The 288358-nt window shown below is 43.2% G+C and overlaps 1 protein-coding gene across 1 annotated transcript; it reads right to left on the minus strand.

Annotated features, from left to right (window-relative positions):
- Window positions 1-83638: 83638 nt before the first annotated feature.
- On the minus strand, window positions 83639-242819 carry PCGF3 (polycomb group ring finger 3). Its single transcript, XM_073591902.1, has 9 exons — window positions 242453-242819; window positions 147485-147602; window positions 112639-112735; window positions 105126-105181; window positions 95520-95630; window positions 94199-94287; window positions 93155-93292; window positions 91412-91492; window positions 83639-89137 (listed from the first exon to the last, which is right to left on the minus strand). Exons 2-9 carry the CDS (start codon window positions 147591-147593, stop codon window positions 89090-89092), a joined length of 729 nt encoding a protein of 242 aa, XP_073448003.1. The 5' UTR covers window positions 147594-147602; window positions 242453-242819; the 3' UTR covers window positions 83639-89089.
- Window positions 242820-288358: the final 45539 nt, after the last annotated feature.

Consider the following 288358-nt stretch of genomic DNA (forward strand, 5'->3'; position numbering starts at 1 on the left):
CTGAGGAAAGACACACTTCTATTGATAGAGACTTGCAGAGATCCCTCCAGAACTTGGAGGTGAACTATACCCCTTATCGGAGACAATACTATCCGGTAATCCATGTAATCTGACAATCTCTTTAATGAACATGTTTGCTGTGTCCGAAGCGGAGGGTGTGCCAATCATCGGAAGGGAGTGTGCCATTTTGGATAGGCAGTCTACCACCACCATGATGGTGGTGGTGCACCCCCCAGAGGGGGGCAGGTCTACTATAAAGTCCATGGATATTTCTTTCCAGGGTTGTATAGGAATGGGTAATGGCCTCAAAAGTTCCCATGGCTTGGCATTGGAACCCTTGTTGCGCTGGCAAATGGTGCAAGAGTTCACATACTTTCTGCAGTCCTGTCTTAGGCTGGCCCACCAAAATGAGCACTGAACAAGTTCAGTTGTTCTTCGTATCCCAAAATGCCCGGCAAGTTTATGGTCATGTGACATTTTTAGAACTTGGAGTCTGACTGGCTGGGGAACAAAAATTTTATCCTGGTGCCACAAAAATCCATCTTGGTTTCTCAGTGAGGACACTTCTGATCCAGAGCACTGGGTTGAGGCTTGCTTGATTAAGGTCTTTAGGTCAGGTTGGATAAGCAAAAAATTCTGGGTAGGATCGTACTTGGCTCTGTCATTTCAGGGGTGTCCGGAAACATTCGGGAGAGTGCATCTGCCTTCCCATTCTTAGAACCTGGCCGATATGTAAGATGGAAATGGAACCTGGAGAAGAACAGAGCCCAGCGGGCTTGTCAGGGTCTTAAACGTTTGGCTGTCCTGAGGTACTCCAGGTTCTTATGGTCTTAAAAATCATAATAAGATGAGCTGCACCCTCCAATAAGTACCTCCATTCTTCTAAGGCAGATTTAATGGCCATTAGTTCTCTATCTCCCACATCATAATTTCTCTCTGGTGGGCTCATTTTTCGAGAGAAAAAGGCTACGGGGTGAAGAAGAGCCTTAGGTCCCTGCCGTTGGGACAGGATTGGCCCTGTAGCTACTTCAAAGGCATCCACTTCCAACACATAAGGCAGGGTCGGATCTGGGTGCTGTAGGATTGGTGCGGAAGTGAAAGGCTTCTTTAATGTGTCAAAGGCTGTCTGGGCTTCTGGAGACCACTGGAACCGGACCTTCTGGTGGGTCAACTGAGTGATGGGTGCTATGGTGGTGGAGAAATCCTTCACAAACCTCCTGTAGAAGTTGGAGAACCCCACGAAGCGCTGAACACCTTTCTTGTCAGAAGGAGCTGGCCAGTCTAGTATTGCTTCCACCTTCTTTGGGTCCATTGCAATTCCTTCTGTTGAGATGATGAGACCCAAGAATTGAATAGATGTTTTTTCAAAATCACATTTGTCTGCCTTGACATAAAGTCCATGTTTTCTCAAGGTTGAGAGGACCTTTTTTACGTGAATTCGATGAAGCTCCAAAGAGGCAGAAAAGATGAGGATATCATCGAGGTATACGATTACAAAGTAATCAAGGAATTCTCGAAAAATGTTGTTCACTAGATGCTGGAACGTGGCTGGGACATTGCATAACCCAAATGGCATCAAAAGGTATTCGAAGTGGCCGAACCGCGTCCGAAATGCTGTTTTCCACTCATCACCCTGGTGTATGCGGACAAGGTTATAAGCGCCCCTCAGATCCAATTTAGTGAAAATCCGGGCGGTTCGGAACCTTTGAAAGAATTCAGGAACGAGAGGGAGTGGGTATCTGTTCTTTACAGTGATCTTATTGATTTCTCTGTAGTCTACACACGGCCGCAACGTGCCATCCTTCTTCTCCACAAAGAATATACCCGCCCCAGCAGGAGAAGAAGAGGGTCGGATAAACCCCTTTTCAAGGTTCTCGTGAATATATACTCATAGGGTCTCGAGCTCGTTTTCAGATAGGGGGAAGATTCGTCCAAACGGGATCTCAGCCCCCGGGAGCAGTTTCTTGTCGAAAATGTCTATAAACTCATGATAAGCTGGAGGAACAAGCTGGAGATTACTGAGAGCAGGTTGCACTGCCAGACAGCTAACAGGCTTACTGGAGCTTGGAGTAAAGCAATGCTGTAGGCAATATGCTGAAGAAAGAGAGATTTCCTTCTTGGCCCAGTTGATTTGCGGGTTATGTGCCTGCAGCCATGGAATTCCCAGGATGATGGGAAACATGGGGAACATAGAATGTCAAAGCGGACTAATTCTTGATGGCCGGTATCTGTAGTAGTGAAGATGGGCATGGTTTCCTGGTTGACAAGTCCAGAACTGGGCTGGGAACCATTGGCCAAAAGAACCTCAAGTCTTTGCTTTTTTTCACAGAGGGGCACACCAAGTTTTTTAACCAGAGATAAGTCCATAAAACAACTACATGCCCCGGAATCAATCATTGCTTGTAGCCGGATCTCCCTTTCTGCCACTTGTAAGGAGATGGGAAGAACAAGGTAAGAATGGCAGGATCCAGAGACTTGGAGATATGTGGAACTTGGTGGGTAGACCTTACTGTGTCTTATGGGGCAGCTGCATAAAAAATGTCCGGCCCCTCCGCAGTACAGGCAGAGATTGGCCTGCTAGCACAAGAGTAAGGGAGGAACGGGCCAGGCCAGCTTGCTTTGGTTCCCTTTCTGGGATTGCAGGGCAAACAGACATGGGTGCAACAGCAGGAGAAAACTTGGGTAGCACCCGTGTAGGCTGGAGGGATTGAGCACGTTCCGACCTCTGCTCCCGCAGGCGCCTGTCAAGCTGAATGGCTAGGTGAATAAGTCCATCAAGAGTGTCGGGAATAGCAAATCGAGCCAGTTCATCCTTAAGGATCTCAGACAGTTCTTGGCGGTACTGGAACCTGAGTGCTGCCTCATTCCAGCTTGTGTCGGAGGACCATCTGCAGAAATCCACGGTATAATCTTCCACTGGGCGTTTTCCTTGCCGTAGGGCAACTAAGGCAGATTCAGCGGAGGCCGCATGCTGGGGGTCATCGTACAACAGAGTCATGGCCTCAAAGAAAGTGTCCATAGTATTCAAAGCAGAGTCTTTTTGTTCCAGCAGGTTATGAGCCCAGGCTTGGGGTTCCTCAGATAATAAAGAAATGGTAAATCCTACTTTCACAAACTCAGAAGCAAAAGTTCTAGGTTGGAGGCCCAGGTACAGTAGGCAGGCATTCTCGAAGGACCTGAACTTTTTCTGGTCACTGGAGAATCGTTCGGGTGTAGGTACCCATGGTTCAGGAGGAGGCAAGGACACTGGAGCCGTGTTAGAGGAGGAAGAACTGGAGTCCACCAAGGCTGGAGCAACAGGCAAATGCTGCAGCCGATCCTCCAACGGGAAGTAGCCATTCTGGAGCTTCTAAACGGCTTGCGTAAGGGTGGTGACTTGTTGACACATCATCTTGAGTGGGGTAGCACCTCCATCGGCCTCGGTCATGGCTGGTTTGTACTGCCACGTACCTGGTTGGAGGGCGAAATGCCGAGAGGGCTCCCCCTGCGGCTGAGTGCAGTACACCCCTGAAGTTGGGTACAGAGGGTGTAGTGCCCAGAGAAGCACAGGTTGCCAGATGGATTTCGGAGAGAAGAGCTGATGGGCACCTGACGGACACCGGGTAGTACAGGAAACAGCTGGGCTAAAGTCTATAAGAATCCTCAGTAATACTTGGCAAGGTGTGCACATGGAACAGTAGTGAAAGCCAGGCCAAGGGTCAAACACAGTAGATCCAGCAAGAGGAGGAGGCAGGTTGCAGAAATGGGGACAAGCCAAAGGTCTGGTATCAGGAAGCAGGCAGGAACAGGTAACTGTAGCAAAGTCCATTATACAAGCTGGGATCAAGTACAGGAGAAGACAAGTCAGTAAAGCAAGCCAGGGGGTCAAACCAGGAGAGCAGATCGGACAGGTCAGGAACAAGCCGGGTCACAACAGGAATCCAAACAGTAATTTGCACAGAGGCTCAGGAACACAGGAAGACTGACAAACCAGTAACTGCAGACACTAGCAGACTTCCTTATATAGGCCCATGTGACTTGCTGGTAGAGATACTGGGTCCAAGAGCCCTTCTCCTGCCAGAGATACTGGGTCCTAAAGTCCTTCTCCTGCCATAAGTGCTGGTAGAGATGCTGCGTCCTAGAGCCCTTCTCCTGCTGTTGGTGCCAGTTCTCCTACGGCCATTTCCCTAACAATATCACACAAAACATGAGATCCCTCTCTGGGTAGCGATTGAATCAATCGACTGTGATCCGATCTCCATACCAAATCTAATATGGTCTACGTCTTCTGACCATAAAATAATAAAAAATAGGATTACTAAACATACAATTACTATATGGGATAGATTCAAAGTAATCAAAAGACTACAATCTCCGCCTATACCTCTTTTATCATTTATTAGAAATCCACTTTTCTACCCGGCTCATACATCTCCTAAAACTTTTAAAAAATGGATTTCTGTTGATTTAACACAACCCTATAACCTGATAACGACCATTTCACTTAAAACATTTCCTGAAATATGTAAAACCCATTAATTTCCAGATTCAGAACTCTTTCGTTATCTACAGATCAAAAATTTTTTTATACCATTTATACAAGGTAGAGATAATCTATGTGACATAATGCATTTTGAACGTATTTGTAAAAATGACCCCCACTCAAAGGGGCTTGTGTCAATGTTGTATAGTCACCTGAATGCTTTGCCTGATACAAAAACACCCTCCTATGTGGAAAAATGGGAGAATGATCTTGGTTTTCACATGGACTCATCCAAACGGGATAAAGTCTGGGCCAATACCAAAATATCTTCTCATAATGTAGTAGCCTTAGAGGCGAACTATAAAGTACTTATGCGTTGGTATCTGGTCCCTGTTAGGATCGCGAATTTGCTCCACAATACTCTCCACTTTGCTTTCGCGGCTGTGGTTATCTAGGAACGCATTTTCATATCTTTTGGGATTGCCATATAGCAAAAAATTATTGGAAAGAAATATTCCTAATGCTCTCTAAATTATTCAAGAAAACTATGATCCCAGATCCGACAATTGCGCTTCTAAATTTAAAGCCTACCCAAATCTCCTATACACAATTTAAACTCCTTCTACAAATTACCACAGCCGCAAAGCAGACCATCGCCAAAGCGTGGAAGTCCTCATCATTAATGCTTTCTGAAACTACGAATAGAATACATCAGGCCATGATCCTCTCGAAAACAGATGCCATATCCAACAATAACATACCTAAATTTGAGAAAATTTGGAGTCCTTGGGTGACCCACTTTCTTTCTCCTAATTTTGACACTTCTTTACTAAGACCTTAGTAATTATATAATTTTGTTTTGAATAACTGATAAAAAGATACTATGTACATATTGTTACTAAGAAATCCCCAGAAACCGCTATTAATCCAGACTTTTTTTTTTTTTCTTCCTCTTATCTTTACTTTCCTTTAATTATTTTCTTTTCTCCTTATTCTATCCTGTCTTCTCCTATTTATTTTTACATAATGAAATGGTAGCGAAACATTCACTTTTATAATGTTCAATTATAATACAATAATAGATAGTAAGCTCTAATGTCCTATTATAAATAACTGAATCTCGTAGTAATTAATATTATTTCTTTATTACATATTACTCAAAGTTAAAAGTTTAACAACTTTTTCATTTTTTGTTGCTCTTGATTATATAATTGTTAAAATTGATTGTAACACCTTAGTCTTTCTAGAACATATAGCCTATTTAAGTCTTTCATTGCTTGTAACTACAAGAAATACTAAGATCTGATATGTAAATTCAACTAATGCTACCATTTAATGTAATCAATATTTTGTTAATTGTACCAATGTTTATATTTTCAAAATCAATAAACAAATTTGACAAGAAATGGTGTCCCTGGGATTGCAGCAGGTGAATGACAAAGGCCCAGTTTGAGCCCTGGTTTACACTGATAGCGAGAAATTGTGCGAGTTCAGCTAAACTCGCACAATTTTATTCCCGCATGTCAGCCCCGACAGCGGGGGAATTTCAGAAACATCTGTGCAGGTTTCTGCACACTTGTCAATGGAAATCGCACCCCGAAGTCACCAAAAGTAGTACAGAAACTACTTTTGGAAATTGCGGCACCACACCGATTAGGACGGTGCAATTGCCGCCGACATGTCAAATCGCATGTCAAATCGCACCAATGTGAACTAGGCCTGACACATACAACACTGCCTATCCACCAGCTGAATTCATTACCCGCAATTCTGCACAGCTGTTATATATAAAGACTTCAACTAAACACCTTTATCATTTACTTGCAGGTGTGCTGAAGACATTTGTTTTTTTGTTGCACAATTATATCTTATAATTTCTATGGGTATAAGATATTGCACTTCCCCAAAACCACCACCCCCAAAACTAATTAAAAAAAGAAAAAAAAGAAAAAAACAACAAGCTCAATAATGTACTTTTATTTGCCAGCAGAAACAAAATTATGTACATTCATTTAGTGGCATAAAAAAATATTCTACAGGATATATGGTGCTACATTTAGCAAAACAGTTAGCAATTGGGTTTTAAGGGCCCTGCTCATAGGAGCTTACAATCTAAAATTTGTCTAAACCTTAGAGTGGACACAGCTTTACGTTCAGTGTATAACGGGCAAAACATTTCATTGTTACTCACCCACATCATATTTTTATCTGCAAGATTATAGAAACATACTTAACAGTCATTCTTCTTACAAAGCATTCCAACATAATATTTAAAAAGGCACATATTCAAACTATAACACCCACCACCACCAAACATCCCACACACATACATTGGTGACCATGTTCTGCTGCAAGCTGCATTTCTGTGTACATGATTAAGCAATGAGATCAAAGAGTAGAAGGTCAGTAGATGCTCCTAAACCATGAATGCATGGTCAGACAGGAACAATACACACACAACATTGACAGCATGGCCACATAAACCCACTTTTGATGGACCAAATGCACAAGAATTTCAGCAAACAAACTTCCAAATAGCTCTAGTGGAGCATTTGTCATTATGCACAATATCATTCCTTCTCCCCACAAATCACAGCAAAAAACCTGGCCTCTTCTGAGGCCAAACGAATGCCCCCTACTGCAGTCCTTTATATAAGCTAGGTTGTATTGTTAGCACACTGACACATGCCCAATAGAAGTACAAGCCCACCAGTATCTTTCAATCTGTCTCTTCATGTATGTCTAAAGTGTGGCACAGTGGTGTAGTAGGTAGCACTCTTGCCTAGCAGTAAAAAGGGTCGCTGGTTCAAATCCCTTACTGCTAGTCGAGAGTGCTACCCACTACACCACTGTGCCACACTTTACACATACATGAAGAGACAGATTGAAAGATACTGGTGGGCGTGTACTTCTATTGGGCATGTGTCAGTGTGCTAACAATACAATCCCAACCACGACACTACCTGCCTGGAGTTTGCATGTTCTCCCTGTGCCTTCCTCCGGGTACTCCGGTTTCCTCCCACACTCCAAAGACATGCTGGTAGATTGATTGGCTTCTGTCCAAAACTGGCCCTTGTATATGGGTGTGAGTTGGAGACCTTGGATTGTGGGCTCCTTGAGGGTAGGAACCGATGTGAGTGTGTGATGTATGTGTGGAGCGCTGTATAAATTGATGGCGCTATATAGGTACCTTAAATATAATAATAATAGTAGATGAGCATGTTAATGAGATACGATGTACAGGGATAAGGACAATTGTAGACACACACCTACACTCACTCAGGTTATTCAACCTTACCAACTATGTAACTATATGATTGCACATGATGAGCAGGAACATATAATACTATTTGCAACTGTGTTCGATCTTTGGCCTGTATTAGGAGATTTGATGCACATAACCAAGGGCTAAATCAATTTGCATGCACATAAACAAAGCAACAGTTTTCTAAGCATATGTACCTGTGCAGTGTAAACCCTACAATTTTAAATGTCCAAGTCCCTGGGCATGATTAGTGCTAACAAACATTAACCACTTGCCGACCGGCTCACGCCAATATACGTCGCCAGAATGGTATGGCTGCACAAAACTACATACCCGTACGTCGCTCTCGTCCGCAGCAATCAGATTTCTTGCAGAACAGATCAGTCTTCAGGTCCAGGCCAATGATTTCTGGCCTGGACCTGCTGATCGGTTCTGACCAATGAAATGCCTCCTCTGCCTGTGAATTATAAACACAGGCAGAGGAAGTGATGTCACCTCCCCTCCTGGAATCCTTTTTGGTTCCAGAGAGAGGAGAGAGGACATCTAAAATTGAGCACCAACACTACACTGACACAGTAAATTTAGGCACGCATTTCACCCCCGATCGCCCCCCAGTTAACCCCTTCACTCCCTGTCACTGTTTCACCAATTGCAGTTTTCAGATTTTTCACTGATCACTGCATTTGTGTCACTTAAGACACTAATCAGCATTAGGGCAGCTAGTAGTAGGCCCAGGTAACTTTAGGGTACCCCCCATGAACCCCCTAATAAAGGTTTAAGCCCTTGATCACCCCCAGTATACCCTTGCACATCCTGTCAACAGTGTCACTAGATCTATTTTCTGATCGCTGTATTAGTGTCATGGGTGACGCTAGTTAGCCAGTCAGTTGGTTAGTTTCACCGTCAGGTTTTTATAGCATCAAGGTACCCCCATATATTACCTAATAAAGGTTTAACCCCCTGATCACCCGGCGGGTGACATCGGTTAGGTTTTATTGTCAGTTAGGGTCAGCATCAGTCCCAGGCAGTGTCAGATTAGTGTCAGTAGTGCTAACACCCACACACGCATCATGCACCTCCCATACTAGTATAGTGTCTGAAGGGATCAATATCTTTGACCTGATCAGATCTATACTAGCGTCCCCAGTAGTTTAGGGTTCCCAAAAACGCAGAATTAGCGGGATCAGCCCAGATACCTGCTAGCACCTGTGTTTAGCCCTTCCGTCCAGCCCAGTCCAGTTCAGCCCACCCAAGAACAGTATCAATTGATCACTGTCACTTACAAAACGCAACACACATAACTGCAGCATTCACAGAGTTAGGCGTGATCCCTGCGAACGCTAAAAGTTTTTTTGTAACGATTGAAGCAGTCGCTGACAATCAAGTGCTCTTTTTGCCTCTAGTTGTGCCTATAAATTTAGCGGCCAAAATGTCCAGACAGAGGTACACTAGTGAAAAGGCCTACACGTTGCTGAGCATGACAGATGAGAGTGAAGGGGAAGCCTCCTCACTGGCAGATTCAGGCTCAGTATACAAACCTGTAGACAGCAGCGGCGCCCTGACAGATAGCTCTGATGATGGAGTAGTGGTCCCTGCTAAGGTCAGGCGTACCCGACCCCATTCTTCTGTTGTTGAGGTGCAAGAAAGAAAAGGGCTCTCATATGGAGCAGAGAGCCAGTACTAGTGCCGCTCATCCTTCTGGTGAACTGGCAAGCACCAGCGGTCTAGTACACCCTGGTCATACATCCAGCACTGCAGTATCACGTGGTGACATGGCGAGTCCCAGAAGTGCAGTTCAAGCTGGTGTGGTGGCTAGCACAAGTAGTGTCCTGCAGCCACCAAGAAGACAAAGACAGGTCCGTCAAGCCCATAGTGCCCTTCCTGCAGAATATGCCAACCCTGTTTGGAAGCCCACCACTTCTGCAGCACCCGTACTTCCCCCATTCACTGGCCAACCCAGAATTCAGGTGGAAACAGTTGATTTAATGTCGCTTGATTTTTATTCACTGTTTTTCACGGAAGATCTCTATAGATTGTGAAGCAAAGCTATATGTATGCTGGTCAATTCATCGTCGCTAATCCCCAATTGACCATTGGCAGAGATTGGAAACCTATTACGGTTTCCGAATTTAGGACCTTTCTGGGCCTATCCTTCCTCGTGGGCATAACTAAAAAAAGTGAGTTGCGGTCATATTGGTCCACTGACCCAATTCACCATATGCCCGTGTTCTCTGCTTCCATGACCAGGGCTAGATACGAGCAGATCTTGCGGTTCATGCATTTTAATGACAGTGAACTCTGTCATCCCCGGGTGACCCTGGATACGATTGGCTCCACAAAATTCGGCCCCTTGTAAACCACTTCAACCAACAGTTTGCAGCCTTGTTTACTCCCAATCAAGTTGTCTGCGTTGATGAGTCCCTGATTCAAATTTCTGGCCGCTTGTCTTTCAAACAGTATCTCCCCAGCAAGCGTGCCAGATATGGGGTCAAGATGTATAAGCTCTGTGACAGGGACACAGGCTATACATATAATTTTATGGTTTATGAGGGAAGATATAGTCATGTGGAGCCCGAGAACTGCCCAGACAACATAGGGAGCGCTGGCAAGATTGTTTGGGACTTGGTGTCACACTTATTCGGAAAGGGGTACCACTTGTACGTGGACAATTATTACAGGAGCGTGCCCCTTTTTAGTCACTTGTTTGATCATTGAATTGGCGCATGTGGCACCGTGAGGTCTAATCGCCGGGGCTTCCCCGAACAGTTTGTAGAATCCCGACTTAGACCGGGGTAGAGAGAGTACTTGAAGTGTAATCATTTGCTCGCAGTGAAGTGGAGGGATAATCTGAATGTTTTCATTCTGTCCTCCCTTCACGTAGATACGACAGTCCAAATTCCCACGGCGACTGGTGTTGTGGAGAAACCCCTCTGTGTCCATGAATACCACCTTAATATGGGAGGGGTGGACCTCAACGACCAGTTGATGGCGCCCTACTTAATTGCCCGTAAGGCCAGGCGCTGCTACAAAAAAGTGTCTGTATACTTATTCCAATTGGCTCTGCTGAACGCTTATGTGCTATACAAAGCATCAGGATGAACTGGATCCTTCCTTAAATTCCAGGCAGAGATCATCACAGCCCTTCTGTTTCCAGACGGTGCTGTCGCCCAACTTCCCAATCCAAATGCAGTGAGCTGGCTGCATGAGAGGCATTTTCCGTATTTCCTCCCTGGTACCCCTACCCAATGATCACCCCAAAGAAGATGTCGTGTCTGTAGCAAGCGCGGATATAGGCACCCGCTATTATTGTCCCTCCTGTCCTGGCCAAACTGGTCTCTGCATCGGTTAATGTTTCCAATGCTACCACACACTAGTGGAGTATTAGTGTAAGGTACAGCACAGTCTAGAGTACATTTTCACAGGGTCTCCAAAGATGCCATCGCATTTTGAGAGACCTGAACCTGGAACCGTTACCGTTACAAATAAAAGTGTAAAAAAAATAAAAATAAAAAAGTAAAAAAAAATAGTTGTCGTTTTATTGTTCCCTCTCTATTCTCTCTCTATTGTTCTGCTCTAATTTACTGTATTTTTTACCTGCAATGTTTTATTGTTACTATGTTTTATCATGTTTGCTTTTCAGGTATGTATGTTTACTGTGTTTTATTGTTAACCATTATTTTCTTTTCAGGTACGCCACTTAGCTGCAACACTGATTTATTTATCTTAACAGCAACAGCGTTTGCTCTCACGATTGCCCCCATGCTTTGGCATATATTTCTTACTCTTTTTTGGCACAGATTGTTGTTGTTTTAGTGAGTTAATGTTTTATTGTTACCATTGTTTGCTTTTCAGGTACGCCATTCAGCTGCAGCACTGATTTATTTATCTTGACAGCAACAGCGTTTGCTCTCACGATACGTAAATCAGCAACTCCAGAGCTGTAGGAGGTGATTTCACCACCACAGTTAAAAAATAAACGGTGCACGTATGCCCATCATTAGAAGTGGGTGGATGCAGGGTGGTATTCTAATTGTGGGCATACCCACCGATCAATCTCTTTTTTTCATTCAGCCCACAGACTGCATGAAAAAAAAGAACATTACAATATAAGCCCAACAAGGACCAGCAACGTACTGGTATGTTGCTGGACTTTGAGTGGCTATACCAGAATGATACCTGCAGGCTTAGGTATCATCTTGGTATCATTCTTTTCATACAGCGGTCGGATTTCATGTAAAAGCAATCCTAGCTGCTAATTAAATGAATGTGAATGTTATACTCAGCGCTGCTCCAATAAACAATGAATAATAAAGTGCCTACGTTAATATAATCAATATCATAGAATTAACAATATAAAGTGCTCAGTGCAAATATAGTGCAAATATATAAAGTGCAATCATATGAAGTCCATCCATATAATTATATGGTGTGCTGAGCTTATGCAACTTATACGGCTGGTGCAGATCTTGGTGACACTCCATGCTCCCCACCTGGGTCCCCACTCACCAACGATAATCTTTAAATACGCCTGGTATAAAAGTTGGAATATCGCCTTCCACCAAAAATTGGGACTGCTGGATGTATTCTGTATATAGGTGAAGGTATCACCTTTCTTCCACTGATGAGCTAAAAGACGTCAGGTATATCCTATGTCCAGATGAACATACACCAAATATGCTGGACATAGGATATACCTGATGTCTTTTAGCTCATCAGTGGAAGAAAGGTGTTCTGTTGTGTTGAGGTCAGGACTCTGTGCAGGCCAGTCAAGTTCCTCCACCCCAAACTCGCACATCTATGTCTTTATGGACTTCGCTTTGCGTACTGGTCCAAATCATTTGGTGGAGGGGGGATTAGGGTGTGGGGTTGTTTTTCAGGGGTTGTTCTTGGCCCCTTAGTTCCAGTGAAAGGAACTCCTAAGGCGTCAGCATACCAAGACATTTTGGACAATTTCATGCTCCCAACTTTGTGGGAACAGTTTGGGGATGGCCCCTTCCTGTTCCAACATGACTGCGCACCAGTGCACAAAGCAAGGTCCATAAAGACATGGATGAGGGAGTTTGGGGTGGAGGAACTTGACTGGCCTGCACAGAGTCCTGACCTTAACCCGATAGAACACCTTTTGGCTGAATTAGAGTACAGACTGCAAGCCAGGCCTTCTCATCCAACATCAGTGCCTGACCTCACAAATGCGCTTCTGGAAGAATGGTCAAGCATTCCCATAGACACATTAAACCTTGTGGACAGCCTTCCCAGAAGCTGGTATAGCTGCAAAGGGTGGGCCAAATCAAATTTTAACCCTACGGACTAAGACTGGGCTTCCATTAAAGTTCATGTGTGTGTAAAGGCAGGTAAGCCAATACTTTTGGCTAGATAGTGTATCGGGCAAGATTTACAATGGTGGTGGAACCCTCCTACACATAAATACTACATTTAGACATAATTTTAGGATCTGAGTCAGGAGTTATGTTTAACAACATAGGGGGATGAGACAACTTCTCTACATGAAGAGGCATGTTTGGGATTCAAACCCAGACCCTCAGGGCTGCTAAACAGAAGTTCTTAGCTGTAAGCCACAGGTGGAACGCTTCTACACATAAATACACATAAATACTGCATTTCTTTGGACATACAACACTCAGGAGTTATTCTTCTTGATTTATTCTGTGATATTTGGTGGTTCTTGGTGGGTGAGTGTAGAATAGTGATGTTACCCTCTGATTTTTGGGAATTACATTTTTATTTCTGATGTTGGTACACATATCACATTTTTGGGCTCAAATTGCGATTATTTGTATATAATAAAAAACACACAAAATTGAGACTCATTTTAAATTTGCATCAGGAATGGTATTGTTTGTTGTTTGTAAAGACATCTCTGTGAGTTTGGGTAAAGATTTTTCTGAGAAGGACAGCAACAAGCGAAAGTGACAGAGAAAAATATATTTTATCAAAACATGAAAGCATTCCACATTCTAAGCATTCTTAAAAACAAAATAAAATAGATGAAGTAGAAGCAACATTGTTGCAAAGACAATTTCTTTGAGAGAAAGATACATTTCATCTCAACATGAAAAGGATTTATTTGGGGAAGTTACAATTGTACCATTAGAATCAATGGCTGAAACTTGCATTGGGCTACATAACTTTCATTTTCACTCCCAAAAAACACTCTTTAACCCAGTGCTCACTTTGGTATTTACTATAACTCTTGGTAAAAAAGCCATGGGAGTTAAAATGAGAGTAGTTTGCCTTCTGAGCATGCTAAGTTGTTTTGGCACCTAGTTGTAAAGAGATGGGGAATTTTTTTCTTCTCTGACTTGTAGCCTCCCTGGCGGTTTTCCCGAGTGTGGCTCGGGGTTAAAATTCAGTACCATTAGCGGTAACCCCGAGCCACACTCGGGATCGCATTGCAGGATCCTGGGGCGGCGTTACTTACCTTGACCCCGGGATCCTGCGATGTCACCCGCAGTGTCCGAGGGCTCCGTCCTCCTCGGAAGCCTCTCCGTGCCAGGCTCCGTTCCCTGCGAGCGGCGCGATGCACGGGGGCGGAGCCTGGCGGCAAATTCAAAAAAATGTCAAAAGCATAACACATACAGTACTGTAATCTTACAGATTACAGTACTGTATGAAATGATTTCACATCCCTTTTGTCCCCAGTGCTTTGTCCCATGCCCTGCATGCAATTTTACATGATATACACTGTTCTTTCTGCCTGGAAACTGGAGATTGTCCATAGCAACCAAAAAGTGTCCCTTTACGTCAAAAGTGGCTTTAGACCAGCTAGAAAACAGCGATAATAAATTAGAACACTTGCAGAATTGAGCGATAGTGAATTGTGGGGAAATTTATTTTATTACTATTTTTTTTTTTTTTTAATTATTTATTTTTATTTATTATATTATAATTTATGTTTTTGTGTTTCAAACTTTATCATACCCGGGATATCTACTAGACTCTGGTTTGGACAGATTTAAGTGTGTTATTGTTAAGATTTACAGACCTACAATATAAAACGCCAAATTTCCATGCAAAATAATGGTACCGCTTTCAGCACCTAAAATCCGAAATAATCATACCGCCAGGGAGGTTAAAGATTTTTCAGTGTAGAAATCACTTTTTCACACAGTTTAAAAGCATTTTATCTTTAAAGTGGTTGTAAACTCTATTGAAAAAAAACCTGCAAGGCAAAGGCTGTGTTGTGTTTGTTACAATATGATTTTTTTTTATTAATCAGACATAAGATACATGGGACATAACATTACACAATAGTGGTTGGTCATAGAGATATTGTCAGTTTTTTGGCTTGAGTAGATTTCTCAAACAAATGCTGTTTTATACAATGGGGTAGATATCATTGTTGTATTCAATTGACAGTTCAATTAACAGGCTATTTTCTCTATAGCTACAGTAAACAAGTAAGAAATGTACTTGTTTGAGGTTCTTTCAGCTCTCAAACTGAAAGAATAACTGTTAGATTACTGACAGGTGTTGGCTTGATTAGACAATGGTACGTAGATACCATTTTTGTATTCAATTGACAGTTTTCAACAGTCCATTGTTTCTACAGCTACAGTAAACAGGTATGTTTTCTGTTGTTTGGTAACTATGCTAAACAGCCTGACACATAAAAGGGGTGAGTAGAGACAGGGACACACACACACACCATTATGCTGTAAGATCAGGAGCCACTCATGATACAAGAACAGTGCCTGATGTCCAGAAGCCAATGGAGATCACGAACAGAAGATAAGTAACTTTTAAGTGTATAGACCATAGGCTGTTCATTTGCTAGGCATTTTGCTTGTTATAGATATCTGTCAGTCTTGTATTGTATTCCTAATATTGTAATAATTTTGTATGTACAGCATCTTTGTATAATAAAAGCACATTTACACACTGCAGAAATCTCAGCTTCCTTGCTTATACCACAGAGTAACCTTACCCTCTTTGGGGTCTTGTGCCACGATCTGTGATATAGTTCAATTGAAGCAGACCTGTTTTTTTCTGTAGTGTGTTGTGTAGCTTGTGCTAGGTAAAATGCTGCGTAAGCTGTTTAGGAAAAGCAAGGCTGCAGAGGGTTCTGGTGGCCAGAAGGAAGTGTGCAGCTTACCTATCTGGGCCAGAGACAATGAGTGGGAGCCTCTTGCTAAAGAATTTGTGAAGTATGCTTCTCCCTTGAAGCTGACTTGGGGTGATAAAGTGTCAGATCATTTTGTATATTTTAGCCTTAAGGGGTTGGATTTAAGTAAAAAAGAGAAGTGCAACAATGGCCATTGCAAAAGTACTCCACCGGGTCGATTAAGAGGGGTGAAAGGCCTGCAGAGATCTGGCAGATTGACTTCATCGGTCCCCTGCCCGGGGAAACAATGGACTGAGATATTGTTGCACTGCAGTGGACACCTATTCAGGACTTATGCTTGTTCATCCTTGCAAACGTGCAGATCAAGCTGCAACACTTCAACTGCTCCAGAAACTTGTCGTTGTTTATGGTTGTCCCAAACAAGACCAAAGTGATAACGGCTCACAATTCACCGGATCAACAGTACAGCAGTGGGCCAAAGATTCTGGAGTGTACTGGTTGTGCCACATCCCATACCATCCACAGGCAGCTGGTTTGATTGAAAGATACAACGGGCTATTGAAGGACCAGATACGCAAACTTACACCCACACATACACTAAGGGGGTGGGATTGGGTCCTCACACAGGCAGTCATGTTGTTAAATTCTAGGCCAATAGACAAAAGCACACCATATGAGAGGATGGTAGGGGCTGGGGCACATATTCCACAGCTGGAGTGCAGAGTACAGTATTTATGTAAGGTTCCTGAAAGAACAGGGCTTAACAGATACCATGTTACTGCTTCCCATGACGTAGAAACCAAGAGTGATGTATCTGAAGCTGAAGTCTATCTAGGAATGAGAGGGAATCTGGCAGGAAGGTTTGAAGTTACATTTGCATTGACAGATGAGCTTCAAGACAGTGGCTGGGACTCTGACTGGTTAGTGGATACTTCTCAGCAAGAGTGGAAAGTGAGGCTACATAACAGCAAACCTTCCAAAATAAACACCAGTGATCTTCTGGGAAATATCAGTATATTTCCTCTCCTCCCTATTGACGTTCTTTGGGAGGGTCAGAAGTGGGTACAGGCAGGGGGCAAATTGTTAGTCAGATATCCAGGCAAGAAGCCACTTAGAGGAGAGATTTAAGCTGAAGGGCCTGGATCTACTGTTTATGTAATATTAGAAGGAACAGATAATCCGCTTTGTTTTCCACTCCACAGGCTGACTCCGATTTGATCCATAGGACATGATGGAAAGAATGATGGAAGATCGCAAGAGCTGTGGAGAGCAAGGCCTTTGATGTATTACAAGCCTGGACTTGTTTCTAAAGAACATTAGAATGGTCTTTCTAATGAACTTTTAAAGACTGAAACACCTTCTCAATGACAAAAATATGGGAGGTGTTGCATTCAAGGAAAATGAATGTTTAAAATGAGTTTTCATAGTAATGAAGTGATTTTCTGTATGGAATCTGAAAGGAAAAAAAAAAGTCTAGGGCAGAATGTGTTGCATTTTTTACAATATGATTTTTTTTATTATTATTAATCAGACATAAGATACATCGGACATAACATTACACAATAGTGGTTGGTCATAGAGATATTGTCATTTTTTTGGCTTGAGTAGATTTCTCAAACAAATGCTGTTTTATACAATGGGGGTAGATATCATTGTTGTATTCAATTGGCAGTTCAATTAACAGGCTATTGTCTCTATAGCTACAGTAAACAAGTGAAAAATGTACTTGTTTGAGGTTCTTTCAGCTCTCAAACTGAAAGAATGGCTGTTAGATTACTGTCAGGTGTTGGCTTGATTAGACAATGGTACGTAGATACCATTTTTGTACAGTTGACAGTTTTCAACAGTCCATTGTTTCTACAGCTACAGTGAACAGGTATGTTTTCTGTTGTTTGGTAACTATGGTAAACAGCCTGACACATAAAAGGGGTGAGTAGAGACAGGGACACACACACACACCCCATCATGCTGTAAGATCAGGAGCCACTCATGATACAAGAACAGTGCCTAATGTTCAGAAGCCAATGGAGATCGCGAACAGAAGATAAGTAACTTTTAAGTGTATAGACCATAGGCTGTTCATTTGCTAGGCATTTTGCTTGTTATAGATATCTGTCAGTCTTGTATTGTATTCCTAATATTGTAATACAATAGCACATTTACACACTGCAGAAATCTCAGCTTCCTTGCTTATACCACAGAGTAACCTTGCTAGATAGACGAAAGCAAAACAAAGGCATAATGAGCTAGTATGCATAGCATACTAGCTCATTATGAATTACTTACCTGAGATCGAAGCCCCTGCAGCGGTCCTCGTTCACCACTCCGGCGGCCGATATCTCCCTGGAGACTTACTTCCGGGTATCGCGGCTCAGGAGCTGTGATTGGCCGGAGCAGCGATGACATCACTCCCACGCATGCGTGCGGGAGCCGCCGGGAACGGCACTGTACAACTGAAGCAAGTGCACATGTGCCGGTGACGTCGGCACATGCAAATACAAGGATATCTCCTAAACTGTGCAGGTTTAGGAGATATCCATTGTAGCTATAGGTATAGCCTTATTATAGGCTTGCCTTGTAGTTTAAAGTGGTTGTAAAGGGTATACAACCACTTTAAACAATATACCACATATTTCAGTACCATTTAGGCAATTATATCATGCTCTAAACATTATTTTCATGGGCAATAGTTGTGGTCCTAACAAGAGTCATGGTCTGGGCGCTATTTGTTTTTAAGGCTAAAGCGAATATAGTTTTAGCACTAATTACTGCTATAGTAAATAACCCCCAAAGTGTATCAAACCAAGACAGAGCGGTAGGCCATTATTCCAGTACATAATGAAATGAACTGGCACCTCTCCAATACAACAGAATAAATGCAGAATGGCAAAGAGGCTGACACTGTCTCTTCTGTTGGCATATTGACCATTGGAGTAGCAGTGTGGCCTAGATGGGTGTCAGATAAAACTCACACAGAATTTCCTGCAACTTACTGGTCAAGTACAGAGAAAAGGCAGTATGGCTGAGTAAACTTTTGGAATCTATTTGCATTTGCATATAGATCAATAGGTCAAGTTTTACACTAAATGCCTCTGGCTTCTTTTTCTAAAAGTAAAAACATTTAGTAGTTTTCTCAGGGTTAGAGCCTTGCAGCCAAGTATATAAAAAAAGGCAGTCCGTCAGAATAGTCTGTTTGCAATTATAGTAACCACTTGGCCTCCATGGCCAATATGGAATGTCACTGGTGCTTTTCCCTAGAATGACAGCAGTCAGCAAATTTACAAGTGATAGCTTAGCAGTCCAGCACAGCAGAAAGGCAGCTTGAGTAATCTGACTGTAATTTAGCCAATAAAAATATCCTGGAGTTTTAAACGTAGAAATGATGCTGGAAAAATAGTAATGACATTGGCAGTAATGTATATAGCAGCAGCATCTACCACTCTCCTGCACTGTAAGGGATGTTGAATTTAACCTAAGAGCAGCACATAACTTATGTCACAATATCTTTATATTACTATTTTACTTTTGCTGACTGCCTGCTGCAGGAGGTGAGAAAGTTTCCTGAGTCACGGGGTGCTAGGGATCATAAGGAAGCCTGCCAACAAACACACACATTTTGTTTTACAATACTCAGTGGTGCAAGTTGGTTTGCTCATACCTACCTAAGAGTACTGTCAAAGCATAACTCCAAGCAAACTGCTCAGAAGAAAACGGAAAATTGTTATCAATCCTCACCGTAATTTACCTTTCCTGGTCCGTCCTCACGTCAGCACACTATGGGTTAACTGTTCCTCATTAACCCTCAGAACCTTCTTCCAGCGTTATAAATCCCAGTCCTCCCCTTCCCCTTGTGTTCTTTTGTAGCGGCAACAGGTCACTTAGGTAGGGAAGCAAAGTTGTGCTGACGTGAGGACAGACCAGGAAAGGAAAATTACGGTGAGTATTAATCACAATTTTCCGTTTTCCTGGTCGTCCTCCCGTCAGCACACTATGAGATATACCAAAGTCAATATAGGGTGGGAAAGAAAGGACAAAGACTCTTCTAATTCCATGCTTAACCACACTTTTAATTAATTGATCAAAGGAGTCAAAACTACTACCGCTCCAGACGTCGAAGAGCTAGCGGCGACTACATTTAGTTTGTAGTGCCGAGCAAAAGTATCACAGGAGCTCCAGCTAGCAGTCCTGCATATGTCTTCCACCGGGCCCGTATAGTCTGTGGAGGAGCAAGGCCCTCTTGTTTGTATGTGGATAAAAAAATACAGCGCTCGCAACATACAATATAAGTGAAATCAACAAAAAAGTCCAAATAAAAATCCAAATAAATGCAACTGAAGTGTTAGTCCACAATGAAGCAGGTGCAAAAAATGCCTCACAAACTTGCAAGAGTACAGTGACACCTCCTTTTGCATACCCCCTCACCAGAACAGGACGACCCCAGCTTTGCAGTCTAGGGGTCACGTCAGGCTTGTAAATGGTATCCCACACACGTGGTTGGTGTCAAAACATCACATGGTGGATCGGTGTAAACATCAGATGATAGATTCCAATAGGAGGCTCTCAACAGGATATACAGGCACCCAGAAATGAAAAGAGGATGGACTATTAGTGAAATACTGTTATAAAAGTTGATTTAATGCGCAGAGGGATCGGTACTTACAAAAGGATGGTTAAAAACAGGCATGGATATAGAGCTGTAGATACAGGAAGCTGACGTTCATAGCGTGCATTCCACAGACCTTATTGCTTGTATGCCAAGGAGAAAGTTCTTGTGATCCAGGTGGATAAGACCCTTGATGGTGCTGCCTCCCCCTTCTTGGCTCCTGAAGGAAACATGAACAAACTATTCGATTTGCGTATCTGTTGTGCCCTCTGAAGATATGTTGATAACAAGCCGGCCATATCCAGAGGTCTCAAATCTAACTGGTTCGCCTGCTCTGGAGGTTGTGTAAAGCAAAGTAACACTGATTCCCAGTTTACATGAAAACTTGACACTACCTTAGAGGATAGAGCTGAAGAGGGTCTCAGGATTACTCTGTCCGGATAAATAATGCAGAATGGTTCTTCACAGGATTAGGCTGCTAATTTCCGATACCCTTCTGGCCGTTGTAATGGCCATCAAGAAGACCAGCTTGATTGTCAGAGACCCCAGCGTGCATGAGTCCACCGGACTGAATGGGGGCTGCAACTGCACTTTTAGGACCGTGCCCAAGTCCCAAGTTGGGAAGAGGTTCTTCCTTGGTGGCCGTACTCTTATTGCGGCTCTGAGGAATTGTTTTATCAAAGGTTCCTTAGCCCATCTATGTCCGGTGAAGCAGGACAGGGCTGACACTTGGACTTTAATCAAGTTGTATGCCAAGCCTATAGTTAGTGCAATCTGTAGAAATTCCAAAATATTTGCGATACCCGGAGTTAATGGGAAGAAATTATGCTGTAATGCAAAGTCCACAAATCTCCTCCAGATCCTGGAATATGTGGTATTTGTTGTAGACTTCCTTGCCCCTAGTAAGGTAGCAATTACTTCCTCTGAGAGGCCCTGTGCCTGCAGTCAGGCCGATTCAACACCCAGGCCGTCAGCCGCAATCTCTGCGGGTTCGGGTGCATCCATTGCTACTGCTGTAACAGATCTCTCCTGAGGGGGAGGTGTACTGGCGGGGCTGATGCCATCTGCAGGAGGAGCGGAAACCATGGCCTCCTGGGCCAGAAGGGTACAATAAAGATGGCATGCACCTCTTCCTTCTCGATCTTCAATAAGGTCCTCATAATTAATGGGATTGGAGGAATCAGGTACACTAGGGGAAACCGCCACAAGATAGAAAAGGCGTCTTGGGCTTTTGCCCCATTGTACCTGAACCTTGTGACAAATTCTGGTACTTGAGCATTCTCTGGTGTGGCCATAAGGTCTACACTGGGTGTCCCCCATCTGGTGAAAATTGGTTGAATATAGCGACTGCCGATTGCCCATGCTCCCTGTCTGGGAAATCTCCGGCTCAAGCGGTCCGCTATCTGCTTTTGACTCCTGGAATGTACACTGCTGTTAAATCTTCCACATGAGTCTGGCCCAGTGGAGAATTTTGGTTGCCACCTGCAGTAATGCCAGACTCCTGGTTCCCCCCTGTCGGGTGATATATGCTAACGCCGTCTAGTTGTCCAACTGAAGCTTGACTCGAGCTCCCTGAATCATCCCCTTGAATGCCATCAAGGCCATGTATGCTGCTTGAAGCTCCAGTACATTGGAGTGTCTTTTTTCCGTCATGTTCCACCTGCCTTGAACCTGCTTACCAAGGCAGTGAGCCCCCCAGCCCTGGACACTGGCATCCGAAGTAATTACAATCCAGTCTCCCGGGCTGAGAGGCATGCCCCGCGACAGGGTTTCTGGCAAGGTCCACCAGTTCAGACTCTGTCGGATTCGTCCCGGTACCCAGATCTTCTGGTCCAGTGACCGGCCGTCCCATTGTCCCAGGAAGGACATCTGGAAAGCTCTTGCCCAAGGTAATGCCGGGATAGCTGCATTGAACATCCCCAACATTGTCATGCAGTCTCTTACAGACAGTGTCGGAGCCTCCATTACCCTGTAGACACAGGCTTTTAGTTTGGCTACTTTGCGATGTGGTAGGAGAATCCGACCTGACTGCATGTCGAACACCATGCCTAAATACTCCATCCATTGGGAAGGAATGAGATTGCTCTTCTGACTGTTTATTAGCCATCCAAAGTTGGACAGGATCGCTATCACCTTGTCGCGTTGTAGTGTCAGCTGTTTGCTTGAACGTGCCATGACAAGAATGTTGTCTAAATAATGAAAAATCTTTAGTCCCTGCAATCGGATAAATGGTATAGTTTCCAGAAGGATCTTGGAGAAAACCCTGGGAGCTGTGCTCATGCTGAAGGGCAGACATCTGAATTGATAATGTCTTTCCTCTCTTGTGAATCTGAGGTTCCTTTGATGATGTTTGTAGATTGGAACATGTAAGTAGGCATCTGCCAAATCGATCGAGATTAGCCAATCTCCTTGTTGAACTACTGATTATTGTATATATTGATTCCATCTTGAATCTTTTGGGCATGATGAAAAGATTTAGGGACCTCAAGTCCAACACTGGTCTGAGCTCTCCGGATGCTTTGGGTACTAGGAATATTGGAGAATATACTCCCTTCCCCTGGCAATCCTGTGGCACTGACATAATTGCTTGTTTCCGAGATCATGTGACAAAATATTCCTGCAGGCACTTGCATTTCTTCGGATCCTGTGGATAATGATTTTGGACAAAGATGTTTGGAGGTTGCCCTCGAATTTTTATCTTGTATCCATGTTTGACTGTCTGTCGGGTCCAGCGGTCCTTCACATTTATTGCCCATTCCCTTCAGTATCTTGCCAACCTGGCTCTAACCTGGAGGGTTTTGGACAGACTTTTTCGCCGCCTGTCCTGCGGTCGACTTTGCACTTTGCACAGAAAAGAGCTCTGTGTACCCCTCCATTGTGGTCTGTTGTATTCCCGGCCTGGTCTATATGACCTGGCCTCATGGCCCCTTCTGGAATCAAACTGACCCGACCGAAAAGGTTGCTGTCTTTTCTTAAAGGTCTGAGGTAATAGGTCTGACTTTCCACCTGTGACCCGCTTGATTGCCTCCTCCAGGGTCTTTCCGAACAACATCTTACCATTGTATGGAAGATTTCATAACGCCTGTTTAGATGCCGCATCTGCGGTCCAATGTCTGAGCCATAACACGCTCTTTGCGGTCACTGCGTGTGCCATCAATCTCGCCATTAATCTTACCAGGTCAATCAAAGACTCGGCCAAAAAGGCTGCAGTCAGGTTGAGTTCCTCCAGTGCGTCAATAACTTTAGCTGCTTCCACTCCAGCCCGCTGTGCCGTTTCCACATTCGAAACCCAGACTTTTAGGGCTCTTGAGATTGATGTTAGGGCTATGGATGGGCGACAGGCTGCTCCTGCAACAGCATAAATTCTTTTAAGATCAGCGTCTGTCTTTCTATCCATCGGATCTCTAAAGGTTGTGGAATCTCCCATCGGGCGGGAGACATGCCTTGCAAGGCGTTGTAGGGCTGCATCTATCCCTGGTGTCATTTCCCAAAAAGAGGCATCTGATGGGTTAAAGGGATAGAGTTTATTAAAGCGATTTTGGATTCTCGCCTTTCTCTCTGGCTTCTCCCATTCATCCTCCGTCACTTCCCGGATTTCTTCCATACATGGGAAGGATGGCCCTTGTTTCCTTAAATTTGGAAAAAATCTCTTAACCTTCTGTGGAGGTTTTGAGTCCTGATCCCATTCTATGGCCTCCTTTATGGCCGTAACATATGGCTTAACCAGACGATAGTCGAACAAATGCTCGGGGCTTGTCCTCTGTCTCTGATAAGGAATCTGATAAGGTCTCACAGATCCTTGACGATCTTTGCCTTTGATCTGTGGAGGTGCCTGGTCTAGGCTCCTCTTTAGAGCAGGATGTGCTGGAGGCTAGCTGCATACTTTCGGTCACTGCCTCCTGTCCATAATCCTTAACCCTCTGGGCTTCTGCTTCCTTATCCGTGGCCACATCTTTTATGCATTCGGCACATAGAAGTTTCCCGGCAATAGCTGGTGCTGCACAAGCCCAGCATAAGCCCTCTGCCGGTCTCCCGGACTATCGTGGTTCTACCGCTGAGGATCTACTGCAGCTTGGACCACTAGGAGATCGATCCCTCTGTTTGGAGTGGGACCTAGAATGGTGGTGGGACTTTTCATTCCGGGAATGTCTTTTTTTAGGGCTCTTGCTCCTAAAAAAGATTAAGCAACACGTTACTTGCGTGTGTGTGGCACTCTTTTGCAGTATTTTGTCCCCCGTAGACCCCTCCTACCTTTCCGCAGATCTTCGTGCCTGCTGTGGCGAGCTCATGGCTACAGACAAACGAGAGAAAAATAAGTTAAACAATAGACGCATCCTAGTAACTATCCTCTTCCCCTCTCTTTAAAAATATTTTTTTGTGTCCTACCCCTTTAAATCTTACCATCTTACCGGCCATCTTACCTGCAGCAAACAAGCTGAGAAGTGCAGGATGACAGAGATGCCAATGGTAGTAACAACAAACAACTCAGCCAAACCTGTCTGGAAAGGAAGAGCAAGCGGAGAGTGTAAGAAGCACATAAGTCATTTAAAAAAAGCTTGGGGAGAAGGACTGTGAAATCACCTACCGGAATCCTCTGCAACACACAGCGATCGGCGCCTGCCCAGCTTTATGGTGTGCTGGTTACCCCAGCAGCAACGCACGGCCGCTCCCGCTAAGCCCCCCCCCCCGTGAGGTCATGCGGCGGCGACCTAGGCTCCAGGGGGAAGATGCAGGTAAAATCCTCTTCAGCTCGCCACAGTTAAGTGTGTCCTTTAGACAACAAATGCCCACAGCCTGGCACAAGGCGTCCAGTGTCATAAGAGGCTTTACCTCTATCCATTCTGGACCCTCCAACCCCGGGAGAGGCTCAACCTGGGGGGGAAAGGTTCGGTAGGGGGGTGTAAGCTGGAATTCAGTCCGGTGGCCTGGCGACCAATGAAAAAAGAACACGAGGGGGAGGGGAGGACAGGGATTTATAATGCTGGAAGAAGGTGGTCCTGAGGGATCATGAGGAACAGTAAACCCATAGTGTGCTGACGGGAGGACGACCAGGAAACACATATTGTATATGGGAACTGTTATACTTGCCAAATTATTTGTTTATCTGTCCATTTATTTCTGAAGTTTACAGCAAACAGTACAGCCCTGTCTTGCAGGGCAGGAGACCTGATTTCTGCACTGCAATTTAACTTCAAAGAACTTGCCCTTCCCCAGCCTATGAACAGGTATAAAAAAAGAAGTAGCAAACCTAGGCTCACTAGGCTCTCTCCTCCTATGAGCATGCCCCTTGTTAGTACATGAGCATGGCAGCATATTGACTCCTCCTCCCAGCTTTGCTGTACAGGAAAATGCAAGTATCCAATACTAGGTCAGGCTGGAGAACTTTATCTTCATTTTGCAAAAATGCAGTTAATAATGTAGCAATAACTCTCGGTGGAGCTGCTGGTTTAAAGCGGGCTGTTACCGTCACCTTTGTTACTTCTATTTCACCAGAACCGGGGCTACGGTTGAGTTTAATACCAGACAATGTAGGCACTGGACACTTGAGTATCTTTTCCAATGCTTTAATAAATGTAAATTGAAGGAAGTAGCAGGAAAGAGGTAGAAAAAGAGTTGCAGGGAAGTTCAAATACCTTTTCTTAGTGTAGTATTAGGAAATGAAAGCTTGTAGATGGATGTTGTGACAGGGGGGCCCGTGGAACTCAGAATACATCTTATGTCTAAGGCACCCTGTGCCATCTTGGCACAGGGTGAGGGAGAAAATATATCTTGGACTACTTAAAATGGGACAGTATTATTTGTCCACAATATCTCCCAGGATGTATGTTAATTGAATGAGCTGATCACATTGTCCTCTATACAATGTAGGAGATGGGACGACTCCTATTGGAGCTCATGTTAATTAGGTTTTGTTTGTATTGTTAATTGTAATTAGCTCCAGCTATTGTGTTGATATAACTGTGTGAAGCTCGGTGACCACAAGTCTGGGCGAAAGGTCATGTCTCAGTCACCTAGGCTGTATAAAGGATTAGATAATTAGGTCATGTTAATTAAGTTACAGTTGTATTGTTAGAGGAGGTTCCAACAGCATATAAAGTCTTGTAATTGTGATTCTAAATAAAGTCAGTTCTGATGTACTCCAAGACTGGTGTTGTCTAGTTCTTGGGGTTCCTATAGCCAGATCCATTGGACTTGTGTTCCAGAACTTAGGAAGCAGTATATGACGGAAGCACTCAAGCGGAGTGTGGGACGTTCCGTGACATTGGTGGCAAGCAGCGGGAAAGCTTCCTGAAGTCTGGGACATCCAAACCTCCAACTGGATCCAAGATCAGCATAGCAGACTTCAGTCACCCCAGCGGAGATATGGACCTTGCATCAGAATTCCCGGGGCTGCTGCGGATCATCCTTTCAACGTACACCAGGACTGTGTCGGAGGATGAATACCTGGAGCTCAGGCAGCTGATTCGGGTGGAGCTCTGGATTGCAGCCCTCCGTCTCGCTGGTATAAAGCAGGGCAAGTGCTTTCCAACCCAAGAGCAACGGGCCAGTGACCAACGGGCATTGCGGATGGCATTCCTGGGAGAGCAGCCCCAGGAGCAATGGGTGACTGAGTTGGACAGGTTGGTCCAGCAGGAGATAGAGCTGGACAATCGTTATCGGGCTCTGCAATGGCACGCAGAGGAGGAATATTTAGGGGAGACAACAGAATGCTCTCCGGAGGGATATGACTTTGGCGGCCCTGGATTGCTGTGGGAGAACCTTACAGATCTTTTTATGTTTGGCGATGAAGGGGAACCTGACCTTGAGGACCTGAGAGACTATAGAGAGTCTATGCTCGGTCTTGCAGGGGTCTCAGAGCTCAAACCTGATCTGGACCATTTGCTAAGGAAGGAACAGCATCTGGAAAGGGCATACAGGAAACTGCTAGAACAAGTTCAGCAGCATGCCAGAGAATCGGCAGTGGAAAATCCGGAGATTGCCGTCCCCAAACCTGAAGTGCTGACAACAGGGCAGAGCTCTGCTAACCTCTGCCCAGAAATGATAGCATCTTCTGGGTTCCATGGACAGGAGATGGTGAACCTCTATCCCCAGACATCAGTTGCAGAGACATGGGATTTGATAGACTTTTCTGCTGAGGAAAAACAACCTGATGAGCCTCCAGCAGAAGAGCTGCTATCAGGGCCAAAGTTCACTGTGTACTGCCCAGCACCAACAGTGGCTTCGGCCTTCTTGAGAGAAGAGGTAGTCGGCCTTTCTCCCACAACACTGACAGGGACATGTGCTTTTCTGCCAGCAGCATCTATGGAGTTAAAACAAACTTCTCCAGCTGAAGATCTGGTAACTGAACAGAGGGTCCAAGACCTCTGCCCCACACTTTTACCAATTCCAGAGACTGGGGATTTAATAGACGTTTCTGTAGAGGAGGAACCACCTGGCAAACCCCCAGCAGAAGTGCTGGCAACTGGACAGAGGGTCCAAGACCTCTGCCCCACACCTGCAGCAATTGTGGAGGCTCAGGGTGAGAAGATGGCAATCACTTCCCAGCAGCAGATACAGGGGGAGAAGGGAGAGGAGGTGTGTGTTGTCCCTCCCCAACAGTTGGCCAGGGTGGAGGAAGTGGGCTTTCCTCCCCAGCAAAGATCCGTGTACCTGGGAGACAGTACCATCGACATGTCATCCCAGCAGCCAGATGAGGGAATGGAAAAGGAAGCAGCCGGCTCACCTCCCCAATGGCAGCTTCACAGTTTGGGAGTGGAGGAAGCCAGCCTCCTGCCCCAACAGTTAGCCGGAGCAGAGGATGCGGAGTCCCCAGCAGAAGTGCTGGCAACAGGGCAGAGTGCTACCAACCTCTGCCCAGCACCGGCAACAACTACAGAGTTCCAGGGAGGCGGGGCAGTCGGCCTCCCTCTCCAACAGTTAGCCGGAACAGATGGTGTGGGGTGTCCAACAGAAGGGCTGGCAACAGGGCCGAGGACTGCTGGACTCTGCCCTCAACTAACAGAGGATGGATTTCCTGTGAAGGTGGATGGGACTTCAGTCTCCACCTGTATACCCCAGGGATGCTGGGCAGTGGGCCCAGATCCCCAACAGAATGACAGAGTGAGCCCAGTCACCCTGTCTTCTCTCCAGCGGCAGAAAGGATTCCAGGGAGAAGAGCCAGTCCAGGCCTCTCCCCAGCAGCAGATATTTTCTCAGAGAGAGGCAGAGGTTGGCTGGGTGAGTAATGCTTTGTTTGGAACAATTTGTTTGGGGTACTGTGTGGGTACAGGCAGTAGAGGACTGGAGCTGTTTACTAACTTCGGAGTCAACCCGTCTGGGGTCTCCTCCTGTGTTAGTCTTCTGCCGAAAGGGGAGAGATGTGACAGGGGGGCCCGTGGAACTCAGAATACATCTTATGTCTAAGGCACCCTGTGCCATCTTGGCACAGGGTGAGGGAGAAAATATATCTTGGACTACTTAAAATGGGACAGTATTATTTGTCCACAATATCTCCCAGGATGTATGTTAATTGAATGAGCTGATCACATTGTCCTCTATACAATGTAGGAGATGGGACGACTCCTATTGGAGCTCATGTTAATTAGGTTTTGTTTGTATTGTTAATTGTAATTAGCTCCAGCTATTGTGTTGATATAACTGTGTGAAGCTCGGTGACCACAAGTCTGGGCGAAAGGTCATGTCTCAGTCACCTAGGCTGTATAAAGGATTAGATAATTAGGTCATGTTAATTAAGTTACAGTTGTATTGTTAGAGGAGGTTCCAACAGCATATAAAGTCTTGTAATTGTGATTCTAAATAAAGTCAGTTCTGATGTACTCCAAGACTGGTGTTGTCTAGTTCTTGGGGTTCCTATAGCCAGATCCATTGGACTTGTGTTCCAGAACTTAGGAAGCAGTATATGACGGAAGCACTCAAGCGGAGTGTGGGACGTTCCGTGACAGATGTACTCTCTTTTTAGAGTTGAATCTTTGCCCACCTGGATAGGTTTCTCTCACTAACCTAGCAGCCAGTACGCAGCACGATCAAAAGTCTCTGCCACAGACTTGATTGGAACAAAACCCGTACGATCCTCTGCCCCAGGATGTAATGGTTTACGATGAACAGCAAACACAGCACTAGAACCTTTAAGCCGCCCTGGCAGTACTATGCGGTAGGATTACTTTAGGATGCTTCCTCCAACTGAGTCACCAGGCCCCTCTCCAGACCAGCACTCTGCATGATTCTTCCATGACGGGTCCTCCCCTGGGATCTTCTCAGTTGTCCAGCTTCTTCCCGTAGGACAGACAGCCCAGGACCATTCCTTTGACGCTGTGGTAGGCCCCAGACAGGCTTCTGGGCCCACCCACAGGCTGCAGCGACGTGGGCCTCCCGGTCGGAGGACCACAAGGTAATACTCCTAGCCAGGGCTTTTTTTCTCAAACAATAGATGCTGGAACTTAACCACGGCCCCAGAAAACCCCTCCCCCTACACACACCCTCCAAATCACATCACAAATCAAATACCAGGATTGCATTACATACAGAGTGCAGAGCTGTCACTTGTAAACACGGAAACCAGACTTCTTTGTTTACAAGTGATTGTGGTGAGCAGGCTCCAAAGGGTCTGAGCCAGAGGTGGTGGAACTGAGTTCCACCAAGTTCCCCCTGAAAAAAAGGCCTGCTCCTAGCACATACCTGACGGCCAGGAGGGCCAGCAGGTGGAACAAAAGACGAACCCTAAAACATGGTGTCTGTCCCATAAATACCCTCTCCCAGAATGCAACTCGGAGGACCACCTCCACCGAGTTATCTCCGGGACAGAGGAGCACTCATACGCTTCAACGTGTTGCCTTTCCAACACCGACCCATGGTGACAACGACACCTACAGGCACAGTGTGAAACTTCATGCAACTCAGCCAAGCTGGAACAGAGGCAAATCTGATTATGTATAAACAGATAACCCACTAAATTTACCTATAAGCAGTAGATTGAAAATCTACCAGCGCTACAATAATTACACAGTTGCCTTTATTACTGTCTTTTATATCAGACTGGAGTTTGATTCAATGTTTTTTTATACTACTCACAAAAACGGCACATGTTTATATCGGAGGTAGAGATTGCTCAGTTTATCAGTCTGCATACTTCACAATAATCCATAAGGTAAGTCTTTATTGGATTATATTTTAGGCTAAATTATATATCACAACTTCTATTTGATACTAAAGCTGCTTTTTGGTGTTTTCTCACTGATGTAGTACATGGGATGTGAATGAATGAATGAATGAATGATTTGTAAAGCGCTGCAAATGCGAACTGAATCGCCTCAAGGCGCTGGATGCATTCACTGTTGTCAGTTTCTCAGAAAAGGAAGGTCTTTAGTTTTTTCCTGAAGGCCTCGTGGTTTGCTTCCATGCGGATGTTGGTTGGAAGAGCATTCCATAGTCGAGGTCCTTGGACTGCGAATCTTCGTTCTCCCTTTGCTTTGTAGCAGTATTTGGGAATGGTATGGAGGTTTTGGTTAGCTGATCGAAGACTGCGATTCGGTGTGTAGTGTTTTATTTTCTCGCGGAGATATAGTGGGGCGTTTCCTTGTATGCATTTGTGGGTGAGGCAGAGGGTCTTGAATGTGATCCGATTCTTCACGGTTAGCCAGTGTAGGCTCTTTAGGGAGGGGGAGATGGATTCCCAGGGTTTTTTTCCTGTTAACAGTCTTGCCGCCGTGTTTTGGATGAGTTGTAAGCGCGCAAGCTGATATTGGGGTAGTCCTACGTAGAGCGAATTTGCGTAGTCGAGTCGGGAATTGATGATTGTTCCCACAACTGCCGCTTTGTCCTCTTCTGAGATGAAGGGGATGAGTCTACGTAGCTGGCGGAGAAGATGGTGGGATCCGCTCACCACTGATCCTATTTGTGCATCCATTGTCATTCCTGAGTCAAAAATGACTCAGAGACTCTTGGCTTTGGTGCTTGGAGAGATGGTCTGTCCAAGGATGGTGGGAGGTGTCCATGGAGTCTTTATTTTGGAATTTTTGTTAGCTTGTAGGAGAAGAAGTTCTGTTTTTGATCCGTTGAGTTTGAGGGAGCTAGTGGTCATCCAGTCATCTATTAAGGTGAGGCATTTCTGTAATTGCTGATAAAGGTCTTTTTGTCCGTTGATGCGAAGGTAGAGTTGGGTGTCGTCAGCGTATGAATGGAAGCAAAGATCGGTTTTCCTGATGATATTGAGAAGTGGGCGGATGTATATGTTGAATAGTACTGGTGACAAGGGTGACCCTTGCGGGACTCCACAGGAGACTGACTGGGTTTCCGAGGTGAATGTTCCTAGTTTCACTGTCTGGGAGCGATTCTCTAAGAAGGATGTAAACCATTTTAGAGCGGAATCTGTAGCTCCTGAAACTTCAGCGAGGCGGACAAGTAAAGTATTGTGGTCTACTGTATCGAATGCTGCGCTGAGGTCTAACAGTACCAGGAGACTCTGGTCTCCGTCGTCTGCTGCTTCAAGGGCGTCGTCCCATATTTTGAGAAGTGCTGTTTCTGTGCCATGGCCTGGGCGGAAGCCTGATTGCAGAGGGTCCAGGAGGTGGTGTGTGTCCAGGTGGTGTTGTAGCTGCTGTACTACTGCTTTCTCCATAATCTTGGAGATGGCGTTGAGGCTAGTTATTGGTCTGCGGCAGTTAGGGTCCTTAGGGTCGAGATTGGCTTTCTTTAGCAGAGGTTTGACGATGCCTTGCTTGAGGGAGGTTGGCACAGTCCCTTCTTTGAATGATTGATTTATGAGCTGTGTTAGGATAGGGGCCAAGATGTCGGAACATTCTTTAAGCAGTTTAGTGGGGATGATGTCGTTCGGTGACGTGCTGTCTCGAAGGCTTCTGATGATGTTTTTAGTCGTGTCTATGGTGATTGGGGACAAAAAGAAATTCGGTGGTTGAGTGATGTTCGTGTCGATATCCTCTTTTTGCTTTGGTTGAGTGAGGTTGGTTGTTGTTTTCTGATGGATTGATTTCCGAATGTTGTCGATTTTGTCGATGAAGAAATCTGATGTGCTTTGAATATCTTAGATAATTTATTTCCTTATCCTTTAAGGAACTTATATGAAGTTTACTGTAAATTATTGCTAAAGAATGATTGACAAAATAAAGCAATTGCAACCAGGGGTGGCCCATCCACTAAGAGCGCATGGGCGCTGCCTACTCTCTTCAGCCACCCCCCTCTACGACTAATGGATAGATTCATGCATTGCATGAATCTATCCATGGCCACTGCTGCCACTCCCTATTCAGGCGTCCGGCCCCATTTCAGACACCAGGCACCTGAATTCCAGCAGGGGTGTATTTTTGAAGCACCTGATTAGACTTATAGGCTCTGACAGGCTTAAAAAAAGGTGGACTTGGAGCACAGAGCATTGCGCTCGCAGTCCACCCAGATGTGTTAGAAAAGCAAATGAATATTTGCTTTTCTAACACTGAACCGCCTCTCCGCCAATCAGGTAACACAGGTCTAATACCCGTTACCTGATTGGCTAAGGACACAGGCACTCTGATTGGATGCCTAGCAGAATGGAAAAACAGAGGAGGAGCCGTCCCACAGCTCGCCGCCGTCACCCGCTGCCTGATCCGCCACCAAGATGGGGTAAGTGCCGGGCAGACAGCAGGCAGTCACAGTGGCAGCATATGATGGGCACAAGTGGCGCAATTTGATGGGGCACAAGTGGCGGCATATGATGGGGCGCAAGTGGCTGCATTTGATGGGCACAAGACACTGCATTTGATGGGCACAAATGGCTGCATATGATGGGCACAAGTGGCTGCATATGATGGGCACAATGGCTGCAATCGATGTTTTTTTTTTCCAGTTTTCAGTTTGTTTGCGCCCCCCCAAAAAAAAATGTTGAGCACCAGCCGCCACTGATTGCAGCTCTCCATTATTATACAAATTATGCATTTATGGTTACTATTCTATAGCACGGAATAATAAATACTTTGTTTCCTGCACATCTTTTGGTGTAATTTATAAATTAATTGCTGCTAATCAAGAAACTAACCTTTAATTTAACCTATCATGTACAGTTTTATAGAAATATTCTGTTTTTGTAATTTGCAATTTGCAAGACCTGCTTATTATGCTGCACACATGAAAGAAGCAAATGAAAACATGGAAATGTTGTTGAAGTACATCCAGTACACCAAGTACATTCAGAATACCTGTGGGAAAAAAAAACTAAAAATTGTGGCTTTACTTTTGGGAACACTGCTCAGATACACCAAGTACTGTTGATACATATGCAAATGCGAGAGTCATGCAAAAGAGCTGCATTACAATAAAATGAAATGGCCCCTTTAAAAGAATTTGGTTTCTGGACAGAAAAACATGGCACATGAACCATTTGTTGTCCCACAAAAAATATTTTTACCTCTGCTTCCCATAAAACTCGGAGCGTTGAAACATTTTGTGCAAGTGCTGAAAAAGGAAGGTGAAGGTTTTCATTATTTGAGACAGATGTTTACAAGAACAACTGATGCAAAGATTAAGGAAGGCATTTTTGTTGGTTCACAGATCGGGTATGTCATAAATGAAAATCGGTTCAAAGATCTGTTATTGAAGGACAGAGAAAATCTTCTGGAAAGCATTCAAGGATGTTGTTGACAATCTTCTTAGCAACTATAAAGCACCAAACTACAATTAACTGTCAAATTTCTTCTTTCACACCAGCGTGTTTAGGCTTCATTCACAAGATGCACTGCCCTATGCAGACATGTGGCGGTGCAACTTGTTCTTAATGGCACCCCTCGCATGCCTTGCAAATGCACATGCATTTACAACCAAAACACACTGTACCACAGTACCATGCATTTTGGTGCAGCGTGATTTCTAAAATGGTGCAAAAATGTTTTTTGCATGTTTATCATGCCTAGGGCAGCCAATTTAAATAAATAGGCTGCCCTAAATGTGCTGTACGGAAAAACACATACAAAATCATGAAATCATAAACATTTTACTGAAGTTTAAATTTTCTGTATTCAAACTTGGACTTCTTTCCCGAAAATCTAGGTGCAGTCAGGGACGAACATGATGAAAGCTTTCACCAGGACTTTGTCACAATGGAAAAACAGTATGAGGGCACGTGGAATCCATTAATGCTGGCTGACTATTGTTGGAAACTGCAAGGAAAGGCACTGAACGCTGAGTACAAATGAAAATCAGCAGCAAAACGCTTTTAACCCTGTTGAATTCATGCAGCGTGTCAGAACATTATGCTATTGAATACATTATAGGCATTAAAAGTTAATTTCATATTTCTCAAGATTCCTATGCGGTACATTCATTTTTAAACTATATTTGTGACAGTTTAAAGGGGTCTACCATAATCCTCAAAACTTTTTCAGGAAGCAAAAAACTTTTGAAAAAAATGTGTTGTATAATAATCTTGTCATAATACTGCTTTTTTTTTCTGGACCAAGGTATGCATTTACGAAGGACAATAACAGTTGTCATAACCACAGAGCAGTTTTTGACAAGTATGATCTGATCTGTAAAATTAAACATCAGAGAAAGACCTGAAGCAAGAGATGTACGATCATTTCAAACTGCCTTCTGTTTTTGTGTTGCTTTTATCCAGTGTATATATTAATCCATCCTTTATTATACTAAAATTTCCAAGTAAACCCTAAAGTCTAGTACAAACAGGGACTTTGAAGGAAAAGAACTCTAAAACTAGACAGGTTATAAAAAGCATGTCAAGCGTTCAAGAAGAAATAATTAAGGAACAAGTTTTGGATACCGCACAAAAGAGTGAAGGATAATGATTTGGTAACCGGCCCCATAAGAATTCATAATATAGACAGCATGTGTTTAATTGTCTGATATGCTCTTTAATTGATTCTTCTTCTTTTTCCATATTTTAGCTTTCAGATGCCTCCCAAGAGCCCAACGAGGTGAAAACATTTTGCTACCTTTGAGTACCTAATAACTTTTCTGGACAGGTGTTTCTAAAAGTAAAATCTTCCATAGCTAGAAGTAAGTAACCTGTGGCTGTCAGCTGCTGTCACAATACAGGATCCAGTTATCACTTAATGTTATAGCTATGGTTGTCAAGGATGGTAGAAGATGACATAATCAAATAGCAGATTTTAACATCACTAACTATGATCCAAGCATCCACTAGGTGGCGAAAGACTCTCATCATTGATCTCTTGGTGAGATTGGTATGTTAAGGTTCACATTGTATTTACCTCAGCCTAATGCCGCGTACACACGAGCGGACTTTCCGGCAGAAAAGGTCAGACGGAACGATTACGTCAGACATTCCGATCGTGTGTGGGCTTCATCGGACCTTTATCGGAACTTTTCTGTGGAAAATTCCGACGGACCTAGAAATAGGACATGTTTCAAATCTTTCCGACGGACTCGATGCCTATAAAAAAAAAAGTTTGTCCGTTCGACCAAAAACGACGCAAGGGCAGCTATTGGCTACTGGCTATGAACTTCCTCATTCTAGTCCGGTCGTAGGTCATCACGTTCAAAACAATCAGACTTTGGTGTGATCCTGTGTAGGTAAGTCTGTTTCGTTGGAACTCCGTTGAATAGTTCTTCGGAGTTCAGACAGACGAGAAGTCCACTCGTGTGTACACGGCATAAGGCTTGATTTGGGTAATGTGGCAGTCATATCCTATAGAGGAGGAGAGCCCTAGCCTTTTCCTCCCTTTTCAACAGTGTCCAGGATATCACAGAACACTGCCAACGGTTTGTTATTTATGTCATGGAATGTAAGAGGCATGGGGGATAGAATTAAGAGGGGCGCAATTTTCAAATAATTCAGTAGATCACAGCCTCATTTGATCTGTCTCCAAGAGACGCATCTGCAGCCTGACTCTGTCCATCTGCTGCGTTCTCGCAAATTCCCAGCACAGTTCCGCTCCACGCACTCATCTTATTCCAGAGGAGTCAGTGTGTTGATATCTGCCAATGTTTCCTTTGAGTGTATTCAGCAGCGGATTGACAGAGAGGACAGATTTGTCTTTTTATTATGCAAGTTAAATGGTTTTACATGTATTATTGCAGCAATATATATCTCTCCGCCCTTCTTGATGGACTCCCTAAGAAACTAGCTAAATTTATGGCGTTACATCCTGACACCGCCGCCATTTTGCCTCCCCGCTCTCTGAACTGGGACTTCATGCTGTGTGGCGATAGAGGCACGCTACTGTTAGATGTTACTCTTGCTACTAAGTCACACATGATGGACTTTCCCGTATTGACCTAGGTCTGGGGAATGTGGTGCTTCTGCAGCGTGTACGGGATTCAGCGTATGAACCCAGTCTAATCTCTGATCACTTCGCCTTCAGGGTACGGCTAGATGTTACGGTATCCTTGGGTCAGCCACTGTGGAGAGTCAACCCCTTTGGTTGACATTATTCCCATCCCCTGATGACATTTCGGATGAATTGATGGAGTTCCTCCAATTTAACAGACACTCCGCTAGAGCGGATGTAGTTTGGGACTCTCTCAAGGCATTCCTGAGGGGCTGCCTTATTCGGGAAATTAAAGGCATCAAGAGGCATTCAGGGGAGTGGAAGGATAGTGTGTGCGCTGAGCTGCAGCGCAGAGAACAGGCAATGGTCACTGATCCTACTCAACTCCAAAGACATGCTGATAGGTTAATTGGATCCTGTCTAAATTGTCCCTAGGTATGTATGAATGTGAGTTAGGGACCTTAGATTGTAAGCTCCTTGAGGGTAGGGACTGATGTGAATGTACAATGTATATGTAAAGCGCTGCGTAAATTGACGGCGCTATATAAGTACCTGAAATAAATAAAATAAAAATAAATAAATCTAATTATGAGGCTTGGACTGATGCAGCGTACACACAAGTGGACTTTTCGACCGGACTGGTCCGCCGGACCGAGTCCGGCGGACAAACCGATCGTGTGTGGGCTTCATCGGACCTTCAGCTGACTTTTCCAGTCGAAAATCTGATGGACTTTAGATTTGGAACATGCTTCAATTCTTTACGTCGTAACTCCGCCGGACCCAGAAATCCGCTCGTCTGTATGCTAGTCCGACGGACAAAAACCGACGCTAGGGCAGCTATTGGCTACTGGTTATCAACTTCCTTATTTTAGTCCGGTGTACGTCATCACGTACGAATCCGTCGGACTTTGGTGTGATCGTGTGTAGGCAACTCCGTTCGGTAAAAAGTCAGTCGGAAGTCCGTCAAAAGTCCGTTGAAAGTCCGCCGGAAAGTCTGTCGGACCAGCCCAGTCGAAAAGTCCACCCGTGTGTACGCGGCATGAGGCTCAATCCCTGTACAATTCCGTAATAATGTCTGCAGCAGAGAAGAGGAGATACTTCCTTCAGCAGGGCTATTATGAGGAGGGTGAAAACACTGGCCAACTCATGGCTCTAGTGGCTAGAGAACAGCGGGACTCCTCCACAATCTCAGCTATTCGGTCCGCAGCAGGGGAACTACACACCCTTAATCCTGATATACTGAACGATTTTCATAATTTCTACACTGACTTGTATACCTCCAAAACTAGATATACTTCCTCTGAGTTAGCACTGTTCTTACAAAATTGTCCTTTTCCCCAGATAACTGTTGCTGAGAGGGATACACTGAACTCCCCAATTACCCTGGAAGAGCTGACAGAGGCTTTGGTGGCAGCCCCACATCATAAATCTCCGGGCTCTGACAGTCTGCCAACTGAGGTGTACTCTCGCTACGGCGATGTTCTTTTTCTACCCCTGCTGTGGGCCCTGTCTAAGGCTGTTGAGATGGGTTGTTTACCTGATAGTATGCAGGAAACCATTATAGTCATATTTCCCAAACCAGGTAAGGACAGACTTTTGCTGGATTAATTTAGTCTGATTTCTTTATTGAATTCGGACGTTAAGCTACTGGCTCGAGTCCTGGCCACCAGACTCTCCAAGGTAATAGGTGGATTGGTCCATCTGGACCAATCTGGGTTTATTCCCACCCGATCCATTGCCAATAATACTCTGCGATTATTCATGAACTTGCAGGTACCGGTGGATAATCTTGGAGGCAGGGCCATTCTGTCGCTGGATGCCACGAAGGCTTTTGACAGTGTTAAGTGGCCCTACCTCCTGGAAATACTGGCCAGGTTTGGTCTGGGGTATCATTTCATAGACTGGGTGAGTGTTCTTATTCAACACCCTGAGCTAGACTCCGCATTAATAATACTCTCTCCCCTCCTTTCTTCTTGCATAGAGCCACTCGTCAGGGGTGTCCACTATCCCCATTGTTGTTTGCTCTGGTGTTAGAGCCTCTGGCAATACTGATCCGTAACACGCTTGGAGTCGTGGGGTTCTGCAGAGGTCCCTTGGAAGAAAAGGTGTCTCTCTATGCTGACGTGCTAATTTATCTGGGGGACACTGCTGCCTCATTGCAAACATTGATGGGGATTATCAATGACTATGGCGGGTTTTCAGGTTTTACCATCAATTGATCCAAGTCAATCCTAATGCCCATTGACCACATCTCTACCTGAGGGAGTGAGCCAAATTACCATAGCAAGCAACTTTAGATATTTGGGTGTGGGAAAATGTAATAGCTGGTGCAAGCTCCCCCTCTCAGTGGTGGGAAGGGTGAACCTAATAAAAATGGTATGGGCGGGGGCGTGGTCTGGAGCCGTTCCAAGATGGACGTGTGAGACTAGAGCTCCCGTTCCACGAGGTCCAGCATCTTTAGCTACCTGAGCCAAGAACACACCAAACATGGTGAGAACTTCCCACAGCACCTCTGCGACACGGTCCGATCTCCGCTGGGTCAGGAAACGCAGCTCGGCAGGCACATCCCTGAGATCTTTAGGTCACGGCCTAGAGACAGTATGCAGGCCTCACAGGCAGCCTCCTCACGTGAGCCCCGTTCCCCAAGTATCAGCCCACAACGCTCCGGAACCCGTAGATCGCTCGGAGCAGAGATGGAGAGGAGACATCCCCCTGCAGTAAGCCTAGATGACCTCTGCAGTGTAGCGGCGGACATCAAGAACACGCTGATGGCAGCTATCTCTGAAATGCAGTCCGACATGCAGGCGATGGCCATCCAGGTGTAAGAAGTTGAACTCACGCAAGCCCGCCATGACACATCACTATGCCATGTGCAACAGCTCACTGAATCCCACGCAATCCATCTAAGGGAAATTAACCGCCACTTGGAGGACCTAGATAACCGCGGGAGATGCCGGAACCTCAGGGTAAGAGGAATCCCTGAATCAATAGACCCCAGCCAGCTCCCCCTGGCGGTCACTACCATCTTTAACAACCTTCTGGAGAGACCCCCAGACACCCCGGTCGCATTCGAGCGAATCCACAGTGCGCTGCGCCCGAGGGGTGGAGATATGGATCCCCCCAGAGACACAGTGTGCTGCCTCACGGATTTCCCTCTAAAGGAGGAAATACTCTGCAAAGCCAGGGCCCGCAATCAAATATCTTTCCGTGGGGCAATGATTAAGATCTACCAGGACCCCTCTAACATTACCCTACAGCGTAGAAGAGAACTGAGACCTCCGTTGGAAGTCCTGAGAGCAAAATCCATCATCTACCACTGGAAATTCCCATTTTGTCTATCAGTGTCACACCAAGGCCGCACTGCAAACCTTAAAGTGCCGGAAGACCTGGACCACTTCTGCGACACTTTGGGAATCCAACCAGTCGACCAACCAGATTGGTATAGCAATTTTCGCCTACCGGCACCTAAAAGAGCCACATCCATGGAGGGCATCAGTGAAGTGGGCAACTCCAGCAGCAACCACTGCCGCTCCCACCCTCTTCCTCCTCACACGCCACCGAAGGACTCCGAAGCCCCGAGAAATGGCAGCCTTTAAGCTTCACCAGCAGAGCTCACCTCACTTAACAAGGTAAAAGCTCTTTACTATTTCTCCCTTTCTACCTGACACTGAGACTTAACCCTTACCCTTAACTACTCAATACCTGGGGTGACTACGGTTTGCTCTATAATATGGAGTCTTGCCCACAACCCCTACATTACTGACAACTGAACTACCATGGTCCCAACAGCCATACGAACCTTCTCCTAAGCCTAGCTGTTTACACCACCGTGAAGAAACCTAAGTAGCCGTTTTACTGCACTTTACCCACTGGATACCATATGCCGCGACCACCTCACCTTGAATACAACTACCCACTTCACCAAAGGCCTACTATTCTTTAACAGACAAAGAACATTTGACCCACCGTAAATCAAACAGAAGGACCAAACACCAGGAAGCCCGTCCTGCTTCTATACCTCTCTAAGCAAAAATTAATACACCTTATTTCCCGGCCACCTACAATAATTTTCGAGTGACAGTGAAGATCCCAATCCCCTGGACACCTTCCTCAAGACCCAGGCCATTTTTCTTTATTCAGCACCAATGACTTCCCTAGAATAATCCGCCCCCCCCCCACAGAGAATTATGGCATATCCAGCGGACGGACACCTTTCCCTGAGAACACAACCCACACGGCCTTTCCTAGAGCTCGGGACATCACCATTGCTCAGCAACGCTAACAAGAAAGCAGAGACATTTTACACCCTGCTAAGACTCTACCATGCAATCCAGATGGATATTCTCCGCATATCTGCAGATACACCTATAGGCTGAAACTAGACTCTCATCGTACTGCCCAAAATGATCACCTGTCCTAGGATGCCGCTCCTTGCTAATTCTCTGGGAAGCCGATTTAAAGTACCTCAATCCAATCTACCGTTGACCCGAGTGGGTATAGCCCCCTTTTAACCACCTTTCCCCTCCCCCTCTTTTTCTCACTTCCCCTTATCCACAACTACTAGTCAATCCAGCTCTTGTTCTCCCCTACCCCTTTCTCTCTTCTCTCCTCTTTTGCTACCCCACCCTTCCCCTTCCTCCTACTCCTTTATAGGACAATATTTGGAAATTGAAATGCTCAATTAATCTGTCAGCTTCTTTACCCTTTCTCATTTCACAGGGATCTATGACATCTAATTCCTTTTAACTCCAGCAACGATCACAGGGTACGGGCTTCGGGGGGGCTATGCTCAGGTGGGACTCTCGTAATCGTCCCTAATTTACAAAAGAGGCTCCCCCTCTCAGGAGCACACGTCTAAAACATAGCCCTTCCTCTTCTATTCGAAGTAGAGAGGGGGTACACAAGGCAGTATAAGCCGAGCTGGTTCTGGGCGTACCCCCCTCGAGGCCAACCAAACAAAATGCACCCCCCCTGAGTTTAACTATGTTTATTCAATGCTATGGTTAAGAATGCTGTGTCTTATGTAGTTAAAGTTTCTTGTTTATGTTTCTGTTAACGTTTACGCTCTCCACTCAGTGTCAGGTAAATCCTAAACTCCCAAGCCTAAACCTTTACGTTACAGTTAGATGTAACCCCACTCCTCATAGAATTCCCTTCACCGCACACTATGTGCCTACACCATACCTCGCATCATTATATGAAAATCCCCTTCACAAGATACTGTACAGTACCCAAGCCTCATAACCCTCCTATACTAGATAGAGGACCTATAATGGACTAGTTGCACCGCACCAACCATCTAACCAACCACCATATCACCATTTTTTTACGCATTCTCCCTCTGGGATCGCTTGGAAGTCCAGTTTTCCATGCTATCCCTGGTAGAGCCTATACAAAGCTCCCCACATAGCCTTATCGACTTCATAAGGACATAGAACTCACCCATCTAGTTGAACGTCACCTACTACTCCCTCTGGCAGTGGACTCTAGTAGACACCGCTGACCCACACCGGAATCTTCCCCACTTGAAAGGGAGGTTTGCTGGTCAACTCCTTGATCCCCCCATCCGATTATACCACACGCTCCTGATCTTTCCCACCAGTCTCCCTAACCTCACCCGAGACTCACCCCCCCCCTTCTACCCCGCACCACCCTCTTGCTTGCTTCCCTTTCCCAGACCCCTCTCCCCTCCCTTTGTCTCTGACTCCCCTGAGTCCTTTCGAACATACTTGCACCCCTACCCCTACACCAATCATGGCCTTTTTATCCTGATAGCTACCACTCCCCCATCTCAAAATCAAAGAGAGTCTTCGTGCTCCTTTCCAAAAAGGTCCCCATTCAAATATCAGACACACTCACTGACGACCAGGAAAGATTCATCTTTCTCAAAGGCACCTTCAGAGACAAGATAATCACATATGGCAAACATATACAGTCCCAATTCGTCGCAGGTTCCCTTCTTCCAAGCTATCACATGGCACCTAATCGCTTTCCAGGAAGGAATTCTGATCCTAGGAGGGGATCTTAATGTCCCATTAGACCCTCTCCTAGACACCTCCTCTGGAAAGTCCCACCTACCCTATAGAGCACTTAAACAAATTAGGAGATGTTTTCAAGATCTACTGCTACACGACACCTGGCAAACCCTTCACATCTGACAGAAACTACTAAAGAATCGATGACATTCTCAGATCACCACCCTATCACAGTGACGCTCACCTTTCCTGACAAATTTGAATACACATACATATGGAGATTAGATCCATCTGTTCTGACAGACTTCACGAAAGAACAAGAAATCCGCAATTGCCTGACAAACTACTTCACAGAAAACGACACCCCAGACACTTCAAAATTGACACAATGGGAGGCCCACAAATGTGTAGTGCGTGGTAAACTGATTTCCCTATAGGCAGCGCTCTAGAAAGAGAAGAAAACTAGACTCGCTACCTTATTCACCAAATTGAAAAAACTAGAAGCACTACACAAACGAACCCTAGCTCAACAAACTCACTCAGAATTAATTGAGACCCGTATGCACATACAGGAAGAACTGGGCCGTTCCCTTAAGGCGAAATTCGCCCTTTCCCAAAAACTCTTCTACGAGTACAGAAACAAATGTGGCCACCTCCTCGCTCAAGCCTTGCATAAGAAAAAAGCCAACAACATGATACACCATTTACACTCACAAACAAGCAAAATACTCACACGTAACAAAGAAATAGCGGAGGAGTTCGAGAAGTACTACTCCTCCTTATATGACCTTAACAAGACAGACCCCCTCACGACCCCACCCCCCAAAAGGCTTAACGATATAAACTCGTTCCTAGACCAATTTGCTTCGGGGAGGATCCCCAAAGACATTACCACAGGCCTGAAATCCCCGATCACCATAGCTGAATGGAAACAAGCAATAAAACAACTAAAACCTGGTAAGAGCCCTGGCCCAGGTGATCTCTCCACAGCTTACTACAAATCATTCTCAGATACCTTGCAAACACCCTTCCTACACATTTTCAACTCCATCTCCCCCTCAAACCCCCTAACACAAGGGATGCTGGAAGCCCACATTGTAGTCATACCCAAGGATGATAAAGACCCTACACGAACAGGCAATTACAGACCAATTTCATTACTAAATGTGGACATAAAGATATTTTCCAAGATACTTGCCAATAGACTTATATCGTTTCTCCCCTCTATCATTTCCCAAGACCAGGTAGGATTTATCCCTGGACGTAAGGCCAGGGACAACACCATCAAAGCAATTAACCTCCACCACCTGATATCACAAAACGAACCAAAAAGGCATTTTCCTGTCCTTGGATGCGGAGAAGGCATTCGACAGGGTGGCATGGGACTACATGGATGTCCGACTTAATCCTCTTGCTGTATACGAGTCCATCAGCTAGGGTTCGAGTCAACAACACTCTATCAAATGCCTTCTCCATCAGCGATGGAACAAGACAGGGGTGCCCCCTATCCCCTGTCCTTTTCGTGCTCATGCTCGAACCATTCCTCCGCAAACTAACGCTCAGTCCTGACATTGAGGGTATTCGCTCACCTAAAAGGGAATATAAGTATGCCGCCTTTGCAGACAACATATTGCTATTCCTAACAAACCCGGTGACCTCCATACCGAAGCTGCTATCGGAATTCAAAAACTTGGGATGAGTCGAACACCCCCTGGTTCGGTTCGCACCAGAACCTGCGAACGGACCGAAAATTTGCACGAACGTTAGAACCCCATTGACGTCTATGGGACTTGAACGTTCGAAATCAAAAGTGCTCATTTTAAAGGCTAATTTGCACAGTATTTTCCTAAAAAGGGTTTGGGGACCCGGGTCCTGCCCCAGGGGACATGTATCAATGCAAAAAAAAATTATAAAAATAGCCATTTTTTTGGGAGCAGTGATTTTAATGATGCTTAAAGTAAAAAAGTGAAATATTCCTTTAAATATCGTACCTGGGGGGTGTCTATAGTATGCCTGTAAAGTGGCGCGTGTTTCCCCTGCTTAGAACAGTCCCTGCACAAAATGTCATTTTTAAAGGAAAAAAAGTAATTCAAAACTGCTTGCGGCTTTAATGTAATGTCAGGTCCTGGCAATATGGATGAAAATCAGTGAGACAAACGGCATGGGTACCTCCAAGTCCATTACCAGGCCCTTTGGGTCTTTGTATGGATATTAAGGGGAACCCCGCACCCAAATTAAAAAAGGAAAGGTGTGGGGCCCCAGGCCCTATATACTCTGAACAGCAGTATACAGGTGGTGCAAACAAGACAGGGACTGTAGGTTTGTTAAGTAGAATCTGTAATTTTGAACTGGTACATTTTTAACGTGTTTAGCTCCAGCCAAAAAATCTATTTTAAGCTTTTTGGAAAACCTAGGGAAGGGTTATCACCCCTGTGACATTTGTTTTGCTGTCTGTGCTCCTCTTCAGAAAATTTCACCTCACTTTTTGTCCCAATGACAAGTGTTTTTTGAAAATTTGGGTTTTTTGTGAAACAAGGATTGGTGATAAAGCATCAGTGGAAAGGAGAAAAGTTTTTCCCATATTTACTCTTACAGGAGAGAATTTCCCTTCCTAGGGGTAGATTTCACCTCACTTCCTGTTGTCTCCTTCCGTTTTCAAGTAGGAGTCGTTTGTAATTTGGATGCTTGAAAGTAGGGGCCTGCCCTATACACTCAGCAGAAATTTGGGATGTGGTGTTGTTGTGGCCACAACACTGTAAGCCCTCACAGGGCCCTGCTGTGAAATATTAGATCAAGAATTGTAATTACATGCCCCTGTTGAACAGGGGAAGAAAAATTGGGCCTTTGGTGGTGGTGGTGCTGGTGCCACAACACTGTAAGTCCTCATAGATACTCTTGGTGGGCGCAGAAATGGGCCCTGCTGTGAAATATTAGATCAAGAATTCTATTTACATGTCCCTGTTGAACAGGGGCTGAAAAATTGGGCCTTAGGCACTGGTGCTGGTGCCACAACACTGGAACCCCTCACAGATACTCTAGTTGGAGCGCAGGAACTAGCCCTGCTGCAAAGAATTGTATGAAAAATTGCAATTACACGCCCCTGTTAAACAGGGGCTGAAAAATTGGGCCTTAGGCACTGGTGGCGGGACTGGCGGCGCCCAGAACCAAACATGTTCTTACAAGCTATCATCATGATCATTGAGGAGGAAGAGGATAATTACTCAGTATAACAGGATAGTCACTCAGCATCAGCATAGGCAGTCTTTGAAGGGATCTGACATTTCAAAAAAATGTATTCGGTTACATCAGCATCAGATGCTTGGTAGCTGGTGGTGATCCAAGACTAATTCATTTTTATGAAGGTCAGTCTATTGACCGAGTCGGTGGACAGACGCACCCTGTGATCAGTTACAAAGCCTCCAGCAGCACTGAATGTGCGTTCCGAAAGAACGCTGGATGCAGGACAGGCCAGTAGCTCAATTGCATACTGTGCAAGCTCTGGCCAGTGATCCATCCTCAAGACCCAGTAACCCAGAGGATTTTCGGTGGGAAAGGTGTCCAAGTCAGATCTTGCCCCTAGGTATTCCTGCACCATGTAAAACAGACGCTGGCAATGGTTGCTGAAACCGATCATACCTTGGGGCTGCGGACTAAAAAATTGTCTGAACGCATCGGTCAGATGGCCACCTTCTCCACCGCTCCTTCTTTGACTGACCGAAGCCTCAGCAACAAGTTGTCCAGAAACAGGAGTTTGTAACCTCCCAGTCTCTGGGAGCGCGTTGCACAGACCTTTCTGCAAGGCCTCCCGAAGATGTTTCATCCTCTGCTCCCTCTGCGACGGCAAGATAAGGTCCGCAACCTTACCCTCAAGGAGGGTTGCCAGCCAGTATTGTTCCTTCTCCTTGATACCACGAATACGAGGATCCTTCTGCAGGCTTTGCAGGATCAGGGAGGCCATGCAGCGTAGGTTTGCTGAGGCATTCAGTCCGGAGTCCTCGGGTCACTAAGAACGACATGATCCGCAGCCAGCTCCTCCCAGCCACGTACAAGTCCATGTGTTTCTTGGGACTGTAAATGATCCCTTAAAGACTGCTGCTGATGCTGAGTGCCAGGCTCCACCTCCATACTGACACAATCCTCCTCCTCCTCCTCTTCCTGTGTGATCAGCGGGCACGCAGGAACACTGTCTGGATAAAGGGGGCCTTGAGAGCTAAGGAAGTCCTCCTCTTCCTGCCTCTGTTCTGCCTCAAGTGCCCTGTCCATCATTCCATGCAGCGTGTGCTCCAACAGGTGGACAAGGGGGACAGTGTCACTGATGCATGCACTGTCACTGCTCACCATCCTCGTGGCCTCCTCAAATGGTGACAGGACAGTGCATGCATCCCTGATCATGGCCCACTGGCGTGGGGAAAAAAAACCAAGCTCCCCTGACCGTGTCCTGGTGCCATAGTTGCACAGGTACTCATTGATGGCCCTCTGCTGCGTGTGCAGCCGCTGCAGCATGGCCAACGTTGAGTTCCACCTGGTGGGCATGTCACAGATTAGGCGGTTCTTGGGCAGGTTAAATTCCTTTTGGAGGTCTGCCAGTCGAGCACTGGTATTATATGACCGGGGGAAATGCATACAGACTTTCCTGGCCTGCCTCAGGACATCCTGTAAGCCTGGGTACCTGCCCAAGAACCGCTGCACCACCAAGTTAAGGATGTGAGCCAAACAGGGCACATGGGTCATTTGTCCCTGTCGGAGGGCGGAGAGGAGGTTGGTGCCATTGTCGCAAACCACTATTCCTGCCTTAAGTTGGCGTGACATCAACCACCTCTGAACCTGCCCCTGCAGAGCTGACAGAACCTCTGCCCCAGTGTGGCTCCTGTCCCCCAAGCACACCAGCTCAAGTACTGCATGGCATCTTTTGGCCTGCATACTTGAGTAGCCCCTTGAACGCCTACGGAGCACCGCTGGTTCCGAGGACAAAGCACAGGAAGAGGCCATGGAGGAAGAAGAAGAGGAGGGGGTGGAGGAGAGAGGTGTGTCAGAATCATTAGTAGTGGCATTTTTTGAGGTAGTGGCGTAACAACCTCCAACACTACTGCACCTTGTGCTGCATCCTTCCCAGCTGCCAGAAGAGTCACCCAATGCGCGGTAAAACTTAGGTAACATCCCTGTCCATGCCTGTTGGACCATAAGTCAGCGGTAATATGCACCTTACCGCTGACTGCCCTGTCCAGCGAGGCATGGACATTGCCTTCCACGTGCCGGTAGAGAGCCGGAATCACCTTCCGTGAGAAAAAGTGGTGTTTGGGTACCTGCCACTGAGGAACCGCACATTCCAAAAACTCACGGAAGGGGGCAGAGTTTACCAACTGAAAAGGTAGCAGTTGAAGTGCTAGCAATTTTGCCAAGCTAGCATTCAACCGCTGTGCATGTGGATGGCTGGGAGCCAACTTCTTTTGGCGGTGTAGCAGCTGGGGCAGGGAAATTTGCCTGGTACAATCTGACGTCGGTGTACCGAAAGCAGATTGCCCACAAGTACTTGGCTGTGACACACCTAATTCTACACCTTCATTCCTCTCAGTGCAGGTCTCAGAGAGGACTGAAGGTATAGTGGGGTTGGAGATCTCAGCTGATGAGGAGCAAGGAGAGGTCCTCTTTGTTCTTAGGTGTGGGTCTTTTAGATATGCTTGCCAATGAACTGCATGGCAGGTCAACATATGTCTGGTCAAGCATGTGGTGCCCAAGCGGGAGATGTTTTGGCCACACGAGATACGCTTGAGACATATGTTGCAAATAGCAGCGGTGCGATATGATGCACTCGTCTCAAAAAAGCCCCACACCAAAGAACTTTTGGAATAACGCGCAGAGACAGCAGCGCCCTGCACATGCGGAGCTTTGCGGTGTGATGCAGTCAGTGTGCTGCCCTTCGGCTGGCCCCTGGAGGGCATCCTGCCTCGTTGGTGATGTGCCTCCTCCTCCTCTCTCCTATCAGGCACCCACGTTGAGTCAGTGACCTCATCATCCCCTCCCTCCTCATCACTGGTGCAAACCTGGCAGTATTCTGCAGCATGGGGAGCATGACCGCCAGATTGCTGTCCTTCTTGGGCACCCCCTCTGTCCATGCTCACGTTACTGCCTTCATCTAGCTCAGTATCATCATCAGAGCCTTCTAAACCATGGGCATCCTCTTGGAGCATGTACCCAACACTGTGGTCAAACAGTTCAAGGGACTCCTCAAGAGGACATGGTGGGGCAAGGGAAGGAGTCACTGATGCCATTGAGCCGAGGGAAGAGGCCGCATTGGCAGCTGCTTTGCCAAACAAAGTACCCTCAGCATGGGTGAGAGAGGATGAGGACGGCTTGGTCATCCACTCGACCAAGTCTTCCGCATGTTGTGGCTCAACACGGCCAGCTGCCGAAAAAAAGGCCAAGCGTGTCCCACGGCCACGTGCTAATGAGGATCCAGCACTGTTGCCTCTAGACACAGAGCCTGCTTGCCATCTTTTATTGGCTTGTGACTGTCTGCCTCTCCTTGTTGGCCTTCCAGACATACTAATGGCCTGCAGTGAGATACTGCAGCTAGCAAAATCAACTGCCTGCCTGTAGTATGAGAACACCACCAATCTTCTACAGGTAGCTTTAGATGAACACTGTGCAGAGGTCGCACTACACTAACGTTAAAATTATGTAGCTGCCTGCGGTAGTGATAGGATCAGGAAAACACCACCAACCTTCTACAGGTAGCTTTAGCTGAACACTGTGCAGAGGTCGCACTACACTAACGTGTAAATAATGTAGCTGCCTGCGGTAGTGATAGGATCAGGAAAACACCACCAACCTTCTACAGATAGCTTTAGCTGAACACTGTGCAGGGGACGCACTACACTAACGTTAAAACAATGTAGCTGCCTGCGGTAGTGATAGGATCAGGAAAACACCACCAACCTTCTACAGGTAGCTTTAGCTGAACACTGTGCAGAGCACGCACTACACTAACGTGTAAACAATGTAGCTGCCAGCGGTAGTGATAGGATCAGGAAAACACCACCAACCTTCTACAGGTAGCTTTAGCTGAACACTGTGCAGAGGTCGCACTACACTAAGTTGTAGCTTTAGCTGAACACTGTGAGGAGGACGCACTACACTAACTTATAGCTTTAGCTGAACACTGTTCAGAGGATGCACTACACTAACTTGTAGCTTTAGCTGAACACTGTGAGGAGGATGCACTACACTAACTTGTAGCTTTAGCTGAACGCTGTGCACTACACTAACTTGTAGCTTTAGCTGAACACTGTTCAGAGGACGCACTACACTAACTTGTAGCTTTAGCTGAACACTGTGAGGAGGACGCACTACACTAACTTGTAGCTTTAGCTGAACACTGTGCACTACACTAACTTGTAGCTTTAGCTGAACACTGTTCAGAGGACGCACTACACTAACTTGTAGCTTTAGCTGAACACTGTGCAGAGGTCGCACTACACTAACTTGTAGCTTTAGCTGAACACTGTGAGGAGGACGCACTACACTAACTTGTAGCTTTAACATCAGTTTTTTCACCAAGGCAAACTCCTCTCCGCATCCCAACTTTCCACCCAGCTGGATCGGCCACCGATACCTCCCTGGACATACCTACTACTTGCACACTACTTAAAATTATTAGATAAGGGTTTACAGTGCTCGAGACAACTTACGCCCTTCAAAAGACTTTGCACACAGCAGACATCTCAACACCATTTAATATCCTTGACACATAGGGGGTGATTTACTAAATCACCTGCGCCTGTGGTGCAGTGGAGAAATTGGAGCAATTGCACAAAAAACGGGACTCAAGACATTTATCAAAAATTATGGTGCACTTATATGCACCAAACCATATTTACATAGGAAGCGCTATTGCGCACATGCGCATTCCTTCGCGCCTACCATTAGCAAGCGCAGCCAATGTAATCTTCTACATTTTTGTCTGAATATTGTGGATAACTTTACTACAGTTTACCATCTTCTGTTACCAGGCTAAAAAGTATGTATATAATATTGTTTAAATGCACAAATTCTGTCCAGAACATGTAGATCTGTCTTACAACTAATCAAGCCTTTTTACACCCTTCTTTCAGCTTACTCAACTGCACATGCTCATTGTCATAGCTCACCATTTCATCCTCGCCCGACAGGGCGCACACGTTTTAGCTTGTTAAATATGTGTGTTGCACACAGGGGCATCTGCGTTCTCCAGCCTGCACAACTGCTTATACATCGGGCACTTGCTCATTGTAGTTCTAATCATGTTAATGAGCTTTTCCTTATTACATGGAGAATATTGCTGCAAGTTTTATTCCATTCATTCACTTCTTTTTGAAACAACTCAATATTCATTCTAGAGATCTTCCTCCTATCAACAACTGTGCGGATGTTCCCTGGACTTGTAATTGTGCATTTTATGGTGATAATCTTTAATCATTGGTGGAGCCGAAAATTCCATGAAAACATCTTTTCAATACATGTCTGTGTATTGTGCATTCTGGACAATTCATTTCCCCATACACTGTGCAATGTGATTGGATGACGTTTAACCCCTTCCCGACCGAAAATAAAAAATCGCAGAGGTGATCAAATACCACCAAAAGAAAGCTCTATTTGTGGGGAAAAAAAGGACGTCAATTTTGTTGGAGAGCCACGGCGCACGACCGCGCAATTATCAGTTAAAGCGACGCAGTGTCAAATCGCAAAAAGTGCTCTGGTCAGGAAAGGGGTAAAATCTTCCGGGGCTGAAGCGGTTAAATACACTCATTTGTCTGAGCAATTCATTTCCCCATACACGGGGGCTGATTTACGAACCATTTGCGCCATGAGTTGAGGTGCACACTGAGGCGCAACCTACGTTTAGGTATTTATGAAACGTTTGCGCCAGTAAGGCTCGATTCACATCTATGCATGTTCCTTTTGAGCGTTTCTGCAATGCTTTTTGCGGTGCTTGCCATGTTTTTGAACATGCGTTTTTGCGGCGTTTTGTTTTTTGTTTTTTACAGTGTTTCTTTTATTCTGTATACAGTTTAAAAAAAAAAAAAAAGAAAGAAAAAAAAAACGCAAAACGCGGCAAAAAAGCGGTAAAACTGATGTAGAAACACGGCACTTGCATTTTGGATTCAGGTCCATTGAATCCTATTACATACAAAACGCTGCTTTTTGCATGAAAAAAGTCCCCGACCCTTTCCAAAAACGCAGAGGCACAAAAATGCATTGATGTGAACATGTTCCATAGGAACCCATGTTAAAAAATTCCCATGCATTTCTGCAAAATGTATCAAAAAGCGCATTAGTGTGAATAGAGCCTAACACAGCACTATTCCCCATTTACTACAGTAATCTCGGCACATGGGAGGACGCGATCACTATGGACATGGCACAGGACATCTTCAATCTAAAATTAAAAGAAGCTGGAATTGCCAATATTATGGGGGTGATGTGGGGTGATGTGAAGAAGTATAGTAATAACTGCCCAAGTAACTAATATGCCCAAAATAGAATGAGAAAGTAACTTTTTCTGAATAAGTTTGCTGTGCCTGCAAGTACATTTAGAACTGCGTGAGGTCAATTTAAGCACTGCGCATGCGCAAGCGGCATTTGCGCTCGTTCAAATGCGTTGGTTCACTGCGCAGCCAAAATCTTAGTAAATGTCAAGTAACATAAATGCATTTGCGTGGGTTGAATGGGCGCACCTCTAAACTTGACTTTTTTTTTTTTTTTTTACACTGGTTCACTTTTATGTGTTTTTTTGACAGATATTTGCACACTGGTCATGTTAGCATGTTACGTTGCCAACATGTGACATGTACCTTGTTAAAATTATGTAAAAAGACTCTCGCTACTCTAGCTCCTCCTAAAAGGGCTTTTAACCTTCCCCCTCTCATACATATGATTTCCTTGGGTTAGCTTTTGCTTTTAGCCCCGTTCACACCTATGCGAATTAGAAACGGCTTACACCGCATCCAATTCGCAGGACATATGTGCGATGCATTTGCACTGCACATTGCACAAAAAACGTGTGCGTTTTTTGGGCATTGCGGTGCGAATTACAAGCCCATTACCTCCTATGGGAACCCATCTGATTCGCAGATGCATTGCGTTCTGAACAAGGATTTTTACCTTCTCCTCACTACACCTCCCCCTCTCCCTGTTCACTGATCCGCAGCTACAACGCAGAGAAGCCTTTGAACAACTGATTTTTATCTTCCCTGTGAAACCTGAGCTTCAATTCGCACCGCACATGTGTGAACTCAGGCTTAAAGGGGAACACCACACTCCATTATCCAATCTCCAAAGGCTGTGAGCTGCCTTCACCAATCCAAACCACATCCTTTTTCAGAGCATACAACAGGGCCAGCTAGGAAAGGGGCAAGAAGAGCGATTGCCCAACTCCCTCCTGAACCATACAAGGCCACATGCACTCAACATAGGTGTCTGCCTTTGGGGCATGTTGGGCTCAGCCCAATACCAACCACAAAGCACCTTGTACCCACTAGTTTAAAGGGGCTTTCCACATTCTGTAAAGCCCCCCTGTCTGCAGCCCCCCACAACCCCAGCCTAGGGTTGTGTGGAAGAGGCCCTTGTCCCCCTGAATATGGGGACAAGGTGGTTGACTTTTGGGGTGCCCGAGCCCCTTCTGCCCCTAAGCACCCACCCCCCTTTCATGGGCTGGCTTGCTGTGTGTTTGGCTAGGGATTTGTTAGTGCGTGGGAGGGGCACAATATTTTTAGATTTTGGGGTGGTATTTTTCACGTGGGGGGCAGGCTATTTTTAGTTTTGTGTTAAAATCTTTCAGCTGCAATGTCGATTTGGATGTTTTCTCTAAAGCCGTACATCTTTGAAGCAGCATTTTGGATACATGCTACAGATGCACCACTTTACAGGCAGAGTAAGCCCCCCCCCCAAGTTACTAGCTTTAGGGCTAGTTCACTCCATAGAAACGCAGTCAAGATGCATGTGCCTTTTTGATGCGATCCAGTGCATTTATGATATGTTTTTGGTGTGTTTTTGATGCAGCCCAGTACTTTTTTCAACCTTCTTTTTTCTTAACCTTAATTAAGGACATGATGGATGATGTGTTTCATTTTGGACAGGGGGGTGGCTTATTTCGTGTTAGCTGCATTTGGATTGGTCTGGGCATGCTTAGGGACTTAAGTTTTTTTTGTGTGTGTGAACAGCACTTGGATGTTTCTGGGCATGCTCAGGGTGTGTTTTTTGGGTTAGTAATTTAAGGACATCCTTAACAGGTGTACCCACTTTGAAGTTCTCTCTACATTGGGTGAACTTGCATTTTGTGTGTTGCATGGACTGTCCTTGTGTTTGCAATTGCATCATTAGCACACAAACCTATGTTATATAAAGCTTGCAGATAGCATTCTTTGCCCTGAAAATAGCCAAGATTGTGTGTGTGGGGCCAGCAAGAGAGTACATTTGGGTGTCCTTATTGAGTTTGTAACACATGTATTTTCTCTATGTATTTTGTTTGTCTTTGCAAAACAGATGTGTTTTCGAGCAAGTTTTTCTTTTTACTTTGGTTTATTGCATTTTTTGGGTGGGTGATATTTTCCCTTGAAATATATTTGATGTCAATGTGTGTCATTTGTAGGTTGTTCACTTTGATTTAATTGTCTGTGCTGCATTATTTTGCAAAAACGTTCTCAAGATGTTGACTAATGTTTAATTCCTTAATAGCTATCCATTTGTGGGCACACTCCTTTTAACTCATGTTAACCATATTCTAGTGTCTCAAATTAACATACATGTGTTTTTTGCTTTCCTTGCTCTTTTCTAAGTCCTGTTTTGTTGACCAATAAAATTTGTAGCAAATTTTTGTGTTTTTTGTTACTTTTCATGCAACACATTTCCTAGCTGCAGCTTAACTAGGCTGATTGGCATGTCAAATCCCAAAAATGTGTGATTTGTCTAAGTTACTTTCCTGGTGCCTTCATGGTAGCATCTGCATAGATTGTGTGTATGCTGCCATGGATAGGCACCAGGAAAGAAATTACAGAGAGGTAAGTATTCAATTTTCCATTTTAGTGCAGTGGTTCTCAGCCTCAGTTCTCAAGTACCCCCGACAGGACATGTTTAGGGAATTTTATCTTGGCTAAAATAGCTGACCAAAATACCAAGCCATTGACCGATTTAAAGCACCAGGGCAAGATGAAGGAAAACCTGCAAACATGGCCTGTTGAGAAGCACGGATTTAGAGCACTGAGCTAAAATCGCGCTCCAGACAATCCTATTCTAATTTTGGGCATTTGAGGGAAACCAAGTGAGTATTAGAACCCCTGCTTGTCTTTTTTAGGTTGGGCTTTGTGTCCCTTTTCTGAAAATTGTCTTCACTTTCTGTCATATAACTAAACAGGAAGTGAGGGTAAAACCCTACCAATGCCTTTCCTTGGGGACTCACAGGTCAATCTAACTAGTATCCCCATTAGGCAAATTGCACTTTGTTGTGTAACACCCCACATTCTTAGGTAATTTGGGGTTTATTAAAAGCAAATCTACTCTGCAATACAAGTGTAGTCGCTGAAAATCTGAGGGGAAGCATTGGTGATTTTAACATCCAACAATGTAGAAGCAAAGATGCTGTTTTTTAATTTTCCTTGCATGTCCCCCTCGGTTCTCCACCAACTGCACTTGTAGTGCAAAGTGGATTTATCTTTAGTAAATCAACCCCAAAGACTTTCCCTGTTTTTTGTTATCTTGGGTTTACATTGAGGGGGAGTTTACATGCCACAGATTGTACATGAAGACCCCTTTCACACTGAGTCGTTTTGCAGGCGCTAAAAATAGTGCTTGCAAAGCACCCTGAAACAGCCGCTACTGTGTCTCCAGTGCTTTCATATTGGAGTGAATGGAGCTGCTCTTTCAGGGTGCTTTGCAGGCGCTATTTTTAGAGCCTGCAAAATGCCTCAGTGTGAAAAAATTATTGCAATGATATCCACTGTACTCTGCTAAAAATATATATAATGTTTGAGGGTTCTAATTAATTTTCAAGCCAAAAAATACAGATTTTAACTTGTAAATAGAAATAGGCTTGGTCCTTAAGGCCCGGTTCACACTTGTGCGATGCCAGACATCGCATGTAATTTGCAGCACACTGCCGTTCACATTACATGATATCCATTGTACTCTGCTAAAACTATATATAATGTTTGAGTGTTATAATTAATTCTCAAGCAAAAAAATACAGATTTTAACTTGTAAATAGAAATAGGCTTGGTCCTTAAGGCCTGGTTCACACTTGTGTGATGCCAAACATTGCATGTAATTCACAGATAGTATGGCTGATATCGCACTGCATTTGGTGCAAACACGCACAGGACCCTTTTTTCTGTTCGGACCAGAATCGGATCGCATGGGTGTTCACACATATGCGATCCAATTCATGTCCGAACTGTCAGTTCACACTGCCATATGCGAATCACTGGGGAGTGTCAATACATTGTTAACAACACCCCCAGTTCAGCTTGCATATCGCACTGCAAACTGACAGTTTGGACATGAATCGGATCGCATAAGTGTGAACACCCACGCGATACGATTCTGGTCCAAATGGAAAAAAGGGTCCTGTGCGTGTTTGCACCGAATGCGGTGCGATATCAGCCATACTATCTGTACGGCTAATATCGCACCGCACAGACATTGCATGTAATGTAAACGGCAGTGCACTGCGAATTACATGCGATGTCTGGCATTGCACAAGTGTGAACCGGGCCTTAAGGACCAAGCCTATTTCTATTTACAAGTTAAAATCTGTATTTTTTTGCTTGAAAATTAATTAGAACCCTCAAACATTATATATATTTTTAGCAGAGTACAATGGATATCATGTAATGTGAACGGCAGTGTGCTGCGAATTACATGCGATGTCTGGCATCGCACAAGTGTGAACCGGGCCTTAATGTATGCTGTGTGAGTGTTTTTTTTTATATAGATTTATTATAATATATATAGACACACACATGATCACACAGATAATATGCTGGAAATAATCCCCTCTTTGTAAGCAATATATTTTTCACGCTTGTTCAAAAAACAGAGTTAGGTACCTGGTAACTCTTTTTCTAAGAAGTCTTCCAGGGCAGCATCCGAGAGATAGGCTCCTCCTCCCTAAAACAGGAAACACATTACATAGTTACATAGTAGGTGAGGTTGAAAAAGACACAAGTCCATCAAGTCCAACCTATGTGTGTGATTATGTGTCAGTATTACATTACATATCCCTGTTTATTGCGGTCATTCAGGTGATTATCTAATAGTTTATTGAAGCTATCAATGCTCCCCGCTGAGACCACCGCCTGTGGAAGGGAATTCCACATCCTTACCGCTCTTACAGTAAAGAACCCTCTACGTAGTTTAAGGTTAAACCTCTTTTCTTCTAATTGTAATGAGTGGCCACGAGTCTTATTAAACTCTCTTCTGCGAAAAAGTTTTATCCCTATTGTGGGGTCACCAGTACAGTATTTGTAAATTGAAATCATATCCCCTCTCAAGCGTCTCTTCTCCAGAGAGAATAAGTTCAGTGCTTGCAACCTTTCCTCATAACTAAGATCCTCCAGACCCTTTATTAGCTTTGTTGCCCTTCTTTGTACTCGCTCCATTTCCAGTACGTCCCTCCTGAGGACTGGTGCCCAGAACTGGACAGCATACTCCAGGTGCGGCCGGACCAGAGTCTTGTAGAGCGGGAGAATTATCGTTTTATCTCTGCAGTTGATCCCCCTTTTAATGCATGCCAATATTCTGTTTGCTTCATTAGTCCACCATTATAAATTTCACAGTCTTACCTGCGTGCCTCAGTTGTGTTAAAGCACCGAAGGAATTCCCCGTAAGCTCAAAGCTCCCCCGCTGTACCTGGTATTTGTCATTTTAAGGGTGGGAACTAGTGCTGCCCTGGAAGACTTCTTAGAAAAAGAGTTACCACGTACCTAACTCTGTTTTCTCGAATCGTCTTCCAGGGCAGCATCCGAGAGGATGTATCAAGCAATACTTACTAGGGTGGGGTTAGAGACTGGAGCACTTTGCGACCAAATGCTTGGTCTTGGTCAGACAGCTGGTCTATCCGGTAGTGCTTTGCGAAGGTACTGAAGCTCGACCATGTCGCTGCCCTGCAGATCTGCTCCGGAGTTGCCCCTGCCTTCTCTGCAACCGAGGTTGCCCAGGCTCTAGTTGTGTGCGCTCTGATTTCACTAGGTGGCGTGAGATTCTGTGCCTTATAGGTAATCTGTATGGCCATCCTTATCTATCTGCTGATGGTACTTTTTGAAGCTTGTTTCCCTCTGTTGACTCCTGCATAGAGAACGAAAAGGGAGGTCATTCTACGCCATTCCTTCGTTCTTTCGAGATACGCTATGAGCGTGTTCCTTACATCTAGTTTACTGTAAATGTCCCTTTTCCTACTATCCATGGTTGTTGGAAGTGAGGGTATGACGATGTTTTGGGTTCTATGGAACGTAGAAGAGACCTTGGGTAAAAAGGCCGGATCTGGAGAGAGAATTATCTTGTCCAGATGTATCAGACAGTATGGTTCTATTGTAGACAGAGCTTGGATTTCGCTCACTCTTCTGGCGGATACTAGGGCCAGAAGGAGCGCAGTTTTTAACGTGAGGTTTTTGTCTGAGCTTTCTTCCATAGGTTCAAACGGAGGGGAAAGAAAGCCCTTAAGTACCGTGCCCATGTCCCAGGTGGGAGTTCTGTACACTTTGGCTGGTCTAGTTCTTTTAAGTGCTATAAGAAATCGTCTTATCAGCGGGTCCTCCGCTAGTCTAGTATCCATGACCGAGGAGAGTGCTGCAACTTGTACCTTCAGGGTACTTGGCGATATGTTTTTGTCTGCACCATCTTGTAGGAAGTCCAAAATTGTTGAAATTATCCCTCCGTTGGAGATTGGTCTGTTTTTGTACCAAGAAACAAACTTTTTCCTTATTTTCTCATAGATAGCCCTCGTTACCGACTTCCTGCTGTTTAAGATGGTGTTGATCACTCTGTCTGACAGTCCTTTGTTCTGGAGTTTTACCCTCTCAGTAACCAAGCTGAGAGCTTCAGGATCTTGTAATTCGGGTGGTTGACCGGGCCCTGTGATAGTAGATCCGGCCGGTCCGTCAGTGTCAGCTGAGGTTGTATGCTGAGGTTTTTCAAGTGACTGAACCATGCTCTCTGGGGCCAGTGCGGTGCTATTAGTATCACCGTTGTTTTCTCTGCCTTGATTTTTTGAATTACCTTTGGGATTATGGCAGTTGGAGGGAATGCATAGCATAGATGCCATTTCCAGCTTTGGTTGAAAGCATCTACCCCGCTGTTGCCATCTGTAGGGTCCAGGGAGAAAAATATCGGAGATTTTGCATTTGCCTTGGAAGTGAATAGATCTACTTCGGGTATTCCCCATTTTTGAGTGATTTGAGCGAAGGTGGTGGTTTGGTTCAGTGACCATTCTGTTTGTCTTATCGTTTTCCGGCTCAGGAAATCTGCCAATGTATTGTCTGTTCCTTTCAGATGAATACCGGATATCGATCTTGTGTTCGCTTCTGCCCATAGTAGGATTGATTGTGTCAGCCTCATCAAGTTTTGGGACTTTGTACCACCTTGTCTGTTTAGGTATGCGACGGTCGTGGCGTTGTCTGATTGTACTTTTACATCTCTCCCCTGTAATGCTGGCTTGAAAGCTTTTAGTGCTTCCCCCACAGCTTTCAGCTCTCTCAAGTTTGAGGAGGCTTGGGACCATTTGGATGTCCATTTCCCTTGTGAGCACAGCCCTTCCATGTGTGCTCCCCATCCCAGGGCGCTTGCATCGGTGGTGATCCTGACTGGATCGACTTGAGGCCATCTGCGCCCCTCAATGTACTGAAGTGGGTTGAGCCACCAGTGGAGTGTTTGTTTGACTGTGGCTGGGACGGGAATGGACTTGTCTAGGGATGCTTGCCTGCCATCCCACTGAGACAGAATGTAGTTCTGTAGGGGTCTCATGTGAATCTGTGCCCAGGTGATGGCTGGAATGGAAGACGTCATCAGTCCTAGTATGGACATTCCATGCCTGATTGTTGTGGAATGATTCCTTAACAGGGAGGTACTTGCCTGTGTCATTTTTTCGTCCTTTTCCTTTGTTAGGAAAATTTTTGACATTCTGGAATCCAGCACATATCCCAAGTATACCACTCTCTGGCTTGGGGTCATTTGAGATTTTTCTGCATTCACTATCCATCCCAGGTTTTGCAGATAGGCCATACTTGTGCGCAAGTTGTTTTCTAAGATTTCTGCCGAGTCCGCAAAGAACAGTAGGTCCTCTAAGTATGGTATTATTCCAATACCCTGCTGCCTTAAACCCTTTAATGCTTCCGCCATTATTTTTGAGAATATTCTTGGTGCCGAAGAGATTCCGAAGGGGAGAGCTGTGTACTGTAGGTGCAGAGCAGCTGCTGGCCCCTGAATTGCGAACCTCAGGAACTTTTGATGATCCTCCCTTATGGGGACATGTAGGTAGGCATCCTGTAGGTCTAGTGCTGCCATAAATGTCTCCCGTGGCAGGATGTTCCTGATCGAATAGATAGATTCCATTCTGAATCTCTTGTATTTTATCCCTCGGTTGAGTGGTTTGAGGTTTAGTATCAGTCTTAGTTTGCCTGACGGTTTTCTTTTTGTGAAGATATGGGAGTAGAAGCCCCTTTGTTCCTCCTCTTGAGGAACGTGACGAATCACCTTCTGATCCTGCAGGTTCTGCAGGGATTCTAAAAAACCTCTTGCTTGGTCGCTGTTCTTTGGTAGCATGGTTGCTAGGTATTTGGTTGGGGGGCGGGTGGAGAATTCTATTGCGTAGCCGTCCGCTATGGTGCGCAATATGAACTTGTTTTTTGTTGTCTCCTCCCATTGGCGGGAAAAGGCCGCAAGTCTGCCCCCCATCTGGAGACAGTCATTGTTTTTTGTTCTTTTGGTTAGGAGGCTTGAGGATGAATTCACCTTTGCCTTTTTTGTTTTGTTGACCCCAGCTCTTCTTTGCCCCTGGCTTGTTAAATTTCTTAAAATGCCGAAAGGGCACCTTCCCTTGTTTCTTCTTGGTTTGAGGGAACCCCTTATTCTTTGCTGCAGTCCTATCCAGGACTGTTTCTAGTTCAGGTCTGAAAAGTAGGTCTCCAGTGAATGGGAACCCACATAATCGGTTCTTGGAAGGGGCATCCCCTCCCCAAGATTTCAACCACAGGGCTCTGCGGGCTGAGTTCAGTAGTGCTGTGGTCCTAGAGGATATTCTGACAGTTTCCGCTGAGGCATCTGCTAAGAATGCTGCCGCTCTTGTCAGTGTGGGGATGGTTTTTATTAGTTCTTCCCTGGGCGTGTCATTTTCCAGCAGTTCTTGCAGCTGGGTTAGCCAGATTAGCAAAGTCCGGGCTGTGCAGGTGGAAGCAATAGCCAGATTTAGGTTTGCCGCCCCTGCTTCCCATGCCCTTTTCAGGAGGGCTTCTATTTTCTTTTCCATGGGGTCGCTTAGGGTACCTGCGTCATCAAAGGCCAAGTTAGATTTGTTTGTCATTTTTGCCAGAGAGGCATCCACCTTGGGGCATTTAGCCCAGGTTTTGATGTCTGCTTCCGCAAACGGGTATCTGCATTTGATTGTGGCGGGTATAAAAAGTTTTTTCTCTGGGTCTTCCCATTCTTTTTTGACTATGTCTTTAAGGGTTTGGTGTACAGGGAACGTTCTTGGCTTCTTGGGCTGTAGCCCCTTGTACATCCTGTCGTTTATAGTGAGCTCTGCGGTTTTCTGTTCTTTAATGCCTAGAGTGTCTGTGATGGCTTTAAGAAGACTGTCTGTGTCCTCTGAGGGAAACAGGTTGCAGTCTGCAGTGTCATCTTCCTCCTCTGAGTCTGAACAGATTCATCTTCCGATTCAGATTGCTCGGATTCATCTGAATCCACCTCTTGTTCTGCCTGTACCGTGTTGCCCGCCGGAATGTATGTTCCGCTGGTAGATGGGATACTGGCCTGACCGACACTTGATGGTGCTTCTAATTTTTCAATAGCTGAGCGTAGTGGCGCCATGGTGCTCTGAATTTCTTTCTTAAAAGAATTGAGCAGGTCTTTCAAAAATCCCTGGGATTCTTTGGCCACCATTTTGTCTATGCATTTCTGACATAAGGGTTTTTTCCAATCTGGGGAAAGCCTGTGGCTGCATGAGGCACATGTTTTGCTTTTCGCCTTCCTTTCCTCGGGGGTCTTTGCCTAGAAGCAAGCATAGTAAACAAAGTCCCCGTGAGGCAGGTGGTCAAAGACTGCCTGAAGGTAGGTAGTTTTGTAGAGAGGTTAAGACAGAGATAACTCTAGAGTATTCTGGCTTACCTTGGAGCTGTCCTGGCTCGCAGGATCTGCAGGGCAGGGTGGAGAAGCGTCAGACATGATCAGCCACCAGGATCCTCTGCTTAGAGGGCGTTTTTAACTGCTTCCTGCATAAGCTCCGGCCCCGCCCCCAGCTGACCCCGTGCAGGTTGGTGGACACACCTGCACATGCCGCTGCCTTTTGGTATACTCCTCCATGGTACTGATAGGAAGGGACATGTATCAAAGGTTATTTTGTAACCTAAGTGTATATATTTGCTTTTTCTTTTTATTTCTTTTTTTTTTTTTTTTAAACTCCCGCCCCCAGAAGTCCTGAGTGTCCTGCTCTATCTCCTCCCGGAGCTAGGCTAAGGGAAAACGGCCGCCACCCGGAAACGGAACCGCCTCTGCTCCGGCGCCATCTTGGCACACCCACAGAGCCTCCATAGAGAGGCCTGCATGGCGGCGTGCCGAGGACGCCACCGCGCCGCACGGAGAGCGGGCGGCCGGCCGGACCAGCCGCATCGCTCGGGGGTATCGGCTGCGGCCACCTGGGGACCAGATAGAAGGTAAAAACAACCTACCCGATCGGTGTGCTGCGGCGGCGGCGGGGGGGGGGGGGGGGGAATGGGCGTCCACCAGTACATGTGCTGATGTATCCCCCTGGCTGCCTCACAGTGACAGCTGCCTAGAGAAGCTGCTTTCATAGAAAGCATATGAAAGAGATGGTCAGACCTGCTAAAAAACAGAATAGCAGGCCCTAGAGCAGCGGCATGGGGGGGGATGACAGAGTCCTCCTGCAGCCTGGGGGGATGATTGCAGACCCCTCAGTAGGGGCGAAATCTCAGGCTTGAGCAAGGTTGCTCAGTGCTGCTCCTGCTCGCCCTCCCAAGGCCCGTTGGGCTGTATGGGATGCTGGCAGGGGGTCTCCTGCAACAAGCACAGAGACACAGTGAAAAAATAACAAACATTCTTTGCAGCTCCTGTGGGTCCGGAGGAAACACAAAACAACTGAGGCACGCAGGTAAGACTGTGAAATTTATAATGGTGGACTAATGTGTTTCCTGTTTTAGGGAGGAGGAGCCTATCTCTCGGATGCTGCCCTGGAAGACGATTCAAGAAAAAGGGGTTACAACATTACTACCTTTGGTTTCTTTGAGAACTAAAGTTCTGAGGGCCAATTCACACCAGATGCAGTTCCGAGCGCTTTTTTTCTGCACCGGAACTGAATAGAAACTGAATGCATGGTGTGAACTAGAGCCTTTGGAATACATGGAAAACACTGCATGCATTTTTAGTGCTAGTTCACACCAGACGCAGTTCCGTGCGCTTTTTTCTGCACTAAAAATGCATGCACAGTGTTTTCCATGTATTCCAATGGCTCTAGTTCACACCATGCAGTCAGTTTCTGGTCAGAAACTGACCGGAACTGACTGTATTGGTGCAAAAAAAAACAGAACTGCAAGGAACTGCATCTAGTGTGAACTGGCCCTGAGGCTGAATCACACCTATGCAGTTTTAGTGCTTTATGCATTTTGCAGATTTGCAGTACAGTCCATTTAACATTGTTTCCTATGGAACATGTTCTGTAGTGCAAATCTGCAAAATGCAAAAAGCACTAAAAATGCCATAGATGTGAATCCAGCCTCAGGACAGAAAAAAAACGCACGGAACTGCATCTGGTTTTGTGCTGACACATTCTAAGTAGGAGTTACTAATCAGCTACACCACCAGACACAAGCTGCTTTCTCTTTTTGGGTATTAACCCTTTACACATTGCACAGTGTATGGGGAAAGAATTGCTCAGAGAGATGGGAAGATTTATATGTCATCCAATCACATTGCACAGTGTATGGGGAAATGAATTGTCCAGAATGCACAATACACAGACATGTATTAAGAAGATGTTTTCATGGAACTTTCAGGTCCACCAATGATTATAGATTATCACCATAAAATGCACACAATTACATTTTGACAATTATGACATTTCACATCCAAGTCCAGGGAATATCCGCACAGTTGTTGATAGCAGGAAGATCTCTAGAATGATTATTGAGTAGTTTCAAAAAGAAATTAATGAATGGAATAAAACTGGAAGCAATATTCTCCATGTGATAAGGAAAAGCTCATTAACATTATCAGCATTACAATGAGCAAGTGCCCGATGTCTGTTCTGTATTTAAGAATGTGTCTGCGCCCATGCGCGCAACGATTCCGCACATCCGGCGCAAGTCACCAGCTGGTTTCTATTCCTTTAAGTATGCGCCACGTTGCAATAACTATTCCTGCTCACGCAAATGCGCCAACATGTTCGTATATAAGCCCCATAATCTCATCTTTGCTGATATAAAAGCCAACGAAAATTTAGCTTGCAAAAACTGGGAGAAAGATCACTCTATCCCACTCTCGGAAGAAAAATGGGAACAAATTTTCTTGAATTTCCACAAAGGATCGATCAACGTCACTACTCAAGAAAATGGATACAAAATCCAATCTAGGTGGTATCGTACCCCTTCCCTTCTGAACAAATTCAACCCAGCGGTACCTGACACTTGCTGGAGGTGCCACCAGGAAAAGAGCACCTTACTCCACATCTGGTGGTCCTGCACTTCTTTACAAACTTTTTGGAAAGAAGTCTGCCGCATCACATCACGAGTCACTTCCTACGACATGGAATTTTCCCCTGCGCAATTCCTTCTTCACCACTTGCCCCTACCACACAAGTCTTATCACAAATCCCTTGCGATGCACATGATTAACGCTGCTAAAAAGTGTATCCCATTATACTGGAAATCAACACAAATACCCACACTCGTAAAATCGCTGACATGGAAAAACTCATCCACACGGCGCATGATACTCCAACAAAATTCAGTAAAACATGGGCCTACTGGACACACTACCAGACAACGTCTGAATACAAAACTATAACGGATTCCTCCACCTAAATAAATTAAAAATAAAAATAAAGAAATAGGGAAAAGCTAAAATAAATACAATCTGAGTAGCCACAAGCCAAGCCAAAATTCGCCAGCCCGTCACTGCTCTCTTTATTACCCAACTATGTCTCTGATACTTCTTCCCTTCCTAAGAACACCAATCTCTAAATACACACCCAACCTCTTGGTAGGATCTACTCCATCCACACTCAAACGATGACCATGGGGAGAGACAACCCCCCCCACTCCCTGCCTACTCTGTTCCCCCACCCACTATCCTTCCCTCCCCCCAATTACCCAATATAATTGCTTACTTACCAGGATCATTTATCCATTCCACACACAATCTCAAAACACCTGATCCAGACACAAGGCACAGGAAAAAGCCGCACCCACCACTTTCCAACTAAAAGTCACATATACAGTATCTCACAAAAGTGAGTACACCCCTCACGTTTTTGTAAAAATTGTATTGTATCTTTTCATGTGACAACACTGAACACTTTGCTACAATGTAAAGTAGTGAGTGTACAGCTTGTACAACAGTGTCAATTTGCTGTACCCTCAAAATAACTCAACGCACAGCCATTAATGTCTAAACCGCTGGCAACAAAAGTGAGTACACCCCTAAATGAAAATGTCCCAATTAGGCCCAATTAGCCATTTTCCCTCCCCGGTGTCATGTGACTTATTAGTGTTACAAGGTCTCAGGTGTGAATGGGGAGCAGGTGTGTTAAATTTGGAGTTATCACTCTCACACTGGTCTCTGGATGTTCAACATAGCACCTCATGGCAAAGAACTCTCTGAGGATCTGAAAAAAAAAATTGTTGCTCCACATAAAGATGGCCTAGGCTATAAGAAGATTGCCAAGATCCTGAAACTGAGCTGCAGTACGGTGGCCAAGATCATACAGCGGTTTAACAAGACAGGTTCCACTCAGAACAGGCCTCGCCATGGTGGACCAAAGCAGTTGAGTGCACATGCTCAGCGTCATATCCAGAAGTTGTCTTTGGGAAATAGACGTATGAGTGCTGCCAGCATTGTTGCAGAGGTTGAAGGGGTGGGGGGTCAGCCTGTCAGTGCTCATACCAAATGCCGCACACTGCATCAAATTGGTCTGCATGGCTGTCATCCCAGAAGGAAGCCTCTTCTAAAGATATTGCACAAGAAAGCCAGAAAACAGTTTGCTGAAGACAAGCAGACTAAGGACATGGGTTACTGGAACCATGTCCTGTAGTTTGATGAGACCAAGATAATCTTATTTGGTTCAAATGGTGTCAAGCGTGTGTGGTGGCAACCAGGTGAGGAGTACAAAGACAAGTGTGTCTTGTCTACATTTAAGCATGGTGGTGGGAGTGTCATGGTCTGGGGCTGCATGAGTGCTGCCGGCACTGGGGAGCTATAGTTCATTGAGGGAACCATGAATGCCAACTGAGATATACTGAAGCAGAGCATGATCCCCTCACTGGACCGCAGGGCAGTATTCCAACATGGTAACAACCACAAACATACCTCCAAGATGACCACTGCCTTGCTAAAGAACTGAGGGTAAAGGTGATGGACTAGCCAAGCTTGTCTCCAGACCTAAACCCTATTGTGGGGCATTCTCAAATGAAAGGTGGAGGACCGCAAGGTCTCTAACATCCACCAGCTCCGTGATGTTGTCATGGAGGAGTGGAAGAGGACTCCAGTGGCAACCTGTGAAGCTCTGGTGAACTCCATGCCCAAGAGGGTTAAGAGAGTGCTGGAAAATAATGGTGGCCACACAAAATATTGACACTTTGGGCCCAATTTGGACAATTTCACTTAGGGGTGTACTCACTTTTGTTGCCAGTAGTTTAGACATTATTGGCTGTGTGTTGAGTTATTTTGAGGGGACAGCAAATTTACAGTTATACAAGCTGTACACTCACTACTTTACATTGTAGCAAAGTGTAATTTTTCAGTGTTGTCACATGAAAAGATATAATGAAATATTTACAAAAATGTAAGGGGTGTACTCACTTTTGTAAGATACTGTACACTTCAGTGAAAAGTTACTATAACCTTACCCCATATAAAATAAGCCTTTCACCGTAATCAAAGTTCATTTACTGGGAATCCTACATTTACACTTTAATCCTCCTCCCAAAATACTGTCTCTTGCCGAATCTTAGGACCCCTACCCTACACACCGGATCCCAATTCCTCCCCATGACCAGTTCATTATTGTAGTGGATGCTTTTTCTATGAAACGGAATTCTGTGACCCTGTTAATTTCCATTGTTTAAATGTTGTTCAAGATATCTGTAAATGTTTTTTACTTCTCAATAAAATAAAATATTGGAAAAAAACTGGTATGGGCACCACAGCTCTTATACGTATTCCAAAATTCACCATGTGGATTTCTAACAAATGGTTCAAACGCATTGATTCCCTGATGCGTGATCTAATCTGGAAGAAGAAAAAGGCTAGCATCAGCTTGTTTACTTTACAATGTGGGAAAGATCGGGGAGGACTTGCAGTACCGCATCAAAAAATGTACTTTCTAGCCTCCCAAATTCAGCAATTGGCAGGGTGAGGTCGGGATGCAGGCAGGGATCCCATAGCCAAATTGGTGACTGAATGTCCAACCCCGCACTGAAAGCTGCCTCCCATATGGAGATGGATATACCGAGTATCCCCCCCCCCCCTCTTCCCCAACAGGAGACCTCCTTAAGAAAGTATGGAGGGAATTCCGGGAAGCTCTATCTATCAAAGGCCCACTAGTGTTTACCCCTCTGTGAAATAATTACAGATACCCAGAATTACATAAATTGCAGGGATCCTCTTCTTGGAGACAGAAGGGGGTTTGGTTCTTTCCGCAAATCTACACAGGGACCATTCTAAAAACCTATGAACAATTATGCACAGAATTCATGCTACCCTCGAAAGGTTTCTACTAGTATCTTCAACTTAGACACGCCCTGCAGACTCAACAACAAACGCATCCCTTAGCTGTGTCGGCCACTGTCCTCTAGATATCAGTCCCCTCCGGGGATATCATATAAGGTGTACTCAGGAAGTGATGTCCTCCATCCAGGATCATGCCTCCTTAAAGTGTAGAACCCGGTGAGTGAATGACATTGGCAATATAGATGGGGAACAATGGGACATGGCATTAGAATCGATACCCGCAGTCTCTGTTTGGGCCTCCCATAAGCTCTTGCAATTGTTTATTCTGCACAGAACCGGACGCTTGTACAGCTTCATGGCTGGGGCCGGAGAGACTCGCCCCATGCCCAAAATGCAAGGTGCATCAGGGCAATTTCATACACTTGACTTGGAGATGCCCGAAACTCCACCATTACTGGGTGGAGGTGTCCCACTATATCTCCAAACTAGTCCAGATGTATTTACCCCTGACTCCCCTAGTGTGCCTACTAGGGGCAATTGATGTACCCAAAGGGAATGTATTACAAGATAACCAGACTACTATATCAGGCTAGAAAACTCATAGCTCGATACTGGATGGCATCTACGGTCCCCACTGGGAAACAATGGATCAATTACGTCAACTCCCTTCTCCTTAGGGAACAACTGGCTTACTGTTGCAGGAATGCTGTGTGAAAGTTCGACCTTATTTGGCAACCTTGGCTGGATGACCCCAGCCCTGCCCCACCACAGTTGGTGATGGACAGGCTCCTGCAGTAGTAACCCACCAAGAATACCGGGGGGGGGGGGAGGGGGGATAGAGGGGAGGTAGGGAGGGAGAGAGGGAGAGAAGGGAAATAGGAAACACAGGTTATGTTATGTTCTATTGTAGAGCACTAGACTCAGCACAATCCGTCGGCTGACGAAGTGTTTAATACTGATGTTTTACATCTGGTCTCGCGTGCTAGTTGGTTTAGTTGAAGATCACAATATCTGTAATGTCTCCTGTTATTGCTTACTCCTTATCTATGTTTGGGACAATCTGTCATATATGTTGTCTTTACCTATGGGACAGGGTCAATGTATGTATTGAAAGAGCAACTTAACAATAAAAAAAAGTTTTGATTAAAAAAAAATGTTGACCAAAAAAACCCTTGCAATAGGTTGCAAAGATTTGACTGTAATTGTCATTGAAGTGCTGGATAAGAATGTAGTACATAAATCTAACAATAAGGCTGCTTTCACACTGAGGCGCATTACAGGCGCTATAGCTCTAAAAATAGCACCTGTAAAGAGCCTCTCCTGTCACTCCAGTGTGAAAGCCCGAGTGCTTTCACACTGGAGGGGTGCGCTTGCAGGATGCCAAAAAAAGTCCTGCAAGCTGCATCTTTGCAGCGCTGTAGGAGCGGTGTATACACCTCTGCAAAAACGGCGGTAAAACGCCACTGTATTGATCTGCCTAGATCAACATAGATGCAATACCAAACAATAATAAATTGTTTATTAACTCCACTCCGCTTATGGTTAAAATCAATTATATGGTAAGAAGCTAAACACACTCTGTGATCTGAACTAAACAAAGAACATGCATATAGAAAAAAAGAGTGTAGTGCTGTACCTTTAAAAATTGTGCATTGCTATGTGTTATAACACTCTTTAATCAAACCTAATTACAATGTGGTTGATTTGCTAAAACTGGAGAGTGCAAAATCTGGTGCAGCTCTGTATAAAAACCAATCAACTTCCATGTTTTATTGTCAAAGATTAAAAGAGAAATATGGGTGTTTCTTTTCTTCTTAGAAATCATACTTACCTAGTCTGATGCTGCCCCTTTCCGCCACCAGTTCTAAGACTTATGCCCCCTACACACGGTCGGATTTTCCGATGGAAAATGTCCGATCGGAGCGTGTTGTCGGAAATTCCGACCGTGTGTGGGCTCCATCGGACATTTTCCATCGGATTTTCCGACACACAAAGTTGGAGAGCAGGCGATAAAATTTTCCGACAACAAAATCCGTTGTCGGAAATTCCGATCGTGTGTACACAAATCCGACGGACAAAGTGCCACGCATGCTCAGAATAAATAAAGAGATGAAAGCTATTGGCCACTGCCCCGTTTATAGTCCCGACGTACGTGTTTTACGTCACCGCGTTCAGAACGATCGGATTTTCCGACAACTTTGTGTGACCGTGTGTATGCAAGACAAGTTTGAGCCAACATGCGTCGGAAAAAATCCTAGGATTTTGTTGTCGGAATGTCCGAACAAAGTCCAACCGTGTGTACACCCTATTAGAACTGAGCGATCAGCGGTCTTTGACGGCATCCCAGAACGGACGCACAGCAGGGAGATCCCGGACACGCCATGTTGCTAGGACACGGCATGACCCCGATCTCTGTAAAGAGCTGCGTCCGCAGCTCTTTAACCATGTGATTGGCTGTGTCCATCTAGTTCCGGTTACATGTAAACACAGAGATGCCGGTAATCGGCGCTCCTCGCCTCACACTGACAGAGTGTGTGGTGAGGAGAGCCGATCAGTGGCATCTTCTCGCAGGAGACAGCAAAACATGTAATCAGGGCACTGATCATCAGTGCCCTGATTACATTATAGCGCCACCAGTGTCACCAATCAGTGCCAGCAATCAGTGCCCACCATTGCCAGCAATCAGTGCCTACAAATGCCACCAATCAGTGCCCATTAGTGATGCCAGTCAGTGCTGGCTATCAGTGTCCATCACTGCTGTCCATCAATGCCACCTATCAGTATCAGTGCCCATCAGTGCCGCCTATCAGTGCGGCATATTAGTGCCTCCTCATCAGTGCCACCTCATCGATGCCTACCCGTTGAGCCTCATCAGCGCACATCAGTTAAGGAGAAAAATTACTTATTTACAAAATTTACTGACAGGAACTAAGTAAAGTTTTTAGTAAAAAATAAATAACCCAGCAGTGATTAAATACCACCAAAAGAAAGCTCTGTTAGTGTGAAGAAAATGATAAAAATGTAATTTGGGTATAGTGTAGCATGACCGTGCAATTGTCATTCAAAGCTGAAAGCTAGCTGAAAAATGGCCTGGGCAGGAAGGGGGTGTAAGTGCCCTGTAGGCAAGTGGTTAAACAACACAGCCTACCTGAGTCTTTGTTGCTGACCATGTCCATCCCTTTATTACTACTGATGGCTACTTCCAGCAAGATAATGCACCATTATTATGCAGACATTACATGAGACAAATAACACACAATCCTACTGGCCAATGAGGCAGCCCATCAAAGCAGTATTTTAATGTGACATTCACATTTTTATACAACTATTGAAACAAGATGTCAGACCATAATGAGTGCTTTGTTTTTATTATTTAGTGACTCATAGATTTGCATAGTGAGAAGCAGTAGTAATGTGCAACTATTGTATAGTCCTGCAAAGCTTACAACAAAGCTTGGAAATGGCCAAACACAGTATGACTGCCAGCATGTACTGTATGTCTATACTTAAATTACTTGAAATGATATATAAAACATTAACACCTAGTGATAAGATTTTCATTACAAGCTGATCTCCTCATCATGTTTAGCTTAAAGAATGTTGAAAAGACTATACATTCCCTTGAATAAATCCTTGGTTTAATATGAAGAGCAGGAGCATTTTCATAAATATTACTAGAGCTGTTGTGACAGGAAAGTAAAATATTTTTATTGAAATCACAGCCAGTTTCTCAGCATTCTTTTTACCACTAAAGATTAATATTCTTGACAAATACAATGAAATGAGTCCTAAGTAAAGACAAAATGTAATATCGTCTAATCACTGTGATATTTTCATATAGAATGTCAGGTTTTCTCTTGACATGGACACACTTTTGGCACTAATATTTGCTGGATTAACAAGTTATATTATATCATTATATTTGATGGGTAGAATGGTATGTCTATTAAAATCCCTCATGCATAGCAATAAGGTAGGCAAATTCCAAGATTAAAGCATATCCAAAACCAAAAACATATATTATATATATATATATATATATATATATATATATATATATAAAATATGATATATTGCAGCTTACCAATCTTCGGATGTTGTGGCTTTATATGTTTTGTTTTTTTGGGGGGCTTTTTGCCCTTTATTTTCTTCTTGTAATCTTGCCAGTAACATATTTCCTGTTTTAGGGTGGTTACACTTAGGGCCCTTTCACACTGGTGCGCTTGAAAACATGGTAGGCATTTTGCAAAAATGCATTATCACGTATTTAACATGGAATGTTTTCTGGATTCTTGACTCCTAGCATGAACCTGTGAAACATGTACTGTATATGTGACTCAAAAGCACTGTCTGTGCTTTTCCTATGGAAATCAATGGGAGTTTTTGTTTTGAAACAAGGTTTTGAGTTTTTGAAACAAGGGAACCAAAGATGCAGCTTGCAGGACTTTACAAAATGCATCACACCCTCAGCACACTAGCGTGAAGAGTTCCATAGGATTTAGAGGGAAGGTTTTTTATTCCATTTTTATTTTCACCATCACTAAAGTTTCACAGTGAGTATAACAAGCATGCTATTCTACATATACAGAGACAGATTTGACTGTTGTGGATTTAGTAACACTAACTTTATTGATATGATAGCCTTTTGCACAGTTTTTCTGTATTGCCATTCCTCTACTGCAGCTAATGGAGAACAAATTGTGAAGTCAAGTATAGTAACTATCACTGAAAGCTCTTTTCAAAATAAGAATATCTTTCTGTTCTCTATAAGGAATGGGAAAGCATTTATTTCAGACAATGATGTTAACCTCTACAGAAAATAATAGAAATAAAGCTAATTCTTCTGTTTTAAAGCATATGTGAACCCAAATATCTAAGTTGGTGACTGCATTGCATTGTCCCCTATTAAACCCACTGTAATCTCTAATACCTTGCTTTAGTACTAAGCAAATACCTAATGATCCTGCCAGTCCCCCTCGGAAATGCCGCGTACACACGATTGGAAATTTGGTCAGCAAAAGACAGTTGAGAGCTTTTGGTCAGAAAATGCAACTGTGTGTATGCTCCATCAGACTTTTGCTGGCGGAATTCCCACCAGCAAAAGATTTAGAGCAGGTTCTCAATTTTTCGGTCAGAAAAAGTTCCTATCCGAAAATGCGATCGTCTGTACAAATTCCAATGCGCAAAATTCCTACGCATGCTCGGAAACAATCCGGTGCATGCTCGAGAGCAGTGAACTTCATTTTCTCGGCTCGTCGTAGTGTTGTACGTCACCGTGTTCTTGACGGTTGAAAGTTCAGAGAACTTTTGTGTGACCGTGTGTATGCAAGGCAAGCTTGAGCGGAATTCTGTCAGAAAAATCATCCAAGTTTTTTCCGACGGAAAATCCGCTCATGTGTACGCGGCATCAGACCCTCTTCCTGTTTCTGACTGAGAATGCTAGGCATTGAAGCAGATCAATTTAGAGAAATGGCACAGAGTTCCTTGGACCTGTGATGTCGGTGGAAGCCGACAAGTGTTTGAGTCTCAGTCTGACACCATCGGAGCTATGGGTAAAAGAGGGGACAGAGCAGTCACATGACCAATAAAAGGAAAAAAAAAAGGCATTTACCTTGTATTTTTTGTATTGTAAACTACACAAACTGATTCATGGAATGGCTGAAATTATTGTTTTAGTTTGCTGTGACTATTACAAATACTATAAATTGAATTTCCTATTAAGAATGGTGGAGGTTCATAAACTCACTTAATTGCTTTTATTTATCCAAAGCAGTTCACTGTATGCATATAAATATGAAAAAGAATAAGACTTTTAATTAAAAACATAATAATTAGGGTTGCAACGATACTAGTATCGGTACCGACACCGAGTATTTGCACAAGTATCGGTACTCGTGCAAATGCACTGATACCTGAAACCAATACTTTCAGGCTCGGCTCTTTGAGCTGTCAGTGGGTCTCCCCAGTGTTAAAGAAATCCGGTAATTGGAGCTGTCAAAAAAAAAAAAAGCAGCCGCCAATGTTTATTACCAACATTATAAAGGGTTAACAAAAGAAAGTTCAGATAAAATACTGCATCAGTCCTATGTTAAAACAGCGCTACTGTTAGTCCATTTTTGTTTCTGACCAACATCGATAACCCAATAGATAATTCGTATATGATGACAATTGCTCTTTAACCATTTGCCTACTGGGCACTTAAACCCCCCTCCTGCCCAGACCAATTTTCAGCTTTCAGTGCTCTCACACTTTGAATGACAATTACTCAGTTATGTAATACTGTACCCAAATGCATCTTTTGTCCTCTTTTTCATACAAATAGAGCTTTTTTTTGGTATTATTTGATCACCTCTGGGTTTTTTATTTTTTGCGCTATAAATGAAAAAAGACTGAAAATTTTGAAAAAAAAAAACATTTTTCTTAGTTTCTGTGATAAAATTTTGCTAATTATTAATTTTTCTTCATAAATTTTGGCCACAATTTATACTGCTACATTTCTTTGGTAAAAAATAACCCAAATTAGTGAAATCTAGAGAGTCTACAAGCTGTGGTGCAAATCATAAAAAATTGATCACACCTGATGTACTGGTGGCCTATCTCATTTCTTGCGACCCTAACAAGCCAGGAAAGTACAAATACCCCCCCAAATGACCCCTTTTTTGAAAGTAGACATTCCAAGGTATTTAGTAAGATGCATGGTGAGGTTTTTGATGTTGTCATTTTTTCCCACAATTCTTTGCAAAATGAAGATTTTTTTTTCCCACAAAATTGTCATTGTAATAGGTTATTTCTCTCACATGGCATGAGTATACCACAAATGACGCCCCAAAATACATTCTGCTACTCCTCCTGAGTATGGCACTACCACATGTATGGGACTTTTTCACAGCCTAGCCACATAGAGAGGCTCAACATGCAGGAAGCACCATCAGGTGTTCTAGGAGCATAAATTACACATCTAACTTGTTGACTACCTATTACACTTTTGAAGGCCCTGGAGCACCAGGACAATGACACGTGACACTGATGTGGCATTGATACGTGGCACTGATGACACGTGACACTGATGACTGATGCCACTAATACGTGGCACTGATGACAGATAGCACTAATACGTGGCACTGATGGCACGTGACACTGATGTGGCACTGATGACAGATGGCACTAATACGTGGCACTGATGACACATGACACTGATGTGAAACTGATGACAGATGGCACTAATACATGCCACTGAAGACACATGACACTGACAGGTGGCACTGATGACAGATGGCACTGGGGAAAGATGGCACTGATAGGTGGCACTGGGAACAGATGGCACTGATAGGTACTGTGGGCACTGTGTTTTGGGGACAGGTGGCACTGGGGACAGATGGCACTGATAGGTACTGTGGGCACTGTGCTTTGTTTTAGTGTTCACTCACGCTGCAGTACAGGTTGCTCTCCCTCCTCGCATGCGGTCTCTGTGTGAGGAGGGAGAGCGAGCAATGAGAGATGATCGCATATGTTTACATTTGAGATCATCTCTCATTGGACACGCCGATCGAGTGCTAAATGGCCGCTGTGATTGACCATTTAGCACAATCTGTGATTGGCCGTGTCCAAGGGACACGGCCAACACAGATTTTCCCGGATGCGTGCCAGCTGTGTCGCGCAGGGAAGGAGTAAACAGGAGGACGTCCAGGGACGCCCTCCCGGCAATTTAGCGCCACGCCGTCTTTCAGCTATAGCATGGGCGCCTAGTGGTTAAACACACTGGGTGATCCTAGAAATTGGTCTGTGTGTGCAACCTTCCATCAAACACAAAATCTTCACAATATGAGGCACGCTCCCCCAAGCGGTTAAACTCACCAGAGCCTAGATAAACTCAAGCCTTTAAAAGGAGATCTTTATATTGCTTAGGGAAGGCAGTCATCAACACTGGAGGCGATTTTGGTAACTATAATTCACTCCGATCAAGTGTATTCATAAAACAAAGAAAATTGTGGACATAGCGTAATCCTGTTTCATTCATTTATTAATAGAAGTCCCATAAACCCGTCCCTCATACAGAATACGTACAAAATTCAAACATCAATGAAGCATAAAAATCACAAAATGAGTGTAGTCACCAGCCTGCTGTCCAGGGAGACGTCTGTCTTGAATACACAGCGATACTGTGCATTTCCCAATAACTGACCAGCTGACGGTGGAACGCACACGTCACTTCCGGTTGCCCTGGTGATCATGCCCTGACGTTTTGTCACTTCCGACTTCAACTGAGGGTATTATTACCAACATTGCTCAGCCCTGAAACACTAAAATAAAAAGAAACATTGTTTCTTTTTGTATATTTCTGTTTCTTCATCTGCAGATCAAAGGGATTAACAAATGTTCCTCTGTTTAACCCCTTAATAACCCCCTAATTTACTCTAATCAGCCTTAATTAACTCCCTATTCTCCTCCATTTAATTATTATTTTCCCGCTTTTTTTCTTTTGTTCACATCTATTTTATAGTCGATAAACAATTAAAACTTTTTTTGTTTGCTTTGTTAGTGAATATTTTTACACATATATATTAACATATATTTACACATTTCACATTGAAAAAGTGCTAAATTAAAAAAAAATCTATTTATTTCATTTGTAAATAACTGCACCATTGCTGACAGCTGAAGTTAAAACAAAACAGTTGCAGTAGGTATCGGTAATTAATATCGGCGAGTACTAAAATAAAAGTATCGGCACTTGTACTCATTGTAAAAAAATGGTATCGGAGCATCCCTAATAATAAAAGAGACTGCCAAAGACAATACATTATTCTGAGCATGTTAGTTGTCTCTAGCTTCAGTTCAGCGTCACCGACAGGCAATTTGAATTTTAAGAAGACAAGATCTGCAAAAGCATTTATTTTCTCAGTACAGGTGTCCCTTAAAAGAAGATTCGTCACCAAGTAAAGTACCTTGTTTGAAGACTAATGGAAATAGTCTTTTCTTGATTTCTTACTGGCTGCAGGTCAGTGAATAAACTGAACTTAGAGGAAAAGCATGACAGCAACTAGCAACTAGCACTTTCAGAGGTTGGTCAGAAATAGCAGCCTACTTATTTCTTTTATGATAGTTTCTATTAAAATGGTTTTAGGGGAAGCCCCCGGATCCGCACCCACCATCATACCCCTACCCATTCGCCTGGGGGGAAAAAAGCGTCAATAAAAAAAACACACTACACAGGTTTTTAAAGTACTTTATTAGGCAGCTCCGGGGGTCTTCTTCCGACTTCTCTGCTCTCCGGCCTTTTCTCCCGGTGTCCGGTTCTTCTCCCACTCTCCTGTTCTTCTGCCGGGCTCCTCCGCTATCTTCTGCTCTTTTGCCGCTCTCTTGCTAGCGGTGGCCCGGTCTTCTCGGTCGTCCTCTTCCCTCTTCTCTTCTTCCGATGTTGACACGATGCTCTCTCCTGCTGTAATGCTGTGTGCGCAGCAACTTATATAGGCATGGGGTGTGGTCACCGGGTGATGTCATCTGGTGACTCCGCCCCTTATGACGTCACATCCCGGCATGATGGGATTGTGACGTCATAAGGGGCGTAGTCACCGGGTGACATCACCCGGTGACCACGCCCTATGTCTATATAAGTCGTTGCGCACCTCGCACATGGCATTACAGTGGGAGAGAGCGTCGTGTCAACATCGGAAGAGAAGAAAAACAAGACTACGGAGAAGACTGGGCTACCACTAGCAAAAGAGCGGCAAAAGAGCAGAAGATAGCAGAGGAGCCCGGCAGAAGAACCGGAGAGCAGGAGAAGAGGCCGGAGACCGGGAGAAGAGGCCGGAGAGAGCGGAGAAGTCAGAAGAGACCCCGGAAGTCAGAAGAAGACCCCAGGTGAATGGGTAGGGGTACAATGTACCCCATACTCATTCACATAGGGTGGGGGGCCAGAATCCAGAGGCCCCCTTATTAAAGGGGGCTCCCGGATTCCGATAAGCCCCCCGCCCGTAGACCCCGACAACCAACGGCCAGGATTGTCGGGAAGAGGCCCTTGTCCTCATCAACATGGGGACAAGGTGCTTTGGGGTGGGGGGGCTGCAGAGTGCCCCCTTCCCCAAAGCACCCACCCCCCATGTTGAGGGCATGCGGCCTAGTACGGTTCAGGAAGGGGGGGCGGTCACTCGTCCCCACCCACTTTCCTGACTGGCCGGGCTGCGCGCTCGGATAAGGGTCTGGTATGTATTTTGGGGGGGATCCCCACGCCGTTCTTTTGGCGTAGGGGGTTCCCCTTAACATCCATACCAGACCTAAGAGCCTGGTATGTTCCTGGAAATGTGTTTTTCCTATTGAAGTGAGCGCCAGATGTACAATACTCTGTCGCCGAGAACCAGCGTGATCCACGCTGGAAACACATTCTCGTGGGCAGGTACTGTATGTCACAAGAGCTGATTAGCTCTGATTGGCCACAGGCAAAGTCGCCTGTCCTGGGGGCGACTTGAAGTCATGTTGTAAGTCGCTCAAAGTCGCATTGAAGTTGCCTTGCAAAGTCACGCTGAAGTGAATCGGCACAGAACCTAAACACAATGGTGTGAACAATTACAGAATTAGGCCAAGATTAATGAGGTCAAAATTTAAAACTTTTTTTTTTCTTTCCTTCCTTCAGACTACTAATTAAGGGGAGTGGTTAATTGGTCACAGGTGCTTCAGGTCCTATATAATTTGCACAGTGTGCCACATGTATACAATGGAGCAACAGCTCCAGGAAGGATACCGCTGTGACAGATGTGAGCAGATTGCCCTTCTGGAAGCTCGCATTAGAAATCTGGAGGAGCAAATTGCAACACTGGGCAGAACTGACAACCTTGAAAGGGGTCCACTGCTCACTGAGTAGGTGGCTAGTGGGGTTAATGGGGAGGGGTATGTCAGGATTATCAGGTAGGAAGATGGGTTAATACAGTTAGAGTGTAGTCGTAGGGGCTCACAGAAAAGGAAGGCCAGCACCGGTTTTGACCACCCTAACAGATTTGCCAACTTGGGTAAAGATGTGGGGGTATCAAGCTCAGGAGGTGGCAGCCCTAGATGTCACTGCTCCCCCTAACAGCCGGGAGAGCAGCCCCCCCCCATCCAGTAGGGGTGGTGAGGGAAGTGCAGGTAGGCCTAGACAGTTGGTGGTAATAGGGGATTCTATAATCAGAAGGACTGATATAATAATTTATCAATTAATTTAACAATAATTTGTCGCCAGGATCGTCTCAACCAAATGGTTTGCTGTCTCCCTGGTACCAGGGTTGGCATGTGGTGGACCGGGTTGATAAATTACTGGGAGGGGCTGGGCATGACCCAGCTATCTTGGTCCACATTGGAACCAATGATGGTTCTTAAGGAGCTTCCACCTCCCATATGTTCTAATTTAAAGAACTGGCTGCAAGTTGAAGGGAAGAACCTCCAAGGTGACATGCTCTGAAATATTGCCTGTGCCATGTGCAGCACAGAAAAGGCAGGGGGAGATTAGAGAGCTGAATGCATGACTAAAGACCTGGTGTAAGAAGGAGGGATTTGGGAGCACTGGGCTGACACTTCATTGGGGTGCAACCTATATGCTAAAGATGGTTTGCACCTAAATGGAAGGGGGTCTACTGTGCTGGGGGAAAGGTTTATGGGAAGGCTGGAGGAGTATTTAAACTTAGACTTTGGGGGGAGGGTGAATTTGATTATAATGGGGCAGACAGGGGTCAGCCCCTATTGGTGGGTGGAATGGGGAAAGATGGGGGGAGGGCTATGGCAGATAATATTAAGTGTTTGTTCACCAATGCCAAAAGTCTGCCAAGCAAAATAGGTGAGTTGGAAGCTCAGGTGCACTAGGAGAACTATGATCTAATTGGTATTGCTGAATTGTGGCTTCATTCTTCTCATGACTGGGCTATTAATATTCCTGGCTATGCTCTCTCTTGGAATGACAGGGTAAACCGGAGGGGTGGTGGTGTCTGTCTATGTGAGAAGTGATCTCCAAGTGAGTGTGAAAGAGGACCTAGTTGATGGAGAGTGTGATGTGTCTGAAGCGTTATGGGTGGAACTGTACATGGGACATCGATAATAATGGGGGGATTTTAACTACCCGGAAATTGACTGGAGTAATGGCACTGCAGTTAAAGGGCTAAAATTTATAAACCTATTACAGACAATTTTATGGTCCAGTTTATCAAGACCCCGACTAGAAATGATGCTCTGCTGGACCTGGTCATCTAAAACCATGCAGAGCTTATTACCAATATTCATGTAAAAGAACATCTGGGTAGCAGTGACAATAACATGATTTCATTTAATGTTAGCTGTAAGCAACACATACGAGAAAGATAAAAACACTGAACTTTACGAGAGCAAATTTTCCAAGGATGAGGGCTGCTCTACAAGACTTAAGCCTCGTACACATGCTTAGATTTTCGGACAACCGAATGTCCGTTTTTTTGTGGCATGCTAGTCTGTCGAAAGTGAAGAGGTTACTCACAATACGAAAATTTTCGTACAACAGAATACGTCAGAAATGACGTAATGTGTTGAATAGTTTTGTATGTGTTCTTTAATTTCTGAGCATGCGTAGTCTTGCTCTTATGTTTTTTTTCCATACGAAATCCATACTAATGAAACAAAAATCGGACGTTGAGTTTACATCTGACAAAAATGTTATAGTCTGCACATCCAGCTTTTGTCTGACGAAAAAGCGAAAATCGGCTGTCGAAAACACTGTACTAACGATCCAAAAATCGTCAGACAGCTCGTCGTACAAATTTTTCCATCCGATTTTCGTATCATGTGTATGGGCCTTTAGACTGGAAGGGAATATTGGCATCAATGGACAGAACAGAAATGGGAATTCTTCAAAAAGACTGTATGTGAACTCACTGCAAAGTATATTCCCATTGGCAATAAGTTTAAAAGGCTAAAAATAAAACCTATGTGGCTCACGGCCAAAGTTAAAATGGGTATAAATAATAACTTTAAAAAAAATATATATTCTTTGTAGCATTTAAACGATGATAAATTTTCATTTATCATCTTCATTTTTATAACAGAATATGTAAAAAGGAAATCAAAGATGCAAAAATTCTAAACGAACGGCAGTTTGCAAAAGATTGTAGGACAAAGCCCAAAAAATTCTTCAAATATATTAATAGTAAAAAAGGTCAGGTCTGAGCATGTAGGCCCTTTACAAAATAATCTAGAGTGGGTGACTGGGGACAAAGAGAAGGCAAATATATTAAATACTTTCTTCACCTTTGTGTATACAAAGGAGCATGGGTGAGCCCATGTCCATAATGGGGATGGTATTGACACAGCCCCAAATGATCCACAATGGCTCAAAAGTGATATGGTCCAGAAATATTTAGACAGAATAAAAGTAGATAAAGCATCTGAACCAGATAGCATCCACCCACGGATACTAAAATAATTGTGCTCTGTCATTTCAAAGCCATTGTTTCTAATTTTTAGGGACTCGTTAATGACTGGAATGGTACCACTGGATTGGCGTAGGGCCAATGTGGTGCCCATATCTAAAAAGGGATCAAAGTCTTTACCAAGTAACTATAGACCTGTTAGTTTAACTTCTATAGTCAGGAAGATACTGGAGAGTTTAATAAAAGACCACATAGACAAGTTCTTGCTGGAAAAAAAATATTTTAAGCAACAGACAGCATGGATTCTGACCAAACAATATTTACTCCACATATCAAAGGGGACAGATAGTGACTCTGTGTTATGTTAATGTTAATATGCAAGAATGCAAATTATGGCAGTTTATGACTGCAGCTGTTTACGGCTAGGGGTCATTATCTGTTACTCTAAAAGATGGCAGCAGATCAAATGCCTAATGGAAACGGCCAAATTGCTCAGCCCTTCGGTGTTTAAGCTGGCAGTCTGTCTTGTCATTCTCCATGAAGGTGACAGAAGGAACTGGGTTCTCTGAAGGCTACTGTTCGTTGTCATATTTACTCTGTTGGATTTTGTCATCTGTTGCAAGTATCTTATGGACTTTGTTCTGTCTGAAGTTTCAATAAATGCATCTCTCTGGAAGAAATCGGGTTGCTGCTGAAAATTACTCACATCATTATAATAACCAATTACTCACTCACACGACTACATCACTACAGTATTTTTTTTTTTGGTTGAACTGGATGGACTGTCTTTTTTCAACCTATGTAAGTAGAGGGGTTCTCTTCTGCAAATAGCAAGGATAACTTGCAAAAATTAACCCTGATCCTCGGGACCACTACACCTTACTTGTAGATTATAAACCAGAAAAAAAGGCACATTGTATGCCCTAATATTGTCCATACATTCCTGGATATGTGGCCATAGAAGGCAATAGCAACTTCAGATCAGGTTGTCCAAATGGAACCAGGGTGACACTCCAAAGTGTACATAACCACAACAATGAACTCTCTCTCATTTGCTTTCTTTTAATCCAGCCTTTTTCAACCAGGGTGCCCAGGCACCCTGAAGTGCCTTTAGGTTTCTTCAGGGGTGCCTTGGCAAAATGCCTACTAATTGGGCAAAAATTCTGTACAAGCCAGTGGGTGGATCAAGCCTATCTTATAGTTGCCCAAAGCCACAGGTTTTTATTGTGCACCATTACAACCTTCTAGCCAACAGCATCCTAACAACCAGTGACGTCATTAGTTGACAAGGAGGACATTGGATGTTATCATTGGGGTAAACAAAGATGCTGTGCAGACAGAGATGCAGAGAAGAAGCAATGTTAACGGAGTGAAGGAGAGAAACTGAGTGAGAAGAGAAACATTGGAATATTTGTCAATACCAGTGTGCAAAGATGCGTTTGCTTTGGAAGAATAAATCATCTCTAACGTTGGGTGTCCTATGTGTGGGGATGTTGCTGCAATACGTAAATCTATTAGTTTAGCTTTTTACATTTTAGAATTGGGTGCCTTGAGATTGTGCAGAATTTTAAAGGGTGCCTTGACTGAAAAAGGTTTAGAAACACTGATCTAAATATACAATTGAAAGTGTTTTGCTACAATAACTTGCCAAGTGCAGAAAAGCTCCTGGCAAACATCTGCTGAAGGAATAACTTCCTATGCTCTCTGACTGCTTCATTGTCATCAGTTAGCATTGCTCCCAATCTTTTTATGGACTACAAAAACCACCCCCCTTAAGGTGGAACTTTAATCAAATAATTAATTCCTGCAAGATCACTTCAGGCTGGCCCCTTTTGCAGGTATAACAAAACATGTATGTACAGTATGTATGCAAAACATTAAAAGAAACTGCCTATACTTTTTAAAATCCAGTTATACACGGTCATCCTGCTCTGCACATGCTCAGCTGCTCTCCACTTTAAGGCACTGTACCCAATTTGTAAAGGCCGATCTGCTGACAGCCTAAAGATTTACTGCCGCTCAGGGGCTCTGGGCTTCAGCAAAGCCACCAGCAAGAAGACACAGGAACAATGCTGGAGGCAATTTACAACACACACTCATTTTGGTAGCATATTTATTAATGTGGGATGTAGGTTCCTTGATAAAGAACATTATTTTTATCAAGTTGTTAAGGGTAAAAAGTTCCATGCTAGGTTATTTGGGGGGTCTGTAATCCCACCACATTTGCTGTCCTTGGGTGAAAATGCTGCTGCTCCATAGATACAGGACAGTCAATAAGCTTTGTTAACTTAGGACAGGGAGTGTGTTACTGGCAGGATCACCAAGTGAAAGTAAAGGTGAAAGGCCTGAAGAAAAAAACTAATGAATGTACCACTTACAAGAACTGAAAAATATTACATATTTGTTATTGGGTTTAGGGAAGTGAGGGTTGATGACATTTTTTTTCTTGGATTTTATTATGTTATGTTTTGATACCCACACAAAGTGTTTTGTCTAATAAACAGTTATCACAACAACCAACCATACATTTTTACTGTTTTTGTTGCTTTTATTACAAGCATATAATATTTATTGGCAAAACACAGAATACAAGCTTCACGGTTATAAATCAAACATTGAGCAATTTAACCTCACCCATCAGTCATCATGGGGAAAAAAATGATGCAATGTTTAGACAGTAACACAAATTTAAAAATGTAAACTTTAAAGAGACAAAATTATTAACTGCCCATAGTTTTAGGTTTATTTAAGTACATGAATTTCTTCAGGCTTTAAAAATACTAGAAACAGTAATTATCATTTGAATACATACATTTCTGTATACTGGAACAAAAAAAAAAAAGTATATATAACAATGAAATAATAATGGAGAAAAAAATGGAAATGTGATGTTCCATTTACATAGGCAACCAATGAATATTTAAGATTTCATAGGTGTAGAAGGTTGACTGTTAGCAAAAGCTGTATATTGAGAACTGTACCTGAAAGCTTTTTCTATTTAACAGTCCAAATCTATAACCTTGCACAGCATTGTAAAAAGGCAGAGTAAAAATAACTAGCAAACTGTTTAAGCACAATGAACAATTTGCTCTTTATACCATAGAAAAGTTAAAAAAGGCTTTTTAATATGAACTCTGTTGATCTATTTTAGTAAGGATGCAATATGCCAATGGACATCAAGAAAAAAAAATGATCTATATGAGAAGAACAAAATGACAGCTTTGAAAATAGCACCATTTTATGTATACTTCAGAATATCAAATTGATCCAAATATCAAATATTCAAGAACCTGACAAACATAATGCAAAACTATGTGATTGTATAGCTTACACTTGATGCATAGAGTTAAAATATATTTCATTTTATAGCACTGGAGTAAACATATACTGTACTAGAAGAAAATGCTGGTTTGTAATGTAAAATAGAAAAAAAAACACACAAAAAAAACACAAAAAGGAAAACAAAAAAAGGAAAAAAAAAGGTTGTTGATATTCTGTAATTAGAGTTTTTAGAGCACTGAAGATGTACATTTACTTAAACAAAGCACATTGTAAATCTATTGCACAACTGCATTCCTGATGCTTTCCTTTCACTTAAATGAGAAGTCCATCGAAAACGTTTGATTTGGTTTTGTATGAAAGATGATCGCCTGCTCTGTGGAGTTTATCTTACTTATAGGTCACAGTGTAGAGTCAGAATACTGACATTCCTCCATTGAGATTACAAACTTGTTGCTGTGCCCATTAGTGTTTAGGAAGATTCCTCAATGGCTCCTAACCCTAAAAGCGATACTAAGGTCTTGTTTTATTCATTTGAAAATAACATGTTATACTTACCTGCCCTGTGTAGTGGTTTTGCACAGAGCAGCCCAGATCCTCCTCTACTCTGGTCCCTCTTCGGTGCTTCTGCATCCCCCCTGCTGAGTGTCCCCACAGCAAGCAGCTTGCTATGGGGGCACCCGAGCCGAGCCCCTGCTCTGTGTGTTCATTCAGACAGAGCCATGGCCTGGCCCCACCCCCTCTCTCCTCATTGGCTTACTGACTTTGACAGCAGCAGGAGCCAGTGGAGCTCTGCTGCTGTCTCAGCCAATCAGGAGGGAGAGTCCAGGCCAGCCGAGTCTCTCATGCAACATCATTGGATCTAGATGGGGTTCAGGTAAGTATTAGGGGGGGCTGCTGCACGCAGAAGGCTTTTTATCCTAATGCATAGAATGCATTAAGATAAAAAAAACCTTTTGCCTTTTTAACTGCTTTAAGTGGTTAAGAAAAAATATGAATTGCTATACTGGTGACAGATGTGAAATGCAATACCCAGAGGTATGTGAACGTACTTTTAGTTGTGTTCAGGAAGGTTTCCGATTTGCACCAAAACACAAGGATCTCCATCTGCAAATATCAGCTTTTAGGTCCAAAATCTGAACTCTGACCCACCCACTAACACCTCCTTCAATACCAGAGCCAGATTTACTGCTCTGTAGGCTCAAGATTTGCAGAATGAGCACCCTGAGCTTTAAGGGTCCTAGGCAGCTCTAAGCATCTACATTTCACTTCTGTTGCCAGCTTAGAAGATTTAAAACCAATATTGGGTACATTTTACCATGCATAGGTCACAAAACACAAGAAAGAACATTAGCGATTTGTTTTTTAAAAGGAAACCGGTCACAAGATAAAGCAAGGGCTGCAAATACCAACTGCCTATAAATTGCTACCTGGTTCTTATGCTGACCCACTGACATCAATATCTTTTGTTTTATCGGCAAGCAAACTTCAGAAAACTGCTGTTAAAGTGGTTCTGAAGCCTAAACATTTTTTTACCTTTGCATTCCCTGCATTAAAGATAAAAAATGCATTATAGCCCTCTCACCCCCATTATACTTACCTGAGTTCTAAATCGATCCAACGCTTTGCCCTTTGTAGCGGCTCTGTCCTCTCTCTCTGCTCTCACAGACTTTACTGAGCAGAGGGAACCATTGGCTCCCACTGTGGTCAGTCAAATCCTGTGACGAGAGAGCGGGGTGGGTTCTATGGACGCAGGCAGCCAGGCGTGCCAGCGGGGGACCTGAGAAAAGGAGGTTTGGGGCCACTCTGTGCAATTCCATTCCACAGAGCAGGTAGGTATAAGCCTGTTAACAAAAAATATGACTTTACAATCACTAAGTTCTTATATGCATACTGATGAAAGTGGGTCACTTTAAAATCCAGGCAATAAGCATTTTCAGGAGGAGAGTTTTGGCAGCCTTCGGGTTATTCTTATGTCAGGTTTTATCAAAGCACAGTGTATGCAAGCAAACTTTTCAACATCAGTGCCTTATTCATCCTCCATCTTAAACAAATTGAACAGTTTTGGGTGGGGCTCTCCATTAAGTGAAAAATAATGAAGCTTGTTAAACACTTTACAAATTTATATGCCCGTAAATAAAGCTGGTCACTTAAACATTTTCAAATGGTAAAATAATATAGAAAGCTTAAAATAGAATAAATAATTTTATAAAGTTATTTTCTTTTAAACCCCACTGATCCATGTTAAATTTATCATATATTCTGTCAGAGTTTTTCTATTTCAATAAGAACTATATTAAACAAAACCTGGCTATCTCTGGTCTTGCTGTTGCAGGATACAACAAAGACATATAATTATTCTTTTCGCAGACATTACACAGTGAATAAAGTTCTTCCAACCCCGTTCACTGAAAACACAAAAGTCTCCACCTTCAAAATATGCTCCAGACACAATAGGCCGAGTGTGGCTCATAAGAACAGCACAGATGTGTCACATCAAATCCGACAAAATAAAAAAGTGCTTCCTTGCCCATTCTCAAATGTAACATTTAAATTTTAAGCTCCAGGCGCCACTCTACATTGTACCTCACAGAGGCTTCCTTTACTCCTTTATACCTCCTTCATGTATTCTATCTGTAGAACGTTAGCCTTAGCAGTGCAACACATTTATTGTTCTTGCTCCCCACATATTATAAGGGAACAGACTGAATTGCATGGAAACTGTCATGGTATTCATTAAAAAAAAAAAAAAAAAAAAAAAAAAAAAAAAGGCTCTTATGCCGAGGTTGTTAACACACTGTCAAAGGCAGAGTTGTACAGTGTATAGATAGATCATGCCTTTTTGTTAACACAATACTCTTATTTAGTTACAAAGATAAATAGGGATAGACACCATAAGCTAGCCTGAAGCTGAACAGAATATAGTGTTTACTGTCAGCAGCAAACTGATTAGTGTAGCACCATATCATATTCAAGTGATCGATTAAATAGCTGATTAAGGATAGTATTATCTCAGTTCATCTTCTTTCCTTTCATGGTCCAATTTAACCTTTTTTACTGCAGTAGAGACCTGGAATTTTAGTGTGCACAGTTAATGCATCTTAGGTTTTCACTATTCAGATCAAAGTGACCAATTTAAGGCGTGTGCACACAACTGGTTTCCCTATACGAGTTCAAATTTTGGCCACACGTGGACTGGTTTTCAATCCACTCAGAGTCAAGTGCGATAACCTTCGCTAATAAAGATCAACCAACAATATAGAAGAAAAAAATCTTCTAGAAGAATGGAAAGCTTCTATTGGCCAACGTCCCAAAGCTGCTAGAAATGTTACTGAAAGAACCAAACTGCCTTAATGACCTTTTTTACAGTAATACAAAAAACTAAAATCTGCATCATAACAGAAGTGGTGCTTTGCAGTCATTTGAGGAATGGTCAAATAAAGGATCTTTCATTGACCTAAAATAAAGATCTGTTTCAGCCACACAAAAAGAGAGAAAGACACTGGCGGAATACAGCAGTATCCATTTTTCTGCCAGATATTTTCAAATGTTTATGCTGTACCTTGAGCCCTTAGGAGCGTTTGCCATTTCTCAAGAATCCAGATGAACCCTTTTTTTGCTCTGGGATCCCAGGTAGAGTATCACTTTACTATAATACATTCCCATCTAGGATGTAACCAAAAGCAGATGTGCACAACTCTCACTACTCCACCATGCTCATATGTCCAGCCATAATGAGCAAAAACAAGTTGTAAAAGATGAGCTTAGCACCAAGAATAATTAAGATGGCAAAACTTTCAACAGTGATCATAAAGTAAAGAGAGAATATAGCAAAATGGCCTGGAATAAATATTTCTGTTACCAAACTGATCTATTTCACAACCGAAAGATTAGCAGTAACCTTGTCTGCATCCTTTATGACCTTAGTCAAAGAAAACATAATTATAAATGTAAATGGGTTGTGTTGCCATTGCAGCAAAAGGCCAAAAGAGCACCATGGCACATAACCATAAGAAATTATAACCCCTGGGCACTGCATACTAGGCATCTCTGATCATTTGCCAAACAGAATCTCATCTCCAGAAGACCTCCCTATCGATGAACTCTGAGAATAGCACAATCACAATCCCATCTATCCTTCCTTTTAACATGTTGATATTTTGGCTCAGAGTACGGTCCTGGGCTATAAGCCTAAACAGACTGTTTATTTTTAACCTACAAAATAAACTTGAAAGTGGGCTTTAATTGTAAATGATTTATAAAACCTTTTCACAATTAAAAAGCAACCTAAGGTAATTTGGTGTCAATCTTTTTTTTCTTATCTATTAGATATATAGATATATATTTATTTATATATATGAAGATTAACACATCTCAAAAAACCAACTGGGATGTAGTTTGCAGCAAATACACGAACATCCATGAAAAGTTTTGGAGATTTGTAAAAGTCATGCTGGTACTGCCTTGAGTTGTGAAAAATTATCTCTTGTAGAAAAAGTAGAAATATTCTCCTGTCAGGGACTCTGGTAACTGTTGTGTAAGTGAAGAGATTCTCCTGTGAGAGCGCTACAATCTTCTGGCTTGAGTCCACTGGTTCAGGTCACCTTGTGAGCAATGTGGTGCACTATGGAGGTGCCCCCCGTGATAGTCTCTGCAAAAACTCTGTCCAGAGAGGACACTTAAGTTCTGTTACAGCAAGTCCATTTTCGGTCTGTAATGCAGGAGGAGTGGTGCTTTCTGGAATCAAAGTAAAATAGTTAAATCCAGATTGATGACCATCAGACGTTAAAACACTAATATGATTTTTTTTGGTTAAAGTAACAGTATACTTTTAGTAAAGGTACACTAACCCGCACTACACAGTGAAATTTGAGAAAGCTAACTGCACAGGCAAGGGCAGTGTTGAGAAAGTTTTTAGCTATAGAATAAAAAACAAAGCCACGGACTTGAGAAGGCCAAAGCTGTGTTACTTAAAAAATAAGCAACTGGGGTGGCAGGTTTCTAGTATGGGTTTAATGTATATAAACACACACACACTCTTTCAATAATAACACTGTTACTTAGTATGGTACTTACTAGGGTTTAAAAGTAAACGTGTCACAAATCTGGCCAATTTGAACTGAGCATATGAATTTTCTGTAAAACGCTCTTTCCATACCTCAGCCTTTCAATTACTCGACAAACAGAGCGCGTGTGCACAGATTTAGATATACACACACACCATTATTATTATTTCACTCATGCTACAGTTCCATTTTAAAAAGACCCTGTCAAGAACTTTTAAGGAAAAAAAAAATGGCAGAAAATGCTTACTTGCAGTGTTTTTCCTTCCTAGAACTAGTTTTTTTCTTTCCTAGAACTAGTTTTTATATTCAGCAATAAAGGACCTTTAAACTTGCTAGAAAAAGCGACTGGTCAATTTATTATAAAAAGAACTAGAAACTTTTTCAATGGGACTTTAAATGAGGTGCAACATTTGCATAAAAAGATTTAGCAAGCAATAGATGAAAATCTTGTACATGAAAAAAAAACAGCAAGCTGATTTGTAAACACTACCATGTATTGGCCTACAATATGCATATAATGATGCATTCAAATTTTTAACAAAACATAATTATGGGTCGTCCTTTAGCTCAACGTGTTTTGTGACAATCTCACTTCTTCAGGAGCAGATGCTTATTGTAAAATTTGCATATCAAAAAACCGCTTCATATAGTATGTTCAAAAGTTCCCTCAAAACAGGGGAAGGGTAGAGATATGATAATTAATTAACATCTATATGTATAAATATCATAACATCTCCACCCTTCCCCTGTTTTGGGGGAACTTTTGAACATACTATATGAAGCGTTTTTTTGATTTGCAGATTTTTCAATGGGCATCTGCTCCTTTAGAAGTGAGATTGTCACGAAACGCATTGAGCTAAAGGATGTACCCATCACTATGTTGTTAAAGATTTGGAAGAGTGGGATTTGTATATGTATCATTATATGAAGATTATGTTGACAGTATGCCAATACACGATGGAGTTTACAAATCATCTTGATGTTTTTATTTATGAACAAGATTTTCATCTATTGCTACATTTCATCTATATTCATGCAAATGTTGTACCTCATTTAAAGTCCCATGGAAAAAGTTTCTAGTTTTTTTTATATGCAAATAAGGGATGGAGGCATGACAATCTAAGGCACCAGCACACATTATAATTTATATGGTAAATTTAGTAGCAAAGCCCCCTTATATTTGTACACCATAGCCCTCTTCCCTTCTGGAAGAATCCAATTGCTTTCTGCGCTGGGTTAAACTTCTCCACCCTTCCCCTCACCTCCCTACATAATCTTTTACCTAGCAACCAGGGAAGGAGCGAAGGGGAATACTATAGGGTGTCACTTGAGTGACGACTGCAGTTGGGGCTGCTGACATCACATCCAAGATAGCAGCCAGCCCTCAAGACTTCTGGATATCTACACATGGAAGGCTTTGACCGGTACAAAAGTTCATAAAACATGTTATAGGAACATATAATCCTATAGAAAAATTGTTCTTAAAATGGTTTAGCGATAGGATCTCCTAAACCACCCCATTGGGTGGTTTTCAGAAACTTCACTCTGTAGAACAGCTTCCAGCAACAATTCTATCCCATTCTTCCCATTTTTTTCTGCCTTCTTTGCAGTGGCAAAGTAACCAGTCAAGTGCAAAAGAAAAGAATACTTTCTCTGCATCATGGTAACAGAGATCATTTACCCCTTGTTTGCACCTACTCAGCTATGACACCCTATACAATTCTAGTAAGATATGAAGAGTATGTTTTTCTACTTTTCCCCACTTTTTCATATCTTATTTCTAAACTTATTTACCTATATTTAAAAGGTTTTTCCTGGCCTATCACAATATTGCGTGTTGCTATAAAAAGTATATTCACAATACTGTGTGTTGCTAGAACATGTATATAATTTTGTATTAAATATCAACATGAAGTATAGATCAGAACACAAATATAAGATATACCTTAAATCTCCATCTTGTAACAACAACAAATTTAAGCGTGTGATCCTTGCCCAGAATTTCTTCATTGCATAAAATGTCCAACTAAAAAATATAAATACAAGGATTAAACTCACACGTTCCATACCAAAACCTGTCACTAATGAAATACAGACATACATTTGTTGCTACCCACAAAAAAGAAAACTGATCATTTTCTCTGAAATGCCCTTAAAACTGACAAAAGTAAATGCATGCATCCTGGTTAATTCCATATTTCCTAAAAAAATATATATAAATTAAAGATTATAATGAATAAAAGCAAATGAAAATGGCATGGACAAAAATGATGGGACCCTTAATTTAACATTTTGTTGCACAACCTTTAGAGGCAATCATAACAATTTTTATAGTTCTCAATGTGATTTCTACGCCTGATAACAGGTAGTTTGGGGTACTCTTCCTCAGTAAACTGCTGCAGCCATCTCAGGACTGAAGGGGGCCTTCAACAGACTCCATATTTCAGCTCTTTCCATCGATGTCCGATAGGATTCAGAAAACTGGTCAAAGAAGGCCACTTTAGAACAGGTCAGGGTTTTGTTCCTTAGCCATTCTTGAGTGCTTTTAGCTGTTTTTTTTGGGTCATTACCCTGCTGGAGGACCTGTGACTGGGACAGAGTTTTTCATCAATGGGCAGTACGCTTTGCTCCAGAACCTCTTGATAAATTGATTTCATTGTACCCTTCACAAATTCAAGGCACCCCATGCCAGTCGCAGCCCCAAAACATAAATTAACCTCCTCCATGTCTCTCCATAGGTAGATATTCTTTTCTTTGAAATAAACGTCAATGAACTTTAAGGGTATTCAAAAATTTGTCCATGATTGTATGTAGGTAGTAATTTCTGACTTTTCTTCAGAAGAAGCTAGCTGTGTGCATGAGCCACTAGATTTAATACTCTCTCAATCATCGGCTGCATACTAAGTCAATGCCTATGAAAGAATGAATGTGGAACTCAAGCCTTTAGCCTTGTACAGGCTCCTCTGCTGTACTGAAATGGCTTTCCTCTGATTTCATTGCACACTGAGCTTCACACAGCGTGCCTTAGAAGTTGTAGCAAGTCAAACAGAGCCTGGCCTATTTCCTGGATGGAGGACATCCAGCATCATTTAGCTTTTTCTTCCCTTGGTGTTCCTGGCCCACCCCTTTCATTAATTGGATTTCAGTTTATGGTGGATCAGCATCACATGTGGACATTACCCAGGGCAGTCAGCATGCAAATACAACACCCATCTTAAATCAAGGTAGTTTGATATTTGCATAACTAATGGCGGCCATACATAGATCAAAATTTGGTCAGTTCAGAAGAGAGCTGGTTGTACACAAGTCGATCTACCGAACAGCCAGCGTGCCAAGTTTTTCCTGAACGATCAGTGCCGCCAGCACTTTAAACTCAATTTAATTAACGTGGTGACTGGGGAAGGAAAAATATAAGCAGATTAAACTTCCTCATTAAAGACAGAAAATTTCAGAAGAGGTCACTAATGGCAGCTTATATATTGCTCTCAGTACTAGTTTCCTTTAATGGGAAATGTAGAAAAAAACAGCAAATAAAAAAAAAATGTTATAAAAATGTTTTTCTATGTGCTGTGATGCTAATATTTAATTAAACAAAATAATGATGTGAACTGTAAATATATAAATTATACAAACCATAAAAATTTTTAAAAAATACACACACTCCAACTTTCTCTTTTGAATGCCTTACCTCATTGAATGATGACAAATTTAGCTTTTTGGCTATGAACTTTTTTAGATGCAAGACTGTTGCTTGAGCTGAACAGCGTATCCATTTTCGCTTGAGTCCACGCAACTTACTGCTATTGCATTCTAAGCATATACTGACCTTTAGAGAGGAAATAAAGCACAGAATACACACTACTTAATATAATACCTTTCTTGACAAGATTTTTTGTTGTGCTACTTTGAGACAAGCAGAAGTTTGTGTACTGTCGGGCTTTAGAAAGAGATACTGTATCTCAGAGCAGATTTGTGCTCACAAGCTGTAGTTACTAGGTAAGTTATCTCCAAGCTTAGAATCATTTAAAGAGAAAATGTCTGTCCACGTCTCTGAGGCTACTGCATCCAAACCAAGCTTCCTTCAAATGAGTAGACAAATTAAATATATGGAAAGGAACACTTGGTAGCATGGTACCAATGCAATAACGGCCAAAAGATACAAACTTGTCCTTTGTGCCACAATCAATGTCTATAATAAATTACATGTAAAGACATGCCTCCAAGTAGCGGCTATATATAGAAAGCTGCTGAATGAAATGCACAGCATGAACAAATACATAGGTCACACAAATGTCAACCTGCATTGTGTTCCCCTCCAAGCACATTATACACAGGCCCCGCTTTTCATCCTAATAGCCATTATTAGATCACTTGTCAGTATAAACTGAATACATTGGCAAAGAGATAAGGCAGAGCAAGCCTAGTGATTCTAAGATCTACTAACAATACCATATTTTTACTCTCAAGATCTAATTGTTACACAATGTTTCGCTACATAAAAAAGAAAGAATGCAATTGATGCAAGACTATTACACTGCATAGCTTTCTCTTTGCTATTTTTATTCAGAGATGCTGCTAGGCAATATTGCTTCTACCCATTACCATTCACAAATTCCCAAAGTCACCATGGCCCAGAGGAGAAAACCCTCTAATATATATATATATATATATATATATATATATATATATATATATATATATATATATATATATATAGAAAAAGGGGGATTACCTGCTCATCACTCCTGTGGTAGTCATGGTCTTCTTCTTGTTTTTCTTCTGTTGATTCTTTATTTGAAGTATCTTCTGCCTTTGTTTCACCTACAATTTAATTTTGTACATTTTTGTAAGTCTGCACTAGGACTAAAAACCACACAATTTAAAATCAAGCTGACTACAAGGGGAACCAAACATGGCGAAAACTTAACACACGCGCATGATTGGGGAGCTTGGTTGTTTGAATAGCTAACAACTAGAAATTTGGGCATTGTCTGCCTGGAAAAACCTAATGTTTCAGTTAAAGTGGAAGTAACCTTTTTTCTTTTTTCACTTGTACCTACAGGTAAGCCTATAATAAGGCTTACCTGTAGGTACAGCGCATATCTCCTAAACTTGCACTGTTTAGGAGATATTCACACTGCATGCAGCCGGTGATGTCAACGGCACATGCGCTTCTTCAGAGCTTCGTGCCGCGATCAGTGACATCATCATGGAGCGCCCAATCAGATGGCCAGAGGATGCGAACCCAGAAGGAAGACCGGGTGAAGATGGAAGCCCTGTCAGCGGTGACAGCTCGCCACTAGAGAAATTCAAACTGAGCACATTATGCCATTGTCTTGCAGGGTTTAAAAAAAAAAAAAGTGGTTTACTACTACTTTAAAGTGGGGTTCCACCCAAAAAACAAAAATACCTGGAAAAATTCTAAAAAACAAAAACAAAAAAACATTAGGATATTTTTTTTTTTTCACTTACCTCTAAATGCCTGTTGCTAGGTGGTCCCTCGTAGTCTTCCTGTTCCTTTGCCTGGGCTGGTGACATCACTTCCCCCCCAGGCACAGGAAGGGCTCCGCTCTGCTCCCTCCCTCCTGTCAATCATCTGGGACCCATTACAGGTCCCAGGTGATTGAGCGGCCAATCACGGCGCGCGGCGCCGCTCGCGCATGCGCAGTGGGTGCCAGGCTGTGAAGCCACAGCCCGGCGGCCACAGTTGAAATGCCGGCGCCGACGAGCGGAGGGGGGGGGGGGGGGACGAGCGGGGCTTCGATCCCCCGCATCGCTGGACCCTGGGACAGGTGAGTGCCCAATTAAAAGTCAGCAGCTGCAGTATTTGTAGCTGCTGACTTTTAATTTTTTTTTTTTTTGACGGCCCCCCTGGGTGGAACTCCTCTTTAAGTATGTGGCTGTGTCATAGAGCTTTGCAATGCAACAATCTTAGGGCAAAAGACACTCAAAACAACAGATGATTTACATTAACCATTTGTATACCATACTCACAATAATCCATGCTAGATATAAGGACTCAGAAGGACAGACAGTACAATTTAAAATCTCACCATTCCTAACGGCTTCTACACTGGGTTTAATTGTACAAATCTCCCCTTTGATGTCACCAGGCACTTCCATTCCAAGCTTGTGATAAAATTCTCTTTGTTTTCGGATTTCCGCTAAGAAAAAAAAAAAAAAGAGATAAAAGAACCTAAATGGATGTTCAAAAGGTATGAGGCCATAAAAGTTGAATATAATGCTACATACATTCATAAGTAAGAAGCAAACACATGGTGGCTAGGATGTACAACATTTGACAAAATATGCTAAACATTTAAAAACACATTTCAAACGTAGCACTGTAGAGTCTCTCTGAAGAGTCTGGAAAAAGCCATCTACAGTAATATCGAATATAATAACAGACTTTCATTTCTGGGCTATCCTATGCTGCCCATTTTGGTCAGTTATACAGTCCTTCCTTTTTAGAATATGCCCAACTGGTTGCTTTAGCGGAGCCAGATATTCATTTAAGATGAGTGGTGTTTTTAGGATTTTATTAAAAGGGAAGAGCCAGGTGTCGTCACTTCCGGTTGCGTCCGCGACCGGAAGTACTCTGCTGTTTGCTGGATTATCTGATTTTAAACTGTAAGTTACTCTTTGTTTCAATAAAATGTTTTTGGGAAATACTACACGATGGAGCCACCCTCTTTTATTTCATGTCCTTGCCGCATCGGTTAAGCCTGGAGTCACCCCCAAAATCAGCTATTGTTGGGACAATCGTTGGAAATCGATCATTGTGCTGGGATCTGCTGTTTTCCATACTGAAGGCTTGACTCAACCCGTAGGGGTCTCCATCTGAGGTGAGAGGCTGGGGGAATCGTGTGGCACACCACGGATATTATATATGTGATTGGAGGAATTTAACATTGATCGAAAGTTGTTTTTGCACAATTTTTTTTTTTTTTGCGCACGGATTTAATTCATTAACTTATATATGTGAACTTATTAATATTAGTGTTTATCACTTTTTTTCTTGAATTTCACCTTTTACACTCCAGGAGAACAGTGGATTTATTCAGAAATTTTTATGTTTCATGTTTTTTTTTGTCCTTATATCATTAGACTAGGATTGTCACATATTTCATTTCTGCACTTTAGTTAGCACCACATACTTCACTTATTCGTATCCTTTTCACAATTGCAGCCTCTCTCCTCAAACTCTCTTTTCTTCACCCCTCTTCTCCACCCAACAATCTGCACATATCACCCTCACTTCTCCCCTCCCCCTATTACTGCACTCATCACCTCTAACTCTAATCCCACTTGCTAACAAACCCCCCCAGTATACTGAAGCATGTCCCTTATTTAACTGTACCCAACACACCCATCACTCTACACCCCCTGGCAGTAGTCGCAATCTACGCAATTTAGTCTCCATTCCTCTTCTTCCCAACGTCAGCCTCCCCCTCTCCTGTGCCCTCTGGAACGCCCACTATGTCTGCAACAAACTTACCGCTGTTCATGACCTCTTTGTCACTAATTCCTTTAACCTACTTGCTGTCACCGAAACCTGGCTCCACAAATCTGACACCTCTTCTCCTGCTTCCCTCTGCCAGGGTGGCCTTCACTGGACTCACTCCCCTAGGCCTAATGGACGCAAGGGAGGTGGAGTGGGATTCCTCCTATCCCCCCAGAGCACCTTCCAGGTTATTCACTCTCCTCCCTCTCATCATTTGAAGCTCACTGTATACGTCTATTCTCCCCAACTTCTCTAAGAATTGCCGTGATCTACCAGCCTCCTAGACCATTATCGACTTCCCTTGATGAGTTTTCTGCCTGGCTACCCTACTTTCTCTCTTTGGAAATTCCCAATCCTTCTCTGTGATTTCAACATCCCTGCTAATACAAACACCCCTGCTACTTCTAAACGTCTTAGGTCTAACCTCTTTATTTGACCTGAAGCAATGGGTACAGGCTTCTACTCACTTTGATGGCAACACCCTTGACCTTGTATTCTCTTACCTATACACTCCATGCAACTTCTCAAACAATCCTTTTCCTCTCTCCGACCACCACGATATTAGTTTCTCTCTCCCCCTGTCTTCCACCACCTTTCCCTCCAATCGCCTAACCATCACCCCTAGAAACTTTCGCAACTTCAACTCTTCTCTTTTCTGCTACTGACCACCTCTATGACAAAATCTCTCCCCTGTCCTGCCTCAACCAAGCCACTTCCATCTGTGGAGCCGGATGTGTGCTGGTCATGTGATAAACTGTTGTCCTCCGTTACCTGGGCAACGTTCTACATGAGCAGGTTGGCCCGAAAAGTCTTGTACACTTCCTGTGCGTCCCAGCTGGAGGTCCAGCGACATGTATTTCTGTTCACATGACCGGGCGTCATGCCATTGCTGATGCCACTGTTACCACGGCAACAGACGTAGTCAGCAGGAAGTGCTTATTCGTTCCTTATGCCCTGTTTCAGCTGATTGGGCAGCGTACGCAATTGGGGGCATGTCTCAGTATGTACAGGTATGAAGGTGGTTTATAAATAAGAAGTAGACACACGAGCCTCTGTCATCGCTAAGGAAGTCCCGCTCAGGGATGATACGCGTGCGGGGGGGGACTCCGTGATGTCACTGCAGCCACCTTATCCGTTTTGATGAAACGATTACATGTCATTTATTTTAGCACTGGGTTAACAGTGCTACACTTGTGAGTAACCTTTTTAATTAATAAAGCAAGTATGTTTTAGCCACACAGTGTGCACTATATATTTCCTATTGATTTTCTATGGTACCACGGTCCGGTATATTGAATAACGTGCTGTTGTTTGAAGCGGTCTGTTATCAAATTCCAATCACCTGGTTATTCAATTCCATCTGTGACTACCCTAGTGGTGAATGCCTTATAGACCCATCTGTTAATTCAGGGGTCCAGATAGTGAGGTGAGCGGTTTGGCTAAATGGTGGTGGAAGCACTGATAAGAACGCACCATTTGAATGTTTATGAGCACCTTTATCACCGCCTAGGAGAACTTATCTGTCAACTCTTCTTATTTTCTTTTATCAGAGGGGACTTTTTAAAGATTTTTATAAACATTTTTGATAATTATTGTGTCATTAGCGCTGCACTGTTTCTTTTTATCATTCGCCCAAAGGATTACCATATATTGACCTTTAGTGTACAGCTGCTTATATTTTGGATTTGTTTTATATTTACTGTTTTGCGCTGACTGAACCCACACATTTTACAGTCATCTACAATAAATCCCTGTCCTCCACCCTGGACAAGCTCGATCCCCTCACTACACGCAGAATCAGGCCTCGACCCCTACAACCCTGGCAAACAGATGACACTAAAATTCTCAAAAAACACAGTCGCGCTCTGGAGCGTCTGTGGCACAAGACTGTCTCTCAAAGACTTCAACCAATACAAATATGACCTCCAAAAATACTATTCTTTCCTCCACACTGCCAAGCAGACCTATTTTACAACTCTTAATAACACCTTCTCACCCAGTCCCTGTAAACTCTTCTCCACCTTCAACTCTCTACTTCATCCTCCACCGCCTCCACTCACTGACTTATTCAGTGCCCAGGAGATTGCTAATCACTTCAAAAACAAGATTGATACAATCCCTGATGAAATCTCCACTCTAAAAAGGTATCTCCAGTTAAGACCCCATGTCAACAGGTACAATTGACACTCCCATTATTCAAATCTACTACTACAGATGAAGTTGTTAAAGCGGGGTTCCACCCAAATTTTGAACAATATCTGTATGTATTCTCTTCCTTGCCTAGATGCTGACATGCCGTTAAAAAAAAATTAAAATCGCCGTAATTACCTTTTATTTTTCTATTCTTCTTTGCACTTCCTGGTTCTCCTCCCGTGGGAGTAGGCGTGTTTCTAGCCTCTCCCAGACTCCGCACAGAATCCTGGGAGCTAGTCTCAGGCTTCCCAGGATGCCACTGAGCATGTGTGGGAACGAGCAGTGAATGCTGGGAGCACAGCATTCACCGCATCCAGGAAATAAATGCTTGTGGGCTTCAAATGCCCACAATGAAGATGGAAACCGCCTGCAGTGAATAATATAAGTTATTCTTTCCGACGAAATCTGACACAGGCGGACATATTACACACAATATATGAGTATGTAATGCTGAGAAGAAAAGTTTGTGAATGAACTAAAAAAAAAAAAAAAAAAAAAAAAAAACGATAGATAGGTGGACCCCCGCTTTAAACTCCTTTCCAACGCCCACCAAACCACCTGTCCCCTGGACCCTATTCCCTCTCAAATACTACGGTTGCCCTCTGACTCTATCCTACACTCTCTAACCCACATCTTCAATCTCTCCCTCACCTCTGGCATCTTCCCCAATGCTCTAAAACATGCACTGGTCACCCCCATACTTAAAAAGCAATCCTTGGACCCTACCAGTCTTAACAACCTACGCCCTATCTCCTTGCTCCCCTTTTCCTCTAAACTCCTTGAACGCCTGGTTTACAACCAACTGAGTGACCATCTCATTAAGAATAACCTTCTTGATCCTCTTCAATCTGGATTTCGCCCTCAACACTCCACAGAAACTGGTCTCTTAAAACACACAAATGACCTATTAACTGCAAAAACCAACGGACACTATTCTGTACTCCTACTTCTGGACCTTTCAGCTGCCTTTGACCACCCCCTCCTCCTCAAAGAAACTTTACTCCCTCGGTCTCCGCGACTGTGCTCTTCAGTGGCTCTCATCCTACCTATCCCAATGCACCTTCAGTGTCACTTAAAATTCTACTTCCACCACTCCTCTTCCCTTCTTCGTCGGGGTCCCCCAAGGTTCTTTTCTTGGACCTCTTATTTTCAATCTACACCTCTTCCCTGGGTCAGCTGATCATTTCATTCAATATCATTTCTACGCCGACGACACACAAATCTATCTCTCCACCCCTCAACTCACTCCATCAGTCTCCTCACGCATCACTAACTTACTAACAGGCATATCTGTATGGATGTCACACCACTTCCGCAAACTCAACTTGTCTAAAACCGAGCTTATAATATATTTCCTCCCCCACGTGCCTCTTCCCCTAACTTATCTGTCAAGAGCAATGGCACAACCATCCACCCATCCCCACATGTTAGTGTGCTAGGTGTTATCCTGGACTCTGAACTCTCCTTTCGGCCCCACATCCAATCACTTTCCAAAGCTTGCCGCCTCAACCTCCGCAACATCTCTAAACTACGTCCCTTTCTAACCAATGAAACCACAAAGCTCCCAATTCACTCCCTGGTTATCTCTCGCCTTGACTACTGCAACCCCCTCCTCATTGGCTTACCTTACCTATCCCCCCTTCAGTCCATCATGGATGCTGCTGCCAGACTCATCCACCTTACAAACCGCTCAGTGTCTGCTACCCCTCTCTGCCCATCCTTCCATTGGCTGCCACTCGCCCAACTAATTAAATTCAAAATACTAACTATAAGTTACAAAGCCATCTACAACTCTGCCCCCAGCTACATCACTAGCCTAGTTTAAAAATACCAACCTCATCGCCATCTTCGTTCTTCCCAAGACCTCCTGCTCTCTAGCTCTCTCATCACCTCCTCCCATATCTGCCTCCAGGACTTCTCCCAAGCCTCGCCCATCCTCTGGAATTTTCTACCCCAATCTGTCAGACTGTCTCCAAATTTATCGACTCTTAGGTGATCCCTGAAAACTTTCCTCTTCAGAGAAGCCTATCCTGCCTCTATCTAACCACTGCACAATTTTCTCCATTAGCTCATCCCCCACAGCTATCACCCTTTTGTATAACTTGACCCTCCCTCCTAGATTGTAAGCTCTAACGAGCAGGGCTCTCTGATTCCCCCTGTATTGAATTGTATTGTAATTGTACTGTCTGCCCCAATGTTGTAAAGCGCTGCGTAAACTGTTGGCGCTATATAAATCCTGTATAATAATAATAATTTACATATTAACCACTTCAGCCCCGGAAGGATTTACCCCCTTTAATGACCAGGCCATTTTTACAGCACTGCGTCGTTTTAACTGACAATTATGCGGTCGTGCGACATTGTACCCAAAAAAATTGATGTCCTTTTTGTTCCCAAAAATAAAGCGTTCTTTTGGTGGTATTTGATCACCTCTGCAGTTTTTATATTTTGCGCTATAAACAAAAAAGACCGACAATTTTGAAAGACAAAAAATCTTTTTTACTTTTTGCTAAAATAAATATCCAAAAAAAAGTAAAAAAACAAAATTTCTTCATCAGTTTAGTTCAATATGTATTCTACATATTTCTGGTAAAAAAAAAAAAAAAATCATAATAAACGTATATTGACTGGTTTGCACAAAAGTTATAGCATCTACAAAATAGGGGATAAATTTATGGCATTTTTATTTTTTTTTTACTAGTAATGGTAGTGATCAGCGATTTTTAGCAGGACTGCGGCGGACAGATTGGACACTCTTTTTGGGGCCAGTGACATTTATACAGCGATCTAGACATGTGCACTGCCGAAAAATGTGTTTGTTTTCATTTCAATAGTTTTTTTGTTTACAGAAATTCGGAAATGGAAAATGTAAAAAAAAAAAAAAAAAAAATTTTCGGGCTTTTGAATTTTCAGATTTCTGTTCCTTTTTTCTGGCAAAGAAGGGGTTAACACTAAGGGGCGATCAAGGGGTTAAGTGTGTCCTAGGGAGGTGTTCCTAACTGTGGGGGGAGTAGACTGACTAGGAACAATCACACTGTACTCCCCTGACAGAACGGGGATCTGCTTTGTTTACATTGTTCTACTTCTCTGTGGAGCAATTGCAGGTGGCAGGCGGACATCATGGCTGCCGGCCACGTGCACCGGCATGGGTGCCCACTGTATCTATTACGCAAAGCGCTGTACCGGCACGGTGGTTCATGCAATAGAGCCACCCTGCCACAGTATAACTGTGGTGCCTGGTTGGCAAGTGGTTAAGGAAACCCCTTCATAATAACCTCCCAGAGCTCTTGCTCTGTAGTCTTGCAGTAAGCCATTATTCTTTGGCATCCTGCAAGACAGGAATGACATAGGAGGAGGTATGACACATTTACATCTTTCGCCACCCACATGAAGGCCCAGAAACACCCACAGTAACCCTAGGACCCACCCACATCAACTCCCAGAACTGGTACAAGTGAGTCCCATAGTCCACCCTGAAACTACAGATGCTCAAAGGATCATGAAACATGTAGTATCAGGACTGGTAAAGGAAGGATACAAGAAGTCAGAGAACTTTGAAATTTAGCCAGGAGGAGCGACATCACAGACACAGAAATCTGCTATATACAGCTAAAGGTGGCAAGTTACACACAAACTAACAGTGGGGTTGTAATTCATTTACATTAGTGGTGCACCAAAAATTCAGAATGCACTTGGCCAAAACCGAAAATTCAGAATGCACTTGGCCGAAACTGAAATTGACGGTTTTTAAAATATATATATATCTATATCTATCTATATATATAGATAGATATATATATATATATATATATATATATATAGATAGATCTATATATATATATATATATATATATATATATATATATATAGATCTATCTATATATATATATATAGATATATCTATATATATCTATATCTAGCTATAGATATATAGTTAGTAACAAAACATCCCACACTCCGCTTGCGTGCTTTCGTCATATACCACTTCCTCCCAGTCTGAATATAGATATCAGATATTCCAACCACTCACAAGCACAAAACAAGACGATACTTGTTTAGTTGATGAGCATGGACTCTTTTATTAGAACCAAAATACAAGTCTTATATACAGTAAAATAGGAGGTTCCGCCCTCCTGCTCATATTACTCTAACAATAAACCTGTAACCAGAAACCTAATGAGCTAGTTTACTAAATCACTAGGTGACTCCAAGATATGACCCCTCAGGGTAGACTTCACGTTTCCTAGCTCACCGACTATACAATACACATTATCATAACACCACAGAACTCCTTCATACAATAGCAAGGTTAATTAGCACAAACAACAATGGGTGAAATAACAGGAGACCCAGGGCTTTCCAGATCTCATTAAATCAGCATTCCTTTCACATACATCTGCTATATGAGTCCCAAGCATGCAGAGACCATCATTGCCTCCTTAATAATGTCCTTTTGCATTACATAACAGAATATCTTCCTAAATGCTTGTAGCTTCCTCAAATGCCAGGGCCCATAGTCGGTAGGCAAGAGACTAACATTCAGTCCCTGTGATTCTGTCACACATATATATACACATTATATATATATATATATATATATATATATATATATATATATATATATATATATATACACACACATATACATATATAAAAAATATATAATATATATTTGACTTTTTAATTAATATCATGAATAATACAAGAAGAAGTTATTGTCGCCCATTATCGACACCTTTTGAAGTGATGTTAAAAACGCTGCTTGCTGCATTATTGTTCAGTTAAAAAATTGGCACCAAATACGCACCTCCCCATTGAAATGCATGTAAATACAGAAAGGAAGCATTAAAAAAAATGCACCCGTGTTGCCTTTTTGATGCATTTTGAGTCATACAACCTATGAAAAACACACCATAAGCAAGGTAAAATTGCAGTAAGATTGTGGTAAAATTGTGGCAAACTGGTGGGCGTTTTTGGCAGCCATTATCAGCACTTTTTTTTTTTTTTTTTTTAACACAACGCTGAAAACTCTATTTTCGCCAGATGTTAATTTGGAGCATCACTAATTTACATGCACAATGCATTTGTTGTTTTGGGGAGGAAGTGCTGGACTTCTTTAAAAAGTGTACCTATAGCCAAAACAAAGTAAGAGGAATTTCTCTCAGACAATTGTAACCAGAACAGGTGTCCCCATTAGAAGATATACCCTCACCCTTTGCTCCTGGTGATTTCCTATTAATTTCTGTTTTAGTGACAATGATCAAGACCAAGGTTTCTCAACCAGGGTTCCTCCACAGGTTACTAGAGGTTCAATGAGCAATTTCTGCCTCTCACATAGGTTCCCACTGACACTATTGATCTTTTTAGCTATCTGTAAGGGGGTCATTCTTCCCAATTACCACAGGTGTAGGGAACATACTTCCCACTGACCACCACACAAATGTATCACAAGTTGTAGATATAGTCATTTTTAGCAGGGGTTCTCTGAGACCGGAAAGGTATTGCAAGGGTTCCTCTGTGTTGAAAAGGTTGAGAATGACCATGACAGAAGATGAACTTCCTACTGGGGCATTGACAGGAATTAAATGTTGACAGAGGTTCTATTCCTAATCTAGCTAAAAGAAAAATTGGTTGCACATACACTAAGTGCAAGCACCTAAATGCGACATACAATTCTCTAAGTATCAAGAGATCTGTATCCAACATCAGCTGCCTCTATCTCTAGTTTTGTGACAGGTTAACCTGTGAAAGGTAAAGCCACAAAAACCACACACATGGTAACAAAAAGAAAGGCCATGTCCAGACAAGAGCAGTTTTGCTACATGCTCAAGAGAATGGTGGCAACTGTATAATACATCACAATACCCATTCCTCTATATGCCCTTCTCTCTGCCTGCTTTGGCTAAAAAAAAAAAAATTTTTAACTAGTGTCCCACCACCTTTTATTGCAGCATAAACCTACCTTCTTGAAGACCGGGCACCAGTTTGTAAACAATATCTTGCATTGTTCGGTCGTGGCTAGAAAAGACATATAAAAAAAAAAAAAAAAAAAGAAACAAGAGTTATAAATAATGAAATAGTATATAATACCATAAATAATTCTACAGGCTGCCGTTCATTAAAACCTCTCGATTCAAATTGAATGTCGGCAAAGGGAATAAAGAAAGCCTATTTCCTTTACTGTCTCTTAGATCTAGCCATTCTTCAGACAAGCAGTGATTAGCCGAGGTCTGGACAGCAAAGACTGCTGGTTTACACATTATATGAAAAGTATAAACAGCAACTCTATAGGAATTGGGTGGACTTAAGGCCGGGTTCAAACTGGTAAGACACGACTGCTGTACGACTGTCATCCTACTTTGCCCTGCGACATCGGTCCTACTTCCATCCGACTTGAATGAACAGGATACGATTTTGCTCCGACTTTTCCTTTGACCAAACAATATAATCCCAGTGTGACATAAATTCCCTTTCCTGCTGTTGTAATCACCATGTCGGATGTCAAAAGTCGGCTGGTTAGGAGGAGGATCCAACTTTCATGATATTGAATGGTCTGAAAACGGACAAAAGTCGGACCAAAGTAGTGCAGGAATCTTTTCTCGAGGCCGGGTTCACACTGGTACGACAACAGTCATACGACTTTGCCCTCCAAATTGAATTCTGACATCTATCCGACTTCAACGAATGGGGATCAGACTTTGATCCTGACAAAGCCAGGCACTTTGTGTCTAGTATGAACCTTTAGGGGAAACTCCACGCCAAATTAAAAAAAAAAAAAAAAAACACAGCATGGGTTCCCCCCTCCAAGACCATACCAGACCGAAGGGCCTGGTATGCTCTTGGAGGGGAAACCCCATGCCTTTTTTTTTTTTTTAATTTGGCATTCCCTCCATCTTTAAGATGCCCAGAATGGGAGGTCTGGATTACAAAAGTCCAGCACTTATGCGCAGGAGTTATATAATTGGTGTTGCCCCCAATGGCAGAGCCAGAAAACGAAGTGGAACAGGGACATTGCATCATTGGTAGAGGCGCACTAAAAGGCAAGTGTGCCATATTTTATTATGCATACAGGGTATATACTGAATCTGATATTTCCACCTTCAATTAATATTGCCGTAACATACTCTCTATCATGAACAAAAAAACCTTGAAGTGTTAAAAAAAAAAAAATCATAGTGTATTATCAAAATACACAGCTTGTATTTTATAAAAGTAGAATATTACTGTATGGGTGACTACTTTATAGACATGTTCTATATCAACTTCTCTAGCACACACTGCAAATAGAATTCACTATACACAAGCTTAATTCTCTGAACTGATTCTTGTAAAGTACCAGCACACAGCCATTTGGAATGAAGGCTAAAAGGGACATTGATGGTAAATAAATAAGACTCCCTGTTCAGCACTGTGAAAACTCGAGTACACTGCCTGGCACATTATAAGGATCATCTAAAGAATGCTACTTGCCAGCACCCCTTGACCTCTACTCAACCTGTTGTGAATGCTACTGTGCTCTACTGAAGCACTGACACATGCAGCATCCCTGCTGACAAACCAATACTGTTCTACTAGAAATAATATAGTGATAACAAAAAATGATCTCAAATTCAGTGAAGAATCTGAAATGTATGGAAAACGCCGTTTAGCAGACACTCAAGAAAAGAGGAATAATTTGTTCAAAGCGCCAAATATTTAGAAACCACTTTTATATGATCTTTAAAATGTTTTATTTGTGAAATTAGCATTTAGAGCCTGAACACAAGACTTTAGTGGAAAGGTTAAAATGTTGGTAAAAATATCAATCCCAGCTTAATATGCATCTAAAGCCAAAAGTTCTTAAAAAAAAAAACCCAAACACTTTTTGTCCCTGCTTAATCTCCACCTTGACTGAAAGTTAGAACAAATCCAAAATTTTGAGTCATCTCCAGAACAAGGGTTAAATAGAGAATATTTTCCAATGGGGATGCTTACAACTGCCCAGGAGGGCATATCCCTTCACTTTGGGAGATTCCCTCTCAAATTTTGTTGTGTTCAAAGGGCACGACATAAAAGGAAATGTTCAAACTGGACATAAACCGCAAGAGCAATAATTCTAGCCCCAGGCCACCTCTGTAACTCAAAACATGTAACCAGTAAAAAATCTTAAAGTGTCGCCTATGGGGATTTTTAAGTACCCAAGCTTGGTGCCAATCCACAAGCGTGTGCAATTTTGAAGCGTGACATGTTGGGTATCTATTTACTCGGCGTAACTTCATCTTTCACATTATGCAAAAAAATTGGGATAACTTTACCGTTTTTTTTTTTTTAAGCACAAAACTCAAAAAATTGCTGCGCAAATACTGTGTGAGATGAAAAGTTGCAACGACCGCCTTTGTATTCTCTAGGGTCTTTGCTAAAAAAAAAACATATATAATGTTTGGGGGTTCTTTCAATATAATTATCTAGCAAAAAAAAATTCTAGGATTTTTACAGGTAGGAGAGAAATGTCAGAATTGGCCTGGGTGGCAAGTGGTTAAAAAGTGAAAATATAAAGTAAAATACTGCGCCAACCTATAACATGTAAGCAGCCAACAAGACTAATTATGATAGAAATGTGGGTAAAAGTGTAGCGCTAGAAATGAAAAGGAGATAAAAAAAAGGGGCTAGTCTCTCATGTATAGAAACTAATATCCATAAATATTATGTGTTTCACAACTGTAAAAATAAAAAAGGCGTCATGCAACCTAAAGTCATTCTAAGGATGTCATCAAGGACGCCAATTAGTAATTAACAGATATCAGCTCACTGGAAACTTCTCAGAGCCTTTTTTCACTCATGGAAGGCTCTGAGAAAGTTTCCAGTGAGCTGATATCTGTTTGGCGTTGCAACGTTCCATTTATCTTCCTAATTGGCGTCCTTGATGTCCGCCAGCCTATTGGGGAGGTTATCGTGCAGCCTATCTTGGGAGTTCGGCTTCAGGTTTCTGTGTCTATGCCTAATTGACCCACCACCGTACGGTGAGCTGGGTCCATCGCTCTTGGTAAGAGTACCTCTTTCTCCCCTCCCCCTTTGATGGTGAAGGCACTCCTGAGTATACATCCACCATTGAATACATTTACCCCAGAGACTGTTTGATTAATACAGCAGCTGCCTCTTCTCAACATCCCGTTTATTGTTACCACCTCTGGGACTCTTATTCACTGTTTATTTTGCATTTTGTGGTTTCAGCTGTTATAATATTGTGTTTTGAATTTACATAAGATCCATCATGGGTTTTATATTTGCATGCTTTATTACATGTCTACTTTATTAGTCACTTTCATATGTTGACACTTTGTAGTCTGTTACCCTGAAAAATCTATATTTAAGATTTTTCATATCTTATAGATATGATATGGGTTAAATAAGAGTTCTTTTCGACCAAGAGTGAAAGCTTAAAATATAATAACATTTATTAGGACACAGTTGAAAGTCTAGCTAATACACAATCATCTATCTATCGCCTTACACCAAGGAAGAAAATATTAGGTTGAAATAAAGTATTTACATGAAGGAATACAGGGTATATTCCTCAATACAGTAATCTACACACATATTTAGTTACAAGTAAAAGGGCATTCCTTTCCCATAATTACCCATCCTTACCAAAGTTCCTTTCAGCTTGCTGGTCATCAGAGAGAGAGCGCTTACCTCCCCCTTGGCTCTGAGTATATCAAACCAAGCTGATGTCTCATTGGTTGGCCTAGCTTGGATCATGATTGGAGGGCTTACTCCATAAGTCGGCCCCCTTTCATGCAAATCCTTGTGACTATGTTGGCCAAGTGTGTTAATTGAATTTCCCCAGGAAGTTAGGTGTTGATTATGGGTTGGGCCCCCTCCAATGCATATCCCAACATGGGATCCTTTCAAAGGAGTAGGTGTAAAACAATGGAATTGGCTCTGCATTGTTTGTATATACAAGCCTTGGCCCACATTCTCTGCTCTTAGCAAAAGCTTAAATGAAACTTTTTGCCCAGCTTTCATAGATGCCAGCTAAATGAAATATATTCATCAATACAATATTTTACAGTTATTAATGGAGATTTCACATAAACTTATAAGGCAACAAGTCTATGGCACTCCACATGGGTTTGCACTTCTGCCATTAATATATTTTTGCTTGTGACGCCATATTCGCTTTCTTGCGACTTTAAGTCGCATGACGCCTTTTTTATTTTTACAGTTGTGAAACACATAATATTTATGAATATTAGTTTCTATACATGAGAGACTAGCCCCTTTTTTTATCTCCTTTTCATTTCTAGCGCTACACTTTTACCCACAAGATCACGACTTATACAACACTTGATTTGTAGATTTGTACCAGCTGCCATGTAAACAATGCAGGAAGGCCACCACCATCGTAGGAGGCAAGTATACACCTGGGGTAGATGGTTTACCTAATGCCACTTAGGGGGCTAGGGAAGGTTTAGTTATCCAGCGAATCTGTCTTTTAAACATTCCCTACTCATAAAAAAGAAGAAAAAGCACCTTGTCCCCATGTTGATGAGGACAAGGGCACTTCCCTACAACCCTGGCCGTTGGTTGTCGGGGTCTGCGGGCGGGGGGCTTATCGGAATCCGGGAGCCCCCTTTAATGGGGGGCCCCCAGATCCCGGCCCCCCACCCTTTGTGAATGAATATGGGGTACATCGTACCCCTACCCATTCACCTAGGGAAAAAACGTGTCAATGAAAAAACACAGTACACAGGTTTTTAAAGTAATTTATGTCAGCTCCGGGGTCTTATTCCAACTTCGGGGGTCTCTCCGGCGTCTCCTCCCGGTGTTATGATCTTCTGTCGGCTCCTTTGCTATCTTCTTCAGCTCTTTTGCTAGCGGTGGCCCGGACTTCTGCCTTCTTGTCTTCTTCCCTCTTCCGATGTTGACACGACGCTCTCTCCAGCTGGAATGCTCTCTGAGCGCTCCGCAATGGACTTATATAGGCGGTGACCCTGCCCCCTTATGAGGTCACAGTCTCGGGGCATGCTGGGACTGTGCAGTCATAGGGGGCGTAGTCATTGGGTGGCAGAAGGCAGAAGTCAGAAGTCCAGGCCACCGCTAGCAAAAGAGCTGAAGAAGATAGTGGAGGAGCCGGCAGAAGATCAGGACACCAGGAGGAGACACCGGAGAGACCCCCGAAGTCGGAAGAAGATCCCCAGAGTCGGAAGAAGACCCCCAAAGTTGGAAGAAGACCCCGGAGTTGACTAATAAATTACTTTCTGGTTATCGCTGCTTTATGGACATTGTATTCGGTTTTGATCATTTCAATTGACCCGCCTATATTTGTAAACTGGCTGATTTTTTTTTCTGTGCACAACTGAAAAATAAAGGGATTATAAAAAAAACAGATTTCTACAGACCATGGCTTAGGCATGTGTTTAGATACAGCTGGAAAACATGGTCCAATTGGGGTTTTATTTCACTGTCCTACATATTTTTCACAGGTGGAATATATAATGTATGCACACTATTCTGCAATCATGTACATTAGCCAGTCTTTTAGACCTTGTTTACAATTGGGTTTGGGATGAGGTAAAAACGTGTTATGCTGCAAAGGAAGCATAAAATTCTGGGCTTCATGCCAACTATACTTAAGCTTAAAGCGATTGTAAACGATCACCTTGTAAAACAACCAATTCAGTTTAAAATAAAGATTAAAAGGCAAAACATTTTTGCATAGATATAAAAATACATTATAAATACCTTATTTCCCTTTTTGATAAGTGATCACATTCCTTCTGTTCTCAGCTGCATAAGAGTTGGGGAGAGGAGAAACAGCAGCACACTGAGCTTCCTAGTAAATGGCTGTGCAGCGGGGGGCATGTCAGAACAATTCTGATCACTGGAGGAGAGCACACGGAGTTCCCAGCATAGCTAGCTCATCTGCTTAGTGTGGTCAGTTTTTAATAGGTAAGTAGAGGGACTGGCAGGAACACCAGGGATTTCACACAAAGGAAGCAATACAAAGAGAACAAGATACTTTCTCATACACGTACATGGTACAGGAGGCACATATCAGGAATATGACGTTTTGGGGTAACAAACGCTTTAACTTTCTCCATTATGTGAGCATAAACCTTCATATACTATTTCACTCCACTCCTGTATTTAACTTAGTTTTAATTTTTACAAAAGGAGCCACCAACACAAAGCACATCATAAGTATAGACAAACTGTACAATTAACAGATTGCACAGAAACCCTAATAAAATGCAAGAGCTCATGTTTTCATACGGTTATGAGAATTTAAAGTATAACTAAAAGCAAAACTTTTTTTTTCGTTTTGGATAGCGTGCAGAAAGATTAGAGTGCTTGTCAGTTTTTATTGCTGTCTGTGCCTCCGTTAGGGAGAGACTCAGAGCCGGTTCACACTGAGGCAGCACGACTGCCTCAGGTGACCTGCACACGACAGCAGCGGCGACTTGCAAAACGACTTCTATATAGAAGTCAATGCAAGTCGCCTCAAGTCGCCCCCAAAGTAGTACAGGAACCTTTTTCTAAGTCGGAGCCACTTGCGTCGCTCCTATTAGAACGGTTCCATTGTACAGAACGGGACGCGACTTGTCAGGCAGCGAAGTCGCCTGACAAGTCGTCCCAGTGTGATCCGGCTCTTACCCTCTCTATTTGTCCTGTTTACCATTACCATTGAAAGTGAAAGTAAAAGAAAAAATCACAAATTAGGGGTTGTCCCCAGAAAAGTAATAGAGGGGAGATCTTCCAATGGGGACACTAGTTTTGGGGACCTGGGGGTCCCTAAGGGATCCTTTATTTTGCAGGGACTTAGTCTCACTTCCTGTTTGGCTATGACACAGGATGTGAAGGGAAATCTCCACAATGAGACACAGATGGTGAAAAAAAAAAAAAAAAATCTGACAGCGGTTATAACCCTTCCTTACTCTATCCAAGATGAAAAAAAAGGGTTTTGCCTATAGTTCTACTTTAAGATCATTTATATCATTTATATTTTTACTTTTTTGTGGCTTTAAAAAAATGTCAGTGCCCGAGTCCAGTAATCTTTGTAGCTGCATAACAACATACAACTGTTTACTCAGATGGTGCACTACAACATATTTTTATTCCAATATGTTGAACACAGACATTAATATTACCAGCAATTTAGAATAACTATTCTATTCAGCCCCCAACCTGTCCACCTTTAGGAGATCCCTGAAAACTCACTTATTCAGGGAAGCCTATCCCACACCTACCTAACAACCCCATCAAATCATTCCCCGCATCTATTACCTTTTGTACCACCACCCCCTCCCTTTAGAATGTAAGATCTATGAGCAGGGCCCTCCTGTCCCTTCTGTATTGAAGTGTACTGTAATTGTGCTGTCCCCACTCTACATTGTAAAGCGATGCATAAACTGTTAGCGCTATATAAATTGTTATTAATAATAATAATAACTGCATTACCTGGGACATTGCTTACATTTACCTATTCCACTTACCCTATATACTGTAGAGGATGGCTCTGATGGATTACAATTCTGCATGTTGGACATGTGTTGTTCTCTTCCAAATACTTCACCAAACAACTTCTGCAAACTGCAAAAAGAAAAAAAGTTAAATTTGTTTCTTAAGAAAAAAAAAAAAAAAAAATTGTTACTTTCTTTTAAATTGTTAATAAGCAAACCACATTTTCAGGGTTTTTTTTTATAACTATAAAAGGCTTACTGGGGGGAAAAAAACTCCAATTAAAATGTTCTTTCTTGGTTCTTTTTTTACCAAAAAAAAAAAAAAAAGCTCTGCTCTGATTTTAATTCAGCTGGCAAACACTGCCATCTACTGGTCATTTGTAATAATTCTTCATTATATGTGGGGAGTAGGTAATGGAAAGAACTATTTACTGAGTGCTCAAGATGCATTAGAAACAGCGGGGTGTATGTTTTTACTTTCAATAACATAACGATAAATCGTGTAATACAAATAAAGATTGTTAAATGTAACACTTACTTTGAAAATTATATTTTTTCCCCTTTTTATATCATTCCAAAGTGCAGTAAAGTAATTTAAAAAGCGCATGCAAAGTGCCTTTGCAAACAACCCATCAAAAAAATCTCTTGAATGGTCTGTCAAAAGCAATTCTGCTTGTTTTCAGCCATTTTTCAATATAAAATTCTTATTCTTAAGAGCGAATCCTGAACAGCAGTAACCCATAGAGACAAATCCAGTACATGTTGTCTTCTAATTGCTTGCTGGGTTACTGTAGTTAGAAAATCAGCACAAAAGGGAAACGGTACAGGTTTTTAAGTAAACTATGGGGTTTATTTAACTTAAGGCAAATCCACTTTGCACTGCAAGTGCACTTGGAAGTAAAGTCGCTGTAGATCTGAGGGGGACATGCAAGGAAAATAAAAAACAGCATTTTAGCTTGCACATGATTGGATGATAAAATCAGCAGAGCTTCCCCTCATTTCAGATATACCCCTCAGGATTTAGAGCGACTGCACTTCCAAGTGCACTTGCAGTGCAAAGTGGATTTACCTTTCGTAAATAACCCCCTATATTTCCTTCCTTTTTAATAGTTCCTTATTTACAAATAAATATTTAAAAGGGGGCTTTTCTATGCTGTGTGCTGTACACACTGGGCAGTCTAATAAAAGATCCAGCACAATCCCCACCGCTTGTTGACTACGCCTGCATACTGAAAACCTAGACAGCACCTTTGTCACAATTAGGGATGAGCTTCGTGTTCGAGTCGAACCCATGTTCGACTCGAACATCGTCTGTTCGATCGCTCGCCGAATTCCGAATGATATGGGCCGTTCGCGCCAAATTCGTGTGGCGCGTCACAGCCCATAATAATTCACTGCGGCATCGCAGTGCATTGCTGGCTGATGATTGGCCAAGCTTGGCCAATCACAGCGCCGTCTGTAGAGAGAGCTGTAATTGGCCATAGCCACAGGGGGTTTAGTACACGCCCAACACTGTATAAGGCCGCCTGCCCGGCAGCCCTGTGTAGTGTAGTGTTCCGGCGTTGAGAGACAGAGAGACAGTGTCATTTGATTTAAGTTAGATAGATTAGGCAGGACAGTCAGTCACTTAGCTGCACTTACAGTGTATTGTGTATATATATATGCATCCCAGGTGTTTATATATACATACATACACACACACACACACACACACACACACACACACACACACACACATATATATATATATATATATATATATATATATATATATATATATATATATATAGTGTAGTGCGACCTCCGCACAGTGTTCAGCTAAATCTACAAGTTAGTGTAGTGCGACCTCCGCACAGTGTTCAGCTAAATCTACAAGTTAGTGTAGTGCGACCTCCGCACAGTGTTCAGCTAAAGCTACAAGTTAGTGTAGTGCGTCCTCTGAACAGTGTTCAGCTAAAGCTACAAGTTAGTGTAGTGCGTCCTCTGAACAGTGTTCAGCTAAAGCTACAAGTTAGTGTAGTGCGACCTCTGCACGGTGTTCAGCTAAAGCTACAAGTTAGTGTAGTGCGTCCTCTGAACAGTGTTCAGCTAAAGCTACAAGTTAGTGTAGTGCGTCCTCTGAACAGTGTTCAGCTAAAGCTACAAGTTAGTGTAGTGCGACCTCTGCACGGTGTTCAGCTAAAGCTACAAGTTAGTGTAGTGCGTCCTCTGAATAGTGTTCAGCTAAAGCTACCTGTAGAAGGTTGGCGGTGTTTTCCTGATCCTATCACTACCGCAGGCAGCTACATTATTTACACGTTAGTGTAGTGTGACCTCTGCACAGTGTTCAGCTAAAGCTATCTGTAGAAGGTTAGTGGTGTTTTCCTGATCCTATCACTATCACAGGCAGCTACATTATTTTAACGTTGGTGTAGTGCATCCTCTGCACAGTGGTCAGCTAAAGCTACAAGTTAGTGTAGTGCGACCTCTGCACAGTGTTCATTTAAAGCTACCTGTAGAAGATTGGTGGTGTTCTCATACTACAGGCAGGCAGTTGATTTTGCTAGCTGCAGTATCAGAGTATATATATATACATATATATATATATATATATATATATATATATATATATATATATATATATATATATATATATATATATATATATATATATATATATATTATTAATATATATATTATATTATATATCTCAGCTTAGTGCAGCTACATCTCACGGCAGGCCATTAGTATGTCTGGAAGGCCAACAAGGAGAGGCAGACAGTCACAAGCCAATAAAGAGGGCAAGCAGGCTCTGTGTCTAGAGGCAACAGTGCTGGTCGTGGAGACGGTGCATCCTCATCAGCACGTGGCCGTGGGACACGCTTGGCCTTTTTTTTCGCCAGCTGGCCGTGTTGAGTCGCAACATGCGGAAGACTTGGTCGAGTGGATGACCAAGCCGTCCTCATCCTCCTCATCCTCTCTCACCCATGCTCAGGGTACTTTGTCTGGCAAAGCAGCTGCCAACGCGGCCTCTTCCCTCGGCTCAATGGCATCACTGACTCCTTCCGTAGCCCCACCATGTCCTCCTGAGGAGTCCCTCGAACTGTTTGACCACAGTATTGGGTACATGCTCCAGGAGGATGTCCAGCATTTAGAAGGCTCTGATGAGGATACTGAGCTAGATGAAGGCAGTAACGTGAGCACGGACAGAGGGGGTGCCCAAGAAGGACAGCAATCTGGCAGTCATGCTCCCCTGCTGCAGCATACTGCCAGGTTTGCTCCAGTGATGAGGAGGGAGGGGATGATGAGGTCACTGACTCAACGTGGGTGCCTGATAGGAGAGAGGAGGAGGAGGAGGCACATCACCAACGAGGCAGGATGCCCTCCAGGGGCCAGTCCAAGGGTAGCACACTGACTGCATCACACCCCAAAGCTCTGCATGTGCAGGGCGCTGCTGTCTGCGCGTTATTCCAAAAGTTCTTTGGTGTGGGCCTTTTTTGAGACGAGTGCATCAGATCCCACCGCTGCTATTTGCTACATATGTCTCAAGCGTATCTCGTGTGGCCAAAACATCTCCTGCTTGGGCACCACATGCCTGACCAGACATATGTTGACCTGCCATGCAGTTCGTTGGCAGGCGTATCTAAAAGACCCACACCAAAGAACAAAGAGGACCTCTCCTTGCTCCTCAACAGCTGAGATCTCCAACCCCACTATACCTTCAGTCCTCTCTGAGACCTGCACTGAGAGGAATCAAGGTGTAGAATTAGGTGTGTCACAGCCAAGTACTTGTGGGCAATCTGCTTTCGGTACACCGACGTCAGATTGTACCAGGCAAATTTCCCTGCCCCATCTGCTGCACCACCGAAAGAAGTTCACTCCCAGCCATCCACATGCTCAGCGGTTGAATGTTAGCTTGGCAAAATTGTTACCATTTCAACTGCTACCTTTTCAGTTGGTAGACTCTGCCCCCTTCTGTGAGTTTGTGGAATGTGCGGTTCCTCAGTGGCAGGTACCCAAACGCCACTTTTTCTCACGGAAGGCGATTCCGGCTCTCTACCGGCATGTGGAAGGCAATGTCCATGCCTCGCTGGACAGGACGGTCAGCGGTAAGGTGCATATTACAGGGATTGCAGGCATGGACAGGGACGTTACCTAAGTTTCATGGCGCATTGGGTGACTCTTCTGGCAGATGGGAAGGATGCAGGACAAGGTGCAGTAGTTTTGGAGGTTGTTCCACCACCACTCCTCCAAAATGCCACTACTAATGATTCTGACACACCTCTCTCCTCCACCCCCTCCTCTTCTTCCTCCTCCATGGCCTCTTCCTGTGCTTTGTCCTCGGAATCAGCGGTGCTCCGTAGGCGTTCAAGGGGCTACTCAAGTATGCAGGTCAAAAGATGCCATGCAGTGCTTGAGCTGGTGTGCTTGGGGGACAGGAGCCACACTGGGGCAGAGGTTCTGTCAGCTCTGCAGGGGCAGGTTAAGAGGTGGTTGACATCACGCCAACTTAAGGCAGGAATGGTGGTTTGCGACAATGGCACCAACCTCCTTTCCGCCCTCCGACAGGGACAAATGACCCATGTGCCCTGTTTGGCTCACGTACTTAACTTGGTGGTGCAGCGGTTCTTGGGCAGGTACCCGGGCTTACAGGATGTCCTGAGGCAGGCCAGGAAAGTCTGTGTGCATTTCTGCTGGTCATATAATGCCAGTGCTCGGCTGGCAGACCTCCAAAAGGAGTTTAACCTGCCCAAGAACCGCCTAATCTGTGACATGCCCACCAGGTGGAACTCAACGTTGGCCATGCTGCAGCGGCTGCACACGCAGCAGAGGGCCATCAATTAGTACCTGTGCAACTATGGCAGCAGGACAGAGTCAGGGGAGCTTGTTTTTTCCCCCACGCCAGTGGGCCATGATCAGGGATGCATGCACTGTCCTGTCACCATTTTAGGAGGCCACGAGGATGGTGAGCAGTGACAGTGCATGCATCAGTGACACTGTCCCTCTTTTCCACCTGTTGGAACACACGCTGCGTGGAATAATGGACAGGGCAATTGAAGCAGAACAGAGGCAGGAAGAGGAGGACTTCCTTAGCTCTCAAGGCTCCCTTTATCCAGACAGTGTTCCTGCGTGCCCGCCGATCACACAGGAAGAGGAGGAGGAGGAGGAGGAGGAGGAGGAGGAGGAGGAGGAGGATGATTGTGTCAGTATGGAGGTGGAGCCTGGGACTCAGCATCAGCCTTTAAGGGATCATTTACAGTCCCAAGAAACACATGGACTTGTACGTGGCTGAGAGGAGGTGGCTGCAGATCATGTCGTCCTTATTGACCCAGAGGACTCCGGACCGAATGCCTCAGCAAACCTACGCTGCATGGCCTCCCTGATCCTGCAAAGCCTGCGGAAGGATCCTCGTATTCGTGGTATCAAGGAGGGGGATCATTACTGGCTGGCAATCCTCCTTGATCCACGTTACAAGGGTAAGGTTGCGGACCTTATCTTGCCGTCGCAGAGGATGAAACATCTTCGGGAGGCCTTGCAGAAAGGTCTGTGCAACGCGTTCCCAGAGACTGGGAGGTTACAAACTCCTGTTTCTGGACAACGTGTTGCTGAGGCTTTGGTCAGTCAAAGAAGGAGCGGTGGAGAAGGTGGCCATCTGACCGATGCGTTCAGACAATTTTTTAGTCCGCAGCCCCAAGGTATGATCGGTTCCAGCAACCATCGCCAGCGTCTGTTTTACATGGTGCAGGAATACCTAGGGGCAAGATCTGACTTGGACACCTTTCCCACCGAAAATCTTCTGGGTTACTGGGTCTTGAGGATGGATCACTGGCCAGAGCTTGCACAGTATGCAATTGAGCTACTGGCCTGTCCTGCAACCAGCGTTCTTTCGGAACGCACATTCAGTGCTGCTGGAGGCTTTGTAACCGATCACAGGGTGCGTCTGTCCACCGACTCGGTCGATCGACTGACCTTCATAAAAATGAATCAGTCTTGGATCACCACCAGCTACCAAGCACCTGATGCAGATGTAACCAAATAATTTTTTTTTAAATGTCAGATCCCTTCAAAGACTGCCTATGCTGATGCTGAGTGACTATCCTATTAAACTGAGCAATTATCCTCTTCCTCCTCAATGATCATGATAGCTTGTAAGAACATTTTTGATTCTGGGCGCCGCCAGTCCCGCCACCAGTGCCTAAGGCCCAATTTTTCAGCCCCTGTTTAACAGAGGCGTGTAATTACAATTTTTGATGCAATTCTTTGCAGCAGGGCTAGTTCCTGCGCTCCAACTAGAGTATCTGTGAGGGGTTCCAGTGTTGTGGCACCAGCACCAGTGCCTAAGGCCCAATTTTTCAGCCCCTGTTCAACAGGGACATGTAATTAGAATTCTTGATCTAATATTTCACAGCAGGGCCTGTTTCTGTGCCCACCAAGAGTATCTATGAGGACTTACAGTGTTGTGGCACCAGCACCACCAAACGCCCAATTTTTCTGCCCCTGTTCAACAGGGGCATGTAATTACAATTCTTGATCTAATATTTCACAGCAGGGCCCTGTGAGGGCTTACAGTGTTGTGGCCACAACACCACCTAAGGCCCAAATTTCTGCTGAGTATATAGGGCAGGCCCCTACTTTCAAACATCCAACTTACAAACGACTCCTACTTGCAAACGGAAGGAGACAACAGGAAGTGAGATGAAATCTACCCCTAGGAAGGGAAATTCTCTCCTGTAAGAGTTCATATGAGGAAAAACTTTTCTTCTTTCCACTGATGCTTTATCACCAATCCTTGTTTAACAAAAAAACCCAAATTTTCAAAAAACATTTGTCTTTGGGACAAAAAGTGAGGTGAAATCTTCTGAACAGGAGCACAGACAGCAAAACAAATGTCACAGGGGTTATAACCATTCCCTAGGTTTTCCAAAAAGCTGAAAATAGATTTTTTGGCTGGAGCAAAACACGTTAAAAATGTACCAGTTCAAAATTACAAACACATTCTACTTAACAACAAACCTACAGTCCCTGTCTTGTTTGCACCGCCTGTATACTGCTGTTCAGAATATATAGAGCCTGGGGGCCCCACACCTTTCCTTTTTTAATTTGGGTGCGGGGTTCCCCTTAAAATCCATACAAGACCCAAAGGGCCTGGTAATGGACTTGGGGGTACCCATGCCGTTTGTCTCACTGATTTTCATCCATATTGCCAGGACCCGACATTACATTAAAGCCGCAAGCAGTTTTAAATGACTTTTTTTCCTTTAAAAATGACATTTTGTGCAGGGACTGTTCTAAGCATGGGAAACACGCGCCACTTTACAGGCATACTATAGACACCCCCCAGGAACGATAATTAACCACTTAAGGACCGCCTAACGCCGATTTACGTCGGCAAAGCGGCACGGGCAGGCAAAATCACGTACATGTACGTGATTTGCCTTCCGCGGGTGGGGGGTCCGATCGGACCCCCCCCCCGCCGCCCGAGGCGGTCCCGTTCTGTTCCCCGGCGATCCGAGATGAGGGGGAGGCCATCTGTTCGTGGCCCCCCCTCGCGATCGCCGCCGGCCAATGGGAACATTCCTTTGCTGCTGTATGCTAAACAGCAGCAAAGGAAATGATGTCATCTCCCCTCAGCTCGGTATTCCGTTCCAGCGCCGAGGGGAGAAGACATCAATGTAAGTGCACAACACACTACACACACAGTAGAACATGCCAGGCATACAAAACACCCCGATCCCCCCCCGATCGCCCCCCGACCCCCCCCCAATCACCCCCCCCCCCCCGTCACAAACTGACACCAACAGGTTTTTTTTTTTTTTTTTTTCTGATTACTGCATGGTGTCAGTTTGTGACAGTTACAGTGTTGGGACAGTTAGTATTACCCCCCTTTAGGTCTAGGGTACCCCCCTAACCCCCCCTAATAAAGTTTTAACCCCTTGATCACCCCCTGTCACCAGTGTTGCTAAGCGATCATTTTTCTGATCGCTGTATTAGTGTCACTGGTGACGCTAGTTAGGGACGTAAATATTTAGGTTCGCCGTCAGCGTTTTATAGCGTCAGGGACCCCCATATACTATCTAATAAATGTTTTAACCCCTTGATTGCCCCCTAGTTAACCCTTTCACCACTGATCACCGTATAAACGTTACGGTTGACGCTGGTTAGTTCGTTTATTTTTTATAGTGTCAGGGCACCCGCCGTTTATTACCGAATAAAGGTTTAGCCCCCTGATCGCCCGGCGGTGATATGCGTCGCTCCAGGCAGCGTCAGATTAGCGCCAGTACCGCTAACACCCACGCACGCAGCATACGCCTCCCTTAGTGGTATAGTATCTGATCGGATCAATATCTGATCCGATCAGATCTATACTAGCGTCCCCAGCAGTTTAGGGTTCCCAAAAACGCAGTGTTAGCGGGATCAGCCCAGATACCTGCTAGCACCTGCGTTTTGCCCCTCCGCCCGGCCCAGCCCAGCCCACCCAAGTGCAGTATCGATCGATCACTGTCACTTACAAAACACTAAACGCATAACTGCAGCGTTCGCAGAGTCAGGCCTGATCCCTGCGATCGCTAACAGTTTTTTTGGTAGCATTTTGGTGAACTGGCAAGCAAGCACCAGGCAGCGTCAGGTTAGCGCCAGTAGCGCTAACACCCACGCACGCACCGTACACCTCCCTTAGTGGTATAGTATCTGATCGGATCAATATCTGATCCGATCAGATCTATACTAGCGTCCCCAGCAGTTTAGGGTTCCCAAAAACGCAGTGTTAGCGGGATCAGCCCAGATACCTGCTAGCACCTGCGTTTTGCCCCTCCGCCCGGCCCGGCCCACCCAAGTGCAGTATCGATCGATCACTATCCCTTACAAAACACTAAACGCATAACTGCAGCGTTCGCAGAGTCAGGCCTGATCCCTGCGATCGCTAACAGTTTTTTTGGTAGCGTTTTGGTGAACTGGCAAGCACCAGCGCCCTAGTACACCCCGGTCGTAGTCAAACCAGCACTGCAGCAACACTTGGTGACGTGGCCAGTCCCATAAGTGCAGTTCAAGCTGGTGAGGTGGCAAGCACAAGTAGTGTCCCGCTGCCACCAAGAAGACAAACACAGGCCCGTCGTGCCCATAGTGCCCTTCCTGCTGCATTCGCCAATCCTAATTGGGAACCCACCACTTCTGCAGCGCCCGTACTTCCCCCATTCACATCCCCAATCAAATGCAGTCGGCTGCATGAGAGGCATTTTCTTTATGTCCTCCCGAGTACCCCTACCCAACGAACCCCCCCCAAAAAAGATGTTGTGTCTGCAGGAAGCGCGGATATAGGCGTGACACCCGCTATTATTGTCCCTCCTGTCCTGACAATCCTGGTCTTTGCATTGGTGAATGTTTTGAACGCTACCATTCACTAGTTGAGTATTAGCGTAGGGTACAGCATTGCACAGACTAGGCACACTTTCACAGGGTCTCCCAAGATGCCATCGCATTTTGAGAGACCCGAACCTGGAACCGGTTACAGTTACAAAAGTTAGTTACAAAAAAAGTGTCAAAAAAAAAATATATATATAAAATAAAAAAAAAATAGTTGTCGTTTTATTGATCTCTCTCTCTCTATTCTCTCTCTATTGTTCTGCTCTTTTTTACTGTATTCTATTCTGCAATGTTTTATTGTTGTTATGTTTTATCATGTTTGCTTTTCAGGTATGCAATTTTTTATACTTTACCGTTTACTGTGCTTTATTGTTAACCATTTTTTTGTCTTCAGGTACGCTATTCACGACTTTGAGTGGTTATACCAGAATGATGCCTGCAGGTTTAGGTATCATCTTGGTATCATTCTTTTCAGCCAGCGGTCGGCTTTCATGTAAAAGCAATCCTAGCGGCTAATTAGCCTCTAGACTGCTTTTACAAGCCGTGGGAGGGAATGCCCCCCCCCCCACCGTCTTCCGTGTTTTTCTCTGGCTCTCCTGTCTCAACAGGGAACCTGAGAATGCAGCCGGTGATTCAGCCAGCTGACCATAGAGCTGATCAGAGACCAGAGTGGCTCCAAACATCTCTATGGCCTAAGAAACCGGAAGCTACGAGCATTTTATGACTTAGATTTCGCCGGATGTAAATAGCGCCATTGGGAAATTGGGGAAGCATTTTATCACACCGATCTTGGTGTGGTCAGATGCTTTGAGGGCAGAGGAGAGATCTAGGGTCTAATAGACCCCAATTTTTTCAAAAAAGAGTACCTGTCACTACCTATTGCTATCATAGGGGATATTTACATTCCCCGAGATAACAATAAAAATGATTAAAAAAAAAAAATATGAAAGGAACAGTTTAAAAATAAGATAAAAAAAGCAGAAAAATAATAAAGAAAAAAAAAAAAAAAAAAAAAAAAAAAAAGCACCCCTGTCGCCCCCTGCTCTCGCGCTAAGGCGAACGCAATCGGCGGTCTGTCGTCAAACGTAAACAGCAATTGCACCATGCATGTGAGGTATCACCGCGAAGGTCAGATCGAGGGCAGTAATTTTTGCAGTAGACCTCCTCTGTAGATCTAAAGTGGTAACCTGTAAAGGCTTTTAAAGGCTTTTAAAAATGTATTTATTTTGTTGCCACTGCACGTTTGTGCGCAATTTTAAAGCATGTCATGTTTGGTATCCATGTACTCGGCCTAAGATCATCTTTTTTATTTCATCAAACATTTGGGCAATATAGTGTGTTTTAGTGCATTAAAATTTAAAAAAGTGTGTTTTTTCCCCAAAAAATGCGTTTGAAAAATCGCTGCGCAAATACTGTGTGAAAAAAAAAAATGAAACACCCACCATTTTAATCTGTAGGGCATTTGCTTTAAAAAAATATATAATGTTTGGGGGTTCAAAGTAATTTTTTTGCAAAAAAAAAATAACTTTTTCATGTAAACAATAAGTGTCAGAAAGGGCTTTGTCTTCAAGTGGTTAGAAGAGTGGGTGATGTGTGACATAAGCTTCTAAATGTTGTGCATAAAATGCCAGGACAGTTCAAAACCCCCCCAAATGACCCCATTTTGGAAAGTAGACACCCCAAGCTATTTGCTGAGAGGCATGTCGAGTCCATGGAATATTTTATATTGCGACACAAGTTGCGGGAAAGAGACACATTTTTTTTTTTTTTTTTTGCACAAAGTTGTCACTAAATGTTATATTGCTCAAACATGCCATGGGAATATGTGAAATTACACCCCAAAATACATTCTGCTGCTTCTCCTGAGTACGGGGATACCACATGTGTGAGACTTTTTGGGAGCCTAGCCACGTACGGGACCCCGAAAACCAAGCACCGCCTTCAGGCTTTCTAAGGGCGTGAATTTTTGATTTCACTCTTCACTGCCTATCACAGTTTCGGAGGCCATGGAAAGCCCAGGTGGCACAAACCCCCCCCAAATGACCCCATTTTGGAAAGTAGACACCCCAAGCTATTTGCTGAGAGGTATAGTGAGTATTTTGCAGACCTCACTTTTTGTCACAAAGTTTTGAAAATTGAAAAAAGAAAAAAAAAAATGTTTTTTCTTGTCTTTCTTCATTTTCAAAAACAAATGAGAGCTGCAAAATACTCACCATGCCTCTCAGCAAATAGCTTGGGGTGTCTACTTTCCAAAATGGGGTCATTTGGGGGGGTTTTGTGCCACCTGGGCATTCCATGGCCTCCGAAACTGTGATAGGTAGTGAGGAGTAAAATCAAAAATTTACACCCTTAGAAATCCTAAAGGTGGTGATTGGTTTTCGGGGCCCCGTACGCGGCTAGGCTCCCAAAAAGTCCCACACATGTGGTATCCCCATACTCAGGAGAAGCAGCTGAATGTATTTTGGGGTGCAATTCCACATAGGCCCATGGCCTGTGTGAGCAATATATAATTTAGTGACAACTTTTTGTAAATATTTTTTTTTTTTTTTTTTGTCATTATTCAATCACTTGGGACAAAAAAAATAAATATTCAATGGGTTCAACATGCCTCTCAGCAATTTCCTTGGGGTGTCTACTTTCCAAAATGGGGTCACTTGGGGGGGTTTTGTACTGCCCTGCCATTTTAGCACCTCAAGAAATGACATAGGCAGTCATAAACTAAAAGCTGTGTAAATTACAGAAAATGTACCCTAGTTTGTAGACGCTATAACTTTTGCGTAAACCAATAAATATACGCTTATTGACATTTTTTTTACCAAAGACATGTGGCCGAATACATTTTGGCCTAAATGTATGACTAAAATTTAGTTTATTGGATTTTTTTTATAACAAAAAGTAGAAAATATCATTTTTTTTCAAAATTTTCGGTCTTTTTCCGTTTATAGCGCAAAAAATAAAAACCGCAGAGGTGATCAAATACCATCAAAAGAAAGCTCTATTTGTGGGAAGAAAAGGACGCAAATTTCGTTTGGGTACAGCATTGCATGACCGCGCAATTAGCAGTTAAAGCGACGCAGTGCCAAATTGGAAAAAGACCTCTGGTCCTTAGGCAGCATAATGGTCCGGGGCTCAAGTGGTTAAAGGAATATTTCACTTTTTTTTTTTTTTTTTTTTTTTACTTTAAGCATCATTAAAATCACTGCTCCCAAAAAAACGTCCGTTTTAAAAAATTTTTTTTTTGCATTGATACATGTTCCCTGGGGCAGGATCCGGGTCCACAAACCCTTTTTAGGACAATACCATGCAAATTAGCCTTTAAAATGAGCACTTTTGATCTTAAACGTTTGAGTCCCATAGATGTCAATGGGGTTCTAACGTTCGTGCAAATTTTCGGTCCGTTCGCAGGTTACAAAAAAAAATGTTACCATTAATATTTGGTTATGTTTTGTGATAAACCCAACCAATTAGTTGTTTTTTTTACAATGGTGTGGCGAAATAGCAACTGTTCAAAAATACTCAATTAAACCACAACTGACTTTGTGATCAAAATGTAACTTCAGAAGGGTTGCAGAACCTAATAGTGCCTGGGAGCACTTTTTAGGCCCTTTGCACAAGAGGCCATACAGATGCAGTACTTCCCTTCCAGCATTTTAGAGCACCCTGGAGGGACAGATGCAGTGTCAGCTCCCTGTAGGCAGCCTGACAAAATCTATGGCAGATTGTGGCTGGAGGGAGGTGAATAGTTGTACTAAGTGGAACTGGCATTTAGGGCTTTGTGTGTTCAGGCCAAAAGGTCTCTGTTACAGTCTGCCTGCAGTAGGGCTGGACACAGAACTGTTCCTTCTTGGGCACACTAGAATGACAGGAGGGACACACTACAGCCCCATGTGCAAAGGGTCAGTCTTTAACTCATGCATATATGCTGTATGTTCATTTTCTTATTGGCTAATTTATTAAAGTGGAAATTTAGCCAGAAAATTAGTTTGTGATAGATTACTTCACGCTGGCCCCTTTTGCAGGTAAAGCTATATAAAACACTAAAAATAATTGCCTATACTATTCATTATGTCCTCACCCTGCTCTGTACAGCCTCAGTTCTTCTGTATTATCTGCACTGTGCCGATAATCAGCGAATCACTACATGCCAATCAGCTGACGGCCTAATAATTTAATAATTTACCACTAGATGATTTGATTTTCTTTCCTTCCACCACAGAAAGGAAAGCAAGAAAATCGCTTGTGTTGACAGGTAACCCCTCCTGCAGCACTATTGTTTTCTACCTGTGAAAGGGGGAAGGGTTGCAGGGAGCCTTTGCAACCAGCAGCACACAGCGATTACCGCTAGCAGCTTTAGCCACTGGCAATTATCACATATTCAAAATCCAACAGGCTGGTTGCACCCAAGTCGATCAATGGATCAACTTGGGTGCAACCAGCCTGCCTATAGATGGTTCAAATCTCAGCTGGTTCTTGCTTTACCGCTCAAGATTGGATCCATCTCTGGCTGGCTCAAAGCTTTTGTCAGCTTTCTTCTCTAGCCAAGCCACAGAATACAATCAAGGCTGGAAATGCACACCTTTTAATTGCAGAAAGTTACACATACAGTAATATAAGGAGAGGGGGAGAGTTTTCACTAAGGAAGTGACTGTTCTGGACTTTCACAAAGCTCGCAGCCCAAAATGATGCTGCCTGCACAGACGTGATGCCTGTTTTGTATGACAGCTCCCTTTTTTAATGGACTTTATTTGAAGTGTAAAGTGTGACTTTAATGAGCAAATACAGCTATCCACTTTACATATACAAAACTTACCAACCCTAGAAAAACAAGTTTTTAAAACTTTAACCAATTGCCGACCAGCTGCCGCAGTTGTACTGCGGCAACATGGCTCGGCTGCGCGAATCGCTGTCACATTACATTGCTTCCAATTTTGGCCACTAGGGGTGCGCGCCCATGGAGCCGATGCGAGTGCCCAGCAGTCACGATCACCGCTGGGCTCCCGCAATCGCTCAGGGTACACCGAGAACAGGGATCTGTGTGTGTGAACACACAGTTTCCGGTTCTCTGAGGGGAGAAGAGACAGATCACCTGTTCATACAGAGTATGAACAGAGATCTGTCATCTCCCCTACACAGTCCCCTCCCCCCTTCAGTTAGAACACACACTAGGGAACACAACACCAGTGACATTTTTACAGTAATCAATGCATTTTTATAGCACTGATCGCTGTATAAATGCCAATGGTCCCAAAAATGTGTCAAAATTGTCCGTGTCCGCCATGTCGCAAATCCAATAAAAATCGCAGATCGCCGCCATTACTAGTAGAAAAAAAATAATAATAAAATGCCATCCCCTATTTTGTAGACGCGATAACTTTTGCGCAAACCAATCAATATATGCTAATTGGGATTTTTTTAACCAAAAATATGTAGCAGAATACAAATTGGCCTAAATTGATAAAAAAATTTATTTTTTACATATTTTTTTTGGGAAGGTTTTATAGCAGAAAGTAAAAAATATTGTTTTTTTTTTTTTTCAAAATAGTCACTCTTTTTGTTTATAGTGCAAAAAATAAAAACCGTACAGCTGATGAAATACCACCAAAAGAAAGCTCTCATTATGGGAAAAAATAGACATCAATTTTTGTTTGGGCACAATCGTCAGTTACGCAGTGCCGCATCGCAATAAATGACCTGGTCATTAAGGGGGTAAAACCTTCCACGGCTCAAGTGATTGTGTTTTTTATTTGATTCTAACATTCATATGGCTTTACATTTCCTTTTAAATCATAGTGGGAAACACTCTGGAGGGTTTAAAGTGGCATGTTGCCCTAAAGGGTGCAAGACAATATATTTTTGTTTAGGTCATCTAAGGAAGGTCAGGGCCAGTCCTGTGGAGTGTCACATGGATTTATCCATACAGTCGAAGCTTATACAGTATATGGTTTCACTAAAAACCCGGTGACTTTTACATTATGTGGAGGATTCCGATATGCAGCACGCTTTATTAATGTAATACTAAAGTGTTTTTTTTTTGGCTGTCATTGTTGGTAACCTTAAGGGCTTGGTCACATGAGTTTTGCACTCTGAAGAGCAATCTGCGTTTAGATGTCTCTAAAGAAAGCATTGAATTGAACAGGTGGTGCTGTATAGCCTCCTCACAGCCTGCCCTAACCCATTAAACCCCGTACCAGCAGGCTGCAGCTTTTGCATGCAGTTGCAGGGAAATTGTAGAGTGGTCCCATTCACTTGAATCAGTAGTTGGGTAGAATTTCTGCCGCAGACACAAAGCAATGCATCATGGCCATGGCATGTGTATACCCTCACCAAGGGGTAGTGATTCAAGGGGGGGGGTTTAACCTTTTTGCTGCCAGGCCCCGCGCTCCACTTTTAAACTTAGCTGGCCGGACCATTTTTGTAATGTTTCCATTGCTTTTTTATTTTTCTCTTACAGCTTTCAGAGTTTGTAAAATACACCCCCCCCCCCCCCATATATTTTCTAAAAGCACATGACGAGTAGAATAAAAAATAAGGCGCTACTGATTTTTAAGGGCACAATGATATTTGTGCAAGTGTTTAAAAAAACAATATTTTTGCTAAAAATACACACACAGCACATTTTACAAAATTCCTACTACAGTGGCTTGAGAAAGTATTCGCCCCCCTTGAACTTTCCAACCTTTTGCCACATTTCAGGCTTCAAACATAAAGATATAAAATTTTTATTTTTTGTGAAGAATCACCAACAAGTGGGACACAATTGTGAAGTGGAACGAAATCTTTTGGATTTTTGAAACTTTTTTAACTAATAAAAAAATGAAAAAAGTGGGGCGTGCAAAATTATTCGGCCCCCTTGCGTTAATACTTTGTAGAGCCACCTTTTGCTGCGATTACAGCTGCAAGTCGCTTGGGGTATGTCTCTATCAGTTTTGCACATCGAGAGACTGAAATTCTTGCCCATTCTTCCTTGCAAAACAGGTCGAGCTCAGTGAGGTTGGATGGAGAGCATTTGTGAACAGCAGTTTTCAGCTCTTTCCACAAATTCTCGATTGGATTCAGGTCTGGGCTTTGACTTGGCCATTCTAACACCTGGATACGTTTATTTGTGAACCATTCCTTTGTAGATTTTGCTGTATGTTTGGGATCATTGTCTTGTTGGAAGATAAATCTCCTTCCCAGTTTCAGGTCTTTTGCAGACTCCAACAGGTTTTCATCCAGAATGGTCCTGTATGTGGCTGCATCCATCTTCCCCTCAATTTTAACCATCTTCCCTGTCCCTGCTGAAGAAAAGCAGGCCCAAACCATGATGCTGCCACCACCATGTTTGACAGTGGGGATGGTGTGTTGAGTGTGATGAGCTGTGTTGCTTTTACGCCAAACATATCGTTTTGCATTGTGGCCAAAAAGTTCAATTTTGGTTTCATCGGACCAGAGCACCTTCTTCCACATGTTTGGTGTGTCTCCCAGGTGGCTTGTGGCAAACTTTAGACGAGACTTTTTATGGATATCTTTGAGAAATGGCTTTCTTCTTGCCACTCTTCCATAAAGGCCAGATTTGTGCAGTGTACGACTGATTGTTGTCCTATGGACAGACTCTCCCACCTCAGCTGTAGTTCTCTGCAGTTCATCTCTGATGAGTCTTCTCCTTGTCTGAGCTGAAAGTTTAGAGGGACAGCCAGGTCTTGGTAGATTTGCAGTGGTCTGATACTCCTTCCATTTCAAAATGATCGCTTGCACAGTGCTCCTCGGGATGTTTAAAGCTTGGGAAATCTTTTTGTATCCAAATCTGGCTTTAAACTTCTCCACAACAGTATTACGGACCTGCCTGGTGTGTTCCTTGGTCTTCATGATGCTCTCTGAGCTTTCAACAGAACCCTGAGACTATCACAGCGCAGGTGCATTTATACAGAGACTTGATTACACACAGGTGGATTCTATTTATCACCATCAGTCATTTAGGACAACATTGGATCATTCAGAGATCCTCGCTGAACTTCTGGAGTGAGTTTGCTGCACTGAAAGTAAAGGGGCCGAATAATTTTGCACGCACCACTTTTCAGTTTTTTAATTGCTAAAAAAGTTTAAAATATCCAATAGATTTCGTTCCACTTCACAATTGTGTCCCACTTGTTGGCGATTCTTCACAAAAAATTAAAATTTTATATCTTTATGTTTGAAGCCTGAAATGTGGCAAAAGGTTGAAAAGTTCAAGGGGGCCGAATACTTTCGCAAGCCACTGTAAATATAAAAGCTAACCTATATGGAGTTAATAAATATTTGTAAATTTAAAATTGCACTTTTTTTGCGTAATGGTGAAAACTGAACGTCCGCAAAAATGTAAATATCCAAATTTCTCTGAAAGCTGTAAGTGAAAAATTAAAACAACTATATTTTTAGAGTTTGTTAAAGACCCCCTAAACCATATATTTTCTGAAAGCACATGACCTGTAGAATAAAAGGTGCTACTGATTTTAATACCCTGCGATATTTGCACAAATGTATATCAAAAGAATATATTCTCTAAAAATACTCCAAAATCATTAGCAAATATAAACACAGCAAAGTTTACAAAATTCCTGCTAAATTCCTACTAAATATAAAAGCTTAAAATGTATTGAGTTAATATTTGTAATTTTTAAATTACGCCTTTTTTGCAAAATTGTGAAAATTGCATGTGCGCAGAAACGTAAATAACCAAATTTCTCAAAAAATCTGAAGGTTTTCATTTTTTCCTTACAGCTTTCAGAGTTTGTAAAAGACCACCCAAAAGCATATATTTTCTGAAAGCATTGGACCAATAGAATAAAAGGAAGTTGCAACTGATTTTTAAAGGCCCCACAATATTTGTGTAAATGTTTACCAAAGCAATATTTTGCAAGAAATACACAAATCATTATTAGCAGATACAAACACAGTAAATTTTACTAAATTTCTGCTAAATTCCTACTAAATATAAAAGCTTAATCTGTATTGAGTTAATAAATAACAAATATTTGTAAATTTTATTTGCACCTTTTTTGCGTAATGGTGAAAATCGGACAAATGCAAAACGCAAAATTTTCAAAAAATCTGGAGGTTCTCATTTTTCACTTACAGCTTTCAGCGTTTGTAAAAGACCCCAAACACCATATATTCCTACTATATAAAAAGTTAAAACCGTATCACGTTAATAACAAATATTTGTACATTTTAAAAATGCACCTTTTTGTGAAATGGTGAAACTGAAGGTACACAAAACTGTAAATAAAAACATTTTACTCTAAAAATCCGGAGGTTACCATTTTTCACTTACAGCTTTCAGAATTTGAAAAGACCCCCCAAACCATACATTTTTTGAAAGCACATGACCTTTAGAATAAAAAAAGTGCTACTGATTTTTTTGGGCCCTGCAAGAATTGCGCAAAATGTTCACCAAATCGCTATTTTCACAAAAAATACACTAAAATCATTATTAGTGCACATAAACAAACCACAACTTACAAAATTCCTGCTAAATTACTACTAAAGCATCATTCACAAGTGGCATACTAAAGTGTACGCCCATGGGACCTGTCACGCACGGGACCTGTCATCCACCTGCTCAGCGGAGATCAGCAGACAGATCCCCCGCTGAGCAGGCAGATCTGCTTTGCGGAGTCCGCTCCTTGTGAAAGTCCCCTTCTCTGCAGCCTGAACTGCACATAACATGAATGAATAAAGGAGTCATGCCTATTCATTAATAAACTGACATATAGTAAACATGGTTTACTATACCCAGTTATCAGTGGACATGGGAGCGAATCGATTGTTTACGTTGCCTGTGTCCATTGTAGTACAGGGAGGGGGCTGGCAAACACATGGGGAAGGAAGAAATGCCACCCAGCAGCGATGGATCAGTGAGATGGGCGCCATTGTAGGGGGGGTGATCAGAGTGGCAGGGGGGATATATTTTGATTCCCTCTGCATCACCTGAAGCTGGCAGGAGAGGCAGAGGAGGGAAACTGGCAGCTCGAGGGTAGTCGCAGCAGATCGGGTTTGGCTGGGGGGCTGGATCGATGTGGGGGAGGAAATCAGTGCTGGGGGGGGGGTGTGAAGGAGATAGGAAAGAAGAGCAGGGGGAGTCGTTTTAGAGGAAAGGGAGCGGTTGGAGACCCGCCCCTTATGACGTCACGGCCCAGGGCTTGATGGGTGGTGATTTCATAAGGGGCAGGGCCTCCGGGTGACATCACGTGTGACCCCACCCTATGTAAGTAGGGGCACACTGCGCACCCAGCATTAGAGCGGGAGAGAGCATTGAGTCAACATCGGAAGAACAACAGAGGGAGAACACGGACAAGACTCAGAAAAAGAGCGAGAAGATAGCGGAGAAGACCCAGCACAGGGAGGAAAACCGGAGAGGGCTAGAAGACATCAGTGGAGAAAACCCGGTGAGGGGAGAAGACGTCAGCGGAAGAGGCAGAAGAGCCGGAAAGGGGAGAAGAGATCGGAAGTGACACCGGAGCGGCTTAATAAATTACGTTAAAAACCTGTCTACTGTGTTTTATTTTTGACACTTTTTTTTTTTTTTAAGGTGAATGGGTAGGGGTACAATGTACCCCATACTCATTCACATATGGTGGGGGGATGGGATCTGGGGGCCCCTTGTTAAAGGGGGCTTTCAGATTCCGATAAGGCCCCCCGCCCACAGACCCCGACAACCAACAGCCAGGGTTGTCAGGAAGAGGCCCTTGTCCTCAACATGGGGACAAGATGCTTTGGGGTGGTGGGGGCGCAGGGCCCCCCTGCCCCAAAGCACTCACCCCCCCCCATGTTGAGGGCATGTGGCCTGGTACGGTTCAGGAGGGGGGGGGCGCTCGCTCATCCCCACCCCCTTTCCAGACTGTGTGCTCGGATAAGGGTCTGGTATGGATTTTGGGGGGGGCCCCCTACTCCGTTTTTTCGGTGTGGGGTTCCCCTTAAAATCTATACCAGACCGAAGGGCCTGGTATGCTCTTGGAGGGGGAACCCATGCTGTTTTTTTTTATTTGACGTGGAGTTCCCCTTCAAGATCAGAGCACAAGTCGCATGCCAAAGTCGTATCAGTCAAGACGGCGATCCGACTTTGATCCGACTTCAGTGATATTCAATGGGTTGAAGTAGGATCAAAGTCGGACCAAAGTAGTTCAGGAAGTATTTTCAAAGTCGGACCAGTTAAGACGGCTCCCATAGAGAAACATTGATTTTCACACGTCATGCGTCATGAGCTCCCAATGTCGGAGCGTTTGTCGTATCAGTGTGAACCCGGCCTAAAGGGATGCAGATCCTGCAAGTTTCCTGAGTCCTGTCAATGCAGAAGCTGACTGATAATTATAAGATCACTCCCATACAGATTCCCTATGGACACAAACAAACAGCTATTCCTTCAGAGTAACAAAAGGTAGGAATTTATAACAAAGTTTGTTAAAAATCCCTACAATGTACAATGATCATCCAGAGGGGAATGTTTTAGGGTCCTTTCATACAGGCTGCCTGATCAGGTCCGCCTGTCATTTTTTCAAGTGGACCTGATTGGACCCCCTCCATTCACATCTATGTAGCGGTAGATGTCAGTGGTGACATGTCTGCTAAAACCCGCTGCTATCCGATCCGGTCAGCAAAATCCAGACGAATGGTGGTTCTATTTTCCATCCGTCTGGCCGATCTCATCTGATCGGATGAAAACAGACAGGCGGTCCGTTTTCACTCGATCCCCCCATAGAGGAGAGCGGGACTGTGTCTGTCTCCCCTCAGCACAGTGAGCAGAGTTTGACCTGTCATCCGCCTGGTCAGCGAAGCCATCCACCGTTGAGCAAGCAGATCCCGCAAAACGGAGGCGCCCGTGTGAAAGGGGCCTAAAAGTGTATGTAAACCACAACAATAAACATCTCCTATTTGCTTTTTCGTCTGTTAAATATACAGTTGTGAAAGCATTCAAGTACACCAAAAACCAAGAAAAAAAATTGCTGCTGAGTAACAATGTCCCAAGTAACTTCTCATTTCAATAGCTACAGTTATTTATTAACCTGTTGCCGCCCGCCCACCGTCATATGACGGCGGCTGGTTTACACAGGGCATGCGCGCGATCGCGGGTAAACAGCCACCAGCCATTGGCTGTTTACCCTTGTCGGTGACGAGCAGTGTTCCTGGGAACACGCCGCCACCGACGTGACCGGGCTGCACGCTCCCGATCGCGCGCATGTGCAATCCTGCAGCCCTGCTGTCGGTGTCGCCGTGTCCCCGGGACACAGCGCGTCACCGACAGGGGTGAACAGCCATTGGACATGGCTGTTCACCATGTGATCGGCCGCGATTACGTCACGGCCGATCACAAAAGGGGTATTTCTCGCTTTAGACTGCACATGCGCGCGATCGGGAGCGTGCAGCCCGGTCACGTCGGTGGCGGCGTGTTCCTAGGAACACTACTCGTCACCGACAAGGGTAAACAGCCAATGGCTGGTGGCTGTTTACCACGTGATCGGCTGTGATCCATTCACAGCCGATCACTAACTGTAAACAAAGACCGGTTACTAGCTGTCACCGGGTCTTTCCTCACACACCGTTTCCAGTGTGAGGAGAGAAGAGCCAGGAGCAGTGAGTGACCGATCTATGTGTGTTCTGTAGGGTACTACACCAACACCACAAAGAGAACCTGTCACATCTCCCCCCCCAATTACAGCTGTCACCCAACAGTCACCACATCAGTACTTATAAAAGTGCACCTGTCACCCGCCAGTGCCCACAAAGTGCACCCGCCAGTGCCCACAAAGTGCACCCGTCAGTGCCCACAAAGTGCACCCGTCAGTGCCCACAAAGTGCACCCGTCAGTGCCCACAAAGTGCACCCGTCAGTGCCCACAAAGTGCACCCGTCAGTGCCCACAAAGTGCACCCGTCACCCGTCAGTGCCCACAAAGTGCACCTGTCACCGTTAGACTGCTGTCAGCGGTGCACCTGTCACCCATCAGTGACCGTCATCTGTGACCGCAATCAGTGACCCTCATCTGTCACCTATCAGTCCCATAAAGTGCACCAGTCACCATCAGAGACTGCCATCAGTGACTGTCACTCGTTATCTGTCACCCACCAGTGACCGTCGCACGTCACCTGTCACCCATCAGTGACTGTCACCTGTCACCCATCACCTGTCGCCCAGTGACCGTCACCTGTCACCCATCACCTGTCGCCCATCAGTAACCATAATTTGTCACCTGTCCCACAGCCCATCAGAAAAAATGTCCAAAAGATTCTATACAAGTGAGGAGGCGTTACAGATCCTCTCCATGACTGATGAGAGCAATTCCGATTGTGAATCAAATTCAGCATTTGAACCGATCGAAAGTAGTGGATCGGCAAACGATTCAGAGGAAGAATGGATCCCTCCTAAAACAGCACGGCGCTCTGGAAACCAGGCAGCCACCAGCAATATACCCTAGGATCAAATTCCCAGGCCCAGTACCAGCGCTGCTGCCAGCGATAGACCCCAAAACCAAAGGCCCAGTCCTAGAGCTGCCGCCATCGAAAGGCGACAAGAAATGCCCAGTACCAGCACTTCCGCAGCATCACGCCCAAATGCCAGCACAGGAACTCCAACTACCAGCACTGGAGTGTCACGTCCCCCAAGAGCCAGGGCCGCTACATATCTCCCAGATGGTGTTGCCAATCCAACATGGCTGCCTTCCGACTCAGGATCAGCAAGAATTCCCCCTTTCACCGCACAGCCAGGTGTGCAGGCCAATACCCCAAATTTTTCTGAAATTGATTGTTTTAATTTATTTTTGCCCAACACTTTGCTGCAACTCATCGTGGACCAGACCAATTTATATGCCCAGCAGCATATCGCCAACAACCCCCAATCTTCTTACGCCCGTCCATTCGAGTGGAAGGATTTGACTCTGGAGGAGTTCAAAATGTTTATGGGCCTCACCATAAACATGGGGCTTGCAAAAAAAAATGAAGGACATGCCTATTGGTCCACCCATCCCATTCACTACATGCCCATTTATTCTTATGTAATGCCCAGGTCCCGAAACGAAATGATAATGAGCTTCCTTCATTTCAGTGACAACACCCAGTGCCCTCCCCGCAATCATCCAAATTACGATAAATTATATAAACTTCGCCCACTCATTAATTTCTTTTCCCAACGATTTGCAGAACCCTATGTCCCCGATAAGCATATATATGTAGATGAGTCCCTGGTACCCTTTTCAGGCCGGCTAGGAATAAAACAATACATTCCTAGCAAAAGGGCCAAATACGGAGTGAAATTTTATAAGCTTTGCGAGAGAGTCACGGGATATCTGTATGCGTTCCACATATACGAAGGAAGAGATTCCCAGCTCCAGCCCCCTGAGTGGCCGGCCTACATGGGCACAACTGGTAAAATTGTATGGGACCTGGCCTACCCACTGCTGAAGAAAGGTTACCACATATACCTGGATAACTTTTATACCAGCCTGCCCCTTTTCAAACACCTATACCTCGCACAAACCCTGGCCTGTGGAACCTCCAGAAAGAATAGAAAGGGCTTCCCACAAGCCATAGTAAACAGGAAATTGCGAAGGGGAAAAAGAGCAACTTTGAGATGCAACGAAGTGCTGGCCTTGAGGTGGAAGGATACCAGGAATGTGTACATGATGTCCACCATCCATGACGGCACTGCAGTTGAAGTTCAGAGACGACGAGGTCCCATTGTAAAGCCAAAATGTGTACAAGATGGGGGGGGGTGGATTTCAACGACCAAATGCTTCAGCTCTATTTAACAATAAGGAGGTCCCGTTTCTGGTACAAGAAAGTAGCACTCTATTTAATTCATTTGGCCATTTATAATGCCTACATAATTTACACCAAATCTACTGAAAGCCCTGCCCACTTCCTAAAATTCATTGTAGAAGTTGTCACATCCCTCATCTACCATCAAAGACCCCCCCAGAAAACCTTCGCTCTGATGCTGTTAGCCGACTTCATGAACGCCACTTCCCGGACCACATTCCCCCATCTGAAGCAGGCCGAAGACGCCAAAAAAGATGTCGAGTATGCAGCAGTAAAGTATTTCGAAGAGATACCAGCTACCATTGTCCCCTTGAACCCGGCCTTTGCATTGGTGAATGCTTCAGACTATAATCACACATCCCTTAAATATTAGCCCATATTCTTAACCACTTCCCCATTGTCATCATCTGTGCTGACCATTTCCCATGCTTCCTCAAATAATCATTCCACTGCCTTCTACGTGAACTGACCCTAGCCTGTTTTTTGACTATGCCTCTGCCAACCATTTGGACTGCTTACATGTGAACCAACCCTGGCCTGTTTTACCAACTACGCTTCTGCCTACTGTTTGGACTGCTTTCATGTGAACTGACCCTGGCCTGTTTTACCAATTACACTTCTGCCTACTGTTTGGACTGCTTACATGTGAACTGACCATGGCCTGTTTTACCAACTACACTTCTGCCCACCACTTGGACTGCTTGCACGTCATCTGACCCTGTCCTGTTTTATGGACTTTGCTTTTGCCTACTGCTTGGACTGATCTGTTGCCCTGCTACTGTAGGACACAGGGGTCTCACATGCGAGGGGCTCCAGAAATGTTTTTCCGGATGGAGAAAACAATTTTTTTTGTTGTCTCCGGGTTTCGTAATTTCCGGATTAGGGTCTGGAGTCCGGAGGCTTCATAGAGATTTGGGTGGGTCAAAGCCTCTACCCCTGTGCACAGGTCTTACCATATTGCGGCCCTCAGCCTGCTGCGGACTTACTGCCGCCATCCCCCTGCCTGCAGCATAAACTGACCACACCTCTGCCTGCTACCTGGACTATGGAAATAATTAGCTGTAGCAAGAGGCAGTATGTTTATGAAGGGCTGGAGAGCGGTACAATAATGAGTGCAGGGAGGTAACGGTGTACCAGGACCAATATTATGGCTGTGTTGGCTGTCTCTGCCTGGACAATTTCTATGGACAAATGCTTTGGCTGTGCTGACGATATCCTTGTGCTGACTATAGACAATATTCCTGCCTGCTGCCTGGATAATTACTATTGTTGCTAAGCACATCCCTGCCTGCTGCCTGCACCAATTCTCTCCTCTGGGGACACTAAAACCACAGGTAATACTTTTTTTTTACCCTTTCCTCAATAGAATTTATTTTGGAGTGTAATTTTTGGTATGTAAATGCAACGTGTTAGAAAAGAAATACAAGGGCCTTCAAAGATAATAGGTTGTCAGGAAATTAGATGTGTAATTTATGCTTGTAGAACGCCTGAAGGTGCTACTTCAATGGTGGGCCTCTGTATGTGGTCAGGCTGTGTAAAAGTCTGACACATGTGGTATCGCCATACTCAGGAGGAGTAGCAGAATGTATTTTGGGGTGTCATTTTTGCTATGTACATGCTATGTGTTGGAAATATCTTTAAAATGGACAACTTTGTGGAAAAAAAAAAAATGCCTTTTCATTTTTTTTCCACATTTTCCAAAAACTTCTGGAAAAAAATTAACCGTTCAAAAGACTCATTATGCCTCATAGATTATACATTGGGGTGTCTGCTTTCCAAAATGGGGTCATTTTGTGGGCGTTTCCATTGTCCTGGGGCTCCAGGGCCTTCAAAACTAATAGGTGGTTGAGAAATGAGATGTGTCATTTATGCTTGTAGAACGCCTGAAGGTGCTACTTCTCTGGTGGGCCTCTGTATGTGCCCAGGCTGTGTAAAAAAAGTCTCACACATGTGGTATCGCCATACTCAGGAGGAGTAGCAGAATGTATTTTTGGGTGTAATTTTTGCTATGTACATGCTATGTGTTGGAAATATCTTACAAATGGACAACTTTGTGGAAAAAAAAATGCGTTTTCATTTTTTTTCCACATTTTCCAAAAACTTCTGGAAAAAAATTAACCATTCTAAAGACTCATTAGGCCTCATAGATTATACGTTGGGTGTCTGCTTTCCAAAAAGGGGTCATTTTGTGGGTATTTGTACTTTCCTGGCTTGTTAGTGTCTCAAGAAATGAGATAAGTCTTCAGTACATCATATGTGATCAGGTGTGATCAATTTTCAATGATTTGCACCATAGCTTGTAGACTCTAACTTTCACAAAAACCAAATAATATACACTAATTAGGGTTATTTTTACCAAAGATATGTAGTCGTATAAATTTTGGCCAAAATTTATGAAGAAATATTACTAATTTGCAAAATTTTATGACAGAAACAAAGAAAAAGGCATGTTTTCACCAAATTTTCAGTCTTTTTTTATTTATAGCACAAAAAATAAAAAACCCACTAGTGATTAAATACCACCAAAAGAAAGCTCTATTTGTGTGAAAAAAAGGACGCAAATTTCATTTGGGTACAGTGCTGCATGACTGAGTAATTGTCATTCAAAGTGTGAGCGCTGAAAGATGAAAACTGGTCTGGACAGGAAGGGGGTGAAAGTGCCCTGTAGGCAAGTGGTTAAAGGATATATTATGTGGTAGCATGTCCTGCAAAGATTATAATAAAAGTAAAGACTTTTAGACATTTCATAGTACTTAGTATAGCCTACTCCTGACAGTAAATATTTTTAAAAAGGTACACTTGTGTGGTTAAGAATAGTGAATTGGAATGAATAAAGTCCACGCCAAATGCAGAGGAACAACATTGCAATATCACCTTGCATGCTATCACGTGCTCCATGAAGGACCTAGACACCGAATTAGGATTTCAGGACTTACTTGTATCAAAGCCAGCAACTGTTTAATTGGCTTATTCATGAGATAAGCAGGTATTTTATTAGATGTATCAACAGTGAAAAGAGGCACAGGATTGTGAACACATTTGCTTGAATATATAGCTGGTTTTATGGATCAAAACCCTGCGAGGTAGTAAACAGCAATGAGCTGTATTTCATGAACACCCTTACATGACTCCCTTAGTAGGTCAGGACTTTGCCATTGTGAGCAGTTACTAGCGTGGTTCATCATACCTGTGTTTGAGTGTCAACAGTGCTAATTATAGCCTAGATGTAAGTTGCAGCCATTGAATGGCAGTCATCTGGCGTTTTGCAGTTCTGAATCAGATCACTCAGTATGATTAATGTACAAGCTACTTAGAGACAAGAGACTAAAGGGGCACTTTGGGCACTCCCAGTCTTTATGGACAAATTTGGCAAAATAAGAGGGAGAAGGAAATGCTTTCACTGCGCAAGTCGGCATATGGGTGCCAAAGGGGAAGCGCCCCTCCACTGCAGCCACCGCTGCATCCCCCATCTTGAAAGTTTCCCGCACAGATGTAAGAAGTGCGACAACCAGCGCCTTTTCGTGCACCACTGCAGTTATGGAGGAATCATCCTCACTCCCTGACAAGACAGGGAGCATGGCCACCAACCCCGCAAGGTGGCCCACGTCCATGGTGGCAGAGCCAGATATAGGATTGTTTGAGATAGAGGAGGTAGGGGAGGGCGGGGGTGCCATTTACTAGGCTATATGCCTAAGCGCCATCACAAAAATCTCAGGAGGGGGCCACCAACTGAGACCCCCGCCGCCCGAGGCCCACACAAGGGATGTTGACCGAGGCCCCTCACAGGGGGGCGCCGAAAAAGGCCCCTCACAGGGGGGATGCCAAAAGAGGCCCCTCACAGGGGGAATGCCAAAAGAGGCCCCTCACAGGGGGGGCGCCAAAAGAGGCCCCTCACAGGGGGGGCACCAAAAGAGGCCGCCCACAAGAGGCCCAGGCCAAGGCCCCGCACAGGGAGCGCCAGGAGCACCCACGCCAGGCCCCACCTAACGGACCCCAAAAGGAGACCGCCCTCAGAGCCCCACCCCTCTTGTAGGAGGCGGCCACAAGGCCTAGCAAGCCACAAGAGCCGCAGGCTAGTAGGCCGCAAAAGCCGCGGACTAAATTTTTCAGCCTGCCGAGAGTGCGTGGCTCGTGAGGGGACTGGACTGATCCAAGCTGCTAAACGGCTGAGGGCGGACACCTAAAAACGGAAAGCGGCGGCCTCTGCCGCCCACCCTGGCCAAAGCCATGGCCTAAATTACGGGAGGGCCCCCGATCGCAGTTGTCTGGTCACCCGCCTCCTAGGCCCAACCACTGCAGCAGGTGGGCCCAAGGGATTACCCCCCAGTAGCAACCCAGAGGGTGGAAGGGGGGGGGGGGGAACAGTGTGTCCAAAAAGAAAAGCACCTAGGCCAGAAGCATGGGCCTCACCTGGGAAGGGAGGGGGTTGTGGAGGAGAACCCCGGAGGGACCGACCACCCCAGGGAGTACCCGCGCCCCACACCATGTCCAGGGAAGGGGAGGGGGTTCCCATACTTACCAATCCAGCGAAGCGTGCGGGTAACGCTCCTAGACAGATCCCCTCGCCATCGAAGTGGGGGGGGCTTGTCAGCCATAAGGAACGCTGCAACTAAGGCCGAGACCCGGTCGTATGCAACCTCGCGAGACATTTAACTTACAGGGCCAGCCCCCATCCAGTGGGGCTATGTCGTGGAGGACCTAGCGCGTAGCTGACCACTGGATCTTAGTGTGCAGCCTGCTGCCCAGCCCGGCAGTTGATTGTAGATCTCATCAGAGAAAAATCCAGGAAAAAATAAAATAACAAACCAAAAAATTCCCAGGAATAGAGATCCCAGAAGGGAACTAGGTCCTTACTCCTGACTAGACAGAAAAAAACTGAAGGCCTATAGCAGAGAGGGGGGTGTATACCACCTAGGACTGCCCATAGGCGTAGCCAAGTTATTTTTTCAGCCTAGTGTCTTACTCCTGTAGGGGGCGGTATAACCCTATGGTTCTGAATAATGGAGCGCTGTGTCTGTCAATAAACGAAAGAGAAGACGTGGGTTTTTTTCAAAATTTTTTGGGGTTTTGTCCGTTTGTTTAGCAAAAAAATTCAAAAAACCCAGTAGTGATTATAGAATATGTAAACCCAACATTTCATATTCTTGGTATGTGCCTGCTGTACCATGTATTTTTATGCTGGAAGTATCCTGTTCTCATTGTGTGAGGAACTGGTGGTGGCACCGGGCTGAAAGCTGTAGTTCCAGTAACTACCAGCAGGTGTCTCCCAGCAGCTTCCTGCAATCAGTTCCACCTGGCCCCAGCTGCTTAGAGGATACTTAAGTCCCATCTCTACTATCGCAACTTGGGTCAGTGTTTAATTGCCTTGCTTGCTGCCAGATCCATCCTGCTCTTGAGCTACCTGTGCATCATGTTCCCTTTCTGCTGCTTGCCGTGTTCTGTACCCAATCCTAATTTCCCCTTTTTTACTTGTATTGCCCCCTTACCCTTGCTTCTCATATTGTATATATTTGTACATCTGCTATATAGTTAGTTTGCTAGGTTTCTGTCGCTTAAGCATTTTTTGGTTGTGAGTCAAGTGTTGTTTATGTTCGCTATTTACTGGTGTGATTGTCTTCTTTCACTGTAAATAAATCTCACTTAAAAGATATATACATACATATAGTCTGGTCCCAGTATCTGTAGATATTATTATTCAGGATTTATATAGGGCCAACAGTTTGTGCATAATATACAGTATCTCACAAAAGTGAGTACACCCCTCACATTTTTGTAAATATTTTATTATATCTTTTCATGTGACAACACTGAAGAAATGACACTTTGCTACAATGTAAAGTAGTGAGTGTACAGCTTGTATAACAGTGTAAATTTGCTGTCCCCTCAAAATAACTCAACACACAGCCATTAATGTCTAAACCGCTGGTAACAAAAGTGAGTACACCCCTAAGTGAAAATGTCCAAATTGGGCCCAAAGTGTCAATATTTTGTGTGGCCACCATTATTTTCCAGCACTACCTTAACCCCCTTGGGCATGGAGTTCACCAGAGCTTCACAGGTTGCCACGGGAATCCTCTTCCACTCCTCCATGATGACATTACGGAGCTGGTGGATGTTAGAGACCTTGCGCTCCTCTACCTTCAGTTTGAGGATGCCCCACAGATGCTCAATAGGGTTTATGTCTGGAGACATGCTTGGCCAGTCCATCACCTTTACCCTCAGCTTCTTTAGCAAGGCAGTGGTCGTCTTGAAGGTGTGTTTGGAGTCGTTATGTTGGAAAACTGCCCTGCGGCCCAGTCTCCGAAGGGTGGGGATCATGCTCTACTTCAGTATGTCACAATACATGTTGGCATTCATGGTTCCCTCAATGAACTGTAGCTTCCCAGTTCCGGCAGCACTCATGCAGCCCCAGACCATGACACTCCCACCGCCATGCTTGACTGTAAGCAAGACACACTTGTCTTTGTGCTCCTCACCTGGTTGCCGCCACACAAGCTTGACACCATCTGAACCAAATACGTTTATCTTGGTGTCATCAGACCACAGGACAAGGTTCCGGTAATCCATGTCCTTAGTCTGCTTGTCTTCAGCAAACTGTTTGCGGGCTTTCTTATGCTTCATCTTTAGAAGAAACTTCCTTCTGGGATGACAACTATGCAGACCAATTTGATGCAATGTGCGGCGTATGGTCTGAGCACTGACAGGCTGAGCCCCACCCCTTCAATCTCTGCAGCAATGCTGGCAGCACTCATATGGCTATTTCCCAAAGACAACGTCTGGATATGATGAGCACGTGCACTCATCTTCTTTGGTCGACCATGACAAGGCCTGTTCTGAGTGGAACCTGTCCTGTTAAACCGCTGTATGGTCTTGGCAATCTTCTTATAGCCTAGGCCAACTTTATGTAGAGCAACAAAAAAAAAAATTCAGATCCTCAGAGAGTACTTTGCCATGAGGTGCCATGTTAAACTTCCAGGACCAGTATGAGAGAGAAGAGCGATAACACCAAATTTTACACACCTGCTCCCCATTCACACCTGAGACCTTGTAACACTAACAAGTCACATGACACCGGGGAGGGAAAATGGCTAATTGGGCCCAATTTGGACATTTTCACTTAGGGGTGTACTCACTTTTTTTGCCAGCGGTTTAGACATTAATGGCTGTGTGTTGAGGGGACAGCAAATTTACATCGTTATACGAGCTGTACACTCACAACTTTACATTATAGCAAAGTGTCATTTCTTCAGTGATGTCACATGAAAAGATATATTAAAATATTTACAAAAATGTGAGTAGTGTACTCACTTTTGTGAGATACTGTATATAGTCTCCCAGCTGCTGACTCCTGACACATTCTATTGCTTCCTTTGTGTGAAGACACTTTCCTATTAAAAACTAACAACACTAAGCAGCATAACACACTGTACTAAGTTCTCTAGCTGTGCTGGAACTCAGCCTGCTCTCCTCTAATGATCAGACCTGTCCTGACAAGCTGCCACCCCACCCCCCTCCCCTGCACAGCCTTTCACTGGGAAGATCAGTGTGCTACTGGTTTTCCTACCCCAGCTCGTATGCAGCTAAGAACAGAGAATATGTGATTACTTATAAAAAAAAACATTATAAATACCTTCCCCCCCCCCCCTTTTTTTATATGTATACACATATGTTTTGCCTTTCATTTCTATTTTAAACTGAATGGGTTATTTTACAAGGTGATCATTTACAATCACTTTAAAAATGCCACCAAAAGAAAGCCCTGTCACAAAAAATTATAAAAATGTAATGTGGAGTACAGTAGGGTACAGTAGGGTTGTCCCGATACCGATACCGATACAGCTGTGATCGGCGCGTGGGGGAGTTACAAGATTCTCCCCCAGCGGCTTTCAGCAGCTTTAGTGACATACAGCGGTGATCGTTCACCGCTGACTGTCACTGCATCCTCCTCCATGCCCCTTCCGTTCCTCTGTCCCCCTCCGCTGTCCCTCTCTCCTTCCCCGTGTCTCTCCGCTGTCCCCCTCCGTTCCTCTCTCCTTTTTTGTACCCCTCCGCTGTCCCCCTCCATTCTGCTGTGTCTCTCCGCTGTCCCCCTCCGTTCCTCTCCTTCCCTGTGTCTCTCCGCTGTCCCCTCCATTCCCCTCTCCTTCTCTGTCCCCTCCGTTCTGCTGTCTCTCTCCGTTGTGTGAATGGACAGAGTCAGCTGACTCTGTCCATTCACATAACTGATACATTGTAATCTCCTGTGATTACGATGTCTCAGTTTATGAATGGAGAGGAGCCGCTGTCTTCTCTCCATTCATTCTCAGTGCAGCTGAGGCTGCAGAGAAAGGGACAGGGGAATCTCTATCCTCTGTCTCTTTCTCTGTCTCAAGGGGGAGATAGCAGAGGTCTGTTAAGACCCCTGATATCTCACCAAAGCCCCCCAACAGGGCTGATAAAAAAAAAAAAACAAAAAAAAAAAACAAAACCATATAAAGAATAAAAAAAATATTATTGTAAAAAATAAAAATTGTAAAAAAAAAAAAAAAAAAAAAAAAAAAAAAACACACACACACATACACCGTTCACCAACCCCCCCCCCCCCCCCCCCCCCAAAAAGAAGAAAACACTGTTAAAAAAAAACAAAAAAACTGTCACGTGACATTAAAAAAAAAAGTATCGGTAATCGGTATCGGCGAGTACTTGAAAAAAAAGTATCGGTACTTGTACTCGGTCCTAAAAAAGTGGTATCGGGACAACCCTAGAGTACAGTGTTGCATGCAATTGTCATTAAAAGTGCCACAGCGCTGAAATGTGAAAACTGGCCTGGGCAGGAAAGGGGTGAAAGTGTCCTTATTGCAGTGGTTAAGAAAAATGATGCAATATTTAATTTAGAATTGCCCTGCTCCAATATGCAAGGCCTGCCTTCCCTGAAAAAGACATGGTCTAGAGGGGAGCATAGCCAGGTATTGAAATGATTAAGAAAAAAATAAGGCAATTTTGAAATTGATGGCAGCAATAAGTCTAAAAAAGGTTGGGACAGTGCAACAAGAAGCTGGTAGGTGGTACCAACAAGGAAGAGCTGGAAGAACATTTTACAGCTAATTAGGTTAATTGGCAACAGGTCAGTAACATGATGGAGTATAAAAAGGAAAACTTAGGCTGGCCATACACTATACAATTTTCTTATTCAATTTCCTTTAGATTTACCTTCAAATATATAAGTGCAAGGTCCTGTCTGATTGCATACCAATTTAAAGGGTTTAGGTTTGACCTCATATTATATGGTTTTGGTAAATCTAAAGGAAAAGTTGAACAAGAAAACTGTATAGTGTATGGCCAGCCTTAGAGAGTCAGAGTGTCTCAGAAGTAAAGATGGACAGAGGTTCACCAATTTGTGAAAAGCAATGTCTAAAAATTGACAAACCATTACAGAAAAATGTTCTTGAATGTAAAATTGTAAATATTAAAAAATATGTACAAAGCCCTTTGCTTAAAGTGGACCTTCAGGCATTTTTTCAACTTTCCATCTATTAAATCTTCTGCCCTTGTTGTTTTAACTTTGGATAGCAAAACATTTTTTTTCTGCCAGTAAATACCTTATACAGCTCACTTGTTTCTTGTCTGGTCATTAGCCTAGACTTATGACATCGTGCACAGCTCTCTCTCTCACTCTCGTTAGAGTTTGCCGGGAAGGGAGGAGGGTGAGTCATAAGAGGGCTCATGAGAGCTGCAGGGCTGAAGGTGTGTCTGTGCAAATCCAGGAAGTAAACAGGCAGCAGCTTCAGCTGCCCACAGTTAAAATGGTTGCAGCCATACACAGTGGAGTGATATTTCTGCAGCATATTTGGCAAGTACAGAATCACAGTATATATAAAATATATAATTATGCAAAGTGGATGGAGGGAAGCTTCGGAGTTTAAAAAATGTTTTTATTACAAATTATGTGAGCAGACTGCAGTTCCTCTTTAACGGACAATGCAGAAACGCAATGTTGGATGCCTGAGATCTTCATGGCTTCGTAGTAGAAGAGACCAGGAGTGCAAGGTGAGTATTTGTTCAGACCCAATTGTAGCTAGTTATTCGTTAATAAATCATTACGCATCTTTTTCTCTCTCTCGTTTAAGTCCCTGTATTTGTTTTAGAATCAGCTTCTTGTATTCCCCTATACAGCAGCCCTCAGACTGGGAGTGGGATGAAGCAGAACTGGGAGCCAATGAGATATGCTGCATCCAATATGCAGACACAGAAGATGCTGATAGGAATTGAGAGCAGAGTAAATGGATGGCCTCATCAGTATGCAAAATGATATGTTATCCTAATGTAATATTAATTTTATGGTTACCACAACTATTTGGGGTTTTTATTTTAGCTTTTGTTTTACTTTATTTAATTCTGTCATTAAGAATTGACTGCCTTACCACATAATGTTTTATCAAATTTATTGGGCATCCACTTAGACCTGAAACATCAGGGTTTCACATAAATCCTACACTGGAATGACAATGTGGGGAACACGTGGTCTCATTAAAAGCCTGGTTAGCCAGGTTGATTGTTTTCACCATAGTCCCAACTGTTCTCCAAAATTAACCACCCTTGCTGTGCTCTACAGCCCTTACAGTGTATGCATACTTGTATTAAATAGGTGTATAAAGTCTGCATAAATGTCAGGAAAAAAGAGAAAAACAAACCATTTTCTTAGTAAATTGCTGTTCACTGCCTATGGGTCTCTTTTCACTAAAATTTCAGAGCACATCATTACCAACTCAAATAGATTTGTAAAAAAACAATACTTACAGGTATGCAAGCACTCTGTCACAGTAGTGGCATCGATAAGGTAACCATTGCACAAGCGACATGTGATGTGAGCATTGATATCCCAGAGTTTTATCTTTCTGGTCAGCATCTTTGGTGTCTGGAATAAAAGAGAAAAATGGCAGTTAAAGAGATAACAAAATGAATCAAATGTCAATATAAGCAACACTGAGGTATTAGTGATACAACACCAAGCAATTCAGATTATGCAATTTTTTTAATAGAATACTAAAAAGCACTGCATGAAACAGTAGGTTTGGGTGAAATGGTAACTTTAAAAGGATAAGGTCACCTTTAGTAACATGTTACACCTATATTTAGGGTGTAACATGTTACTAACTGAGCAGGTACAGGCCGACAGCTACACTGACATTCTGCAGGAGCCTGAGATTGCACCTGTGATCTGCTGATCGCAGATGCAATGCTTTACAGGCTCCTAAAAAACAAAAAATTAAATGCACATTTTTTTTCCTGCAAAAAAATGTGCATTTTTTTTAAAGGTAAACTTATCCTTTAAAATGTAAGTATGTGTAGAAACAAAAGCACACTAGGCTGCCCTAGGCTTAAAAGAAGCTTCTTAACATCCTCCACAGCCTGTAATGGCTCCGTCCTGAGCTAATATGGGCACAGAACAGATGTTGGGACCAGCACCCCCCTAGTGCCATAGGAGGGTACACTGTCCTGTTCTTTTTAGGCCACATATATTGTTATTTTGTATTGATATATATGGTATGTTCGGTTAGTCCAGTGTATTAACCCCCAGGTTTTCCCTCTTTTCCCTATGCACCTGATGAAATGGAGTCAAACATGATGAGCAATACTACTACACTTGCAACTGTAAAAGCTGCAAACAATATGTATGAAAAAGCTAGTATTTATCCACATGACCAGGCATCGGATAATGTTAAAGGTGTCACATATATGTTTGAATATTTCAGTTATGCTATCATTTTAACATATTTCTTTTTTTTTTTTTTTTTTTTTTTTTTTTTTTTATAATTTACGTTTTGCACCAATTAATAAAATATGTATATTTGTTAAAGATCTTGTTAAAGTGGCAAGCCAAAAGCTTATTTCTAGTTTTGGATAAAGTGGGGATAATTGGAACCCTGGTAGGGTTTTCTTTGCTATCTGGGGCTCTGTTAAAGACATTTACCTTCTCTTCTTGCCCTGCTGACAATGGTTTTGTCAGACAGGAAGTCAAGGAAACTCTGGAACAGCAAAATATAAAAAAATAAATAAATAAAAAAAAATAAAAATTAAATTTTCTGCATTTCTGTTTGAGAGTCCTTCTCACTTAATATTTGCCAACACATTGTTAGGACGACAGAAATTGAGGGGAAATCGCTCCAACAGATCTTCTGATGGCAGTAACTGGCAGGGGTTCTAACCTTTCTTCACTCTACACAAATCTAAGAAACGTTTAAGCTGGACACTTAAAGGTCTCATTTACAAACTTAAAGCAAACCCTGCACTGAACTCCCTTCCCAAAAAATCTTGATGTAAAATAATGATGGCAACTGACACTTCTAGGAGTGATGGAACACTTATGGTCCCCCAAAGCTATCACAGGTGTCCCCCGATAACCTGCTCTTCGCTATTCTATCTGGGGGGGGGGGGGGGGTCTCTGAAGGGAAAAAAAAAACCCACAAATTTTCAGCTTTTTAGGAACCTCGATTCAAAAAATATTTTATTAGTGACAGGGTCACTTTAAAGCACACCAACCATAAAAGATTAATATGATGGCTGCCATTACGGACCTCCTGGAAAGTCTAGTTCCCTGGCTGATCCTGGCTACATTCTGAGCCACGAAAATGTAGATGAAATTGGATGCCCTGATCTTTATACATGTTCTGAGAAACCAACACAAGGTGTTAAGGCCAAATGGATCTACACTGCTGACAGTTAAGTAGCATTTTCAAAATTAGATCAGCAATGGCAACCTTAATATCGCTCTCAAATATAATTCACTTTCATTTATTTACAATCCAACATATGCGATAAGTAATCTAAAAAATATTTAAGCGCAAAGATATGATGGGCTTAATCAATGGCTAAATGTAGAGTAGCCATAATCCATTTCAGACTACAGGAAAAAAACTGTGCTTCTAAGCCTCATTGCAAATAGCTGTTCTACACTTTTCTAACCACTAGAGGGTAGCAAAATCAAAAGTTAGAAAATCTTTTTTTTTTTCCAAAGGACTGAGTCAACGTGTGAACCAATATGCACATTACTATGAGGTTCTTTGCATGAAAGCATATATCTCAGAATGGCATCATACTAAACAACATCTTATAAACAGCACCCTTAAAGGTTCAGAAATGTAAAATGTAGGCATGTTGTCAATGCAACAAATGTAAACAAGCAGTTAGATATGGCCGTGAAATCTGTAAATGAGGAACATTTTGGACATTCAACTAGGATTAAAAGACTGTTGTATTTGTCTGATAAGTCAAGTACACTCAAAGCTAACTGAATTTCGGCTACCCAGTAGTTGGGTCAAGCTGTCTAATATGCAAGAGCAGTGGTAAAGTAGACTGAAATTAAATTCCAGCCAAAACTATATGTCTCTAGTTAAAGTGGTTATAAAGGCTAGTTTTTGCCTAACATAATAACCATGTTATACTTAGCTGCCTCTGTGGTATTGCTTCCTCTTCTAGGGTCCCCCCGCCGCTGCTCTCCAATCCTCCTCTTCTGCGAGTGCCCCATAGCAAGCTGGCTGTTATAGGGGCACTCGTGCAGGCATGCTCCCGAACCAGGCTGTGTGCATCCAAAGACACACAGCATGGCTTGGTCCTCCCCCTGATACCACCAGAGCATTTGGAACATTCGTTGCAACAGCTCTCAAATTTGTATCCCCCCCTCCCTCACTTTCTTTCTTTCTTGGGACAGGTAAAGAGAGTGAATCTTTATGACAGAAATAAACAAACATTCACTCTACTCCCCCAAAATAAATAGGATAGAATTTATTTTAAAACCCTTCCACCACCAAAAATCATTCAATCCTAGATGCCTAGACTGAAGGATCAGTATGTGTTGGTTAACTTGACAATAATGCTATGATAAATTTGCCTTCTTAAATAACGTTTACATTGTTTTTAAGGACATAGAAGGCTTTTATTTAGCACACCGTTTCAATAATTTTTCTGCTCGTGTTTCTAAAATAAGTTGACAAATAATCAAAGTTGATTTTAAAAAAATGCATTTTGGTTCATTTATACAGAAGTGGTCAGCCATAATTTAGGCTTTAACCACCTTGTGTCTGGAGCAAGTCTAAGATTTTACAAGTTATCAGCTTAGCGTTAAACCATGAATTGCAGCCCTAGAATTATTGCTCTCACTCCAAGTTTTTTAACCATATCGCAAATGTGTAGCACAACTTCTGTTTACATACACATGTGGGACCTATGAGCACATAGAGTTTTAGCATTTACACTTTTTTGAATAAATGTTCCCCTTATTTTAATCTATTGCTATCACAAGAGGGCTATTAGACTGTCAAAGTTTACACTGCCCTGTACTGCAGCTGATCACGCGCGAAACAGGCTTGATTAGGTGCTTCCATGGGGAAGAAAAGCTAAAAAAAACCCCAGAAATGACCAAATCCTTGTTACTGGCTTTATTAGTTGCAGGGGAGACCGGGGAATTGATATTCCTTTATCACCTCTGTATTTAACTACTGGTTTAGAGCGGTCCCGGGCTCCCCAGAGGAAAGATAAGGTGGGGAGTTTGGCTTTTTCTTTACACAACTGTAAAAAGGATCAGGCGGCTATAATGCGATTCCCAGATCACTTTTACTGAACAGCCGTTTACCGACTGTAAAAAACAATAGGCTAATGGCTGCAGCCTCTGAGTGGATGTCATATGGTGCCCCCAAGGGCGTGCAGCGCGGCGATCCATGGTGCGGTGTGTCGCTCCGACACACCACATCACCGATCACAGTTAAGAGCCTATGACATAGGCTCTTTACCATATGATCAGCTGTGTCCAATCACTGACAGCTTGTGAGGAGAGGAGAGCCAATAAGTGGCTTTTGTCAGTGGGGACATCTGCACTGATAATCAGTGCAATGGATCATCAGTGCAGCCCCATCTGTGATGTTCACCAGTGTCCATAAGTGATGCCTGTCAGCGCCCATCATTGCTGCCTATAAGTGCCCACAAGTGGTGCCTATTAGTGCCCATAAGTGCCGCCTATCAGTGCACATCAGTGAAGGAGAAATTACTTATTTACAAAATGTTATAACAGAGACTGAGAAAAACCTTTTTTTTTTTTGGTCTTTTTCGTTTGTTCAGCAAAAAGTAAATAACCCAGTGGTAAATACCACCAAAAGAAAGCTCTATCTGTCCAAAAAAATTATAAAAATTTTGTTTGGCTACAGCATTGCATGACCGCACAATTGTCATTCAAAATGCGACAGCGCGGAAAGTGGAAAATTGGCCTGGGCAGGAAAGCGGTGAAAGTGCCCAGTATTGAAGTGGCTAAAGTAAAAATCCCCCTTGCAGGGGAGTTGCAATGCCCGCACTGCAAGGGTTAATTATTTACTTAGGTCTAGGCAGGGACAGAACAACAAGTTTTACTTACCAGATCTACTGTTCCTCCAAGAGACAACACTCCCCTATGCTGCAGAGTCCAAGGGTTTCAGGACAGTGATAGGCACCTTTTAAAGCAAACCTCATGTAATCACCATGACTGACAGTCATAGTAAAAAAAGCTTTGTTAGGAATTCAACAATCTTTAAACTAATGTTTTTAAGTCGGCTAAATCTGTATTGCATTTTGCATATATGTCTTTTCATACAGTAGTTGGAACCCTAGATTCCTTACCACATGTACTGTATACCAAGCTAATTTTAACTGTTTTGTTGAAAAAATTGTTAATAGTGTTTACTAGCTCAAGGTCATATTGCTCATATATTTTTATATCCTCCATTTAAAATGTATCCTGTGTGAGATACCAAGCATTTTCAAAAGAGAACAGTGCTCATTTCCCTCAGTGATTAGGCTATTAAATTGTATATCAGGGCAAAAGAGAAAAAATAAATAAATAAATAAATAAATAAAAATAAACAGATAGCAGCACTTACAATACATTTTTTAAATAGAAGCACACTTTCCTATGGGTTATCCCTTAACCACCACCATGCAGGGCACTTTTACCCCCTTCTTGCCAAGGCCAATTTTCAGCTTTCAACCCTGTCGCACTTTGAATGACAATTGCAGTCATGCAACACTGTACCCATATGAAATTTTTATCATTTTCCACACAAATAGAGCTTTCTTTTGGTGGTTTTTAATCACCACTGGTTTTTTTATATTTTGCCAAACAAACAGGGAATAAAAAACAAAATTTTGATTCATAAATTGTTTATAAACTATGCAAAATAAGTAATTTTTATTCTGAACTGATGAGGCTGCACCGATAAGCTGCACTAATGGCCACTGATAATCAGTGCCCTGATTATCAATGTTATTGCTATACTCACTGTACCCTGATAAATCAGCTTACCTTTCCTCATACGCGGTGTCTGTGTGAGGAAAGGAGTGCGAATAACCAGCATAACATGTTTACATGTGATCGGCTGTGATTGGACACAGCTGATCACATGGTAAAGGGCTGCTGCGATTGGCCCTTTACGCCGATCTGAGATACTTCCGGATATGTCCCCCAGGGGGCATGCCGAAAGCATGTTCTTGGGAGGACATCCAGGGACGCCCCCACTAAACTGGAGAGCTGTACTGTAGCCGTATATTAGCTATAGCACGGTGTGAACGTGGTTAAAGACACTGCAAGAACATAAAAATATATGTTCTGATCTGCCAGAAATACACTCAGCTCCTCATTTCTTGTTGTAAGTTGACAACACACAGCATTTTTGGACTGAAAGGGGTCAGCCCTGCCCAGTTGCCTTTTGCCAAACTATAGAATCCCTCCCACTGTCCTCATCTCCACAGTATAGGATCTAATTATTCTGTAAATAATTACAAGAAAACAGAAACACAGGAAAAGAAAAAAAAACACAGAAAAAGCGCACTGGGCAGATCTGAAATTGTGACATGATCAACAGTTTATTTTTTACACTTGTAGATAGAACATATCTTTAAACTGTTAACAGCCTAAATCTGAGCTAATAGGTTCAGGGTTTACATACACGATAAATCAAGCCATGCCACCCTATGTTTACATAGTCGGTCAATACTATGGGAGGGTATGACATGGCAGCCTAAGGGCTCTTTCACACGGGGCGGATCAGTGATGATCCGCCCCGTGAACACCCGCTTGCTCAGCGGGGATCGCTCCGCCGATCCCCGCTGAGCAGGAAAATGACAGGGTGTGCAGCGACGAACCTGTCAGAGTGCCGCTCTCCCCTATGGGGGATCGGATGATGACGGACCGTAGAGTCCATCATCACCCGATCCGATCACGGATGGAAAAGTAGGGTTTTCCTCCGTTACACTTTTCGGATCGGAGCGGGTCGGATGTCAGCGGACGTTCATCCGCTGACATCCGCTATTCCATAGGGATTACATGTATGTTCATTTTTCATCCGAAAACGGAAGGATGAAAAACGGACATACGGATCCTCCGTGTGAAAGAGCCCTTAAACAATTTTTCAAGAGAGGACTGGTACCTAGCATAAGAGACAATAAAAAACATATATAGAGGTTTAATTATAGAGAATGTAATTGCTTTACAAGCATCATACTGGAATCTTACATTAACAATGTATATCGCATTTTATACTTCCTCGGTTCTTAATGCAAAACCATTTTGTCACATAATCATCTTACCACTACTAAGGCTTGTTTTACATGGGCGGCTGTTCTGCCACTGTTAGGCGCCTTTCACAGGGACGGCTATTCTGCCGCAGTTAAAAGCATGGTTTTTTTTCTGTGAAATTCAAGACACCAGGTACTGCGATCAGCTGCATTTGTACAGTGCGATTAGCTGCGGTTGCATTTAGCTGCAGTTTGCCATTTCCATAGCAACCCGACAGGGTACCGACTCATATTGAACGGGGATCCGACTTGGATCCAGATCCCGGCCCCCCACCCGATGTGAGTGAGTATGGGGTACATGGATCCCCTACCCATTCACCTGGGGAAAAAAAGTGTCAATAAAAAAAAAAACACTACACAGGTTTTAAAAGAAATTAGGCAGCTCCGGGAGTCTTCTTCCGTTTTCGGGGGTCTTCTGCTGACTTCGGGGGTCTCTCAGGCCTCTTCTCCCTCTCTCCGGTGTCGTCTCCGCGCTCTCTGGTTCTTCTCCGATGCCTTCTTCCTTCTGCCGGGCTCCTCCGCTATCTTCTGCTCTTTTGCCGCTCTTTTGCTAGCGGAGGAGACGTCTTCTTCCCTCTTCTCTTCCAGAGATGTTGACACGATACTCCCTCTCTCTGTAATGCCGTGAGCGAGGTCCGCAACCAATTATATAGGCATGGGGCGTGGCCACCGGGTGATGTCACCCGGTGACTCCGCCCCCTTATGAAGTCACAGTCCCGGTGCATGATGGGACTGTGATGTCATAGGGGGGCGGGGTCACCGGGTGACGGCGGGGTTGAGGGCATGCGGCCTGGTACGATTCAGGAGGGGGGTGCTCGCTCGTCCCCACCCCCTTTCCTGCCCGACCAGGCTGCATGCTCGGATAAGGGTCTGGTATGGATTTGGGGGGGACCCGCACGCCGTTTTTTCGGCGTAGGGGGTGCCCCTAGGAATCCATACCAGACCGAAGGGCCTGGTATGCTCTTGGAGGGGGAACCCATGCCAGATTTTTATTTAAAATTTGGCGTGGAGTTCCCCCTCAAGATTTATACCAAACACAGTACCTGGTATTGGCGGGGATCCAAGTCGGATCCCCATGCTTGTCGCTCATTGGGAAAGGAAAAAACATTTTTCCTTTCCCGATGAGCGAGCCAGCTTGGCGCTGCTATCTGCAGCTGACACAGTGCACTGCAATTACCTGCGGTTATATGCGGATAGCTGCGCTAAATCGCTCCTGGACGCAGTCAATTCTATTTTTTCTATCTGCACAAGGTAATCAAAATGCAGCTAAAACGCAGTGTGTGAATGGGGCCATAGAAAAGCATTGTGTGCGTTTAGCTGCGGTAAAAAACGCAGCTAAAAGCACAATCCTATCCGTCCGTGTGAAAGGGGCCTTATAAGCATGTTTTGTTATTTTGAAATTCCAAGACTCCAGGAACAGCGATCACTTGCAGTTGTACATTGATGTGTTAACATGCAGCTGCATTTAGCTGCGTTGGAACATTCTTGCCATTTCTGATGTGCTTCCTGTTTTTCTTTCCTTGTTGCTGCTGCTATCCGCAGGAGAAATAGTACACTGCGATTACCTGCGGTTATGTGCAGATAGCTGCAATAAATCAGGCCTGGACGCAGTTAAATTTATTTCTTCTAACCGCCCCATGTAACGAAACCGTTGCTAAGTGCAATGTGTGAATGGGGCCATAGAAAAGCATTGTTTGAGTTTATCTGTGGTAGATAGCTTGATCTATCCACAGCTAAAAGGTAAATTCTATCTGCCCGTGTGAAAGGGGCCTTACTAAACCCGGAACCTGCATTTACTATATCTGGTCTCCCACAGTACACAGAACATGGAAATGCAGTTATTTTAGTAAATATAAACTTCCAAAAACCTACTACAAATAAAGGGCTGTCAGGAGCTCTCATTAAGGCCCCTTTCACACTTGTGACTGCAAAGTGGCATGACAAGTCGTACGCCATGATTTCCATCGAGTACCATTCATATCTGTGTGACTTCAAATCGCACCAACTTCAAAAGTAGTCCCTGTACTACTTTTGTCCAACTTTGACACGCGTGGAGGTCCATAAACCTCAAGTTTACACAGGCATTCCCTGAAATTGCATTGAAATTGCGGTAAAATCGTGTCACTTTCAAGTCAAAGCAGTGTCAAAGGGGTATAAGAGAGCTTGGACTATGTCCGCCCCTTCCTGGCAGATTCGCCATTCACAAAAGCTGTACTACAGCTTCAAGGAATGAGACAGGATCTTTGAAAGGAGGGGGTGAAGCTTTCAATCATCTACCCATCCACCATTCAGAAATCCTTCTTCATACTTAGAAGCTATAGTATAGCTTCTTTGAATGATAGACTTGGAAGACTGGGCATAGTAAAGCTCTCTCTAGAGAGCTCCTGACAGATCTTTAGTTGTATTAGAACCAGCCGCTCCAGAAGAATACAGTGGCAGGGGGGGTGGTTGGGGCAAGATGGAAGATTTCTCCATAAAGAAGAGGAATCAGCACAACAGGGATCATACTGTAAGTTATGTCCTTTGTACAGATTTATAGGTTTTTGATTTTACCTAAAAACTTAGCCTTTAACCCCTTCCCGCCCGCCATATAGCAAAATGACAGCCAGAAAGTGGTTCTGTTATCCTGACTGAACGTCATGATGTCTAGCAGGATAAGCTGCAATTGACGATCGTGGTGTGGTGTCTGACACGCCGCATTACCAATCTCGGTAAAGAGCCTCTAATGCATGCTTTTTACCGCGCGATCAGCTGTGTCCAATCACAGCTGATCCCAGTGTAAACAGGAAAAGCCGTGTATCGGCTTTCCTTCTACTCGCACTGACAGGCGCGAGTAGAGGGGAGCCAATTGGCTGCTCTCCTGACGGGGGGGGGGGGGGGGGTCTGCGCTGATAATCAGCACATTGATTATCAGTGCAGACCCATCGAGGATGCCCACTAGAGCCCACCAGGGATGTCAATCACTGCCAATCAGTGGGATGGCACTCTGTGCCCATCAGTGATGCCTACCAGTGCCACCTATCAGTGCTGTTTATCAGTGCTCATCAGTGAAGGAGAAAATTTACTTTTTACTAAAGTTTAATAGAAACAAAGAAAAACTTTGTTTTTCAAGTTTTGGGTATTTTTTTATTTGTAGCGCAAAAAATAAAAACCCCAGTGGAGATCAAATACCACCAAAAGAAATCTCTATTTGTGTGGGGGGGGGGGGGCGGGGGCGGGACCCACATAAAAATTTTGTGGGTACAGCGTCGCATGACCGCGCAATTTTCATTCAAAATGTGATAGTGCTGAAAGCTGAAAATTGGTCTGGGCAGGAGGGGGGGGGAGTGTCCAGTATTGAAGTGGTTAAAACTAAAGAGCAGCAAGCTTAGAACAGAATGCTGTGCATCAAAATTAAATATCACATTTTTTGTACATTGAAAGAACTTATAGGTACATACTGTATCGATCTATCTAGATAGATCAATACAGTAGATGAAAGTGTCTACATTGTGCAATTTTAATGAACTAAAGACTCTCTGCAATCAAATGTGAGAGTTACTCCTTCATAAATGAACTATCACCAGTGAAAAGGACTCTCATATTTGATTGCAAAGGGTTTTTTTTTCCTCTTAAAAGTAACAAACATGTTATACTTACCTGCTCTGGGCAATGGAAGACCCCTCGTGTGTATATTATATATATTTTGTATAAATGTTAACAGTCAATCACAACCCTCAATGCAGACCTTCACCTCAATATAAAGGTGTTTATTTTTTGAGGTGGATTAATGCAGCAGCACACAAAAGGAATTTATTTATATACAGTATATATTTTCACTAAATATGACTGAGTGCCCAGGGGAATTTGCAGTAGTATAGTATATTATATATTTCTGCGTTTTTGGTTGAATTTAGGAGTATCTTTGTATGACTTCTCACTACAGTGCTGTATTGAAGAGTGATATCACTTTTATTGATTTAAACGATAAATTTACCTTTTGAAAAAAAATAAATGCACTTTTTTTGTGTGTAAAAAAAAAAAAAATTAACATTTTATTTTCTAAGGAGCCTGCAGAGTGTTTCCCCCAAATTCAGCAGAGCACAGGTGCAATGTCAGGCTCCTTAAACTCCCAGGATACCCGTTTACTTGTACCACGTATGGGCAGGCAGTTAGTTGAGAACAGGAAGATCAATAGACTACGAGGGCGCTCAACAGAGCCCTCGCAGTTCTTTGAAAACTACAGTAGAACTGCACTGCATCGGTGTAAAAGTATGCATATCTCCTACCTGAGCAATCCCCGTGTAAGCTGCAAATTACTTAAATGTTGCCGCTTACACAGTAAAAGCAGGTCCAGTGCCAAGCAGCTTCCCTTCTTCACACATAAACAGAAAACAAAGAACAGACTACTGTGAATTACACAGTAGTACTTTTTTGCTGTATAACTGCAACAAATTATTTTTGTGTAACAAGAAGTACAAATGCCAGTAGAGCCATGGTCACACTTGGTCAGATTTTCAGCAGCATCTGGCCGGCAAAGGTTTCCGAGCTCAATGTAAATGTTGTGAATCCTTGAAATTTCTACCATTGAGACTGAATTGAACTGTGCGCAGCTGGACAGGGTGGGGTAGGAAAGGGGAGATTTATATGTAATATTTATGGAAGTAAATATAGAATAGGGCCAATGTCTGAGTTAACAATATTTAATTTTTGCTACTTACAAACTGATGATGTAAATGTGGGGAAGTTAAAGTCCCACTTGACATGGTGCAGTGCTGGATCCAATCAGGCTGTATTCAATCCTTTCCACACAGATTTTTCATCAAAAATCAAACGTAAACATGAAAACAGAATTTGTAATGCACATTGCAATGCACTTTAATTTCAATGAAAAACACATGTATTTTAAAATATATAGGTGCAAATCCAGCCCTAGGGCAAATTCACACAAACAAGTCAAAATGAGAGCAGAACATGCTAAGTATACAGTTGACTCTGTAAGGCCCCATTCGCACTTTGGCATGATTCTGCCCGCAATGCCAAATCACAGGGAAATCGCTGCAAAACGGCAACGCACATCTGGGTGCCTTTTATTTTATATGGCACCCCAAATGCAGTGCAATTTTGCAGCAACTGTCACACAATAGAATCGCATGGTATTTGTACCTTTAAAATTTGTGTAAAGCTTGTCGCCAAAAAAAGGAGCAGCAGCTTCTTCTTTTAGGCAACAAACACATATTGGGCAGCCTATTGAAGTGAATGGGCTGCCCTATGTGCGACATGTAGAATCACGTAAAAATTACCCATACAAAATCCCAAGCAGGAACACGTGTTCCCACTACACGAAGTGTGAATGAGGCCTAAAAATTAGTGTCTGATCGGTGTTTATAAACACTGTTTAGAACTATTACTCAGAAATACAAATGCAAAATTGTTCGGTTTTATTTATTCTTCCATTCATTTGCATATGGTTTTATAGTTAAACTGGTAAAATGTATTATATTGCAGCTTACCAATCAGATGTGCTGGCTGCATTAGTTTTCGTTTATTAGGCTTCCCACCTGTTTTCACCTGGGGATCTGGCCTCCAACACTCTTCCCGTTTTAGAGTGCCCATATTCAGAATGAAGGAGCACAGGGGTACAGCAAACAGCAAAAGAGATTCTTTTGGGTGTCATCCCACGATTCTGTTTGCGCGATTTTACCGCGATTGTCACCTGCTGATTTGTGGTAAAATCGCGCCAAGATTGAGTGCCTTTGGAAGTCACAGGGAACGCACAAGCGTTCCATGATTTGCTGCTATTTCGAATCGCAGGCGGACTAGCGGCAATTCTGCCCCCGATTCAGAACACGGAGATGTGAATGGTGCCTGAGGGCTCCTTCACACGGACATGTCCGTGTACGGAGCCCGCTCTGCTCAGCGGGGGATTGCTCCATCGATCCCCGCTGAGCAGGCAGGTGACAGGTCCGTCGCTGCAGACCTGTCAGAGCGCCGCTCTCCCCTATGGGGGATCGGATGACGACGGACCGATCAGATGATGGATGTAAAAGTAGGTTTTTCCTCCGACACACTTTTTCGGATCAGAGCGGGTCGGATGTCAGCGGACATGTCACCGCTGACATCCGACACTCCATAGACCTCCATGGAGTGTCCGTTCAGGTCCGCCTAAAAAACTGACAGGCGAACTTGAACGGATCGGCCGTGTGAAAGAGGCCTAAAGGTTTACATAAACGGCTGATAATTGTAAGCACCCTAGGGCTCGGTTCACACTGCCATGACTTGGGATCCAACTTGTAAGACCCCAAGTCACTTGACATGTAAAAACCCACATTAGTCAATGAGAGCGGTCTTAAAGAGGAAGTAAACCCCAATGGGTTTTACTTCTTTTGTTCCCTGCAAAGTAAAAGCATAATGTACTAGTGTGCACCGCATACTAGCACATTATGTGACACTTACCTGCAAACGAAGCCTGCGATGTCCCCGCTGGAGGCCGCATCCATGTTTGCCCCTCTTCCTTCCGGGGCCGCCGACTCCAGCTCTGTGACTGGCCGGAGTCGCGTGACATCACTTATGCGTGTGGGAGCCGGCAGTCACGGCACACGCTAGTGAAGAAACGGCACGGAGGTGCCCGTTTCTTCACAGTGCATGCGCCGATGACATCATTGGCGCAGTACAAAGTAAATATCTCCTAAACGGTGGACCTTTAGGAGATATTTACTGTACCTATAGGTAAGCTTTATTATAGGCTTACCTATAGGTACCAATTGAAAATAGGAGGTTTACAACCTCTTTAATTAACACTACTGAAGTTGCAGCAACTTTAGAAAAGGTTCCTGTACAACTTCAAGGTGACTACTATCTGACTTGTGCCCATAGACTTTAACCACTTGCCGTGGGCAGGCCGTCATAGGACAACCTCGGATTTGTGGTGGTATATCTGAATGATGCCTGTAGCTACAGGCATCATTCAGATATGGGCATTTTCAGCAGGCGATTCCCTACACAATAAGAATGATCATAGCAGCTGTTCCGCTGCTTGATTGTGCTTACAGGCGGCGGAAGGGGACCGACTCACCGATGCGATTGGTAAATCGGAGAACGGATCCGCCAGCCCCGGATGTTGAGCATAGAGACTTCCGGTGGACCAGATGGTCGCCGGAGTCTCTATGATTGTCGGAGGCCGGGCGCGATGTTATGACGTCACGCCCGGCCTCTGCATGGGAAGCCGAGATCGGTTTTTTTTTAGTTTTTCTTATTTTAGGCTTCCCAGCCTAGAGGTGAGATGTGGGGCCTTATTGACCCCATATCTCACTGTAAAGAGGTCCTGTCATGTCATATTCCTATTTACAAGGGATGTTTACATTTCTTGTAATAGGAATAAAAGTGATCAATTTTTTTTTAAAGTGTCAAAATAAAAATTAAGTAAAATTAACAATGAAAAAAAAAAATTTTTTTTAAAGTGCCCCTGTCCCCGTGTGCTCGCACGCAGAAGTGAACGCATACGGCCACCACCATTGTAGGAGGCACCTGGGGTAGATGGTTTACCTAATGCCACTTAGGGGGCTAAGGAAGGTTTAGTTATCCAGTGAAGTGTCAGAATTGGCCTGGACGCAAAGTGGTTAATGGAAGTCACCTCCAAGTCGGATCTTCATCTATACTGATGCGATATGGATCCGAAATGGCAGGAAGATTATCCAGGCAGTGCATGCCATCTACCTGTATGCTGTTATCACTGCATACCTGCACAAGACAAAGTCGCATCAATGTAGTACTCAAGTCGCATCAAGTCACCAGGAAGTCACCTGGCAAAGTCACATGACTTTCAGCTGCAGCAGTGTTAACAGAGCCTTAGTGGCAAATGGTTTGTCTCAACACTATAACTGCTACATATGCAGCTGGTTCTGTCGAACAATCAACATACTTAATGGCAGGAGCACCAAATGAAATACAAAAGCAAAGAAAGCCTCAGGCCCCTTTCACACTTATACGACTTCAAAGTCGCACGATTTCACGGCCGCTATTTTGCCACGATTTGGGAGCAGTATTACTTTGTACGACTTTGCCACAACTTTGGCATTAACAAATGAAAACATACATGGTGTGAGGCTTGTGCTAACAGCTTGTGCTTACAAAGTTGTACTGAAATCGTGTCTATATTATTCAGGTACGATTTGCATGCTACTTGAGGGTTTAACATTGAGGACTATGGAGTACCACTCACATGGAAGTTGGACCAAAGTAGTGCAGGGACTACTTTGAAGTCGGCACGACTAAGACCCCTTTCACACCGAGGGCGTTTTGCAGGCGCTATAACGTTAAAAATAGCGCCTGCAATCCGCCCTCAAACAGCTGCTCCATTGTTTCCAGTGTGAAAGCCCGAGGGCTTTCACACCGGAGCGCTGCGCTGGCAGGACGTCAGGAAAAGTCCAGCCAGCAGCTTCTTTGGAGCGGTGAAGGAGCGGTGTGTTTACCGCTCCTCCACCGCTGCTCCTTATTGAAATCAATGGGGCAGCGCTGGGATACCGCTGGCAAAACGCCGCTATTGCGGCACCCTGCAGGCGGTTTTAACCCTTTCTCGGCCGCTAGCGGGGGGTAAAAGCACCCCGCTAGCTGCCGAAATGCGCCTCAAATCCGACGGTAAAACGCTGCTAAAAATAGCGGCGTTTTACCGCCGACGCTATAGGCGGCTCAGTGTGAAAGGGGTCTTAAAGTCGTGCCAATATGAATGGTAGTCATTGAAAATCATGGAGAATGACTTGTCATACGATTTTTCAGTACAAAATCGTGGGACAAGTCATGCAAGTGTGAAAGGGGCCTAAAAAAACAAAAAAAAAACAACAAAAGAAACACAATGCTGCAATCACATCTAAGAATTGGTAAGATGCAATAATAAAATGTTTGCTTTTGGGTTTAATACCGCCTTAAAGCGACCCTACCAGTAAAACAAACATTTATTTCCAATCAAAACCCTAACCTAAAATTATGTCAACACAAAAGTAAAAAAAAAATGAAAAATGCATACATCTCTAGCATACATGCACAGTTCCCTATTTTTTCCTAGTTAAAACACACTGTAATTACAGAAAGATCCCTGTTGAGAATTGTTGTATGCGCCGACCTTCCTCTTTGACAGTACAACTCAAATCTGAATTTCAAAGCACATGGTGTCAGCCCTGCCCATTTCATTTCTGATGGATTACAAAGAACACAGCAGTCCCCCTAGCTCTATATCCCCTTTTTGAGCACAGGCAGACAGCAAAGGAAGTTACCAGCTCATAAAAATATATACAGTATCACAAACGTGAGTACACCCCTCACATTCTTGTAAATATTTTATTATATCTTTTCATGTGACAACACTGAAGAAATGACACTTTGCTGCAATGTAAAGTAGTGAGAGTACAGCTTGTATAACAGTGTAAAATTTGCTGTTCCCTCAAAATAACGCAATACACAGCCATTAATCTATAAACCGCTGGCAACAAAAGTGAGTACACCCCTAAGTGAATATGTCCAAATTGGGCCCATTTCCCTCCCCCCAGTGTCATGTGACTCATTAGTGTTACAAGGGCTCAGGTGTGAATGAGGAGCAGGTGTGTAAAATTTGGTGTTATTGCTCTTGCTCTCTCATAATGGTCACTGGAAGTTGAACATGACACCTCATGGCAAAGAACTCTCTGAGGATCTGAAAAAAAGAATTGTTGCTCTACATAAAGATGGCCTAGGCTATAAGAAGATTGCCAAGACCCTGAAACTGAGCTGCAGCACGGTGGGCAAGACCATACAGCTGTTTAACAAGACAGGTTCCACTCAGAACAGGCCTCGCCATGGTTGACCAAAGAAGTTGAGTGCACATGCTCAGCGTCATATCCAGAGGTTGTCTTTGGGAAATAGATGTATGAGTGCTGCCAGCATTGCTGCAGAGGTTGAAGGGGTGGGGGGGTCAAGCCTGTCAGTGCTCAGACCATACTCCTCACACTGCATCAAATTGGTTTGCATTGCTGTTGTCCCAGAAAGAAGCCTCTTCTAAATATGATGTACAAGAAAGACCGCAATTTGCTAAAGACAAGCAGACTAAGGACATGGATTACTGAAAACATGTCCTGTGGTCTGATGAGACCAAGATAAATGTTCAGATGGTGTCGAGTGTGTGTGGCGGCAACCAGGTGAGGAGTACAAAGACAAGTGTGTCTTGCCTACAGTCAAGCATGGTGGTGGGATTTTCATGGTCCGGGGCTGCATTAGTGCTGCTGACACTGGGGAGCTACACGTCATTGAGGGAACCATGAATGCCAACATGTACTGTGCCATCCTGAAGCAGAGCATGATCCCCTCCCTTCGGAGACTGGGCCGCAGGGCAGTATTCCAACATAACGACCCCAAACACACCCCCAAGACAACCACTGCCTTGCTAAAGAAGCTGAGGGTAAAGGTGATGTACTGGTCAAGCATGTCTCCAGACCTAAACCCTATTGAGCATCTGTGGGGCATCCTCAAACGGAAGGTGGAGGAGCGCAAGGTCTCCAACATCCACCAGCTCCGTGATGTCATCATGTAGGAGTGGAAGAGGACTCCAGTGGCAACCTGCGATGCTCTGGTGAACTCCATGCCCAAGAGGGTTAAGGCACTGCTGGAAAATAATGGTGACCACACAAAATATTGACACTTTGGGCCAATTTGGACATTTGTACTCACTTTTGTTTCCAGCGGTTTAGACATTAATGGCTGCGTGTTGAGTTATTTTGAGGGGACAGCAAATTTACACTGTTATACAAGCTGTACACGCACTACTTTACATTGTAGCAAAGTGTCATTACTTCAGTGTTGTCATAGGAAAAGATATGATAAAATATTTACAAAAATGTGAGTGTACTCACTTGTGAGTTTGTGTGTGTGTATTTTTTTTTTTTCCCCCCATATCGAACATATGACGGCAGTCACTTTTGGGTGCAGGGTGACCAAGAACATAATGTACCCTGTATCTACCATATTAGAAACAGTGGCTGATTCATAATGCTGGGACAAATACTGTTAGGAGATGCTGATGTCAATTCCAGCCACCTGTCTCGGTCTGTGTCTGCTATAATGTAAATTAGTCTAGTATGACTTGTCACAGCTTCTAAAAGAGTCTTTTCATCCAGTGTGCTAATTAACCATACAATTGTATTGAGATGTATGATAATGTGTATTGTATAGTCGGTGAGCTAGGAGACATGAAGTCTGCCTAAAAGGTCATGTCTCTGAGTCACCTAGGCTGTCTAAAGGATTGGATGATTAGCTCATGTTGATTAAACTTCTGGTGAGAGATTGTATTTTCAACCTGTAGTATATATTTGTGTGAGATCTCAAAATAAAGATTCATTCCCGCTTGAACCTCAAGACAGAGCCTTGTCTCATACTTGGGGGAGAATTATTTGTATGGGTTCCTTGTTCGGCTGATGGAAGTGTTCGGTAGCTGCCTTTGTGTTTGGGTATGGAATGTCCTAAATGACTTTAACCCCTTTCATACTCGGGGTGTCGTTACAGAACATATATAACAAAACAGTCCCAATGGTATATTAGAGTGGAGTTTCATCCAATTTTACATCTGCTTCAGGTCACAATGCCCATCCGTAGTACACTGGATATTCTCAATTTTTTTTAATTATTATTATAAATACCTTTTATTACTGTAATTTGGCGGTTCTTCTAGTCCTGACCATCTAGGCAATTATGTCATTAGTGGATTCCCTTGGACTCCCAGGATATTGGCATCATCTATCCCAGGAGACTTTGGGAAGTCTAATTGTGTAATCTTGCGGTATTTTACCACCACTGCTATAACCTGTGTGTTGGGCAATGTCACTAGTACGCATGCGCAAGATCAGGAGGTACATGCTGTACTACATCTGGCTTCAGAAGCCCACACCTAAGATGGCCTTCACCAGCATTTCATCAGGGGCAACTAACCATTTGGCGGAGGCTCTTTACCACGTGATCAGCCGTGTCCAATCACGGCTGATCACTATGTCAATAGGAAGAGCTGTTGATCGGCTTTTCCTCACTCGCGTCTGACAGATGCGAGTAGAGGAGAGCCGATCGGCGGCTCTCCTGACAGAGGGGGGTCTGCGCTGATTGTTTAACAGTGCAGCCCCCCCTCGGATGACCGCACTACACCACCAGGGAAGCCGCCAGGACCACCAGGGAGCCGGGCAACATGTGGATGGCCAAGTATGTACCCCATGGCCATCCACATGTCCAATCTGTGTCAATCAGTGCCCACAAATGGGCACTGACTGGCACTATTTTAAATCAGTGATGCCCAGCAATGCCACCCATCAATGTCATCAGTGTCAACAGTGCCACCCATCAGTGCCCATCTGTGCCTGCCTATGAGTGCCCATCAGTGCCGCCTATGAGTGCCCATCAGTGCCACCTCATTGGTGCCTATCAGTGCCCGTCAGTGCAGCCATACCAGTGCCCGTCATTGAAGAATAAAACTTATTTATTTACAAAAAATTTTAACAGAAACAAAGAAAAACTTGTTTTTTTTCAAAATTTTCGGTCTTTTTTTATTTGTTGAGCAAAAAATAAAAAACGTCAGAAGCGATCAAATACCACTAAAAGAAAGCTCTATTTGTGGGAACAAAATGATAAAAAATTTGTTTGGGTACAGTGTTGTATGACCGCGCAATTGTCATTCAAATTGCGACAGCGCTGAAAGCTGAAAATTGGCTTGGGCAGGAAGGTGCCTAAGTGCCTGGTATTGAAGTGGTTAAATAACAAACATGTCATACTTACCTCCTCTGTGCAAGGGTTTTGCACAGAGTGGCCCTGATCCTCCTCTTCTGGGGTCCCTCTGCGGTGCTCCTCGCTCCTCCTCTTCTCGAGTGCTCCGAGGGAGAAACGCTTTCCCTGGGGGCACTCGTGCGGGCGCGCTCCTGTGTCCTGCTGCTGCGTCCATTGACACAGACCGTAGGACCTGGCCCCACCCCCGGCTCCAGCGTCACTGGATTCGATTGACAGCAGCGGGAGCCAATGTGGGAGTGGGAGTCAATCTGTCCAATGAGGACCAGAGACACCAGCTGGAGCTGGTGTGCTTGTCCCTGTCGCTGGAAAGATCCGGTTCAGGTAAGTAAAAGGGGGGCTCTGGGGGGCAGCTGCAGCACAGGGGGGTTTTCACCTTAATGAATAGAATGCATTAAGGTGAAAAACCCTAAGGGTTTACAACCCCTTTAAGGAACACGGGAATGTTTTTATTGCATATTGTAGAATGTAGAATAAAATAATAAAAATGCTGTATATTTCTTATTATCATAACCTACCATCAAAGAACAACTGTTCCCAATACAGCTATACCACATATGTGAATGTTATTTGTTGTTTGCACACGTAATAAGGCCCAGAAATAACAGTACTCATCACGTAAAAACACACTAACAAAAACTGGCAAAAATACTGAATTATTTTTATTTATTTTCTTTTACACCTAAAATACACTGACCCCGACAATGACGTTTGACCCTGATCTAGATATTTTTCTTTTTTTTTTTTCACCGTATATATGCGGCCCCACAGATAAAGATGCACTTCCGCGAGGCTGTATATGTAAGTACACTTGTCGGCAAGGGGTTAAGATTTAGTCTTTTTTGTTTTCATTTGTTTTGTTAAATTTTTTTTGTACATTAAAAAGTTCACACGATCAGAAAAATGTAAAGTTCGCACTAGTTGGCCATAAAAAAAAAAAAAAAAAAAAACTTAGAAGCTAGTCTAACTTTATGTGAAGATATACTGCGACAGGCAGAAGTAAGCTGTATAAATATGCAGATGCATAGGAAGAGTCCCTGGACAGGCATGCAAACTGAATGAAGTCAGGTTGGTGTTGGTCAGAAAGTCTTTGCTCCCATGTGCTGTGGTTGCAGCTTGAAGCCTGACACAAGGGGTGCACTTGTCCAAGCATGTCTAGCCTACACAGACAGGCCATGCGACAAACTGACACGGACATAAGAGATTGAGAAGAGATGACAGGGACCTGTCTGAATAGGCCAGTGTGTCTGAGCCAAGCAGGTAGCAGTCTGAATGCAAGCAGGCAAGAGGTCCAGTTTGGTGACTGAAGGAACTAGTTAAAGTGGTATTGAAGCCCAAAGCATACATTATATTGTAGCCTACCAATTCTTAGATGTGATGGCTGCAATAGTTTCGTTTTTTGTTTTTTTTCACCTGGTGATCTAGCCAGCAAGTCTGTTTTTCAACAGAACAAACTCTTGCAAATGTATCAGTTAAGAGTGTTGAGACAAACCTTTGACAGGGTAAGGTTATCAGTTGGTCAACTAAGCATTACTTAAATTGATAATGCCTGTTTTGTACTATATACAAAAGGAAACAGATTCTTGCAATTTGATTTAGATTATATTGACTTTTCAAGGTTTTTTTTTTATCCCGAACAGTTTGTAAAGTTTGGGTATATTTGTGGTCTGCTACCGTTTAGTGGGCATATCATTGCTTTCAATCTGGTTCAGCGATCTGGTATTTATCTCTGTATCACTAGACAGAGCGCTTTTTGAAATAGGACACCATTGCTCTGATTAGCATATTCGAATGAAAGTCTACTTTATTTTCTCTATATAAGCAGTGAGTTGAGATGTGTGCGACCATGCCCCTGATGACATCTTTGGAGAAACGCGTGGGGTGGAGCTAGGACGCAGGGATGCTGTTTGGCCCAATGCCATCTTAGATAGTGGAATTTGTATACATAGCACTGCTATTAATTGAAATGTTAAGTGAGTATTCGACTTCTTTTATTAACGAGTTTTAAACTTTTTTTTATACTATTGGGAGCACTTCTCTTTCCGTATTCTTTGCCTACATGTGATTTTGCCTTTCCTTGGAGAGGAACAGTGGGAGAAGACCCGCCAAACACATCTGTCCAGCCCCATCTGTGTGTTTGCTCTGGGCTTAAAGAGCTGGGCTCTCCAGAAAACAGCTGGTTCTTTCTGCTTGGATTTCTTCTGTAGGTGTCTCATACCATAATTGTGGAAATACTTACTATAACACCTTTTATGATTTTAGTTAAGAGGGTTTATAATCACAGTGGTGTGGTGGGCAAGAGACCAGCACTCGTGTCGGAGTGGATGCACCTTACAAACACTTTTTAGATGATTTTTGATTTTTTGATTTTTGTTCATGTTTTACTGTTACTATACTTTAAAAGGATGAGTTTTGCACTTTATGCACTTAAAAAAACAAATGCAGGAATCTAAAGAAACAGACACTTGCCTAGATGACTGCAGTATGGATCCAATGATGCAGCAGTCCCCTGCTGGCTCTAGACAAAGAACTGAGCAATCAAAGACTGCTGATCATTCAGTTCTTAGCCTTCAGTAAGTAGAGAGCCAGTGACTGTCAGTCACCACCCTTTGTCCTGCTCCTCCAGCGCTCCTGGAGCACTGGACTTGAGAGGATGGCAGCAACTGACTCAGGCTCTCATCAGCGCGCTGGGAGCCTGATGCAGCTGCCGGGGAGGCATCTGGGTGGATCCCAACAATAAGTTGGGATGCCTACAGAGCCTGGATCAGCTTTGTAATGTCAGACAAAAACAGCAGGCTTTAGTCCGTTGCCAACTGAACCTGGGTCACAGGAGTGCCAAACCAAGTGTAATCCTGTGGCCCACAGTGAAAGTTATGCCAAAAGAGCTTTGGCCATACTTCTCCTTTAAACTAGCATATTGCTCTTTTATGGACGTTTAACGGATAGATTTTGTTTTTTACATACTGACACGGTTTATATATTTAGAATAATTTTCTCTGTTATCTGCACAGTAGCACTTCCACGTAGTGTGTGTTTATATCAATTTATATATCTACATCAATTTTTTATGGCGTTTGTTTTTTGTTGCATAGTTTCATTAATGCTGCACTGTTTAGTCTTTTATCATTCTTGTTCTCTAGCGGCAATGCCTGAAGGCCGTCAGCGCAGCATTAACACAATGTGTGTTCTCCACCTCAAGAATACTGTGAAGCCAGGCCAGGGTGCCCCTAGCAGAGGTGTCCATGATATCCTGGTCTAAACAAATTCATGGATTTTTTTTTTAAATTTGAGAGTCAATCTGGTCAAAGAGGTCAAATATTTGATTCTGTTTACATGTATTACATCGTACATCCATACTTATTAGACATTCAGAGTTTGCTTCTTTCTGAGCAGTACAACACAATGGGGGTGATTTACAAAAGCCTTGTGCCATCTCAGCGCACGGGAGAATGCAATCTGTGCGCCACTATGGACATGGCGCATGGCATCTCCAAATCAATATTGATATGGAGATGCCAATATTATGGGGTGATATTAGGAAGTTTAGGAACAACTGCCCAAGTAACAAATATGCCCAAAATAGAATGAGAAATAACTTTTTCAGAGAAAGCCTGCTGTGCCTGCAGGTACGTTTAGAACTGCATGAGATCAATGTCAGCAATGCACAAACAGCTCTTGTGCTCGTTCACATGCGTTTGTTTGTTCACTGCGCGGCCAAAATATTATTGAATGTTAATCAACGTACATGCAATTGCGTGGGTTGAACAGGCGCACCTCTAAACTTGACTTTTTTTTTTTTTATTTTTTTACGCTGGTTCACTTTTATGTATTTCTTTAAGGAGATTTGCACACAGGTCATGTTAGCATGTTATGTTGCCAACATGTGACATGTACCTTGTTAAAATTATTTAAAAAGACTCTCGCTCCTCTAGTTCCTCCTAAAAGGGCATTTAACCTTCCCCCTCTAATCCCTTGGATTTCCATGGGCTAATGTTTGCTTTTAAAAGGGGAACTCCACATTCCATTCTCCAATGCTCTCGTCTCCCCACTCTAATCCCTTGGATTTCCATGGGCTAACTTTTGCTTTTAAAGGGGAAACTCCAAAGACATTGATAGGGTTTTACCCTCACTTCCCTTTTGGCTATGTGACAGGAAGTGAAAAAATTTGAAGGAGAAACTGGCAAAATTTGGGAGGTGTCTTCACCCTATCAGGGGTGCAGACAGCCCCAAAAACTGACAAGACTTCTAAATGCCTCTGCACTCTATCCCCAAGAAAAAATAACAAAGGATTTCATTTAGTTTAACTTTGCAAAGATGCATTCCTAAGTTCAACTGTGATGCATGTCAACAGCCCATTTAGACCTTGTTTAACCACTTGACATCCCGCCCATAGTCAAATGACGTCCACAGGAGGGATCTCCCATCCTGGCCGGGCATCATAGGACGTCCTGGGCCTCCCGGCCGTCTAGGGGGCACGCCCACCGCGTCACTTGGGAACCTGTGCATGTGCCCGCCGGCTGCGATTGACCAATAACAGAGCAGAGCAGGACTGTGGATCTGTGTGTGTAAACCCAATCAGAAAGCATGTTCGGCCTTCTTATGGAAGAACTCCCCACCGCGCATTAAATATACTCGTCTCACACTCCAAAAAACCAAAGGAGGTATTGGCCTACCAGACCTAAGTAAATATTACATGGCATGCCATCTCACCAGAATAGCCGATTGGAACATACACGCGCATTAAAAAAAAAATGGATAGACCTAGAAAAGTCCTTTACATCCAACCCTCTTCACCTACTCCCTTGGATACCTCCCAAACACTGGCCTCTGAACATTTCCTCACACCCACTTATTTAACCTTCCCTTTTAGCTTTCAAAAAAGCCTCACACTCCGGGAAACTCGTACCCATCCCGGGCCCCCTAACTACTCTAAGAGGCAACCCTGCCTTTCCTCCATGGGAGTCTCCACACTTTCTCTGCCAGGAATGGCCCTTTGAGGATGTTGTGGCTTCCCAAATCTTCTCGGGTGGGACACTTATCCCACTAGAGAGGGCTGCAATCATATCTAAGACCGCTACTTTCCCCTTCTGGACGTACAGGCAAATACGGCATTTCCTCACGACTCACACACACCCAACTAACTGGACGAGACAACTCACGCCCTTCGAAGATCTCTGCCACTGTAAAACACCTCTAAGACATCTTATCTCCCTTCTATACTACCTCCTTTCCGAAGAGACCAACCACGAACCACATCCCTCACAAACAGCGTGGAATAGAGACTTACAACCACCCTTGACCAAGGAGGATTGGAACACTGTATATGAATACGGTCATAAAGGCTCAATTAATGTGGCTGTTCAAGAAAACTGTTACAAAGTGTTGACCAGATGGTATAGGACCCCATCACGCCTCCATAAATTTTCCCCTACCATCCCTAACATTTGTTGGAGACGTGAAAAGTCGGTTGGAACTAGGCTACACATTTGGTGGGAATGCGAGAAAATATAACCTTTCTGGAAAGAGGTCCACAGCCTCATATCCCATATCACTACGTATACCCTAGATTATTCCCTGGCTCAGTTTCTCCTTCACCACACATCCCTTTAAAAAAAAAAGCCATTTCAAATCTCTAGCAATGCACATGGTAAACGCAGCTAAGATTTGCATACCGATGCATTGGCGCTCCAAAAACCCCCCCGACAATCGGGGAATGGCTGTCCAGAATTTCAAACATAAAAAACATGGAAGAACTGATCCATATCTCCCAAGATAGAATACAAAAATTCTCAACTACCTGGGCATGTTGGAACAATTTCACAACATCAGACCGCTTTCGCCAATACGCCACATAGCTTTGACTTACCTAAATGGTTTTAGATCTCCTGGGACTACAGAACGATTTGGGGGGGGTGGCTGGCGGGGCCGCACGAGAGCGACCCACCTATACCTTCTCAATATCTAAACCCCTCCCTTACCCAACTTTGTACCTTCCCCTCCTCTCTCTACAACCATGTCCTTTTCCACCCCTTTCCCTTCTAACCTCCTATCTGCCATCTTTATTCTTCCCCTCCCTCTTATCCACAGTAGGGCTATCTCCCCTCTTCACCCTCGAAGTCGAACGCCCTGAATTCGACAGCATTTGACAACTCGCCCACTTAACACCATGCTCCCCTCACTGTTCTCGGAGGAAGAGATGATCCTTATTTGCAAATTAAGATAATTTTTTTATGTATACATGGGGTGTTTGTTGAGTAATGTGTGTATGTCTAAATGATTTGGACTCAAAACACACACCTACTTCCTGTGTACAGATTCACTGCCGGGCCAATGTATATTGCTTCCTGCTTCAGTGTGTGTGTGTAATTATATATATATATATATATATATATATAATCTCCCTCCTTGTGTCCACCAGCAGAAATAAGTTGGATAGATGACACTCCCAATTCTGGAGGCATAATAATGGTCTAGCACGGGGGTCTTCAAACTACGGCCCTCCAGTTGGTCAGGAACTACAATTCCCATCATGCCTAGTCATGTCTGTGAATGTCAGAGTTTTACAATGCCTCATGGGATGTGTAGTTCCGCAACAGTTGGAGAGCCATAGTTTGAAGATTCCTGATCACTCTAGCATGTCTTGAAAAAAGGTGTTTTCCTGACAGACTTCATGGCAGTCTACGTGTGGATTAACCCCGCCTCCTCTCCAATGCTACAGGACCCCATTCCAATAAATGAGTACTCACCACTAGCCACTGCGTTCCTTTTTTGTCCTCCTCCAACGGACCTACACAAGATGTTCGCGTCGGACGGATCCTAGATGATGGCATACCTCTTGCGTGCAGTTCAGGGCCCAGCCACGGGCGGGGGAGTAACGTTAGGAGGCTGGAGTTTACCCCTTTGGTGGAGGGATGGTCGCCTCTGTATGCCGAACGTCTGGGAGCATCAAAGGCTGGCAAGGTCGGAAGCATAACGATTGTCTCCATGGCAGTGTTTCTGTGTATAGTCTCCCTCTAGGTTTCCCGGCTCTTTGTTATGACCGTTGCGGTCTTTTCGGGACCATTCTCCCCTTATGGCGGCTGGAGCGCTTGTGCGTTCCAGCTCGCCTCAGCACTTCCGGGTGCGGCCGTCCGCGCTGTTCGCGCATGCGCTGTAGCCTCCTCGGGACCGAGGCTTAGCTCGCTCGCGCGTAGAATGGCGGAGCGCTCGGCAAACCGCACATGCGCAGTACGGTCACCGTCCTACGGCGCAAGGTTGGGCGGTGACATCATGGGCGGGGAGTTTAAATTCCGCTCCTAGACTCCTTCACAATGGGAATTCCCTCACAGTGAGTAAGAGTGGAGCAGTCTTCCCCATATCCAGCCCTGGTCTGTCTTAAGTGAGTGCCTGCCTGTTTCTTGTTCACACTGAATTGTTTTTAAAAAAAAAAAAAAAAAAAAAATAAGCAATATATGTATTTATTTGGTTATAAAAAAAATAAATAAATAAAATAAAAGAGCGAAAAATAAGGGGGTGAACAAATATTGTTCTTATTTATATTTTCTATACATGAACAAATATAAGGTGGTTCATTTTGCAAGTGCACATTTATTTGTTTCTGGGGCAGGATGACTTTCTCCTTACTGGTACCTCGGCCCGTTCAGGCCGTTTTTTGTCTGTAGACCAACCGTACTGTGTCGCTCTTCATCCGGAAGTCATGGACAATTCACCGCCTTTAAGTGGCCAGCCCTCACGCACAAGGTATGTGCTTATGAGGGGAGGGGTTGAGAGTCAGTCGCATTTTGATTTGCGTTATCTGATGTTGGTCTCGCCATTTTCCCCTTCCCTACTGTGTTTTCTTCCAGCCCTTCTAGATCGGACCCTCAGATTATGGTCCAGAATGACAGAGACCTTGCCAGGCCACAACACCAGTCACCTTCAAGATCCAGACGAGACTCTACGTCTGGAAACCACCACCATTCCTCTTCCAGACACCGCTCCCACCGCCATGACAGCCGCTCTGATCGAAGAGCCTGCTGCGGATGTGGAACACGAGTTCCGGAGTGCCAGTCACTGTGTGACCGTTGTTATGCCCGGGCGGCCAGGGAAAAAGAGACGGAGAACCAGCGTTTGGAATCTCTTGTTAAACGTGTGGTACAACAATCCCTGAAAGAGTTGGATTCTCCCCACACGCTGAGTCAGTCTACTACATTGTCTGGCCCCCCGGCTGATGAGGCCCGTGAAGACCCGGGCACTTCCCAGCCTCACGTGGCCTCTCTTGATTCCTCAGATGATGATCCTCAGGAAGAAGAGGAAATCGGAGGTTTTGACTTCAGTATGGTGTCACCATTAATTAAGGCAAATCAAGGAGGCTCTCAAGTGGGAGGATCCCTCTCCCCCAGCCAAACAGAAGAAATTCTTCAAACACCTGGGGAAAGAACGCTCAAGTTTTCCGCTCCTTTCTGAACTGAAAGATATCATAGATGAGGAATGGAGTAAGACGGACAGGAAGTCCTCTATGTCAAATAAAACCTCCAGATTATATCCCTTCAAGTCGGAAGAGGTGAAGTATCTGGAGAATGCTCCCCTTGTAGACACAGCCTTAATGCGTCTGGCTAAGCATGTTACACTCCCCTTAGAAGATGCGGTATCCTTCAAGGATGGTCTTGAGAGAAGGATTGACCAGGACTTGAAGAGGACTTACGGACTGGCCGGCACGGCCTGTAAACCGGCTTTGGCTCTGGCAGCCATGTCAAAAGCCATGGAGGCCTGGACGGAGAATGTGGATTCCTTCCTTAAGGGGGTTTCGGAGGAGCTAGCGGGGAGTTCAGCAGCTGCAGAATTAAAGCTAGCGGCAGTCTTCTTGGGGGAGGCGTCCATTAATTTGATACGCCTATTGGCACGGATTATGCTGTCGTCGGTCACGGCCAAACGGGCTTTATGGTTACGTCCTTGGCTTGCTGACCCGGTTTCCAAACAAGCCTGGTGTAAAATTTCCTTTGAGGGGTCTTCACTGTTTGGCAACAAACTAGACAATGCCATAACACGAGCCACGGGTGGCAGGTCTTCTTGGTCGGAAGAAACCGCAGTTCAGAAGACGCTCTCCGGAGCGTTCTAGGGAAGCTCGCTCATACAAGCCCGGCAGGGACTTCAGAAAAAATTGGAGCAGGGGTCAGACATCCTTTTGCAAGTCCGCTAAAGGCCAGACATCCAGCGGTCGTGAGCAGGCGAAGTCTTTTTGAGATTGCGCCCACCCAGGCGGGTCGGGTAGGGGCACGGCTGCGCCTCTTCCGACACATCTGGGTGGCCTCGATCTCGGACTTTTGGGTAATAAAGACAGTCTCGACAGGTCACAAATGGACCTTCTCCAGTACTCCTCCTCCCAGATTTGTCTCCACTCTTCTGCCCCGGTCGGAAGATCAAAAACGAGTTCTACTGTCCTATGTGGACCTTCTGAAATCTCAAGGAGCAGTGGTACACGTCCCGAGGGACGAATGGTTTCAGGGGGTATACTCCCCTCTCTTCTTAGTTCAAAAAAAGAGTGGCTCTTGGCGCCCGGTCATAGACCTGACCTACCTCAACGAGTTTATAGAGCAAGGGAAATTCAAGATGGAAACTCTGTCGACCATTCAGCAAGCTATTCAGCTATTATTTCCACGTCCCAGTAGAAGAGGGGTCTCACAAATATCTCCGTTTCCAAGTGGGGCAAGATCATCTGCAGTTTATCTGCCTCCCCTTCGGATTGACAACGTCCCCCCGGGTCTTTTCAAAAATTCTCTTAGCCACGGTGGCTCTCATAAGATTAAAAGGGGGTACGTCTTTACCACCACCTTGACGACCTCCTGGTATTCTCGCAAAACAGGGAGCAGCTGCTGGCCCACCGAGAACAGGTGATCTCCACCCTGTCCAGCTTCGGGTGGCTCCTAAACTTAGCAAAGAGTCATCTAAAACCAGCTCAACGCCTAATATACCTAGGAGCTCAGTTCGACACCGTAAGAAGCACCATTTCCCTTCCACTACAGAAAATTCCGGTTGTTCGGGACAGAATTTCTCGGGCTTTACATGCCTCACACCTAAAAGCCTCTCAGTGCCTGGAGATCGTCGGCACGATGGTCTCTACGACCCCCATGGTCAAGTGGGCCTTGTGGAGATTACGTCCCTTCCAGTCAGGGTTCCTGCAGCAGTGTAGAACAGGGGACAAGAATCAAGTCATCCGTGTGACTTCATCAATGAGGAGCAGCCTCTTTTGGTGGCTTCAGCGCAAGAATCTCCTGGCATGTCACTCCATTGCCCCCATCTCCTGGATCACGGTCACGACCGATGCCAGCGGGACCGGTTGGGGAGCCCTCTGCGGTTCGAACCTCGCCCAGGGCAAGGGATTCCTGCCTCCCCGTCCCAGGTTCGAACGTCCTGGAACTCAGAGCGGCCTGGTGTGCACTACAGTCCTTCTCTCACCTGCTGAAAGGGGAGTCAGTGTTGTTAAGGATGGACAACACGACGGCGGTTGCCTACGTGAAGAGGCAAGGGGGTACCCGGAGTCCCACTTTCCTTCGGGAAGTCGAGCCCATTCTTTCATGGGCACAGAAGAACCTTTCCAATATCTCGGCAGTCTTTGTCCCAGGAGTCCAGAATACTCAAGCGGACTTTCTTTCATGCAACGAGCTGGACAACAATGAGTGGTCCCTTCATATGGAGACGTTCAGATGGGTCTCATCACCAGGGATCAACCCCGAGGTAGATCTGTTCGCCTCCCGCTACAACTTCAAGCTGAAGGAATTTTACTCCAGGGGCCGTTGCAGTCAGGCCTTTGGGACAGACGCCCTGACGGATCTGTGGAGGTTCAGCAAGGCATATGCCTTTCCGCCACTTCCAGTCATCCTGAGATTCCTGCAGAGGCTCCGAATGGAGGCAGTCGAAGTATTGACAATATCAAAAAACGAATAAAAGTGCGGCGCTAAATATCACATCCACAACAGTGTGTGTTAAGTGAGTACATATAACAATGGTGAATCCTACCAAAAATGTGTATGACCATGGTATGGATGGTGACAAATAATAAATCAATATTGATCACAATGAAGTGTTGACAATAGCTCCATACTGGCCGAACAGGCCTTGATTCCCTCTCCTTGTCCAACTCAGCTTCAGGGACCCAGTGCCTCTCCCTCTCAGGCCGGACCTTCTTTTTCAGGGGTCAGTCCTGCACCCGTGTCCGGCAGTGCTGAGACTGATGGTCTGGTTCTTGAGAGGGAGAGGCTAATCTCGCTTGGCTGTGCTCCTACAGTAATCTCAACCCTCATGAGTACGAGAAGATCTAGCAAAAATAAAGTCTATGGTAGAATCTGGTCCAAATTCGTGGATTTTTGCTCTTCCAGCGGCAGGTCTTTTAGACACCCGGGGGTTAAAGATGTGCTCAGCTTCCTTCAAACAGGCCTAGATCTACCCTTATCCATCAGCTCACTTAGGGTCCAGGTATCTGCACTGTCGGCCTTCTCCGGGTCCTCCTGGGCGGCTAATCCGTTAATCCGGCAATTTTTTCGTGGAGCTTCAAGACTCAAGCCCCAAAGGAAATCCAGATTCCCCAAATGGGACCTTCCACTTGTCCTCGACTCAATCTCTGGACTCAGTACTACCGGGCCCTCCCCGCTCTCTATCAAGGACTTCTCAGCAAAAGTTGTCTTTCTAGTAGCCGTCACATCGGCAAAAAGGATCTCGGAGATTGATTCTCTGGGTTATGAAGAACCCTTCCTGACGTTCTTCCCGGACCGTGTAGTTCTCATCCCTATGCTGGGTTCTAACCCGAAAGTGTCCTCGGTGTTCCACGATAATCAGGAGATTGTCCTACCTATGTTTAGGTCTCCGGGGTCCTCCGAGATTCATCCTCTGGATGTAGGGGAAGCAATTAAAGAATATCTGAAAGTGACTTCTCCCTTTAGATGTTCTGACCATCTATTTGTGTTACACTCGGGCAACAATAAAGGGAAGAAAGCCTCAATTAGGACACTCGCTACTTGGATCGTACAGACTATTCAACAAGCATACAGGGCGAAGGGCTTGGCTCCTCCAGAGGCGGTGACAGCTCACTCCACCAGGGGAATGGCAGCTTCATGGGCAGCAGCTCGACACGTGGCCCCAGTCACCATTTGCAAAGCGGCCTCGTGGGCCTCTATCAACACTTTCATGTCTCATTACTGTATAGAGCCTGCTTCCTTCTCTTCTGTAAACTTTGGTTTGAGAATCTTATCGGTTGATAGGACAAATTAAATTTATGTTTGATTCAGCATACCCACCCGTGTGGTTGGCTAGTTATTTCCCACACGTAGACTGCCATGGAGTCTGTCAGGAAAAAGGAAAATTTATTATCAAATACTTACCGTAATTTTCCTTTCCTGATGGACTCCATGGCAGACGGAGTTCCCACCCATTGGTCAAAGAGTAGGCTAGTTACGGAACGCAGTGGCTAGTGGTGAGTACTCATTTATTGGAATGGGGTCCTATAGCATTGGAGAGGAGGCGGGGTTAACCCACACGTAGACTGCCATGGAGTCCATCAGGAAAGGAAAATTATGGTAAGTATTTGATAATAAATTTTCCTTTTTTTCATGCGCCTTGTATAATGCCCAAGAAGTATCATTTGGAAAATACAAGTGGGTCATGGCACATCTACATTCCAAATTTGGCACGTAAGATGGCCATGCACTATGCAATCTGATTGGCCAATCTCTGTACAACTCGATATTTAGGCAAAATAGGTAATAGGAAGACGCACTTGATTAATTCAAATTATAGGAAATCAAACAGGCTCTTGCACTTAGACCCCTTTCACACTGGGGCGTTTTTCAGGTGTTTTTCAGGCGCATTAGCGTTAAAAAAAGCGCCTGTAAAGCGCCTGAAAGAAGCCTCATCTGCAATCCCAATGTGAAAGCCCGAGTGCTTTCACACTGAGACCCCTTTCACACTGGGGCGTTTTTCAGACGCTTTAGCGTTAAAAAAAGTGCCTGAAAGAAGCCTCATCTGCAATCTCAATGTGAAAGCCCGAGTGCTTTCACACTGGGGCGCTGCGCTGGCAGGGCGTCAAAAAAAGTCCTGCAAGCAGCTTCTTTGCAGCGCTTTCGTGTTTTTGCCCTGGGGCTGGGTGCACAGATGGCCCGAGCCTTTTAACACTGCCAGCGCCCGAAAAACGCCTGAAAATGCCCCAGTGTGAAAGAGGTCTTAAGCAGCGCTTTACCAGCGTTTTTCGGGCGCTGGCAGTGTGAAAGGGCTCGGGTTTTTACATTGGGATTGCAGATGAGGCTTCTTTCAGGCGCTTTACAGGCGTTTTTTTAATGCTAAAGCGCCAGAAATATGCCTGAAAAACGCCCCAGTATGAAAGGGGTCTTAATCTAATTTATTGAAGATCTCACTGATTGCAGTGTATGGTCACCTTAAGACCCCTTTCACACCAAGGCATTTTTGCAGCGTTTTAGTGCTAAAAATAACGCTCATAAAATGCTCATAAAACCCTCCCCATGCATCTCAATGGACCCTTTCACACTGAGGCGTTGCGCTGGCGGGGCGTTGAGAAAAGTCCTGCAAGCAGCATCTTTGGAGCAGCTTTTGGGAGTTGAAAAAAGCGCTTCAAAAACGCCCCTCTCCATTGAAATGAATTAAAAACGCTGTAAAAACGCCTGAATAGCGCCTATAATCCGCCCTGAGCTGTAGAAAATTCACATGATCTTACAAAAAGGTAAACATGCAAGCAGAAAAGAGAGATCTACAATAACAGGACTGAACTTGTGGGAAGGTCAGAATGATTAAACAGACCATCAAAGTGCCAAAAAAAACAAAATTAAAGTGCCAAAAAAAGAATTAATCCCAGAAAAATGAAGATTTGAAGTAAAACAAGACACTGCTTGTTACTTTACAAGACATTGCTTGTTTTACATGATCTCACAAAGGATAAACATGCAAGCAGAAAGATAACATCAATAACACATGCTTCAATAACGCTTGAAAAACGCTGTTAAAATGCCTGCAGCGTTGCGTTAATTTTACCGCTAGCGCCCCTAAAACGCGGTAAAAACGCTGTAATAACGCTAAGGCGTTTTAGGTCGTTTTTGAAGCGCCTTGCTGTGAAAGGGGTCTTAAAGATCAAGAGCTGAAAAAAATAAAAATGTTTTTTTTTTACCTAAGTATTGGGTTTAGAAACACTTTTCTGTTCTTTGTAATGTATTGAAAGATTTGGGTAAAAAAAGAAGAAAAAGAGAAAAAAAAAAAAACATATTTCAAAGATATATTAGAAGTTATAGGAATGAGATTAGCATCAAAAGGGTTAACGAACTGAGAAAACCTACTAATTGCCTAACAAGACACATTCAATGAGATGAAATTAACCAATTGTATTGGGCATGCGTTATTATCACTGAGAAAACCCCAGTTACCCTAGCGACAGTTGCAGTTTACATGTGCGGGTGTTTAATATGGCTATTTGCGCTTCAATGTGCGCACGTTTGATTAAGGACTTTTCCGGCGCACCGATTAACATGTGAACTGGTGCAGTGCCTTCTCAGTAATTCACCAATGACTGCACTTCACAGCTCTGATCTTTCAGTTCAAGTCTGCCTTAAATCAAAGGACTCCCTAGAAGTAACTGAGCTCATCTCCACACTCCCGACATAGGGATGCCAATAATCTCCCCTGACGTCCACCAGAGGGAGCATTTACTAATTACAAATAGAAATGTGGAAGTCAAGTAAATTACTTAAGTGAATGTTGCAATAAAAGCTCCATCATGTTTAAGTATACATGTTGTTTCCCTTTAGCACTACTAGGAATACAAATAAGTTGCTGCTGAAAGAGGAATGTTTTAGGCCTCATGCACACGAGATGCTATTAAACGCGCGTTCAGAGGCAGTTGGACACTTTTTTCAACTGCCCCTGAACTTATTCAATGTTATCCTATGTGTCAATGTACACAGTCTCGTTTTTTGGCGTTTTTAGGCAGTAGTGTTTAACCTCGTTTTTCCAGAAGCAAAAAAATGGGTTCAGACGCAATAGTTTTCCCTGTTTCAGACGCCAAACGCGGCTAAACGCGAGTACCGCGTTTGCGTTTAGAAGTGTTTTTAAAAGGAACCCTATTTTTTGGACCAGAAAACACAGAAATAGGATTATAAACTGCAGCAGAGAATGACATTTTGCGACCCAACTTTGGGGCCCCTTGGTGCTAGGAACCCCAAATTTGGTGCGCAAACACAGTTGAACTAGCACTACAACATATCCAAACCCCCAAAGTCGGGTCACAAAATGTCAAGCACTTTTCTGCAGCAGAGAATGACATTTTGCGACCCGGGTTTGGGGCCCCATACCTCGGGGCCACTTGGTGCTAGGAACCCGAGCTTGGATATGTTGTAGTGTTAGTTCCACTGTATTAGCACACCAAATTTGGGGTTCCTCGCACCAAGTGGCCCTGAGATCGGGTTTGCAATGTAATTCTCTGCTCTGCAGATGCTTTTAGACGTAAACGCCGCTAAACGCAGTATGCAAACGTGTCAAAACGAGAGTTTCTAAACGCCGGTTTCAGCTTTTAAAAACATGTGTTCAGCAGAGTTTGCACCGGCGTCTCGTGTGCATGAAGCCTTAGAGCCCATTCACACCAGAAACTACGTTTACTGTGCATGCACATTTTTATAAGTATTTACATACAATGATGTGCGTTTTTCCATCCACAATTTTCCTTTGGCAGTCACTGCTGTCTTTTGGGTTTTTGTGCACTGTGATGCCTTTCTGTGCGTTTGCGCACTTTTTGTGAGTTTGCAGTGTAGAAAAATGCAGCTTGCTTTACTTTTTTCTTACTGCACTGCAATGCAAGTATGCCCATAGGATAACCTAGATATATTGGACTGTCTACAGTGGGAATAAAGTAAACAATGCATCCAGCTGCATCTACTGTGAACTCGCATTACTCCACTGTAAGGATTTGGATCTTTGTTCACATCTAAGGTTTGTGTAGGATTGGCTGTCCTTATACTATACCCATGTTGGTTACTGCAAACATGGTTATTCTCCAACGCTTCCCCCCTCATATACAGTGTTCCACATCACTATACCATTTCTAAGGCATGCCATACAAGCAGCGGCAGCCTGTCCATTAGGGGCGCCGCCCCCTCTCTCCACTCCACTCCCCTATATGGTAATGGGTATCCACGGTCGTCGCGGCCACCTCCTATTCATGCATCCCACCCGGGTGCTTGAATTACAACGGCGGGGTTTTTTTTTGTTTTTTTTAAGCACCCGATTGGGTGGGCTCGGGACACAGAGGAAGCACTGATCCTCAATCCCGCCAACCAGATGCGGGCATGAGACCCGTTTTCCGATTGGCCGAAAAGAGAAGACTCCCGACTGGCCGCTGAGGAGGAGGAGGGAGGAAACTGAAGCCGCCGTGATGATCCGGAAAACGAGAGGCCGCAGGTGAACAGCAGGAGATTGGGAAGACCGACAATATTGAAATAAATACTGCTTTCCAATGAAAAAAAAAACAAAAAAACAAAAAACGAATTACTTCATCAATTTAGACCAATATGCATTCTGCTACATATTTTTGGTAAAAAAAAAAAGTATATTGATTGGTTTGTGCAAAAGTTATAGCGTCTACAAACTATGGGATATTTTTATGCCATTTTGCGTTATTCATTTCACTAGTAATGGCGGCGATAAGAGATTTTTAGCAGGTTTACGACATTGCGGTGGACATATTTAAGACCTGACAGTTTTTGGAAACCGTGACATTATTACAGTACTAAAAATATGCACTGTTACTTTACGAATGACACTGGCATGGAAGGGGTTAACACCAGAGGCAATCAAAGGGTTAAGTGTGTCCCTAGGGGGTGCTTGCCACTGTGTGGGGGATGGACTGTATGAGCACAGAGATCTGGGTTCCTGCTTGGCAGGAACACAAGATCACTGTGTTCTTCCCTGTCAGAACAGGGATCTGCCTTGTTTACATAGGCAGATCACCATTCTGACTCTCTTTGGAGTGATTGCGGGTGGCCAGCGGACAATGCATACCCGCTGATTGGCTCCCTCCTCTGGCCAATCAGCGCATGCAGTGGTACATCGTTTCGCACAATAGAGCCAACCTGCCACAGCATATGTACTGTGGCCGGTTGGCAAGTGGTTAAGGTAAAAAATATTTAGGTAGTAGTATTCTCCCACACCCCCTTCCCCTTATGCTTGTCCGAGCCCTCATTTGATCCAGCGATGTGCACATCTGCAGTGGTTCTCTCCCCTTTCTTCCTGGTGTCACAGGCTTTGCTGAGGTAGCCCTGCTACTGTCAAAGCCAGAGATGAGGGAGCAAGGGGCAGGGCCGAGCCCTGCTGTCTGTGACTATAGACACAGGTAGCGGGGCTCGAGATCGAGCCCACACAATTGCCCCCATAAGGGGGCAATGTGAGGATACTCACCAGAGAGCCAGAAGCGCCGGCAGATTACCAGAGGAAAGGAGGTTCGAGGATGTTCTGTGCAATTCCATTGCACAGAGCAGGTAGGTATGAACCGGTTTGTTATTTCTTTAAAATAAATTTCATTTACAAACCAATGACGTTCAAGTTAGCGCAAATTTTACCATGCATTGGAATGCACATCATAAAATTACAATGTGTCACAGACGAGCAACAAAGCTGATCTACTACTTGTGGTTTGCTCACCATGTAATCGATCCTACCTTGCTACAGCCTGCTTTGTTCCAGGAATGGAAAGTACTGTATAGGCTTTACTGCATTTCACCCGCTGGTTGTTATAGCACCTACACAAAGCCAGTACTCACCCAGGCTGCCAAGCAACCTTAATATTTAGCTGTGCTCAGGCCTACACCCATTGCCTTAGCAACAGATTCATTTCCTAGCCCGAGGCTCCAGATGTGGTGACTCTTGCTTTCCTGTTTTTCTAGTTGCCAACTTTGGCCAAACCCTGATTTTGAAATTGCCCCTTGACTTTCTGCCACATTCTATCCCTGTTCATCTGTCAAAAGAACAGGTGCACACAAAGGCCACAATCTGGAATACACATCGGTAAAGCCCATCGATCCTTAAGTGGGGTTGCTCTGGTGAAGTGGCATGTACTTAAGACTCTGCACCTTGGCCCTTTTTAGAGCACACAATCTTTCCAAACATTCAGACAGCATAGAGCACCCACTATCCAGTTTAAATGCTTTGCAACATGCATTTTGGAGGAGTTTCCATTTATTTCCAAGAAAAACAAAACCACACACAAGCATGCATGCACGAGGTCTGTGTTGTCAGACTTTGGCCTTCTTCATGTGAATGTGCAGCATGATAACAGGTGCATTCTGCTTGCATTTGACAGCAGTTTTAATGCTTCTGAGAATATTATTAGGTATCTCATGGATAGGTGCATTTTAACGCTTTTGGACTTGAATTTTAGATACACAAGATGGAGGGGTTTGATTTTATCCATTTAATTACGGATGTGAAACTTATTAGATCTCCAGAAATTGCTCTCTGTCTCTAAACATACCAAATGCTTAATTTCCTATATAATACTAGCCGCTAGAATAGCTACTGCACATTGTTGGAACCAGATAGTAGCGATATTGGACTATGTCAAACAAAAATTGAATTGGATCATGATCAAAAAAAATGCAAATTTCAGTCAACACTGGCATTTCTAATGATACTTGTCGTTTGAATAATAACATCAGGAACAATTATGTCTGTAGATTCTTTTGGCTGAAGACAGTAACACCAAGCAGCGCTGAATACTAAAGTAGCCCCTCAAATTATATCACGTTAGATAAATTGCTTGAAAGGCCACTTTATGACACCTTAGGCTTCATGTACATGGGACGTTTTTACAACCTCTCCTGAACGATTTAACTTGACAGATAGTAACCGACGTTTAAAATGTCCATTTTGCCGCGTTTACATGCCACGTTTAGCGCCGTTTTGCCGTGTTTGCGATTAGAAGAATTTTTAAAAAAAATTATAAAAACAGTTATTTTTTTTTTTTTTTTCAAAAATGAAAAAAAGCCAGTAAACGAAACACAGCTAAAACGCGAGTTACCGCGTTTACAAGCCGTTACAGGCATTTGGCGTTTCAAATGCCTCTAAACATCTGTCCTGAACGCATTTTTTTGCCTTCCAAAAAATGCTTCTAAACTCAAATGCCTAGAAACGACTATAAACGACCCTGTGTACATGTACTGATAAAATAACAGAGGAGAGCTCAGGGGCAGCTGAAAAAAAAAAGTCCAACTGCTCCTAAACGTCCATTTACCAGCAGCAGTGTACATGAGGCCTAAGAGCAGGGGTTCTCAACCTTTTGAAGAGTGCAGCCAACTTAACCTCCCTGGCGGTATGATTATGTCGGATTTTAGGTGCTGAAAGCGGTACAATTATTTTGCATGGAAATTTGGCGTTTTATATTGTAGGCCTGTAATTCTTAGCAATAACACCCTTAAATCTGTCCAAACCAGAGTCTAGTAGATATCCCGGGTATGATGAAGTATGAAACACAAAATCATAAATATAATAATTAAAAAAAAATAATAATAAATAAAATAAATTTCCCCATGATTCACTATCGCTCAATTCTGCAAGTGTTCTAATTTACTATCGCTGTTTTCTAGCTGGTCTAAAGCCACTTTTGACGTAAAGGGACACTTTTCGGTTACTATGGACAATCTCAAGTTTCCAAAGTTTCCAGGCAGAAAGAATATATAAATGTAAGATTACAGTGTACTGTATGTAATTTTTTATTTTTATTTTTTTAATTTGCCGCCAGGCTCTGCCCCCGTGCGTTGTGACGCTTGCAGGGAACAGAGCTGGGCACAGAGAGGCTTCGGGCGGAGGACAGAGCCCGCAGACACCGCGGGGGGACATCGCAGAATCCTGGGGACAAGGTAAGTATACCGCACCAGGATCCTGCAATGCAATCCCGAGTGTGGCTCGGGGTTACCGCTAATGGTGCTGAAATTTAACCCCGAGCCACACTCGGGAATACCGTCAGGGAGGCTACAGTGATTATAAAGTCTTGTTTTCTTTTCTATTAAAATAAACGTGGGGGCGTGGCAACCGGGCTTCAAGATGGACGCTTGAGACAGGGGCTCCGCCAGCCACTGGAGAGAATCCGTCCACATCCGAGCCCACCGGCTCCATCCACACTGCCTTTAGCCTGCCAAACCATCCACGGATGACGAGGCACAGGAAGAACACGCCACACCTGCACAAAATGCTGAATTTCTTCTCCGCAAACCAGTGCGGGCTACAACAAAATGTCGCCGGCGCCTGGGAACAATGGCCAGAGCACAAGGCCGCGGTGCACAATAACGGCCGTGGGGGGGCACCCATGGCATCCTTCACAGCCAAGTCATACAGTGAGTCCTCCTCTGGGGCATACAGCCCATCCACGAGAAGCCCAGCAAAGTCTAAACCAAGGAGGCACTCCCCAACTAGGCCACAAGCTGATACAGGCATGGAGTGGGCCACAAATTGCTGGATACACCCTCCAGCGATCCCATAGCAGAATTCCCCACATCGGACAGACCTATCTCTGACACAATGCTAAAAGAAAGGCTGCTGTCCCTAAGAGCCTCACTGCAATCAGACATGATCAAGGGGATTAACAAGTGCCAGAGTCCAAGCTATGGGACACAGGGTAGATCAAGTTGAAAGTAAGATGGATGAGTATGCATCATCATACAATGTGCTAGTTGATGTCCATACAGTTCAGGGAGATGAAATTGCATGGCTGAAAGACAAAGTCGCAGATTTAGAGGACAGATCCAGAAGAAATAACTTCAAAAACTTAGAGGTATACTAGAATCTTTCCCACCTTACCAACTCCTACAATATGCCCACACATTATTCTCAACTTTGATTCCAACACCGACAGCACAAGACCTCGTCGTGGACAGAATCCATAGGGTCCCTAAACCCATTTTCCTTCCTGAAGAAACACCAAGGGATGTATTATTAAGGATCCACTACTACCACATGAACGAACAAATCCTACAAGTGTCACGTAACCCAACAGCATACCTCCACAATATGCCACTATACTTCTACTTCCTGACCTATCCAGGCACACACTACAATGCCACCGCAACCTGGTGACGATCACCAAGGCCCTAAAAACAAGGTTCTCCACAAATGAAAATACCCTGCAACTCTCTCCATTACTCATAATGAGACCAACACATCAATCAACACGCTAGAAGGGCTTGCAGCCCTAAGACAATGGGGCAAACTCGCAGACCAGGCATCATACCTGCCACCTTCATCAAGGCCACAACCAGTCCTTAATGAATGACAAGTGGTGTTGCACAAACGTGCAAAGAAACACTCCGGTGGGAGCTCACAACCAAACACAGAAACCCACTAAATTCTCCGGTTATAGGAGTTAATAATACTCGTTTCTCCTTTTACCCTCCTAACACCGACAGAAGTTACATCTGCACAAGAATCATTTACAAGATCCATTTCTTATGTTCTCTCTCTTAATTTTACATGTTTTTTCTTTCTTTTGTGATCTGTTTAATACATGCAGCTCAGTCCGAAGATACTACTACTCCTCCAATGAAGAAAACAAGCTTTGAATCAACTTTCCATACCGCGGCAAACTACACAAAGACCCTGTGGACGCAGTACTCACACCATTTATTTATACAGCAACATGCATCTAACCTAAAAGGCCAATTCATGCCTTTTGATTAATGCAAGGGGCCTAAACCACCCTGCGAAAAGATTTTCAATGTGGAAAGAAGCATGTAAGCAGAAAGCGGATATCCTCTGCGTGCAGGAAACCCACTTTCAGTTGACCAGAAACTCCACAAAGCTCACATAGGAGACTATCCACATGTATTTCTGGCTTGCACACCCAACCACAAAAAGGGAGAGGTAATGCTACCTATCAAAAACTCCCTTTCCTTTTAACACAAGCTGACAATTGTAGATGGAGGGGGCAGATACGTTATTGTTACAGGATTAATCAACTCCCAACCATACATACTGGTAACACTCTATGCCCCAAACTCCCATCAACTTCGATTTATAAAGAAAGTGATCAAAAAGCTAACTCTATAAAATATGGGAAACTCTTAGTCTGTGGAGACTTTAATATAACATCAAATCCAAAAATGGACACTACCACGGGCAAACACAGTGGCACAGCATCCCTTCGTAAGCTACTACACACGGAAGATTTTTTCTTTGTATGGAGAAGCCTCCATGCCAACGGGAAGGACTACACCTTTTTCTCGCATAGACACTACTCACACTCACGTATATATAAAACAGACAAGTGGCTATTGGCTATTGCAACAAATATCGGATGCTAAAATTCATGATATTACGTGGTCAGACCGTGATGCAATATCTTTGTCTATCAGAGAACAGGGTGTCTCCTCTTCTTCCCTCATCTGGCGCTGCAATGTTAGACTGCTACAAGAATACCAAACTCACACAACACTCTCTCAGCATCTTCAGGAATTTTTTTTTGAATAACTGAAAAGTAAATGACCCATACACACTATGGAACGCCCATAAGGCGGTCATGAGGGGCATATTTATACAATTAGGGGACAAAAAGAAAAAAAACGCTATACATCCAAACTAAACACTTTACCATCAGAAAGCCACACTGTAGAAACCCTAAATAAACAGTCGCCTACTAATACCTTGACAAACAAACTCAAAACTCAGAGAAAGTCTGAGGGAACACTTATCCCAACAATATGACAAACATCTCAGGAGCCTACAACTCAATTACTATGCCAATGCTAACAGAGCAGGCAAATACTTACCGTATATACTGGAGTATAAGTCACATTTTTCAGCCCATTTTTTGGGCTGAAAAAAGCCACTTCGACTTATACTCGAGTCATTTAACTAAAAATCCAAGTAATGGAGGAGAAAAGGGGGCGGGGTCGTGCCACTGGGTTCGCCGACGCCGTCACTTGTTTGCTGGGACCGTGGGATTCCCCAGCAACCAGTGACGCTGCGTGCGTGCGCCCGCCCCCTGCTCCTCGCGCCCGCCCCCTGCTCCTCACCGCAGACGAAGACGAGCTCGCACTCAGCTCGCACTCACTGGCCGCGAGTAGGGGTGTGACGTCCCGTGCACGCCCCGCCCCCCTGCTACTCGCGGTTCCCGGCTTAGGCTTGTGCAGCTTCCTCAATCTGCCCCTCCTGCATTCAAGGTATGTGGGCCAACTAGTAATCACTAATGGCTGGGCATATTTTATTTTGTTAAAGGTCACGCTGATGGGCACCTTTTTTATGTTAAGGGGCACTCTGATGGACAAATTTTATTTTAAAGGGAACGCTGATGGGTATATTTTTAATGTGCACACTGATGGGCATATTTTCTTAAGGGGCACACTGATGGACACATTTTGTTGTGCCCATCAGAGTGTCCTTTAACATAAAATGTACCCATCAGCATGCACATTAAAAATATACCCAAAGGTGCCCATCAGCGTGACCCTTATTTTATGTTAAGGGGCACGCTGATGGGAACATTTTATGTTAAGGGGCACTCTGATGGGCATATTTTATTTTAAGAGCAACACTGATGGGCACATTTGTATTAAGGGGCACTTTGATGGGCAGTTTTTACATTAGGGGGCACGTTTTGTTGTGCCCAGAGTGCCCCTAATATAAAATGTGCCCATCAGGGTGCCCCTTAACATACAATTTGCCCATCAGAGTGTCCCTTAATATAAAATGTGTCCATGGGCAAATTTTATGTTAAGGGACACGCTGTTGGAAATTTACCGGAAGCTGATGCATTTCCCACCCTAGTCTTATACTCGAGTTAATAAGTTTTTCCAATTTTTTTTGTGGTAAATTAGGGCCTCGACTTATACTCAGATCGACTTATACGCGAGTATATACGGTAGCCAACAGAATTAAAGCAGAACGCACCAAATCCAGAATAGCAGATTTCATACATCCCACTCTACAACACAAAATAACCAATCCACAAGACATAGCAAATCAATTTGCAGAATACTATAGTGCGCTATACAACTTAAACAAAGACACATCAACACCAAAACCAACCATATAAAAAAAAAAAAAATACAGCAATTACTACAAAAAAAAAAAAAATACAACTCCCGTCTCTCTCCAACACGCAGTTTGAAGAAGAACTAAATGCCCCATTCACAACTCAGGAAACAGAATCAGTTATAACTGCACTACCAAATGGAAAATCACCAGGACAAGACGGTTTCTCTAGCGAACACTTCAAAACATTCAAACATATACTATCACCATACATTCAAACGGTCTTTACAAAAGCAACAGAATCATCATCATTCCCTCAAGAGATGCTGAGAGCACACATTGTAGCCCTACCTAAACCAGGAAAAGAACCCAACACACCGGTCAATTTCAGACAAATATCCCTCCCAAATACAGATATCAAACTATATGCAAAACCATTGGCCAGAAGACTAACAAACATCATCCCCTCCATTATTCAGTGGGATCAGATATGATTTATGAAGGGGAGACAAACCTCAGATGCTACGAGAAGAATTATAAAGCATTATGCATTACGCTGAACAAACTCGAAGCCTTCTCTGCTGTTATCCATAGACACAGAGGAGGCCTTCGATCGAGTCTATTGGACCTATATGGAAATGGTACTGTCCAAATTTGGCTTCAAGGGATCTACATTAACAGCTATCCTAGCTCTATACTTATGCCCCTCAACACATGTGTACACTTCAGGTCTCCTGTCCACACCCTTTAGCAGAGGGGTCTCAAACTGGCAGCCCTCCAGCTGTTGTGAAACTTTAAGTCCCATCATGCCTCTGCCTGTGGGTCTCATGCTTGTAACTGTCGTCCTTGCAATGCAACATGGGACTTGTAGTTTCGCAACAGCTGGAGGGCCGCCAGTTTGAGACCCCTGCTTTAGCATCACAAATGGGACCCGCCAGGGATGCCCCTTATTGCCAACCATATTTCAATTAATGATAGAATGGCAGAATCTATCAGAATGCACTCTTCAATCCCAGGCTTTCAATTTGGTTCTCACGCGCACGCCATAAACTTATTTGCGGACGATGTCATCCTCCTTTTGACAAACCCGCTCACATCTCTATAACAGGCCCACATTATTCTAACGACTTTTGGAGATATTTCCTATTACAAAGTAAACTTCACTAAATCTCTAATTCGCAACATTACGCTGAATACCCAATACATCTTACAGAAAAATCTCCCTTATACTTGGAGTACCAAAGGCATTACATACCTAGGAATTACACTAACACAACTGCATCACTAGCTGCTGCCAATATCAAACGACTAACGCCCAAAATAGAAGCCCAACTAAAAAACATTTCAAGGAAGGAACAATCCTAGCTAGGAAAAACAGCGGCCTTCAAAATGTTGATTTTACCACAAACACTATACATATTACGCACCCTACCAATACACATGCCTCACTATTACTTAAAAACCTTGTCAAACCTCATCTGGAAATATATTTGGAATGGGAAAAAAGCCAGATGTTCCAGAAATAATCTAATCCCACATAAAAAGGTTGGGGGAGCTGGCCTAGTGGACCTAAATGACTACCTTTGGGCAGTTAGATTAGACCATCTCAAATACTGGTTCTATGAAAACAATAACCCACTGTAGGTAGACATAGTAAACACAAGAACTCCAACTAATGACCTAACAGCATTCCTCATGGGCGGCACTTCCTACCCCCCCCCCCCCCCCCCATTCAGGTATCAATACAGGTATGGAGACGCCTCCTAAACCAAAAACACACGAACACCTGTGAGATAGAATACAAACTACCCATTGACCTCCTAGAAGCTAAAATTCCCATGCTAGCAGTAAAATCAAACCTAAATCTGTAGAATAAATAATGAAAGAGTAGAAATTGCCAAGCAGCATGATTTTTTTCTGTATACGCATATTACATTTCCTAAAGGGTACACCCAATACCAACTATAAAAGTACCAGTCGCAGCATGGCACTTTTACTCAAACCCTAAGCCTAATATAAAAGAAATATCACTATTCTATAATATCTCCCAAGATAAACAAGTATTCAAAAAAAAACAAAACAATTTAAAAATGTGAAACAGAAAAAAAGGTACCACTTTCTCAGATGCTCAATGGCAATATGCCTTCAGGGAAATCCATAAAGCTTCCCACTGTGTCAAACACTGTGAATTGACAATTAAAATAACAAACATATGGCACTATACCCCATACAGACTTGCTAAATACTATCCAGAAAAATCACCACTATGCTGAGCAGGCCAAACAGGGAATCTGCTACATACATTCTGGGACTGTCCGAGTATGAAAAGCTTATGGATTTACAAATTAATTTCCTCGATCACAGGAAACAACTTCTACTAACCCAGAACTTGCATTCCTCCACCTAGGAATAGAAAAATTTCCTCCACAATTTAGGTCAGTTATAACCCACATTGACTTGAGACTTCTCTGTCCAAATTGGTCAATTTGGACAGAGAAATATAGTAACATATGAAGCCCCCACAGGAATATTGATCTATAATCAACAACATCCTTGACTATTGATGATCAATGCTGATGAATATATAACAATACGTAATGTGTGTATTGAACTCTTATTTTATTGTCCTGGTTTATCGATTTTTAGCGATTTAATAACTGTAAACTCGATAAAAATTTATTGAACTAAAACAAATAACAAACATGTCATTCTTACCTGCTCTGTGCAGTTGGTTTTGCCCGGACCCTCCTCTTCTCGGGTCCCTCACTGGAGCTCCTGGCCCCTCCTGCCTGTTCAGTGCCCCCACAGCAAGCAGCTTGCTATGGGGCACCCGAGCGGAGCTGCCGCTCTGTGTATCCATTCAAAAACAAAGCTGTGGCCTGGCCCCGCCCCCTCTCTCTCCTGATTGGTTAACCAACTGATTGACAGCAGGAGGAGCCAATGGCATTAAGGTAAAAAAAAAAAACTAACTTTACAACCCTTTAAGTGATTTGGTAACCAGTCACAGGGCAGAATATAATGAAATGGTTCAGAACTTCACATTTTTTATTTAAATAACATAATGAAGATTTTAAAAACAGCAAATCTGCATAATTTTTCAGGGCACCAATCACCATTGGATGTTTACCCCTGTCTAAATCACAAAAATCACATTTTTTTTATTAACCAGATCACCATTAATCCCACTCTCACACTTGGGTGTGACCAGCCAAAAAAGCTCCAAACCTGTGTTGCAGCATTCACTATATCAGGGTTTTTGCAGCTATCCCTTGAATTGCCAAAACAAGGACTGTGATCAAATTAAATAAAAACCAAGCAGGAAAGAGCATGGAGCAGGAAAGCACATACTCTAAAAGTGTAATAAACTTCTTTATTAAAAGCAGAACTACACTGCATCTGAGCACCACAAATCAAAAACACGAGGGAAGACAATTCATGCAGCATTCACTTCTTGGAACCCACCTGCCATCCCATCTGAACCCATCTGCCCTTAGCGCAGACATGCAGGCAAGATGGTGTCCTGTAGGACCTCCTCTAGGGATGGGAACCAGGAGGTAACTGAAGAAATGTAAAAAAGGTTTAAAACAAATAAATATAATATAGTGTCCTATGTATTTACTAATGCCAGAATCATAAGGATTAAAAAATAGTCAATGTTGGACAGAGAGTGAAGTTCGACTTTAAGCAAAGATAAAATGACACAATGCACTCATATGCTCCCAGAATTACATCAACACTCATCACACAACTGTCAGAATCCATCTTCAGAACCCCTGTATGGATACCACTAGATGTAATCCACTTGGCTAAAGGCTCCTCTCCCCACATCGGTTTGTTAGGAAGGAAAGGGAAGAGCGGGGAGCTGCAATCATTAAGTAGATCAACGTGCACCCGAAGTAGGTTGTGTGGGTTGCCGTAGGTTTGAAGTCATGGGCCACATAGGATGGCTCCATGGGCCATCATGAGTTGAGCATGCCTACCTTAAAGAATAATTCCAGGCATGGCTTTATTATGCTGTACACAGTTACATTTATTCAGCTTGGACCACTAACTATGCTATATATCTGGCCGATGCCTCTAAAGTCTGGAAATCACTGAATTACACACCGCTACTCCAGTGATCTCCACTTGCTTCCAGATCCTGTGCCAAGTAGCTATACTCCTGGTTACTGAACACAGGAGGTCAGCCGCTCGGCACAGGCTTCATTCAGAGGAGGTTTCTCATTTTCTGAATAAATGCAAAGCTTTCTTCGATTGGATGAGGCAGACAGATAGGGTGTTGACGTCAAGTTTGTCACCTTATCCAACCAGAAAATGCTTTGCATTCATTCAGAAAATGCAAAGCATTCTCTAAATGGGGCCTGTGCAGAGTGGCTGACCTCCTCTGTCCAGAATGCATCAGGCCAGCCACTCAGGAACAGCATGGTCTGCTTCAGTAATATCCTGCATCTAGAGGGATCCCACAGGTTTAATATATGCTTAGTTTCATTGATATAAGTTAAGCTGAAACAATGTAACTATGTATAATATAGGCATAGCTGAAAATCTTTAAAGCGGAGCTCCACCCAAAAGGGGAAGCTCCACTGGTCTACCTCCTCCCCCGCCACATTTGGCACCATTTTGGGGGGGTACCTGGTTTTGAAATTTGGCCCCCTCCTCCTTCCCCCGCAGCCAGCCCATCCACGCATGTGCAGTAGGAAACCGGCTGTGAAAACGTCACTGCCAATTTCCCTTAGTCAAGATGGCAGCGCCAGCACCCGATTGAAAAATCAGCTTGGGTGAGGACACTGCTGAATTCCTGAGCAGGTAAGTGCCCTATTAAAAGTCAGCAGCTACAGTTTTTGTAGCTGCTGACTTTAATTTTTTTCTGAAAGAGCCTGGAGCTTCTCTAAGTGCTATTGCAGCTTGATGAATCATAGCCAATGTCTAAAAAAGGGATGAGATAATCTGAGTCTGCCACTGTTTGGCCACCCCCTGTAGTGATGTGGAGATCATCCAAAAGGCCTAATTAACACTTTCTGATAACTGTATGTTTTTTTACACAGCAATTACTAAGCACATGTGTAAATTTTAACAGAACATTTATACACACTTCAATATATAAATGGAGCTACTCATCATCCATCCTTGTGTGAAAACAAAAACAAATTAAAAAAAAACGTATTAAATTTGTTGGGAATAGTCTGAGGCTTCATTATACAAAAATTATACATTTTCATTTTAAAAAGCAACTTCTTATGAATGTTTGCTGTCTGTACGTGTCAGGAGGGGTTTTCTAAAATATACTGCATAGCAGTGAAGGTTTTCATCTATCCTAGTCATGGTATATCTAGTAGTAGTCACATTCAACTGGACATGTTCTGTAACGCTATAGACATTTTAGGCCTGGTTCACACTAGAGCTGCGCGATTGTTAAAAGATCGTGATCTCGATTCCCCCCCACGATCTTAATCCAACATTTCCACAATTCATGTATAAAGTGCAGAGCAAGTCAACTACTCACAGCTGTCAAAATAAAAAAAAAAAGGCAGCCGGCAATCTTTATTAGATTGTATGGCTAAATTCGCATCACATTCTGACCAAACTCGTGCAGGACCCTTTTTTTGGTCCGCACCAGAATCGGATTGCATGGGTGTTCACATCCTTGCAAAACAATTCCGGTCCAAATTGAAAGCTCGGACTGTGATCCGATCCGGAGCGTGGGGGTGTCATTAACTTTGTATTGACACTTCCAGCGGTACGCATAGGGCAGTGTGAACAGCAGGCGGGAGACATGCGATGCAGGAACCGTACTGAATTCACAGGGTTCCTGCATCGCTGCAGTGTGAAAAGTGCCATAGTGTGTCACAGTAGTGTCTTCTACCCCGCTTCAAATCACTCACCCCCAACCACAGTGGTATCCTCTACCTCCTTTCACATCATTCCCTCCCCCCAATGTAGTGTCCCCTGCCCCCCCGCTCCACACACACACACAATGGTAGTGTCTTTTATCCCCCTCCACTGTAGTGCCCTCTGCCCCCTATAGAAGTGTCCTCTGCACTCCCCCCCCCCCCCCCCCGTGGTGCCCTCTGCCACCCCATAGCAATATCCTCTGCACTAAGCACCCCCAGTAGTGTCCTCTTCTCTTCCCCCCATAGCAGTTTCCTCTGCAAACCCCCCCCCACACACACACACACACACACACACACACACACACACACACACACAGTAGTGTGCTCTCCTCTGTCCCCGCCCCCACCACCCCTGCATAGCACTATCCTCTGTTTCTTCCCTCCCAGTAGTGATTGGTTGCTAGAACCGCCTAGCAACCAATGATCTGCTAGTTAACTTGCAAACGTAACTAAAGCAGCTCCCGCCCTGCACCCAGCATGGCTTTGCCTCTCGCTCCTCTCTGCTAGTGAAGGGAGAGCAACGCTGGCGGAGACAGGGGGAAGCATTAGCACACAGCCCTGATCAAGATCTACCTGTTGGCTTCCCACAATCAACAGGTTGCTGACCCCGGATCTAAAAAAAAACAAATGATACATGTTTCTTTTTATGTCAGCGCTGAGCAATGTTGTGATAAACTTTGCCGGCTGCTTTTTTTTCTTTTATATTTGACAGCTGTGAGCAGAGAACGGATCTGCACTGGTTACATGAATCATGGAAATGCCGGATTAAGATCGGGGAGGTTGAATTGAGATCGCAATTTTTTTAACAATTAAATCGTGCAGCTCTAGTGTGAACCAGGACTTAATCAGATACTCTCACGTGCGGTTGGTCGATGTAAAAACTATTCTGTGCTGTTCAGCTTCTCTCTGCCTGAGAAACCACAAGAAAACTTGCAATGTGTGGGTGCTTAATAGGTAGACTAGTGTATTTTAGTTATGCCTTGATGAAAAACAACAGAGGCCCTAAACATGCATGTTATATCCCCCACATGCATTAAAAAAAAAAAAAAAAAAAAAATACACACACAGTATAATATATATACATACACACACATATACATACACAGTCAGGTCCATAAATATTGGGAAGCAGCAAGAATGTGACCCTCATTAATTATATAATCTCAGGTCCATAAATATTGGGACATCAACACAATTCTAATCTTTTTGTCTCTATACACTACCACAATGGATTTGAAATTTAACTGCAGACTTTCAGCTTTAATTTGAGGGTATTTACATCCAAATCAGGTGAACGGTGCAGGAATTACAACAGTTTGTATATGTGCCTCCCACTTTTTAAGGGACCAAAATAATGGGACAATTGGCTGCTCAGCTGTTCCATGGCCAGGTGTGTGTTCCCTTATTATCCCATTTACAAGGAGCAGATAAAAGGTCCAGAGTTCATTTCAAGTGTGCTATTTGCATTTGGAATCTGTTGCTGTCAAATCTCAATTTGAGATCCAAAGAGCTGTCACTATCAGTAGCAAGCCATCAGTAGACTGAAAAAAACAAAACAAACCCATCAGAGAGATAGCAAAAACATTAGGTGTGGCCAAATCAACTGTTTGGAATGTCCTTAAAAAGAAAGAACGCACCCGTGAGCTCAGCAACACCAAAAGACCCAGAAGACCACGGAAAACAACTGTGGTGGATGACTGAAGAATTCTTTCCCTGGTGAAGAAAACACCCTTCACAACAGTTGGCCAGATCAAGAACATTCTCCAGGAGGTAGGTGTATGTGTGTCAAAGTCAACAATCAAGAGAAGTCTTCACCAGAGTGAATACAGAGGGATCACCACAAGATGTAAACCATTGGTGAGCCTCAAAAACAGGAAGGCCAGATTAGAGTTTGCCAAACATCTAAAAAAGCCTTCACAGTTCTGGAACAACATCCTATGGACAGATGAGACCAAGATCAACTTGTACCAGAGTGATGGGAAGAGAAGAGTATGGAGAAGGAAAGGAACTGCTCATGATCCAAAGCATACCACCTCATCAGTGAAGCATGGTGGTGGTAGTGTCATGGCATGGGCATGTATGGCTGCCAATGGAACTGGTTCTCTTGTATTTATTATGATGTGACTGCTGACAAAAGCAGTAGGATGAATTCTGAAGTGTTTCGGGCAATATTATCTGCTCATATTCAGCAAAATGCTTCAGAACTCATTGGACGGCGCTTCACAGTGCAGATGGACAATGACCCGAAGCATACTGCGAAAGCAACCAAAGAGTTTAAGGCAAAGAAGTGGAATGTTATGCAAGTCAATCACCTGACCTGAATCCGATTGAGCATGCATTTCACTTGCTGAAGACAAAACTGAAGGGAAAATGCCCCAAGAACAAGCAGGAACTGAAGACAGTTGCAGTAGAGGCCTGGCAGAGCATCACCAGGAATGAAACCCAGCGTCTGGTGATGTCTATGCGTTCCAGACTTCAGGCTGTAATTGACTGCAAAGGATTTGCAACCAAGTATTAAAAAGTGAAAGTTTGATGGATGATTGTTAATCTATCCCATTACTTTTGGTCCCTTAAAAAGTGGGAGGCACATATACAAACTGTTGTAATTCCTACACCGTTCACCTAATTTGGATGTAAATACCCTCAAATTAAATCTGAAAGTCTGCAGTTAAAGCACATCTTGTTCGTTTTATTTCAAATCCATTGTGGTAGTGTATAGAGCCAAAAAGATTAGAATTGTGTCGATGTCCCAATATTTATGGACCTGAGATTATATAATTAATGAGGGTCACATTCTTGCTGCTTCTCTGGATCACATTCCCATCTCCAACTACATCTCCCCAGGAAACATGTGACCTTAGTTTTTATAACAGTCCCGCCTCTGCCCAAGCAAAACAACGATTGGTATATGTACAACCCCTGGCAAAAATTATGGAATCACCAGTCCCCGAGGATGTTCCTTCCGTTGTTTATTGTTGTAGAAAAAAAGCAGATCACAGACATGGCCAAAAACTAAAGGCATTTCAAATGGCAACTTTCTGGCTTTAAGAAACACTAAAAGAAATCAAGAAAAATAATTGTGGTGGCCAGTAACAGTTAGATTTATAGAACAGGCACAAGGAAAAAATTATGGAATCACCCTGTAAATTTTCATTACAAACACTAACACCTGCATCAGATTAAATCTGCTTGTTAGTATGTAGGTAAAGAGGGTAAATCATCACGCAGTGTTGCACAAGATGTTGGTTGTTCACAGTCGGCTGTGTCTAAAACATGGACCAAATACAAACAACATGGGAAGGTGGTTAAAGGCAAGCATACTGGTAGACCAAGGAAGACATCAAAGCGTCAAGACAGAAAACTTAAAGCAATATGCCTTGAAAACAGAAAATGTACAACAAAACAAATGAGGAACAAATGGGAGGAAACTGGAGTCAACATCTGTGACCGAACTTTAAGAAATCGCCTAAAGGAAATGGGATTTACATACAGAAAAGCTAAAAGAAAGCCATCTCTAACACCTAAACACAAAAACACAAGGTTACAATGGGCTAAGGAAAGGCAATCGTGGACTGTGGATGATTGGATGAAAGTCATATTCAGTGATGAATCTCGAATCTGCATTGGGCAAGGTGATGATGCTGGAACTTTTGTTTGGTGCCGTTCCAATGAGATTTATGCAGACGACTGTCTGAAGAAAACATGCAAATTTCCACAGTCAGTTATGATATGGGGCTGCATGTCAGGTAAAGGCACTGGGGAGATGGCTGTCATTAAATCTTCAATAAATGCACAGGTTTACATTGAAATTTTGGACACTTTTCTTATCCCATCTATTGAAAGGATGTTTAGGGATGATGAAATCATTTATCAAGATGATAATGCATCTTGCCATAGAGCAAAAACTGTGAAAAAATTCCTTGAAGAAAGACACATAAGGTCAATGTCCTGGCCTACAAACAGTCCGGATCTCAATCCAATTGAAAATCTGTGGTGGAAGTTAAAGAAAATGGTCCATGACAAGGCTCCAACCTGCAAAGATGATTTGGCAACAGCAATCAGAGAAGGCTGGAGCCAGATTGATGAAGAGTACTGTTTATCACTCATTAAAGCGGAGGTCCACCTATCTATCGTTTTTTTTTTTTTGGAGTTCATTCACAAACTTTTCTTCTCATGATTATCTACTCACATGTTCTGTGTAATAAGTCCGCCTGTGTCTGATTTCGTTGTAAAGAATAACTTATAAAATTCACTGAAGGCGGTTTCCATCTTCATTGTGGGCATTTGAAGCCCACAAGCATGTATTTCCTGGATGCGGTGAATGCTAAGCTCCCAGCATTCACCGAGATGTTGTGATGACCCTGTTGCACAATGCATGCTGGGAAGCCTGAGACTAGCTCCCAGGGGACTGTGGGAGGTCTGGGAGAGGCTAGAAACACGCCTATTCCCATGGGAGGAAAACCAGGAAGTGCTAAGAAGATTAGAAAAAAAAAAAAAAAAGGTAATTACGGCGATTTAAATTTTTTTACACAGCATGTCAGCATCTAGGCAAGGAAGAGAATGCATACAGATAATGTTCAAAATTTGGGTGGAACCCCGCTTTAAGTCAATGCCTCAGAGACTGCAAGCAGTTATAAAAGCCAGAGGTGGTGCAACAAAGTACTAGTGATGTGTTGGAGTGCTATTTTGTTTGTTTGTTTTCCATGATTCCATAATTTTTTCCTCAGAGTTGAGTGATTCCATAATTTATTCCCTGTGCTTGTTCTATAAATTTGTTACTGGCCATCGCAATTATTTTTCTTGATTTCTTTTAGTGTTTCTTAAAGCCAGAAAGTTGCCATTTGAAATGCCTTTAGTTTTTGGCCATGTCTGTGATCTGCTTTTTTTCTACAACAATAAGCAACTGAAGGAACATCCTCAGGGACTGGTGATTGCATAATTTTTGCCAGGGGTTGTATGTATGTATGTATGTATGTATGTATGTATGTATGTATGTATGTATATATTTCTTGTAAGCTTTTTCAGGCATTCTCATTTATTTTAATATGGTGATCCTGCCCTAGGCTGCTTTCCCGATTTGGACTATAAACCTTTCCTACACTCCTCATTTTCATAACAGCGGTGAAAGGTCTTCTGTAGTGCAAAGATAACACTGAGATTTGAGTTCAGTGAAAAGGACGTGAAAAAAAGACAACGAAATTCTGGCAAGGTCAACAGATCTTTTTCTGCACAGAATACATTCTTGCCCAATACAGAAAAACAAATGCAGCCACCACATTGAAGCACTGGTGAGCCGTAATGTTACATTTTTGTTCTTGGGGGAAGGGATCCTTTAAATTCTTGACATAGGCCTACACGTCTACAAAAAGGTGGCAACTTTTTGTTGTAGCATTTTTAAATTAAATATGCTTCATTCTGTGTATATGTATAGATCTTCTGCTGTAAATTTTCCCTCCATTGTCTTTAGTCTGCAAATTTGTGTAAAATAATAATTTGAAAGCAGCAAAAAAGAGCCATAAACCAGCTGTACCTTATTTCTACAGGTAGTACAAGCTCCATACCTGTACATATTTTATTCTGATTTAGCATTACACAACCAAGGTTTGAAATAAAAATAGACACATGGGAAAAAAGGAAGCTACATATGCAAGTTCCTCTTTGAAATAGATATGCTAAATGAAAAGCAGTTTGTGAAATGAAAGGTTACAAGGTTACCTGCAATGAAAAAAAGCACAAGGGTCCTATTGCTGACTTTTTTGGGGGGAAATTACTAGGTGCCTAAATACTACACTGCTACTCTTGCATTGTTACTCTAAAACAGGGGTCTCCAAACTTTTCACTTCGGGGGCCACTTTGTGCATTTTTCACATTCGCGGGCCGAAAAAAATAATTATATTTTAAATGAATATGCAGCAGAATAAAATAGAAGTTGACAGGCTTGTATACAACAGGTCCAGACAAAGGGTGGAACTTTTCATGTGAAAATAAGGTAGGGGAGTGGAGGGAGAGTGCTAGGATCTAATGGAAGGGACAGACCTGCAGCGCCTGCTGGGCCAGGTGGAGGGAAACTGTACATCTGATCTGGTGACGGCAGTGAGCACCAAACTGCTGGAAAAAAAATCTTGCGTCAATTTGCTGCCCCTCTCAAAGTGCTGCCTGGGTCCAATGGACTCATCGGGCCCCATGGTAGGGCCGGCCCTGACTCTTGGTAAACTTTCACATCTACATTTCACCGTAAAATAGCATGATCAGTAAACTGTTGCAAGTATAAGGCCTCATGTACACTGCTGCTAGTAAACTAACATTTAGGAGCAGTTGGGCTTTTTTTCCGCTGCCCCTGAACTCTCCTCTATGTTATCTTATCTGTCCATGGTTGTTTATAGTAGTTTCTAGGCAGATGAGTTGAGAAGCATTTTTTGGAACACAAAAAAAAAAAAAAAATAATGCGATCAGGATGGATGTTTAGAGGCATTTGAAATGCCAAATGCCTGTAAGAGCTTGTAAGCGCGGTAACTCACCTTTAGCTGCATTACGTTTACATGCATTTTTTTCATTTTTGACGATCTGAAAAAAAAATATATATATATATATTTTTATATATATATATATTTTTTTTTTTTTTAAATGCTTCTAAGGTGCAAACACAGCATGTAAACGCAGCAAAACGGATGTTTTAAATGTCGATTTCCATCTGTCAAGTTAAATGGTTCAGGAGAGGTTGTAAAAACATCACGTGTACATGAAGCCTTAACTATATGGCATAGCTAGAATACACACTTGAAGACCAGGCCTTTTCTGAAACTTTTTGTTTACAAGTACAACTCAGTAATTTTGCTAGAAAATTACTTAGAACCCCCAAACATTACATTTTTTTTAGCAGAAGCCCTAGAGAATAAAATGGCGATCGCTGCAATTTATGTCACTAAGTATTTGCGCAGCGTTTTTTCAAACTATTTTTTTGGGGGAAAAAAAGCATACTTTATTGACTTTTAATGCAAGAAAACGGAGTACTGTCCGTGACACTTTTTTTATTTGCACTAACATATCATTTTTCACGGACGAACTTTCGAGGTGTGTCCCCCCCGAAAGCTCGTGCATGAAAAATGATGTCAGTGCAAATGAAAAGAGTATCACGGACAGTACTCAATTTTCTCTGTCACAATTGCACTAATACGGTTTTCAATCACCTCAATGCAAGAAAACAAAATATATGACTCCATTTTTTAGTAAAACATAAAAAGATGATGTTACACCGAGTAAAAAATTGTTACCCAACATGTCACGCTTTAAAATTGTGCACTCAGGGGCGCTCTAAGATGGCAGCTTCACTTCTCATCTCCACCACACAGGGGATTTCTTCACTACCAATCAGTGACAGCAGCCAGCATATCGTACCACCAAGCACTCCTACACCTTCCTAAACTTCCAGACGACATGTCCCGCAAAAAGCACAACCCACCGGTCCCCAGGAAGCTCAGAGTTCTACAGCAGCTTCCGGCCCAGGAGTCTCAAGAGTGGCCGGCTCCAGAATGACAGTGGCTCCACGAGCTCCAAAGCGTGCCTCTTTTCCACCAGCACTTGACTCCATATATTGCGCAGTCCCTCGTGGAGAACACACCAGGGACAGCTCCAAACAGGCAGCCTTCTCTCTTTATGCCTCCCCGTCTTAGGCTGCATGGGTAAGCAAAGGGGATGAGCAGGCTGGTTCCCTAGATAACCTATCCACCACTGATAATCCTGAGTCAGAAAACACTATAAAACAAGTGCTGCTTTCTCTTCAAAAAAAAAAAAAAAAAGATTTTAAGAGAGATCTCCACAAATCTATATCTCGTATGCAGCATCAAATAGATGACCAGGGTGTCCGCATTGACTTCAAAATTAGAGGCATCCCAGAGTCCATCTCCTCAGCAGAGTTGTTTCCATACCTACAACAGCTCTGCAAATTTCTGGCCCCAATGCTCTCCTCTCTAGAGCTTACCATCGATCGGGCTCACAGAATTCACAAACCCCCTCACATCACGGATGATAAACCACGAGATGTCCTCGCACGTCTCCATTTCTTCCAATCCAAGGAACACATTCTTCTGCCATCAAAGAACCTCTCTCCGCTACCTGAGCCTCATAGGGCCTTGTCATTATATTATGACATCTGTGTAGCAACCGCTCAGAGGGAGACAGAATTTGCACCCCTTACCTTTACCCTCCAGGAGCACAATATCCCCTATACACGCGGTTTTCCCTTCAAGCTATTAGTTACATATTCGTGCTGGTACGAAATTTGGATATACTCTGTCATTGAAATTTGTGATGTTCAATATTACCTTATATTGATGTTCTCGGTTTTCCCAGAAAAGAGTAACCTCCTTTCCTGCTCTGGATACATATTGCCTACTCAGAAGCATACTTCCACTTCTAACATATGTCCGTCAAAATGTTATCCCTAAATACCAAGGGGATGAATATGGCCACTACTTTGGAAAGAAGTGATCTCTTCCAAATGCGAAATGTTATGCGTACAAGAGACGCACCTTGTTATCTCTAAAGCACCTAAGTGTCAGCACCCTAAATTCCCCCACATTTTTTTTGCTCATGCAGATACTAAACCAGACGCATTCCTGGTGAAGCAATACAAACCTAAGCTTGCCTCTTTAGGATTCTAAATTTAAAGGATGACCACAACCTCAAGCTTCCCAACTCCTCAGATTTTGCGAAACAATTCCATAAATACTATCTGTCCCTATATAACCTGCAGGATTTCCCTTCATTCTTTCCACCAGATCCCACTGTCATCTGGGCTTTCCTTGACTCGATAGACCTCCCTATCTCTCCTCGTCTCCTCGCTCTATTCTCTATTGCAGAGGTAACGAAGGTCCTTAATTCACTCCCGCTACATAAATCCTTAGGCCCAGATGGATTTGTATATACAGTTTACACATCACCTGGCCCCCCTCCTTACTAATTCTTAACAATGATATCAAACAGGGTTCTTGTCCCTCTGAATTTCTTGAATCCCGGATTGTTACTATCCCCAAACAAGGAAAAACCAAGACCCCCCCCCCCTTATTTCCATCTCATATCACTTTTAAACTGAGACACAAGCTTGGACCATTGTAAGTATGCATATTACATACCTGTTGGCCCACTCTGGAAATGGAGAATCACTGTAGCATTTACTACTTTAGGTCATTCCAGTTTTCAAACCATTCTCTGACTGGACAAGTTGGAGATTGTGACATCACCACCCCGCATCGCCACCTCTTCCAAATAGAGAAGGCTTTCATTCAATGAGAAAAATGCAAGATGCTCTCTGAATGGCAGCCATGCCAAGTGAGTGACCCGCTGTGGCTACTATCCAGCAGGGCAGTTGCTGAGCACTGGACACAAAAAGACGATGCTGATTTCTATTACAGTGGTCCACAGGGGGGACAGGTGGTTGAGTAATGTGTTTACCACCCCTCAACCACTCCACCCAAACTAAAAAGGCAGCTCTATAAAAAGATATACACATTGGGCAGCAACTATGTTTTGTATCGCGCTGTGGGAAAAATAATCCCTGCTGCTGCATTCGGCCAGGAGTCCACCCCACTAAACGCAACCCATTCAAGGGTATGGGGCCAGATGGTTGCAGTACATATAATTACATAGTTATGCTGGTAACATACACGGCATCACAGCTACACAAGTAGCTCAACAAAGCAGAGCATGTACAAAAACGAGTTGCAAGTTGGGCGGGTAGGACTATATCAGAGAAAGCGCAGGTGAAAAACATCTCTAGGATCCTCAACATATATAGAATAGCCCCTTCACAGCCTGTTAAACACCCTTTGAAAATCGATAGCACTCTGAAGAGCCATCAGGGGTGTAACACAAGTGTAAATGAGCCCTTAGGGTTCATTTTCACAAGAGGTACTCACTTTTTTTTAACCACGTGGTAAAGCTCTCTTTACCACGTGACCGGCTGTGTCCAATCACAGCTGGTCACAAATGTCAACAAGCGGCTGAAGTGCCGTTTCCGGGCTCTCCTCCTCAGTGTGTGAGGAGGAGATCTGGAAAAAAAAATTAATGTACCAGTACAGTGCCCGATCTACCCCCAAATAAAGAGGACCTGTCACAGCCCATCAAATATTACCTGTCACCATCAGAGTACCAGAGTATCTGTCACCAGCCCATCAGAGTACCTGTCACCAGCCCATCAGAGTACCGGAGAGTACCTGTAACCAGCCCATCAGAGTACCGGAGAGTACCTGTCACCAGCCCATCAGAGTACCGGAGAGTACCTGTCACCAGCCCATCAGAGTACCGGAGAGTACCTGTTACCAGCCCTTGCCTCATAGAATATACGTTGGGGTGTTTCCATTGTCCGGGTGCTCCAGGACCTTCAAAAGTGTGATAGGTAGTCCGGAAACTAAATGTGTAATATATGCTCCTAGAACACCTAATGGTGCTCCCTGCACGTTGGGCCTCTCTATGTGGCCAGGCTGTGAAAAAGTCTCCCATATGTGGTATCGCCATACTCGTGAAGAGTAGCAGAATGTATTTTGGGGTGTCATTTTTGCTATGTACATGCTAGGTGTTAGAAAGATCTTATAAATTGACCACTTTTGTGTAAAAAAAAAAAAATATGTTTTTATTTTCTTTCCACGTATTTCGAAGACTTTTGGAAAAAAATTAACTGTTGAAAAGACTCATTATGCCTCATATCATATACAGTGGGTTGTTTGCTTTCCAAAATGGGGTCATTTTGTGGGCAATTCCATTGTCCTGGTGCTCCCGGGCCTTCAAAAGTGTGATAGGTAGTCAGGAAACAAAATGTGTAATTTATGCTCCTAGAACATCTGATGGTGCTGCCTGCATGTTGGGCCTCTGTATGTGGTCAGGCTGTGAAAAAGTCTCACACGTGGTATTGCCATACTGAGGAGGAGTACCAGAATGTATTTTGGGGTGTAATTGGAAGTATTCATATGCTGTGTGTGAGAAATAACTTATGACAATTTTGTGTAAAAAAAAAAAAAATATATATATAATATATATTAATAATAATAATAATAATCACAGAGCGCTTCACTTTTTCAACATTTTGTTAGGTTACAGCCCTATTCCAAAATGGATTAAATTCATGTCCATAGGATAACCTAGATATCTAGATATATTGGACTGTCTACAGTGGGAATGAAGTAAACAATGCATCCAGCTGCATCTGCTGTGAACTCGCATTACTCCACTGTAAGGATTTGGATCTTTGTTCACATCTAAGGTTTGTGTAGGATTGGCTGTCCTTATACTATAACCATGTTGGTTACTGCAAACATGGTTATTCTCCAACACTTCCCCCCTCCCCCACACTATACCCACATTTCTAAAGGCATGCCATACAAGTATTTAATAGATTCCTCCATTCACATTAAACATGGACAGAGGGATTTCCCCTACCGGCAAATTTATTATGACAGCAGCTGCTACTCTAAAGCTGCATGTACAGTGCATCCGGAAAGTATTCACAGCGCTTCACATCTTCCACATTTTGTTATGGTAAAGCTTTATTCCAAAATGGATTAAATTAATTTTTTTTTTCCCTCAGAATTCTACAAACCATACCTCATAATGGCAACGTGAAATAAGTTTGTTTGAAATTTTTGCAAATTAATTAAAAATAAAAAACAAAAAAATCCTACGTACATAAGTATTCACAGACTTTGCCATGACACTCAAATTTGAGCTCAAGTGCATTCTGTTTCCACTGATCATCCTTGACAGGTTACTACAACTTGATTGGAGTCCACCTGTGGTAAATTCAGTTGATTGGACATGATTTGGAAAGGCACACACGTGTCTATATAAAATCCCACAGTTAACAGTGCATGTCAGAGCACAAACCAAGCCATGCCAAGGAATTGTCTGCAGACCCCCAAGACAGGATTGTACTGGAGCACAGATCTGGGGAAGGACACAGAAACATTTCTGCAGCATTGAAGGTCCAATGAGCACAGTTGCCTCCATCATCCATAAATGGAAGTTTGGAACCACCAGGACCTTTCCTAAAGCGGGCCAACCGGCCAAACTGAGCGATTTCAATTTTTTATTTTTAATAAATTTGCAAAGCTTTCAAACAAACTTCTTTCACATTGTCATTGTGGGACATTGTTTGTAGAATTTTGAAGAAAATAATGAATTGAATCCATTTTGGAATAAGAGTGTAACATAACAAAAATGTGGGAAAAGTGCTGTAAATAGTTTACGGATGCACTATATAACTGCACGCTGAACATGGGGATTGTGTTGTAAACAAGTCTTTTTCTCATTGCCACCAATCAGATTCAAACATTAATTCACATTAAAAAAAATATAAAAAAGGCAGCTGTAATGATTAGCGCCGTTATAAAGTAAAACACATTACAATTTTTATTCTAGTATTCCAAAAAATGCATTTAAATGTGGTGGGAAATTGTTTCCCTTCATTCACAGTGATTTTATAGAGGACCCCCTAAACATAGGTTTTGCCGATTTAGCATCTGTTCTACCAGTTGCTTGCCCCAAGATTAAAGACTGTATATAAAAGGTTAGTGCAATTTTACAATATGCAATATACTCAGCACTTGCATATTAGTGGTATGGATAAAGATTTCATAGATTAACAAAGGACTAAAAAGATAACCATGCACAAACTGTTACTATTTAGTCATTTTGAAACTGTACCCCATATTGTGTCTACAAACAACTGCAATACTAAACATGAGAGGACCAACGTCACATACTAAAAAGATCTGCACCATCTGTTCATATTGTAATCAAACATTTGGTCATCATAATACCCATAAAGATTTAGCACAGTTCTAATCCCAGGTATCTAAGGTAAACATGAGCATACACAGGCAGATCCACAGTATTGACCAATTTTTCAAGCAATAGTTAAGCACCTTGTACTGACAAAGCTTCTCCAACAGAATTCTACTGTATTCTTCTAAATAAAACATGTGTGTAGAATATTTACAACGCATGCAGATTTTTCAATCATACCCACACACTTTGAATTGCCAGTTGTACCTGCTTTATCTTGCATAATGCAAAGAGGAGCCACTCCATGTAAAAATGCAGGAAACAATATGGCCCAGTTTGCTACACTTTCAAGTAGACTTGATGTAAATCTTTTAATTGATATCAAATAAAAGGCTCATAAATACAGGCAGGTAGGATAAACAGATCAATTTTCTGCTGAGGCCTCAAAAATGTATCACATTGCCTGGGAAGAGTCGGAAAATATTTATTCCAAAAAAAAGACAGCCTGAAAACCATATCAATTCAACGTTAAGAAAGAATACAAAAACAAAAGTAAAATTTTCGACCCAACCACTATCAAAATACTAGTATACAGGGAATTTCTATGGACAAAAAAAGCTCTTATATACAAGAGTTGCACAATTAATCATAAAAAATAAATAAATAATATTGCAATCTAAATTCAACCCCCCTCACGATCTTAATTCGGCATTTCTACGATTCACGTAACAAGTGCAGAGTCGTTCTCTGCTCACAGCTGTCAAAATAAAAAAGCAGCTGGCAACGTTTATTTACAAAGTTGCTCAGCGCTGACATAAAAAGAAACATTGTATCATTCGGTTATTTTAGATCAAAGGGATGGCCTTTGATCTGCAAATGAGGGTAGTTTAACCACTTAAAAACCATGCCTTTTTCTGACACTTGTTGCTTACAAGTTAAAATCAGTATTTTTTGCTAGAAAAATTTATTAGAACCCCCAAACATTATTTATTTTTTTTTAAGCAGAGACCCTAGAGAATAAAATTGTGGTCGTTGCAATATTTTATGTCACACTGTATTTGCACAGCGGTCCTTTAAAAGCAATTTTTTTGGGAAAAAATACACTTCAATGAATTTAAACAAACAGAAAAGTTAACTCAATTGTTTTGTATAATGTGAAAGATGAGGTTACGCAGAGAATCGCGATCCTTATTCTAAGCAAAAAAAATTGTGATTCTCATTTTATCCAGAATCGCGCAGCTCTATTATACACACAGCAGGACATTACAACCCATAGTGATTTTCATTGTATTAATAAAATGCTGATCGCTGATCAACTCAGCCTTTTGTACTTCAATTAAAGTGATATTTAACCCTTAGCTTTTTTAAAGCACTTTCAGCAGAGGATTTAATTACTTGCTAAGCATGCATCTTTTACATCTTGCCTATGTTCCAGTTTAAGAGCCACAACCACTGCCCCAGGTTTTCCATTTCAGGGTGGCTCCTTTCTCTTGTAGCATCCAATGCAGCCACCACTGCATGCAAGAGTTGTGTCACCCTACACTGTGTGCATCAATAGATACACACAGTCCTCTAGCCTAGGATGGCAAGGCACTCCCCTGTTCCTCCCATCTCCAAGCTGATTGACTTGAGACTGCACTGTCCACTCTTTCCTGTGAAGACCAGAAGTTCAGGGAAGTAGCATTGAGAGAGCAGGAGACAGCAACATTGAAAGTTGTAAACTAGTGCTGGGGTAAGAATTGTAACAAATATCTTACCAAGAGTTTATTTTATTGTGCTCAAGGTGTCAAAATAAAAAAAATGCTGACAGTTTAATAATACTTTGAGGAAGCTTTCTAATGACTAATTCATCACAGATCTTTATGGGCGGATATAAAAACAGAGCAAGACATAAGCCAACTGACAGACATTGTCACAGTATACAAACATTTTCTGAACAATTGTGAAGCTATTTCATTGTGCATGGAGTGCAACACAAAACCTCCCAGAGCAATGCCACTATCACAGGAGATTCTCCCATTCATAAAATGAGGTACTCTGGACATTGCCTTATATTTATTATGAGAATACAAGTCTATGTCAGGTGAAAAGGATGGTCGCACGCCGCTGGTATCATTCACAAGAAACTTTAACCACTTGCCTACTGGGCACTTAAACCCCCTTCCTGCCCAGACCAATTTTCAGCGCTCTCACACTTTGAATGACAGTTGTGTGGTCATGCAACACTGTACCCAAATGAAATATTTATTATTTTCACACAAATAAAAGCTTTCTTTTGGTGGTATTTAATCACTGTTGTGTTTTTTTTTTTTTTGCTAAAAAATGAAATGAAAAACTTAAAAAAAAAAAACAAACACACACAACAGTTTCATAGTTTGTTATAAAATTTGAAAAAACAGGTACATTTTTCTCCTTTATTGATGTGCACTGATAGGCAGCACTGCACTGATTGGCAGCACTGGTGGGCATTGATAGGTGGCACTGTGGGCACAGATGAGGCAGCCGCGGCTCTCTGTGTGAGGGACCAATGTCCCTCTGACAGAAGCCAGTGATCGGCTTTTTTTGCCCCTCATGCTGTTGTGAGGGGAAAAAAAAAAAAAAAAAAAGCGATTACTGATCTTTTGTTTACATCAGGTGATCAGCTGTCATTGGCTGGCAGTTGATCACATGGTAGGGGATCGGGATTGGCCCCTTACTCCGATCTGTGATCAGACGAGTTTCAGACTTGGTGATCACAGAGTGGGGTGCGCAGGCAGCTCATGCACGTCATTTGATGTCTACCTGGCAATTAAGGCCCGCATTGTAGCTATAGTGTGGGAGGAGGTTAATGGAGACTGCTTAGACAGGACACCATGGCAGAACCATGTTCTGTCTGAGCAATCTCCAATAACATTTCTTGTGGATGATACCAGTGGTTAGCAACCCTCCTTTTCAAAGTTACATCATCTACTACAGGAGTGTGAGTGGTATCCATGCAGGTCTGCAACTGACCTTCACAGCTTAAGTCTAATGCCGTGTACACACGGTCGGATTTTCCAACGGGAAATGTTCGATGTGAGCTTGTTGTTGGAAAGGCTGACCGTGTGTATGCTCCATCGAACATTTGCTGTTGGAATTTCCGCCAACAAACGCTTGATAGCAGGTTCTTAAATTTTCAGCCAACAAAATTTGTCGGACAGTCCGATCGTGTGTACACAAGTGTGTCGCACAAAAGTTCACGCATGCTCTGAATCAAGCAGAAAAAGCCGCACTGGCTATTGAACTTCCTTTTTATAGTCCCGTCGTACGCGTTGTGGTCACCGCGTTCTCACGCTCGGAATTTTTAGCCAACATTTGTGTGACCGTGTGTATGCAAGACAAATTTGAGCCAACATCCTTCGAACAAAAATCCACGGTTTTGTTGTCGGAAAATCCGATCATGTGTACGCGGCACAAGGCTCCTTTCACATAGGGCGGATCCGTTTGAAGGACTCCCAGCTGAGCAGATGGATGACAGGTCTGTCTCTGCTCACTGTGCAGAATGGAGACAGACCCAGTCCCGCTCTCCTCTATGGGGAAATCGTATCCGATCCCATCCGCCAGATGGATGAAAAATAGGACCACCATCCATATGGATTTGGCGGACAGGATCGGATAGGATAGGATAGGATAGTGGCGGATGTCAGCAGACATGTCACCACTGACATCCGCTGCTCCATAGGGGTGAATGGATGGTCTGATCAGGTCTGCCTGAAAAACTGGATTTGCGGACCCGATCAGACAGCCCGTGTGAAAAGGGGCCTTAAAGTGGTTGTAAAGGCAATGCTCACAATCACTGCCAGCCCCCCCACTAAGACAAAATGTACTACACAGTGCCTTTGTTTTTTTTAAATTCTCCTGCTAAATCGATTATTCCAAGTTGCAGATCTGCCCGCCGCCCTCCTTCTCTGATCTGTCGTTGCAGAGGGGCTGGCAGTACTTGTGAACAGTAACTTTACTGCCACTCTGAACAGCGGTAGGAGTAGAGGGAGGGCTCACACACAGGAGCTGACAGGCAGGGAGGGGGAGAGGGGAGAGCAGCAGGCTGACAGAGGCATGTAAACTCATCACGGTAATCATGGATCAACAGCTATGATTACCGTGGTCAGCACACACAGAAACAGGCAGGATCAACCAGGTTTTTTTTTTTTATACCGTAGAAAATGAAATTACACCGCACAAGCACTATATGGTTTAACATGCTTTAAAAAGGAACAGGATCATTTTTTTTCTCTTTTTTTAGGGTTACAACCTCTTTAAGTTATTACTAAAACCAGTAAAAATCAAATGGAGAGGCAAATATTTCATATAATAAAAAAAATAAATAAATAAAAAAAAAAAAAAAGGAACAGATTTATACTGTCTTACAGATATATGGTTGCCCTTTGAGGGCAACGATAATGCTGACACGGACCACAATGAAATGGTGTTTGACACCCTTGCCTTAGGGATTGTACAGATATGCAGGCAGGGGCGGTAAAAATAGGCAGTTAAACTGTTGTTTTACTGCCCCCCTGACCATTCCCCTAACATAGCGGCCAGAGGAGGTTGTACACATCAAAAATTATACCCCCAGTTGCATTCAGTTGTCAATACTGCCCCAGAATGCAACACATTCAAGTGAATAGGGTTACACCACAAATACGCACAACGCACATGGTTGTGAGTTTTTCAGGTTTATAACAGGTGGTGAGGAGACCATATATTGTTTCCAAGGCACCTGTCAACCAATTGACAGGTGTCTAGGCAGCTGCCAGTGTTAAAGTGCCCTTACAGTTATTTGCCAAGGAGCTGATGAAGCAAAGATAATAAAAGTTCGATCAACATGCACTGCAGACTGAAAAATCATATCAGCTAATTAGAAGCTTGCAGGTTTAGCTCATGGCTCTTCAATTTCTCAGGGGAAAAACGAGACAGTATAGCTATGCAGGTTACATCACATGTGGAATATGTTATGGAAGGCTTTGCTGTGCTAAACACAGAATGGTGGCTGGACCCTCAGGCATATAAAAAAAAAAAAAAAAAAAAAACACAGCTCAATGGCCTTTTCGTGCCACGCGCATCTGCAGGAGCAGAGTTGAGCTTGCCTTTATACGCCTGAGGTCCAGCCGCCATTCTGTGTTTAGTGTGGTGGCACCTAGTTATTCCATACCAGCATATATGTTTTAAATGCACACCATGCGGATTGTTTGAACCATTCTGATACGTCTGAGGTCCGGCTGCCATTCTTTTTTTGTAGTTTGGCAGCACCTGATGTAAGTTGAGAAATATAGCAACATAAGTTTAAGCACTTTATCCATGTGGATTACTGTGATTTTATAGTTTTTAGATCGTTTTCCTTTTTTGATATTACCAATAAATACTACACTTTGAGCATTTCCTCTCTGGCATTGGTGATCTGTTTTTGGTTGGATGAGAGTGCGCATTTCCTCTAATGGCCATGTGAAGCGATGTAAAGAAAGGTCATATCCAGCGAATATCGCATGCATCCCATAAGATGAGGATCAGAGATTAATGAACAAGTTTTGCTGTTCTATATGTTAGACAGCACCTGGCTCTGGTGAGTTTGCACTCTATGTTTGGTGGACCCAAGACACCCACGGTGGAAGATTTGATATTGCTGATCACTATAGTTTATATATGGACTTTATTTCCTGTACATGGTCTTGAAGGACACTATATGCACCTTTTTGTGGTATACAAAACCCACACTACCTTATGTTGATTAGCATTGTTTTGATTACTTTGAAGGACACTCTATGCACCTTTTGTAGTATATAACATCCACACTACCTTATGTCAGGATTTTTGATTAGTACTGTTTACATACGGCTGTTTGAATGACTATTTACACTTTATATAGGTTTATTATCATATGCGATTTTCTCTATATTTAGCATACGGTGTTTGTATATCTACACTAATTGCATGCTGCTCTTCACAGACCAATTTAGCGCTGACGCACTTTTTACCACATATTCATTAAAAATGGGACACGGAGTGATTTGCTTAAACGCACATCACTCCACCCCTACCACTGGCTGCAACCGAAACAGACAGCTGCCCGCACACTGCTGTGGTTCAGGGCATGGGCAGTGTGAACCGGCCATTAGTGATGCCCGGTAAAGCCTACAATAATGCAACCCTGAAATATGGAAAGGCTTCTTCACAGTAAGAGCTGTGAAAATGTGGAATAGACTCCCTCAAGATCTGGTTCTGTGGCCAGCTCAGTAGATTTTTTTTTTATTTTTTTTTTTTTAAAACAAAGCCTGGATTTTGCCTAGATACATATATTATAACTGGATACCAATATTTATAGATACAAGTTGATCCAGGGAATATCCAATTGCCTCTTGGGGGACCAGGAAGGATTTTTTTCACCTGCTTGAGCAAATTGGTTCATGCTTTATGTGTTTTTTTATTTTTTTGCCTTCCTCTGGATCAACTGTGGCTATAGGATTGTATAAAAAAAGGTTTTCCCTTCTATTGGTTGAACTGGATGGACTTGTGTCTTTTTACAACCTGACTAAATATGCAACTATGAAATAGTGCAGCAGGTATATCACATTGCCAGTGTGCTGGTAAATTGAAATTTATTTTCTCAAAATTATCTTTCAGTGGTCCTGTGACTCCATTTACTTTTTTTGGAAAACTATGGCCACCCAGAAAAAAGGTACTGGATCAACACTTCCCTATGATGCTGCAATCAGGTTCTGAAACTACAGTTCGCAGGCGACTTTGATGTGTAGGATGGTCAGGTACACATGCAGAATAGGCTGCCGATGTCCATCAGAAGGGGTGGGACTTGGTGTAATACCAGTCTCTTCCACCAAGATGACAACACTAAGCTGTTGAGAAAGGAGGCTGTAACAACATGTATAGATATAATTTTGTGGCTGTGGCTGAGAGGAAAGGGTAATATGCTCTGATAAGTCAGCAAGCACCATAACAGGATTGTCAAGCGTTTGCACCATTACAAAAGGTCAGATCTGAGCATGTAGGCCCTTTACAAAATAATCTAGAGTGGGTGACTGGGGACAAAGAGAAGGAAAATTAAACACTTTTTTCAGCTCTATGTATACAAAGGAGCATGGGGAAGCTCATGTCAATAATAGGGGTGATATTGACACAGCCCCAAATTAGAAATACAGACCTGACAAATAGACCTGTTAGTTTAACTCCTAGAGTTGGGAAGATACTGGAGAGTTTAATAAAATACCACATAGACCAGTTCTTGTTGGAAAATAATATTTTAAGCAACAGACAGCATGAATTTATGAAAGACAGAAGTTGTCAAACAAACCTGATTTTGTCTCTGACCCATTTGGGCATTCACTAGCCACAGGGTTATAAATAAAAGGGACAGATGGATGGGCGGTAATATTGCAGTTCACTGATGTTTTTTACCCAAATTTGTGCCGCCCATCCACATTGTTCGTTCCTGGTTGTCTGTCTTTCACAGATGGGAGCCACATCGTACATGAATGGGTTTTGCAATATTTGTTATATTTGTGTGTCAATTGTCTTTTCTGTCTCTGTGTCTTGTGCCGTTTGTTATTTTTTCACGTTCCTATGTTAGGAGATCCCCCATCCATTGATACGTATGTGCTTATATGTAATCGATTGTTGTTTATATCAAGGTAGGGGAGGATACTGTCTGTGGGTTAAATTTTTTTTAGAATATAAGGACACGGGTGACACAAGACTACATGGCGTTTTATGATAACGTTTTTATATATAGAGACAAACTACAAAATTCTCACTCACTGGTGCAGAACCCCAGCACTGTTACACAAATTCTTCCCGACGACATCTGACCTCTGTTGGCGTGGCCAGACAGAAACAGGGACACTGCTGCATATTTTCTGGTCGTGTCCCAGACTGGCGAACTTTTGGGCAAACAATACGGGAGACCGTACGAAAATTCACGGACTATACCATCAGGGACGACCCAGCATTCTTTTTCCTACACGCATCAGACATCCCTACAAAGACGTACAAAAATTCAGTGACCCAGCACCTTCTAGACGCAGCTAAAGCCTGTATCCCACTGCACTGGAAATCCACAATTCCACCAACCATAGACCTCTGGATGAAAAAGTTAAAAGGAAATCAAAAGAATGGAAGATCTCATCCACACCGCACAAAACAGGAGAAGTTCTCCAAAACTTGGCAGCTGTGGAACATGTTTATATACTCAAGTGAAGGCCAAGCTATGTGAGAGGCTTCATTAACTAACTGACTTTTCTTCCTCCTTGGACGGCCAGACTCTTTTTCCTCAACAGTAGGAGTTCCGGCCCCACCCCCCAGTGGCGTGTTGGTGGGGGGGCAATTACACGTGTGACTCCTTGCAAGCCATATCAAGTGGATTCCTGTTCCCCCTTCTTCCAGGGTGCTGCTGCGTGCGGGCACACTGGATGGTTGGGCTGCTATGTGGGGAGGCTCTGATCGAGGGGTACATCCAAACTCAGTGCAAACTCATCCTCTGAAGAGACCCCAAAATTCATGGGTCGAAACGCGTCAGGATTGTTATGCAATAGCCTTATCATATGCTGTGTATAACCTATGTTTGCTATTGTATGTATTTGGTATGGGTATTTTCCCACTGGAGCTCCTAACTTATATTTATATGTTGTTACATTCATTCATTACCCTTCAATAAAGCATTTTAATATTTTATTTACCGCCTTGCTCACATCTATAGTTAGCTGCCTAAAAACCCCGCTCGGGGGACCTTTTCCCATTTTACTTTTCATAAGGTAAACTCAACTCCTAACCTATACATACAGGGCAGATAACAATACTACAGTTACATCTCAGATGCACCTTCTTTGAACACTCCATGACGGCGGGGAATATTTTCCCTTAACCCCTCCCCTCACTTCCCCTCTTTCTTTACTCTCTCTCTCTCCTCCTACAATTCTTGGAAAATGGGAAAAAAGGAAGGGAAGGAGCTCATGGGACCGTACTAACCTAACATAGCGCACCATAGGAAGCACATAGGTTCTTCTCCAGAGTGGAGAGCCGATTGTCATTATGTATTAAGTATACACTTATCTTTCAAGAACAATGCATATTGGTGTGTTGTACAATTAGTTTGATGACAATTTCTTGTATATTGTAATGTATCGGTCCATGTGGGCCTCCTTTCCTGTTATAAATAAAAAATTAAAAAAAAAAAAAAGTTTTTATATATTTTTTATATCTAGTCTTTATAGAACTTTGTCTTGTTAGAGCACATATACATTTTTGGTCATTTGTTTCTTTTGTTTATATGCGTTATATATTCATGGGTCTCTTTTTCACATGTGTAGTCTATGTAACAGGACTTCTGCAATTAGTACCTGGTGACACCTGTTATAGGTGGGACTATATCAGAACTGTCTTGCTAACATATGTGTGTAATGACTAAGCGCGTCTACCCAGCATTCTGATTCCTGTAGTTTTTGGGATGTCCAAATAAAAAGGATTTTGATCTACAGTTGTGTGCGGCCATTTCTTCTAATTTCATTGTGTGCGGAGGTGAGCCGAGGTACGCCCCTACTGGATTGTTAGGCTTCCTGGTCTCACCTGTAGCGGCGGGTGTGTCTTTTGCCGTTGTAAGGTAAAGTCTACAGGCTTGGAAAGATCAATTTGTAAATGGATAGAAAACTAGCTAAAAGACAGAATTCAGAGAGTAGTGGTTAATGATTCTTACTCTGAATGATCTAAGGTAATCAGTGGTGTACCCCAAGGTTCAGTGTTGGGACCCTTACTTTTTAATATCTTTATAAATGATATAGGGTCTGGGATTAAAAGTACCATTTCTGTCTTTGCAGATGACACCAAACTATGCAGTGGAATAACATCCTTACAGGATGTCTCCAACTTACAAGCCGACCTCAATGCCTTGTCTAATTGGACAACTATGTGGCAGATGAGGTTTAATGTTGATAAATGTAAAGTTATGCACTTGGGGGCTAAGAATGTGCATGCATCATACATACTAGGGGAGTACAACTGGGGGAATCAATGGCAGAGAAGGATCTGGGGGTTTTGGTAGATCATAAGCTCAATAATAGCATGAAATGTGAGATAGAGATATTTATAGGTAAAGTTGATCCAGGAAAAATCCGATTGCCTCTCAGGGGATCAGGAAGGATTTTTTTCCCACTGCTGTAGCAAATTGGATCATGCTTTGCTGGGGGTTTCTTGCCTTCCTCTGGATCAACTGTGGGTGTAGGTTTGTATATATGGGATTGTATTTTTTTATTTTTTGATTGAACTTGATGGACTTGTGTCTTTTTTCAACCTAACTATGTAACTATTAAAAAGGAGTTGTAAAGGCAGAAGGTTTGTTATCTTAATGCATTCATGCATTAAGATAAAAAACCTGTGTGTAGCATCCCCCCAGCACACCCCCCCCCCCCTTATTACCTACCTGAGCCCCTTCTCTCTCCAGCGATGTCAAAGTCAGTCAGCCAATCAGAGAGGGGGCGGATCCAGGTCAGGGCTCCGTGTCTGAATGGATACACGGAGCTCTGACCCGGCTTGGGTGCCCCCTGTAGCAAGCTTCTGGCTGAGACTTAAAGGAGGGAGCAGCAAAGAGGGAACCGAGAAGAGGAGGATCCCAGCTGCTCTGTGCAAAACCAACTGCACAGAGGAGGTAAGTCTAACATGTTTATTTAAAAAAAAAAAAAAGTGAGCCTTTACTTTCATCTTTAATTTGGTTTTAGAACTAAAATATAATGGCAGGAAGCATCCAATTGCATACACAAATAATACAAGTTTTCAGTAAAGTAAAGTTGGCCATAACTTGGTTAGAATTTGTTTGAAAAGGTTTGTTGTCAAAATGTTTATTTGATTTTGGAATGGCTAATGGGGACACACTGTCGATCATTTATGACCAAGTAGGTGAGAATCAAGGGTAAAGGATTGAAAATTGTTCTTGTTTCTTATCTGAACAAACATAAATCTCACTGTTAATGTTAGGGGAAAAAAATAAAAAATTAAAACTTGTAGTAATGCGCGTGTGCCAAGAAAAGCTTCATCCAGAAACACAGTTTTCATCTTTTAAACAATTAAGGATATTATATGGATGATTAAATGTGTTAAACTATACAATACAATGAAATATTTCTTTATAGTATATGCAAAATAGATTCCAATTATTAAAGAGGAGCTCCAGGCTCCTTCAAAAAAAAATTTAAGTCAGCAGCTACAAATACTGTAGCTGCTGACTTTTAAATATAAGGACACACACCTGTCCAGGGATCCCTCACCCGAGTCGATTCTTCAATCAGCTTCAGCTGCAGGCGTCAACAGCTATAGTAAGGGAAACAGAAAGTGAAGCCTTGCAGCTTCACAGCCTGTTTCCTACTGCACATGCGCAAACCATGCTGTGCCTTGTGAAAGGTCCCGTGGTTTTTGTGGACCTGTGATGTGTCCCAGAAGACTGCGGGGGGGGACTTCCAGGTCAGTTCGCCGCAACAATCTGAGCCGTAAGTGGGAGCAAGTACCTATCAAAACCAGGTACCGCTCCCCCCAAAAAGTGGCAAATGTGCAAGTGGAGGGAGGGGAGTGGAAGGGAAGGGAGGGTGCCAACAAGCAGAGCTTCTCCTTTTGGGTGGAGTTCCACTTTAAGTCCTGGTGCTTGGAGGCTTCATAGAGACTTGGGCAGGATGAAGTCCCCAATCCTGATTTACCAATAGCCAGCTCCCTGAGTGGGTATGTGTACATAGCACTTTTGAGTTGGGTGTCTGCAATAGTTCAGGGTTTCCCCCTCCCCAAGAGTATGTGCTGCTGCAAGAGAGTAGTAAGAGGTGCATGTGACCAGAATCAAGTTTGAGCGCTGTCTTGAGATGGGCCTAAAGCCGACCATAGACGGTTTGGATATTCGGTTCTGATTCGAACAATGCATGGGCATGCTGAATGTACCCAAGTTGATCGATTAATTACCAGCCTGCCAGATTTTACATGCGATTATTGCTACCTGTTAGCATTAATCACGGTGTTCTCCTGGCAGGGACAGCTTCCTCTGCCAACACTGTCACCTGTGGTCGCAGGAAAGATCTATGATGACTGAAGCCTATGTACCAGAGCAGCGGTACTAGAAGAGCAAGCCAGGATGCCAAGTATATGTTTTGTGGATTCCTGAAACTCTTAATACAAGTCGGTAAGGAAAACCCTAAACAGAAGAAGAATTGGCAATTGATGTAGTCCTTGGAAGTTGCCACAACATAACGTATTTCCACTACAACCCGACAATCTGATGAAGTTATGTATATATATATATTTATTTATTTTATATATATATATATAAAATTTTTTTTAATTTATTTATTATGTATATATTTATTTATTATGTATATATATTTATTTATTATGTGTATATATATATATATATATATATATATATATATATATATATATATATATATATATATATATATACATATACACACACACATACATACACACACACACACTTCTAAATATGCAATATACGAACATATTAAAATAAATTTTGCTTTGCATTATTCTTTCATTGAAATCATAAATCAATAAAAAGTAATCTGTTTAGTACATGTGGGAATCCATTTAAGTACAACCTCTGAACAAAATTTGTAAGGGCCTTCAAACGAAAATACTTGTCTCAATAATGGCATGAATGGAGAACAATTTTTCAGGTTTTTGTACGAACATTCAAATAAAATCTAGCTGTGTATAGCCAGCCTAAAACAGGACTCCAGGAATTAAGCCACTGTAAGCCAAAAAATGGTAAAAAAAGTGGCTGAAGTCCAATGAAGTGTATGCCGACTTGTAGATTTAGCTTTTATTTACAACTGATCGTTTTACTGAGCACTGGGAGTACAGCTCTCACTATACTCCTAGCGCTTTGACAAAAGCAATGCTGCTTTCTCTCCCCTCCAGTCTCCTTCACGGTCCATTCAAAGAATACATTGTACGTTGTAAACTGGTTCACATAGAATAAAGTGCTGTATGACTGGGCAAGAGGAGAGGAGGGGCAAGCAGAGCAGCTGAAGAGGACTGTAGATTCTGCATCACAGACCCAAAGGCCCAACGTTTGGGGATTAATGGGCAATGTTACATGCATAGCAACTTTAATTTCTTTGGATTTAAATGGAAAACACAACAAAGAGCAAGGTGCAGATGGGCCCTAGAAATCTTGATAAAATGTGTTCACTTAAATCAGAATAGGCTGAAACAGTGGCCAGGTCTTTATTGCCATCTGTTTGCCTAATAGGGAGAGCCCACAACTTCCTGTCCAAGGCATAAGGGAAATGTCCCCTGATGGGCAGCCAAACAAACTTGATAAAGTCTAAAAATGTCCTGCTCTATCCAAAAACAAAATGAATGGGAAAAAAAAAAAAATTAAAAAAAAAAAAAAAAGTGTTTTGTTACGATCTGTCATTTTGCCTTTCAATTTCCTACCTCAGATGGCGCAGTAACCTGGAATTGAGAGGAAACCTTCTATTAAAAAGAAAGAGCATTCAAAAAAATGAAAGAGGCTCTAGCCCTTCCCTACTATCTAAAATTAAAAAAAAAAAAAAAAAAAAAAATTAAAAACTGGCTGGCCTTCCATCAAATGTACTTGCATATATTATGAAAAAAGAAACAGACACTGTTGAATGTCTGGAGAAATCATAGCAGCCAGGAAGTCAATATGACTGCAAAATAATTCGGGCCATATCTGAACTAGGTGTTTTCTGCCCTTTTTAGGACTCTCATTTATTTTAGCTGATTCTAAACTGGAATAACTGGATTCTCCTGCCTAACCTATTTTGTGTGTGGATGATTCAGAACACGGTTTCCTCAGGTATCTCTTCCAACAAGCACTGAGCTTTTTTTTTTTTTTTTTTTTTAGTACAACTCTTTAGAGATCGCCTCCATTGCTGCAATGTTTAGCCTACAAAAAATATTTTTTTTTATTCCTGGGTTTAGATATATTTTAAAAGGCCGTCTCCAGGGAAGGAATAAAAAAAAAAAAAAAAAAACACCACACACACGCTAACTGTTGCCCACCTCACTCCCCTCCGATTGCTGGCAGTTAAAAAAAATAAATAAATCCTAAAACATGAAATACCCATTTAACTTAGGGACTTAAGCAAGTATAACTTGGTTCACAAGATAAGGAAAAAATAAAAAATACTGTAGGATGGGTTAGAGGCGAGAGGGAAAGAAGGATCAGAGTGGGGGTTATAATTTGTGGCCTTAAAAACAACCAATAATACTCCAGTGGGTATTTTTCTTGTTAAATCATTGATAATGAAGTGACAGATTTATTAATTTTTCACAAATATCTGCATTTCTTATCAATCTTTAGTAAATTAAGCCTGAAGAGCCTGGCCTAATCATTCACTTTAATAGAGCATGCCTGGTGACATTAAATGCTTAAATCTGAAGTGTAATCTTATTATACCCCCTCCCCCCATAAACAGGCCAATGAAACCTGTTTTCATTACATACCCTGCATACCATGGGTAGAGGTAGGAACTGGCAAGCATAGCTTCCTAGAAACATCACAGTACCCCTCTCAAGAGCCCTCAGCCCTGATGCAAGTAGTGGGGTGGCTCCTGGGAGGAGTTATGCAAATATCAAAATGCCCTCATGGTTAGATGTCAGTCTGGAGGAGAGGGAGTTCCTAGGCAGGCTGCTCTTAGCATGGAAACCTTAACCCAATTGCAGCATATGCAGAGGCGTTGTTAGGGGGGTGCGGGGGGTGCGATCCGCACCCGGGTGACACCTGCTAGAGGGGTGACACCTTCCCGACGGTGAGGAAAGTCCTGGTATTTTTTTTTTTTCAGCTGACCAGTTCAACCGGCAGCCCGCTGGGCTGGAACAACACCTCCAGCACCACGGCCGTGCCTGGTGTGTCACTGTGTGAGTGTGTCCTCCTCCTTACCCTACTGAGCCAGCGAGCCTCAGCCTGTCACATCTCACACTGCACTGCAGACATGATGATGATGTCACTACACACACTACTAGCATCTCCGCCCAGCATCTCCACGCTGTGAAGCTGCCCTCCTCTCCAGACTCCAGCTGCTGCCCGGCACCCAGATTTGAAACAAGTGCGGGGAGGGGGGGGGTGTCCTGGTGTCCACCGCCGTCCCGAGCCCAGGGCGAGGTGTGTGTGTCTGTGTGTGTGTGTGTGTGTGTGTGTGTGTGTGTGTGTGTGTGTGTGTGGGCGGGGGGGCGGTGACACCATGTTATACTGCACCAGGTGACGCCACTGAGCATATGGGCATTAAAGTGGAATTAAACTCCACTTTTGAATTTGTACAGCTGTGGCCAAAAAGTTCTGAGAGTGACAGAAATAATAATTTTCACAAAGTCTGCTGCCTCAGTTTTTATGATGGCAATTTGCATATACTACAGAATGTTATGAAGAGTGCTCATATTAATCGCAATTAATTGCAAAGTACCTCTGTCACGAAAATAATCTTAATGCTATAAAAAACATTTCCACTGCATTTGTGAAGAAGGCTTCAGGGTGTCAAAGTCAGTCCAGCAAGCACCAGGACCGTCTCCTGCAGTTGATTCAGCTGCGGGATCAGGGCACCACCAGTGCAGAGCTTGCTCAGAAATAGCAGCAGGCAGGTGTGAGCGCATATGCAAGCAGCTGCCCCGGAGATATGTGAACCGGCTCCATAGAGAGCCGGTAACATTCTCCTGCTATGCAAACTGGATGCGGAAAAAGCCGCATCCAATTCACATGGGTGTGAACCCATCCTTAAGCCTCGTACACACGATCCGATTGTTGGCCAACCAAGCGTCTGATTTTTGTCCAAAGGGCGTGTGCCAGGAACTTGTCTTGCATACTAACAGTATGCACAAACGTGGTGACGTACTACGAGGAATTTCAGCTCTTAAGCGCCAACCTTTGGGCCCCTTCTGCTAATTTCGTGTTTGGAGAGCATTGATTACGACAATGTGCATTTGTACTTTCGACTTGTGTGACGGACTTGTGTACTGATGATACGAAAATCAGACAACAGACCGTTGTCCGCTGAAAATTTACAAGCCTGCCATCCAACATTTGTTGGCGAAAGTTGGACAACAATTGTCAGAAGGAGCGTACTAACAGTCAGATTTTAGGACAACAGTCTGTTAACAGACATTCCCCTGCCAACAATCTGATCGTGTGTATGAGGCTTTAGACTTCTAATGTATCCCCTGCAGCTAGTGAAGCACAGATCCTGCTTCATTAGCTGCTTCCGTAGCTACAGTAGCTGGGGAATGATAGCTGTGAACCCAGATGTGAAGAAATGCTCATGTCTGCTTTATGTCTAGTCACAGACTAGATTTGGGAATGGATGGTCCTTGATCTCCTCCTTCCCTTCCTGGGGCAAATTCACTAAAGCTGGCCATAGACTGATCGAAATTCGGTCAATTCAACAGAAACTGGCCAAATTTCAATACATCTATGGGCAGGTTGGCTGTACTGAAGTCCACCAACTTCAATACAAGCAGCTGGTCAGGTTTTTTTTCACACAATCACCCCCCGCTATAGCGGACAGCACTGATCATTGTATTCTGATGGCAGGGAAACTTCCTGCTGTCAGGATACAATCGTGCAGAGGGAAAAAGACTCCACCATCAACACAGGAAAGGAAAGAAAATTTGGCCAGCCTAAGAGTCTATTCAGTAAAAAACATACGTTATTTAACAAATGCATAAATATTTATGTTTGTGATAATTAGCACTTTAAATCCAGTGTTTGTGATATCACAATTTTTTTTCCCAGGCTAACACTGCACCAGAGGACGATTGTTCAATAAATGAAGGCACACAGAAATATTGTAAACTATGAAAACGTGCCTTCATTCACAGAATGATCTCCTTCTGGTACAATGTTACCTTTTTTGTTTTTTTACATTCCTGAGCTAAGGTTATTACATTTCCACATTGATACACTGTATGCTTTTAACTTGCTGGTCAGTGCAGAATTCCCCCTCATTGTTAGTTTGTACATTCCTAAAATATTGACTGTCAGTACCATGAGATACATAACAAATGTCGGTTTTCTTATTGACTTTAATGATTGCTCACTTTTTTTGTGGTATTTACCTCAAATTCGTTAGTTTACTTAAATGAATTGACTCTTACAAACACACAAATATCACATACAATAACGCAAAACAGTTTGTTCTGTTTACTCTGGCTGTAGAGCTGTCCAAATCACTTTAAAGCGGAGTGCCACCCAAAAATGGAACTTCTGCTTATCGTGTCCCCCCCCCTTCGGTGTCACATTTGTCACCTTTCAGGGGAGGGGGGGTATGGAGCAGATACCTGTCTAATTCCAGAATCAGCAGCGATCTACGCCATGTTCGGCCCCTCCTCCGTTCCACACACTCCCCCCTCCTGTCTTCTGGGAGACTAGTCACGATGCGCAGCGCGACTCAGGAATGCGCAGTAGGGAACCAGGCTGTGAATCCGCAAGGCTTCACTTCCTGATTCCCTTACTGAAGACGCCGGCGCCTCCACCCGAAGCCGAAGGACGGGTCGGCTTCGGGTGAGGATATAGCGGGCATCCTGGACAGGCAAGTGTCCTTATTTTAAAAGTCAGCAGCTGCAATTTGTAGCTGCTGGGTTTTTATTTTTATTTTTTGGCAGAACTCCGCTTTAAAGAAGAACTGCAGTCTACTCACATAATTTGTAATAAAAACATCTTTGCCATTCTGAAGCTTCCCTCCAACCACTTTGCATATTATTTTATATATACTGTACTTGCCAAATATGCCGCAGAAATCTCCCTCCACTAAGTCTGGCTGCAGCCATTTTACTGTGGGCAGCTGAAGTTGCTGCCTGCTCACTTCCTAGATTTACACAGAAGCACACCCCCAGCTCTGCAGCTCTCATTGGCCCCCTTATGACTCATTCCCCCCTCTCTTCCTGGCAAACTCTCACAAGAGTGAGAGAGCTGTGCATGATGTCATAAGCCTAGGCTAATGACCAGACAACAAAGAGAAAGTGGGCTGTATAAGGCATTTACTGGCAGAAAAAAAAAATGTTTTACTATCCAAAGTTAAAACAAGGGCAGAAGATTTAATAGATGGAAAGTTAAAAAAAAAAAAATATGACTGATGGTCCGCTTTAATTGCCATGTAAAAATGTATCTCACAGCTGCCTCCCCACAAGGTATGATGCACGAGGCATGGCAGTGAGACTGGTCCAGCAGCCTCCTAGTCATGGGATGTGACCCAGAAGGCTGTGGACAGGAAGGAAGAGGGAGGATGGTGGTGGTGCTAAGCGGACGTTGAGAAATTGGAAGAGGGTATCTGTCAAAAAAAAAAAAAAAGAAGTGTTAGCGAATGTAAGGATCAAATAGTCCCCCATCTGATTTTCACAGCCCTATGACCGGTGGCAATGCCACATGCCACTTTTAAATTAAAGATGAACACCAGGGATATGTAAATATAACTTGCTGCTTACATTTTATTTGCTCTTTTTTGAAGAGGACACAATTGAAATTCTTCTTCTATGCAATATTAAAGCCGAACTCCAGGAAAAAAAAAAAAAAAAAAAAATTCTACCCTTTCTGTGGGGCCCCCCCCACACTGCAAGGGTTAATTGTTCATTTGGTCTAGGAGCAGAAGATTAGGAAGTAAATACTTACCTTGCTAGTCTCCAATAGGCTCCTTCCAGCACGGTGACTGGCTTCAGCCACATTCCTGCTACTTCCAGGTTTAGGCCGCATGCATGTGCGATCCCCGGTCGGCACCCGCTGCAATTGTACACAGAGGGAGCCTGTCAGCAAGTCCCAAACAAAGATTCAGGGCTGGGACCTGCTGAATGGCCCTGAACATTCACAGCCCAAAGCTCTGTGGTGATAATCACCACAGAGCTCTGTACAGAGAGAATGAGCTCTGTTTATTAACCCTGCAATGCAAGGATGAGAAACAGATCTAGTAGTAAAAGCAGCACACTGTACACACATTACACATAGTTAAGCCCCGTACACACGCATCAGCCAGTTTCTATTGACATTTGGCCCATGTGTAATAGGACCAGACCAACAGAAGCCTGTCGTCCTGCCAGCTTTTGTCAAAGGGGCATTGACCGAAAAAGGTCTGCTCGACTGGCTCCCTGTCTTAGCCAATGGCTGAGATCGCTGACCGGAGTGTTCTGGCGGGGGCCACCTCCCTCTCAGAGCACAATAGAACAGCAGGGGAGATCGCTGTACTAGCATCGGATTGTTAGTACAGCGGCTCCGTTCTGAGCTGTCAGTTTTTTTTTTTAGTACAGGGATAGTGCTGTGTGTGGTGACTCTCTAGGGATTTAGAATATATGAGGATATCGTTGAGGTAAACCAACACACATTACTGCAACATATCTCGGAGGACATCCTTGATGAATTCCTGAATAACTACAGGAGCGTTGCATAGACCAAACAGCATTACGAGGTATTCGTAATGTCCTGTCCTAGTATTAAACGCAGTTTTTCGTCTCCCCCCCCACCTTAATCCTCACGAGATTGTATGCCCCTCTCAGATCGTGCTGATGTCACCACATACCACGCTGATCCCGGAAGCGACAGGCAGCATACTGGAGCCGGCCGGCCTATGTTTTTAACAAAAGCTTTTGATCTACATTACAATTGTAAGTGCATTAATATTTATATAATAAACTGTGTTAAACGTATTACGCTATGGAAGCCTCTTTTATATATCCTTTTATGGGGGAGAGCCTTAAGGAGCCATCCAAATTAAAGATCCGAGGCTGGGGTAGAAAGCCACATGCCTGCATGATCTCCTTTAAAAAGAGATCTCATGAGCTGGTAAGGGGCAGTATTTTTAATCGGTGGAGGAACCCTTCTGTCACTACGTTCTTCTGGGAGTTATGGTTGCATGATTCACACCGCATGGATGCTTGTTAAACCAACACTTGAAGGACTGTTCTGCCAGTGAACTTTCTTCCTTTATTTCTCTGGAGTGGACTGAACATATTCATTTATCCATGTTTTTCATTTTGACGTTTTTTTATATATTTGTCACTGGTTGTCACATTATAGTAGGTGCATAATAATTTATTTAGATGTGACTGAATTGTTTTATTTACATCTATCTTTCAATTTTTATAGCGCAGCTATTTTTTTGTTGTTTGAATTATCTAGTGTGTGTGTCTCACATTATAGTTGCGGCTTTGTGTATTTGATCCTCTATACACTGTATACTTCCGTATACATGTTCTATGGGGATAGCGCAGTAATTATACCTGTTTTAGTTTGTGAAAACCATTGCTCCCTTGAGACGGTCAAATGCTTAGATATCAGTAGAATCAGATACGCATTCTTAATCGTGAAGCGATTGAGACCCCTATAAAATCGATAAAATATCAGCTCATCTCTCTTTTTCACAAAAAAAGAAGCCAACAGGAGACGAGGATTTGCAGATGAACCCTTGAGAAAGTGCGTCTGCAACATACTCCATGACTTTATCCTCCGAGACAGACAAAGGGTAAACTCGGCCACGAGGGGGCATGGCACCAGGTCAACTGCGCAACCATAAGGCCAGTGTGGAGGCAAACTACCGGCCTTACCTTTGTCAAAGACATCACTAAATTTGCAGTACTCTTTTGGCAAGGAGGAGAGTGAAGAGGTGCACAAGACCTTAGCCACCTTCTGAAAACATGTTTTACTGCATTGTGGCGACCAGAAAAGAACCTCAGCACAAAGCCAATCAAAAGAGGGGTTATGCCTCTGTAACCAAGGATAACCAATAATCACCAAGTAATGAGGTGAGGAAATGACTTGGAATTGGATTATCTCATTGTGAAGAGCCCCTATGGCCATGGTCAACAGAGCAGTCTCATGAGTCACATGGACAGGCTGTAGAGGTCTCCCATCAATAACCTCAATGGCAAGTGGAGTGGCACAAAGCTGCAGTGGAATCGAGTGTTTAGACACAAAAGCAATCTCTTTGAAAAGGCCTGCAGTCCCAGAGTCGACTAGAGCCTATGTCTCGATGGACGACTCAGACCAAGAAAGGGTAACCGGAACTAAAGGCTTATCCTTCAGGATAACTGAGGACTTAACAATGCCACCTAAAGTCTGTCCCCTACAGAACCTCAAGGGGCGGGCGTTTCCCGGATGGGTAGGACAAGACTTCAAAAAGTGACCTGCCTGGTCACAAAGGCACAATCTCTCCCTCTTTCTAAAGGCCCTCTCATTTGCAGAGAGACGTGTGAAGCCCAACTGCATGGGTTCTACTTCAGTGGCGGACTCGGTACCAGGAGGCATGGGAGGTGAGGGAGGCAAGGGTGGGACTGCAAAGCTCGGAGCCAAATGTACAGGAGGCTTCTGGAAGGTCTCTCTCAGTGTCTGGAGTCAATGAGAATGGCAAATGTGATCAACCTCTCCAGATCCGTAGTTATGTCCCGGGCTGCTATCTCATCTTTGATGTTATCAGAGAGACCATGAGAAAAAGCAGCCACGAGGGCTTCATTGTTCCAAGCGACCTTTGCTGCCACAGTACGGAATTCAATGGCGCAATCAGCAACAGTTCTCGTACTCTGATGGACATCAGACGGAGACAGAAAATGCAGTTAAAATTACACCTTTTAATATAATGGTAAAAATGGTAGAAATAGTAAACATAGTCAAAACATTGCCAGGGTATGTTAGCCAAAGCGGGTAGTCAGAACAAGCCAGTAAATCAGTAAGCAAGATATCAGCGTAGCTGGAGGCAGCAGACAGGATCAGGAACCAGAAGGGATATCAGTCAGGCAAGTCTTCAACAGGAACACAGCAGAGATTCTCCAGTTATGTTTGATCAAGGCAAAGGCACGGAAGACATGAACCAGGCAGTTTAAATAGCCAGAAGGGGCTGGCTGTAGGCTGGACTGACAAGCAGGAAATGATCACCAGGTGAGCCGCTGTGGAAAGATGAGTACTGGCAATTAACAGCTGAGCAACCTGAGCACTAAGGCTGGCCATACACTATACAATTTTCTTGTTCAACTTTCCTTTAGATTTACCAAAACCATATAATATGAGGTCACACCTAAGCCCTTTCAATTTGTATGCAATCAAGCAGGCCCTTGTACTACATAGTTAAAGGTAAATCTAAAGGAAATTGAATAAGAAAATTGTATAGTGTATGGCCAGCATGAGAAAGGAGGGCTGAGAGCCCAGCCCTGACACAGTGTCCCTTCGAGTGTCAATTTCACGTGTGTGTGTTTGTCTGCCCATTGGGTCATTTCCCTGAGCTACTTACTATATTGAGAATAAAATAAAAAGGTGTTTTTTTGCCTTAATATTTACCCTAAATCACATTGCATATTGTACTTGTTTGTAGCCTAAATACTGAAATTTGCACTTAAAACTGTAATTTTGTAACTTTTGGAAATGCTAGTAAAAACTTGGCTGTGCCAGTAAATTTCATTCTGGTAGGTTGGCAACACTGCTCACAGTACACAAAACATGGACATGCAATCATTTTAGTAAATATAAACTGCTAAATACATTTTCTCATCAGCAGTTTATAGCAGTCTTGTGACTTCTATCAGTCCCTTGTTAAAGCTTGTAGGGGGAGTTTTCATACTGCACTAGCTGTCCTATCAGAATGCAGGACCCCTGACCCTCTGTCTGGACAGTGCTAATTGGCCCTGTGCTGATCACATGCACTCTCCCAAGAAAAAAAAAAAAAACACTAGCAATACACACCAAACTGAGCATGTGCAGCCTGACTCCAAAGACTCTGTCTTATTCACACATGTTTTGGAGTCAGTGGAAGAAGAGTATAACAAGCATGCTTTACTGCATATACAGACTGATTTTACTGTTGTGGGTTTAGTAACACTTTAAGGAGAGGCCTGGAGAGCTCATGTTTACCATAATTATTCCTGTTTGTATTGTGTACAGATCTCATTATCAGTTGTAAACTAGATTTGAACATCTATCTTAAAGCGGGGGTCCACCTATCTATCGTTTTTTTTTTTTAGTTCATTCACAAACTTTTCTTCTCAGCATTTCATACTCACATATTGTGTGTAATATGTCCGCCTGTGTCATATTTCATCGGAAAGAATAACTTATATTATTCACTGCAGGCGGTTTCCATCTTCATTGTGGGCATTTGAAGCCCACAAGCATTTATTTCCTGGATGTGGTGAATGCTGTGCTCCCAGCATTCACTGCTCGTTCCTGCACATGCTCAGTGGCATCCTGGGAAGCCTGAGACTAGCTCCCAGGATTCTGTGCGGAGTCTGGGAGAGGCTAGAAACACGCCTACTCCCACGGGAGAAGAACCAGGAAGTGCACAGAAGAATAGAAAAATAAAAGGTAATTACGGCGATTTAAATTTTTTTAAACGGCATGTCAGCATCTAGGCAAGGAAGAGAATACATACAGATATTGTTCAAAATTTCTGTGGAACCCCCCTTTAACAAAAGGATTAAAGATTTAGAGGCTGGGCTTCTTCACCGTATGTTAATGAGGGATAGTTTGAAGTAGAGCTGCACGATTAATCGTTAAGAATTGAAATTGAGATCTTTTTCCCTTCCCGATCTTCAAAACAGCATGTCACGATCTTTCTAACAAGTGCAGAGAGTTCTCACAGCTGGAAAAAAAAAAAAAAAAAATCCAGGCAGTCTGCCAAGATTTTTTTTTTTTTTACAACAAGCGAATAAGTAGAAACAAAGTATCTTTTCCTTCTTTTATCAAAGGAAAGAACTCCTGCGTGTAAATGAAGGAAGTTCAACCATTTAATGACCAAACCTTTTCTGACATTTGTTGCTTACAAGGAAAAATCATTATTTTCTGCTAGAAAATTACTTGGAGCACCCAAACATGATATATTTTTTTTAATAGAGACCCTAGAGAATAAAATGGCTGTTGTTGCAATATTTTATGTCGCACTGTATTTGTGCAGCGGTTTTTCAAACGCAATTTTAAAAAAAAATACACTTTAATAAAAAAATAAATAAAAACACTAAAAACTGTAAAGTTGGCCCAATTTTTTTTGTATAATGTGAAAGAAGATGTTACACCGCGAGAATCGTGAGAGAATCGTGATCTTTATTCTAAGCAAAAAAAACGTGATTCTCATTTTAGCCAGAATTGTGCAGCTCTAGTTTGCAGTCTGGACAAACTCCAAGAAACATCTAAAAAGGTTATATACATTTAATAATACTACAATTATTATACTGTGTGAATAGGAACATAAACAAATAGTGACGGTTTCCCAAATTTGAATGAAAAAGCACATAAACTTTAAGGGGTTTATACACATGAACATAACTAATTTATGGATATCTATTTAGGATGTTGCTGGTAGAGCATTGCAGCAATATCCTGCATTAGAAAAAAAAATAAAAATCTTATGGACAACAAGGTGCTTTTCATAAACTGTCTTTTTTAGTTGCACAAATGTACAGAACTGTAAAATTCCACTTCCATCCCAGGCTCAAATGTATTAATGTACATTTATTTACATGCATTTCGATGTGTACACATGTAAGTTACTGACCAAGGATGCAGATATATTTTCTGTTTGGATTATATGGATCCTTAGTGCTATTTTACTGATGTGAACGCAGCTCTGTGCATGGGTCCATACAATATGGTTGCACTCAGACCTGTAAAAAATATATATATAAATATATATAATATACAATTTACAGATCTGAACATAGAGATTTTTTTGTATGTTCCTGTGCATGAGCCCTAATCCATATTGCTGAGGTCCAGTCAACTTAAGCACTGGCCTATTAAAATAACTAAGCTGCCTGTTATAGTCAATTTACTGGCTTATAATTTCACCATCATATTCTATGCTATACATGAAACTCAGAAACACACATGTAAAGTGAACTAATAAAATTTCAATGCACTTAAGATTTCCTCCAATCCACTACCAGTCTGATATAAACTTTAGGAAAGGGAAACACGCTTGTAGCCCAGGTATTGGTTACCAACCTCTAATTAAAACCAGAGACCTAACTAATGCCTAGTACATACAGGTCGAATGTCCGGAGATGTCAACATTCAGCCAGTGTGTACCTCAGCCAGTCAGACAGAAGCCGGCTGTTTGGCCAGCTTTTGTCAGACGAGCATACTGGAAAACCAGCAACCGACCGGCTCCCGATCAGAGCTTTCAGCCACTGGCTGAGAGTGCTGACCGGAGTGTTCTGGCGGGGGGGCTGTCCCCGTCAGAATACAGCAGCTCGGCGGGGGATATCGATGTACTAAAATAAAACTGTTAGTACAGCGGCTCCGACCGGAACTGAGTTGTTTTCGTTCAAGAAAATAAACAAATAAAAAAAATATAAGTGTGTACCAGGCTTAAGGCTGGCCATACAGGAGTCGTTTTTAAATGACGATTCTCCCATCCACGCATTTAACAAGGATGGGGTAATACCTCCCGCTGAGTTATTGTATTCTGACGGGGGGGGGGGACTTCCTCACTGTCAGCATAGATTGATCAGCAGCAGCAGCTCTGATCTAGGGAACATTTTCCAACAGGCTGATTGTATACAAGTTGATCGATAGAGTTGTGTACACCCAAGCCTGCCCATACTTGGATCAAAATTCGGTTGAGCTGGACAAATGTCAAACCATGAATGGACAGCCTTATTATTACAAGTCATTAGTTTTGTTTACCTTTTTCCCAACTGTATATACACACACACACACACACACACACAAAACTCAAGGTAGTAAGGTCTTGCACAAATGAGGGGTTGCGCTAATACCCATGTGTCATAATGAAAACTGAAGTGAAAAGAGATTTATATCATGACTATAAATAAAACGAGGATAAAGTGCAAAACATTGAAAAGTGATCTAAAAGGGTCCAATCAAGTGAAACATCAACTGAAATGTCTTTAGTGAATCCAGATCACCAACAAAAGTCCAAGTGATGATTGGTATTGGTCCGTGACAGCAAGGGAGAGTCCACCACCAGAAAATGGAAGGGGTTGCTCCTTACCAGATGGCCATGACCCCCCACCACAGAGGATCACAGCAAGCAGAAATCTTTATAAGTCAGGAGTGAGAGCTGCCAACGATATCCACCAGAGGTCATCTCATCATCCTCCACACCAACGAACCCATGGTAAGGATACCTGCTTTATTCATTTCCTTGCATGCTGAAGCTGGTGTGTTACGGCCCAGGAGCAACTTGAAGCTGTCGGATACAAACTTCTGTTTGCATGGAATTCCTTTTTTTTAACTACGTCCAGGCTGCCCACATATACTGCAGCAGGGCGGCCCGGCTGCGTGAAACACCGTAGCTGTATGTTGTTTGCGCTCAATGGTCTGAAGCGCGTTGCGTAGGTAATGTAAACCAGGCAGATCGTCGTTCTGTCACAGAGCAAGAGAGATATCTGTGATTCCTACTAATCAGGAACTGATCTCACAGTTTTAGCCACAGGCTGCGCTCTCAGCAGCCAGAAAACTGACCATGCTGGGATGGATGTGTATCCATGTCTAGTGTGGTCAGTTTGAAATAGGAAAGCAGGGGTACTGGCAGGATCACCAGGTATGTCACAAAAAAAAGGAAGAAATACAATGAAAAGGATGCTTATTACACAAGTACGTTGTACAACAGGCTCCCCTGTCTCAGCTAGCAACAAGTTAGTTAGTATAAGGCTACTTTCACACTGAGGCGCTTTACAGGTGCTACAGCGCTAAAAATAGCGCCTGTAAAGAGCCGCACCTGTCTCTCCAGTGTGAAAGTCCCGAGGGAGCTGTGCGCATGCAGGACGGCAAAAAAAGTCCTGCAAGCCGCATCTTTGCAGCGCTGTAGGGGCGGTGTATGCACTGCTCCTAAAGCTCCCCTGCCCATTGAAAACAATGGGGCAGCGACGCCACACCGCCAGCATAGAGCCGCTAGCAGGGGGTTAAAACCACCCCGCTAGTGGCCGAATAGCACTGCTAAGACGGCAGTAAAGCGGCACTAAAAATAGCGCCGCTCTACCCCCGGTGCCCGCCCCAATGTGAAAGTAGCCTTAGAAAAGGGGGGGGGGGAGCAGTTCTAAGATTAATTAGTCAGATTCCAGAATCCTACTTTAAAATTTCTTCATTCCCGGTGGCTAAATGGAGTGGCAAGAGACAGGGTGAAGAAAAGCATGGAAAGGCGAAAGTTGGGAACAAATGCACTTTAAGATATGTCTACTAGCAACAGGCCCCTTTTAAAACCTCCCAGAAACATTAACAATTTTAAGAAAAAAAAAAGTGCAGGAAAGTTTTTTCTCATGTACAAAGCAAAATTCCCATAGACACAGAAGTCAATTGAAGCCTATAACTGGAAGACAGAGCAATATTACAGTTTCACATTTAAAAACCTGTAACTATGTAAAGCAGAACAATGTAACCGTTTCCCAAAACTATTACATTCAAGACATGCCATGAATGGCATTTGCTGCGAAAAAATGGAGAGTTTGCTGACGATTTAAGTAATTGACAAATGCAAGTTTGGGCCAGGGGAAGTAAACATTTCAGCAGTCCATGGTTGTCAGACTTGGGCAACTGAAGCTGACCATAGGCTGTTTTTTATTCAGCCAGCCCAAAGGGCTGAATGGAGAAATCCCCTGTGGCCAAGGTATTGTATTCTGACAGCTGCACCTGCCGAATACACTAACCAGCGGCTGCAGCCACTGAACAGGAAAAGTTTTTCAATCAATGGACAGACTTCTGTCCAGTGGGGATGGCCACACTGAATTTAGAATTTGGTTGGTCCCTGTTGAACCAGCCAAATTTCGATGAGTGTATGACCACCTTAAAGAGTGTAGCTAAGATGAGGAAGGTTAGGCAAGGTGTGCACAATTGTATGTTAACTTCACATTTGTTTTACATATTTGTTTTATTAAATACCTACAAACATGTACAACGGACTTAGAGATTATTGCTATACAATTCTAAATGAGTGTAATTACACAACTTCCCATAGGTAGCTACAGAAGGGAAAGCTGTGTTAGCAAAGACCAACCATATTTACTTTTAATTCACAGGACATTCATTCTTTTTGCATCAAGATAACAAACAGTCAAATGTATTTTGAAACGTCCATTGTCAAGTCACTAGCAGGTGTTGATGTTTCATTTACTGGTTACAAGCTGCCAGGTACCATGGAAACAATGAAAAGCATTAACAACATTTCAAATGACACTAACAATGTAAAAAGATACATAGAGATCATAAAAACTAGCCTTAAACCCAGAACAGCGTATCACAGCCTTAATAGAATACCAGCCTTGAGAGACATACATAATTCATTAACAGATGGGTGGTGGGTGCAGATCATTCGTTATTCAGCAACTCTTATCCAATCCAAAGAAAAAAAAAATCACTTAATAGCTAATAATGACAACTGACCACTAAACTGCTAATCAGAAATGCTTTTTCATAGATCATGATCTCCAGTAACACTTTCATAATCACAATCTTTATAAATGATAGATGGAAAATAAGCTAAACTAAACTAGACTAGGAAGGGAAGTAACAGGTGTGTATAATGACATAAAAAAAAAAAAGAACACTGAGGAATTTCAGATAGAACATTTATGAGTTTAAAAAGGTCCACAAATCAATGACAAAATAATTGACTTACAAAACTGAAATGAACAATAACCATCACTGAAAAAAGAAGGGAACAATTGTTGCCAACAATGAGTGTCTTGTGTATGCAATGACCAAAAAGTTTCTATGTTGCTAAAAACAGCTAAATTCCAGCTGTCAACTTTTTTTTAGTACGGGCAAGATTGAAAAAAGAAACGTCCGGTTGTCAAGGACAAGGCAAACTTTAAGAAAGTGGGAAAACAAAGTGGAAGTTCAGACAAAACCTATCTAATCCTAAATCTACTCTCAGCCACACTCTTTAGCTAATCTATCTGACCCTCCAAAGAAAAAAAAAAATACAAAAAAAAAAAATACAAAAAAAATTACTATACATACCTTTCTGCAACTGATCCAGTCTGGTCTCCAGCAGCAGATTCTGTGTGCAGGAGAGAACCGACAACAGCTGGGAAAGGATGTCACCCAATAGAGATACTATGGGGCTTCCGTTGTCGGCTGCTTCTCCTACACACTGAGGCTGCCGCTGACAGCTCAGTGTGAGACTAGACCGGAAACGGCTGCAGAACAGGTAAGTATAGCGATTTCATCTTTACAGGGTTAGATAGATTAGCTAAAGAATGTGGCTGAGAGTAGGTTTAGAGAGTTTGAAAGTTCAGCCAAAACCTATTTATGCCAGTCATACATGGATTGAAATTCAGCTGGTTCAGCAGGGACCGGCTGAATTTTGATCCATGAATGGGCACCCTGGTGCCCATTCATGTACAATTTCTGTACAACCATCCTGTGTTTTTTCCTGAATGATCAGTGGCACCAGATATAGCTGGCAACACTGATTATTGTGTCCTGACAGCGAGGAAGAATGAGAACATAATATTACAGTGGGAGTAATTCCCCCATCCACCTCAAATGTGTGGATGGGGGAAATCAGCACATTTTTTTATGTTCAACCCCCTGGTTGAAAAGAAAAAAAAAAAAGAAAAAAAAAAAAAAAAAGGTATAATGTATGGGCTGCCTTAAATGTTAGGATCATAGCCCCCAAAGAACAGTAAATAGACAAGATGGGCATCTGGAAAAGTAACTTAGCAGCAAGGTGTAGTAAAGTGCTTTGATAGAAACCAGGGCTACTGTTAGAAATCACGGGGCTACATACATCCTACCTAATAGGGCCCTGACCCCAGCCAAAAGTTACTGAGAACATAGATGTATCAGTTCCTTTCTCTGCAGCCTCAGCTGCACAGTTGAATGAATAGGAAGCGTTCTGAGGCTTCCTGCTCATTAATAAACTGAAGCATAGTAAACACTGTTGGCAATTAGTACTAACTGCTCGCTGCGTTCATTCAGGAAAAGAAAATGACATATTTACCGGTCCCTTCCTCCGCTCTCCCCATCCTGAAACATCCCTGTATGTGCCCATAATAGCTGCCTGGCAGGAGAAGAGAGGAAGGAAGCTGCTCTGTGGGGGAAAGGGGATAGAAAGGACCAATCCCCCTGCAATGCAGCCGGAGAAGCTGACAGCGCTACAGGAGGAGGCAGAAGAGGATTAGCGTTTGCAATAAGACAGTACACCCAGCCCTCCTGCTCAGCAGGTGCCCAGGCACCCCTTTTGAGCTAATGGGGCCTGTGCCCAGGCCCAGTACAGAAGGGTGGGCTGTACTGTGTTATCAGTGGCCCTGATAGAAACCCTCAGATGGAAAAAAAAAAGTTGAAGAGTGTGATAGCAGCATTGTCCAGAAGTCACAACAAGAATAATAATGATCCTTCACATAATTGTCTAAAGGAAAAAGTTATCTGAACCTTTTAGATCATACATGGAAACACTAGCTGGTGTAAAAATGTCATATATAACAGAAGAACACTGGTAGGAGAAAGTGGTGGGACATAGCGTGGTGGAACTTAAGCTGGCCATAGACGGTTCAAATATTGGCTGGTTCAGCAGAGACAGGCTGAGTTTCGAACCATGTATGGGCAGGCTGAATGTACTCAAGTTGATCGATCAACTTGGGTACAGCCAGCCTGACGGATTTTACATGCGATTATTGCTAGCGGCTTTAATAGCTGCTAGCAATAATCACTGTGTTCTCCCGGCAGGGGAAGCCGTCCCCGCTTAGATAACACAATGACTCTGCAAGAGGGATTCACTGACTGTGTTGATGGGGGAAATCAAGCAATTTTCTTTGCTCCGTCCATGGCCAGCTTGCTGCAAGACTTGCTAAGCCCCAAATAAAAGATTATATTGCTAGCTAGCAACTCTGATAACCCTCAGAATCGCAATCAAGTGAATAGAAAAAAGACATAGATAGGCTGCTCAATAAAGATGTCAGGACAACATGCTACTCAATAAAAGTGTTTGTGCCTTTAAAAGGCAAGTTGAATATGTACTACAGCAATGTGGGACACTGTGGTGGGATTCTCATAAGGAATACAAATATTGGCAAGGGAGTGGGAAATTCAAAATTAAAGTAATCTAAAGCCATTTTTTTTTTTGGATACAAAAAGGAATGATTTAAAAACCCAGTTGTCCCACTAAGAAGATTTTCCTTCACTGTCTGCCCTGAAGACATAACAGGAAGTGAGATGAAATCTCTTCAAATTGCCCTCCTAGCCTGTCTTCACCCTTGAACGTTATAAACACCAGAACTCCACAGACCCCACCAAATTCACCAGGACCCACCAGAACTCCACAGACCTCACTAAATTCACCAGGACTCCACCAGAACTCCCACAGACCCCACCAAATTCACCAGGACCCACCAAAACTCTGCAGACCCCACCAAATTCACCAGAACTCCACAGACCTCACCAAATTCACCAGAACTCCACCAGAACTCCCACAGACCCCACCAAATTCACCAGGACCCACCAAAACTCTGCAGACCCCACCAAATTCACCAGAACTCCACAGACCTCACCAAATTCACCAAAACTCCACAGACCTCACCAAATTCACCAGATTTCCACAGACCTCACCAAATTCTCCAGGACCCCCCAGAACTCACCATACCCCACCAGAACTCCGCAGACCTCACCAAATTCACCATACCCCACCAGAACTCCGCAGACCTCACCAAATTCACCAAAACCCACCAGAACTCCGCAGACCTCACCAAATTCACCAAAACCCACCAGAACTCCGCAGACCTCACCAGAACTCCACAGACCTCAGCAGAACTCCACAGACCTCAGCAGAACTCCACAGACCTCAGCAGAACTCCACAGACCTCAGCAGAACTCCACAGACCTCAGCAGAACTCCACAGACCTCAAATTCACCAAGACCCACCAGAACTCCACAGACCCCACCAAATTCAACAGGACCCACCAGAACTCTGCAGACCCCACCAAATTCACCAGGACCCACCAGAACTCTGCAGACCTCACCAAATTCACCAGAACTCCACAGACCTCACCAAATTCACCAGAACGCCACAGACCTCACCAGAACGCCACAGACCTCACCAGAACGCCACAGACCTCACTAGATCCCACCAGAACGCCACAGACCTCACTAGATCCCACCAGAACGCCACAGACCTCACCAGAACGCCACAGACCTCACCAGATCCCACCAGAACTCCACAGACCCCACCAAAACTCACCAAATTCTCCAAGACCCACCAGAACTCCACAGACCCCACCAAATTCACCAGAACTCACCAGACCTCACCAAATTCACCAAGACCCACCAGAACTCCACAGACCCCACCAAATTCACCAGGACTCACCAGAACTCCACAGTCTGAGGGACATGGGGTGATTGATGAAGGCTTGAGAATGGTAATGCTGCAAAGCCAAAGTAGACCATGAAACCTGATGTTATCTGAAGGGTAAAAGGGCAATTTACTTAGCAATGTTCTCCAAGCATAGCAGGGGGTGGGGGAAATAAACAGAAAAGACCTGGGGGGGGGGGGGGTGTTGAAGGCAGATGCATTAGTGAATCCCTCTTCAGGCCATAAGCCAGGGGGGGGGGGAGCACATAAAGTGGAGTGCTGGAATACAGGATGGAGACATGACTGGGGGGCTGTAGCATGGTTGCACACACATGTATTGTATATACTGTTGTATGTAGTGTGGGGCTTTAAACACAAGAGATGTGCTAGATGAGGAAAAAAGGGAGGGCTGATAAGGTGGGGAGGGGAGTCACAATCCTGACTACTGCTCTCTATGGGAGCCCAGGTCCCCCTCACTTTGCAGGGGTGGTGGGGATATCTAATCACACACTGACCTGCTGCAATGGTGCCGCTGTAGTTGCCGGGTGTCTGTGGAGATGAAGCCGCCGCTTGCTTTGCTGGAGGGGGGTTTCTCCACCGGGCAGAGCACAGACACACACACACACACAGGGCAAGGGGAGAAGCCTCGCTGTGTGCAGAGCTGTGCAGCTGCCAAAGCCAAGGAAAAGGACGGATGTGTGTGGGGGGCACACGGGGCTCACTCGTGCTCCCGACTGGTCCCCCCTTAGTTAAAAAAACAAGATTGGAAATGAAGAGGAAAAAAAAATTCCGGCAGGAGTTTAAAACAAAGAGGCGGAAATAGCCGAGCCGTGCCGAGCAGAGCCGAATGTGAGAGCTGCGCCTGCGCCCCGCAGGAGGGGGGAGGACAGCGGGGAGGGGGGAAAGCTGGGCTTGTTCTCCTCTATTGCAGGCAGGCAGCCTCCTGAGGTAAAAGGCTACAAGTGATCCTGAGGGACTACACACATGGGACACAAGGAAAAAAAACTCACATCTACTGTCAGCTGGGTGAACACAGGGGGGGGGGGGAGTGCTCACAAGTCACCACAAACATCCAACCATGTGCTGGGGGATTTAAATTAAAAAAAAAAAAAAGACTCTCTTACCTGTGATTGTAGGTTTGAGGTGAACGCAGGCTCATTGCATTGTAGGTCACTTCCTCACCGCCAGCACTGAGCCCCCCCATTCACACTTGAACGTTTTTTTTAGCTTTTTTTCCCTACTAGAGACGAGCTTGGGCGTCTTCCGAACTCATTTCTAACCCAAACTCACACTCTTGTACTCCGACGAGCTGCAGGCAAGGAATGACCCGGGCCGCAGTTCATTGGGGCCCAAGTTTGGGTCGGAGATGAGTTCAGAAGACGCCCAAGCTCTATTTCCCACACCTGACTATGCCCAACATGCAGAATCCTGTTCTTTTAATTGTCCCTGGTCACACTAGTGTGCTCAGTCACTCAATGCCCTATGTTCGAAAAAAGTACATGAGCTTTTTTTTTTTTCCTTTGAGCATATTTAGGAGTTTTTGGTCTTTAGACGTCAATGGGAGTGCATGTAAGCCCCCATTCACACTTGAGACTTTTTCTGTTCATTTCCCAACCCCTTACATTGCCTGACTACACAGAATCCCATTCATTCTAATTGTCCCTGGTGACACTTGTATGCTCAGTCACCCTACAGTCTAAGGCCTACTCTACAAAAAGTACACGATAGACATGTGCAATTCATTTCGTAGCGAAACAAAATTCGCCTGAATTTTGCATCTTTCGGACATTCGGATGCATCCGAATGTCCGAAGAAAAAAATAACAAATTTCAACTAATACAAAAGAAATTATAGCGGATATAACAAATGAATTCAACATGATTCGTTAAGGCCCCATTCACACCTGAGCATTTTGTAGCTTGAAGCCTGAAGCGACAAAAAGTTTGAGGTGAAAAAATTGATTATTCTCTATGGAGATGGTTCACATCTCCACTCCAGTCGCCTGAAGCTCAAACAAGTGCTGGACCCTTTTTTGTTGTTCAAATCGGGCAGATTTGGGAGTTTTTGGAGCATGTTCACCCAGGAAGCAGATGAAAACATAGCAACAAATGATGAAACAGATGATCATTTTTCTTATTGGCTAATAAAAAAAAACGCCAAAGCTCAAAAACACCAGAAAACGCTGCATGGAAACATGCAAATACGTGCAACAAAATGCCTGAAAAACGCTCAAAACCTATACGCTCAGGTGTGAATGGGGCCTTAAGGTCTAATGAAACAAAAGGTCAACTCAGAGTAAATCTTACAGTCCAATCAGCTGATTAACTTTGTGCTGGAGGTTGGATTACTGGCAAAGTGCATTCCTGAGAACTGAGTGAGAAGGGTTTTGTATTGTATTGTATTTGAGCAGAGGAGAAGAGATATTGGGAGTTATTTACTAAAGCTGGAGAGTGCAAAATCTGGTGCAACTCAATCAGCTTCCCGGTTTTATTGCCAAAGCTTAATTGAACAAGCTGAAGTTAGAGGCTGATTGGCTACAATTGCCAGCTGCTCCAGATTCCTAGTGCACCAGTTTTAGTAAATCTCCCCCACTGTCATTGTGTGTGTTAATAGATTCAATAATAATAATCGATAAACAAACGACTTTCCAAACTACGAATCATTATCACGAATATATTTACATACATAAATATCGAATCGAATTGATATTCATACTAAACTAATCGATTCAGTATAAGGAATATCGGCACGCTACAGAAATAACGAATTATCCGAAAACGAATTAACATAACATAACGGATATGACAGAACGAAATTATGTATTTTCCGGATGAAAACAAAACTAAACTAAATTTTCCGTTGTGCACAAGTCTAGTACATGAGTTTTTTTTGGGTTTTTTTTAGCATATTTAGGTGTTTTTTGGTCTTTAGACTTCAATAGGAGTGCATGTAAGCCCCCATTCACACTTGAGACTTTTTCTGCTCATTTCCCTACCCCTTACATTGCCTGACTACACAGAAACCCATTCATTCTGATTGTCCTTGGTCACACTTGTATGCTCAGTCACCCTACAGGCTAAGGCCTACTCTACTAAAAAAAAAATATGAGGTTTTTTTTTATAATTTTTTAGCATATTTAGGTGTTTTTGGTCCCATAGAGGTCAGCGGGAGTGCATGTAAGCCCCATTCACGCTTGCAAATTTTTCTGCTCATTTCCCTAAACCTTACAATGATGCCTGACTACACAAAACCACTTTCATTCTTATTGTCCCTGGTCACACTTGTATGCTCAGTCGTCCTACAGTCTATGGCCTACTCTACTAAAAGTACATACGTTTTTTGTTTTTTTTTAGCATATTTAGGTGTTTTTATTCCCATAGACGTCAATGGGAGTGCATGTAAACCCCCATTCACACTTGAGACTTTTTCTGCTCATTTTTCATACCCCTTACATTGCCTGACTACACAGAATCCCTTTCATTCTAATTGTCCTTGGTCACACTTGTATGCTCAGTCGCCCTACAGTCTACAGCCTACTCTACAAAAAGGACATGAGCATTTTTTTTCCTTTTCTTTTGAGCATATTTAGGTGGTTTTGGCCTTTAGACTTCAATGGGAGTGCATGTGCACTCAATGGGAGTGCATGCACTCTATTCACACTTGCAAATTTCTCTGCTCATTTCATTCATCCTTACATTGCTTGACTACACAGAATCCCATTCATTCTAATTGTCCCTGGTCACACTTGTATGCTCAGCCGTCATATAGTATCTGTGATTCTGCTTTATCCTCGTTCTCCTCCTACCTATCTCAGCGCACTTTCAGTGTCACTTACAACTCCATCTCCTCCGCCCCTCTTCCTCTCTCTGTTGGGGTACCCCAAGGCTCCGTGCTTGGGCCCCTCCTATTCTCGCTCTTCCCTGGGCCAGTTGATAACCTCCCATGGCTTCCAATACCACCTCTACGCCAATGAAACCCAGATCTATCTCTCCACTCCTCAACTCACCCCCTCGATCTCCTCACGGATCTCAAACTTACTTAATGACATATCGGTATTGATTTCACACCACTTTCTCAAACTCAATCTTTCTAAAACTGAGCTTGTTATATTTTCTCCTTCCCGGTCCCCCCCCCCCATGACTTTACCATGAAGATCAACAGCACAACCATTGGTCCCTCCACACATGCCAGGGTGCTGGGTATAATCCTTGACTCTGACCTCTCCTTCAGCCCCCACATCCAATCACTGGCTAAATCCTGCCGCCTTAACCTCCGCAACATCTCCAGAATTCAACCCTTCCTGACTAATGACAGCACAAAGCAACTTATTCACTCCTTGATTATTTCCTGCCTTGACTACTGCAACTCTCCCCTTAATGGCCTACCCTTACATAGGCTATCCCCCCTTCAGTCTATTATGAATGCTGCTGCTAGACTAATACACCTCACTAACCGATCCGTGACTGCTGCCCCTCTCTGCCAATACCTTCACTGGCTTACCCTACCCCACCATACAAAATTCAAAATGCTAATCACAACATACAAGGCCATCCACAACATAGCCCCCATCTACATCACCAACATCATCTGCAGATATCGCCTTAATCGTCCCCTCTGCTCCTCCCAGGACCTCCTGCTCTCTAGCTCCCTTGTTACCTCCTTTCATGCTCGCCTTCAGGACTTCTTCAGAGCCTCTCCCAACCTCTGGAACTCCCTGCCCCGGTATATCCGATCAGCCCCTAACCTGTCCATCTTTAGGAGATCCCTGAAAACTCACTTATTCAGGGAAGCCTATCCCACACCCACCTAACAACTGTCCCCGAGCCACCCCCATCAAATCATTCCCCGCATCTATTACCTTTTGTACCACCTCCCCCCTCCCTTTAGAATGTAAGCTTTGTGAGCAGGGCCCTCCTGTCCCTTTTGTATTGAACTTTACTGTAATTGTGCTGTCCCCCCTCTACATTGTAAAGCGCTGCATAAACTGTTGGCGCTATATAAATCGTGTATAATAATAATAATAATAGTAATAATAATATAATAATATAGTCTATGGCCTACTCTACAAAAAGTAGTGTTTTTTTTCTTTTGAGTATATCTATGTTTTTTGGCCTTTAGACTTCAATGGGAGTGCATGTAAGCCCCCATTCACACTTGAGAATTTTTATGCTCATTTCCCTAGCCCTTTACGGTGCCTGACTACCCAGGATCCCATTCATCCTAATTGTCACTGGTCACACTTGTATGCTCAGTCGCTCTACGGCCTACTCTACAAAAAGTACATGAGCTTTTTTTTTCTTTTCTTTTGAGCATATGTAGGAGTTTTTGGTCTTTAGACTTCAATGGGAGTGCATGTAAGCCCCCATTCACACTTATAAATTTTTCTGCTCATTTCCCTGCACGTAAGGACTCTTGCACATGATACTCCTGTTTGAGCATCTAATTTTTCAGACGTAATTTCAGGCATTTTTTTCACATATTTGCACATATTTACGTGCATTTTCGCGTATATGCGTTTGCGAATTTTCACATGCACTCACGCATTTTCGCACAAATTTATTCTTGCGTTCTCATTCTGCACAATATGCAAATGGCCATTTGCGTGCACTCCTGCGCATTTGCCTGCATGAGGCATAAAATACTGACTATAAATGTCAATTTTTCTATTTTTTTTGTTACTGAAGTATGCATGGCGCTTGTTTACGCACCTGTGTGCATAGGCACATTACAATTAATGGGCTGTATTTTAGCTCAGTAAAAAAAAAAAAAAACCCTGTACTGAGCTTTTTCAAGCTGCAGTGCGCAAGAGGCCTTACATTGCCTGAATACACAAAATCCCATTCATTCTAATTGTCCTTAGTCACACTTGTATGCTCAGGCGTCCTACAATCTACAGCCTACTCTACAAAAAGAACATGAGTTCTTTTTTTTCTTTTGAGCATGTTTAAGTGTTTTGGCCTCTGGACTTCAATGGGAGTGCATATAAGCCCTCTTTCACACTTGTGCATTTTTCTGCTCATTTCCCTACACCTTACGACACACAACTACACCAAATTCAGGGATCCAGGGATTCTAACGTATTCAAATTGTCCCTGGTCACACTTTTATGCTTTCTTGCCCTACAGTCTACGGGGCTCCTATAGAGATGTTCTGCTACCCTTGCCCAGCCTAGGAAACAAACTCCAGAAGCTTGAGGCATTGTAAAAATGCCTGAAATATGCCTGAAAAAAACAATTTGAAATCACCAGGAATGCGCTCAGGTGTAAATGCAAGGCTAAGCATGCGATATGCACGTGTAGCATCCTCCTAGATGGGTGCTAGGTTTGTGTAGATTTTGGTTTTGGCTCTCTGTATCTAGTGGAGCTGCTGTTTTGCTGTTAGCCAAGTTTAGTGTTGCTCACTGTAATCAGTGGAGCTGTGTTAATTAATCTGGCCTGTTCAGTGTTCAGGGTTTGGGTTCCTGGAGGACTGGGCCGACCTCTCAGTCGATAACCAGTACTATAGAAGGGATGGACTGCACTTAAATGAGGAGGGTGCAGATCAGCTAGAAATGAAGATGGCCAAAAAGTTAGAGGGGTTTTTAAACTAGGCAATGAGGGGGGGAGGGTCCAGAGGTAGAATTGGGGGTATTAGTGATAGGTTGACCAAAGCACATAAACCCAAGGTAAATATAGTAGCAAGTCCTAGTTGCAATCTCGGAACACCCAATAAGAGGATAATATGCGACCGGTCTAAACTACGTGGCATGATCACCAATGCCAGGAGCCTGGCGGACAAGATGGGTGAACTAGAGATATTGTTGTACGAGGAGGATTTGGATTTTGTGGGAATTTCAGAGACCTGGTTCAACAGCTCTCATGATTGGCTGGCAATCATTCAAGGGTATACCTTTTATCGCAAGGATAGAGAGGGTTAAAAAGGGGGAGGGGTATGCCTATGTATCATAATAGACTCCCTCCAGAGGTGGTTCTGGCCAGCTCAGTAGATTGCTTTAAGAAAGGCCTGGATACTTTCCTAAATGTACATAATATAACTGGGTACTGACATTTATAGGTAAAGTTGATCCAGGGAAAATCCGATTGCCTCTCTGGGATCAGGAAGGAATTTTTTCCCCTGCTGTAGCAAATTGGAGCATGCTCTGCTGGGGTTTTTTGCCTTCCTCTGGATCAACTGTGGGTATAGTATTGGGTATATTGGATTGTACGTTTTTTTTTTTTTTTTTGTGGTTGGACTGGATGGACTTGTGTCTTTTTTCAACCTGACTAACTATGTAACTATGTAACTATAATGTACAAGTGAATGTGAGAGATAACATCACTAAGGGAGCTAGGGACCAGGTGGAATCCTTATGGGTAGAGCTCCAAAGGGATGAAGCTAAGGGGGAAATAATACTGGGAGTATGCTTTAGGCCCCCTAACCTGAGGGAGGAAGGGGAGACAGATCTCCTATCACAATTTGGATTAGCAGCAAGGATGGGAAGTGTTATCATAATAGGGGATTTTAATTATCCAGACAGACTGGGCGGAGGGAACCATGCTCGCCAGTTCCTAAATGTCTTGCAGGACAATTTTATGGGTCAGATGGTAGGCGCACTAACTAGAAATAAAGCGTTACTGGATCTACTGATTACCAACAATACAGACCTGTCCACGGATGTGGAAATACGGGGCAATTTAGGTAACAGCGATCACAGGTCAATTGGCTTCAGTATAAATCACACAAATAGGAAACATAATACAAAGACACTGAATTTCAAAAGAGCCAACTTCCCTGAACTACGAACCTTGCTAGAAGGCATAAATTGGGATAAAATCTTAGCAACAAAGAACACGGAAGAGAGATGGGTTTGCTTTAAGAGCATATTAAATAAGGGCATTAGCCAATGCATCCCATTGGGTAATAGATTTAAAAGAGTGAACAAAAGTCATGGATGGCTTAACACCAATGTAAAAATGCATATAAAAGCAAAGGAAAAGGCGTTAAAAAAATACGAGGTTGAGGGATCATCATCAGCATTCAGACTTTATAAAGAATGCAACAAGAAATGAAAGGGTGCAATAAGGAAGGCTAAGATAGAAAATCCCAGGAAATTCTTTAAGTGTGTAAACAGTAAAAAAGGGAGGACAGACCATATTGGCCCCATAAAGAATGAGGAAGGACATCTGGGTACAAAGGATGGGGAGATGGCGAAGGTATTGAATTTATTCTTCTCCTCAGTCTTCACGAGGGAATCAGGGGGCTTCAGTAAACAAAACTGCAGTGTTCATGCTCATGACACAACACAGGAAGCACCTGCATGGTTAACAGAGGACAGAATTAAAATTAGACTTGGGAAACTTAACACTAATAAATCACCTGGACCAGATGGCTTGCACCCGAGAGTACTTAGGGAACTCAGTCAAGTAATTCCAGACCATTGTTCCTAATTTTTACTGACAGTCTACTGACTGGAATGGTACAAGGTGATTGGAGAAAAGTCAATGTAGCACCAATATTTAAAAAGGGCCCAAAATACATCCCTGGGAATTACAGACCAGTTAGCCTAACATCAATAGTATGTAAACTCTTCAAGGGGATGATAAGGGACTATATACAAGATTTTAGTAATGAGAACGGTATCATTAGCAGTAATCACCATGGATTCATAAAGAATCGTTCTTGCCAAACCAATCTATTAACCTTCTATGAGGAGGTGAGTTGCCATCTAGATAAAGGAAGGCCCGTAGATCTGGATTTTGCAAAAGCATTTGACACAGTTCCCCATAAATGTTTACTGTACAAAATAAGGTCCGTTGGCATGGACCATAGGGTGAGTACATGGATTGAAAACTGGCTACAAGGGGGCATGGCCTGGAGAGCAATGGAGTAGGTCGCAGGTTGTGAGTGCTCCGCTGACCTATACTCCGATAATAGCATCCTGCTTTCATCCTGCCCATCCGACACCTTACACCACGCCTGGGGATAAAAAAACACCTTCTCCGCTGCTTTTGGAGCCTGCTGCCTCATCGGAACGGCCGGTACTATCCCTATGAAAGGCCGCGGCTTCGGCCTAGCCTTCGGAGCTGCGGCCATCTTGCTGCACCCGGCGGCGGCCTGGACAGGTTTTTCGGGCCTCCCCAACGACCTGGCCCTGGCCCATCCTCTGGAACCAACTCCGGACTGCCTAAGGCCCTGATAGCTGTGCACCCAAGCGCTCAGTTACCTCCAGGATAGGCCGCGGCTTCTGCCTATCTCCCGGAGCGGTGGCCATCTTGCTACACCCGGCGGAGGCCACAGTGTGTTCTCCTGGCTCTCCTGGCTGGGATACGCTCCGCTCTATCCTAGAGGGCCTCCAGACTAGCTATACCTGCGGCCCAGACATACCCACAGCCTGCGACCATCTTGGAAGCGGAGTGCGACTTCAGCCTAACCTCCGGAACAGCGGCCATCTTGCTCCACCTGGGGAGGGCCTGGTGATTCACAATCTGGAGTAGCAGGGAGGCATGTCTCCTCTGAAAAGGGCCTCCGAGGCGGTGGATAAGCTGGCAAAATACCGCCATCAAGATCAGGACCAGCAGAGCAAAGATGGCGATGGTACGTGCTCGGCGACGGACCATCAAAGTGCAGATACAGCTAAGGTCTTGGATGCCATTGAGGCGCTGCAGGGGACGCTCACCGCCAAAATAAATGAGGTCAAGATTGATATTTCCCTGCTGCGTCAGGACTTATCTAAGGTAAAAGATAGGGTAAACGAGGCCGAGACGCGCATCGGAGCAGCAGAAGATATTCTGCATCCCCTGAGCCACACCACGGAGGACCTGCATTGCCAGATCCACCATCTCCACGCTCACCAAGATGATATGGAGAATCGTTTGAGACGATGCAACCTCCGATTCATCGGGTTACCTGAAAAGGCTGAAGGTACCAACCCTGCTGAATATTTGGAATCCCTTCTGATCCAACAGTTTGGAAGGGAAGCCTTTTCAGTCATGTTCACAGTGGAGCAGGCGCATCGCATCCCAGCTAAACCTCCACCAGTGGGAGCCCCCCCAGGACCTTCATTGCCAAGTTCCTCAACTTTAAAGATAGAGATAAAATCCTGCGGCTGACCAGAGAGAAAGGTAACATCACCCTGGGCAACAGCCATGTTGCGGTGTTCCCTGACTTCTCTAATGAAGTCCAAAGAAAGCGTGCACAGTTCCAAGATGTCAAGGGTGGCACACCTTAAATATGCTATGTTGTTCCCAGCCAGACTGAGAGTGGAGGAGGATGGTAAGGACCCTATTTTTTGAAGACCCGAAGGCAGCAGCACACTGGTTGGACCAGCGCGGACGCCCGGATGGATGATCGGGCACACGGCCAGACACTGAGAGTACTGTTGCCTTTGGCTGAAGATGACAGGCCCCATTTTTCTTCTAAATGTCCCCTTTGCTGTGTGGGGGGGTAATTTCACCTCATCATTTATATTTTTTCACACGAAAGATCGAAGGCCTTCCCCTCCCTCTGTTTTTGCCCCTTCCCCCCCTTCATTATTACAACCCACGCATTACTGAATGTGAGACTGGAGACTCCCCCTCTTGAGGTTAGGGGGTCCGTACCTCTTACTCCATCTCTGGGGGGGGGACGACCATCAATTTGCTGATACTCCTGGGTATACGGTTTTGGACTTGCAGATACTTGGACTACAGGGAGTATCACCCTGTGTACAGTTCTGCCCCCACAGCACATATGTGTAGATATTATAGGGCTGTGGCCCCAAATCTCTAGCACACCAGGATGACTGTATATCCTTGCAGCGAGAGTCTCACTCAGAAAGAGCAAGAGACACATAGGACAACCCTTGTACCCTACCCATTCTTCACGCAGTGAATAATCGCCTCCGTTTTGTATGCAGCCCCTGTTTTTTTCTTTTCTTTTTTATATTGAACTTTCCATCTCGTAACACCCTAAGTACTGCACCTCCAGCCAATGTTGATGGCTGGACGCTAATTCATGTAAAGGTTGCTGGTTTAAGTAGAACACCTCCAGTCAGTTTGGAAGGCTGGAAGAAAATCCGAACACTAGTTCATGGGAACAGTATGCTTTCACCAAGTTGGGGAGGTGAAAAGCTGGGAGGGAAGGAAAATGCCAGATCAGCAGATCAGAACATTGGGAAATGTTGCACCGTTGTGCGCAAGTTATTGTGTTGGAAAAAGAGCCCGGAAATGTATGGTTATAGTGTGAAATGTAGTGATGTTCTTAAAATGAATATGCACTGTATGTTAATAGGAGACGCTACCCTGCCGGTATATGTACCCCCAGTAGGCCATGACCAACGGGACGGATATTAAGTTTATGACCTGGAATGTGCGACGTATGCGAGATAAAATTAAACGAACAGCTATACTAACATTTCTTAGACAAAAGGCAGGTATTTTTGCACTGGTGGAGACGTATGTCACTGGGCATTTGCAGGCAGCACTGAGGCGCCCTTGGGTGGGATGGGCATATCACAGCACCCATACAAACTTTTCTAGGGGGGTCATGGTGTTAGTGGCTAAATCCACCTCGTTTGAATTGATTACTCTGGAGACTGACCGGCAGGGTAGATATATTTTCATACATGCTCTAGTTGGAGGAACCCCTTGCTAATCATAGCCAGCTACACCCCCCCCCTCATATAAATCTGATGTAGTTACAGAGGGCTTAGCGTTTATAGCGCAACACCCGACAATACCAGCAATTTGGATGGGAGACTTTAACAGGACAATGTCTCCATATCTAAACCGACCGACACAAATAGGGGATCCACTGGGTGCACCCGTGCAGACCAGACTATCTCGCACCATGACAGAGTTTGACCTGGTGGATGTGTGGAGGCACAACAACCCTACAACCAGATCCTACACATGCCATTCCACAAGCCATAATACCATGTGTAGAATAGACATTGTACTGGTGTCCCAGGTTCTACTGCCTAAAGTCACGGGGTCAGGGATTGCACCAAGGTCGTTGTCAGATAATTATCCTTGCTGGGTGACAGTATCTCTGGGGAATCCCCCCCCCCGTACGTACATGGAGACTGAACCCCCACTGGTTGTCAGCCCTTACAGACCATGACTCCATTTAAAGAGAGATTAAATACTTCCTGGATAGACCTAGAATCCCACCCTCCCTCAGCACATTCTGGGATCAATTTAAGGAACGGGCCCGATGGATTCTCACCACCAGAATAAACAGACTGAAACAGGCCTCCAATCTAACACTACAACTAACAACTGATAAGCTACAAGAGCTGGAAACAATTTATAACTCCAATCCCACCCCTGAAAACCTAGACAGGGTAAAACTACAGTTCCACATGGTAACACAATTATGCACTGAAAAAGCCAAGCAAACTATATTTTTTTTGTAAGCAAAGAGTTTATGAGCAGGGGGAGAGGGCTGGCAGGCGGTTAGCCTATCTAGCCCACATGGACGATAGACCCCCGGTAGTAGTCTCCCTAAAAGACGCTGAGGGAAATAACATTACAGACCCCTTTCAAGTAGCATCCCAGTTTTTGCAATTCTATAAAAACCTATATAAATCCCGTGCAACACATACACGAACGGAACTTCAGGTGTATCTAAACACTATTCAATTCCCTAGATTAAAACCAGAACAAGTGAAATTACTAGATGCACCCATAACTACACAGGATATTACTGATGTGATTGCCCAACTGGCCAAGTCCAAAGCTCCTGGACTAGACGAACTACCCCTGGAGTTCGAGGCAACTTATTCGGAAACGCTCATACCTAAACTTAAGGATCTTTATCAATCTATATTTGACACAAATTCGCTCCCTTTATCCATGCAGGAGGCCCAAATAATTGTACTCCCCAAGCCGGGCAAGGACCCCCATTACCCTGAGTCATACAGGCCTATATCACTCCTATAGGTGGATATTAAGATACTAGCTAAAATATTGGCCAATCGATTGAACACAGTTATACTTACATTAATACATCCTGACCAAACAGGCTTTATGCCAGGGAAAAACACTGCCATGAACATTAGGAGATTATATATGAACATACAGGCTCAACATGACAATTCCGGAACCAGGGTGGTGGTAGCACTCGACACTGCCAAAGCCTTTGATTCCGTAGAATGGCCGTACCTGTGGGAGTGCTTACACAACTATAGCTTTGGTCCACAGTGAATGCAGTGGTTAAGCTTCTTTACCAGACACCTAAAGCAAGGGTATTTGTTAACGGCTGGCTCTCGGAGCAGTTCCCTTTGGAAAGGGGTACAAAGCAGGAATGCCCCCTATCCCCCCTACTATATGCCTTGGCAGCAGAGCCACTGGCAATAGCCATCAAAGCAGACACTAATATAAAGGGACTGAGAAAAGGACATTCAGTAGACAAAATAGGTCCATATGCTAATGACACTATTTTGTATCTGGCAGACCAAGGACCTTCACTACAGGCCGCACTTGAAATTATTGAGAAAATGGGTAGCTACTCGGGATTGTATATCAACTGGGACAAATCTCAAATCCTCCCGCTGGATATCTTTCCCCCCCCCCCCCCCCCAAAACAAACCCAGCTCTTCCACTATCCAGAGTATCCAAAATTAAGTACCCGGGGGTGGAGGTCACCAGAACTTTGACGGATTACACACACCTAAATGTTACACCCCGATTTAACTTGATAAAGTCCAAAACCCAGACATGGTCCAGGCTGCCACTAGGGGTGATGGGATGTATAAATATAATAAACATGATTTTGTTACCCAAAATACTGTATATGGTTTGGCATGCTCCTCTCTATATCCCTTTAAAAGTCTTTAAACAAATGGAAGCCATTCTTAACTCATTTGTATGGGGGAATGGCAGACACAAATTGGCCTGGCATGTTTTAAAGAACCCCACAGATAAGGGAGGAGTGTCCCTTCCTGACCTACAAGATTACTACTTGGCAGCTCAACTCTCCCATATATACCACTTTAACAAAGTGGAAATGCAACGCTATAGATCCCTAGTATGTAACAAATCGGGTCACCCAGCATTTACCCAGCTCCAAGCTATCCTTAGAGGGAAACAAATTACTAAAAAACTCCCAAGGTATAATATGGGAATGCTACTCCATCACCAAAGAATATGGGAAATCGAGGTGAAAAAGCAAAACACTGGGAAAATTCACACCCACACCTCATTATGGTTCAACAAACACCTACCGGAGTTAGAATACCTCTCAGACGCGACAGTATGGGCTACACATGGCATAATATACATCAATCAGGTGCTATCTAACTCCAGACTCAAGCAGTTTCAAGTGCTTAAGGAAGAATTTACACTCCCTAACCAGATGGCTTTTAAGTACTTGCAACTTCGCCATGCATTAAAAACACAAATACCAAATATCGAGGTAGTGTCGGATTCTCCCCCAGTCCTGGATGTAATATTAGGAGAGGAACCCTCAAAACTTATATCGACCTTATACCTAAAGATTACAAACCATAGGTCAAATGCCACTGCACAAAAGGCAAAAATAGAATGGGAAAAAGACATAGGCCCCATAGGGGAGGGAGACTGGGATGAAATAATGGAAGGGACCAGATTAACGTCCCCCAAGTTATCTGACAGACTGACACAAATATATATTATACACAAAGCCTACTTGACTCCTCTCAACAAGGCAAAATTTCTCCGTACATATGACTCGACATGCCATTTGTGCCACGCAGCACCAGGGACCTTTTTCCATCTCATATGGAGCTGCCCAAACATTCAGACATACTGGAAGCAGATTGTCCAATTTTTACATGATAATATGGGATCCCCAGTGGTATTGGACCCCAAATGATGTCTTTTGGGACTCCTGCCAGACGTAGAAATTGACAAATACCAAGCAACTTTCCTAAATGAAACTCTGTTTATGGCGCGTAAGGGCATAGCCAAGGTACGGATGCAGGCTCAGCCTCCCTCCATACGCCAATGGAAGAGGGATGTTACTGATGCACTGCCATTCAAAAAGTTAGTCTATGGCCATAGAAACTGCGCACATAAGTACTCAAAGGTGTGGGATAGATGGTTAGAGGATGGAGAAACATGTGCTTAAAACACCCTAATGCTTCGCCGACAGACCTACTTAGATAAAAGTAGATGGTGACTGCCCTATGGAGGTCTAAACTATGAAAATCTTATTTAGAAATACATTGGTAGTAGTATGCTATGTAGTCTCTTATGTACTGGATGTATACATCATCATAATCTTGTACCTTAACATGTATGTACAAAGAATCTCACACAAAATGACTGTTATAATGTACTGTTTATTATTTCACATAAGTAACTACTTTGTAAAATGACTTTTATTCTAATAAAGTTGGCTTTTCCCAATTAAAAAAAAAGAAAACTAGCTACAAGGCCGAGTTCAGAGGGTGGTGATAAATGGGGAGTACTCGGAATGGTCAGGGGCGGGTAGTGAGGTCCCCCAGGGTTCTGTGCTGGGACCAATCCTGTTTAATTTGTTCATAAACGACCTGGAGGATGGGGTAAACAGTTCAATCTCTGTATTTGCGGATGATACTAAGCTAAGCAGGGCAATAACTTCTCCGTAGGATGTGGAAACCTTGCAAAAAGATCTGAACAAATTAATGGGGTGGGCAACTACATGGCGAATGAGGTTCAATGTAGAAAAATGTAAAATAATGCATTTGGGTGGCAAAAATATGAATGCAATCTATACACTGGGGGGAGAACCTCTGGGGGAATCTAGGATGGAAAAGGACCTGGCATGCAATGCCAAGCTGCTGCTAACAATGCAAACAGAAAATTGGCATGCATTAAAAAGGGTATTCATTCCAGAGATAAAACGATAATTCTCCCGCTATACAAGACTCTGGTCTGGCCGCAACTAGAGTATGCTGTCCAGTTCTGGGCACCAGTCCTCAGGAAGGATATACTGGAAATGGAGCGAGTACAAAGAAGGGCAACAAAGCTAATAAAGGGTGGATATTAGTTATGAGGAAAGATGGCGAGCGCTGAACTTACTCTCTCTGGAGAAGAGGCGCTTGAGAGAGGATATGATTTCAATTTACAAATACCCTACTGGTGACCCCACAATAGGGATAAATCTTTTTCGCGGAAATTTTTTCGGAAATTAACAAGACTCGTGGCCACTCATTAAAATTAGAAGAAAAGAGATTTAACATTAAACTATGTAGAGGGTTCTTTACTGTAAGAGCAGAAAGGATGTGGAATTCCGTTCCACAGGCGAGGTCTCAAGTTTCGAGAAACTATAATGCCGTGTACACATGAGCGGACTTTCGATGGACTGAACTCCGAGAGAATTTTTGACAGACTTTCGATGGAGTTCCGACGCAATGGACTTGCCTACACACGATCACACCAAAGTCCGACTGATTTGAACGTGATGACGCAAGACTGCACTAGAATAAGAAAGTTCATAGCCAGTAGCCAATAGCTGCCCTTGCATCATTGTTCGTCCATCGGACTAGCATACAGACGAATGGATTTTTCGATCGGACTCGAGTCCGTCGGAAAGATTTGAAACGTTCTATTTCTACAGTCCGTCTGATTTTTTTGACAGCAAAGGTCCGATGAAGCCTACACACAATCGAATTGTCCGACGGATTTGTTCCGTCGGACCTTTGCTGTCGAAAAAGTCTGGCCGTGTGTACATGGCATTAGATAAGCACCTGAAAGACCACAACATACAGGGATACACAAGGTAATACTGACATATAATCACACATAGTTTGGACTTGATGGACTTGTGTCTTTTTTCAACCTCACCTACTATGTAACTACGTAACTATGTAACTATGTATTTCAACTGCTGCAGGTTTGATTGCTTCCTCTGCTTTCTGGAGAACTGTGGATCTCTCTAGAACAGGGAAGGCAACCTGTCGGAGGTTGAGATCTACCTGGACAACATGGAGGAAACATGTTGACGTAGACATCTAGGTCAATAAAAAGATGTAGACGTAGTGTCCTGTACACCCCCTCCCCAACGCAGTGTCTTCTGCCCCCTTTACCTCACCCTCTCCAGTGTAGTGTCCTCTGCCCCCCCCCCCCCCCCCACAGTAGTGTTCTGTAAACCCAAATGCAGTGTTTTCTGCCCCTTTACATGACCCCCCACAGATGTAGTGACATCTGCCCCCACAGTAGTGTCCCCCATCAAATCAGTGTCCTCTGCCCCCCTTATATCATCCCCCCCCCACACACACACACACACACACTGTAGTGTCCTCTGCCCCCCACAAAGTGTCCTGTGCCCCTCTGCTCCCTAGAAGCAATGCCCTCTGCCTTCCCTTCTCCCAAAGCAGTGTTCTCTGTCCATTCCTCATCACAATTATCCCTCCCCCCTCTGTGTCCTCTGCCCCCCCCCCCCCTCAAACAGTGTCTTCTATATCCCCTTCGCATCACCCCCCCCCATATACATACAATGCTGTGTAGGTAGCACTTCAAGAGAGGAGATCAGGAGACAGCATAGAGCTGGGTGGAAGGTGGGAGCAGAAGCTGTCAGAGTTCACATTTCGTACCAAGCTGGTGATTGGTTGCTAGGACTGCCTAGCAACCAATCACTGAGACAGCTCCCACCATCACCCTCACCCTCCATCCTGCACCATGCTGACTCCCGCTCTCCGCTCTGCAGTGAATGAGAGCGACGGAGGCTGGGGGGAGGCAGAGCCGTGGCCACAAACCACCTGTCAGCTCCCCGCTGTAAATCACAATCGATGGCTTGCCAACCCCCACTGTAGAACATAGGTGTGGAGCAAGGCAAATGAGCAGCATGAATATTTACACAGCCCTGGCCAATCCCAGGGCGGGTGGCCCCAAAAGCTCATGGGAGTCTGCATAAATACTCTTAGACACAGAGCTTCTAGGTCTTGTCCTGAGGAGAAGTCCAGCCTGGAAGGCTTGCTGCCCTCTGGAAAGCCCCGCTATGTGCTTGCTGTTTCTGAGGCCGATGCTGGGCTAGCTGAGGGCCTGGATTCTGAAGTTACAGACAGCTGACTGAGGGGCTTTCATCCAAAGATCTAGTCTGTTATCACAAAAAAAGGTGTCGCATGGGTATTGGAAGGAGGCAACCAACATTCCAAAGACATTTGTGAGTACAGACAGTGAGAGAGATCTTAGAGACTTTTGGGCTGCTGCCACCCCTCTGGTGCTAGAGAGTCAACTGTGTGTGTAATGGGGACATCATCTGGTGTCCTGAAGAGCTCAATCTATCTAATGCTCTGTGAAGGGACTTTGCTCTATATGCTCTAAAGAAGAAGCTTATGTGCTTTTTACTGCTTCTACAACAAAGCCAAGTCCACAATTTGCTTTTGCAAGGACTTTTGCTTCAGTTCTACAAAAGAATGTATACTTTCCTCCTTTTCTACCCTATCCAAGTTACTCCCAAAACACTAAAAAGAACACCCCTAGTCACTTAAGGACCAGGCCTATTCTGACACTTTTTGTTTACAAGTAAAAATCAGGGGTTTTTTTGCTTTTTTTTTTTTTTTTTTTTTTTTTTAGCAGAGGCCCTAGAGAAAAAAATGGCAGTCGTTGCAATTTTTTATGTCACACAGTATTTGCGCAGCGTTTTTTCGAATGCAATGTTTTGGGAAAAAAACAGTAGTAATCAACACGATGATGATGTTGCAAGATCATCATCATCGTGTTGATTACTACTGTCACTGACTGTTTTATGCATATTTGCCTTTATCACCAGCACCATTTACTTTTTGTAATGCATTTTTGATCCGGTCTATAGTGTTCACTAACATTATAACAATTCTGGTGTGACACATATATATTTATAAGTAAATAGATACCTTACAAGTCAAACTTTAAAATTGCGCAGGCTCGTGGAATGGTGAAAAACAACAGTACTTAAAAATCTTCATAGGCGACATTTTAAACATTTTTACAGGTTACCAGTTTAAGTTACAGAGGATGTCTAGCGCTAGAGTTATTGCTCCCGCTCTGACGTTTGTGGCAATACCTCACATGTGTGGTGTGAACACCGTTTACATATGTGGGCATGACCTACTCATGTGTTGAGCACTGGGGGAAAGGGGGCGCTTTAAAAAAAAATTTTTTTTTTTTTTTTTTTGCACTGTCCCTTTTTTTTTTTCAATACTTTTATTCCTATTACAAGGGATGTAAACTTCACTTGTGATAGAAATAAGGTCCTCTTTATGGCGAGATCTGGCATCAATAAGACCCCACATCTCTTCTAAACCATGAAAAGCATCAGATCAAAAAAACAAAAACATTGATCTAATGGTTTAAAAAACAAAATGGCCTTGTTTACATTGGCCGTGAACCAGAAGTGACGTCATGATGTCGCTCCCACCAACCTAGGTCATAGGGATGATCTTTCCTCTGTTAATCTCTATGGCCAGCTGCCGCAAATGCTGGATCGGTTCTTGGGCTTCCCGACAAGCCCAGTAAGCCCAAGGACCACCGGAGAGTGGCGGGGGGGAGGGACCCCTCCCGACGCTTCTAAAAGTGATCCAGCAGCTAGTCAGCCGCTCACATCACTTTTATTGGAAAGAGCGGCAGCTGCAGAAAATTTTAATACCGGGGTTATGGCATCTAGCTGCAGCCATAACCCCAGTATGAAACTGCAATGTAATGATGTGTAGCACTACCCCAGTAGGGGCTGCAGGTGACAGGTTTCCTCACTGCTGCACACAGCATTTTCAGCATTCATCCAAGCACAGGTATCAGTCCTTGAGCTTTGTTTTTGTTGTTTTATTGAGGGTTAAAAACTTGGATGTGGATAGAAATTATAGGATGCCCAACTTGAAAGTGACAAAAACCAGGGACAACTTCCTCCCTATGTACAACTCTGCTGTACAGAAAAAAATCAATCAATTGATTCCTTTCTTTAGCTCCAATTGATCATTCTGCACAGACTAACAGTTTCTGTTAGATTTAGCAACAGCAGGAAATGCTAGGAAATGCTAGTCAACCTGACTGCCTCTTCCACCAGCCCACGTGGCTGCTTCTCTTCACCAGTCTACCCGACTGACACTATGGCGATCTCCCAGGGCAAGGAAAAATTAGACTTAAGCACACTGCTGTCTTTAAGAGAGACCTGCTACATGTGGAAGTCTTTCCCCTTGTCTGTCCCTCCACTGTGTCTGTCCCTGCACTACACACACTGTCCTTCCTGCTCTCTCTGCCTCTCAGCAAAGCCTCCTTCCAACTTCTCCTGTGGTAGGATTCTTCCAGGCCCCAGGCAGAGCACCCTCCCCAGGCTAGGGGGTTCGCCTCAAGGGCCACCAACAGCATCCTCAGCACTGCATCTCCATCTTCCACCTGACTTCCTGCCTAGCATGACCCATGTCTATTTAAGGGCTCACTTAGTCCTCTGCCAGGTCCACTTCCTGGGGATTGGCTAAGGACCCCTAAATATGCAGGACAATCCTCCTAACCTCCATCCTTTAGCTTCCAGAACATTCTCCAACATTCCAGAACCATTGGGGTGACCAGAGAGCTGCCTGTATGAGTCATGCTGCCCTGAACTGGTAACCCTGACCCAATTACAGACTCACAGGGTTTAAACTTGTAAACTTGAGTCATAACATGCCTTTACCTACTCTGACACTAGTAGCACACTAGAGGGTTCTATAGACATATTTTTCCAGTTAAGCAGTCAACAAGTGGATTGGCTTATTTATTAAGCTAAAAAGTGACTGTGACTGTGTGCCTGGCTGCGGGACAATTACTGGAAAAAAGAACCCAGATATATTTCCAGCTGTTCCTTCAGCGGTAGCGATATGCATGTTTTAGCAGTTGGGGTCCTCTCCTCCTCTAGAACCGATCTCCTCCCCTTGCCTAGTCCAGGAAACAAACGACTGAAAGTAGAAATAAAGAAAAAACATTCTTTTTTATTTTGGATAGAGTGAGGGAGAGTTATAACCCCTATCAGTTTTTTTGCCACCTGTGTCTCATTGAGGAAATTCCTCTTTACTTCCTGTCCTATAGCGACAACAGGAAGTGAGAGGAAATCTCTGCAAAGTAAGGGAATCTCTGGTCGTCACCATGGTCACTAGAACTAATGTCCCCAATTCAAAAATTTCCCCTCTATGCCTGACAACTCAAAATTTGTGATTTTCTTATACTTTCAGCGATAACAGTAAAAAAAACAAATAGAGAGAGTGATTCTCCCTAATGGTTCGATTTTATTATCTGATCGATGTGCAAGTCGATCAAAACGATCAAATCTTCAAACAAATGAAGAGCCATGACTTCCCTTCCCATCAATTTAGACTCCATTACAGTGATTGTAAACTCTCCATTTTATTTAGTTAAAAATAACAAACATGTTATACTTACCTACCCTGTATAGTGGTTTTGCACAGAGCAGCCTGTATTCTCCTCTTCTCGGGAACCTCTTCAGTGCTCATGGCCCCTCCTTTCTGCGGAGGGCCTCCACAGCAAGCAGCTTGCTATGGGGGCACCAGAGCAGATACACAGCTCCCTGTGTCCATTAAGACATGAAGTTGTGGCCTGGCCACGCCCCCTTTTACTCCTCATTGGCTGACTAACTTTGATTTACAGCAGCAGGAGCCAATGGTGCCACGCTGTTGTCTCAGCCAAGGAGGAGGGGAGTAAGTACTGTATTAGGGGGCTGCTGCACATAGAAGGCTTTTTATCTTAATGCATAGAATCAGCAGCACGGAGATGTTTTGTTCATGAATGTGATTGTATTTTGATCCATCAGATTATGAGACTACATTGTAGAAACAGAGATGCGATCGATAATTTATCATAATGGTGGCCATACACTTTTCTATAGATTATCAATTTTTTTCCAATCAATCTCAGCTGATAGAAAAAAAATCATTCTACGGTATAGTCGACAACCCATTTGATAGATATGCCACACACAGACAAGTGAACATCGATTGTTAGTTGGAAAATATGATCATAAGTTATCAATCATATCTCTGCTATCACCATACAGCCTCATAATCTGATTGACTGAAATGCATGCTCGAATCATCTAAGTGCTGCTGCTTGATGCAAAACCATCCCCAATTTTGTACCCTAATTGATCAACTCAGTTTGACTGAATCTGATCTATATACAGTCTAAATCAATCAGGATGAAGTTATAGCTAATTCATCACTTGCTGGTTCCATTGTCTCACATTGCACATCAATCAATCATAAGTAGATCATGGTGGTTTTAGCCCTGGTTCAGACTGATGTGGTGTGAGAAACGCAGCGATTCCTGTGCATTTCCTGCACTGCATAGCAATCGCACTGTGTTCATGCGATCTGCTGTAGTTGTCAATTAAAAGTTAACGACACCCCATGTGATCCAGTTCCAGTGCGAACAAAAAAAAGCTGCCCACAATTTTTTCATGCGGATGTGGTGCTATGTGAGCCATTCAAAATGAATGGGCTCAAATCGCACCATACAGAATCGCAAGAGATTTTCACAGGAATGCGGTGTGATTCCTGTGCAAATCCAGTGCAGTGTGCAGTGAAAACCAGGGCTTAAAGTGTTTTTTTTCAGGCATTTTACAAGTTTTGTGCAAGTGTTGTTGCATGCATATCAAGATTCAGGTATTTGTTTCCTGGGCTGGGGAAAAGAGCAGTTGTTGTGGAGGATAGGAGTTTTTTTAGGCACAAAATCACGTGTGTTTCATATTTGCAGAGCACCCATTGAAGTCTATGGGTATGGGGCATAATTGAGTGAAAACGCAAAAAAAGCTCTTATGCCGTGTACACACGGGCAGACTTTTCCGCATCAAAGGTTCGACGGTCTTTCCGACGGACTTTCGACGGACTTTTGACGGACTTCCGACGAACTTTCAAACGAACAGACTTGCGCACACACGATCACACCAAAGTCCAGCGGATTCATACGTGATGACGTACGACCGGACTAAAATAAGGAAGTTGATAGCCAGTAGCCAATAGCTGCCCTAGCGTCGTTTTTCGTCCGTCGGACTAGCATACAGACAAGTGGATTTTTCGACCGGGCTCGAGTCTGTCGGAAAGATTTGAAACATGTTTCAAATCTAAAGTCCGTCTGATTTTCGACCGAAAAAGTCCGCTGCAGGTCCGATGAAGCCCACACACAGTCGGATTGTCCGACGGATTCGTCCCGTCGGACCAGTCCGGTTGAAAAGTCCACCCATGTGTACACGGCATTAGATGTTTTTGAGCGTAGGGTGACTGAGCATACATGTGTGAACGGGGATAAATAAAAAGTATGGGATTCTGCATGTTGAGTATTGTGTGGTGTAAAGAAACAAGCTGAAAAATGCTCAAGTGTAAATGGGGGCAAATGAAATGTGCTGCATTTTTTGCATTTTAATGCAAAAAAACACAATACATAATATAAAAGATGATATTATGCAGAGTAAACAGATACCAAACATATCACGTTTTAAAATTGTGCACCCCCGTGCAACGGCGATAATCTATGTAAATTTTACTATTCATAGGCAACACTTTTAAAGCCTTTACAGGTTACCACTTTAGATTTACAGAGCAGTATTCTAGTGCTAGAATTACTGGCCATGATCTGACGCTTGCAACAATACCTCACAGGTGTGGGCACTTTAAAAAAAAAAAAATTGAATTATTAATTTCTTATTTTGTTATTTTTACATTGTTGCTTTTATTTAATTTTTTATCACTTTTATTGCTATCACAGGGAATGTAAACATCCTTGCAACAGCAATAGACACGTGGCAGGTACTCTTTAAATCCGTCCTCTGCCCTTAAAAGCATTCAAAACATCAAGATTGGTGTTTTCGAATGCTTTAGTTTGACTTTTTAAAAATGGCGCCATTAATATCCAGATAAGTGGAGTCAGATAAGTGGAGTCAGCTCATCACTTCCAGGTTACCATAGCCAAGAGCCAATCAAAGTCGATCCGGGTCTTGGGGTGGGACAGAAGAGCCCAAGAAAGCCGAAGAAGGCGGCGGGAAGGGGGGACATCCCTTCCCACTGCTTGTAAAAGCAATCCAGCAGCATCATCCAGGTATAACCACCCAAAGTCGAGCAACGTATGGGTATGTCGCTGATCCGGAAGTGGTTGTATTAAAGTGTGGACATGTATTTACTACCAAGCGTTACGTTATACTGATCTGAGGTTGGATCAACCTTAGGCCCTATAATCGGGACCAGAACCACGATACAGAGCTCCTATGTACCCTGTATCTAGCTGGTAAGTCACGGGATATGAGAGAGGATCCTCAAAGTACAAAGTGTTAGCAACTTTATGTCTGATGCCGAGTACACACGACCGTTTTTTCCGTCGGAATAAATTCTGAAGGTTTTTCCGACGGCGTTCTGCCCAAACTGTGTGGTGTAGTCCCTTGCGCTATATTGAGTAAATGAACTGAGTAAATGTCAACGTAACTAACTAAAATAACGGATGATATAAAATAGTGAATGATCAAAAATAGTGAAAACGTGTAAATAGTGATGATGTCTCTATGGACTGCAGCAAAATCAAAAGTGTTCACTTACACTCAACAAAATAATGATAATAAAGTGATTTTGCGCTTCAAATCTATCACATCAGAGATTGATTATATATACAATTGTATAAGTAAAGTGCGTTCTACAGGTGTAAATAAACAGTGCAACATAGTATAAAGTGCTCAATGTTAATGAGTGATCATCAAAAGTGCTGATGTGCATCAATAAATCAAAAGTTTATATTGTGCTTCTTCCACTGGGACCATATAATGGAGGAAGAAGGTGATGGTGATATCTTTAAATTGAAGTGATCCGGTGAAACCGGGCTCCCTGGACTCTCACCTTAAATAAGATAAATTTGGGCATCAAAACAGGTTCTTTATTGGATGTAGTGTGGTGCCATTTAGGTAGGGCTTCTCTGGTGGTGTAATGGTTCTCCCGATATAAAGCACCTATCAGATAGAGGAAAGAAGGGGATTGCCCACCTGGGCTCCACCAGTCCGGTGGAATAAACAGGGAAGGGAGAGAGAGAGAGGCCTCCAATGGTGTAGTATGTTAAGTAAAGATACTATTTATTGAAAATTAAAAGTGGTCTCTTACATTTCAAATAGTTAAAAACAGCATAAAAGCAAAAACAAGCTGAGGAGCTGGATGAATTCATACAACCAGCAGTACAACAGACACCAGCCTATCTACAAGACACAAAGCATGTGTTACAGTTACTAACCGAAACACCAGTCTTGGAGGGAAGAACAATATTAGCCACGGCCGATGTAAGCTCGTTATACACCATAGTACAACATCATGATGCATGTTCAGCGACTAAGTGGCTTCTCAGGAAATATAGCAATTTGGTTTGCAAACAGAGAAAATTTCTCATTAAATGCCTAGACACCTGCCTAAAATGGAATTATTTCTGGCATAATCAAGCCTACTATAAACAAATTATAGGTATAGCAATGGGTGCTAAGTTTGCACCAAGCTTTGCCAATGCGTTTATGGCCCAGTGGGAGGAACAATCTATTTACACAGACACCCCACCAGAACTTACGCTATACAGAAGGTACATCGACGATGTAATTATAGTATGGAATGGCAAAAGAGAAGCACTAGAACAATTTCTAGAAAAACTGAACCAAAATGAAAAGAACATACACTTATCGTGGAACATCGATGAAAAAACTGTGGAATTCCTAGATTTACAAATCAGTCTAGAACAAGACAAACTAGTCACGAAAACGTTTTTTAAACAAGTCGATACCAACAGCTATTTATCTTTAGATAGCTGCCACCACAAAACGTGGCTATATAATATACCCAAGGGACAATTAGTCTGGATTAAAAGGAACTGCACGACTGAAAAAGACTACAAAGAACAGGCTGAACTTATAGGGTCCAGGTTCACAGAGAAAGGATATGAACCCACTTGGATACAACAACAAATAAAAGAAGTAAACAAGATGCACAGGATCAAAATGCTGGAAAAGAATTTGAGAGAAACATTCCATCAAGAAGCACCAAGTCTAATCTTCGATTACAGTGTACAATATAAACAGGTATCACGTACAATTCAACGACATTGGCATATTCTCCAGAATGATAAAGATTTGAACAAAATACTACCAACAAAACCAAATATTATATACAAGAAAGCACCAACTGTGAGAAATATGGTAGTCAAATCAGTTATAGAACCTCCACAACAAGTAACATACTCCTTCTTTTCAGGCAAAGGCTTTTACCCGTGTAGAAACTGCTACGCATGTAGTCATGTAAAGAAATTCCAAGGTAAAAGACAGGAGTTCATATGTACTACAACACAGCAGAAATATAAAATCAAAGATTTTGTAGGATGCCATACAGAGGGGGTAGTTTATGTCCTACAGTGCAGCTGCCAACTACAATATGTAGGACGAACCAAAAGAGCCCTTAAAGTAAGAATCAAGGAACACGTCCAAAATGTTCTAAAAGGAAATCCTAAACACAATGTATCAAAACATTTTGCGATAGCACATAACCGAGATCCTACACAACTTCAATTTTGGGGTATTGAAAAATACAAAGGTGCATGGAGAGGTAGTCACAAAATTAGAAGTATAAGCCAAAGAGAGTCATACTGGATACACACTCTACGGACACTTACACCTAGGGGCATGAACGTAGAGTTTGATTTAAACAGTTTTTTAAGTAATTTTTAACCTTTATGACCATTTTTGATCAGATTTTATCATTTTTAATAACCATTGTATGTGTAGCATTTTTTATCTATTTATGTCATTATACACATTAGGTTTATGTATTAATGCACTTTAATTAGCTATTTATCTTAATCATAATCCTGAGATAAATGTATAGATTTTTATTTTAACTACATCATTTTTTTTTTTTTTTCTTTTTTTTTTTTTTTTTTTTCCCACTTCAGCGAAAATTTTTCTGAGAGACATTATTTCAACTTTATATGTCAAACTTTATCTCTTCTCATTTTTCACATCATTGTGGATTGTTTCCGTCACATCTTTATTGTTTTCCCCTTCTAGGATATTATTTAATAATTTTAAAAATCGACGACAAAACGCCTCCTATAAATATGAACCGACTACTATCTTATTCTCTCTCAGTCCCTCTTATTTCCCCCCACCCCCCCTCCCCCTCCCCTGTGTTTGGTCCGTTCCTTTATGTTATTTATTTATCCACTTGGCTCTGCACCTATTCTTTCTTTTATCTTATCTAAATAAATGTCTGAGACTTTGTATTTTTTCCAACTTTCCCATCTACTATTATCCCTTTTCTCTCCTCCTTCCATTTTGTAGTGATAATCTATTTCCTTTAGCCAGTTTCTAATGTCTGGTTTTCCACTTTTTAGCCAATTCTTGGAAATTAAGGCCTTGGCCGCATTCAGGAGGTTAGGTACTATTGATTTTCCATATTGTTTCTTAGGTTTATTATAGATATGGAAGAGGCAAGTCCAGATGTTTTGTTCTATTTCTTCTTCAGTTATTTCTTTTATGTTATTTAACACTTCCTTCCAGTACTCCATTATTATTGGGCATTCCCACCATATGTGTATGATCGTTGCTATTTGGCCACATTTTCTCCAACACAAAGAGGTTTTGTCTTGATGAAATCTGTGTATTCTTACTGGGGTCATATACCATCTTGCTACTAGTTTATAATTCATTTCAATAGTCTTCATGTCCCAGGCCTTATTATATCCCATTTCTATTTTAACTACATCATAATCATAATTCTGAGACAAATGTATAGATTTTTATTTTAACTACATGGTTGAATAACTATTCCAAATATAGTTGTACATGTATTGTAACCATGATACGAGTGCCGAGACATCTCCTTAGAGACTTAGGTTACGACTGACGGCCCCTATTATAATCTCTTTACACAATACAAACACTTCCACTGCGTACAGCAACATGGCGGACAACAATACCATCAACTACCCAAAAAATGTCCACCATCCATATGGACCTATTGACACTTAGGATAACACAGGCCGGGTATAATACAAGGGACTACAAGAAAATGGCCGACATCAAATACTATCTTCCCCCAAATGTTTTACATAATAATGGAACATCACTATACATTACACTTATTTCCCCTATATTTAAACATCGTTTTTTATTTTTATTTTTATCATTAAAAGAACAAACATAGCCATAGTGCGTATAAACCAGCGTAATATATTTGATTTGATATTTGATTTGATCCTCTTCAATATGGCTGCTACCTTGCATATGTTGCCACCTGTAAGATGGCCGCGACAGCACAAGCACACTTTACCATTACAAAAATGGCCGCAAAGATGGCCACAATAATACAAGTGCACTTTACCACAACAAAAATGGCCGCTACATAACTTCCGGTGTCATCACATAAAAGATATCCCTCTCGGGCCAATCCGGTTCCCCAGTTGAAGTCACGAGCGGTGACGTAACGCGTAGGGAGTGGCAGAGAGCAGACGAAACCGGAAGTCAGTAAGGAGGCGCCTCAGACGCCGCTCCTCAGCTTGTTTTTGCTTTTATGCTGTTTTTAACTATTTGAAATGTAAGAGACCACTTTTAATTTTCAATAAATAGTATCTTTACTTAACATACTACACCATTGGAGGACTGTCTCTCTCCCTTCCCTGTTTATTCCACCGGACTGGTGGAGCCCAGGTGGGCAATCCCCTTCTTTCCTCTATCTGATAGGTGCTTTATATCGGGAGAACCATTACACCACCAGAGAAGCCCTACCTAAATGGCACCACACTACATCCAATAAAGAACCTGTTTTGATGCCCAAATTTATCTTATTTAAGGTGAGAGTCCAGGGAGCCCGGTTTCACCGGATCACTTCAATTTAAAGATATCACCATCACCTTCTTCCTCCATTATATGGTCCCAGTGGAAGAAGCACAATATAAACTTTTGATTTATTGATGCACATCAGCACTTTTGATGATCACTCATTAACATTGAGCACTTTATACTATGTTGCACTGTTTATTTACATCTGCCCAAACTGTCTTGCCTACATACGATCACACCAAAGTCTGACCGTCTAAAACGCGGTGATGTACAACACATACGATGGGACTAGAAAAAGGAAGTTCAGTAGCGAGTAGCCAATAGCTGCTGTCTCGTACTTGCTTCAGAGCATGCGTCATTTTTGGTCCGTCGGAACAGCATACAGACGAGTGGTTTTCCCGATAGAACTGATTCTGTCGGACAGATTTAAACATGTTCTATTTCTAGGTCTGTCCGAATTTAAAAAAAAAAAGTCCGATGAGGCATACACACGATTGGAATGTCCGATGAAAAGATTCCGTCTGACTTTTCCTGCCGGAAAGTCCGATCGTGTGTACACGGCATAACACTAATGTAAGATTTCAAGTATGCCACTAAGAGTGAAGTGGCATCAAAGCTAGACTGGAGAGTGGGATACAGGCTGTGTGGTATCCTCTTACAAGTGCTGCACCAGGTAAGGAGGACTGTGTACAGTTAGTCAAATGTAATGCCGCTGTGAAATGGAGGAGACACGAAGGGTTATTGTGTGACAACATGTGCTCGCTTCTAAGTTGGAAAGCTGCCTTAATGCAGGTTTCTCATGACTGCGGCCTCTACCTGCTTAGTTGAGAATTAGCAAGCCAAGTTTCTAGAGTTTCCCTATAGGATGCTTTAAGCCCTGCCCACAAGAGTTGCATTATCCCGGGCACCTGGCTCAAATCCTGGCATTTTTTGGGTTTAGTTTTGCTTTAAATCGGCTAAACTGAAAAGTTTATGAGATTTGTTGATTGCAGACCTCTGGCTCAGGGGAGGGGACATTGGACCTCTGCAGAGATCACTGCTTCCACACAAAAAGCAAGGGTCTGCCTCAACATCATTCTGGCAGCGAACAGACTTTTTCACTCAGGACATGGCTACTTTCTAAAGAAAATTAACTTGTTTTGATGCAACTAGAAGGTATTTAGATTTAAAAAGAATGCTTAGTCTGGTTTTAATTAAAGCAGTTGTAAACTGCTGCAGTAAAAAAAAAAAAACGTTCCCCTGTAGAACATTTGCATATTGTATTAGTATGCAACGCTCTTTCATCGCTGACAGGGCTTCCATCTTCCCCCAGTCTTCCTTCCGGGTTTGCACACTCCAGCTGTGTGAGTGGCTAAAGCTGTGATGAGGTCACTCACGCGCGCATGCCCTCGGTTCCGGGATGGTGCTCTGAGGTTCCGGACCTTCAGAGCGCATGCGCCAGTGACGTCACCAGCTGCATCGAATCTGAATATCTCTTCATTTTACCTACAGGTAAGCCTTAAGCCTCGTACACACGATCAGATTTTCGTCAGGGAATTGTGTGCTGACAAACTGTTGGCCTAAAATCCGACCGTTAGTATGCTTCATCAGACAATTGTTGTCCAACTTTCTGCCAACAAATGTTGGATGGCAGGCTAGTAAATTTTCGGCGGACAAGGGTCTGTTGTCAGATTTTCATATCATTTGTACACAAATCCGTCACACAAAAGTTGAAAGCACAAACACACATGCTCAGAATCAATGCTCACCAAACACGACATTACCAGAAGGTGCACAAAGGGTGGCGCTCAAGAGCTGAAATTCCTCGTAGTATGTCACTACGTTCGTGTTTGGTGGCCGACAATTGTGTACCGTTTGTATGCAAGACAAGTCCCTGGCACACTCCCTTCAGACAAAAGTCTGACGCTTTGTTGTCCAACAATCATATCGTGTGTGCGAGGCTTTATTATAGGCTTACCTGAAGTAAAAATCACAAAGCGGACTTGACTACTGCTTTAAGCAAAAGAAAAGAAAACTGATGCAGCCACCACATCTAATGATTGGTAAGCTGCAATGTAATACATTTTTGGTTTTGTGTTTAATACTGATTTAACCACTGAGCACCTGCTTGCCCGCCTGCCCTCAATGGTTTGCAGATGAGCGGTCGCTGTAGGCAAAGTGACATACCCATACATCGCTTCCCACTTCTGGGTTTAAGACATGCGCATACGCCATGTCAGTGGCAGTCAGTCAGATCTCCTCCAGTGTCAGTGTCAGATTGTCCGCCACAGTATTGCAGTCCTATTATAAGTCGTTAATCACCGCCTTTAGTAGTATAAAAAAAAAAAGAAAAATTCCGGTATATATACCATAGTTTGTAGGCGCTATAACTTTCACGCAAACCAATCAATATACGCTTATTTCAATAATTAAAAAAAAAAGTAGCAAAATACATTTTGGCCAAAATTTTTGAAGAAATTCAATTTTTTACATTTTTTTTATTGGATATGTAGCCATGGTGTTAGCACTACTGACAAACAATCTGCCAAATCACCCCACTGCCAGACTTCATGCATCCTTTCCAGAGACAATGAACAGTCTTTTGCAAGGTTTGTTTTTGTTGTTTTATTGGGGGGTACAACTTGGATAGGGATATGGGATGCCCATAGAATTCATCATTGCCATCATATTTAAAGATTCCAATACACTTTTAATAAAGTTAGAGTCTGAAGATTGAATGTACATAATATACTGGATATAAATCTTCCCCTGCATCTTCATGCAGACTATTACTCCTCCTGCATCGCCATGCAGACTACTGTTCCTAAGAGTTCTCCATCCGTCACCGTGTGAGGGACAGAAACATCACTTTTGACCATGTAAAAGCGATGGTCTTAGATCTCTTCACCTCCTTCCCAAACTTGTATCCTCCTGTACAGACTTGATTCCTCCTGCACAAACTTGTAGTTGCTAATTGAAATATGACACATCCTCTTCTATTGGGTAGTATGAACTCACTCTGAATAAGCCCCTCTACTGGCTCTGGTGGCTCGCTGCTACTAGGCCTGAGGCCTGCAGAACCTCTCCCCAGAGGCCTAGTAGGTTAAAAGCCTGTCTTCTAGGAAATGGACTACTGCTCCCAGCCAGCACAACTTGCAAACTATGTGCCCTCTAGCCACACTGACTTGATACAGATCCCCACAGTCTCTTCTCTGATCCAGGGCTCCTCACCATCCACCGTGTGCATGATAAAGACTCTGCTAATAACCATGTAGAAGCAGAGTTCCCTCACAGATTCCCTGGCACCTCCAGCCATCTACTGTGGTAACACTCACCGACCTTTCAGCCCTTAATGAGGAACTTGTCCGGACCATGCGTTCCGACAGCTTCTCCTGCCCCTCTGCTCCAGGAGTTCCCTGCCACCGACCGTGTGGTGACAGAGACATTGCCAATGACCATGTAGAGGCAATATTCCTTCACAGCTCTCCCCGGGCCTCCTCCTGCGATTGGTACACTCCCCCCCTCCCAGACGGGGGTGTCCTCCTGTCTAGCACTGTCTAGCACTCCATTCCTAACTTCACCCAGTCGACTTCTCCTCTCCAGTGACATGTGACCTCAACTCATATAGGAGGCCCACCCCCTGCCAACACCAGATAGGGATTGGTCAGGGTTCCCACATGTGCTGCCTGCCACTCCAGCTCTTGGCCCAGCCTCTCCTCCAGATCATTGTTCCTGGAAGCAGGGGAGGCACCTCAGAACTGGAGCACAAGTGATCACACCCACTGCTACTCTGACCACTCCCAGCCCCCCAGATCAAAACAGACAGGCCTAGCTTGCAGCATAAGCCTGCCTAAGTTTGCCTGTGCTGAACAAACCCTAGTAATATAACCCTTATTAGCACCTACCTTCTGGTAGAAGCTGCTACAGATATGTTTTATAGCAGAAAGTAAAAAATAGTAGGGCTTTTTTTTCAACATTTTCGGTCTTTTTTCATTTTTATCTTAAAAAATAAAAACCCTGTGGTGATCAAATACCACCAAAAGAAATCTGTATTTGTGTGAAAAAAAAATGATATAAATTTAATTTGCGTACAGCATTGCAAGTCCGCGCAATCACCAGTAGCCCAGTACAGAATAGCAAAAAATGGTCTGGTCATTAAGGAGGTAAAATCTTCCGTAGCTCAAGTGGTTAAAAGCCCGGTATTTCACAGTTCTACCACCAACATTGTAAATTATCGGTAGAGAGTCCACATCTGCATAAACATAAGTCATTCCACAAGCCAAATGTTTGTTTCATTTTTTTTTTTGGGGGGGGCAGTTGTGCACACTTTTATAATTTTTAATAATCATAACAACAGATAATTTAGCCATTTCCCCAAATAATTAGGACCAGTCTTCTTGATCAATAATTTCTATATAATGATTATTTTTCTTGCTGTGTGCTCATTGTTGCAGTGTAGCTAGGTTAGACCCCTTTCACACTGAGGCGCTTTACAGGCGCTACAGCGCTAAAAATAGCCAAAGGGCTTTCACACTGGAGCGATGCGCTGGCAGGACGCTAAAAAAAGTCCTGCAAGCAGCATCTTTGGAGCGGTGACACCACTCCTAAAATGCTCCTGACCATTGAACTGAATGGGTACCGCTGCAGAACCGCCGGCAAAGCGCCGCTCCAGCGGTACTTTGCTGGTCATTTTAACCCTTTTCCTGCCGCTAGCGGGGGTTAAAGCCGCCCCGCTAGTGGCTGAAAACCCCCGCAAAAAATGACGGTAAAGCGCCGCTAAAAATAGTGACGCTTTACCGCCGGCGGCCCCGATTCTCCAGTGTGCAAGGGGTCTTAGTGATCATATCAAATTAAAGATTATACAAATAAAATTATTTCCTTACCTTGAGAACTACATAGGAGTTTAAGTGGTGTTAAAGCGATGGACTTTTTAAAAGTTGTGGCCCTGAGTTCCATATCTGGATGTATCTAAAGATTTCCCTTCTTGAGAAAAAATATACATTTTTAATTTGTGGCCAAGACGTCATCTTATTGTTCATTAGAATGTCTCTTTGTGTAGATTACCTTTGTTTCCCATATGTCACTGAAAAGACTGGTTAGGAAAGGAGGGTTATTTGAATGTATTCAAGTGGTGAATGTTTGTGTTTTAATTATAATTTGGTAGCCCATTTAAACCTCACTCTGGGAACATTTCCAATAGGGACGAGCCCACGGTTCAAGACGAACGTAAGTTCGGGTCGAACATCGGGTGCTCGTTTCTTCTAAAACGAACCGAACATATGGGGCGTTCGCGGAAAATTTGAGCGCTGCGAAATTGCCCATAATGCACTACAAGATCACACTTATACAGTGTGTACAGTTTCTAATAGACGTCAGGCAGTGTATATAATATATATATACTCTGCATTCAGTGTAGCCTATATCTACAGTACATTCCGTGGTGTACTGTTTCTAATACACTTCAGGCAGTGTACACAGTATCTAATACAGTGTGTACAGTTTCTACTATACTTCTGATGGTGTACACAGTATACAATACAGTGCAGCCATTGTACAGTTGCTAATACAGTGCAGGCAGTCTACACAGTATCTAATACAGTGTGTACAGTTTCTGCTACACTTCTGGTGGTGTACACAGTATACAACACAGTGCAGCCATTGTACACTTTCTAATACACTTCAGGTGGTGTACACAGTATCTAATACAGTGTAGTGTGGTGTTGCAAAACAAAAAAATACATCATGTCCAGAAGGCCAGCAAGGAGAGGCAGACACTCACAGGCCACTAAAAGAGGGCAAGCAGCCCCTGTGTCTACAGTCAACAGTGGTGGTCGTGGACATGGTGCATCCTCTGCAGGTGGCCGTGGGGCACACTTGTCCTTTTTTGCTGCTGCTGGCCATGTTATTGAGCCACAGTGTGCAGAAGAGTTGATATAGTGGATAACGAAGTGTTATCGAGGTGAGTGTTGCATCAGAGGACTGAGAGCCATGCCTGAAGGGACTGGGTGCAAGCAGTCTGGGATGGATGCAGAGTCAGTCGTGGAGAACTGTAGAGAAGTAGCCAGGAGGTTTAGTGAAAGGGGCAGCTGCAGCCAGGTGGGCTGGCAATGCCTGAAGAGGTTATACTGGGAGCAGTAGCCACAGGAATAGGACAGCTATTACCAAAGACCACTATTTTTGTTACACTACCAAAGGGGCCAACGGTCCCTGCCTGCAAATGGCATTTGCTATGGTCTGATTACACTCTTGTCAGACCATTCTATCAGTGCTAGCTGGTCCTGGGAATTGTAGTTTTACAAGCAAGTCTGTGCTGGATGTAGAAGAGGAGAAGTGTGTATATAATGGATGTATATAGTTGAGTCCCTGAAAGTTTCTTACTGATCAAGTGGGCATCCCATAACAACCCTTACCCCATCCAAGTGTAATCCCCCTAAATAAAAAAACAAAACAAAGCTACAAGGACTGTTTCTTGTCTTCAGAGAGAGTGGAAAATTCATGTGTCTGGCTGTGCAGGGTGGGAGATAACCATATTCACCAGCGGCTCCTGCGGGGGTAGCGCTACATGTAGTAAATCAAAAATCCTGTTTTTTTTCTCACTTAGTTATACTTTTGGTCTAAAGAATATTAAATCTGTATAGGTCCCTTCAGACCTATGCAATCTACAAATGGTTCGTATTTAGTGCATTGACATTTTGGTTTAAGGTATCTTTTTATACAACGGGATACCAACAAATGGCAAAAAATGCATGGATATTTGGATAATATTGGTATTGATTTCACAATGAATTGCATTTGTGTTCAATCCAATTGGACTTTTCCACATTTGGTGGTATTACAACCTAGAATTAAAATGTATCTTTACCTTTTGATTTACACAACATATTTAACACTCTTCCCCCAAGTCTGTGGCTGCAATTACATCTAGTAGAAACTTTTTGGAGTCTCTACCTGCTTTGCATTCTTGGAAGTTGCAGTGTTTGCCATTCCTTCTTAGCAAAATTGCTTGTGCTCTTTCTGTTTTGTGGGGAACATTGTTGAACAGTGATTTTGTACTGGTGCTCATGGTTCAAATGGATATGTTGCTGCTTGTATTCATTAGTTTTGTATTGTTGTATTTGGGCCTTCCAGAAGCTGGGCTATTTATTCCAAAATTATGTGACACGTTAATTACAGGGGTGGACTCAGCTTAACTAATCATGGGGCTTCTTAAAGTAGTTGACTGCACCAGATTGGGTTTCACCACAATGAGGGTAAACACTTATGTAGCCAATACTTTTTTTGAAAGTTAATTTGAAAACTTTGTATATTTTTCACTTTGACCTTATGGACCTTCTTGCATAGATCAATGGCATACAATTCCACGTAAAACTGTGTTTTTTTCATATATTTATGTATTATGTCCAGTAATAAAACCTACAATTTTCAAAAATATTTTCATTTATTGAAAATCAGATAGTTTGAAATATTTTATATTTGCTGTTTTGCAACCAGCAAATTAAAACTTGAATGTTGATTTGTAAAATTTATATTTTTACAACTATTAAAATGATACAAATACACATTTATAATCTTAAAAACTTTCAAAAGTGGATATCCCTTAAACCTCCGGTCCAAACACTCCAGAAAAGGTGGAGAGGGGATGAGAGGGCACAAAGTGCTGCATTGTCTTATTAGACAGCACAACATTTTCTGCACAAATAAATGTAATGTTTATTTGTAAAATGAATACTTTATACAAATATTAAAATGATACTAATACACATTTATAATCTTAAAAATTCAAATTCAAAAGTAGTGTAGTGCCCTGGGTCTGATCCCCTAGAGTAGATAACCCCTAAACCTCCAGTCCAAAACACACCTGGAATGGTGGACAGGGCATGAGAAGGGACAAAGTGGTGATTGACAAGGGTTCCGAATGTCCAGTCTGGCAATACCCAATTCTTGCAAAATGCTCTGGAGCGCTGCAGACTAGTCAGTGTGGAAGACAGGGTGCAAATTGAATCAGCAGATGGTATGAACGGTGCAACAGCTGGGAACATATTTGAAGAGAATTCTGGGGTCAGTAACCAACAGTAGGCAGAGTAGCAGGCAGAGACCTGATCAAAAGGCAGGTGGAATTACACTGTAAAATTAGTAAAATAGAGGCAAGCATGGTTAGGAACTAACTAAGTCAGCAACAAAAAAGCAAGGTGAAAGCAGGTCCAAAGGCAGGCTAGGTAAGCAACAAATAGGGAGTGCAGAAGCAAGTCCTGGAGGCAATCAGGGTCTGCAAAGGGTAAGCAGAGTAAATGCAGGCCAAAAGCAAGCTAGATCAGCTATAGGTAGACAACCAACAGGATCGGTTTACTCAGATCACAAATAAAAGCTGAAGACCATCCAGGAAATTTTTAGTTCAGCACTGATCCTCGTGATGTCATTTTACAGCCAGTTTGAATAAGAAACTGTTTTCTTCAAAGAGTCCAAATTATTTTAGACCACTGATTGCAAAGACACTTATGCATCTACACATTATATCCAGCTTAGGGAAATGTGGTTATGGGCAGGAGCTGGCATCAACATACCATATTTTTCCTTCTTCAGACAGGAGACAGGTTGGCCACTATGAAAGCCTTACAGCCTGACTCTTGGCTAATAATTATGCTCTGGCATTTAAGAGAATACATGTAAAGAACAGCATATATAGCTATCTCTGAGAAGTAAAGCTTTAATGTTATCACTACATGAAATTGAGATTTAGATTCTTACAAATGCCGGTTCCTGTCTGATTCTTAGTAAGCAGGGTCTGATGGATTAATGGATAGTTTCCAGAAAATGCAATTTTTGACAGTTCTTAGGTCGGCCATATACGGTTCAAATCTCAGCCGTTCAGCAGGAACTGACTGAGATTTGAACCATTAATGGGCAGTCTGAATGTACCAAGTTGTCAATTGATCAACTTGGGTACAACCAGCCTGCCAGATTCTCTTGCGATTATCGTCAGCAGTTGCTATAGCTGCTAGCGATAATCGCTGTCTTTTCCTGGCGGGAGTGCAAGAATTGGGTGCAAGCACCAGGGTTGCCAACCTCCCAAAGTGACACAGAGACATATTTTTACTGACAGTTCAAAAACTTAGCCAAAATGATTGTTTTCAGTGCAAATATCAATATTTAAGCTACAAACCTGTACCTAGTGCAACTAGCAATGTGCTTAATGTATAACAAAAAGCAAATAACATATTTCTCCTTTTACATGAAGGTCATGTTAATATAACCTAGCACCGAGTTCCCCCTTATATCAGAATCTGCAGGGTTCCCCTTTACAGTGCAAGTGGGAATTCTGTGGATCCTTTAAATCACAGTCCACAAAGTTCTCCCTTACATTAGAGTACACAGAGTTCCTTTTTACATCAGAGTCTGCAGGATTCCCCCTTACAGTGAAAGGGAGAACTCTGCGGACCCTGATGTAAAGAGGAATGCTCCAGACCATGGTGTAAGGGTGAATGCTGTGGGCTCTGGTGCAAAGGATAACTCTGTTGTAAGGTGGTCTCTGATGACTAGAACCCCCCCCCCACACACACACACACACACTTACATCAGAGTCTGCAGCATTGCCCTTTACATGAGAGTTCCCCTTTATATCATGCTCTGCAGAGTTCCCCCTTGCACTGTAAGGGGGGGACTCCTGCAGACTCCGATGTAAAGGGCAACTCTGAGGACAATGATTTAAGGGGGAACACCTGCAGAAACTCTAATGTGGGGGGGGGGGGTGTCTCTGGTGACCACAGAGTGAATACACAAAGGTAATGGGGAACTTTTATATTCATTTCCCCCCTCACTTTAGTGTATTCACTCCCCTCTTACATCAGTGACCCCCCTACAGACTGTGTGGCTTGGCTGGCTGGGAGTTGTCACTGACCTGACCATTTGGCTCCACCATTGGCAAACCAGGCAAGCACCAATAAATTCAATGCAGCCAGGTAGAAGGGAAATCCCAGACAGCTGCACAAAGGCAGTGCACCATACAGTGGTTATAAATAAGCGCTAACTCATGAAGTGTGTCAACCTTGCCTTTTTTCCCTACTGTATAGTGCACTGCCTTGGATTTTTTATATGTTAATGAAGAGGATTAAGTTTGGACTGTGGCCGTCTGGGATTTTTCTTCTACCTTGTGTGCAGCATGCGAGCTGGGTGAGCACCCTTCTGGCAAGTGTGGGAGGTGTTGCTGACGTGGACTGACTTAGAGCAGAGGTATCTCTTGTTGCTGTACCAAATTCTAATGCAGCTACCTGATGGATCTATAGTGTGTATACAACACCCTTTATGAATTTCCCTCAAAGTGTCCAAACAAGAAGCTTTATAGCGGGATCTCACCAGGTATTATTTTAAAGAAAGTTGCAGCTTTAAAAATATTGAAAATTACTTTTGAAATTATATTAACAAGCTAAAGTGTATAAAATATTTGTGTTAAGTTTACATATTTTCACTGTAACTTTATTAGTCTTGGAACTAAGCCTTGGGTCACCACTACAACTACCAGTGACACTTTTGGCTGTAGAAGCAGCTTATATACTAGTACAAAATAGTAATATGATTAGTATTAGGAGGAGAATGCCATACTGCCACTCTTTTCTTTAGTGAATTAATTTTTTTTATTGACTGTTCCTTAATGGTTACGTATATCAAGGTAGCATTAACGTCTCCATTTTTTTTAGCTTATGTTAAAATCCACCAAAAAAAAAAAAATATATATATATATCTATTAAGCATTATCTTTAAATATGCATTGGAGCACTTACATATACAATACTGTACAAAAGTTTTAGTCAGGTGTGAAGAAATTCTGTAAAGTAAGAATGCTTACAAAAATATATGTTTTAATTCTTTATTTTTATCAATTTACAAAATGCAACGTGAGGAAACCAAAAAAAAATCTAAACAATATCAATATTTAGTGTTACTACCCTTTGGCTTAAAACCAGCATTATTTCTTACACTTGCACACTTTTTACACTTGCACTAAGACTGTTTTCACACTAAAAGTGCCGGCCATTAGCGCTAAAGTGCCTCTCATTTTAGCAGCGCTTTAGCGCTGTTTAATCTGCACTTTTACACCGCTTTTCCGGCGACAGCGGGGCACTTTCAACCCCAAGAAAAGGGTTAAAAACTCCAATTTTGCAGCGCTTTCAAATCGCTTTTGAGGCGCTTTGAAAGCGCTGCCCATTCATTCCAATTCATAGCTTGCAGGACTTTTCGTAACATCCCACAAGCGCACTGCCCCAGTGTGAAAAGACACACTGGAATGAATGGGAGGAGCTTAGCAGAGGCTATTTCCAGCGCTAAAGTGCCTGAAAACCGCCCCAGTGTGAAAGGGGTCTTAGTCACGGATTTTGTAGCATTAGAGTCAGGGATGCACCAAGTCACAGATTTTGAACCAATTATATGAAACAGGTGTTGGTGATCATCAATTTCATAGGTAGGTTGAAACATAGCCATTAACTGAAACAGAAACAGCTGTGTATATGGCATAAACTGTTGAGAAACAGCCAAACTCTGCCACTAAAGTGAGGTTGTGGAAGATAGTTTCATGTCTCAGGTCATACACCATGGCATCAGCAAGGTTTCTCCCAAACAGAGAAAAGATTTCAAAGCAGGCTGGGATTTCAAAATGTGCTGTTCAAGCTCTTTTGAAGAAGCACAAAAAAATGGGCAACGTGGAGGTTCTTAGAAGCAGGGGTTGGCCAAGGAAACTTAAGGCAGCAGATGAAGACATATCATTCTTACTTCACCTAGACATCAGAAGATGTCCAGCAATGTCATCAGCATAGAACTGGCGTAAACCAGTGGGACCCAGGTACACCTACACTATATTATGGAAAGTATTGGGACGCCTGCCTTTACACGCATATGAACTTTAATGGCATCCCAGTCATAGTCCATAGGGTTCAATATTGAGTTTGCCAACCCTTTGCAGCTATAACAGCTTCACCTCTTCTGGGAAGGCTGTCCACAAGGTTTCGGAGTGTCTCTATGGGAATGTTTGACCATTCTTCCAGAAGCGCATTTGTGAGGTCAGCCTTTCCAGAACAGTTGAAGCTGTTATAGCTGCAAAGGGTGGGCCAACTTAATATTGAACCCTACGGACTAAGACTGGGATGCCATTAAAGTTCATGTGCGTGTAAAGGCAGGCATCCCAATACTTTGGTAATATAGTGTATCTGCTGTCCGGAGAAGTCTGGCCAGAAATAATCTTTATGGAAGAATTGCAGCCAAAAAAGCCATACCTCTGACATGGAAAAAAGGCTAAGTGACTCAACAATGCACAAAAACATAGGGACAGGGGTGCAGAAAAATCGCAGCAGGTGCTCCGGACCGATGAGTTAAAATTTTAAATATTTGGCTGTGGCAGGAGGCAGTTTGTTCACTGAAGGGCAGGAGTTGTACAATAATAAGAGTCTGCAGGCAACAGTGAAGCATGGTGAATGTTCCTTGCAAATATGGGGCAGCATTTCTGAAAATGGAGTTGAAGATTTAGTCAAAATCAATGGTGTCCTCAATGCTGAGAAATAAAGGCAGATACTCTTCCATCATGCCATACCATCAGGGGGGGTGTGTGATTGGCCCCAAATTTATTCTGCAGCAGGACATCGACCCCAAACATACAGCCAATATTATTAAGAACTATCTTCAATTTAAAGAAAAACAAAAAATCCTGGTAGTGATGGTTTGGCCCCTATCGAGCCCTGATCTCAACATCATTGAGTCTGTTTGGGATTACATGAAGAGACAGAAGGATTTGAGGCAGCCTACATCCACAGAAGATCTTTGATTAGTCCAAGATGTTTAGAACAACTTATCGTCTGAGTTCCTTCAAAAACTGTGTGCAAGGGTACCTAGAAGAATTGATGCTGTTTTGAAGGCAAAGGGAGGTCACACCAAATATTGATTTGATTTGGATTCCTTTTCTGTTAATTTTTTTGCATTCCTAATTTACAGCATTTTTTCACACCTGCCTAAGCACTTTCATCGCTGTTGGCCTGGACCAGACCCCTCAACTGCACTTCTTCACAATTCTTGCTCACTGAGCGGGTCACAGATCACCCTATATGGGAAAACATGTCCCATGGTCCCTAGCTTCATTCCTATTATCCTAGAGCCTGCTTCAAGAGCCACAGTCATTCTACTAGAGGAGGAGCAGGGGCAGATCTTGCTTTGCTGGGTTTCAGGGTTGCATGTTTTTGCAAAGACAGCGTATGCATGTACAATCATAGTCCCAGACGGGCGCATGCATGCAAGGGTGGCTCCACAGAATTCTGCAGGTCAATGGAGCCACCCTACAACAGGAAACTAAGGACAGCAAATGGGCATGGACAGACTTCACAAGGAAAGCACCACTTAAACATAGCAGGTGTTGAGGTCAGCAGTACTACATGCTTTTTTTTTCATATAGGACTAATACTTGCAGAACAAAACGCTTACTTTGTGTTAGAGAAACCTCACAAAAAAAAAAACTATTTTCAACACAGGTAAGCTTTCTTATTTTAACAGCAACAGCCAAATTGAACCCAAACTAAAACCACACAAACTCGCGTGCTGGCCAAGGAAAGACTAAATATGAAACCACCACAATCCCCTCACAGAAGAAATCAATGACCAACAATATGAGAAATGATAGCTCCATTTAGAAATATGAGAATGCACAAATAAACGGGAGAACAAATGAACGTGCGCAGAGCAATTCAACAATTCACAACAAATATCCGTATATATAGAATATAGGGAAAAGGCCTGGCAACACAGGGTCACACGCACATGATATCACCTCTGATGCACGATTCAACGAAGGCATGCAAAATGGGAAGTTCTTAGGAATGATCCGAGAAAGTTTGCTTTAGTAGCATTCTCGGATGTGATATGAAATAGCGTGCAAAAAATAAGGAACAATCAGTTGTCCGATTTTCTCATTGTGTATACGAGGCTTACCCCCTAAAAAAAAGAAAACTGTAACTCACACAGGAGCCCTCTGAAATGTAAATACTAGTGAAATTTGTGTATAAACCGACAGCTACATACAAATAAAATATTTTTTTTTAATCACAGTTGTAACAACACTAGTATAAGCCATTGCTTACATTTATTTGCAAATCCCTTCTATTTTTCTCTAGAGTTGTTGCATTGTATTTCTTGTTACAAAGATGTATGCTCCTCAGCTCCATCTAGTGGACATAATGCAGTCATTTATTACTGCACATATTAAAAGAAGAGACATTCAGAAGAGCCTAAAAAACATTTTATGTTTGCCAAAGTCACACACAATAAACGTACATGCAGAATAAGTGGATGAGTGACTATGCAATTTTTTTTTATAAATACAATAGGTCAGTGAAGGGTATCAACTAAAGCAGAATTAAACCAATGCAAACAAATTTTTGTGGGATCCAGAGAAAATTGAGTACTGTCCGTGATACTTTTTTTATTTGCACTAACATACAATTTTTCAGGACAAGCTTTAGGGGTATGTCCCCTTCTTCAAGGTCCAAGCATCCAGGAAGCCAAAAAGTGCTAGTATTGACAGTATATTGGCACAATATGGCAGACTTACCTGTTAAGCAGTGTTAATTTTGACATCAAATTTTGATTTAGTTGTAGTTATAGTCTTTTAATTAAAATGCCATTTTAGTTTTAATCATATTTTAGTCATCTGAATTGTTTAAGGCCCCCTCGCACAATTTTTCCTGCGATTTTGGACTTCAGAGTCGCATGACAAGTCGTACCCCATGATTTCCAATAATAACCATTCATATCTGTGTGACTTCAAGTCGCACCAACTTCAAAATAGTCCCTGTACTACTTTGGTCTGACTTAGATGCGAGTTGAGGTCCATAGACCTCAAGTTTACATGGGCATTCCCTGGAATCGCGGCAAAATCGTGCGACTTTAAAGTCGCGGTAGTGTGAAAGTGAAAGGTGCCTTAGTTTTAGTCGTATTTTAGTTAACTAAAATCACCAGTACATTTTGAAGAGAATGAGTGGCCTCACAAAACAGTGTTAAATACATAGAAATATATAACATGTACCATCATCCAAATTTACTTAGAATAGACTTGCATACACTGAAGCATGGGTAAGCAGCCCTATATATTTGGCATAACCCCTTCATCTTCTTCCCCATTGTATGATTTTGTAACACACTTACATGAAATTTCTATATATATTATTGTATTTTTATTTATCCACAGATGTATTTCCTGATGAAGCGGCAAACCCACGAAACTAGTTGAAATACTATGTCAGCTGTGTGTTCTTTTAGCACTTTCTGTTGTCTTTGTACTTTGTATCATTAAATTTTGTAAATTTTTATATTTGTTTTATATATTTTATGTGTATTTTTTTCACACTGTACCGAGATAGTCCGCCTGCCTTCCACTCCTTGGTGAGTCTGGGGTGGGGTCCAGACTCCCAAACATCTATTCCAGTACATTTTAGTCTCCTACAATCAAATTCTTTAAAGCTTCTGTTATCTAAAAAAAAAAATTGATTCCCTCCCTTTAAAGCATCAATAACAGAACAGTGCTTGTACTGTGTAATTTGCCCCCCTGTAACACCTGAAATACCTGGTTAATCCTGCCAGTTTCTGCCCTCCTCTTTGTAAACTGACTATGGTATATCATGGCTGCTAAGCCCTGACACCGTGGTCAGGTTACGTGCCTCTGTCATCTGCAGCTCTCCTGTTTCTCCTCTGTGCTTTTCTCCATCCTCTCCCCCTCCCTTCCTGCCTGTGTCAGTGCCCGCCTCCCCTTCCTGCTGCTCTCATAACTATTAAACTCTTATATAATCCTGCTGGTTTCTTCATAACAGGAGTTCCTATCTCTGTGTTTTATTTAAAAAATGCCTCCTTTACCATATTTCAGAGATCACTACCTGCGATCACGTGACCGGCCAGCTCTCTCTTCTCTCCTCCTCTCGTCCCGGCTGACGTCAGTGGGGGAATCTCGGCCCTGCCCACTGCATCTGTCAGCCAGGCAGAGGAGAGCCAGCCGGTGACACAGGGAGCCACTCTGAAATACGGTAAAAGAGGCATTTTGTTTATAAAACAGAGACAGGAGCACCTGTCATTAGGAAACAAGGAGGGTTATGTAAAGTTATATGAGAGGGTTAGCAACCACTTTAAGCATTTCTTTAGAATTGCCAAACTCATTTTATACTCCTGGAGTAAAAATCTAGTAACATGTTATGATTTATGGTGTTAAGGTTTGACCATGCACTACAGACACAGATTTCCCCGTTGTGATATATAACGTCTTTATAAATAAAACCAAGTTCCATAACCAAACAAAATTATTGCTTTTTGACAAGCAGAAGTACAACTTAAAAATATAAAAAAACAAAAAAATTGTAAACTCTATTAATGTACTGTATAGCCATTGCACATATTACCTGAATTTATTACCAACATTAAATATCAAGAAAAAAAATAGGAAAAGCCTTTTCTTATTGTTTTTTCTTTTAGCAGCTTAGTAGATGCCCCCTACATATTCTTATGTGGTAGTGCAGTGGTAATTTTGTTGTCAAATTTCAATTTAGTTTTAGTCATTGTGTTTTGACTAAAATGCCATTTTAGTTTTAGTCATATTTTAGTCATCTCGTTTTAGTTTTAGTCGTATTTTAGTCAACTAAAATAATATTATTTAGTAGGTGAAAATATTTTAGTCAACAAACTTAACACTGCTGGCAAGTGATCCCCTCTAGGGATGGGCCGAACGGACCCCTGTTCGGTTCGCACCAGAACTTTCGAACACGATGAAAGTTCAGACCCGAATAACGAACCCCATTAAAGTCAATGGGACCCGAATGGCAAAAATCAATAGTGCCCATTTTGAAGGCTTATATGCAAGTAATTGGGCATAAAATGGTTATAGGGGTCTGGGTCCTGCCCTGGAGGACATATATCAATAAAAAAAGTTTGTGAAAAATGTTATTTTTAAATGAGCAGTGATTTTTTGATTTTTAAAGTGAAAGCATAAAAGTAAAAAAATCCTTCCAATATAGTGGCTGGGGGGGGGGGGGGGTCCCCTTAGTATACCTGTAAAGTGGCAGATCTGTACCATGTCTAGAATCTGCTGCATCAATAATTGCATTTATAAAGCCAAAAAATAATTACATTTTCCCTGCAAGCTTCCTTTATTTTGCTCAGCAACAGCTGGGGAGTCAGTGTGTATGACAATGTAGTGCACTGGGAACAAGATTATAGATTTTTTGGATACATTCTGGTGCCACTTTGACTTTGGATAGAAGTAATGGGTGCAGAAAAATTGGTCTTTGGGTGTCAGTGGCACCTTCCCATCGTAACCCTATAGAGGAACTCTTGATGAAAGCAAGAATTGGCCTTGCTGTAAAAAATTGCAATGATATGCACCTGTCAAACAGGTGCAGAAAAATTACTCTTTGGGTGTCGGGGGCGCCTTCCCACCGTAACCCTATAGAGGTGCTCTTGATGAAGGCAAAAAAAATTGCAATGATACGCACCTGTCAAACAGGTGCCTAAAAATTGGTCTTTGTGTGTTAATTGTGCCCATGAAATCTATACCAAAAACATTCTTCCAGATGAAATGATTGAATACCCTCAAAGCTAAGCAGCCTCGAAGTCCTGCAGAGATTCCACATCCCAAAAAGATTTAATCTGTGATATCGGCATCAGGGGCTTCATAGCTGGTAATCCAGGACTGATTCATTTTT

The sequence above is a fragment of the Aquarana catesbeiana genome, linkage group LG01 (assembly GCF_042186555.1).
Source record: "Aquarana catesbeiana isolate 2022-GZ linkage group LG01, ASM4218655v1, whole genome shotgun sequence".
NCBI classification, from domain to species: Eukaryota; Metazoa; Chordata; class Amphibia; order Anura; family Ranidae; genus Aquarana; species Aquarana catesbeiana.

Excerpts from the sequence above, each read along its gene's own strand:
- PCGF3 (XM_073591902.1), bottom strand. The coding sequence starts at position 147,593 with ATGCTGACCAGAAAGATAAAACTCTGGGATATCAATGCTCACATCACA. Across the intron at positions 94,288-95,519 it reads TGTAGAAGCCGTTAGGAATG|GTGAAACAAAGGCAGAAGAT; the intron begins GTGAGATTTTAA and ends ATTAAATTGTAG. Across the intron at positions 91,493-93,154 it reads ATTTGTCATCATTCAATGAG|TTGGACATTTTATGCAATGA; the intron begins GTAAGGCATTCA and ends TATATTTTTTAG.